Genomic DNA, 266,875 nt, shown 5'->3' with positions numbered 1-266,875 from the left:
CTGGGGGAGAGAATTCTAGCTGGGGTGGCGGAGTATTTAAACTAGGGCTGAGGAGGGAGGTCAATGTAGAAAAAAAAGGGGTAGCCAGGTTAGAGAGGGGTCAGACTATATTCGTGGGGGGAGAAACAGAATGTGGGGAGAGGACTAGACAACAAGATAAAGAGATCCTTTCGTTACAAAACATCAGTGTAAATAAAAAGGACCGATTAATGTCAAATCACATTTCTGATAATAAAAGTGAAAAACTGACAGGCAAGTTAAAGTGTATGTTCACAAATGCCAGAAGTCTAGCAAGCAAAATGGGGGAGCTGGAGGCCTTGATACTGGAAGAAAATATAGATATAGTTGGTGTTGCTGAAACATGGCTGGACTCTTCACATGACTGGGCTGTAAATCTACAGGGTTTTACACTTTTTCGTAAAGACAGGACAAATAGGAAAGGTGGTGGTGTATGTCTGTATGTGAGAAATGATATGAAGGTGCTGGTGTATGTCTGTATGTGAGAAGCGATATGAAGGTGGTGGTGTATGTCTGTATGTGAGAAGCGATATGAAGGTGGTGGTGTATGTCTGTATGTGAGAAGTGATATGAAGGCGAGTGTGAAAGAGACAATAGTGGGTGAATACTGTGAGGAGGTTGAAACCTTGTGGGTGGAACTAGAAAGGGAGGTAAACACTGAAAAAATTACTTTTGGTGTAATCTATAGACCCCCCAATATAACTGAGGAGATGGAAGTTCAGCTATATAAACAGATGGAGCGGGCTGCACAGGCGGGCACTGTAGTGATAATGGGAGATTTTAATTTCCCGGATATTAATTGGTGTCATGGTTCGGCTTCAACTGCAAAGGGGAGACATTTCCTCAACCTGTTGCATAAAAATTTTATGGGCCAGTTTGTGGAAGACCCGACTAGAGGTGAAGCTCTGTTGGATCTGGTCATTTCTAATAATGCAGATCTTGTTGGGAATGTCAATGTTCGTGAAAACCTCGGTAACAGTGATCACAATATAGTTACATTTTACCTATACTGTAAAAAACAAACGCAGGCTGGGAGGGCAAAAACACTTAATTTTAAGAAAGCCAATTTCCCCAGGATGAGGGCTGCAATTCAGGATATAGACTGGGAAGAACTAATGTCAAATAATGGAACAAATGATAAATGGGAGATTTTCAAATCTACTTTGAGTTATTATAGTGCAAAATTTATTCCTACAGGTAACAAGTATAAACGACTCAAATTAAACCCCACATGGCTTACACCTTCTGTGAAAGGGGCAATACATGACAAAAAAAGGGCATTTAAAAAATACAAATCTGAGGGTACAGCTGTAGCCTTTGTAAAATATAAAGAGCTTAATAAAATCTGTAAAAATGTAATAAAATTAGCAAAAATACAAAATGAAAGGCAGGTGGCCAAGGATAGTAAAACAAATCCCAAAAAATTCTTCAAGCATATAAATGCAAAAAAGCCAAGGTCTGAACATGTAGGACCCCTAGATAATGGTAATGGGGAGTTGATCACAGGGGATCAAGAGAAGGCAGAGTTACTAAATGGGTTCTTCCGCTCTGTATATACAACTGAAGAAGGAGCAGCTGATGTAGCCGGTGCCAGTGCTGAGGAGCTGATGTAGCCGGTGCCAGTGCTGAGGAGCTCATGTAGCCGGTGCCAGTGCTGAGGAGCTGATGTAGCCGCTGCCGGTGCTGTTAATATATCGGCTGATATACTGAATTGCAGGGGCGTAACTAGGAAAGACTGGGCCCCATAGCAAACTTTTGACTGGGGCCCCCCTTCCCCTGGGTGTCACACAACCCCCCCCCCCTTGTAGATAGTGCCTTTTTTACAGCCCCCCCCTGTAGAGAACGCCATACAGCCCCCCTGTAGAGAACGCCATACAGCCCCCCTGTAGAGAACGCCATACAGCCCCCCCCTGTAGGGAACGCCATACAGCCCCCCCCTGTAGAGAACGCCATACAGCCCCCCTGTAGGGAACGCCATACAGCGTCCCCCCTCCCAAAAAAATGCGACCTACAGTGTGTCCTACAAAATACATGTATCCCCTCTCCACAGGACAGGGGATACATGTGTGATCTCTGGCAGCGATAGGGAGAACGGGGGACTGAAAGTCCCCTGAACTTCTCCATGACAAACCTCTGACTATCCCCTATACATGTCCTGTGGAGAGGGGATACATGTCCTGTGGAGAGGGGATACATGTCCTGTGGAGAGGGGGGGGGATACATGTCCTGTGGAGAGGGGGGGGGGGATACATGTCTTTTGCTCTATTTTGCGCCTTCAGGACCAGACACCGTTTAGCCATTTTTAGCACGTGTTAGTTAAATGGCTCTAACTTTTTTATTTGTTGGGCTAACGACGTGATTTTTGCGACGTTTTTTCCATAGACAATGCAGGTTTAATTTTTTATCGTTTTTATACGCACCTTTTTTGCTATTTTAGAATTTTTATTCATAAAGTTTGAAAATAATAGTAAAAAAATAAGCTTTTTTACATTTCAGCTATTTTTTTTGGTAATAACATAGTCTTACCCTAAAATAGACCTTTTATTTGTGATCGTCATTGTCTACCGTAAATTTTTATATATTACATGTCTATATTAGGGTAATTGGGTCAGCGTTAGCGTTACAACAATGATTGGCGGGGGGAACGGTATTTTTTGGGGGGTGGGTATTTTATGTGTATTTATTATTTACATTTTTTTGCACTTTACTTTATTCTTTTCTTATTACTATGGTCTGTCCCCCAAAGGTCAAAGAAGACCTTTGGGGAACTTTATATATTTTTTTTCTTTATTTTACACCATGTTTTTCCACTGTAACTGGGGTTGCACAGCAGCCCCAGTTACAGGGGAAATCAGCCCTCTCATAGTGACGATTGTCACTAATAAGGCTGTGCTGGGTCTAGTAAGACCCAGCAGCAGCCTGCCACTAACGGCACCCGGCGATCATGTGACCAGTCACATGATCACCGGGAGCAATAGAGACAGCACCGCTGCTGCTGTCTCTATTCCTGTACACAGCGCGCATTCAGCGCTGTGTACAAGTGATCAGAGAAGACAGAAGCAGCGAAAGCTGCTTCTATCCTCTCCTCAGGGTCCCCGGCAGTCACTGACAGCCGGAGACCCGACATTCAGCTGCCCGATCGCGCGGGCAGCAAGTTAAAACCCGAGCCGTAGAAAGTCTATGGCTCGGGTTTTAAGGACCAGTCCCTGACCGCTGGCCGTAAAAATACAGCCAGCGGTCGGGAACCAGTTAATGGCAGAGCGGGGAGATACCTCCCTGCTCTGCCGTAGTGTTCAGTGGCGTCCCGCTGTAGCAGCCATAGCGGCTGCTAGCGGAGCCTCCGGCCATGGTGGGGGCCCGTGCCGGCGGGCGACACGGGCCCCCTCATGCCGCGGGCCCCGTAGCAGCCGCTACTGCTGCTACGGCGGTAGTTACGCCACTGCTGAATTGGATGAATGTAGATATGGTCCAAGCTAAATTAAATAAAATAAATGTGCACAAGGCCCCGGGACCAGATGGGTTACACCCTAGAGTTCTTAAAGAGCTTAGTTCAGTTATTTCTGTCCCCCTTTTCATAATATTCAGAGAATCTCTAGTGACTGGTATAGTGCCAAGGGACTGGCGCAGGGCAAATGTGGTGCCTATTTTCAAAAAGGGCTCTAGGTCTTCCCCGGGTAATTATAGACCAGTAAGCTTAACATCCATCGTGGGGAAAATGTTTGAGGGGCTATTGAGGGACTATATACAGGATTATGTGACAATAAATAGCATTATAAGTGACAGCCAGCACGGTTTTACTAAGGACAGAAGTTGTCAAACTAACCTAATCTGTTTTTATGAAGAGGTGAGCAGAAGTCTAGACAGAGGGGCCGCTGTGGATTTAGTGTTTTTGGACTTTGCAAAGGCATTTGACACTGTCCCCCATAGACGCCTAATGGGTAAATTAAGGACTATAGGTTTAGAAAATATAGTTTGTAATTGGATTGAGAATTGGCTCAAGGACCGTATCCAGAGGGTTGTGGTCAATGATTCCTTCTCTGAATGGTCCCCGGTTATAAGTGGTGTACCCCAGGGTTCAGTGCTGGGACCACTATTATTCAACTTATTTATTAATGATATAGAGGATGGGATTAATAGCACTATTTCTATTTTTGCAGATGACACCAAGCTATGTAATATAGTTCAGACTATGGAAGATGTTCATGAATTACAGGCAGATTTAAACAAACTAAGTGTTTGGGCGTCCACTTGGCAAATGAAGTTTAATGTAGATAAATGTAAAGTTATGCATCTGGGTACCAACAACCTGCAGCATCATATGTCCTAGGGGGAGCTACACTGGCGGATTCACTTGTTGAGAAGGATCTGGGTGTAATAATCTGCAGCATCATATGTCCTAGGGGGAGCTACACTGGGGGAGTCACTTGTTGAGAAGGATCTGGGTGTACTTGTAAATCATAAACTCAATAACAGCATGCAGTGTCAATCAGCTGCTTCAAAGGCCAGCAGGATATTGTCGTGTATTAAAAGAGGCCTGGACTCGCGGGACAGGGATGTAATAATGCCACTTTACAAAGCATTAGTGAGGCCTCATCTAGAATATGCAGTTCAGTTCTGGGCTCCAGTTCATAGAAAGGATGCCCTGGAGTTGGAAAAAATACAAAGAAGAGCAACGAAGCTAATTAGGGGCATGGAGAATTTAAGTTATGAGGAAAGATTGAAAGAATTAAACCTATTTAGCCTTGAAAAAAGACGACTAAGGGGGGACATGATTAACTTATATAAATATATGAATGGCGCATACAAAAAATATGGTGAAATCCTGTTCCTTGTAAAACCCCCTCAAAAAACAAGGGGGCACTCCCTCCGTCTGGAGAAAAAAAGGTTCAAGCTGCAGAGGCGACAAGGCTTCTTTACTGTGAGAGCTGTGAATCTATGGAATAGCCACCGCAGGAGCTGGTCACAGCAGGGACAGTAGACACCGCAGGAGCCGTCACAGCAGGGACAGGAGACACCGCAGGAGCCGTCACAGCAGGGACAGTAGACACCGCAGGAGCCGTCACAGCAGGGACAGTAGACACCGCAGGAGCCGTCACAGCAGGGACAGTAGACACCGCAGGAGCCGTCACAGCAGAAACAGGAGACACCGCAGGAGCCGTCACAGCAGGGACAGTAGATGGCTTTAAAAAAGGGTTAGATAATTTCCTAGAACAAAAAAATATTAGCTCCTATGTGTAGAAATTTTTCCTTCCCTTTTCCCTTCCCTTGGTTGAACTTGATGGACATGTGTCTTTTTTCAGCCGTACTAACTATGTAACTATGTAACTATGTAACTATGTAGGTTCAGCACTGGATGATGTTATATTATTACAGGATCAGCACTGGGTATTATATTATTACAGGTTCAGCACTGGATGATGTTATATTATTACAGGATCAGCACTGGATATTATATTATTACAGGATCAGCACTGGATATTATATTATTACAGGATCAGCACTGGATGATGTTATATTATTACAGGATAAGCACCGGATATTATATTATTACAGGATCAGCACCGGATGTTATATTATTACAGGATCAGCACTGGATGATGTTATATTATTACAGGATCAGCATTGGATATTATATTATTACAGGATCAGCACTGGATGATATTATATTATTACAGGATCAGCACTGGGTGATATTATATTATTACAGGATCAGCACCGGATATTATATTATTACAGGATCAGCACCGGATATTATATTATTACAGGTTCAGCACTGGATGATGTTATATTATTACAGGATCAGCACTGGATATTATATTATTACAGGATCAGCACCGGATATTATATTATTACAGGATCAGCACCGGATATTATATTATTACAGGTTCAGCACTGGATGATGTTATATTATTACAGGATCAGCATTGGATATTATATTATTGCAGGAGCAGCACTGGATATTATATTATTACAGGATCAGCACTGGATGATGTTATATTATTGCAGGATCAGCACCGGATATTATATTATTACAGGATCAGCGCTGGATGATGTTATATTATTACAGGATCAGCACTGGATGATATTATATTATTACAGGATCAGCACTGGATGATGTTATATTATTACAGGATCAGCACTGGATATTATATTATTACAGGATCAGCACTGGATGATATTATATTATTACAGGTTCAGCACTGGATGATGTTATATTATTACAGGATCAGCATTGGATATTATATTATTGCAGGAGCAGCACTGGATATTATATTATTACAGGATCAGCACTGGATGATGTTATATTATTGCAGGATCAGCACCGGATATTATATTATTACAGGATCAGCGCTGGATGATGTTATATTATTACAGGATCAGCACTGGATATTATATTATTACAGGATCAGCACTGGGTGATATTATATTATTACAGGTTCAGCACTGGGTGATGTTATATTATTACAGGATCAGCGCTGGATGATGTTATATTATTACAGGATCAGCACTGGATTTTATATTATTACAGGATCAGCACTGGATGATATTATATTATTACAGGTTCAGCACTGGATGATATTATATTATTACAGGATCAGCACTGGATGATATTATATTATTACAGGATCAGCACTGGATGATATTATATTATTACAGGTTCAGCACTGGATGATATTATATTATTACAGGATCAGCACTGGATGATATTATATTATTACAGGATCAGCACTGGATGATATTATATTATTACAGGTTCAGCACTGGATGATATTATATTATTACAGGATCAGCACTGGATGATATTATATTATTACAGGTTCAGCACTGGATGATGTTATATTATTACAGGATCAGCGCTGGATGATATTATATTATTACAGGATCAGCGCTGGATGATATTATATTATTACAGGATCAGCACTGGATGATATTATATTATTACAGGATCAGCACTGGGTGATGTTATATTATTACAGGATCAGCGCTGGATGATATTATATTATTACAGGTTCAGCACTGGATGATATTATATTATTACAGGTTCAGCACTGGATGATATTATATTATTACAGGATCAGCACTGGATGATATTATATTATTACAGGTTCAGCACTGGATGATGTTATATTATTACAGGATCAGCGCTGGATGATATTATATTATTACAGGATCAGCGCTGGATGATATTATATTATTACAGGATCAGCACTGGATATTATATTATTACAGGATCAGCACTGGATGATATTATATTATTACAGGATCAGCACTGGGTGATGTTATATTATTACAGGATCAGCGCTGGATGATATTATATTATTACAGGTTCAGCACTGGATCAGCATCTTCTGCAGAGAATGTTTGGTGGGCGTGGTAACTGCTCTGTGAGGGGCGTGGTTTTAGCAGGTTTAATGGAGAGCTGCAGCTGAAGGGGCCGGGTTAAGGAGCCCTGTTACCTGTACTAGGCGGGGTATGGGTGGGGCTGATGAGTTTGGAGCGCCCTCATTGGAGCAGCAGTCGGTGGGCGGATGCGATCAGGACGAGGTGTGGTGACGTCAGTTCCGGTTGGGCTGGCTCCTGGGCTGCGGGTTTCATATCTCGTCAGTCCGGAGCTGGAGATTGACACGAGAGGAGCTGAGATCATGGCCGCTTTCCCTGCGCTCTGCGCAGTCCTGGCCGCGATCATCGTCCCCAGTCTGGCCGGATACATCGAGGTACGAGCTACACTTCACCTTGACGAGACGTCCGCAGAGCACGGACTGCCCCCTCCCCGCGGTGCTGATGATACATTGTATCCGTGTATGTTCCCCCCTCCCTGGTCTGATACGTTGTAGTCGCGTCTCTTGTGCGGTTATGTAATGCGGTGTACTGCGCTGTGTATTGGGGCGCTGAGCCTGACTGCCGGGGACGGTACCACTGGAGGAGGGGGGATTCCTGCACTCTGTACGAGATACTCCTGGAGGAGGAGCAGATGATGGGAGTATTCGTTCTGGAGGGGGAGACTGATCGGCTGGTTAATATTTATAAGGGACAGGTAACCCCCGGCGCTGTATGTAGGATACCGGTGTATATAGAGGGGGTGCCCCCGGCGCTGTATGTAGGATACCGGTGTATATAGAGGGGGTGCCCCCGGCGTTGTATGTAGGGTACCGGTGTATATAGAGGGGGTGCTGTATGTAGGATACCGGTGTATATAGAGGGGGTGCCCCCCGGCGCTGTATGTAGGATACCGGTGTATATAGAGGGGGTGCCCCCCGGCGCTGTATGTAGGATACCGGTGTATATAGAGGGGGTGCCCCCCGGCGCTGTATGTAGGGTACCTGTGTATATAGAGGGGGTGCTGTATGTAGGATACCGGTGTATATAGAGGGGGTGCCCCCCGGCGTTGTATGTAGGGTACCGGTGTATATAGAGGGGGTGCCCCCCGGCGTTGTATGTAGGGTACCGGTGTATATAGAGGGGGTGCCCCCCGGCGTTGTATGTAGGATACCGGTGTATATAGAGGGGGTGCCCCCGGCGTTGTATGTAGGGTACCGGTGTATATAGAGGGGGTGCCCCCCGGCGTTGTATGTAGGATACCGGTGTATATAGAGGGGGTGCCCCCGGCGTTGTATGTAGTGTACCGGTGTATATAGAGGGGGTGCTGTATGTAGGATACCGGTGTATATAGAGGGGGTGCCCCCCGGCGCTGTATGTAGGATACCGGTGTATATAGAGGGGGTGCCCCCCGGCGCTGTATGTAGGATACCGGTGTATATAGAGGGGGTGCCCCCCGGCGCTGTATGTAGGGTACCTGTGTATATAGAGGGGGTGCTGTATGTAGGATACCGGTGTATATAGAGGGGGTGCCCCCCGGCGTTGTATGTAGGGTACCGGTGTATATAGAGGGGGTGCCCCCCGGCGTTGTATGTAGGGTACCGGTGTATATAGAGGGGGTGCCCCCCGGCGTTGTATGTAGGATACCGGTGTATATAGAGGGGGTGCCCCCGGCGTTGTATGTAGGGTACCGGTGTATATAGAGGGGGTGCCCCCCGGCGTTGTATGTAGGATACCGGTGTATATAGAGGGGGTGCCCCCCGGCGTTGTATGTAGGATACCGGTGTATATAGAGGGGGTGCCCCCGGCGTTGTATGTAGGGTACCGGTGTATATAGAGGGGGTGCCCCCCGGCGTTGTATGTAGGATACCGGTGTATATAGAGGGGGTGCCCCCGGCGCTGTATGTAGGATACCGGTGTATATAGAGGGGGTGCCCCCCGGCGCTGTATGTAGGGTACCTGTGTATATAGAGGGGGTGCTGTATGTAGGATACCGGTGTATATAGAGGGGGTGCTGTATGTAGGATACCGGTGTATATAGAGGGGGTGCCCCCCGGCGCTCTATGTAGGATACCGGTGTGTATATAGAGGGGGTGCCCCCCGGCGCTCTATGTAGGATACCGGTGTATATAGAGGGGGTGCCCCCCGGCGCTGTATGTAGGATACCGGTGTATATAGAGGGGGTGCCCCCCGGCGCTCTATGTAGGATACCGGTGTATATAGAGGGGGTGCCCCCGGCGTTGTATGTAGGATACCGGTGTATATAGAGGGGGTGCCCCCGGCGCTGTATGTAGGATACCGGTGTATATAGAGGGGGTGCCCCCCGGCGCTGTATGTAGGATACCGGTGTATATAGAGGGGGTGCCCCCCGGCGCTGTATGTAGGCTACCGGTGTATATAGAGGGGGTGCCCCCCGGCGCTGTATGTAGGATACCGGTGTATATAGAGGGGGTGCTCCCCGGCGTTGTATGTAGGATACCGGTGTATGTAGAGGGGGTGCCCCCCGGCGCTGTATGTAGGATACCGGTGTATATAGAGGGGGTGCCCCCCGGCGCTGTATGTAGGATACCGGTGTATATAGAGGGGGTGCCCCCGGCGCTGTATGTAGGGTATCTGTGTATATAGAGGGGGTGCCCCCGGCGTTGTATGTAGGATACCGGTGTATATAGAGGGGGTGCCCCCCGGCGCTGTATGTAGGATACCGGTGTATATAGAGGGGGTGCTCCCCGGCGTTGTATGTAGGATACCGGTGTATATAGAGGGGGTGCCCCCCGGCGCTGTATGTAGGATACCGGTGTATATAGAGGGGGTGCCCCCCGGCGCTGTATGTAGGCTACCGGTGTATATAGAGGGGGTGCGCCCCGGCGCTGTGTGTAGGATATCGGTGTATATAGAGGGGGTGCCCCCCGGCGTTAGATACGCTATTATAGGATGTGGCGCTCCAGCCTGCCCCCTTCTGGCCGCACACAGACACCGGTAGCTGCTCTACTCCTGTGGCCCTTTGTTGTGGCTGCTATAACTCTAGAACACTGAGCCCAGGAGGGGTTAATCTCCTGGCTCTCCAACCTCCTGTATCAGGATATCCTTCGGATACTGCCCCACCCTGCTGCAACGGGGAGGGAGATGTCCTGGGGTCTGTGTGGATATGGCCGGGTACTGTTACTCTCATCCTCCTCTGTGATGGATATGGCTGGGACTCTCATCCTCCTTGGGCCTGTGATGGATATGTCCGGGTACTGTGACTCTCATCCTCCTGTGTGATGGATATGGCCGGGACTCTCATCCTCCTGTGTGATGGATATGGCCGGGACTCTCATCCTCCTGTGTGATGGATATGGCCGGGACTCTCATCCTCCTGTGTGATGGATATGGCCGGGACTCTCATCCTCCTGTGTGGTGGATATGGCCGGGACTCTCATCCTGTATGGTGGATATGGCTGGGTACTGTGACTCTCATCCTCCTGTGTGATGGATGTGGCCGGGTACTGTGACTCTCATCCTCCTGTGTGATGGATATGGCCGGGACTCTCATCCTCCTGTGTGATGGATATGGCTGGGTACTGTGACTCTCATCCTCCTGTGTGATGGATATGGCCGGGACTCTCATCCTCCTTTGTGATGGATATGGCCGGGACTCTCATCCTCCTGTGTGGTGGATATGGCCGGGACTCTCATCCTCCTGTGTGGTGGATATGGCCGGGACTCTCATCCTCCTGTGTGGTGGATATGGCCGGGACTCTCATCCTGTGTGGTGGATATGGCCAGGACTCTCATCCTCCTGTGTGGTGGATATGGCCAGGACTCTCATCCTCCTGTGTGGTGGATATGGCTGCGTACTGTGACTCTCATCCTCCTGTGTGGTGGATATGGCTGCGTACTGTGACTCTCATCCTCCTGTGTGATGGATATGGATGCGTACTGTGACTCTCATCCTCCTGTGTGGTGGATATGGCTGGGTACTGTGACTCTCATCCTCCTGTGTGGTGGATATGGCTGGGTACTGTGACTCTCATCCTCCTGTGTGGTGGATATGGCTGGGTACTGTGACTCTCATCCACCTGTGTGATGGATATGGCTGCGTACTGTGACTCTCATCCTCCTGTGTGGTGGCACTGGTTTGTTTCAGACATTGGTGCCAGGTAGAGGAGTAAGTGATGGCCGCCGTGCGGGGGATTCGCGGGTTAACCCCTTGTGTGGCGTCTCTCGTCGTCTTTGTCGTTCTGCTTTACATTGTCGGACGTTGCAGGGAGGTCGCCCCCCCCCCCCCGATCCGATTGAAATCCATTTTAGTAATTAATATTCTCCCAAGGTCGTCCGTCTGCAGCGAGCGCCACATCAGAGGCCGCACAGCGAGGTGTCGTGTCCGCCAGGGCGTCCCTGTGTTTCCTCCACCTGCTCTTCCTGGCGGGTGTTTGCTCAGGGTGGGGGTCCTGGCGGCGCAGTTTGTTTTTCCTGTGCATACTTGGCGTGGCACCAGCCCCAACACTCGGCCTAGAGCAGCAGCGGGCACCTGGGTGCAGGCAGGAGGGTGCGCTCCACACCCGGGGCGGTCGGGGGATGTGCATTGCTGGAATTCCTGCTCGTGTTGCTGGATGTTGTAGGTGTGAGGTAATCCGTCCCCGGGGGACCGGCCGCACCTGGACGGGGAAACCACATGAGGAAGGACGGAGCGGATCCCCCGAAACTGGACGAAGACCCCGAGAAAATCTGTCAACTGGCTGGAAATCCATCTCTGCTGAGTGACGAGCAGTGCAGCTCCGGCAGCGGCATCACCCGGCCCCAGACCAGCAAGGGATGAAGCCACGCATAACCCGTGCCCTTCAGGACTCTGAGAAAGTTGGGTGATGACTGCTGCGTATGCCTGTGATTGCTGTGTGGTGCCCAGGGGTCGGACAGCTGGGTGACATCCATTGAGCTGATTCTAAGACGTCTCTTCAGCCCGCGGTATATACAGCACCTGTACCGGCCCGGTGACCGCAGATCGTCGCTGTGGATGAGGATTAGATTCCCCGCAGTGACACCGTATAATCCTCCACCTGCGTCCTGAGAGGATGAGCACTATTGATAGTCTCTTCTGCTGCGCTCAGGCCGTCGCTGTGATCCGGCGCCGTCCGGTGCGACGTTCTGCAGGGGAGTGACCGTGTGATTAGTAGGACTGGAAGGTTTGGATACGGGAGTGTATCTAACTCTTCTGTGACATCATACGGCAGATTCCTGGCACGCAATGATTTCTGCCGCAATTGTTTTCAGATTGGAGTCGCACGTGACCGCCACAGTCGGGAAAATCTCACATTCCGCTCACAAACACTTGGCGCCATTTTTAGCGGCTTCACAACAAAACGGATGCGTCCTGAATGATTTTCACCTGCGCCATTCTGTAGATGACCTATCACCTCTCTGCAGGACGCCGCCATCCCGGAACATCCGTCGCCATGAAATCTCCTGCGTTACGTATTTCCACCGCACGTACGGCGAACATGTGACCAGAGCCCAAAATGACTGAAGATGCGGCGTTTATAAATAGAATTCTCCCCGTCGTTTGGGAACATCCTGAAAAGGAAACGGGATCCATCGCACCGTGACTCCCGGCGGACAGGAAGCGCCGCAGTCTAAGCGGCCGGTGGTGGTGTTAACCCCTGCGGTTACTATATCTTGTTCTGACCGCCACAAGACGGTGGAACAGCCGCTGTTCCGTGTGGGTGCTTTGATCTCACATCAGCACAGAGTATTTTAGCTTTTCCCGGAGTGTGGTAACCATGGTGGCTTGGTGCCTGCTGGGATTGTACGGGGGAGGGGAGGACGGGTAACACTCAGATGACCGGATATTTACAGTCTGGAGCCGCTGATCTCTTTGCGGCGCCGCTGATCTCGCTGCGGGTGGTTGTGGCGTCACGTGCGCCGGTTCCTGTCCCCCGCCGTTAATGTCGCGGTCTGACCCCGGATGATCTGACTGGTGATAATGACGGTAGATGGGACATTGTTATAAGGGGGGTGATTGTTCAGGATGGTGGGAGTCGCCTTCCTTACGCCTAAAAGCAGTAAATATTTCTCTCCCTTCTGTCTGAGGGAAAGCTGGGTGAATGATTCCGCCATTATAGCTCCCCAGGAGATTTCACCCAACTTTCCCTGTAATGGAGCGGTCCGCCGGGTTTGTGCTGTGACGCCATATCGGAGATAACGGAGGTTTCTGTGGGGGAGGGGAGGATACCAGTAGTGACCCCCCCCCCAGTTTTGCTTTATTGAAGTGACGGCGACTCAGCTGAACGGTTACGTGATTCTGCGATGGCGACTTCTCTCCTACTGAAACTTTCCACGGATATTTTTATAAAACTGGAACTAGAATTACACGTGCCGCAGTCCGGCCGCCGCCGCTTCTCCACTTATAACTCTACTTCCTATTTTCTATAAATATCCGCGCTCATTTTTGCGGCAGCCGCGCTCGTGCTCCGGGTACTCGCTGAAAATCCACCCTGACCCAGTCCTGCTCACAGCTGAGGGCTTGTTACAATGTATCAGTGCAGGTGGGAGCTGTCAGCCTGGAGTGACGTGTTGCTGCTGTTTTAGTTGTGGATTGCCTGCGCTGGTACACTGTAACAAACCCTTAGTTGTGTGAAGCCTAAATCTGCACAAGCTTTCAGCTCTTGATTGACATCAAGCAGAGATCTTGAAAATGGTGAGGGAGTTATACACTAAGGAAATTAGAACATTTCAGGACACTTGATTGCACAGTTTCTACAGAGGTCTGAATAACAGTTGCAGTGTTCTGTAGTGCAGCGTTCTGCGGTCAGAGTCCCGTGTTGGCGTTATTACCTGCAGGAATGTGATCTTTGTCCTTCCTGTCGTCGCCGCGGGTTCTGGTGTTTACGCGGTTTCTCCGGTCGCCTTGGTCTCCGCTGCGGCTTCTCATGATCCACTTTGTGGGAGACTCCACCTGCGCGTGTTCAGAACGCTGCGTCTGTCGTCCGTGACCTCCTCCGGCTTCCTGAGAGCTGGCGGTGGGGCAGACGCGGATGTCTCGCCTTTCAGGAGTTGAGGAAAGCTGGGTGACCGTTACAATGAGCTCTAGATGTTGACCGTCCGGTTCTGTTTGCCGGATATAATAAATGCGCAGACGATCTGATCTTCCGTGGCCGCATTAGAGCGCTGTTTACGTCCTTGCTATTAGACGGAGGGGGATGGGGAATTATAGAGCCGGGGGCCCGCTTGTCCTGACGCTGTAATGGCGGACACTCGGCGTTGTTTCGCCTTTCTCTGTTGTGTGGGGGCAGGGAGGTGACGCTCACGTGCCCCCTCCCCCGCCTTTTACCTGGTGGCGCAGGTCACAATTCTCCTGTTACATTTTCTCGTCTCGTGGGCGAGCGCGGTTTTCCGGTTCAGCTGCTAATGAATCTGTTAATAAGGAGCGCGTTACGTGCCGCTATCTCGTGCTCGCCGTCGCGGTCGTCACGGAGCCGTGCTCCTGATAACATTGGATTGATGCAATTATTTCTGGCGTCTCCGGTTTTCGCAGCGAGTGAGGAGTCAGTCACCTTGGAGTAATCCGCGGCGCTCACCTGCGCGGCCTGAGATCATAAGCAGATTACACGTCCAGCGCCGAGCTCTGACCGCGGACGGTGCCCCCCCCCCCCGCAGTATAAACGGAGCGTTTTACTGTTGCGGTTTCCAGACGCTGCTCCGGTGAGAACGACGCCCCCTTCGTTGTCGGGTTGTGATCAGGACACATGACGGCGTGGCCGGGGAAGGAGCGGCGAGTGATACGCGGTTCTTTGTCGTTTCTGCACTGTCGCGGCGTGTGAACAGTCCCGCGAGGCTTCGCTGGCGCAGTCATGGCGGCTGCCGTACACGGGCCATCATTTCTACAATCTGCCCCTAAGTGATGGATTCCGGTTTGTAGCGCGGGGGGGGCCTGTGATCTTACTGCTGCGCCTCCTGCTGGTTGTGTCTGTACAGATGTTTGCTGCAGTGCATTGTGGGAGATGTAGTGTTTACAGGTGCGGTCAGTAGATGCGGTTCGTTCTGAGTTCTCGTGGATGTCGGCGCAGTAATGTGGGCACCTCTTGTAGAGCATCAGCCGATGAAGCCCCGTCACACATTCTCCTCCGCCTGCGTCTATGGGGGTGATAGGAGCCTCGCAGCGGTCGCCCTGATTAGTAATGCCCCCCCTCAGGTTTCTTTGTGGTATAATTGCAGTCGGACTCGCTCTGTATTAAGTATCGCACTTTTTCCGCCGCGCCGTACGTGTGGAGATCTAATAAGCGTGAAATGACAGCCGCCGACGCGTGAGGTGCCGCTAATGGGACTGTTAAAAGCGACACCTTTCATTTTCTAACCTCCGCTGGTGACGGCAGGAAATAACGCGCACGTTTCCGTGTCGCAGCGACAGGACGGAGGATTTTCTGGAAACCTCTTATAAATACTGGAATGGTGGCGTTCTCCGTACGATCCGGATAAGGAGGGTGGCAGTCGCCGGTACGGGCAGGTGAGTGCGCCAATTCTTCACCCGCGCTACACTATGCACCGCAGCGCGAGATTACAGCTCCAACTGAGAATAGAATGCCAGAATTACACTGAAGACTGACACACGTTCAGCGGGGAATGCATGGGGGAGGGGTAAGGCTACGTTTTTTGGTGCAGTGATGGCGGCCGCCAGTCGTTGTCACCCAGCAGCGTTGTGATTGGACGCGGTCATGGCTGCGGCGCCGGGGATTATTATGTGCGTGCAGGAAAACGAGGAAACGTCTGCGCCCAGAACTCGTAGAAAGAAATGCTCCGTCTCTTCCTGCCTCGCTCTGCCGCTTCCTGCGCTGTACTAAATTCTGCTGTCCTGCGTCCTATAATAAGGTGCCAGCTCCTGCCCTGGACTCCAGAGATCATCGGGGGTTAATGGTCTCACCGTACCCCTTGTTCTGCAGCTCATTGTTCTGAGGGTCTTTTTGAAGGGCGATCGTCTAAGTAATCCAACCCCCCCCCCCCCTGTGCTCCATTCACATTAGGTCAATAGGTCAAAGGTCACTGGATGATAAAACCCGTCGCATCCGTTATCTGACGAGCAGCGCAGGATGGCGCTGGTCGTTGGTTGCGGCCTTTTATAGGTTTTGTTTCAGAGAAAGCTGGGGGGGGGGCAACCAATATGGCCGCCATTACAGCCTCCACCGGCAGTGATTCCTCCCCCCCCCCCCCCCTTTCCTGGGCCCCTGACTGGCACCGCTACATCCGCTGCTCTGGTATCGCTGGGTCACACGGCCGTTCAGGAGTCTGGGAAAGCTGTAATAGAAGTCGTATCGCTGATCACCCGCCGCTCGGCTCCTTATTCATCGGCATCTTGAGTCTGACGTGTCCTGATGACTGATCCAGCGCAGTCTCGTCACGCCACTCTGTGTGGGCAGCGGTGGGTATATAGCGGGCTCCAGATGGGCGCAGTACGATGATACGTGGGATGATGGTTTCCATACAGATTCAGTGCAGCGCGCTCTGGGCATTGTGACGCTGCCCCTTTAAGACACGCGGCTCATACAGGAGGGGGAGCAGGTCCCGGTATGACTCCTGTGAGGATGATGGGAGTAACCTCCTGTATTATACTACGGCCACCGCTCTACGGGATCTGTTTTACTGTATTTTTTTTCTAGATTCTGTGTTTTCTAGTTGGTGTAGTCACTACATCTCCAGAAATGCAGCACAACAAGGGCGGCGATATAAGGGAACATCGTGTGATGGGAGTATTATGGCAGCTGATCTGCAGGGTTTGTCTTGTATCCTCATGAGAAGGGACCGTGTGCTCTGCTGTGTTGCATTGCGGGAGATGTGGTGTACATAGAAGCAGATCTCAGGACGTCGGCCTCCCGGAGCTGCGGTGGGGAGATTGTAGCTCCATAATCCCTCATGGAGTGACCTACATTCCAGCCTTGATGCTGCGCAGCGCTCCACTCTGCTACATCTCGCTCCTCGGTTTATTCACCTGAGATTGAGTCTGGATTTACAACCTGCGTGGTCCTGGATGTAGACGCGGCCGCCATGTTTGTAGCGGTTTATATAAATAATGACCGGAGGAGTGACGTGGCGTCCACATAATGTTACAACTCCAATAGAAATCGGCAGCAATCGGAGACTGTCCAGTGTGCGGCAGCAATCGGTGGTCCTATAAACATCAGAAGAGTATCGGCACCGCTGTGAATGGAAGGACCGGCGCAGTCCTATGTAAATAAACGTAATCAGTTTGAGAAGTTCTGCAACTTGCTAATGGACCATTTAATTTCCTCAGCTCTTCAAGATCTCTGCTTGCTGTCTTTGAACAGTAACATTCCAGTTACATCCACGGACTTAAAACCTGCACAGACCAAATACTTCAGAAAAGCCTCTGAAACACCTCAGCAGCACAAATCTCTATCAGGCTGGATTCCGGCTGTTAGCTTAGAGGATTGCTTAGACTGGATGCAATTGTAACAAAACCTCAGCTGTCTGGAGTATTAGGTTTATGGATGTTCCCATTCACTGATGACCAGCAGAGGTCTTGTATATGATGAGTTACTCAATGATTATTTACACAAGCCGTCCGTCCCCTCCCCCACACTCCTCTCTGGTCGGGGACATAATACATTTTGCCTCCGTTCCGCGTGTTCTGGGCTTCGCACTGATCCGCCATTATCCCGGCGTATTTGCATTTCTCACATAACTGGTTTCCATGGTGACAGAAATTCTAGGACGAGGGAATTTGGGCCAAAGACTTCAACCTGTTCTCGTGTTCGCGCAGTTTAGAATGAATTGTCTGCGCTCTAATGTCGCTGCCAGGACTCAATTACCCAGACGTGCGAGCATAAACCGCGCCATTTTCTCTAGATCAGCGGAGTCATCCCCAAATATAAGGAAGAATCCAGCTCTTCATTGGCGCACGAAACAAGGTCTTAAAATGCCGGTAACTCCCACAGTCTGGAGAGCGTTATAAGAGGAGCGGCTGACATGTAAAAATCTCTCCGGGGGTTCCCGGCACTGGAGATGACTGATAACAGAGAACAATAGATTGTATTCACCTGTCCTACAGTCATCCTCCCCCAGCCTGACATGTCTGATAACAGAGAACAATAGATTGTATTCACCTGTCCTACAGTCATCCTCCCCCAGCCTGCCATATCTGATAACCGAGAACAATAGATTGTATTCACCTGTCCTACAGTCATCCTCCCCCAGCCTGACATGTCTGATAACAGAGAACAATAGATTATATTCACCTGTCCTACAGCCATCCTCTCCCAGCCTGACATGTCTGATAACAGAGAACAATAGATTGTATTCACCTGTCCTACAGTCATCCTCTCCCAGCCTGACATGTCTGATAACAGAGAACAATAGATTGTATTCACCTGTCCTACAGTCATCCTCTCCCAGCCTGACATGTCTGATAACAGAGAACAATAGATTGTATTCACCTGTCCTACAGTCATCCTCTCCCAGCCTGACATGTCTGATAACAGAGAACAATAGATTGTATTCACCTGTCCTACAGTCATCCTCCCCCAGCCTGACATATCTGATAACCGAGAACAATAGATTGTATTCACCTGTCCTACAGTCATCCTCCCCCAGCCTGACATGTCTGATAACAGAGAACAATAGATTGTATTCACCTGTCCTACAGTCATCCTCCCCCAGCCTGACATGTCTGATAACAGAGAACAATAGATTGTATTCACCTGTCCTACAGTCATCCTCTCCCAGCCTGACATGTCTGATAACAGAGAACAATAGATTGTATTCACCTGTCCTACAGTCATCCTCTCCCAGCCTGACATGTCTGATAACAGAGAACAATAGATTGTATTCACCTGTCCTACAGTCATCCTCCCCCCCCCCCCAGCCTGACATGCCTGGTAACAGAGAACAATAGATTGTATTCACCTGTCCTACAGTCATCCTCCCCCAGCCTGCCATATCTGATAACCGAGAACAATAGATTGTATTCACCTGTCCTACAGTCATCCTCCCCCAGCCTGACATGTCTGATAACAGAGAACAATAGATTATATTCACCTGTCCTACAGCCATCCTCTCCCAGCCTGACATGTCTGATAACAGAGAACAATAGATTGTATTCACCTGTCCTACAGTCATCCTCTCCCAGCCTGACATGTCTGATAACAGAGAACAATAGATTGTATTCACCTGTCCTACAGTCATCCTCTCCCAGCCTGACATGTCTGATAACAGAGAACAATAGATTGTATTCACCTGTCCTACAGTCATCCTCTCCCAGCCTGACATGTCTGATAACAGAGAACAATAGATTGTATTCACCTGTCCTACAGTCATCCTCCCCCAGCCTGACATATCTGATAACCGAGAACAATAGATTGTATTCACCTGTCCTACAGTCATCCTCCCCCAGCCTGACATGTCTGATAACAGAGAACAATAGATTGTATTCACCTGTCCTACAGTCATCCTCCCCCAGCCTGACATGTCTGATAACAGAGAACAATAGATTGTATTCACCTGTCCTACAGTCATCCTCCCCCAGCCTGACATGTCTGATAACAGAGAACAATAGATTGTATTCACCTGTCCTACAGTCATCCTCTCCCAGCCTGACATGTCTGATAACAGAGAACAATAGATTGTATTCACCTGTCCTACAGTCATCCTTCCCCCCCCCCCCCCCCCAGCCTGACATGCCTGGTAACAGAGAACAATAGATTGTATTCACCTGTCCTACAGTCATCCTCTCCCCAGCCTGACATGGCTGATAACAGAGAACAATCAGTTTTCTCCGCATAGTGACGTCATGTCCTGTGGATTTGTTCTTTGTATCGCAGGTTGTTTCGGAGATTAACTCTTTCCAGCCTTTTCTGTTTCTGGGACAGTTGGGTGACGGTCTGTGGCTGCTGCGGGCGCTCCCACAAGGGTTAATCTCCCGCTTCCCGTGTCTCTGGAGATGTGATCGCTGAGAGATCCGCCGGAACTGCTGCCCGGTGTCACTCGGCTTTCTCAAGCTCCAGATCGGCAGATTAGTTCCCGGTTGCGGAGGCTGCGCCCGTCGTCCGGACGTTGCTGAGGTAGTTGGTGCCTCGTTATAGGCGGGTTCTCTTACTCGCGATATTCTTCTCCCACCCGTCTTTCTACTTGTTTCGCAGAATGGCCGGTGTACGGTCCTGTCGAGCGCGGGAACGAGTCACGTGTCCGACTCCCACTATTCGCCCGTTCGAGTCACTGGGTCCGTGAAATGAATCTGACAGCACGCAGACGCTTCCGGAGTGCGCTCTTTCACGCGGACATAACGCTGATTCAGCGACCTGCGCGTCATCAGGAAAAACGGACGCTTGTGTGAATAGAGCCGGAGGACGATGATTTCTCAGGGCTGAGGAATGCGGATTACAGGAGATTTCCCGCTCCGGCGCTAAGCGACTTTATTGAGGGCTAATTACTCAACTAATTTGTCACGGAGCGGCCGCACTTCAATCTGAAAATCCCCGGATACGGCTGTGAGGCGGGGGCTGGGCTGTTACAGGACTGCGGGGTGGCAGCGCAGGACCTGATGGACGAGGCGTCTCACCCACAATGGACGCAGATCCCACAGCATGCTGGGAAATGGATGATCAGATTGGTTGCCATGGGTGACGGGCCGCAGCTCACCCTGATATGCGGTGTGACTAACTTATAATGTGGGGTCTGACTTCTTGTTGCCGTGGAGACAGGAGGCGCCATCTCCAGGGAGAAAGTAGTTCCTGTAATCAGTGAAACGGTCAGCGGATGTTTTTCTGTGTGGGGGAGGGGGCGGCGCGCTCCTGCGGCTTCATTGTTCCTCTCACGTAATGCCGTCCTCCAGTCTGACCTCTCTTGCTCCCTGTTATCAGCTGTTTGCAGGGGACGAGACGCTGACTGGTCTGGGACGAGTGGCGGGAACCATAATGGCGGCCATATTGGTTGTCAGCGTCTCCTGACTAGTAAACCTGCTGCCGGGCGGGGGCCGCTGGATGATCGCCGCCTGTGGGAGCTGTAACGGAGGCCATATTCGCGTCACTCAGCTTTCCTAGGGGCAGATAGAACATCTGACTAGGGGGACCCGGGTATCCTGCAGATTATCGGGGGTCTGTTTCTTTATATATAATGTGCGGGGGGCTGTGTATCCCTCGTGTGGTACGGCGGCGGCTGTGTATCCCTCGTCACGAGGCTGCAGTGTTGGTTCAGGTGCGGCTCCTGCCGCCTCGGGGCCTCTCCTCACACCTGGCGCCCGTTGCTGCGCGGCGTCCATGTAAACACTCAGCTTGGTCTCCGCCCTCCCGCAGCTTGTGGTGACGACATCTTACCAGTGTCAGGATCTGTGATGTCATCATGAGGTGACGTGTGGCCAATCAGTCGCAGTGATGTTTACATGGAGCTGGTGGCAGGATCTCCGTGGTACTCGTGGCGGGGTCATCTGATCGTGGTTTACGTTGTGTCTCGTAGATACAATGGTTGTCGCTGTGTGTGGGCAATTCACAGACCTGTCACTGCAGACCGCGCTGACGGCGGCGACTGACTGTCTGGTTACTGTATAATTTATCAGCAACCAGCGGTGGAGGCGCGAGGTTGGGTCGTGCCTTATTCCTGTGCCGGGGCGTGCCTTATTCGTGTGCCGCTTGTCTCCGGTGGAGGGCAGCAGCGGCGTCGCTATCATGATTAACACTTTCCCGGCTTCCTCCCCCTATCAGTGACCTCTGATCCAGTGTGAAGGTCACGCCGTACAGAAGATGTTTTCCTGCAGTGTCGCCATGATGGCGGCCGCCGGAGCCTCCTGTCACTGAGCCGCGTCCATCGCCTTCTCCGTGCTTGCTCTAGGGTCCGATAATCCGGCATCGTGTCCTGTGGACGCCGGATTACAGGAGTTTTACAGCAATAACCTTGACAGACAATTAATAAGACTCGTCTCCAGATCCCTGGCCGGTTCTTCAGGGGTTAACTGTCGGCGCCTCGGATTGTCTGGATCGGGAGGGGCCCCCGGGGCTCCGGTCTTGTCAGAATGTGGAGCACGAGCAAATCTAGCGCCTGATCTCTCCTCTGAGGCTTCCAGCAGTTGAAAGTCATTGTGGCCGCCCTTGACCGAGACGTGCGAAGCGCGGGCTGAACGCTTATCCGCTCCGGCAGCCCCTCGTCTCTGGGTGATGAATGGGGCGACATTGTAAGCGGCGTTCTGCGTATTTATCTTTTTAGAGAACTTCCATTCTCTGCAGCGCTCGGGGGGGGGGGGCGGGTTCTGCTGATCCAGGTCCATAAATAGAATGTCAGAGCTGCAGTGAAGACTGACACACAAGCCGAGCAGTAGGAGACGGAGCGTTTCGAGGAATGTTTTCCTAATTCGGGGGGTGGTCGTCACCTGTGTAGAGCACCAGAAGGCTCCATGTACGAGGACGTGGTATTTGCGCAGCGTGTGGGTGGTTTCTCGTTAATGTGTCATCCATTATGGCAGGCGGTGGCGTCACGCGCTCGTGTTTGCGGCTGGACTCGTCTGACTGGTTCCTGCAGAACTTTCATTACTTTCTACATTGTGCTGCCGACTTAACCCTCGATGTTCCATTGCGCCGTAGTAGGAGACGAGCGGCACGCGACCTCAGTCAAGGACGGCATGGGCTTCATCTTTTATTAGTAGCGCTAATAAATATATTTAAAGGGCCAGTAACCGTCCTAGTCCCGGGATTATATCCGTGCTGGAGCGTAATAAGAGGAGCGGCTGATATCCGTCACATGTGATGTAAAGTCGTGATCATGGGGGAGGGGAGGCCTCTGCACTAACAATCACTCCACCTATTGAAGAACACTACACTCAGCCTCTCCCTGGCCTGGAGGGGCTGATAACAGAGAGCACTAGATTGTAGTGGGGAGACCTGTAGGTGTACTGTACCTTTTAAGATGTTTTGCAGCACTGACCTCACTTTTCTGACCTCTGATCTGTCCTGCGGCCGCAGCTTGAGTGGGATCTAGTGATTTGCTTACAGAGATCTCATGAGTGTCTTATAACGGCGTCTAATGTGACGTCTCCGCCGGCGCCACGTGATCCCCGGGACAATTCACGTAGCGTGCCAGGGATGGATGTACTGGTGAATTTATCTACTCCACTCACATCCAGAGCTGCAGTCTCTATTCTCTGGATGGCTCATCCTTAAGACTTTTTGTCACGTGGGTTTTTCAGGGTGCGGAGCCCTCATGGGACGTCCCTCCTGAAGGTCTAGGGTGGGTGTGAGGGTCTTCACCCTTCTGGGGGGCTGTTCATAGTCCTGATCTTGTCTGGCAGCCACCGGGGTGTAGACCGGTCACCCTAACCTTTGGTGTGTCCTTGCGGGGGCTTCTGGCTCAAGGGTTGGGGGCATTGCATTGTGGGAGATGTAGTGCGTTCACCCCTCAGTCATGGCGAGGGCGTCAGGCCGGGCGGCCACTTCCTTTCTGTTTTGCATCCTCCGTTAGGCCGCTGTTGCTCTTGGCCCCTCCCCATTCGTCCTCGGCATCGGTCCTGAATAATGCAGAATGTGGGGGAGGGGACGAGTAGAGGAACCGATCCAGAGATGAACGACCTCCGCTCGAGTGCGCAGGAATTCGTGTCGCGCTGTAACGTTGCTGAGCGGGGGATGGGGTAATATTCCTACAACAGATGGCACCGGTAATAACATGGAATCGCCAGTCATTACCCTGAATGAAGGAATGGCGACTCTAACGCCCGGCGCCGTCCTGTGCGGGTGACTCCATTAAAGGATCGGCCGCGGAGTCTCTCGTTGAATCTCTGGGTTTTCTGTCCGCAGCGCGGGATTCCTCACGGCGGTTCTAACATCCGGTTATTCTCCTCCCGTCCTGCGCCCATTGGGTTTTCTTTTTTTGTAGCTTTTTGCCATTGTTTAAATAATTGTATCAAAACCGCGCCATTTTGGTAAATGGGACAAAAAATTTGAAAAAAAACCTGTAAGGCCTCGCAGCGCAGCCAGGTGCACGGCCGTGAATAAGACATGTCCGTTCTTTTTGCGGTCCGGGCTCCGTGGAAACCATTGTCGTGTGCATGGGCCCATAGAAATGAATGGGGCCGCAATTCACCCGCAAAAAATAAGTTCGTGTTGCGCGGAGCCCAAGGCCTCATTCACACGGCTGTGCCCGTTATCACTTGGTATGGGAGCACGGCCCGTAAAACATGGAAAGTAGGACATGCTCCGTAATTCCTGGCACGGTTGTGCGGCGCGGACACCTATCTGTAGCGATACGGAAAGGTGTCCGTGCCCAATAGAACCGGGCGTGTCCATAATTACAGAGATTTTTTTTTTTGGTCGTGTGCACGGGACTAAATGTTCCCTCGTGTCCTCCCTCGCTCTGCGGAGCTCCTCGATGGTCTCATCATGGCTGTAGCGGTGCGCGCGCTCCGTGATTAGGGCAAGGACGGGCCGTGGAGAGTCATCTGTGGGCCGTCCGCAGTCAGAGTGCAGAGATGTGAATGAGCCCAGACCGCGTGCGGAGCCTGTAGTGACCCGTCCGGTGTCTTCCAGTCTGCGTGAGTCCTGTACTGGTGGACGGCCGCAGATCCATGCAACTGTGCACGAGGGTGAGCTGCCAGCAGCGTGGTTTATAGGTTGGACCCCGCGATATAAGGGTGAGCAGCCAGCACCGCGCTCCATAGGTGGGACCCCGCGATATAAGGGTGAGCTGCCAGCACTGTGGTTTATAGGTGGGACCCCGCGATATAAGGGTGACCTGCCAGCACCGCGCTCTATAGGTGGGACCCCGCGATATAAGGGTGAGCTGCCAGCACCGCGCTCCATAGGTGGGACCCCGCGATATAAGGATGCACTGCCAGCACCGCGCTTTATCTATAGGTGGGACCCCGCGATATAAGGGTGCGCTGCCAGCACCGTGGTTTATCTATAGGTGGGACCCCGCGATATAAGGGTGACCTGCCAGCACTGCGCTCCATAGGTGGTACCCCGCGATATAAGGGTGCGCTGCCAGCACCGCGCTCCATAGGTGGGACCCCGCGATATAAGGGTGAGCTGCCAGCACTGCGCTCCATAGGTGGGACCCCGCGATATAAGGGTGAGCTGCCAGCACCGCGCTCCATAGGTGGGACCCCGCGATATAAGGGTGAGCTGCCAGCACTGTGGTTTATAGGTGGGACCCCGCGATATAAGGGTGACCTGCCAGCACCGCGCTCTATAGGTGGGACCCCGCAATATAAGGGTGAGCTGCCAGCACCGCGCTCCATAGGTGGGACCCCGCGATATAAGGGTGAGCTGCCAGCACCGCGCTCCATAGGTGGGACCCCGCGATATAAGGGTGAGCTGCCAGCACCGCGCTCCATAGGTGGGACCCCGCGATAGAAGGGTGAGCTGCCAGCACCGCGCTTTATCTATAGGTGGGACCCCGCGATATAAGGGTGAGCTGCCAGCACCGCGCTCCATAGGTGGGACCCCGCGATAGAAGGGTGAGCTGCCAGCACCGCGCTCCTTAGGTGGGACCCCGCGATATAAGGGTGAGCTGCCAGCACCGCGCTGTATCTATAGGTGGGACCCCGCGATATAAGGGTGAGCTGCCAGCACCGCGCTCTATAGGTGGGACCCCTGATATAAGGGTGCGCTGCCAGCACCGCGCTCTATAGGTGGGACCCCGCGATATAAGGGTGAGCTGCCAGCACCGCGCTCTATAGGTGGGACCCCTGATATAAGGGTGCGCTGCCAGCACCGCGGTTCCTTGGGGTGATCTGGTCTCCTGGGAACCAGATAAAAAAAAAAACACCAACGTCTTGCACGCCGTCAGTGGGGGAGGGGGAGTCGCTGCAAAATGTTTGCTCAGGTATTCAACGTCCAGGTGACCAATCACAGTGCAGCACTGTACCGGGGGGGGGGGGGTTGGGTCTATAGTCTCACGCTGCCGGGTTCGGGGACAGGACTGACCTAAATTGTGCAGATTTTAACCCCTTGAGTCTCGCTCAAATAGGAGGAAGTAGTGAATGTGACGTTTTGATTTTGGTGTCACAACCTCTGCTACCTGTCATATGATTCTCTGTAGTGCAGGGCTGGTCTGCGGTGTTTTCAGCGAGTCCCTGTGAGCCGGGGATTAGGGTGTTAGGCCGTCCCTGCGGCCGCGCTGTCCCATGTGATCCGCTTACAAAGCATTTACCAACATGAAGGGGACGATTCCGATTTAGGTCATGAGCCAAAAAAGCTTTCCCTTCTGGGAGTGAATTAAAGCGACAAATCCCATCCCGACTTTAAAAGCAGAAAATTAAAATCTCGTAGATGTTCCCTGTCCTGCGCGATCCGCCGCCGCCATGGTTAATGCCCCCCCCCCCCGTCCACCTTCCCTGCAGCAGTGGTTGTGTGTGGAGTATTCGCCTTGTGCACCAGTCACCACTCTTCTTTGCGCTGTCCGCCGTTGTATTACGCCACGTTTTTCCTACGTTTCCTGTGCCGTACGTATCGGCATCCGTGTGCTTTGCCTGTGGCGTGCCGTTTTTATGTCCGTGCAGGCGCGTCTTAATTTCTCCTTTTCAATGTATTTGCGTGAAGCGCGTCGGCACACGGATGTGCGTCTGTCTGCTGTCCGTGGTTTTCACGCACCCATAGACTTCAATGGGCGACAACAAAAACGCAGCAATATCGGACGTGCGGTGAGCTTTATATAACGGACGCTCGCTGTCTGAACTTGTGTGAATCGCCCCAATGAAATGAACGCGCGCTCCGTTATTTCTACGCACTGCACACGGACGAGAATCGCGCTCGTCTGAATGAGCCCTAAAGAGATTAGTGAAATGGCGCAGCGCTTGTGAATATTGATCTGTGATCTGTCCAGAATGACTCGTTACTGAGAAGCGCCGGATAAAACTGTCTGAGTAACGCTGCAGCCTTTCCTGTACTTGTCTTTGTAAGTAAAGTTACACCAAGTCTTATACTCCAGTCACAGCCAAAGCTGCAGTCACAATTCTTCTGTGCATCGTGGAAGCCCAGAAGGTAGTTGCACAATCAAAGCTGAGTTGTTTGGAATATATGCAGTTGGTTTCCAGTGACAACCAGCAGGATTGTGACTGCAGATTTGGATGTGGTTAGAGTATAAAATTTGCCATTTTAGAGGTTCTGCATTGTAAATCTGTATAACGCAGGTTACTGTCGGAGAGGTAAAAAACAGCACTTGTCCTGAGTTACAGCCTGTATTATACTCCAGAGCTGCACTCACTATTCTGCTGGTGGAATCACTGTGTACATACATTACATTACTTATCCTGTACTAATCCTGAGTTATATCCTGTATTATACTCCAGAGCTGCACTCACTATTCTGCTGGTGGAGTCACTGTGTACATACATTACATTACATATCCTATACTGATCCTGAGTTACATCCTGTATTATACTCCAGAGCTGCACTCACTATTCTGCTGGTGGAGCCACTGTGTACATACATTACATTACTTATCCTGTACTGATCCTGAGTTACATCCTGTATTATACTCCAGAGCTGCACTCCCTATTCTGATGGTTGCTATTGGAAACAGTCAGCAAGTTTGTGTTAGTTTTTCTTACATTTAGAGGTCTACACCCCATTCTCTGTACAGAGTTGTCACTTCCAGAATGCAAATCACCAGAGAAAACTGAAAAAACTAGGAGATTTTAGCACTGCCGAATAGTGAGTGCAGCTCTGGAGTATAATACAGGATGTAACTCAGGATCAGTACAGGATAAGTAATGTAATGTATGTACACAGTGACTCCACCAGCAGAATAGTGATTGCAGCTCTGGAGTATAATACAGGATGTAACTCAGGATCAGTACAGGATAAGTAATGTAATGTATGTACACAGTGACTCCACCAGCACAATAGTGAGTGCAGCTCTGGAGTATAATACAGAATGTAACTCAGGATCAGTACAGGATAAGTAATGTAATGTATGTACACAGTGACTCCACCAGCAGAATAGTGAGTGCAGCTCTGGAGTATAATACAGGATGTAACTCCGGATCAGTACAGGATAAGTAATGTAATGTATGTACACAGTGACTCCACCAGCAGAATAGTGAGTGCAGCTCTGGAGTATAATACAGGATATAACTCAGGATCAGTACAGGATAAGTAATGTAATGTATGTACACAGTGACTGCACCAGCAGAATAGTGAGTGCAGCTCTGGAGTATAATACAGGATGTAGCTCAGGATCAGTACAGGATAAGTAATGTAATGTATGTACACAGTGACTCCACCAGCAGAATAGTGAGTGCAGCTCTGGAGTATAATACAGGATGTAACTCAGGATCAGTACAGGATAAGTAATGTATGTACACAGTGACTCCACCAGCAGAATAGTGAGTGCAGCTCTGGAGTATAATACAGGATGTAACTCAGGATCAGTACAGGATAAGTAATGTATGTACACAGTGACTCCACCAGCAGAATAGTGAGTGCAGCTCTGGAGTATAATACAGGATGTAACTCAGGATCAGTACAGGATAAGTAATGTAATGTATGTACACAGTGACTCCACCAGCAGAATAGTGAGTGCAGCTCTGGAGTATAATACAGGATATAACTCAGGATCAGTACAGGATAAGTAATGTATGTACACAGTGACTCCACCAGCAGAATAGTGAGCGCAGCTCTGGAGTATAATATAGGATGTAACTCAGGATCAGTATAGGATAAGTAATGTATGTACACAGTGACTCCACCAGCAGAATAGTGAGTGCAGCTCTGGAGTATAATACAAGCTGTATCTGCTTCGCCTCTATCATCCTCGTTATAATATGAAGCGTCTTCTGCCCCCCGTTTCTATACTGATGTCTCCTTTGATCTCCCGTCCTGTTTCCCTCCTACAGGCCCTTGCTGCTAATGCTGCCGCTGGGTTTGCGGTGTCCGAGCCACAGGTAGCGATGTTCTGCGGTAAATTAAATATGCTCGTGAACGTTCAGACTGGAAAATGGGAGCCGGATCCTTCTGGAAGTAAGAGCTGCTTTCAAACCAAGGAGGAGATCCTGCAGTACTGCCAGGAGGTGAGCAGGGCCCCGGGGCCCTTCTTTGTGGTGTTTGACGGGTTGGGGAGTCGCTCAGTGTGGAGTCCACCGCTCATGGGCATCTTTTCTGCTCCGATATCCAGGTGTACCCCGACTTCCAGATCACAAACGTGGTGGAAGCCAATCAGCCGGTGAGCATCGACAACTGGTGCAAGAAGGGCAAGAAGAACTGTAAGGGGCACAGCCACATCGTCCTGCCCTACAAGTGTCTGGGTACGTATCCTCCGTGCTGCCCGCCGAACGCTGAGACTTACGGTGATTCACTAAAAATCATTAACCGTCAATCCGCGGATCCCGGGGAATCACATGACCCTTCCCTGCGGCCGGACCCCTCGGGATTTGGAGACGTCTTTCTTCCGGAGTCTGTAGATTTGCGGTGTTGCTTCGGTTCCTGGTGTAGTAGCGATGTAGTGTGGGGTTTGCTGTGTCATCCCATGAAGTCTAAGGGGGTAGATGTTTAAGCAATGCTGATCAGAGCTGGGGAGGGGCGGTCACTGCTGCCTCCACTCCTGATGGGCCAGTAAGTGTTGTCATGGGTCCCTTATAATATACAGACGCACCTTATCTGTAATAACACCCAGCACAATAAATAACAATCACCCTAGAACTACTATTATACCCCCGTGTATGGGAATCTCAGATACCTGCCTGACCCTGCGCCCTGCACTGCCAAGAGCCGCGCCATAATTCATGTGGTCCGAGCCTTAACACTGCCTGTTGAAGTGTCGGGGGAGGGGGGTGCACGGATTTATTGGCAGCAGGTCCCGGGTGGTGGTGCGGGGTGCTACGTCTGTCCCGGGTAGTGAGGGGAGGGGGCGGGGTACGTCTGTCCCGGGTAGTGAGGGGAGGGGGCGGGGTACGTCTGTCCCGGGTGGTGGGGAGGGGGGGGGTACGTCTGTCCCGGGTGGTGAGGGGAGGGTGGGGGGGGGAGTACGTCTGTCTCGGGTGGTGAGGGGAGTGGGGGTGGTACGTCTGTCCCGGGTGGTGAGGGGAGGGGGGGTGGTACGTCTGTCCCGGGTGGTGAGGGGAGGGGGTGGGTAAGTCTGTCCCGGGTGGTGAGGGGAGGGGGGGGGTACGTCTGTCCCGGGTGGTGAGGGGAGGGGGGGTGGTGAGGGGAGGGGGTGGGTACGTCTGTCCCGGGAGGGGGGGGGGGTACGTCTGTCCCGGGTGGTGAGGGGAGGGGGTGGGTACGTCTGTCCCGGGAGGGGGGGGGATAGGGGGGGTACGTCTGTCCCGGGTGGTGAGGGTAGGGGGGGGGTACGTCTGTCCCGGGAGGGGAGGGGGGGGGGTACGTCTGTCCCGGGTGGTGAGGAGAGTGGGGGGTACGTCTGTCCCGGGTGGGGAGGGGGGGGTACGTCTGTCCCGGGTGGTGAGGGTGGGGAGGGGGGGGGTACGTCTGTCCCGGGTGGTGAGGGTAGGGTGGGGGGTACGTCTGTCCCGGGAGGGGAGGGGGGGTACGTCTGTCACGGGTGGTGAGGGTAGGGGGGGGGGTACGTCTGTCCCGGGTGGTGAGGGGAGTGGGGGGTACGTCTGTCCCGGGTGGTGAGGAGGGGAGGGGGGTACGTCTGTCCCTGGTGGTGAGGGGAGGGGGTTGGTACGTCTGTCCTGGGGGGGTGGTACGTCGTCTTCTCATGGTGCGGCTCTCTCTTCTCCTCAGTAGGTGACTTTGTCAGCGACGTTCTCCTGGTTCCTGAGAAGTGCAAGTTCTTCCACAAGGAGCGGATGGACGTGTGCGAGAGTCACCAGCACTGGCAGAATGTCGCCCGGGAGGTAAACGCTGCGCCGGCACCGGGAAACTAATCATTAATCCTTGTGTGATCACCCGGTCTGCAACTTTATAATGCTGTTGAATTTCCTCCTCGTTTTCAAGAACTCTGCTTCCTGTCAGTAAATGGGGCATACGTCTTGACATCCATTATCGGCAACTTGCCCTGATCCTGTTACATGGATGCACAGCTCGTCACAATGTATCAGAACTCTTGCAATGGCTCGTGTAGCTGTGTGGACAAGATCAGGGCAGGTTTTCAGCCCCTGGATGTAGACAAGACTGTTCCTGTTCACTGACAGCAAGCAGTGATCCGGAAACGGTAAGGAATTGAAGTTGAAAGTCTATGAGAAAGTTGCAGTCATTGGGGGGGGAGCCTGAGAGCTGTAACTTCTGTCAGCTCCGGCGGCGTCTGTCATGTGACCTTGTCCGGTGCGGTTCTCACGGTGACTTTGCTCCTCGCAGGCCTGTATGACGGAGGTCATGGTCCTCCACAGTTACGGGATGCTCCTTCCATGTGCGGTCGACCAGTTTCGTGGTACAGAATATGTCTGCTGCCCGCAGGCTAAGAAGATAGAGGAACCTCTGTCCAAGGAGGAGGCCGAGGAAGATGAGGAGGACGAGGAGGACGAGGACGACTATGACTCGTATAAGAGGTCGCGATCCGCCGCTCTCCGCACTGTCTTTTCTTCTGGTTCTGGACGTTCGTTACACTTTCCCTTTTCTCCTTTCCAGTGAGTTCCCGACTGAGGCCGATGTGGAGGATTTCACCGCTGTGGTGGTGGACGAGGAGGATGAAGATGACGCGGTAGAAGACCGCGATTATTATTACGACAACTACAAGGACGAGGACTACAACGAAGAGACGACCCCTCAGCCGAGCAGCAGCCGGACGCTCTCCGACAAGGAAATCCTCACCGATGTGAAAGGTGAGGCCCCAGACATGGCCGCCGGCGGTTACTCCATCCCTGACGTACGCGAGCCGCGTGGTCCCCGGGGTACCGGCTGCGCACCTTCCTCTGCTGGACCCGTATTTATATGTAGCGGCCGCTCCGTCCTTACCCCTCGTATAGTGAAGAGTTCTGCAGCTTTCTAATGTCTTGTCACTTTTATTGTTTCTCTAACGTCCCGTCCGTACCCGGTCCTGCTCACACAGCTGAGGGTTTGTTACAATTTATCTGAGCTCGTGTTGCTGCTACGTATCTCACAATCTCTCTCCTGTTCTCAATTAGAGACTGACGGCTCTTACCTACAAAATGCAGTGTAACAAATCCTCAGCCGTGTAAGCATGACCAGGTCAAAACAGGTGCTGTCTGTGAATGGAAACTTACTTTACATTTCATAAGACCTGACAGGATTGTGTCACTGACACAGCTGCAGCGCTTGTTACAGTGTATTAGAGCACTCAACACGAGCCCTTAAGCTGCGTGAACAAAACTCGTTATAAAAGGTTCATTTTCTTGGTGAGTAATAAAGAATGTTACAATTCACTGACAGCTAGCAGAGATCTTGGGAATGGTAATTAATAGTCTCTGAGTATCGGAAAGTTGCAGAACTTATCGTTACACGATGCTCGATCCTCTTTCTTTCCTGGGTGCAGGGGGGTGGGTTGCTGCGTCTTATCGAGGGTCATACAGGGGGGGGGCACTTACTTTGGGTGCCACTGTCCGACTACTTGCCCAATCCTTGTAATTACCGGTTTTTCCCTCCAGGTTCGGCATCCGGTGTGAATCACCCCTAAAATATCCCAAAGTAAAGTGATGAGATGGAATTTGGGGTTGGGGGGGGTCAGGGTTACGTCTATACTTGGTGAATGGCGCGGTGCGTTTATGGCCAAGTGTGAAACGATAAATCTTGTGTTTAGCGGTTCAGATTTATTTCCCCTCCCCCACACAGGTATGTGACAAGATGGAGGAAGCAATGATGTGCGGTCATATAACACGGGGGAGGGGAGATGATGGCGAATGTCTCCCCTCCCCCAGCTCATTGTCTCCCGTCTTCTCGCAGCTGTCTGCTCTCAAGAGGCCGTTACCGGTCCCTGCCGCGCCATGTTTCCTCGCTGGTACTTCGACATCAACCAGAGAAAGTGTGTCCGGTTTATATACGGCGGCTGTGGCGGCAACAGGAACAATTTTCTGTCTGAGGAGTATTGTACGGCCGTGTGTAAAGTGACCAGTAAGTCGGGCCGGCGCCCCCCTCCCCCGGCGCGCTCTGCCCCCCCCCCGGCTCACCAGGCTGATTGTGGTGCAGCCGCCTCCTGTCTGTCGCACCCTCTACATCCCAGAGATGATTCTCCATCACTAATCCGCTGCACTAAGCGCAATTCTATCTCGCATGGCAAATAACGTAACCAAGTGCTTCACCCCGGATTCAGAGGGTTAATGTCTGTAGTGTCACGGCTGCGGCTTCGTGGATGTTGCTGCTCCTCCCTGTCGTCTGCTTTCTGCGCCGTGTCTGTCCGTGGCGCAACCGCCACATAATCCAGTATTTACAAGTGTGTTTGGGGAGGGGAGGGGTCTATGTGCACAGTCCGGAGAACGGTCACCGAGGTCAAGTGACTTTATCCTGAAATCCGCCAGCGTTACCAGAGGAGCGAATGTACGTAATCCAGAAGTAATAAATTCCGTTGTTAACTCATAACACAGCAGAATAGTGAGTGCAGCTCTGGAGTATAATACAGGATATAACTCAGGATCAGTACAGGATAAGTAATGTAATGTATGTACACAGTGACTCTCCAGCAGAATAGTGAGTGCAGCTCTGGAGTATAATACAGGATGTAACTCAGGATCAGTACAGGATAAGTAATGTAATGTATGTACACAGTGACTCCACCAGCAGAATAGTGACTGCAGCTCTGGAGTATAATACAGGATGTAACTCAGGATCAGTACAGGATAAGTAATGTATGTACACAGTGACTCCACCAGCAGAATAGTGAGTACAGCTCTGGAGTATAATACAGGATATAACTCCGGATCAGTACAGGATAAGTAATGTATGTACACAGTGACTCCACCAGCAGAATAGTGAGTGCAGCTCTGGAGTATAATACAGGATGTAACTCAGGATCAGTACAGGATAAGTAATGTATGTACACAGTGACTCCACCAGCAGAATAGTGAGTTCAGCTCTGGAGTATAATACAGGATATAACTCAGGATCAGTACAGGATAAGTAATGTAATGTATGTACACAGTGACTCCACCAGCAGAATAGTGAGTGCAGCTCTGGAGTATAATACAGGATGTAACTCAGGATCCGTACAGGATAAGTAATGTAATGTATGTACACAGTGACTGCACCAGCAGAATAGTGAGTGCAGCTCTGGAGTAGAATAGAGGATGTAACTCAGGATCAGTATAGGATAAGTAATGTAATGTATGTACACAGTGACTCCACCAGCAGAATAGTGAGTGCAGCTCTGGAGTATAATACAGGATGTAACTCAGGATCAGTACAGGATAAGTAATGTATGTACACAGTGACTCCACCAGCAGAATAGTGAGTGCAGCTCTGGAGTATAATACAGGATGTAACTCAGGATCAGTACAGGATAAGTAATGTATGTACACAGTGACTCCACCAGCAGAATAGTGAGTTCAGCTCTGGAGTATAATACAGGATATAACTCAGGATCAGTACAGGATAAGTAATGTAATGTATGTACACAGTGACCCCACCAGCAGAATAGTGAGTACAGCTCTGGAGTATAATACAGGATGTAACTCAGAATCAGTACAGGATAAGTAATGTAATGTATGTACACAGTGACTCCACCAGCAGAATAGTGAGTGCAGCTCTGGAGTATAATACAGGATGTAACTCAGGATCAGTACAGGATAAGTAATGTATGTACACAGTGACTCCACCAGCAGAATAGTGAGTGCAGCTCTGGAGTATAATACAGGATGTAACTCAGGATCAGTACAGGATAAGTAATGTAATGTATGTACACAGTGACTCTACCAGCAGAATAGTGAGTGCAGCTCTGGAGTATAATACAGGATGTAACTCTGGATCAGTACAGGATAAGTAATGTAATGTATGTACACAGTGACTGCACCAGCAGAATAGTGAGTGCAGCTCTGGAGTAGAATAGAGGATGTAACTCAGGATCAGTACAGGATAAGTAATGTATGTACACAGTGACTACACCAGCAGAATAGTGAGTGCAGCTCTGGAGTATAATACAGGATGTAACTCAGGACCAGTACAGGATAAGTAATGTATGTGCACAGTGACTCCACCAGCAGTATAGTGAGTGCAGCTCTAGAGTATAATACAGGATGTAACTCAGGATCAGTACAGGATAAGTAATGTAATGTATATACACAGTGACTCCACCAGCAGAATAGTGAGTACAGCTCTGGAGTATAATACAGGATATAACTCAGGATCAGTACAGGATAAGTAATGTAATGTATGTACACAGTGACTCCACCAGCAGAATAGTGAGTGCAGCTCTGGAGTATAATACAGGATATAACTCAGGATCAGTACAGGATAAGTAATGTAATGTATGTACACAGTGACTCCACCAGCAGAATAGTGAGTGCAGCTCTGGAGTATAATACAGGATATAACTCAGGATCAGTACAGGATAAGTAATGTAATGTATGTACACAGTGACTCCACCAGCAGAATAGAGAGTGCAGCTCTGGAGTATGTAACCATTGCATTGTTCAGGTGGAGCTGCTCTTCAGTTTGTCTTGCTGGCTCTATGACCGGTTGTACTCGGGGATATATTTTACATTCACAAGATCGGGTTAGAAGGGATGTAATATTACAGGTCTGATCTGTTCCGTCTGTTATGAGGCGCAGGCTGCAGATTTCAATATATTTAGGGGGGTGATCTCTGGAGTCCGGACATTGGCGCTGGACGGTGCCCCCTTTGATCCACTCTGCTTGTTGTAGTTGGGGCTCTCTGCGCTCCCTGGTGTGTTCCCCCCTCCCCCGCTGCCGGTGCTCTTCTCTGGGTTAGGTAGGGAGTTGCGCTGGGACATTCCTGAAGACTGATTTCCCGCGAGAACAGAGGGGTCATTGTGCTTCATGGACTGTAGATGTATCTGATCCGTGTGTCGCGGTCTGACGCTTCTCCACGTTGACAATGTTTCACTGTTTCCTCATTTACTGCGCACGTCGTCTCTCGCCCCAGTTACACTACTACTACACCCAGTGTGTACAGACGTTCAGAGTCTTTCCCTGTAACCTCCATGACCTGATGAGTCTACAAGCGATTGGCCCGTGGCATCTCTGATAAGCGGTGCCCTCACCTGCCGGCCGCCATGTTGTGATGCAGCAGACTCCGTGCTGCCCCCTCGCCACAGACGTGCATTACGGGGCCGGTCACGTTGTAAAGAGGAAAAGTCCTGTCAAAGCTGAACTAGTGACCACCGCTACCAACCCGGAGCCCCCCCCCCTATCTTCATAGACGACGTGGAGCTGTCGTGGCCCCTTCTGGTTCTGCTGAGGACGCGGCTCTCCCTCCTGTTGGATCTGTTGCGGGGGTTGTTGCTGCTCCTGGTGATCCTGTGGGGAGTTCTGGACATTCAGGCGGATCACTCCAGTGTTTTTCTGGTTTTTTTCGTCACCCGCCTGCAGGGTTTAGATCCATCGCAGGTTTTCTAGCCGGAGAACAACATTTAGTAATTTCTCTTTATAACTCTGAGTCCGATCAGGTCTTATACTCCAGTCACATCCAGAGCTGCAGTCAGCATTCTGCCGGGTTACCTGGCTGGTCTGCGTGGCGTGTGTATTCCTCCTGTGCCCACGCTCGGTGGCATCGTAGACAGTTTGTGTAATTCAGGATTGTGACTCTTTGCAGTTCCCACCACCCCGGCCCCGGAGGATGATGTGGACATTTACCTGGAGACCCCGGCGGATGACAACGAGCACGCACGCTTCCAGAAAGCAAAAGAACAGCTGGAGGTCCGACACCGCAACCGCATGGACCGGGTGAGTGGGCGGCGGCATCGGTTCTCGTCCGCCGCGGCTCAAGAGCTTGCACTTCACGGCTCTGTCTTCTGTTGTTATTCAGGCTAAAAAAGAATGGGAGGACGCCGAGCGCCAGGCCAAGAACCTGCCGAAGGCCGAGAAGCAGACGCTGATGCAGGTACGAAAGCCGATCCCCTCGTCTCCGCTTATACAGGCGAGATCTGACGACCCGATCCCGTGTAGGAGCCACTGAGGTCTTGTTTATCTTCAGAATCGCTGCCGTTGTAACGGAGGGGATCCCGCAGACGATGCTGTTTTATGACCCCCTGTATCTGCTGCTCTTTAGACACAGTACAGACTGCCATAAACAGCAGCTTGTGTCCCGCTGACGGATCTTCCTGTCATTGGTCTCTTATAAAGCAGCGGTTCAGTAACTGGACATGTGGGAGGGGCTTCTGTGTCATTTTCCAGTGTAGTTGCCGGATCGCCGTGTCCTCTGATTGCTGGGGGGGGGGGGGGGGGTTTGGATTCGTGTTCTCTCCTCTTTCTGCGTGGAGTTTCTCGCCGTGTCCTCTGATTGCCGGGGGGGGGGGGGGTTTGGATTCCTGTTCTCCTTTCTGCGTGGAGTTTCTCGCCGTGGCCTCTGGATCGTGGCGCCAGCCTCCTATTATTTGTTTGCCCCTTGTCTTGCAGCATTATCAGGCCACCATCAAGGCTCTGGAGAAGGAGGCCGCCCACGAGAAGCAGCAGCTGGTGGAGACTCACCTGGAGCGGGTGGAGGCCATGCTGAATGACAAGCGCCGCATCGCCCTGGAGAACTATCTGTCTGCCCTGCAGGCCGACTCCCCTCGTGTGAGTGACCAGGATGTACCCAGCCCCCACTCATCATGCAGCCGCGTCCTGGAACTGTTCATTTAAGGGGACGTCTTCTACCTTTAAGTCGATAGCTGTATAATGACCTGCAGTGGGTGGAGTTTATTGACTCTTGGTTCCGCCTCTTGTCGTTGTATAATGACCTGCAGTGGGCGGAGTTTATTGACTCTTGGTTCCGCCTCTTGTCGTTGTATAATGACCTGCAGTGGGCGGAGTTTATTGACTCTTGGTCCCGCCTCTTGTCGTTGTATAATGACCTGCAGTGGGCTTGAGTTTATTGACCCTTGGTCCCGCCTCTTGTCGGCTGCGGACAGTCTCCTTCTGTATGTTTTGTGGCCGTGTAACTGATTTCTGATTCTCTTCCAGCCTCATCGCATTCTTCAAGCCCTGAAGCGATATGTGCGGGCGGAGAACAAGGATCGGCTGCACACGATCCGGCACTATCAGCACGTCCTGACCGTGGACCCTGAGAAAGCCGCTCAGATGAAATCCCAGGTGAGTGCAGCTGTAACTGGTCCTGGGGGCTCAATCACGTCTCAACCCGTTCTGCTGCGACCATGACCCTAAACGAGCGGAGGATTCACAGGGGATTCAGAAACGCCAACGACCGAACTAAACACAGGAAATATTATCAGCAGATCCCACTGATCGTCTCACGGTAAAGGGAACAACACGACCGTCCCCTAAAAATGCAGGAAAACACGGGGCCAAGGGGTTTTGTTTTACCTGGTGTCTAGCTCTATTGAAAAGCAATGTATGTACAGCCCAAATACAGGTCACATCCAGAACAAACCTCCATACTGATCCTGTATTCTACTCCAGAGCTGCACTCCCTATTCTGCTGGTGGAGTCACGGTGTACATACATTACATTACTTATCCTGTACTGATCCTGAGTTACATCCTGTATTATACTCCAGAGCTGCACTCACTATTCTGCTGGTGGAGTCACTGTGTACATACATTACATTACTTATCCTGTACTGATCCTGAGTTACATCCTGTATTATACTCCAGAGCTGCACTCACTATTCTGCTGGTGGAGTCACTGTGTACATACATTACATTACTTATCCTGTACTGATCCTGAGTTACATCCTGTATTATACTCCAGAGCTGCACTCACTATTCTGCTGGTGGAGTCACTGTGTACATACATTACATTACTTATCCTGTACTGATCCTGAGTTACATCCTGTATTATACTCCAGAGCTGCACTCACTATTCTGCTGGTGGAGTCACTGTGTACATACATTACATATCTTAGAATACAGACTGTAACTTCAGATCTGTACAGGATAAGTAATGTAATGTATGTACACAGTGACTCCACCAGCAGAATAGTGAGTGCAGCTCTGGAATATAATACAGGATATTACTCCGGATCAGTACAGGATAAGTAATGTAATGTATGTACACAGTGACTGCACCAGCAGAATAGTGAGTGCAGCTCTGGAGTATAGTACAGGATGTAACTCAGGATCAGTACAGGATAAGTAATGTAATGTATGTACACAGTGACTCCACCAGCAGAATAGTGAGTACAGCTCTGGAGTATAATACAGGATGTAACTCAGGATCAGTACAGGATAAGTAATGTATGTACACAGTGACTCCACCAGCAGAATAGTGAGTGCAGCTCTGGAGTATAATACAGGATATAACTCAGGATCAGTACAGGATAAGTAATGTAATGTATGTACACAGTGACTCCACCTGCAGAATAGTGAGTGCAGCTCTGGAGTATAATACAGGATATAACTCAGGATCAGTACAGGATAAGTAATGTATGTACACAGTGACTCCACCAGCAGAATAGTGAGTGCAGCTCTGGAGTATACTACAGGATGTAACTCAGGATCAGTACAGGATAAGTAATGTAATGTATATACACAGTGACTCTACCAGCAGAATAGTGAGTGCAGCTCTGCCGTATAATACAGGATATAACTCAGGATCAGTACAGGATAAGTAATGTATGTATGTATGTATGTACACAGTGACACCACCAGCAGAATAGTGAGTGCAGCTCTGGAGTATAATACAGGATATAACTCAGGATCAGTACAGGATAAGTAATGTAATGTATGTGCACAGTGACTCCACCAGCAGAATAGTGAGTGCAGCTCTGGAGTATAATACAGGATATAACTCAGGATCAGTACAGGATAAGTAATGTAATGTATGTACACAGTGACTCCACCAGCAGAATAGTGAGTGCAGCTCTGGAGTATAATACAGGATATAACTCAGGATCAGTACAGGATAATTAATGTAATGTATGTACACAGTGACTCCACCAGCAGAATAGTGAGTGCAGCTCTGGAGTATAATACAGGATATAACTCAGGATCAGTACAGGATAAGTAATGTAATGTATGTACACAGTGACTCCACCAGCAGAATAGTGAGTGCAGCTCTGGAGTATAATACAGGATATAACTCAGGATCAGTACAGGATAAGTAATGTAATGTATGTACACAGTGACTCCACCAGCAGAATAGTGAGTGCAGCTCTGGAGTATAATACAGGATATAACTCAGGATCAGTACAGGATAAGTAATGTAATGTATGTACACAGTGACTCCACCAGCAGAATAGTGAGTGCAGCTTTGGAGTATAATACAGGATGTAACTCAGGATCAGTACAGGATAAGTAATGTAATGTATGTACACAGTGACTCCACCAGCAGAATAGTGAGTACAGCTCTGGAGTATAATACAGGATATAACTCAGGATCAGTACAGGATAAGTAATGTAAGGTATGTACACAGTGACTCCACCAGCAGAATAGTGAGTGCAGCTCTGGAGTATAATACAGGATGTAACTCAGGATCAGTACAGGATAAGTAATGTATGTACACAGTGACTCCACCAGCAGAATAGTGAGTGCAGCTTTGGAGTATAGTACAGGATGGGTTATTTATGTACACAGTGGCTGCTTATAAAGCTTTGTTGTGTGCATGACGTGTAATATGGGGATGAGGTGGATATTGCGCTGGATGTGATCTTTGCGTTACTGTGCAGACTATTGCTACGTCTTCCTATGATGTTGGTGTAATGAATAATTTCGGCTCCTTGAGCTGTTGCTTTGTGTAATGAGTGGAGTTTCCTAAGTAATTGGAAGGTTTGGTGGAAACGTCTGATATCTGTTGCAGATAATAACTGGTTATCCTATAATGTGGGGGAGGGGACGACACCCTGCAGACTGTCGCACTGAATATCCTACATGCTCCATCTCGTCCCGGGTTCATTTGTCTTGTGGCCGCGGTTGTCCTGAAGTCTCGGCCTCCTCGTCCACAGCTCTGTCATCCAAGGTCACCTAACAGGAGGCCCGTAGTCTAACCAGGTCTTGGGTTTTTATTGTCGTCCCCCCCCCCCCCCCCACCACCATTGTAAACGGCTGTCACTATGCAGCGGCATCTTCGCGGGCGTCTGTACGTGCAGGTTAGCGTCAGGTTCTCTGGAAGTATTTTTGTTTTTGTGAATTGAAAATCCCAGAATATGGAGGGATGAGCCTCTGGGTGATCGTCCGTGTTACTTTTGTGCTGTGATTTCATAGATCAGCGGCGCCCCCTGGTGGGCAGTGTGGAATATCAGCTGAGAAGCGCCATTCATGGCGCCTCCTGAGGACATATATTTTTTTTTAACATCAGTGGACACTTGTACTGTACTTGGTGAGGGGCTTCACTACTAACCCCCCGGAGCACCAGGGTCGACCATTCATCAGGGCGCGGCGTAAAGCTCAATTATTACTACAGCCCAAACATTTCGTGGGCTGCGCCCCAGGGCCTAATCAGTGCAAACCTCCCTCCCCCACCCGGCAGGAGTAATGACCCCCGAGCGCGGCCGCTGTGATGGTGTAATAATCTATGCGGGGGTTTGGGGTGAGTCTTGTATGACGCAGCGTCTGCCCTGGCGGTGGAGGACCCGGGTGACGACTCCTGCGGCGGTTTCCAGCTTTGTCCGGGCAGCGCAGCGGCTCGCTGCTTGTACGGTTTTCTTGCAGCGCCGAGGTCTTAGGTTTGAATTCAACCGGGGACAACATTTGCGTGGGGCCTGACCTGAGACGAGAACTTGGTGCGCGAGACGAAACTGCCGTGAATGGTGACCGCTCCGCCGAGCTCTTAGTGATAGAGGCGGGAGAGGAAACAAATAACCAGGGGTTGTCGGATGATGAAGTAGTAGTCCTGGGTTCTCATGTACTGTTGGTTGCAGTAAATGCGGTTTTACAAATCCTCGCAGCAGAAATCGCGCATTGTTTGGGGTTTGGCCTCTTTAGGAGCGTTGACTGGAACAGAGTACAGCTGCCGGTGGTCACGCGCTCGTTGCCGTGGTTTTAGCGGGCTGAGATCACCTGCACGTGACCATGTCACGAACACTACAGGACTCGTGAAGTGCAGCGATCGTATTCCGTAGACTTGTCCGGCGGCCCCTCCGGTTTTGTAATCTCCACTTCTCACCCTCTGGTGCCGCATTAACCCTGTGTGCTCTGGACTCTTGTCCCTGCAGGTGATGACCCATCTCCATGTGATCGAGGAGCGGATGAACCAGAGCCTGTCCCTCCTCTACAAAGTCTCCTACGTGGCCGATCAGATTCAGGATGAAATAGGTAAGACGGCAGTGACTGGTGCGCCGGGGGTCCGGCAGGGTCGGGGTCTTCACACTTCTTCTTTCTGTACAGATGAGTTGTTCCAGGAGCAGCGGTGGGACATGGACCAGTTCACCTCTTCGTTCTCTGAGTCCCAGGGGGATGTGCGGGTCAGCTCGGAGGAGAGCGAGGAGACTCCAATAACAGAAGGGAAACCCTTCCGGCCCCTGCAGGTCAAGACCTTCCCAGCAATTTCAGAATCCGAAGGTAAGGGATTCCGGTCCTGTGCACTGCCCTGCAGAGCTAGCACTCGGCACACTCACCTGCAGCATGCAGCCATCATGTATATAGAAGTGGACACGGGGGGACGTGGCAGGACCGGCACTAAGTGTATGTGGACCCGGTGTACCCCACTCCTGGCTGGAAGAGCATAAAGCGTGTATATCCAGATTGCCATGCGCCCCTCAAGTCCAGTGTATCCAGAATCTCCGCAGTTCACTGCCGGTCCCCTATGTTGATATTCACAACGTTGTCCCTGTCGGCAGCTTCATTTCCGGTTATGTCCATCGCTGACCGGATCCCGGAGACTTCTGGCTACAATGGATCACCCATAGAAGTTCTGCGGAGGCTCCGGGTTATTATTGGGGCAGATTTCCTCAGGTTCTGATTAAACCTCCACCGTTGTCGGGGGGGGGGGGGGGGGGGGTCACGCAGGTGGATAATTTCATTGGTAGCGGATGGTCCTGTTCAGTGACTGCAGGTGGAGCAGAACGTCTCCTGGGTAATCCGTACATGACATAATTATTACCGATGTCCTGTCCTCTGTACAACCAGACACGGGGGGTCCCATCCAATCTGGGGTCCTGGTGTCAGTCACTTTATATTAGACAATGACCGGTCCTTGTATTGGTGAAGGCTGTAATAACGTTATATTGTGGGACGTTCAGAAGGTTTCCTAATGTAACTGACAAACTGCTGGAAACCTCAGATCACCGTGTTACAGGTTATATATAAAGTCACATTGTATTACTTACATCCTGCATTATACTCCAGAGCTGCACTCACTATTCTGTGATGTACATAGTGACTCTACCAGCAGAATAGTGAGTGCAGCTCTGGAGTATAATACAGGATATAACTCAGGATCAGTACAGGATAAGTAATGTAATGTATGTACACAGTGACTCCACCAGCAGAATAGTGAGTGCAGCTCTGGAGTATAATACAGGATATAACTCAGGATCAGTACAGGATAAGTAATGTAATGTATGTACACAGTGACTCCACCAGCAGAATAGTGAGTGCAGCTCTGGAGTATAATACAGGATGTAACTCAGGATCAGTACAGGATAAGTAATGTAATGTATGTACACAGTGACTCCACCAGCAGAATAGTGAGTGCAGCTCTGCAGTATAATACAGGATGTAACTCAGGATCAGTACAGGACAAGTAATGTAATGTATGTACACAGTGACTCCACCAGTAGAATAGTGAGTGCAGCTCTGGAGTATAATACAGGATGTAACTCAGGATCTGTACAGGATAAGTAATGTAATGCATGTACACAGTGACTCCACCAGCAGAATAGTGAGGGCTGCTCTGGAGTATAATACAGGATATAACTCAGGATCAGTACAGGATAAGTAATGTAATGTATGTACACAGTGACTCCAGCAGAATAGTGAGTGCAGCTCTGGAGTATAATACAGGATGTAACTCAGGATCAGTACAGGATAAGTAATGTAATGTATGTACACAGTGACTCCACCAGCAGAATAGTGAGTGCAGCTCTGGAGTATAATACAGGATATAACTCAGGATCAGTACAGGATAAGTAATGTATGTACACAGTGACTCCACCAGCAGAATAGTGAGCGCAGCTGTGGAGTATAATAGCATATAAGTAATGCATGTACACGTTGTAGGTGGAGCGGTTCTAGATGTGATACGGGGGACAGGCTGGGATGTTGCAGTTTAGAAGGGGTGGTGCTCGGCTTTGTCCTGTGCTTGGTGATTGGGGCAGTGTTATTGCTCCTCAGCATGGCGCACGTTCCCAGAATGCCGCACGTTAGACGCACCTCTGAGGTCACCGCTCGGGTGATTGGCTGTTTACACCCGCACGCCTCTAGACAGGTCACGTGACCAGAGCTTTATTTACCGCACAGGAACACGTGACGTCACTCGTCCGTCCTGAAGCTTCACGATCCTTTCCGTTATTTTTAATGTCTTCTGCTTTCTCTATCTTTTTGTTTTCCTCCTCCCCTCCCCCGCACCTCCCGTCCTGCATAGAATCGTCACGGGACTCCTACCTTCCAGTGAGAAAAGGTTGGTTCTGCTCGCGCACCGCTCCCCGTCCCGTCTCTCTGTTTCTGTCTCTTCACATTAACACGTCGCCGGCTGAAGACAGCAACTCAGATCCGGCGCTAGATCGGTAACTCCTCCTGTGTGGTCGGGGTCTGCTGACACGCCGTGTCCTGGGTGACTTGCTGCCTTCCTCTTGGTGATTGGTCATCACTACTACTCCTATTCTCTTGTTGGTCATCCACTGTGGTGTAATGGTGGAGGTGTAGGCGGCTGTCTGTCTGCTTGGTGCCGCCGCCGCGTGATGGTGAGAACGAGCGCTCCCTGTAACCGCCCAATGTCCTCCGACCGCTTTATATTCACTGCAGACCCCAAACATCTGAGCTCCAGGTCACTGAGCGACGGGGCCGGACGCTTCACCCCCAGACGGGGCCCGGCCCCTTTAAATAGTTTGGTCTCAAACGAAAAGTTCAGCAACTTTCTAAGACGGTTTAAATTCCCCGCTCCTTTCATGCCCTCTGCTTGCTGTCAGTAAATAGCAACGTTTATTTCTACATCCAGAGTCTGCAGACCCTTCCTGACCATAGTTCGTTCTGGCAAACCGTTGTGATCTACCCAGCTTGTACGCTTTACCTGCACTGATACATTGTGGCAAATCCACAGTACAGGAGAGACTTCTGCTGTGTTTAGATCGCCGAGAGTTGTCTAGACGACTAATAGTTGTCACAGATGAGGGTTTGTTACAATTGTATTAGGTCTGCATTGGTTTTCGGCCTCCGGCTATAAACGTATGGTTCTGGTCACTGACAGAAAGCAGAGATATTGTAAACTGTGAGGAATTCAAACACAAGTCTCTAAACAGTTGAGATATGAAGCTTTATATACAGATGTCCTGTCCCTATCACAGCTGCATTGCGTCACATTGTTGGGTGCTCCTGGGCGTGTCCCATAAATCGTGGGTGGGGTCAGTGGCGGTTTCTGGTGGTTGCGCTCTGTTCTGGACCCCCACGCTGCGGCAGCGTCATGTCTGACTCCCGGTCTGTCTGTCTAACGCCGCTTTTCTCCGTCCAGGCTCCGGCATGGCCGACAACAAGCCGCTCATCGGGGCCGAGGAGAAGATTCTGAACAGCAAATCCAATAAAGTGGTGAGCGCGTCCTCTGTCCTAATGTCTGTGGGGTCCCCCTCCCCAAATCTACTGACTGCAGAGCCTCCTATACTCAGACCCCGCCCCCACCCCTAAGCTCCTCCTATTTTGCGCCCGTTCCGTACTTTCTGTTTTTTTGTTTGGATTTGTATTTTGTGGTAACCTCCCGACTGTTTCCAGGTCATTGATGAGACCCTGGATGTGAAGGAAATGATTTTCAATGCAGAAAGAGTCAGTGGACTGGTGGATGAGCCGGTATGTACGTCTGCGAGGTGTCGCCGTGGCCGCCGGAGGCTTCGTGGCTGTCGTGTCGTCTGCCCTCCCCCACCCCTCACCAGAAGCAATGACCGCTGGCCACCCACGAATCCCATAGAGCAGCAGCGCCGTTCCCTCAGACGATAATGGCGCAGTACCCCTCCCCCACCCCCGGCTGTGTGATTACTGATTGTCTGCGGGTGATATGTGATTGGTCGCCTCCCATGCCGCCTGCTGTGTGTGGGATCATGGCTGATAGGGTGACCTGTAAAACCCCCAAATCGTCATCATCAGACCCCTTAGAAATCCTTTTCTTAACTTATCTTGTACTCATCCGTGACTGCAGCTCTAGATGTGAGTGGAGTATGAATATGTAGAGGACATGATGTAACGAGGATTGTGACTGCAGCTCTAGATGTGACTGGAGTATGAATATGTAGAGGACATGATGTAACCTACTCAATAAGTGATGGATTTTCATTGTTCTACATGAAGTCCCTGAGATGTAATTATGTCGGGGTCCTAGGGCAGTGCAGGCTCAGAGGTCCCAGTCCCTGCAGCCGGGGGGCGCTGTAGAGTCGGTGAACAAGTGTCAGAGCGGCTCCGCTCCCTCGCTGCAGCGGTCGTGTCTGTGTTCCCTTGTTGGTAGTTGGTGGGAGGCAGCGCCGGGGTCTTCATTTCCTGCTCTTGTTTCTCCTCCAGGACACGGACGCTTCTCTCCGCAGTGAGTTCAGTTTCAGCAGCGGAACGTTAATCGGCCTCCTGGTAATTGCTGTGGCGATCGCGACCATCATCGTCATCAGCCTCGTCCTGCTGAGGAAGCGACAGTACGGCACCATCAGCCACGGGATTGTGGAGGTGAGGCCGAAGCTGGACAAATCCCCCCACCCCTTGCCCAACATTGTGTAGACCCCCCCCCCCTCCGCTCACCATTGTGTAGACCGGTAAAGGCGTTTCATTCTCGCCGTGGTATTCATGATGTCAGTGGAGGGCGGTTTGGGCCGCTGGGCGGCGGAGAGACCCTGAGGCGCTCGATTCTCATAATTTTTTGCCCCTGGTCCTTGTATTGGTGTTATTGGGGCGGGTGCAAAAAATGCAGCGAAAACACAAATACAAGCAGCTCAAAATTCCTGCAGGAAATCAGTGTGAACAGCGCCGGAGACTTCCCTGAGCTCCTCCTCCCGCGCAGAGATGACGACCTCCACTTTGTGGTTTTTTTTTTTAGCTCGGTTGTCCAGAAATTGCCAGTGCTAGGAGTGACTGACCAATCACAGCTCTGCCTGTAGCCCCCCTCTGGTTTTCTCTGATTAGTCGTTCACTTTCCCTTTTTTTTTTCTCCATCCGCCCGAGACCACTGACCACTTACTCCGCACAACAGCCCCCCCCCTTGTAGATGGTTCTGCACACCCGCCCCCCCCTTGTAGATGGCTCCGCCCGCCCGCCCCCCCCTTGTAGATGGCTCCGCCCGCCCGCCCCCCCTTGTAGATGGCTCCGCCCGCCCCCCTCTTGTAGATGGCTCCGCCCGCCCGCCCCCCTCTTGTAGATGGCTCCGCCCGCCCCCCTCTTGTAGATGGCTCCGCCCGCCCCCCTCTTGTAGATGGCTCTGCCCGCCCCCCTCTTGTAGATGGCTCTGCCCGCCCCCCTCTTGTAGATGGCTCTGCCCGCCCCCCTCTTGTAGATGGCTCTGCCCGCCCCCCTCTTGTAGATGGCTCTGCCCGCCCCCCTCTTGTAGATGGCTCTGCCCGCCCCCCTCTTGTAGATGGCTCTGCCCGCCCCCCTCTTGTAGATGGCTCTGCCCGCCCCCCTCTTGTAGATGGCTCTGCCCGCCCCCCTCTTGTAGATGGCTCTGCCCGCCCCCCTCTTGTAGATGGCTCTGCCCGCCCGCCCCCCTCTTGTAGATGGCTCTGCCCGCCCCCCTCTTGTAGATGGCTCTGCCCGCCCGCCCCCCTCTTGTAGATGGCTCTGCCCGCCCGCCCCCCTCTTGTAGATGGCTCTGCCCGCCCCCCTCTTGTAGATGGCTCTGCCCGCCCGCCCCCCTCTTGTAGATGGCTCTGCCCGCCCGCCCCCCTCTTGTAGATGGCTCTGCCCGCCCGCCCCCCTCTTGTAGATGGCTCTGCCCGCCCGCCCCCCTCTTGTAGATGGCTCTGCCCGCCCGCCCCCCTCTTGTAGATGGCTCTGCCCGCCCGCCCCCCTCTTGTAGATGGCTCTGCCCGCCCGCCCCCCTCTTGTAGATGGCTCTGCCCGCCCGCCCCCCTCTTGTAGATGGCTCTGCCCGCCCGCCCCCCTCTTGTAGATGGCTCCGCACGCCCGCCCCCCTCTTGTAGATGGCTCCGCACGCCCGCCCCCCTCTTGTAGATGGCTCCGCACGCCCGCCCCCCTCTTGTAGATGGCTCCGCACGCCCGCCCCCCTCTTGTAGATGGCTCCGCACGCCCGCCCCCCTCTTGTAGATGGCTCCGCACGCCCGCCCCCCTCTTGTAGATGGCTCCGCACGCCCGCCCCCCTCTTGTAGATGGCTCCGCACGCCCGCCCCCCTCTTGTAGATGGCTCCGCACGCCCGCCCCCCTCTTGTAGATGGCTCCGCACGCCCGCCCCCCTCTTGTAGATGGCTCCGCACGCCCGCCCCCCTCTTGTAGATGGCTCCGCACGCCCGCCCCCCTCTTGTAGATGGCTCCGCACGCCCGCCCCCCTCTTGTAGATGGCTCCGCACGCCCGCCCCCCTCTTGTAGATGGCTCCGCACGCCCGCCCCCCTCTTGTAGATGGCTCCGCACGCCCGCCCCCCTCTTGTAGATGGCTCCGCACGCCCGCCCCCCTCTTGTAGATGGCTCCGCACGCCCGCCCCCCTCTTGTAGATGGCTCCGCACGCCCGCCCCCCTCTTGTAGATGGCTCCGCACGCCCGCCCCCCTCTTGCCTTTGCACTGTGTGTTTACATTTTGGCGCATGCGCAGTGCAAAGTTCTGGGGGAATAAAGAAATATCCCGGACGTTGCGGACGGCAGAAAAAAACACCCATTTTTTTTGCCGACAGTCCGTAAATTTACTGACCATTGTCTACCCTGCCCCCGCATCAGACCTGATGATGTCACTTGTCGTCTGTCCTGGCGCCGGCGCTCATCCCCCTCTCATCTGTTACAGGTGGATCCCATGTTAACCCCTGAAGAACGTCACCTGAACAAGATGCAGAATCACGGCTACGAGAACCCCACCTACAAATACCTGGAGCAGATGCAGATCTAAGAGCCGGGGGATGGGGGACGGGTGGGGGGAGGGCTCTACATAAGCCGGGGTCGGGTATGTAGTTGGAATTGGGGCCAAAGATATTGGGTGGGCATTGACTTGGGTTTCACTGCTGACCAATGGTGGTGAGAGCGAGTTGTCCGTTACCCGGGCGCTCGTGGACTCGTCACTTCTGAGGTGTTTTTGTTTTCGTTATTTTAAATGGGTGACAGGACGGGGTTAATCCGGAGTCTTCGCTGAATATTTTCTCTCTAAGATGTAGTATGTTTGTTTTTTATGAATCCGATGCCATCACCGTGTCTCCTGCGTACAATATAAATAGGTATAAATATATATATATATCCACGGACCGCGCGTTTCTTCGCTTCTCGCCTCTTTCTATTCGCTGGTTTATTTAAATGAGAAAAATCTTCAAAATGTAAAATAAAAAGAGTAAACGAATCAAATCACGAAAGACGCGAACGATCATTGTCCGGAGGGGTCCAGTGAATGTCGCTGTAGAGTTTTTTTATTTTTGGATGGCACTTTATGAAGTGATGGCGGGCGGGCGCTGATATGGCGGTGGTGGAACTACAACTCCCAGCTTGCGCTGGAAATCCACGCTGGGTCTTGTAATACGACCACTAATGTAACTCCAAAGGTTGCCAGCCCGTTCTATGGAGGTGAAAATAAAAGGGGGGGAGGGGTCAGTACTGCCGGAGTATGGTGCCCCCCCCCCCCCAATAACGTTCCTGACTGGAGGATGATGAGATCCTGCAGACTTTGTACTACTGATGTGTATTCTGGGCCGGAGCGTGGCCGCCTGGTGGTCGACTTGTCCACGTTACCAATAAAAGCGATCGTTTCATTCCAGATGTAATCTGGGGGGAGGGGGTGTGATCGCCGGCCATGTAGGATCTGCTGCACTTTACTGACTCCGCCCCCTCCTATATAAAAACTTTATTGGTAACGAGAACCAGATGAACATTTGCATGCGGAGGCGGCGCCGAGTCTCACGTGGTTTTGGGTCCAGAGTGTATAATTCGCTGTGAGTCATGACGGGGCGTCCGGCTGCTCCCCCGCACCTCTTGCCCCGTTGTGCGCCGCAGGTCCCCCTGTCTGTTCAGCTTGTAATCTTCCGTGTATCAGCGCGTCATCTCAGATTTTTAAGGTTCTGGTAACCTGTGGTTGTCTTTATACTTTACCCCTCGCTCTAGTTTTACTGTTTTTTTTCCCTCTCCCCGAGTTTTTAATTTTGATCGCACTATGCACAGATTCAACTTTACCCTGCAAGATCCCTCTGTGTTCTGTGGGGAATGTAAAAAACTGGAGCAAACACGTCAATAAACACCAACTTCCATAAAGCGCGCGGCTCCGAGTCGTGATCTTGTGTCGTCTCCTTGTGAATTGTGTCCGACCTGCAGCTCGGAGCGGATTTCAGCCACGACCACCGACACTGTGTAGCGGAGCAGAGAGAGAGAGTCCAGTAATGGGGGAGGGGTGCTATGGAAGTCATGTGACCACGCTGTTACCCCCCCCCCCCCGACCTTGGCTGTACCCAGAATCCCCTCTAAGGCCCCGTGCCCACTTCAGTGTTTTTCTGACGGCTCGCACCCTGGCTCATTCATTTCAATGGGGCCAGGCACACTTCAGTTTTGTTGACGGTCCCGTTGCTCCTTTCCGATCCAAATTAGAGCATGTCCTACTTTGGTCCGAGATTCCGTGACCGTGAGGCCCATGCAAGTCAATGGGGCTGTCAAAAAAACTGAAGGCATCCGTGTGCTGTCCGTGTGTGACGGAGCCGTTGCCTAGCAACAGTTGGGTGGGCAGAAAAACATTACAGAAATATTATACTAATCGGCAGCCCCTTCTCTCTATCCATCACTGATAGAGAAAAGAGGCTGCTGATAAAAATCAGTTCATACGTACCCGGTCGTTGTCTTGGTGACGAGTCCCTCTTCTTCCTCCAGTCCAGCCTTCCTGTATGACGCGGCAGCCTGTGATTGGCTGCAGAGGTGGTCACGTGGGATGAAGCGTCATCTCTGGAGGCCGGACAGAAGGAAAATAAGTATGAACTTTTTTTTAATTACATTAAGGCCTCATGCACACGACCCGTAATAACGGGCTCATAGACTTCTATTGGCGACGGGTGCCTTCCCGTTTTCTCACGGGAAGGTGCCCGTGCCGTTGAAAAAGATAGAACATGTCCTATTTCTGGCCGTAATAACGGCACGGACAGTCCATAGAAGTCTATGGAGCTCTCGTAATGACGGGTGGCTACATGTGTGCACCCGTCATTACGGCAGCGTTGCTAAGCGACGTCAGTAAATAGTCACTGTCCAGGGAGCTGAAAGAGTTAACTGATCGGCAGTAACTCAGCACCCTGGACAGTGACTACCGATCAGTATAAACCTGTAAAAAATAAAAATAAAAGACGTTCATACTTACCGACAACTTCCTGCTTCCTCCAGTCCGGTCTGCCGCCCGTTGCCTTGGTGACGCGTCCCTCTCGACATCCGGCCCGACGTCCTGGATGACGTTTCAGGCCATGTGATCGCTGCAGCCAATCACAGGTCAATCACAGGCTGCAGCGGTCACATGGACTGCCGCGTCATCCAGGGATGTCGAGCTGGATGTGAAGAGAGGGACGCGTCACCAAGACAACGGCCGGGTAAGTAGGAATTTCTTTAACTTTTATTACAGAAAAGGCTGTCCCTTCTCTCTATCCTGCACTGATAGAGAGAAGGGGCTGCCGATTAGTGCAGTGCTATTTTGCTGCCAAAAACGTGCTCGTAAATACGGGTGGAATACGTGTGACACCGGACCCATATTTACGCCAGTATTTACAGGTGGGAAAAAATACGGTCGTGTGCATGAGGCCTAAAATTGTATTTCCCAAGCGCCGAGCATGTACTGTCCAGGGTGAGGAAAGAGTTACCGCCGATCAGTGCAGCCCATTAACTCTTTCAGCACCCTGGACAGTGCCATGCTCGGCGCACGGAAACCGAAACACGGAGTGCACACGGCCGATAAAACAGGCACATGGATCCGTCAAAAACGGCCGTGTAAACGGTGTCGGAAGTGTGCACGAGGCCTTATAGTTTAGTCACAATGTTAATTACTTTTGTGTCAAATAAGACGGCCGTATAGAAGGTGTGATCCCTTTATTGGCTGACCATGAAAGTTCTATCTGCGGCTTCAGAGCACCGGATCCTTCTTCAGGCCGGTTACAAATGAATGACTTAGAAAAAAGCACAACATTTAGATGTTACACAAAGACAATTATTACATGAGGTGAATCATCAGTAAGATAAGCCGGGGCCACACAATGGAGGTTATAGGGGTGATGACTTAGGAGTTAGAGAGGCTGTCACCACATTATAAGTGGCCTCACGTGATCGGCGCTGTAATGTAGATAACAGTGGTCCTAGTAATAAAGAGGCTCTGTCACCAGATTAGAAGTGTCCTGTCTCCTACATAATGTGATCGGCGCTGTAATGTAGAGAACAGTGGTCCTAGTAATAAAGAGGCTGTCACCACATTATAAGTGGCCTATCTTGTACATGATGTGATCGGCGCTGTAATGTAGAGAACAGCAGTGGTTTTTATTTAGAAAAACGATCATTTTTGACGGAGTTATGACCTATTTTAGATTTATGCTAATGAGTTTCTTAATGAACAACTGGGCGTGTTTTACTATATGGCCAAGTGTGCATTGTGGAGAGAAGTGTATGACGCTGACCAATCAGCATCATACACTTCTCTCCATTCATTTACATAGCGATATAGTTCTAGCACTATGTGCAGCCACATAAGCACACTAACATTACAGCACTGTCTGGACAGTGAATATACATCACCTCCAGCCAGGACATAATGTGTATTCACAATCCTGACCACTTCTGTAGCGTCTCTGATACTTACAGCAAGGCAAGCGTAATATTGCGAGACTACGCCTGCTATGCTGTAAATCACAGAGACGCTACAGAAGTGTCAGGATTCTGAATACACATTATGTCCTGGCTGGAGGTGATGTATATTCACTGTCCAGACAGTGCTGTAATGTTTATGTGGCTGCACATAGTGATATAACTATATAGCTATGTAAATGAATGGAGAGAAGTGTATGATGCTGATTGGTCAGCGTCATACACTTCTCTCCACAACGCCTACTTGGTCATATAGTAAAACACGCCCAGTTGTCCATTGAGAAACTCGTGACCTATTTTAGCTTTACGCTAATAACTCCGTCAAATGATATTTTTTCTAACTAAAAAACACTGCTGTAATTTACATTACAGCGCCGATCACATCATGTACAAGATAGGCCACTTATAATGTGGTGACAGAGCCTCTTTATGGCATCTAGCGTCAGTCTGATGGGGGATGTGACGTGTCCATGTAGTGGCTCATAAATCCAGGAGTTAGATTGAGACCTCGTGTCAATGACTGGAATTTTATCATCATTTTTTGACACCGTATTTAACATTGCATATTGTTTACGACACTATATTTTACTGTACATAGTTATCACCAAATCCTAATCCCACCTGGAGAGGACGGAGATGAGGTAATGTGCGCTGTGATCCAGATCTGTCATCTACGCCACTAGACATGGCTGCCAACTACTACTGAACAGTCCCATCGTTTGCATTTATGGCAGACCCATCTCTGGGACCCTCACCCAAAACACATACATGAAATGTCTCTCTGAAGACTCAACCAGCGTAGTCACTGAGGATCAGCACAAGATAAGTAACGTATGTACGGAGTTACATCCTGTATTATACTCCAGAGCTGCACTCACTATTCTGCTGGTGGAGTCACTGTGTACATACATTACTTATCCTGTACTGATCCTGAGTTACATCCTGTATTATACTCCAGAGCTGTACTCACTATTCTGCTGGTGGAGTCACTGTGTATAATACATTACATTACTTATCCTGTACTGATCCTGAGTTACATCCTGTATTATACTCCAGAGCTGCACTCACTATTCTGCTGGTGGAGTCACTGTGTACATACATTACTTATCCTGTACTGATCCTGAGTTATATCCTGTATTATACTCCAGAGCTGCACTCACTATTCTGCTGGTGGAGTCACTGTGTACAGACATTACATTACTTATCCTGTATTATACTCCAGAGCTGCACTCACTATTCTGCTGGTGGAGTCACTATGTACATACGTTACTTATCCTGTACTGATCCTGAGTTACATCCTGTATTATACTCCAGAGCTGCACTCACTATTCTGCTGGTGGAGTCACTGTGTACATACATTACTTATCCTGTACTGATCCTGAGTTACATCCTGTATTATACTCCAGAGCTGCACTCACCAAGCTACTGCATGTGGACAGACACCCTAACAATTTAGCTGAATTCCTGTAATGCAGGATGGTAGACACCAGAACAAGCCGGGAAAGCTGAAGGCTTTTGCTGACCTGCAGTTACCATAGATTACTATATACTTTTCGGTGGAGTTGTTGTAGCGTCGCTTATTTTAGACACATTGTAGCCATACAATAAAATTAAAAATAGCAAATTTGGGAGTACATTACTGTGTAGTGATAAGCTGTGACCACCAGGGGGCGCTCCTGAACAATGTATTGTCTATGTGAACCACAAATGTCGCGTATATTCACCTGTACATTAGATCGCACTCGATCACCTTGTGATTGATCAGTGTTATTGGTGTTTCCCGCGCTCTGATCGGTCACTACAGCAGCGAGAGTTCTTAAGGTCAAGATCACACACGGTTTGGATGCAGATTTTGTGGCAGGTTTTTAAGTCAAACACAGAAAGAAAACCCTATGAAAACTGCGTGATTATGGATTTAGGATGGAATCGCACACGCGTTTTGTTTTTTTAGCCGAATGCAGAAGTGACTCAGGAGACGCAGCCGTCTTTTCTTTATTCCTTTCTTTTGGATTCACTTCTGGCTTTGGATGAAAAAAACTGCGTGGGATCGTGGTTTTATGACTTGTTCACACAGTGCAGTTTTTATTAAAGCAGTTTTTTAAGGTACAACCAAAAGTAAACTAAAGACAGTGGGACTATGCAGCAGAGATCCGGGCTCTTTTTTTTTTTTTTGGGATCTACTCTTGGTTGTGGCTTCAAAAACGCACTGAAAACTGCAGGACTATGAATAAGGCCGGGACTACGCACTGAAAACTGCAGGACTATGTGAATAAGGCTGGGACTACGCACTGAAAACTGCAGGACCATGTGAATAAGGCTGGGACTACACACTGAAAACTGCAGGACTATGAATAAGGCCGGGACTACGCACTGAAAACTGCAGGACTATGTGAATAAGGCCGGGACTACGCACTGAAAACTGCAGGACTATGAATAAGGCCGGGACTACGCACTGAAAACTGCAGGACTATGTGAATAAGGCCGGGACTACGCACTGAAAACTGCAGGACTATGTGAATAAGGCCGGGACTACGCGCCCTTTAAATATCTCCTAATTTTTGGGTTCATAGTCCAGCTATAATGGATGACAACCACAGTAAAATCATGGGGGTTGTTGTCCGCATTATTGCAGTGGTCCCCCCCACTTATGCTCCATATATGGGGGAGCTCATCCTACAACAGATTCACTGCGCCCGTCTGTTCACATGAGCGCCGCACGGCTGTGGCCATGAAGTGCTGGCCCGAGTACCAGATCCTCAGCGCTGAACAGTAATTCACCGGATATTCACAGGAAAAGCCTAGTAAAACTTTCACCCGCAAGAGGCTGGTGCGAGGGCGTCACGGGGAGGGAAACGGGTGGTTTATTCCAGTGTAAACATTTATTATAAACACGTTCACGATCGGCTGTCGGAGATCCTGCGTGCCCGTAATGGCGCAATCTCCTGGCTCGGCCGTCTGCCGGTTGCTACGGAGACCTCCGATCTGTTCTTGGCGAGGATTTCCGATGTTTCCCAGTTGTTGATACATTGTAACGCAGCGTCCTGGGCCTGCGCCGGACATGTGTGCAGCATTTGGAGTCCAACATTATGTCACGTGTTATACACTAGACCTGCCGACTCCAGATGTGGAAAAACTACAACTCCCAGCAGGCCCAGGACAAGGTTGGAGTCCTTGCAGGAGGTCAGTACAGATTATGGCATCTGGAGGAGCAGATCACCCCCATGACCGGCGCCGAGATCAAAGACCGAGGGGTCACCCAAAATATGTCCCATCAAAGCGGAGCCACAGGGCACAATTACACCTGGGAAATACTGGTGACCCCAAAACGTGGGGGATTATATCACTACAGGTCAGAGGGGGATTATATCACTACAGGTCAGAGGGGGGATTATATCACTACAGGTCAGGGGGATTATATCACTACAGGTCAGAGGGGGATTATATCACTACAGGTCAGGGGGGGGGGTTATATCACTACAGGTCAGAGGGGGATTAATCACTCCAGGTCAGAGGGGGATTAATCACTACAGGTCAGGGGGGATTATATCACTACAGGTCAGAGGGGGATTATATCACTACAGGTCAGAGGGGGATTATATCACTACAGGTCAGGGGGGATTATATCACTACAGGTCAGAGGGGGATTATATCACTGCAGGTCAGAGGGGGATTATATCACTACAGGTCGGGGGGATTATATCACTACAGGTCAGAGGGGGATTATATCACTACAGGTCAGAGGGGGATTATATCACTGCAGGTCAGAGGGGGATTATATCACTACAGGTCGGGGGGATTATATCACTACAGGTCAGAGGGGGATTATATCACTACAGGTCAGGGGGGATTATATCACTACAGGTCGAGGGGGATTATATCACTACAGGTCAGAGGGGGATTATATCAGGGCGGGTCAGGGGGATTATATCACTACAGGTAAGAGGGGGATTATATCACTACAGGTCAGAGGGGGATTATATCACTACAGGTCAGAGGGGGTTATATCACTACAGGTCAGAGGGGGATTATATCACTACAGGTCAGAGGGGAATTATATCACTACGGGTCAGAGGGGGGTTATATCACTACAGGTCAGAGGGGGATTATATCATTACAGGTCAGAGGGGGATTATATCGCTACAGGTAATAGGGGGATTATATCAGTGCAGGTCAGGGGGATTATATCACTACAGGTCAGAGGGGGATTATATCACTACAGGTCAGAGGGGGATTATATCACTACAGGTCAGGGGGGATTATATCAATACAGGTCAGGGGGATTATATCACTACAGGTCAGAGGGGGATTATATCACTACAGGTCAGAGGGGGATTATATCACTACGGGTCAGAGGGGGATTATATCACTACGGGTCAGAGGGGGGATTATATCACTACAGGTCAGGGGGGATTATATCACTACAGGTCAGAAGGGGATTATATCACTACAGGTCAGAGGGGGATTATATCACTACAGGTCAGAGGGGGATTATATCACTAAAGGTCAGAGGGGGATTATATCACTACAGGTCAGAGGGATTATATCACTACATGTCAGAGGGGGATTATATCACTACAGGTCAGAGGGGGATTATATCACTACAGGTTAGAGGGGGATTATATCACTACAGGTTAGAGGGATATTATATCACTACAGGTTAGAGGGGGATTATATCACTACAGGTCAGGGGGGATTATATCACTACAGGTCAGAGGGGGATTATATCACTACAGGTCAGAGGGGGATTATATCACTACAGGTCAGAGGGGGATTATATCACTACAGGTCAGGGGGGATTATATCACTACAGGTCAGGGGGGATTATATCACTACAGGTCGAGGGGGATTATATCACTACAGGTCAGAGGGGGATTATATCAGGGCGGGTCAGGGGGATTATATCACTACAGGTAAGAGGGGGATTATATCACTACAGGTCAGAGGGGGATTATATCACTACAGGTCAGGGGGGATTATATCACTACAGGTCAGGGGGGATTATATCACTACAGGTCGAGGGGGATTATATCACTACAGGTCAGAGGGGGATTATATCAGGGCGGGTCAGGGGGATTATATCACTACAGGTAAGAGGGGGATTATATCACTACAGGTCAGAGGGGGATTATATCACTACAGGTCAGAGGGGGATTATATCACTATAGGTCAGAGGGGGATTATATCACTACGGGTCAGAGGGGGGTTATATCACTACAGGTCAGAGGGAGATTATATCACTACAGGTCAACAGGGATTATATCACTACAGGTCAACGGGGATTATATCAGTACAAATCAGAGGGGGATTATATCACTACAGGTCAGAGGGGGATTATATCACTACAGGTCAGAGGGGGATTATATCACTACGGGTCAGAGGGGGATTATATCACTACGGGTCAGAGGGGGGATTATATCACTACAGGTCAGGGGGGATTATATCACTACAGGTCAGAGGGAGATTATATCACTACAGGTCAACAGGGATTATATCACTACAGGTCAACGGGGATTATATCAGTACAAATCAGAGGGGGATTATATCACTACAGGTCAGAGGGGGATTATATCACTACAGGTCAGAGGGGGATTATATCACTACGGGTCAGAGGGGGATTATATCACTACGGGTCAGAGGGGGGATTATATCACTACAGGTCAGGGGGGATTATATCACTACAGGTCAGAAGGGGATTATATCACTACAGGTCAGAGGGGGATTATATCACTACAGGTCAGAGGGGGATTATATCACTAAAGGTCAGAGGGGGATTATATCACTACAGGTCAGAGGGATTATATCACTACATGTCAGAGGGGGATTATATCACTACAGGTCAGAGGGGGATTATATCACTACAGGTTAGAGGGGGATTATATCACTACAGGTTAGAGGGATATTATATCACTACAGGTTAGAGGGGGATTATATCACTACAGGTCAGGGGGGATTATATCACTACAGGTCAGAGGGGGATTATATCACTACAGGTCAGAGGGGGATTATATCACTACAGGTCAGAGGGGGATTATATCACTACAGGTCAGGGGGGATTATATCACTACAGGTCAGGGGGGATTATATCACTACAGGTCGAGGGGGATTATATCACTACAGGTCAGAGGGGGATTATATCAGGGCGGGTCAGGGGGATTATATCACTACAGGTAAGAGGGGGATTATATCACTACAGGTCAGAGGGGGATTATATCACTACAGGTCAGGGGGGATTATATCACTACAGGTCAGGGGGGATTATATCACTACAGGTCGAGGGGGATTATATCACTACAGGTCAGAGGGGGATTATATCAGGGCGGGTCAGGGGGATTATATCACTACAGGTAAGAGGGGGATTATATCACTACAGGTCAGAGGGGGATTATATCACTACAGGTCAGAGGGGGATTATATCACTATAGGTCAGAGGGGGATTATATCACTACGGGTCAGAGGGGGGTTATATCACTACAGGTCAGAGGGAGATTATATCACTACAGGTCAACAGGGATTATATCACTACAGGTCAACGGGGATTATATCAGTACAAATCAGAGGGGGATTATATCACTACAGGTCAGAGGGGGATTATATCACTACAGGTCAGAGGGATTATATCACTACAGGTCAGAGGGATTATATCACTACAGGTCAGAGGGATTATATCACTACAGGTCAGAGAGGGATTAGATCGCTACAGGTCAGAGGGGGATGATATCGCTACAGGTCAGGGGGGATTATATCACTACAGGTCAGAGGGGGATTATATCACTACAGGTCAGAGGGAGATTATATCACTACAGGTCAGAGGGGGATTATATCAGTGCAGGTCAGAGGGGGATTATATCAGTGCAGGTCAAGGGGATTATATCACTACAGGTAAGAGGGGGATTATATCACTACAGGTCAGAGGGGGACTATATCACTGCAGGTCAGAGGGGGATTATATCACTACAGGTCAGAGGGGGATTATATCACTACAGGTCAGAGGGGGATTATATCACTACAGGTCAGAGGGGGATTATATCACTACAGGTCAGAGGGGATTATATCACTACAGGTCAGAGGGGGATTATATCACTACAGGTCAGAGGGGGATTATATCACTACAGGTCAACGGGGGATTATATCACTACAGGTCAGAGGGGGATTATATCACTACAGGTCAGAGGGGGATTATATCACTACAGGTCAGAGGGGGATTATATCACTACAGGTCAGAGGGGGAATATATCACTACAGGTCAGGGGGGATTATATCACTAGAGGTCAGGGGGGATTAGATCACTACAGGTCAGAGGGGGATTATATCACTACAGGTCAGAGGGGGATTAGATCACTACGGGTCAGAGGGGGATTATATCACTACGGGTCAGAGGGGGATTATATCACTACAGGTCAGAGGGATTATATCACTACATGTCAGAGGGATTATATCACTACATGTCAGAGGGGGATTATATCACTACAGGTCAGGGGGGATTATATCACTACAGGTCAGGGGGGATTATATCACTACAGGTCAGAGGGGGATTATATCACTACAGGTTAGAGGGGGATTATATCACTACAGGTCAGGGGGGATTATATCACTACAGGTCAGAGGGGGATTATATCACTACAGGTCAGAGGGGGATTACATCACTACAGGTCAGAGGGGGATTATATCACTACAGGTTAGAGGGGGATTATATCACTACAGGTCAGGGGGGATTATATCACTACAGGTCAGAGGGGGATTATATCACTACAGGTCAGGGGGGATTATATCACTACAGGTCGAGGGGGATTATATCACTACAGGTCAGAGGGGGATTATATCAGGGCGGGTCAGGGGGATTATATCACTACAGGTAAGAGGGGGATTATATCACTACAGGTCAGAGGGGGATTATATCACTACAGGTCAGGGGGGATTATATCACTACAGGTCAGAGGGGGATTATATCACTACGGGTCAGAGGGGGATTATATCACTACGGGTCAGAGGGGGATTATATCACTACAGGTCAGAGGGGGATTATATCATTACAGGTCAGAGGGGGATTATATCGCTACAGGTCAGAGGGGGATTATATCAGTGCAGGTCAGGGGGATTATATCACTACAGGTCAGAGGGGGATTATATCACTACAGGTCAGAGGGGGATTATATCACTACAGGTCAGGGGGATTATATCACTACAGGTCAGAGGGGGATTATATCACTACAGGTCAGAGGGGGATTATATCACTACGGGTCAGAGGGGGATTATATCACTACGGGTCAGAGGGGGGATTATATCACTACAGGTCAGGGGGGATTATATCACTACAGGTCAGAAGGGGATTATATCACTACAGGTCAGAGGGGGAGTATATCACTACAGGTCAGAGGGGGATTATATCACTAAAGGTCAGAGGGGGATTATATCACTACAGGTTAGAGGGGGATTATATCACTACAGGTTAGAGGGATATTATATCACTACAGGTCAGGGGGGATTATATCACTACAGGTCAGAGGGGGATTATATCACTACAGGTCAGAGGGGGATTATATCACTACAGGTCAGGGGGGATTATATCACTACAGGTCAGGGGGGATTATATCACTACAGGTCGAGGGGGATTATATCACTACAGGTCAGAGGGGGATTATATCAGGGCGTGTCAGGGGGATTATATCACTACAGGTAAGAGGGGGATTATATCACTACAGGTCAGAGGGGGATTATATCACTACAGGTCAGGGGGGATTATATCACTACAGGTCAGGGGGGATTATATCACTACAGGTCAGAGGGGGATTATATCACTACGGGTCAGAGGGAGATTATATCACTACAGGTCAGAGGGGGATTATATCATTACAGGTCAGAGGGGGATTATATCGCTACAGGTCAGAGGGGGATTATATCAGTGCAGGTCAGGGGGATTATATCACTACAGGTCAGAGGGGGATTATATCACTACAGGTCAGAGGGGGATTATATCACTACAGGTCAGAGGGGGATTATATCACTACAGGTCAGAGGGGGATTATATCACTACAGGTCAGGGGGGATTATATCACTACAGGTCGGGGGGGATTATATCACTACAGGCCAGAGGGGGATTATATCACTACAGGTCAGAGGGGGATTATATCACTACAGGTCAGAGGGGGATTATATCACTACGGGTCAGAGGGGGATTATATCACTACAGGTCAGGGGGGATTATATCACTACAGGTCAGAAGGGGATTATATCACTACAGGTCAGAAGGGGATTATATCACTACAGGTCAGAGGGGGATTATATCACTACAGGTCAGAGGGGGATTATATCACTACAGGTCAGAGGGATTATATCACTACATGTCAGAGGGGGATTATATCACTACAGGTCAGAGGGGGATTATATCACTACAGGTCAACGGGGGATTATATCACTACAGGTCAGGGGGGATTATATCACTACAGGTCAGGGGGGATTATATCACTACAGGTCAGAGGGGGATTATATCACTACAGGTCAGAGGGGGATTATATCACTACGGGTCAGATCGGGATTATATCACTACAGGTCAGAGGGGGATTATATGATTACAGGTCAGAGGGGGATTATATCGCTACAGGTCAGAGGGGGATTATATCAGTGCAGGTCAGGGGGATTGTATCACTACAGGTCAGAGGGGGATTATATTACTACAGGTCAGAAGGGAATTATATCACTACGGGTCAGAGGGGGGTTATATCACTACAGGTCAGAGGGAGATTATATCACTACAGGTCAACAGGGATTATATCACTACAGGTCAACGGGGATTATATCAGTACAAGTCAGAGGGGGATTATATCACTACAGGTCAGAGGGGGATTATATCATTACAGGTCAGAGGGGGATTATATCACTACAGGTCAGAGGGGGATTATATCACTACAGGTCAGAGGGGGATTATATCACTACAGGTCAGAGGGGGATTATATCACTACAGGTCAGAGGGATTATATCACTACAGGTCAGAGGGATTATATCACTACAGGTCAGAGGGATTATATCACTACAGGTCAGAGAGGGATTAGATCGCTACAGGTCAGAGGGGGATTATATCGCTACAGGTTAGAGGGGGATTATATCACTACAGGTCAGAGGGATTATATCACTACAGGTCAGAGGGATTATATCACTACAGGTCAGAGAGGGATTAGATCACTACAGGTCAGAGGGGGATTATATCACTACAGGTCAGGGGGGATTATATCACTACAGGTCAGGGGGGATTATATCACTACAGGTCAGTGGGGGATTATATCACTACAGATCAGAGGGGGATTATATCACTACAGGTCAGAGGGGGATTATATCACTACGGGTCAGAGGGGGATTATATCACTACGGGTCAGAGGGGGATTATATCACTACAGGTCAGGGGGGATTATATCACTACAGGTCAGAGGGGGATTATATCACTACAGGTCAGAAGGGGATTATATCACTACAGGTCAGAGGGGGATTATATCACTACAGGTCAGAGGGGGATTATATCAGAACGGGTCAGGGGGGATTATATCACTACAGGTCAGAGGGGGATTATATCACTACAGGTCAACAAGGGATTTTATCACTACAGGTCAGGGTGGATTAGATCACTACAGTTTAGATGGGGATTATATCACTACAGGTCAGAGGGGGATTATATCACTACAGGTCAGAGGGGGGTTATATCACTACAGGTCAGAGGGGGATTATATCACTACAGGTCAGAGGGGGATTATATCACTACAGGTCAGGGGGATTATATCACTACATGTCAATGGGGATTATATCACTACAGGTAAAAGGGGAATTATATCACTACAGGTCAGGGGGGATTATATCACTACATGTCAGGGGGGATTATATCACTACAGGTCAGAGGGAGATTATATCACTACAGTTTAGAGGGAGATTATGTAACTACAGGTCAGAGGGGGATTATATCACTACAGGTCAAAGGGGGATTATATCACTACAGGTCAGGGGGATTATATCACTACAGGTCAGGGGGGATTATATCGCTACAGGTCAGAGGGGGATTAGATCACTACAGATCAGAGGGGGATTAGATCACTACAGGTCAGTGGGGGATTATATCACTACAGGTCAGAGGGGGGTTATATCACTACAGGTCAGAGGGAGATTATATCACTACAGGTCAACAGGGATTATATCACTACAGGTCAACGGGGATTATATCAGTACAAGTCAGAGGGGGATTATATCACTACAGGTCAGAGGGGGATTATATCACTACAGGTCAGAGGGGAATTATATCACTACGGGTCAGAGGGGGGCTATATCACTACAGGTCAGAGGGAGATTATATCACTACAGGTCAACAGGGATTATATCACTACAGCTCAACGGGGATTATATCACTACAGGTCAGAGGGGGATTATATCACTACAGGTCAGAGGGAGATTATATCACTACAGGTCAGAGGGTGATTATATCAGTGCAGGTCAGAGGGGGATTATATCAGTGCAGGTCAGTTGGATTATATCACTACAGGTAAGAGGGGGATTATATCACTACAGGTCAGAGGGGGATTATATCACTACAGGTCAGGGAGGATTATATCACTACAGGTCAGGGAGGATTATATCACTACAGGTCAGAGGGGGATTATATCACTGCAGGTCAGAGGGGGATTATATCACTACAGGTTAGAGGGGGATTATATCACTACAGGTCAGAGGGGGATTATATCACTACAGGTCAGAGGGGGATTATATCACTACAGGTCAGAGGGGGATTATATCACTACAGGTCAGAGGGGGATTATATCACTACAGGTCAGAGGGGGATTATATCACTACAGGTCAGAGGGTATTATATCACTACAGGTCAGAGGGGGATTATATCACTACAGGTCAGGGGGGATTATATCACTACAGGTCAGAGGGGGATTATATCACTACAGGTCAGAGGGGGATTATATCACTACAGGTCAACGGGGGATTAAATCACTACAGGTCAGAGGGGGATTATATCACTACAGGTCAACGGGGGATTATATCACTACAGGTCAACGGGGGATTATATCACTACAGGTCAGAGGGGGATTATATCACTACAGGTCAGAGGGGATTATATCACTACAGGTCAGGGGGGATTATATCACTACAGGTCAGGGAGGATTATATCACTACAGGTCAGGGAGGATTATATCACTACAGGTCAGAGGGGGATTATATCACTGCAGGTCAGAGGGGGATTATATCACTACAGGTCAGAGGGGGATTATATCACTACAGGTCAGAGGGGGATTATATCACTACAGGTCAGAGGGGGATTATATCACTACAGGTCAGAGGGGGATTAATCACTACAGGTCAGGGGGGATTATATCAGTGCAGGTCAGAGGGGGATTATATCAGTGCAGGTAAGAGGGGGATTATATCACTACAGGTCAGAGGGGGATTATATCACTACAGGTCAGAGGGGGATTATATCACTACAGGTCAGGGGGGATTATATCACTACAGGTCAGAGGGGGATTATATCACTGCAGGTCAGAGGGGGATTATATCACTACAGGTCGGGGGGATTATATCACTACAGGTCAGAGGGGGATTATATCACTACAGGTCAGAGGGGGATTATATCACTACAGGTCAGAGGGGGATTATATCACTACAGGTCAGAGGGATTATATCACTACAGGTCAGAGGGATTATATCACTACAGGTCAGAGGGATTATATCACTACAGGTCAGAGAGGGATTAGATCGCTACAGGTCAGAGGGGGATTATATCGCTACAGGTCAGAGGGGGATGATATCACTACAGGTCAGAGGGAGATTATATCACTACGGGTCGGAGGGGGATTATATCACTACAGGTCAGGGGGGATTATATCACTACAGGTCAGAGGGGGATTATATCACTACAGGTCAGAGGGGGATTATATCACTACAGGTCAGAGGGAGATTATATCACTACAGGTCAGAGGGGGATTATATCAGTGCAGGTCAGAGGGGGATTATATCAGTGCAGGTCAAGGGGATTATATCACTACAGGTAAGAGGGGGATTATTTTACTACAGTTCAGAGGGGGATTATATCACTGCAGGTCAGAGGGGGATTATATCACTACAGGTCAGAGGGGGATTATATCACTGCAGGTCAGAGGGGGATTATATCACTACAGGTCAGAGGGGGATTATATCACTACAGGTCAGAGGATTATATCACTACAGGTCAGAGGGGGATTATATCACTACAGGTCAGGGGGGATTATATCACTACAGGTCAGAGGGGGATTATATCACTACAGGTCAGAGGGGGGTTATATCACTACAGGTCAACGGGGGATTATATCACTACAGGTCAGAGGGGGATTATATCACTACAGGTCAGAGGGGGATGATATCACTACAGGTCAGAGGGGGATTATATCACTACAGGTCAGGGGGGATTATATCACTACAGGTCAGGGGGGATTATATCACTACAGGTCAGAGGGGGATTATATCACTACAGGTCAGAGGGGGATTATATCACTACGGGTCAGAGGGGGATTATATCACTACGGGTAAGAGGGGGATTATATCACTACAGGTCAGAGGGGATTATATGATTACAGGTCAGAGGGGGATTATATCGCTACAGGTCAGAGGGGGATTATATCAGTGCAGGTCAGGGGGATTATATCACTACAGGTCAGAGGGGGATTATATCACTACAGGTCAGAGGGGAATTATATCACTACGGGTCAGAGGGAGATTATATCACTACAGGTCAGAGGGAGATTATATCACTACAGGTCAACTGGGATTATATCTGTACAAATCAGAGGGGGATTATATCACTACAGGTCAGAGGGGGATTATATCACTACAGGTCAGAGGGGGATTATATCACTACAGGTCAGAGGGGGATTATATCACTACAGGTCAGAGGGGGATTATATCACTACAGGTCAGAGGGATTATATCACTACAGGTCAGAGGGATTATATCACTACAGGTCAGAGAGGGATTATATCACTACAGGTCAGAGGGGGATTATATCAGGGCGGGTCAGGGGGATTATATCACTACAGGTAAGAGGGGGATTATATCACTACAGGTCAGAGGGGGATTATATCACTACAGGTCAGGGGGGATTATATCACTACAGGTCAGAGGGGGATTTTATTTTACTACGGGTCAGAGGGGGATTATATCACTACAGGTCAGAGGGGGATTATATCACTACAGGTCAGAGGGGGATTATATCGCTACAGGTCAGAGGGGGATTATATCAGTGCAGGTCAGGGGGATTATATCACTACAGGTCAGAGGGGGATTATATCACTACAGGTCAGAGGGGGATTATATCACTACAGGTCAGAGGGGGATTATATCACTACAGGTCAGGGGGGATTATATCACTACAGGTCAGAGGGGGATTATATCACTACAGGTCAGGGGGGATTATATCACTACAGGTGAGGGGGGATTATATCACTACAGGTCAGAGGGGGATTATATCACTACAGGTCAGAGGGGGATTATATTACTACGGGTCAGAGGGGGATTATATCACTACGGGTCAGAGGGGGATTATATCACTACAGGTCAGAGGGGGATTATATCATTACAGGTCAGAGGGGGATTATATCGCTACAGGTGAGAGGGAGATTATATCAGTGCAGGTCAGGGGGTTTATATCACTACAGGTCAGAGGGGGATTATATCACTACAGGTCAGGGGGGATTATATCACTAAAGGTCAGAGGGGGATTATATCACTACAGGTCAGAGGGGGATTATATCACTACAGGTCAGAGGGGGATTATATCACTACAGGTCAGAGAGGGATTATATCACTACAGGTCAGAGGGGGATTATATCAGGGCGGGTCAGGGGGATTATATCACTACAGGTAAGAGGGGGATTATATCACTACAGGTCAGAGGGGGATTATATCACTACAGGTCAGGGGGGATTATATCACTACAGGTCAGAGGGGGATTTTATTTTACTACGGGTCAGAGGGGGATTATATCACTACAGGTCAGAGGGGGATTATATCACTACAGGTCAGAGGGGGATTATATCGCTACAGGTCAGAGGGGGATTATATCAGTGCAGGTCAGGGGGATTATATCACTACAGGTCAGAGGGGGATTATATCACTACAGGTCAGAGGGGGATTATATCACTACAGGTCAGAGGGGGATTATATCACTACAGGTCAGGGGGGATTATATCACTACAGGTCAGAGGGGGATTATATCACTACAGGTCAGGGGGGATTATATCACTACAGGTGAGGGGGGATTATATCACTACAGGTCAGAGGGGGATTATATCACTACAGGTCAGAGGGGGATTATATTACTACGGGTCAGAGGGGGATTATATCACTACGGGTCAGAGGGGGATTATATCACTACAGGTCAGAGGGGGATTATATCATTACAGGTCAGAGGGGGATTATATCGCTACAGGTGAGAGGGAGATTATATCAGTGCAGGTCAGGGGGTTTATATCACTACAGGTCAGAGGGGGATTATATCACTACAGGTCAGGGGGGATTATATCACTAAAGGTCAGAGGGGGATTATATCACTACAGGTCAGAGGGGGATTATATCACTACAGGTCAGAGGGGGATTATATCACTACAGGTCAGAGGGGGATTATATCACTACAGGTCAGAGGGGGATTATATCACTACGGGTCAGAGGGGGATTATATCACTACAGGTCAGGGGGGATTATATCACTACAGGTCAGAGGGGGATTATATCACTACAGGTCAGAAGGGGATTATATCACTACAGGTCAGAGGGGGATTATATCACTACAGGTCAGAGGGGAATTATATCTCTACAGGTCAGAGGGATTATATCACTACATGTCAGAGGGATTATATCACTACATGTCAGAGGGGGATTATATCACTACAGGTCAGAAGGGGATTATATCACTACAGGTCAGAGGGGGATTATATTACTACAGGTCAGAGGGGGATTATATCACTACAGGTCAGAGGGATTATATCACTACATGTCAGAGGGATTATATCACTACATGTCAGAGGGGGATTATATCACTACAGGTCAGGGGGGATTATATCACTACAGGTCAGGGGGGATTATATCACTACAGGTCAGAGGGGGATTATATCACTACAGGTCGGGGGGATTATATCACTACAGGTCAGAGGGGGATTATATCACTACAGGTCAGGGGGGATTATATCACTACAGGTCAGGGGGGATTATATCACTACAGGTCGAAGGGGATTATATCACTACAGGTCAGAGGGGGATTATATCAGGGCGGGTCAGGGGGATTATATCACTACAGGTAAGAGGGGGATTATATCACTACAGGTCAGGGGGGATTATATCACTACAGGTCAGAGGGGGATTATATTACTACGGGTCAGAGGGGGATTATATCACTACGGGTCAGAGGGAGATTATATCACTACAGGTCAGAGGGGGATTATATCATTACAGGTCAGAGGGGGATTATATCGCTACAGGTCAGAGGGGGATTATATCATTACAGGTCAGAGGGGGATTATATCGCTACAGGTCAGAGGGGGATTATATCACTACAGGTCAGAGGGGGATTATATCACTACGGGTCAGAGGGGGATTATATCACTACAGGTCAGGGGGGATTATATCACTACAGGTCAGAGGGGGATTATATCACTACAGGTCAGAGGGGGAGTATATCACTACAGGTCAGAGGGGGATTATATCACTACAGGTCAGAGGGGGATTATATCACTACAGGTCAGAGGGATTATATCACTACAGGTCAGAGGGGGATTATATCACTACAGGTCAGAGGGGGATTATATCACTACAGGTCAGAGGGGGATTATATCACTACAGGTCAGAGGGGGATTATATCACTACAGGTAAGGGGGGATTATATCACTACAGGTCAGGGGGGATTATATCACTACAGGTCAGAGGGGGATTATATCACTACAGGTTAGAGGGGGATTATATCACTACAGGTCAGGGGGGATTATATCACTACAGGTCAGAGGGGGATTATATCACTACAGGTCAGAGGGGGATTATATCACTACAGGTCAGGGGGGATTATAACACTACAGGTCAGGGGGGATTATATCACTACGGGTCAGAGGGGGATTATATCACTACAGGTCAGAGGGGGATTATATCACTACAGGTCAGAGGGGGATTATATCAGGGCGGGTCAGGGGGATTATATCACTACAGGTAAGAGGGGGATTATATCACTACAGGTCAGAGGGGGATTATATCACTACAGGTCAGGGGGGATTATATCACTACAGGTCAGAGGGGGATTATATTACTACGGGTCAGAGGGGGATTATATCACTACGGGTCAGAGGGAGATTATATCACTACAGGTCAGAGGGGGATTATATCATTACAGGTCAGAGGGGGATTATATCGCTACAGGTCAGAGGGGGAATATATCAGTGCAGGTCAGGGGGATTATATCACTACAGGTCAGAGGGGGATTATATCACTACAGGTCAGAGGGGGATTATATCACTACAGGTCAGAGGGGGATTATATCACTACAGGTCAGCGGGGATTATATCACTACAGGTCAGGGGGGATTATATCACTACAGGTCAGAGGGGGATTATATCACTACAGGTCAGAGGGGGATTATATCACTACAGGTCAGAGGGGGATTATATCACTACGGGTCAGAGGGGGATTATATCACTACAGGTCAGAGGGGGATTATATCACTACAGGTCAGAGGGGATTATATCACTACAGGTCAGAGGGGGATTATATCACTACAGGTCAGAGGGATTATATCACTACATGTCAGAGGGGGATTATATCACTACAGGTCAGAGGGGGATTATATCACTACAGGTCAACGGGGGATTATATCACTACAGGTCAGAGGGGGATTATATCACTACAGGTCAGGGGGGATTATATCACTACAGGTCAGGGGGGATTATATCACTACAGGTCAGAGGGGGATTATATCACTACAGGTCAGAGGGGGATTATATCACTACGGGTCAGAGGGGGATTATATCACTACGGGTCAGATTGGGATTATATCACTACAGGTCAGAGGGGGATTATATGATTACAGGTCAGAGGGGGATTATATCGCTACAAGTCAGAGGGGGATTATATCAGTGCAGGTCAGGGGGATTGTATCACTACAGGTCAGAGGCGGATTATATTACTACAGGTCAGAAGGGAATTATATCACTACGGGTCAGAGGGGGGTTATATCACTACAGGTCAGAGGGAGATTATATCACTACAGGTCAACAGGGATTAGATCACTACAGGTCAACGGGGATTATATAGTACAAGTCAGAGGGGGATTATATCACTACAGGTCAGAGGGGGATTATATCATTACAGGTCAGAGGGGGATTATATCACTACAGGTCAGAGGGGGATTATATCACTACAGGTCAGAGGGGGATTATATCACTACAGGTCAGAGGGGGATTATATCACTACAGGTCAGAGGGATTATATCACTACAGGTCAGAGGGATTATATCACTACAGGTCAGAGAGGGATTAGATCACTACAGGTCAGAGGGGGATTATATCACTACAGGTCAGGGGGGATTATATCACTACAGGTCAGGGGGGATTATATCACTACAGGTCAGTGGGGGATTATATCACTACAGGTCAGAGGGGGATTATATCACTACATGTCAGAGTGGGATTATATCACTGCGGGTCAGAGGGGGATTATATCACTACAGGTCAGGGGGGATTATATCACTACAGGTCAGAGGGGGATTATATCACTACAGGTCAGAAGGGTATTATATCACTACAGGTCAGAGGGGGATTATATCACTACAGGTCAGAGGGGGATTATATCAGGGCGGGTCAGGGGGGATTATATCACTACAGGTCAGAGGGGGATTATATCACTACAGGTCAACGAGGGATTATATCACTACAGGTCAGGGTGGATTAGATCACTACAGTTTAGATGGGGATTATATCACTACAGGTCAAAGGGATTATATCACTATATGTCAATGGGGATTATATCACTACAGGTAAAAGGGGGATTATATCACTACAGGTCAGGGGGGATTATATCACTACATGTCAGGGGGGATTATATCACTACAGGTCAGAGGGAGATTATATCACTCAGTTTAGAGGGAGATTATGTCACTACAGGTCAGAGGGATTATATTGCTACAGGTCAGAGGGGGATTAGATCACTACAGATCAGAGGGGGATTAGATCACTACAGGTCAGTGGGGGATTATATCACTACAGGTCAGAGGGAGATTATATTACTACAGGTCAACAGGGATTATATCACTACAGGTCAACGGGGATTATATCAGTACAAGTCAGAGGGGGATTATATCACTACAGGTCAGAGGGGGATTATATCACTACAGGTCAGAGGGCGATTATATCACTACAGGTCAGAGGGGGATTATATCACTACAGGTCAGAGGGATTATATCACTACAGGTCAGAGGGATTATATCACTACAGGTCAGAGAGGGATTAGATCGCTACAGGTCAGAGGGGGATTATATCGCTATAGGTCAGAGGGGGATGATATCACTACGGGTCAGAGGGAGATTATATCACTACGGGTCGGAGGGGGATTATATCACTACAGGTCAGGGGGGATTATATCACTACAGGTCAGAGGGAGATTATATCACTACAGGTCAGAGGGAGATTATATCACTACAGGTCAGAGGGGGATTATATCAGTGCAGGTCAGAGGGGGATTATATCAGTGCAGGTCAAGGGGATTATATCACTACAGGTAAGAGGGGGATTATATCACTACAGGTCAGAGGGGGATTATATCGCTACAGGTCAGAGGGGGATTATATCGCTACAGGTCAGAGGGGGATTATATCAGTGCAGGTCAGGGGGATTATATCACTACAGGTCAGAGGGGGATTATATCACTACAGGTCAGAGGGGAATTATATCACTACGGGTCAGAGGGGGGTTATATCACTACAGGTCAGAGGGAGATTATATCACTACAGGTCAGAGGGGGATTATATCACTGCAGGTCAGAGGGGGATTATATCACTACAGGTCAGATGGGGATTATATCACTACAGGTCAGAGGGGGATTATATCACTACAGGTCAGAGGGGGATTATATCACTACAGGTCAGAGGGGGATTATATCACTACAGGTCAGAGGGGGATTATATCACTACAGGTCAGAGGGGGATTATATCACTACAGGTCAGAGGGGGATTATATCACTACAGGTCAGAGGGAGATTATATCACTACAGGTCAGAGGGTGATTATATCAGTGCAGGTCAGAGGGGGATTATATCACTACAGGTCAGGGAGGATTATATTACTACAGGTCAGAGGGGGATTATATCACTGCAGGTCAGAGGGGGATTATATCACTACAGGTCAGTTGGATTATATCACTACAGGTAAGAGGGGGATTATATCACTACAGGTCAGAGGGGGATTATATATAATCCCCCTCTGACCTGTAGTAATATAATCCTCCCTGACCTGTAGTGATATAATCCCCCTCTGACCTGATCACTACAGGTCAGGGAGGATTATATTACTACAGGTCAGAGGGGGATTATATCACTGCAGGTCAGAGGGGGATTATATCACTACAGGTCAGAGGGGGATTATATCACTACAGGTCAGAGGGGGATTATATCACTACAGGTCAGAGGGGGATTATATCACTACAGGTCAGAGGGGGATTATATCACTACAGGTCAGAGGGGGATTATATCACTACAGGTCAGAGGGAGATTATATCACTACAGGTCAGAGGGTGATTATATCAGTGCAGGTCAGAGGGGGATTATATCACTACAGGTCAGGGAGGATTATATTACTACAGGTCAGAGGGGGATTATATCACTACAGGTCAACGGGGGATTAAATCACTACAGGTCGGAGGGGGATTATATCACTACAGGTCAACGGGGGATTATATCACTACAGTTCAACGGGGGATTATATCACTACAGGTCAGAGGGGGATTATATCACTACAGGTCAGGGGGGATTATATCACTACAGGTCAGGGGGGATTATATCACTACAGGTCAGAGGGGGATTATATCACTACAGGTCAGAGGGGGATTATATCACTACGGGTCAGAGGGGGATTATATCACTACGGGTCAGAGGGGGATTATATCACTACAGGTCAGAGGGGGATTATATCATTACAGGTCAGAGGGGGATTATATCACTACAGGTCAGAGGGGGATTATATCACTACAGGTCAGGGGGGATTATATCACTACAGGTCAGAGGGGGATTATATCACTACAGGTCAGAGGGGGATTATATCACTACAGGTCAGAGGGGGATTATATCACTACGGGTCAGAGGGGGATTATATCACTACGGGTCAGAGGGGGATTATATCACTACAGGTCAGGGGGGATTATATCACTACAGGTCAGAGGGGGATTATATCACTACAGGTCAGAGGGGGATTATATCACTACAGGTCAGAGGGGGATTATATCACTACAGGTCAGAGGGGGATTATATCACTACATGTCAGAGGGGGATTATATCACTACAGGTCAGAGGGGGATTATATCACTACAGGTCAGTGGGGGATTATATCAGTGCAGGTCAGGGGGATTATATCACTACAGGTCAGAGGGGGATTATATCACTACAGGTCAGAGGGGGATTATATCACTACAGGTCAGAGGGGGATTATATCACTACAGGTCAGAGGGGGATTATATCACTACAGGTCAGAGGGGGATTATATCGCTACAGGTCAGAGGGGGATTATATCAGTGCAGGTCAGGGGGATTATATCACTACAGGTAAGAGGGGGATTATATCACTACAGGTTAGAGGGGGATTATATCACTACAGGTCAGGGGGGATTATATCACTACAGGTCAGAGGGGGATTATATCACTACAGGTCAGAGGGGGATTATATCACTACAGGTCAGGGGGGATTATATCACTACAGGTCGAGGGGGATTATATCACTACAGGTCAGAGGGTGCTAATATCAGGGCAGGTCAGGGGGATTATATTACTACAGGTAAGAGGGGGATTATATCACTACAGGTCAGAGGGGGATTATATCACTACAGGTCAGGGGGGATTATATCACTACAGGTCAGAGGGGGATTATATCACTACGGGTCAGAGGGGGATTATATCACTACAGGTCAGGGGGGATTATATCACTACAGGTCAGAGGGGGATTATATCATTACAGGTCAGAGGGGGATTATATCGCTACAGGTCAGAGGGGGATTATATCAGTGCAGGTCAGGGGGATTATATCACTACAGGTCAGAGGGGGATTATATCACTACAGGTCAGAGGGGGATTATATCATTACAGGTCAGAGGGGGATTATATCACTACAGGTCAGGGGGGATTATATCACTACAGGTCAGGGGGGATTATATCACTACAGGTCAGAGAAGGATTATATCACTACAGGTCAGAGGGGGATTATATCACTACAGGTCAGAGGGGGATTATATCACTACAGGTCAGAAGGGGATTATATCACTACAGGTCAGAGGGGGATTATATCACTACAGGTCAGAGGGGGATTATATCACTACAGGTCAGAGGGATTATATCACTACATGTCAGAGGGGGATTATATCACTACAGGTCAGAGGGGGATTATATCGCTACAGGTCAGAGGGGAATTATATCGCTACAGGTCAGAGGGGGATTATATCACTACGGGCCAGAGGGGGATTATATCAGTGCAGGTCAGGGGGATTATATCACTACAGGTCAGGGGGGGATTATATCACTACGGGCCAGAGGGGGATTATATCAGTGCAGGTCAGGGGGATTATATCACTACAGGTAAGAGGGGGATTATATCACTACAGGTTAGAGGGGGATTATATCACTACAGGTCAGGGGGGATTATATCACTACAGGTCAGGGGGGATTATATCACTACAGGTCAGAGGGGGATTATATCACTACAGGTCAACGGGGGATTATATCACTACAGGTCAGAGGGGATTATATCAGGGCGGGTCAGGGGGATTATATCAGGGCGGGTCAGGGGGGATTATATCACTACAGGTCGAGGGGGATTATATCACTACAGGTCAGAGGGGGATTATATCAGGGCGGGTCAAGGGGAATAATATCAGGGCGGGTCAGGGGAATTATATCACTAAAGGTCAGAGGGGGATTATATCACTACAGGTCAGGGGGGATTATATCACTACAGGTCAGAGGGGGATTATATCACTACAGGTCAGGGGGGATTATATCACTAAAGGTCAGAGGGGGATTATATCACTAAAGGTCAGAGGGGGATTATATCACTAAAGGTCAGAGGGGGATTATATCACTACAGGTCAGGGGGGATTATATCACTACAGGTCAGGGGGGATTATATCAGTGCGGGGCTCACATCACTGTGATTGGTTTCGGTCCAGACGTCTGGGATGCGCTGACTCTTCGTGTTTAGTTCTCTGTCGAGGAGAATTCGGAGTGTTTGGATTTTGTACTTTGATTCTTGGAAACATTTTCTCATGACTCCCCCCCCCCCCCCGACACTCATAACAGTTATCAAGTACCCGAGGTGCCCCCCCCCCCCCCATATACATATATAAACCCCAGTATATGTACATACAGACACCAGTGATGAGGGGTATATATACTGTACATACAGACGCCAGTGATGGGGGGTATATATACTGTACATACAGACACCAGTGATGAGGGTATATATACTGTACATACAGACACCAGTGATGGGGGGAATATATACTGTACATACTGACACCAGTGATGGGGGGGTATATATACTGTACATACAGACACCAGTGATGAGGGGTATATATACTGTACATACAGACACCAGTGATGGGGGTATATATACTGTACATACAGACCAGTGATGGGGGGTATATATACTGTACATACAGACACCAGTGATGAGGGGTATATATACTGTACATACAGACACCAGTGATGAGGGGTATATATACTGTACATACAGACACCAGTGATGAGGGTATATATACTGTACATACAGACACCAGTGATGGGGGGTATATATACTGTACATACAGACACCAGTGATGAGGGTATATATACTGTACATACAGACACCAGTGATGAGGGTATATATACTGTACATACAGACACCAGTGATGAGGGGTATATATACTGTACATACAGACACTAGTGATGGGGGGTATATATACTGTACATACAGACACTAGTGATGGGGGGTATATATACTGTACATACAGACACCAGTGATGGGGGGTATATATACTGTACATACAGACACCAGTGATGGGGGGTATATATACTGTACATACAGACACCAGTGATGGGGGGTATATATACTGTACATACAGACACCAGTGATGGGGGTATATATACTGTACATACAGACACCAGTGATGAGGGGTATATATACTGTACATACAGACACCAGTGATGGGGGGGTATATATACTGTACATACAGACACCAGTGATGAGGGTATATATACTGTACATACAGACACCAGTGATGAGGGTATATATACTGTACATACAGACACCAGTGATGGGGGGTATATATACTGTACATACAGACACCAGTGATGGGGGGTATATATACTGTACATACAGACACCAGTGATGGGGGGTATATATACTGTACATACAGACACCAGTGATGGGGGGGTATATATACTGTACATACAGACACCAGTGATGAGGGGTATATATATACTGTACATACAGACACCAGTGATGGGGGTATATATACTGTACATACAGACACCAGTGATGAGGGTATATATACTGTACATACAGACACCAGTGATGGGGGGTATATATACTGTACATACAGACACCAGTGATGGGGGGAATATATACTGTACATACTGACACCAGTGATGGGGGGGGGGGGTATATATACTGTACATACAGACACCAGTGATGAGGGGTATATATACTGTACATACAGACACCAGTGATGGGGGTATATATACTGTACATACAGACACCAGTGATGAGGGTATATATACTGTACATACAGACACCAGTGATGAGGGTATATATACTGTACATAGACACCAGTGATGAGGGTATATGTACTGTACATACAGACACCAGTGATGAGGGGTATATATACTGTACATACAGACACCAGTGATGGGGGGTATATATACTGTACATACAGACACCAGTGATGAGGGGTATATATACTGTACATACAGACACCAGTGATGAGGGGTATATATACTGTACATACAGACACCAGTGATGGGGGTATATATACTGTACATACAGACACCAGTGATGAGGGTATATATACTGTACATACAGACACCAGTGATGAGGGTATATATACTGTACATACAGACACCAGTGATGAGGGTATATATACTGTACATACAGACACCAGTGATGAGGGTATATATACTGTACATACAGACACCAGTGATGAGGGTATATATACTGTACATACAGACACCAGTGATGGGGGGTATATATACTGTACATACAGACACCAGTGATGGGGGGTATATATACTGTACATACAGACACCAGTGATGAGGGTATATATACTGTACATACAGACCAGTGATGAGGGGTATATATACTGTACATACAGACACCAGTGATGGGGGATATATATACTGTACATACAGACACCAGTGATGAGGGTATATATACTGTACATACAGACACCAGTGATGAGGGTATATATACTGTACATACAGACACCAGTGATGAGGGTATATATACTGTACATACAGACACCAGTGATGAGGGTATATATACTGTACATACAGACACCAGTGATGAGGGTATATATACTGTACATACAGACACCGGTGATGGGGGTATATATACTGTACATACAGACACCAGTGATGAGGGTATATATACTGTACATACAGACACCAGTGATGAGGGGTATATATACTGTACATACAGACACCAGTGATGAGGGTATATATACTGTACATACAGACACCAGTGATGAGGGTATATATACTGTACATACAGACACCAGTGATGAGGGTATATATACTGTACATACAGACACCAGTGATGAGGGTTTATATACTGTACATACAGACACCAGTGATGGGGGGTATATATACTGTACATACAGACACCAGTGATGGGGGGTATATATACTGTACATACAGACACCAGTGATGAGGGTATATATACTGTACATACAGACACCAGTGATGAGGGTATATATACTGTACATACAGACACCAGTGATGAGGGTATATATACTGTACATACAGACACCAGTGATGAGGGTATATATACTGTACATACAGACACCAGTGATGAGGGGTATATATACTGTACATACAGACACCAGTGATGAGGGTATATATACTGTACATACAGACACCAGTGATGAGGGTATATATACTGTACATACAGACACCAGTGATGAGGGTATATATACTGTACATACAGACACCAGTGATGAGGGGTATATATACTGTACATACAGACACCAGTGATGAGGGTATATATACTGTACATACAGACACCAGTGATGAGGGGTATATATACTGTACATACAGACACCAGTGATGGGGGGTATATATACTGTACATACAGACACCAGTGATGAGGGGTATATATACTGTACATACAGACACCAGTGATGGGGGGTATATATACTGTACATACAGACACCAGTGATGGGGGGTATATATACTGTACATACAGACACCAGTGATGAGGGGTATATATACTGTACATACAGACACCAGTGATGAGGGTATATATACTGTACATACAGACACCAGTGATGGGGGGAATATATACTGTACATACAGACACCAGTGATGAGGGTATATATACTGTACATACTGACACCAGTGATGAGGGGTATATATACTGTACATACAGACACCAGTGATGAGGGGTATATATACTGTACATACAGACACCAGTGATGAGGGGTATATATACTGTACATACAGACACCAGTGATGAGGGTATATATACTGTACATACAGACACCAGTGATGAGGGTATATATACTGTACATACTGACACCAGTGATGAGGGTATATATACTGTACATACAGACACCAGTGATGAGGGTATATATACTGTACATACAGACACCAGTGATGGGGGGTATATATACTGTACATACAGACACCAGTGATGGGGGGTATATATACTGTACATACAGACACCAGTGATGGGGGGGTATATATACTGTACATACAGACACCAGTGATGAGGGTATATATACTGTACATACAGACACCAGTGATGAGGGTATATATCATGGGAAGTGGTTGGGTTTCGTGGGGGGCGGGTGGTGTATACACCCCCCCCCCCGGAACTATCCCCAATATACACCCCCCCGGAACAACCCCTAATATACACACTCCTATATATAAGGGTTTGTGGGGGGTTTATTGGGGGAGAGTACCGGTGGGGGGGGGGGGGGGGTGTATATTGGGGCTTGTTCCTGGGGGGGGGGGATGGGGGTGGTTCCCGGGGGTATATATTGGGGGTGGTGTATATTGGGGGTGGTTCCCAGGGGGTGTATATTGGGGGTGGTTCCCGGGGGTATATATTGGGGGTGGTTCCCGGGGGGGGGGTGTATATTGGGGGTGGTTACCGGGGGTATATATTGGGGGTGGTTCCCGGGGGGGGGGTGTATATTGGGGGTGGTTCCCGGGGGTATATATTGGGGGTGGTTCCCGGGGGGTGTATATTGGGGGTGGTTCCCGGGGGGGGGTGTATATTGGGGGTGGTTACCGGGGGTATATATTGGGGGTGGTTCCCGGGGGGGGTGTATATTGGGGGTGGTTCCCGGGGGTATATATTGGGGGTGGTTCCCGGGGGGTGTATATTGGGGGTGGTTCCCGGGAGGTGTATTATTGGGGGTGGTTCCCGGGGGGTGTATATTGGGGGTGGTTCCCGGGGGTATATATTGGGGGTGGTTCCCGGGGGGTGTATATTGGGGGTGGTTCCCGGGGGTATATATTGGGGGTGGTTCCCGGGGGGTGTATATTGGGGGTGGTGTATATTGGGGGTGGTTCCCGGGGGGTGTATATTGGGGGTGGTATATATTGGGGGTGGTTCCCGGGGGGTGTATATTGGGGGTGGTTCCCGGGGGGTGTATTATTGGGGGTGGTTCCCGGGGGTATATATTGGGGGTGGTTCCCGGGGGGTGTATATTGGGGGTGTATATTGGGGGTGGTTCCCGGGGGGTGTATATTGGCGGTGGTGTATATTTATATTGGCGGTGGTGTATATTGGGGGTGGTGTATATTGGCGGTGGTGTATATTGGGGGTGGTGTATATTGGGGGTGGTTCCCGGGGGGGTGTATATTGGGGGGTGAGGACAGTTTCGCCCCTTCTTCTTCTCAGTTTCTGTCCTGCTCCTCCGGCCGCAGCGCTCACTTACCTGGAGCAGGGGGCGGGGCTGCGCTTCATCACATGACTGATCCCAGCCGGTGACACACCTGAGTAGAGGGCGGGGCTTCCGCTATCACGTGATTCCTCCCGGGGTCGAGGACACACCTGGAAACTCTCGTTCGTGAGCGGAGCCGCAGTCGTATCGACCCGAACACCAGAACCGAAGACCCCGGGGAGCAGCAGCAGCAGCAGCAGCAGCAGCAGAAGTAGTAGTAGCCGTGGTGTTAGTAGCAGCCGCCGCCATGAAGGAGCCGGACATCAAGTACAACAACCGCCCGCAGGTGAGAGCCGCGCCCGGCCGGGTGTATGCGGGTGTCCGCCCGGCTGTGTCCGGACTTTGTGGCTGTTTTTACCAGCGCTCTGTTACCTTCTAGATTGGTAGAAAGTTAACTACTCTTCCCAGCGTGCTGCGGCTGTCTGGGCGATGATGGGAGTGGTAGTTACTCCTGCTGGCTGGCTACAGGAAGTGTCTACATTTATACACCACAACTCCCATCAGCCAGTATCTGGTGAGAGCTCCCTTCTTGGTGTTATTGGTGGGAGTTGTGCTCGTCATGGGTTATTGTGTGGATGATGGGAGTGTCAGTTCTTCTGTCAGTAGTTCATGTAACGTGCAGCGGAAATCTGTGAAATCCGATCATCATCAGCGGCGGCGCTCGGAGGTAACGTGGGATTTGTGTCGTGTTCCCACTACGTTTTCCTGCGCGTTTATACGAGGACATAATCACTTAACGTGGACCGGCGGAACGACTGCGATAAAATGATACAAATGATCGTTCGTGCGAATATTCACTCAGTCGCTGCAGGTTCCGGCGTTGCGCTGTTTGATGGCCGACGTGCGATATTATTAAGGGACCAAATGATGATTAAGACGTTAACATTGCGGGTAAATACTCGTCTGTTATCGCCATTCGATCGTTTGCGGTAATCGGATTGCTGATGTTTCTGCCGGTGAGTGGACGTTTACCTGGGGGGGGGGCGATCGCAGCAGAAACTCGTCATCCCTTCATCTGCAGAGAAACAAACAGCGAAGTATAGAAAACGTATGTCGCCAAAGTGACCGGCGACCCAATAGAGCCGGAGAAGATCTGCAGCGCGGGTCGGGGTCCGCCATCTGTGATTATTTACATTCAGAGGCTGAAAACCGTCCACATATAATACTTCTCACAGCTGAGGGTTTGTTACACTAATATCCAGTCTAGACAATCCTCTGTCAGGTTTACAGACTGATACATTGTAACAAACTATCAGATGTGCTAGGTCTGTTCAGATTTTCAGCTTCCTGACGTAAACAATGTTCCCATTCGCTGACAGCAAGCAGAGATCTGTAAATAAAGTCTGTTAGAAAGTTTCAGATGGTTTTATTCTGTAGTGATTAAACTTGGTTTCCAGAAGTCAGGACTCCGGCCCTTTAATTCCGCGCGCACGTTGCAGCGTTGTCTCGTGTGAAGCTGGTCGATGGTTTATTTTGGTTCTGTATGCAGTGCATTGCTCCCTGTTATCAGCCGTTTCTGTCGGGTGCGGCTGGCTGTTCCTCAGGGGGATGAGTGACTTTCGTGCCCCCGTTATCGCTTTCCCGCGTGTACACGCTCATTGGTGCCTCCATTGATATGGCGAGGAGACGGGTGACGTCCATCCACGTTGTTGCGCTGCGTTGTCTCTGGCGCTGAGACGTGCGCACTCCTGTCCGTGATTGGTTGTTTGTAATTAGACGTAACTCGGGGAAGGGTTAAACAGACGGCATTCATCGGCTGATCGCATCTCTTTACGTGGCAATAAAACCGGTCGCTATTCGGCCGCGCGTCTCCCGGTGTAAATAAGCGATCGTAGAGACCCGTTCCCGTACTTTACCGGTCGTTGCTGCTCGTGAACGGAGGTAACGGGCGGCGGTCGACATCCTATATTACCGTCTGACGCTTGTTTCTCCGGCCAGTATCGGGCCTTATAAAAGCACTTTGACGCTTTTATGGCGAAGAACTACAAATCCCAGCGTGTGGCTCCGATGGCTGTTGTAGTAGTGGCCGTGCCGGGGACCGGTTTATAGGGATTATGTAACCGCGGCGCTCGTCCTGCTCGCGTCATGTTGTGGTTTTATTTTATGGCGGCCGTTACTTACAGGAATTTGTGTGCAGAGCGTCTCGCTGCCGGCGCGGTTTCGTCTCGCTGTGGTCGCGTCTATTAGGGGCGTTCTGCGTGAGTCGTCGTGATGGACTGCAGCAATGATTAGGCCACTTGTTATTCCCTGGCCGAGCGCCTTGTATTGGGAAATGGCGCAGCTTCTAACCGCCGACCGGGACGCCGGTTTCATGTCTTTAATCTGCGCTGGAATCTGATTGGTCGCTGTAAGTGGCGGCTGTTTTGTCCGCGCTGGTTTACGTACATGAGGTTCCCTGAGATGTCACTTCCGGTCTGCGCTCTTGTCATATTTCGTGGACGTCCAGAGCGCTGAACACGCAATGTGCCGCCCCATCATCCCTGACCCCAAGGTCTCGCCATGTAATGTAACTTTCCTAGACTCCTGAACGGCACCACCGACGCAGGAGACTCATCTCTGTATAACTAGTCAGACTTGCTGTTCAGGGTGCTAGGAAAGTTGGGTGACCGTCCCTGGGGATCGGTTGTCACTGAACAGAAGGTCTGAGGGTTTCGTGGTATTGGGGGAACCGTCCGCTCCATCCGGTGGTTTCAGAACTTGCGTAACAGAACCTTCTGCCGATGACTCATTTACGAGCAGACGTTGCGTTTCCTTTAGTGGCTGCCTGTGATTGGCCGGTCGCCCGGGGTCTCGGTCAGTGACGTCCAGATGTTCAGCGCCATAATGAGCGTCAGATGTTGTAGTGCTGGCGTGACCGCGGCATAGCTGAGCTGTGATGACTCTGCTGTGTCTAATGATTTCTCCACATTGACGGTTTCTGGTCCGTGAATGTTTCCGCCTCTGGGCAGCGCAGGACTCGGGACGCCGTTTCTTCGGCTGCTGGACTTCCTGGGCCCCTGGCTGTTTCTTCACTGACGCCTTCGGTCCATCGCACCAGAATCGCTGCGTCCGTGTGTAGTACAACGTGCCGTCCTGGTTGGTTACTCTGTCCCATGTGAACCCGGCTCCGGTCAGCCGCTGGCCGCCATCCCCCCCCCCCCCCTGATTATTGCGCTGGACACAGGCCAAGACCGCCCAGTCCATACACCCTGCTGGAGCGTGCTGACACGCTCAGGACCCCCTCTATAGGCACCGCGCTGGATGCGGGCGCTCGTACCGGACATGTATAGCCCCTGATCGCCGCGATGTGAGGAGCCGGAACCGCGGTGTCTTCAATCTGAAAAACAGTTCTGCCTCTTGATGTAAACTGATGTTTCCTGTCACTGACAACAAGCACAGATCTTGAAAATGGTGAGGAATTAAAACGTAAAGCCTATTACACAATTTGTGTCTTCTCCTGATCTCGCTGCTGCGGTCACGGGAAATATTGTGCTCGCTCTGGGGTTGCCATGGTAACTTCACCAGACGAACGGAATGGACTTCCTGTCATGTGACCTCCTTTCCGACGCACCTATTCATGAGTGGAGATCACATGACAGGAAGTCCATGCTGATGCTACCATGGCAACCCCAGAGCAATCATGACGCTTAGCCTCACCAGTGTGAAATGGCTGATAACAGGGAGCAGTAGATTGTGTTCATCTGTCCTACACTCGGCCTTGTGCCCGCTCGCTATTGTCTCTGAGCTGGTAAAGAAATGTAGTTCCTGGGGTCAGCGGTGCCCGAGGCCGCGGGTGTTGGGGGTGGGGCAGGACAAGCGGCGGGTGGCATCACCAGGGCGAGGAGATGACTTTGGGTTGTCAGTGCTGAGGGTGCAGAGCTGTGTGTTGGCGCGGCTGGCACAGTGACTTGTGTCGTCTGCCCCGTGATGGACGTTTAGGACCTGCGTACGGAGATCCATTAGGAGAGGCCAGGGCCGCAGCACAATCTATGGCAGGGCCCCTCGTGTCCCTATAACGCTGCGTCCCTTATCTACGACCCCGATCCTGCTGATCGCCCCACGATCATTATACCGGATGACCGATCCTTTATTTGGGATCTTGTGTTCTCCGGTTTTTGTAAATTGTATAATGAAAAGTTGTGTAACTTTCTAATAGACTTTGTCTTTCAATTCCTCACCCATTCAAAGATCTCTGCTTGCTGTCAGTGAATAGGACCATTCTTTCTTACATTCAGAGGCTGAAGCCTGGGGCTCCACCATCCGCTGTCAATTGTCGGATTACCCCGCTGCCACCTCAATGTGTCTTCATGAGGAAAATAGTCACGAGGCCGTTTCGGCGTGACCTGCGGTTGTCACCGAGGAGCCCCGGCCTTAGGCTGCAGTCACACGCAGCAGATTTGTGGCTGGAAATGACTTCCATTCATCAGGAATCCCGGCACCTGCTGCAGAAATGGCCGACAAAATCTGCCGCATGTGACCGCACGCTAAGGCCCAGTTCACACAGGTGTTTCTGACGCTGAAGCCGCAACGAAATCCGTGCCAAAAACCGTCAGAAACCGCCTCCCGTTGACTTTAATGGGAGGCAGAGGTTTTGTTTTTTTCGGCGGCAGTTTATCGCCGCTCGCTGGTTACGCCTCTGACCTCCCGTTGAAATCAATGCGACGCAGAGAAAGCGTTTTTCCCGGTGGATTTTCGCTGCGGGTGAAAATCGCAGAAAGAAATTGCAAGCCGGTCCAAAAAAAAAAATCTGCCTGCAAAAAAACTCAGTGTGAACAGGGCCTAAAAAGAGCTCTCGCAGCTGAGGGTTTGTTACAAGTGTGGGGAGAGATGAAGCGTCGCGGATGCCTGGCGTCGTGTGATCGGTACGTGTTGCGGCGCTTTCTGTACCGGTGATACTATATGTCATGCAGCTAATTGTTCCGTTACCCGTATTTACAGCGAGATTATGGCGGTATTCGTGGGAATGACATAATGACGGCGGATTAATCACCTCAGAGGAACGCGCGCACCATCAAAGGGACGAACTAATCCTACAAACAAACTCTGGATCCTGTGTGTGCGCCCTGCACAGCGAATGATGGGAGTGATACGAGGGATTAGGTTGTGGGATGATGGGAGTTATTGTAATTCTGCAGGTTTGTCACCGCAGCTCTGGATGTGAGTGGAGTAAAACACATGATGTATTTTGAGATCGATAGTGAAGTGAGAATAAGGGGTGCAGTACCACGGAGTGCACAATGGCGCAGTTATCACGCGGAGTGGTCGCAGCTCGTCCTACATGTGACAACCACAGCAGCCAATCAGATCCACCGTTTCATTTTATTGCACAGGTTACAAAATAAAAGCGGTGACCTGATTGGTTGCGATGAGCTGCAGCCCAACTTCTCCGTCCTGCGCTGAACAGAACGGCTCCCGAGCCCCCAGAACGTGCCGCAGCTCCAGGAACCTCAGATCCCCTCCCCCGAAAGCCCCTATAGATCAGCTGCGGCTTTATGACGTGTCCTGTTACCGGTATCTCTGCTCATCCTGAGCCTCCTGCTTCATGGACCGGCAGCGCAGTGAATGGACGGTCCGGGCTCTTCGCCGTCTCATGACGCCAGATCTGGACAGAAATGTTTCTGTCGTTTCTACGTAACTGATTTTCTGATACTTTGTTTCAATTCTTCACCATTTTCATGATCTCTGCTTGCGGTCAGTAAATAGAAACATTTATTTTGTACATCTCAAGCCTTAAAATCCATGCTGACCTAGTCCTGCTCACACAGGTGCAGGGCTTGTTACAGTGTATCAGTGCTATTTTGTAACGTACCCTGTACCTGAGGATCGAAGTAGGATTGTTTCCATCCACTTATAGCAAGCAGAGATATTTATTAAATTCTGGACGAGGATTGTGGTTATTGCTTTGGTGGTTTTCCACTGACGGACTGGTTAACCCTATGATGGCGGAGGAGCCGTGAGATCGCGGGGAGGCCTCCGCCGGTATTTACTGATTCTGTGGAACTTCTCATTGGACCGGGATGATGGGAGTAGTTGTGCGCCCCCGGTGATGTACGAGTAATGGAGGCTCCGTGCAGAATGTGCCCCGACTCTGTCCGGTTAGTGACCTGTCTGTGGACGCGGCGGCCTCCTCCGTACACGCAGCCGGCTCTGCTATGTGAAGCTGCTCTACCGGTTCCTCTGGAGGTGACTGCGACGTCCTTGTGTTTAATGTGGAGGAAGACAAAGAGCCGAAACTGAAACCTCCGGAGAGCTGGGGAGAAGCCCCGCGCTGCCCCCCCCCCCCCTCGCGCCGCCGCCCCCTGTCCACCGCAGCTACACTGGGTACATATTGTGTTGTCATGTCAGCGCAGGGATTCGTTACAATGTATCCGTATAGCAGAGCTGTCAGCATGGAGTCCAGGCAGGAGAGACCTTTGTATTACATTGTAACAAGCCCTCAGCTGTGAGAGCTGGACTAAGAGCAAAGGGGAACCCGTCCCTAGAATTGAAGCCGCCAGCGCGTCGTGTGTTAAATTATACAAAAAATAACATTCATTTTCTGAAACCGGAGAAGCCCCTCAAACGCCCCCCGACTCCGGGCTGATTACCTACACTGATGCATTGTAACAAGCCCTCAGCTGTGAGAAAGGTTTGGATGCAAACCGTGCTTCCATTCACTGGTCGTGCACAGAGATCTTGAAAATGGTGAATTAAAACACAAGACTCTGATTTCTGGATGTATTTGAGACTTTGTGCGTTTACTAAACGGAATGTCAGCCCCCCCCCCAAACTGCGGACCCCTATATACCGGGTGGGGGTGCGACGTAACTATATGCAAGTTATAGGGGCGTGAAATCCGTGTTTTAATGCCCCCGGAACTGCGATCTCAAGTACTCCAGGCTCTTCACTGAGCGCTGCCAGCCCCCCCCCCCCGAGTGTTCTGTACGTGCAGCCGCTATAGGATAGGACGCTGACGGACGCCGTTATTCTGTAGGTGCTGCCGCTATAGGATAGGACGCTGACGGACGCCGTTATTCTGTACGTGCTGCCGCTATAGGATAGGACGCTGACGGACGCCGTTATTCTGTACGTGCTGCCGCTATAGGATAGGAAGCTGTCGGACGCCGTTATTCTGTACGTGCTGCCGCTATAGGATAGGAAGCTGTCGGACGCCGTTATTCTGTACGTGCAGCCGCTATAGGATAGGACGCTGACGGACGCCGTTATTCTGTACGTGCTGCCGCTATAGGATAGGAAGCTGTCGGACGCCGTTATTCTGTACGTGCTGCCGCTATAGGATAGGAAGCTGTCGGACGCCGTTATTCTGTACGTGCTGCCGCTATAGGATAGGAAGCTGTCGGACGCCGTTATTCTGTACGTGCTGCCGCTATAGGATAGGAAGCTGTCGGACGCCGTTATTCTGTACGTGCTGCCGCTATAGGATAGGAAGCTGTCGGACGCCGTTATTCTGTACGTGCTGCCGCTATAGGATAGGAAGCTGTCGGACGCCGTTATTCTGTACGTGCTGCCGCTATAGGATAGGAAGCTGTCGGACGCCGTTATTCTGTAGGTGCTGCCGCTATAGGATAGGAAGCTGTCGGACGCCGTTATTCTGTACGTGCTGCCGCTATAGGATAGGAAGCTGTCGGACGCCGTTATTCTGTACGTGCTGCCGCTATAGGATAGGAAGCTGTCGGACGCCATTATTCTGTACGTGCGCACGCGTTGATCCTCTACATTTCACTTTCAGTGTTTTGTTTTCTTTGCGCAATTTGATCTGTGGGTAACGGACCGGCGCCTCCCTCCGTGCAGAACGTCTACAGTCCGTCTCTTCATAGCCTGAAATGGCTGATAACAGGGAGCAGTAGATTGTATTCACCGGTACAGCGGTTATTCGCAGCTATCAGCGTGAAGTGTATTCACCTGCGCAGAGAAGACGGACTGCGGAGCTGCACCTCCGATTGTAGCCGGCGATATGTGGCCGATCCACCGTGGGATCCTCTGTCCGGCCGCGTGTAAGACCAGCCTAGACGATGAGGGGCTCCTGTTACCTAAAATAATGGGGCTCCCACATAATGAACGTACGAATTCAGCGACCGGGACACGCACACCAGCTGTTTTGGCCGATCACAGACGCAATTTTCCAACCTGGTGGATCATATTTTCGGCAGACGGAGCATCAGTGCCCCCGTCACATGAGCGCTGGTTCCCCTGTAGTATCTGATACTTATTTCGCTTTTGTCCCGGAGTCTCAGTAGAAACAATAACTAAGACGTCGTCTCCTGGTGGTTGTGAGTCACTTGTGCCGGGACTTGTCCTGAGATGACTTCATCCTGTGCTGCTCCTGAGTGACGTCTCCCCAAGTGTCAGCAGCGTTTATAATCTGTATCATCTGCACCCGGCTCTGCTACACCGAGAATTCAGGCTCTGCTCAGTTATTAAAAGGGGTGTATCCACTGTTGTAGGTAAAACTGCCCCCCCTGCATTGTAGGAGCTCGGCTACGCTATTAGGGATTGTCTGACTGCAAGCTTACTGTTTCCAATAACCAGCAGAATAGTGAGTGCAGCTCTGGAGTATAATACAGGATATAACTCAGGATCAGTACAGGATAAGTAATGTAATGTATGTACGCAGTGACTCCACCAGCAGAATAGTGAGTGCAGCTCTGGAGTATATTACAGGATGTAACTCAGGATCAGTACAGGATAAGTAATGTATGTACACAGTGACTCCACCAGCAGAATAGTGAGTGCAGCTCTGGAGTATAATACAGGATATAACTCAGGATCAGTACAGGATAAGTAATGTAATGTATGTACACAGTGACTCCACCAGCAGAATAGTGAGTGCAGCTCTGGAGTATAATACAGGATGTAACTCAGGATCAGTACTGGATAAGTAATGTAATGTATGTACACAGCGACTCCACCAGCAGAATAGTGAGTGCAGCTCTGGAGTATAATACAGGATGTAACACAGGATCAGTACAGGATAAGTAATGTATGTACACAGTGACTCCACCAGCAGAATAGTGAGTGCAGCTCTGGAGTATAATACAGGATGTAACTCAGGATCAGTACAGGATAAGTAATGTAATGTATGTACACAGTGACCCCACCAGCAGAATAGTGAGTGCAGCTCTGGAGTATAATATAGGATGTAACTCAGGATCAGTACAGGATAAGTAATGTAATGTATGTACACAGTGACTCCACCAGCAGAATAGTGAGTGCAGCTCTGGAGTATAATACAGGATATAACTCAGGATCAGTACAGGATAAGTAATGTAATGTATATACACAGTGACTCCACCAGCAGAATAGTGAGTGCAGCTCTGGAGTATAATATAGGATATAACTCAGGATCAGTACAGGATAAGTAATGTATGTACACAGTGACTCCACCAGCAGAATAGTGAGTGCAGCTCTGGAGTATAATACAGGATATAACTCAGGATCAGTACAGGATAAGTAATGTACGTACACAGAGACTCCACCAGCAGAATAGTGAGTGCAGCTCTGCAGTACAATACAGGATATAACTCAGGATCAGTACAGGGGCCGCTGTGGATTTAGTGTTTTTGGACTTTGCAAAGGCATTTGACACTGTCCCCCATAGACGCCTAATGGGTAAATTAAGGACTATAGGTTTAGAAAATATAGTTTGTAATTGGATTGAGAATTGGCTCAAGGACCGTATCCAGAGGGTTGTGGTCAATGATTCCTTCTCTGAATGGTCCCCGGTTATAAGTGGTGTACCCCAGGGTTCAGTGCTGGGACCACTATTATTCAACTTATTTATTAATGATATAGAGGAAGGGATTAATAGCACTATTTCTATTTTTGCAGATGACACCAAGCTATGTAATATAGTTCAGACTATGGAAGATGTTCATGAATTACAGGCAGATTTAAACAAACTAAGTGTTTGGGCGTCCACTTGGCAAATGAAGTTTAATGTAGATAAATGTAAAGTTATGCATCTTGGTACCAACAACCTGCATGCATCATATGTCCTAGGGGGCGCTACACTGGCGGATTCACTTGTTGAGAAGGATCTGGGTGTAATAATCTGCAGTATCATATGTCCTAGGGGGAGCTACACTGGGGGAGTCACTTGTTGAGAAGGATCTGGGTGTAATAATCTGCAGGCATCATATGTCCTAGGGGGAGCTACACTGGGGGAGTCACTTGTTGAGAAGGATCTGGGAGTAATAATCTGCAGCATCATATGTCCTAGGGGGAGCTACACTGGCGGATTCACTTGTTGAGAAGGATCTGGGAGTAATAATCTGCAGCATCATATGTCCTAGGGGGCGCTACACTGGGGGAGTCACTTGTTGAGAAGGATCTGGGTGTAATAATCTGCAGCATCATATGTCCTAGGGGGAGCTACACTGGGGGAGTCACTTGTAGAGAAGGATCTGGGTGTAATAATCTGCAGCATCATATGTCCTAGGGGGCGCTACACTGGGGGAGTCACTTGTAGAGAAGGATCTGGGTGTAATAATCTGCAGCATCATATGTCCTAGGGGGAGCTACACTGGGGGAGTCACTTGTTGAGAAGGATCTGGGTGTAATAATCTGCATGCATCATATGTCCTAGGGGGAGCTACACTGGCGGATTCACTTGTTGAGAAGGATCTGGGTGTAATAATCTGCATGCATCATATGTCCTAGGGGGAGCTACACTGCGGGAGTCACTTGTTGAGAAGGATCTGGGTGTAATAATCTGCATGCATCATATGTCCTAGGGGGAGCTACACTGGCGGATTCACTTGTTGAGAAGGATCTGGGTGTAATAATCTGCAGGCATCATATGTCCTAGGGGGCGCTACACTGGCGGATTCACTTGTTGAGAAGGATCTGGGTGTAATAATCTGCAGCATCATATGTCCTAGGGGGCGCTACACTGCGGGAGTCACTTGTTGAGAAGGATCTGGGTGTACTTGTAAATCATAAACTCAATAACAGCATGCAGTGTCAATCAGCTGCTTCAAAGGCCAGCAGGATATTGTCGTGTATTAAAAGAGGCATGGACTCGCGGGACAGGGATGTAATAATGCCACTTTACAAAGCATTAGTGAGGCCTCATCTAGAATATGCAGTTCAGTTCTGGGCTCCAGTTCATAGAAAGGATGCCCTGGAGTTGGAAAAAATACAAAGAAGAGCAACGAAGCTAATAAGGGGCATGGAGAATCTAAGTTATGAGGAAAGATTGAAAGAATTAAACCTATTTAGCCTTGAAAAAAGACGACTAAGGGGGGACATGATTAACTTATATAAATATATTAATGGCACATACAAAAAATATGGTGAAATCCTGTTCCTTGTAAAACCCCCTCAAAAAACAAGGGGGCACTCCCTCCGTCTGGAGAAAAAAAGGTTCAAGCTGCAGAGGCGACAAGGCTTCTTTACAGTAAGAACGGTGAATTTATGGAATAGCCTACCGCAGGAGCTGGTCACAGCAGGGACAGTAGACACCGCAGGAGCCGTCACAGCAGGGACAGTAGACACCGCAGGAGCTGGTCGCAGCAGGGGCAGTAGACACCGCAGGAGCCGTCACAGCAGGGGCAGTAGACACCGCAGGAGCCGTCACAGCAGGGGCAGTAGACACCGCAGGAGCCGTCACAGCAGGGGCAGTAGACACCGCAGGAGCCGTCACAGCAGGGGCAGTAGACACCGCAGGAGCCGTCACAGCAGGGACAGTAGACACCGCAGGAGCCGTCACAGCAGGGACAGTAGACACCGCAGGAGCCGTCACAGCAGGGACAGGAGACACCGCAGGAGCTGGTCACAGCAGGGACAGTAGATGGCTTTAAAAAAGGGTTAGATAATTTCCTAGAACAAAAAAATATTAGCTCCTATGTGTAGAAATTTTTCCTTCCCTTTTCCCTTCCCTTGGTTGGACTTGATGGACATGTGTCTTTTTTCAGCCGTACTAACTATGTAACTATGTAACTATAATGTATGTACACAGTGACTCCACCAGCAGAATATTGAGTGCAGCTCTGGAGTATAATACAGGATATAACTCAGGATTAGTACAGGATAAGTAATGTATGTACACAGTGACTCCACCAGCAGAATAGTGAGTGCAGCTCTGGAGTATAATACAGGATGTAACTCCGGATCAGTACAGGATAAGTAATGTAATGTATGTACACAGTGACTCCACCAGCAGAATAGTGAGTGCAGCTCTGGAGTATAATACAGGATGTAACTCAGGATCAGTACTGGATAAGTAATGTAATGTACGTACACAGAGACTCCACCAGCAGAATAGTGAGTGCAGCTCTGCAGTACAATACAGGATATAACTCAGGATCAGTACAGGATAAGTAATGTAATGTATGTACACAGTGACTCCACCAGCAGAATAGTGAGTGCAGCTCTGGAGTATAATACAGGATATAACTCAGGATCAGTGCAGGATAAGTAATGTAATGTATGTACACAGTGACTCCACCAGCAGAATAGTGAGTGCAGCTCTGGAGTATAATACAGGATGTAACTCAGGATCAGTACAGGATAAGTAATGTAATGTATGTACACAGTGACTCCACCAGCAGAATAGTGAGTGCAGCTCTGGAGTATAATACAGGATGTAACTCAGGATCAGTACAGGATAAGTAATGTAATGTATGTACACAGTGACTCCACCAGCAGAATAGTGAGTGCAGCTCTGGAGTATAATACAGGATGTAACTCAGGATCAGTACAGGATAAGTAATGTAATGTATGTACACAGTGACTCCACCAGCAGAATAGTGAGTGCAGCTCTGGAGTATAATACAGGATGTAACTCTGGATCAGTACAGGATAAGTAATAGGGGCTGGAAGGGGTTAATTCTTCAGAGACGTCTTTCATTTTTTAGCGGTTTTAATAGATCTGCATAGATGCTCTGAATTTTCAGCCATCCCCTGTGATTGGTCGCGCTGATGATCACCCGGGTTCTGTGTGTGAATGACTTGTAGGATATTTGCTGCTCCTTCAGTAATGGACGTCTTTTATAACTTTATTTGCCGTTTACCTCTGTATGGGATCATCACCCGCTGCATGCGGCCCCCCCCCCACCTTCCACCCTATATACACACAGATATTTATATATACACACGTGCCGCCTCTGCCTCTCGCCCCAGGTAATTTTTTGTGTTCCGGGGCGTCGCGTGTCAGTCCTGCATCATTGGAGCTCACTAGACATTTGAATAACAGAGAAGGGTGTGATCGGGGAATGTCCGCCTGTCCTCGCACTGAAACTGCGAGCTCCTGTGTCACTTCCAGGTGAAGAGCTGAGTTTCTGCGAGAGTCTGACTCCTGCGGTGACGCTGCGCCTATAGAAACTACTGCTGGATTACACTAAACGGGAAGAAATTGGCAGGAGTAGTAGAGAAACATTACAGATATTTTACAAACCCTCTGCAACACCATGTACAATGCTGCAGCTTCAGAGCTTACATCTCCCAGTATCACATGCGTGTTCAGTGTCTGCAAGGAGCTTGTTCTGGGAAGTGTGATGGACAGGAACCGTTCCTGTAACAACCAGCAGAATATAAGTGCAGCTCTGGAGTATAATACAGGATATAACTCAGGATCAGTACAGGATAAGTAATGTATGTACACAGTGACTCCACCAGCAGAATAGTGAGTACAGCTCTGGAGTATAATGCAGGATGTAACTCAGGATCAGTACAGGATAAGTAATGTAATGTATGTACACAGTGACTCCACCAGCAGAATAGTGAGTGCAGCTCTGGAGTATAATACATGATATAACTCAGGATCAGTACAGGATAAGTAATGTATGTACACAGTGACTCCACCAGCAGAATAGTGAGTGCAGCTCTGGAGTATAATACAGGATGTAACTCCGGATCAGTACAGGATAAGTAAAGTAATGTATGTACACAGTGACTCCACCAGCAGAATAGTGAGTGCAGCTCTGGGGTATAATACAGGATATAACTCAGGATCAGTACAGGATAAGTAATGTATGTACACAGTGACTCCACCAGCAGAATAGTGAGTGCAGCTCTGGAGTATAATACAGGATGTAACTCAGGATCAGTACAGGATAAGTAATGTAATGTATGTACACAGTGACTCCACCAGCAGAATAGTGAGTGCAGCTCTGGAGTATAATACAGGATGTAACTCAGGATCAGTACAGGATAAGTAATGTAATGTATGTACACAGTGACTCCACCAGCAGAATAGTGAGTGCAGCTCTGGAGTATAATACAGGATGTAACTCAGGATCAGTACAGGACAAGTAATGTATGTACACAGTGACTCCACCAGCAGAATAGTGAGTGCAGCTCTGGAGTATAATACAGGATGTAACTCAGGATCAGTACAGGATAAGTAATGTAATGTATGTACACAGTGACTCCACCAGCAGAATAGTGAGTGCAGCTCTGGGGTATAATACAGGATGTAACTCAGGATCAGTACAGGATAAGTAATGTAATGTATGTACACAGTGACTCCACCAGCAGAATAGTGAGTGCAGCTCTGGAGTATAATACAGGATGTAACTCAGGATCAGTACAGGACAAGTAATGTATGTACACAGTGACTCCACCAGCAAAATAGTGAGTGCAGCTCTGGAGTATAATACAGGATGTAACTCAGGATCAGTACAGGATAAGTAATGTATGTACACAGTGACACCACCAGCAGAATAGTGAGTACAGCTCTGGAGTATAATACAGGATGTAACTGAGGATCAGTACAGGATAAGTAATGTAATGTATGTACACAGTGACTCCACCAGCAGAATATTGAGTGCAGCTCTGGAGTATAATACAGGATATAACTCAGGGTCAGTACAGGATAAGTAATGTAATGTATGTACACAGTGACTCCACCAGCAGAATAGTGAGTGCAGCTCTGGAGTATAGTACAGGATACGCACCATGGAGAATTATACTGTATAATGATGGGGGTCAGTGAAGTTTTTCCTATGGAAGCAGCAGTAGCGTTAGTGATTTTGCGCCTATACAATGGAGATATTGCTTCGCAGATCGTTTCGTAGATTCGCTTTCCTTTTTTCACCACTGTAACCGCAGCGATGAGTTTATTGTTCCTCAGGATACGTGCGCAGTAATGAAGCTCCGGCTCCCAGGCGATTATGAAGCTACGTTTCCCCCTCCCGGATTTCTGACATTTCTCAGTTTTATAATTTTTTTCCTATTCTAGAGCTTCAATGGGATTGAGGAAATGGTGGAGTTTCTTCCCGCCACGAACACGAAAAAGATGGAGAAAATGACACTAAAGAGAAAGCTCGTGATATTGGGCGTAGTGGTGGGCGCTGCTCTGGTCTCGCTCGCCGCCGGCCTCTTAGTCTGGCACTTTGCGTGTAAGTGGATCTGCATCTTCTGGTTTGTGGGGTTTCTGCGGGAAGGAGCGCTGGGTCTGCGCAGGCAGCGGTTCTTTAATTTATTTATATTTTTTCGTCAGATCGGAACGTTCCGGTGAATAAAGTATTTACAGGTTATTTGACGGTCAGCAATGTCGAGTTCGTTGATGCGTTTGAGAACCCGTCGTCTCCAGAGTTCGCAAATCTGTCTTCAAAGGTGAAGGAAGTGGTGAGTGGGGTCATCCCGGGGTTTTATCGTCAGCGAGAGATCAGTCCATGAACGTGCGCAGATAATTCACGAGATTCACCGTCTTCTGTCTCCTGTGCAGCTGCTGAACGCGTATCGGAATGATCCCGCCATAGGGCCGCACGTGGTCAGCTGCAACATCACCGCGTTCAGGTAAGTGCCGGCTAAAGTGTCATCATCCGGAGGACGGGCTTTACAAACCCGCTGAAAAACGTCTGAATAACGACCCCAAAATAAAAAAACAATCATCACAATAAACTTAGTGACCCCTCCCAGGCCCGCGTGTGGTCGGGGCAGAAACTCGTCCTCGCTGTTCCCCTGACCTTGCGCTCCGATACAGAGGGATTTCTGCTGAATGAAGCGGCTGCCGCTCTCAGACCCGGTTCATGTTCAGAGCTGCAGGAACGTTACAGTGGATGGAACGAAGAATAACGTCACCAGACGAGCTCCCGGTCCCTGTGGCGACGTGTCCGGATATTATAGGCCTCGCTGGGATTACTCGCGCTTCTCCGCAGCTTTGACACATAGAAAGTGGCTGCGGTGGGGAAAGGGTTAAAATCTCTTTCGATCATGCGTATTATTTCTTATGATCATAAAGTAAATATTGAGCCGCTCCCTGATTATTTTGCCGCTTGTCTCCCACACGAGGAAACAATGGATGGGATCTAAATTAACGCAGAGTACAAATAACCCGCCATCTGCGTCTTGTCGTCCCACAGCGAGGGCAGCGTCATCAGCTATTACCTGTCAGAGTTCAAAGTGCCGGCGTATCTGGAGACCGCCCTGGACAAAGCCATGTCCGAGCTGAAGGTGAAGACCGCGTCTGTGCGCCGATTCTCTCTGTCTGTGGATACCTTTGTGGCGTACCGTAAGCTGCTGCTCATATTCCTCTATTTTTCATCATAAATGTAGTTGGGCTAGTGTTACATACTGACGCTATTATCTACTCATAGTACATACACACACACTCACTCACTCACTCACTCACTCACTCACACATATACTCACTCACTCACACATATACTCACTCACTCACTTACATACTGACACTATTATCTACTCATAGTACATACACACACACACACACACTCACTCACTCACTCACTCACTCACTCACTCACTCACTCACTCACTCACTCACCTACCTATACACACATACACATACACACTCACTCACTCACTCACCTACCTATACATACATACACACACACTCACTCACTCACTCACTCACCTACCTATACATACATACACATACACACACTCACTCACTCACTCACCTACCTATACATACATACACATACACACACACTCACTCACTCACTCACTCACTCACTCACTCACTCACTCACTCACTCACCTACCTATACATACATACACATACACACTCACTCACTCACCTACACATACATACATACATACACACATACATACATACACACACACTCACTCACTCACCTACACATACATACACACATACATACATACATACACACATACATATACATACATACACAGATATACATACACACATACATACATACATATACATACATACACACATACATACGTACACACATACATATACATACATACACAGATATACATACACACATACATACATACATACATACATACACACATACATATACATACATACATACACACATATACATACACACATACATACACACACATACATATACATACACACACAGATATACATACACACATACATACACACATATACTCACTCACTCACCTACACATACATATACATACACACACATACATATATACACACACATACATATATCTACACACACACACACACACACACACACCCCTATACAGACACAGGGCAGATTATAGTGGGCTGTTACTTTCCTCCGGCCCTCGTTATGTCCCCCCCCCCCCCCTCAATCAATAGAAGAAATGACGTCATATAATTGTCTGTTCCATAAACCCGACTCGCCTTGTTTGTTTTTTCCCATTCCAGCGACCGACCCGCAGGTGGCGAGGACGTTCCGTGACAGTGAGTGATACGTTTTTGCTTCTATTTATGGTTGTGTTTTCTTGTTCTTTGCGGCTCCTCGTACGACCGGTCTCCTCTGCAGCGTGAATACCAACGTTCCGTTTTTTGCGTCCTCTCTCGCAGATCTCTGCAGCTTTTTCCTGCACTCCAGCCCCGGAGTTACAACTCCGTTCAGCACCGTCGGATTTCCCAACTATCCTTATCGAGCGAACTCCAGGTGCCAGTGGGCGCTGCGGGCGGACGCGGGTCACATGATACTTCTTCATTTCAAAGCCTTCAAGATGGAGCCCTGCAAGGCCAACAAAGGAGACTATGTGACCGTGTACGACTCTCTGACCGCCTTGGAGCCGCGCGTTATGGTGCGGTAAGTGTCCTGCGCCGGTCGTGTGTGCGGAGGAGGAGCCGCGTCCCTGAAAGGCGTGCGCATGATGAGAGTTGTAGGTTCGCTCTTGTGACCTCATTACTGTCCCCTTGATGTTTGCAGATTATGCGGCTCTTACCCCCCGTCCTACAACTTGACCTTCGTCTCCTCGCAGAACGTCATGCTGGTCACTCTGGTCACAGACAACGTGGGCAAACATCCCGGCTTCTTGGCTGAATTTACGCAAATCCAGAGGACGACGTGTAAGATATTTATGTTGGTCGGTTATTATATGTATAATCCACCCCGACCTCCGTAACGTACGAGCTGCGTCCTCTCCTTCTAGTGTGCGGCGGAGTCCTGAGAGAGGCCAGCGGCGTGCTGACTACCCCCTTCTACCCGGCTCATTATCCTCCCAACAGGGAATGCACGTGGGACATCCAGGTACGTGGCGGCCGCGCGGTCCATCATCTGCAGACGCCCCCGCATGGTCAGACGCGGTTATTTCTCGTACTTCGGCCTCATGGTTTGGGGGGGTTTTCTTTGTCTCTTTCGCAGGTTCCAGGGAACCAGTTTGTGAAGATTCGCTTCCTTATGTTCTACCTCCTGGAACCCTCCGTGCCCATCACGACTTGCCCCAATGACTACGTGGAGATCCGTAATCAAAGGTGAGGATAATGGTGTCTGGTTCTCCATGCTGAGACTTGTAGTTCACAGGATGTCTCCTGTAGGGGGCAGCAGCGGGAGGACGGAAACGTTAACTGAATGAGGTAATTGTGGATTAAAGACGACGTGTCCGCTCCGGTCCCGTATAATCCCCGAGACGTCTGGTAAAGGGGAGAGACCTTATAATAATTCTCCGGGGAAGTCTGTACATGTGGTGATGTCTGCGGAGACGGCGTGAGCGCGGCTTCTGTATAACCCGATGTCCGCCCGGCCGGCAGCGCTCCCCCTGGTCTTCACCGTCCTCCTTGTGCTCCATTTCTCACAGATTCTGTGGAGAACGAACTCCGTTTGTGGTTTCCAGCAACAGCAGCAAAATGATGGTGAAGTTTCGTTCCGACCAGTCGTACACGGACACCGGCTTCATGGCCGAATATTTATCCTACGAGCCGCAGAATCGTGAGTACACGTGCTCAACCTTACAGCGGCGTCTACATCTACCGGAGGCCACGAATGCGGAGTGCGGTCATGGTGTGCGGTGGACATATGCGCTGCGATGTTTGATTCAGGCCTGATCTGGGGGGGGGGGGGGGTCATCGTCATACTCTCGGGTGGCGTCTTCCTTTACATCCTCTTCAGTCATATTTCTATTTCTTCACCCGGGACATCTTTCCATGTTCCATATCAGGGGTCAGGGCCACGTCTAGGCGTCCGCACCATATCCGGCTCAAACATAGGGACCGCTCATCCCCAGGGACATATAACCCATATAGTGCTCTGTACATGATGCAGCCGGGGATGCTGCGTTTCTATCTTGTAAAGCTTCCAGGTGTTTCTCTCGTATGTCCTGACTGGTTTTCTGTCTCCGCAGCCTGTCCCGACCAGTTCACCTGTAAGAGCGGCCGCTGTATAGACCTGGTCCGGCGGTGCGATGGCTGGAATGACTGTGGAGATTCCAGTGATGAAGCGTTGTGCAGTAAGTGATGAGTATCTACTATATAATGGTGCTGCGTGCGGGGGTCACAATGGTGGAGGGGGCGCCTGTGCTGTTCTGGATGGGCGCGCTGTCAGTCGTCCTCCGGTGTGCAGGGTCCGGCCTGTAGGGTGTGCGTGCGTTCACATTAACATTCCTAGCTCTGCTATATTACAACCCTGTCCTCCTCGCTGCAGCCTGCTCAGCCCTGCAATTCAGCTGCAAGACCAGCCAGCTGTGCAAGCCCAAGTTCTTCCTGTGCGACGGCGTGAACGACTGCGGGGACGGCACGGACGAGCTGGACTGCAGTAAGTGCCCACCTTTCATTTGCAGCATTTTTCTTTCCAGCGTCACATGATCTTCTGGTTTTAATTGTTACTTTTGTATCTCTTTTTTTTCAGAATGTCCAGAGAAGTATCTGAAATGTAGAAACGGCAAATGTATCCCGCAGGAGCAGAAGTGCGACCGAACCGATAACTGCGGCGACGGCACCGACGAGTCAGAATGCGGTGATGGTGAGCGACAAATGTAGAAATGAAACTTGTATCAGCCGAGACCTGTCTGACAATCTGGTTACTATGGATACATTGTAACACTGTCTCTTATGAGGTTGTCAGGCAGCAGCTCCCTAGTAACCAGTCCGTGTCCGGTCCTCTGACCCCTGGGACCCCCGCTGCTCCGGAGAAGTGGTCCCTCTCCCTTATAATGTATGGGAGATCCGGTGACAGCCGAGCGCTTTCATTTGGACGTTTATAGACGTTGCCGCCATATTACCCCAGGTCTCCGTCAGCGCTCCAAGCAATACGACTTATTTACGTGAATGGGGCTGAGCTGCAATACCGGTCATAACCATGGAGGCGCTCTGGTTTTTGGGGAGAATTTTTTTTTTTTCTGACCTGAGACGACACCTTTAATGTGGCGATGAGCAGTTTGGCGTTTACGAAGGGCACGGACACGTGAATGTTTATAATGTTCTGGACTCTCAGAATTGGCGCTCCTTGTGTTGTCCTTGTAAATTGCTGGCGGGACGGACCCAGAACGGATCATATACATGGTGTAGGGGACGACGTCTCATGTTGGGTGGTTGTTGTTGCAGCTCTGACGACCGCCTGTACCGAGAACACGTTCAAATGTGACAGCGGAAACTGCATCACCAAGCTGAACCCGGAGTGCGATACCGTGAAGGACTGCGCTGACGGCTCCGACGAGAAGGAAACTTCTTGCAGTAAGACCCCGACCCCCTCCCTAGGAATTAGGAAATACAATTTGTATCTGTCTCTCTCTTTCGTATCTCGCGCTCCCTCGTCTCTCTTTCGTATCTCGCGCTCCCTCGTCTCTCTCTTTCGTATCTCGCGCTCCCTCGTCTCTCTCTTTCGTATCTCGCGCTCCCTCGTCTCTCTCTTTCGTATCTCGCGCTCCCTCGTCTCTCTCTTTCGTATCTCGCGCTCCCTCGTCTCTCTCTTTCGTATCTCGCGCTCCCTCGTCTCTCTCTTTCGTATCTCGCGCTCCCTCGTCTCTCTCTTTCGTATCTCGCGCTCCCTCGTCTCTCTCTTTCGTATCTCGCGCTCCCTCGTCTCTCTCTTTCGTATCTCGCGCTCCCTCGTCTCTCTCTTTCGTATCTCGCGCTCCCTCGTCTCTTGTTCACTCTTTCCCTTTCCTTCAGGTTGTGGGAAGCGTCCTTACAGCAGGAAGACCCGGATTGTGGGTGGTGTGAACGCGGACATTGGTGAGTGGCCCTGGCAGGTCAGTTTGCACACGAAGAGGGACGGCCACACGTGCGGAGCCTCGCTGGTCTCTTCTACCGTTCTGCTGTCGGCTGCGCACTGCTTCCAGGATGCCCCCGGAGTACGGTACGGACGCCGGCCTGTAATACAGTATAATAGCCCGGAGCGTTATAACGTGGCCTGATCTGTGGTCGCCTCTTCCAGGTATTCTGATGCCAGCGTGTGGACCGCATATCTGGGGCTTCATGACCAGGCTACACGGACCAGCAGTCCGGACGTTGTTGAGCGCAAAATAAAGAAGATTGTGGCGCACCGCGGGTTCAGCGACTACACGTACGACAACGACATCGCTTATCTGGAGCTGGACAGTCCCGTCACCTACACCGACTTCATCCAACCCATCTGTATCCCCGAGAGCAGCCGCGTCTTCCCAGTGGGCAAATCCATATGGGTGACGGGCTGGGGGGCGCTGAGTGAAGGAGGTGAGGAGGGATGGAAGGTCTTTATACTTATACGGGGGCCGGATATAAAGCCGAATCCTGAGGACAGATGAAGTTCTATAGGGGGGAGTACGACCCCCGCAAGTCATAACCCCCCCTCAGCAACTCAGTCCCTGACTCGTCCTCTCCTGCAGGGGGCGCCATAAGATTTCTGGGGACCTCACTGGAATCCATAATGGCAGTTGTACTTGCGCACGTCCCGTCCTCCTGTACTTTACTGTTGGCCCTTTTAGCAGGTTGAGAGTTGTAGTACTTATCTGCTGATTTATCCCCCCAGGATCTGGAGCCTCCGTCCTACAGAAGGCAGAAATCCGGATCATCAATCAGACTGAATGTAACAAACTGCTGGAGGGCCAGCTCACCGCCCGCATGATCTGCGCAGGATACGTCAGCGGCGGCATCGACGCCTGTCAGGTGAGTGCGTAGTCCGGGTCCCCGCGTCGTGGTCCATTTACACTTTCTGCTGCCACTTTTACAAAACCCCAGACTTTTAGTACGTTGACTGAACGCGTCGTAATGGTTCTCTGCCGGTCCGCTGTACCTCTTGACCTGATTGGCTGCATCACCGGGGGGGGGGGGGGGGGGAGACTACGTTTTTGTTCTCTAGAACATGACAACCCCCCCCCCCCCCCCCTCCGCTGACATTGAAGGGTCTGTGACAACGGAGCTTAATATCTGGTTTTACAGCTTAGTCGTGCTCGCACAGCTGAGGGATTGTTGCATTTCTGTCTAGACAATCCTATGAGTTTGGACTGACACATTGTAACAAACTATCAGAACAGGAGGGATTTATGCTGCGGTGTTCAAATTGCAGACAATTACTTAGGCTGATACACTGTTACAAACCCTCAGCTGTGTTTAAGAATGTTTTTGTCTACATTCTGAAAACCTATACAGACCTATCACTGACAGCAAGCAGAGATCTTGATAAAAGGTGAGGAATTTTATTGCAGAATGTTTGTGTAGATAAATTAAAGGGGTTGTCCAGGATTAGAAAATCATGACTGCCTTCTTCCAGAAACAGCGCCACGCCTGTCCATGGGTTGTGTCTGGTATTGCAGCGCTGTCCTGCGTGTTTTTAGTCTGTACAAGTCCTTAAAGCTTTAGTGACCGGAGACGGGACAATTGAACCTGTGCCGCCCATTATCCGGCCCTCACTGAGCGGACGCTGGAGCCAGAGAGGAGTCCGGCGTATTCAGGAGCTGCCGCCGGCTTATTACTGAGCACAGGGAGACCTGTCCGCTGGCGGCAGCTCATAACTCGCCGGACTCCCCGCGTCGCTGCCCGGTCTCGGGCTGTGAGTTCTAGTAACATCTGCGCTGAAATCCGTGCCGGCAGCATAAAGTGCGCGAGCGGTCCCTGTAAGTGACGGCGGGCGCTGTTTTCCGCTCGGATCCCGGCTGCCGGAGGTTCGGCTGCATTTACCATTTGTCTTTCGGAGTCAGACCCCCCCCCCCCCCTCCTATAGATTCCGGTGGATTTGCCGCGCCGCGTCCTGTGGTGTTCACTCGGGTCTTTGCTGCTTTTTTTCAGGGTGATTCCGGGGGCCCCCTGTCCAGTGTGGAGACTAATGGGAAGGTTTATCTGGCCGGTGTCGTCAGCTGGGGTGAAGGCTGCGCTCGCAGGAACAAGCCGGGAATCTACACCAAAGTGGCGGCCATGAGAGACTGGATCAAACAGAACACGGGCCTGTGACGGCCGCGCCTCGCTGGATTGGCGCCATGACAAACTGTTTTTAAAGATTCTATAAATATATTTTTGGATTATTTCTTAAATAATTTTAAAAGGGACCTGAACTTTGGACCAACCTGTGACCATAAATGACTCCGTGCGGGGGAGGGGCTGGAAACCGGAACCGTTTGATATCCAGCTGCAGGGGACGGAGGTCGGACGCTTGTGGCGGTTTTTTGGCCTCTGATCATTCTTTTGACCAGTGACAATAATGGAGGAATCTCGTGGCGCCGCCGGAAAATCAAAAAGAGAATAACGTGCCACAACGCTCCAACATGGCGGATTATTATACTGCCGTAAAACATGGCGGATATCTGATCTTCCAGCGCTGGAACCCATAGACCGCGAGGAGCGGCGCAATTTGTGATAAAAAAAATAAATGAAAAAAAATCTATTTCTTTTAATGGAAGCGGCAACACGAAACCTCACCGTGAAACCTGCGATGGCGACGACACGTCCAGGAAAACTTTAGACGCTTCTGTCCGCGCTGATCCTGGTTTTTTGAAGGAAAAAAAATATTGCGGCAAATGTGCGGCAGCCGCCGGCGTGTGAGCGCAGACTTTGTATGAATTAACCTCTTCACCTCTGGGTTTTTATCTATTTTATCCTGTGTTTTAACCCCTCGCTGTTTCGGTGCTCGTCTAGTTTTGTCTGTGTGATTTTTCTGCCTGTTCATTTTATCAGTAATCCAGAGCGGACGGGGTTAATCGTGTGCGTTGCGGTGCACGGCTACGTTTCTGTCGCTGCTCCAATCGTGAAGCTTCCGCAACGGTTTTTATGTTTTATAAATAAAAGTTGTTACTGAAGATGTCTCTGCGAGGTTTTTAAGTCAGTGACCCCCAATCCGGAGGCGGCTGGGAGTGGAATTTCGTTTCTAGATCGTAAAGACGCGAATATATTATTTGTACTACGTTTATCATTGAGGATGATGGGAGGCGTGTTCCAATATTTCTGAGATGCTCCTCCTGCAGCTACCACTAGGGGGAGCTGTATAACCACGTGAATCGCAGCAAAACCAGATTATTTTGCCACCTCGGGGTATATTGTCACGAAGCGTTAAAAAGCGAATCTGAAAAACAATGCGTTTACCCACAACTAGGTGTAAATATACCCGAGGAGGAGTCTTAACCTGCGGCAGATAATGGTCATCCGCGCCAAATTCATCAAAGCGCGCACCTCCGATAAACCTGGCGCAGTTTGTTCCTGTCCGGTCGAACTCTCGGACAGTTATAATAAATCCTGTGCCGCTGTGGGTGGAGTCACTTCCCAACCACATTTATTTGAAGCTTGTTAAAACAAAAGTCGCATCTTCACCTCGCCGGCCGGTGAACGGAAACTTTATGCCGAAAGCCGCGCCCCCGCTCCAGTATAAAATACAAGTGACATCTGCTGTACACGTATGCTGGAGGTGCGCTCTCAATATGGCGCGGGTTCGGGACCCAAGTACGCCAAATACCCGGTGGGTCTCAACTTTTTATACAGAGAACTCCAATCCCTGGCGTTTAACCCCTCAAATTCCATGGTCGATAGCATCTGCAATCTAAGCGGGTAGACAAGGAGGTGACCCCCCCCCCCCCCATCTCACCCCCCCCCCCCCCGGCCGCCAAATCGCGGGGTGCTGAATGGTTGCAATGGTAGCGGAGGCCTCCAGGAAAAGCCAGGCTTAATAGAAGAGCACAGATAACGGCAATCCAGTCCTGGGGGAAATAAAATAATGTAAAACTCTAAGGCTCTGCACGCGCAAAATCAAGAACGGCTGAAAATACGGCGCTCCGAGGGAAAACGGCTCGTGTTTTTTAAGCCACTTGCGCTTTTCACTGACGTTTTTGGGGCTATTTTTCTATAGTCAATGAAAAACGACTCCAGCAGGGACCTGCTCTTCTTCTTCTTCTTCTTCTGGGGCATTTTTTACACACCGTGTTATGAAATTCAAGCGTAAAAAAACACCGCCCCATTGGAACAGAGCGCCGTATTTTCCATTGAAATCACCATTTCAGAGCTGCTGTTTTTGCTTCCCTTCAAAAAGTGATACATTTGTATGTACCCAAAATGGTACCAATAAAAAGTACAATTCGCCGCACAAAAAACAAGCCCTCACTTCGCTCCATCAACGAAAAAGTTATGGGTCGTAGAATATGGCGAAATATAAGCAGTAAAACCTAAAACCGTCACGTTTTGTTATTTCTGTATTAGTTTTGACCCCCGTGAAACGCCATAAAAACGAAACCCCCAGAAATAGTTGTGGATTCACGGTTTTTTTTTTTTATATTCCATCCCATAACGTTTCATTTTAAAAAAAGTTTCTCCGTACATTATATGGTACCATTAAAATCTACCTTGTGCTGCAAAAAAAAGCCCTCGTATAGCGATGTCGAAGGAAAAAAACTAAAATAGTCCAGGGGTTAAGGGGTTAACCAACGGCGCAAGACAAATTGTCACAATAGAAAATACGGTGCCGAATAAGCAAATACTGATACGGGGGCCACAGTCTATTAGGAAGTAGCAGAAGTAATTACACAAGGATTAAGGGGGCACTCCGACCGCAGACCCTGCATATCCACAAGATACCCCTCCCCCGCCCTGCCTGCCCGCTTCCAAATAGAGCGAACCGCACTCGTGCTTGGCCACGCCCCCATGTATTCTACACCTGGATGTGGCTGCTGTCTCACGGGGGTGGGAAGCCGGGTCAGGTGATCCCAGTTCTGGAGATGTGGGGGTCCCCACTCCTATCTGACATCTATAGCCCATTATTAGTGTCGGCAGAGCCCCCCATTATTAGTGTCGGCAGAGCCCCCCATTATTAGTGTCGGCAGAGCCCCCCATTATCAGTAGCGTCGTCAGAGCCCCCCCCCCATTATCAGTAGCGTCGTCAGAGCCCCCCCCCATTATCAGTAGTCAGCAGAGCCCCCCCATTATCAGTAGTGTCAGCAGAGCCCCCCCATTATCAGTAGTGTCAGCAGAGCCCCCCCCCATTATCAGTAGTGTCAGCAGAGCCCCCCCATTATCAGTAGTGTCAGCAGAGCCCCCCCATTATCAGTAGTGTCAGCAGAGTCTCCCCCCCCCATTATCAGTAGTGTCAGCAGAGTCTCCCCCCCCCCCCCCATTATCAGTAGTGTCAGCAGTCTTCCCCCCCCCCCCCCATTATCAGTAGTGTCAGCAGAGCCCCCCCATTATCAGTAGTGTCAGAGTCTCCCCCCCCCCATTATCAGTAGTGTCAGCAGAGTCTCCCCCCCCCCCATTATCAGTAGTGTCAGCAGAGCCCCCCCATTATCAGTAGTGTCAGCAGAGTCTCCCCCCCCCATTATCAGTAGTGTCAGCAGAGTCTCCCCCCCCCCATTATCAGTAGTGTCAGCAGAGTCTTCCCCCCCCCATTATCAGTAGTGTCAGCAGAGCCCCCCCATTATCAGTAGTGTCAGCAGAGCCCCCCCATTATCAGTAGTGTCAGCAGAGTCTCCCCCCCCCCCCATTATCAGTAGTGTCAGCAGTCTTCCCCCCCCCCCCATCATCAGTAGTGTCAGCAGAGCCCCCCCATTATCAGTAGTGTCAGCAGAGTCTCCCCCCCCCCCCCCCATTATCAGTAGTGTCAGCAGAGTCTCCCCCCCCCATTATCAGTAGTGTCAGCAGAGTCTCCCCCCCCCCCCCCATCATCAGTAGTGTCAGCAGAGCCCCCCCATTATCAGTAGTGTCAGCAGAGCCCCCCCCCCCAGATCTGTTAACTATTTGTGTGTTAAACTTTCTCCGTTTTCTTGCGGCTCCTTTAAAGGGAAAGTGTCATGAATTATTTTTTTATTTTTTTTATTATTACATTGCTTTTAATAAAATATAAACAAAAATTGTATTTCTTAGTGTTGTGACTTTAAACGTTTTACATTGTTCTTACTTTTACTTCTCTATGGGGGCTGACGTTTTTCCCATCTCTGTATCGATTAACGGCACATACAGAGATGGAATACGGCACATCCAACCCCATAGAGAATGCGAACGGGAGCCGTTCCATTCTTAGAAGCGTACGCCGTCTGTGTGGGAAGCGAAGGCGCAAGGAAGAGCGTAGACCAGCGGAGGCGGCGGCAGGAGCAGGTAATTTATGTTTGTGTATGATGTGTGTATTATGTTCGTGTATGTTCATGTGTGATACTGTCTGCTGAGCCCTGTATCTAATCCTCCTACACGGTGCATTCGCTCAGAAAATAGCGGCACACAGTGTAGGAGGATTGAAGACATTCAAACCCCTCCTTCTCCTGGCACTAGCCAGAATAAGGGAGGGGGGATTGTGTGAGGTCACTAGAGAGAGTGTCTCCACCCCAAATTTGCAGCATAAATCAATGAGGTTGCTTTACCACAGTGACCATGCTGCCGTTTTGGGAGCTGCTCCCTCTAGTGGCCAGCACATGGAAATGTTATAAATTAGAATCTAATTTCTAATATTTTCTGACTTGTGAAAAAAATAAAACAACCTGTAATCACTTAGTATACTAACTGTTTAACTAAAAAAAAAAAAAATTTCTAGCGACACATTCCCAATTGTATTAACAAAGTTGTATTGTTAATGTTAGTATAAGACAACACATAAGGATCTAGCAGGATCACTATGCGCTGAGTAAATGAATGGAGAGAAGTGCAGGACGCTGGTTGGTCACTGATTGGTCAGCGTCAGACACTCCTCTCCACCACGCCCACTTGGTCTAAAGTAAAAACACGCCCACTTGGGCATTAAGCAACTCATTAGCATAAATCTAACATCACTAATAAAGTGGTGAAAATAGATCGTTTTTTTTTTTTTTAAATAAAAAGCACTGCTGTCACCTACGTTATAGCGCCGATCACATCATGTAGGAGACAGGACACTTATAATGTGGTGACCGCCTCTTTAAGAAGCTCAATCTGGCAATGCGGCACTCAGGCGCACTCCAACTGTAGAGCCTGCGGCAGGTTTCCAATATGGCTGCAGAAAGTGACGAGCGGCGCACCGGGCCAGCGCTGTAAATCATGAATACGGTGTCTGGGAAAGCTGGATGGCGGCCATTAGATTTTCCCATTGTCGTGACTGGTACATCGCAGTTTAATGTTCCCCGCTGCCGTATAACCAGGCACATGGCCATTCAGGAGTCTGGGAAAGTGGCACACGCAGGAATTATATTTGTATCCCGCTCAGTCCAAGCGCCTTTATTCTTTGTTTCCATTCTCCTTGAAACCATGAACGTGGCGGCAGATTCCCGGTGACTGCGGATCAGAGATATCGGAATGGTTCCTCATTATCTGTGACCTTCCCGGCAGTGATACAAAGTATCTAATCCCCAAGACAAAGTATCTAATCCCCAAGACAAAGTATCTAAGGCTTTGTTCACATCTGCGTCAGGGCTCCGTTCACGGGTTGTGTCGGACTTTTCCATCAGGGGAACCAATGAACGGAATCCAAACTGAAACCAGCGGAAACCGGAGGTCAATATTGCAGTCGACTGCGCTGTTCATTTAATTACACAACGGCGACAGCGAGACCCTCATGCACACGACAGTATTTCCATCTATCCCGAAATACGGTCCGTACAAAATAAGGGAAGTTACAAATGATGTCATCGACCTATTGCATACAAACGCTTCCGTCGGACGGTTTACGGATGCACATAGGCTTCTATGGGAGCGTCCGTGCCGTAATCACGGACAAGAATAGGACGGGTTCTATCATATTTTCAGCACGGACGCTCATCCGTAAAAATACGTAAAGGTGTAGGTACAATAGAAATGAATGTGTCCGTAATTACTGATGAAATATACGGCCGTGTGCACGGGTTCCGTCGTTTTGACTAAATGAACAGCGCAATTGTTTCCGTTCATTGGTTCCCCTGACAACCCGTCAACGAAGTCCAGACACAGATGTGAACGAAGACTAATCGCCAAAATCAATGGTTTCCCTGGTGACAGACGAGCCACAAATAATGGAACCAAAGCGTCTGGTCCCGCTGTCGTCACTGATTACAGAATAGGGATTTAGGGGCCGGACTTGCGCTATTTTCTAAATGACGTTCCCCTTCTCCCAAATATCCAATAAATGTCTGTAACTAAACATATGGATCCAAAGAACCTGCCGCCCCCACAGAAGAGGAACACTGGACCACATTCTGCTTCCATTATCTTACATCATGTCCTGTACTCCGGTCACACCCAAAGCTGCATTTACAATTTTACTAGTGGCTTCTCAGGTGTGACCTCACATTTTCCTGTACGTCTCTGCCAGTTCAGTGTCTATTCTGCTGTGGTGCATTGTGGACCACGTCATTTTTAATAAATCTGCCCCAGTCTCTTTTGTAATCAAAAAGGCACCAGAATTATAGAACATGCGCCACGAGACCCACACAACGAGGCGGCGTGGCTGAAAAAATGTATTATCAAGCGTGAGCCACTACGATAAATTTTGAGCATCAAGTCTAATACGAAGATGTCTGAAAAAAATATCTTATTAGTAAATCTGCCCCAAAGTCTAATAGTCCAAAGTAAAATATATCCCACAATGCAGCACGGTATATTATAAGACCGACCTGTCAGCACTGTAAATACAGCTCCCATAGAGTTACATGATACATTCTGCTGCCTGCAGCCACCACTAGGGGGAGCTCACTACATACAGATATATACAGCTCCCATAGAGTTACATGATAACATTCTGCTGCCTGCAGCCACCACTAGGGGGAGCTCACTACATACAGATATATATATATAGTCACCACTAGAGGGAGTTCACTACATATAGATATATACAGCTCCCATAGAGTTACATGATAACATTCTGCTGCCTGCAGCCACCACTAGGGGGAGCTCACTACATACAGATATATATATATAGTCACCACTAGAGGGAGTTCACTACATATAGATATATACAGCTCCCATAGAGTTACATGATAACATTCTGCTGCCTGCAGCCACCACTAGGGGGAGCTCACTACATACAGATATATATATATAGTCACCACTAGAGGGAGTTCACTACATATAGATATATACAGCTCCCATAGAGTTACATGATAACATTCCTCAGCCACCACTAGATGGAGCTCACTACATACAGGTATATACAGCTCCCATAGAGTTACATGATAACATTCTACTGCCTGCAGCCACCACTAGGGGGCGCTCACTATATACAGATATATACAGCTCCAATAGAGTTACATGATAACATTCTGCTGCCTGCAGTCACCACTAGAGGGAGCTCACTACGTACAGATATATACAGCTCCCATAGAGTTATATAACATTCTACTGCCTGCAGTCACCACAAGAGGGAGCTCACTACATACAGATACATACAGCTCCCAAAGAGATACATGATAATATTCTGCTGTCTACAGTCACTATTAGGGGGAGCTCACTACATACAGATATATACAGCCCCCATAGAGTTACATGATAACATTCTGCTGCCTGCAGTCACCACTAGAGGGAGCTCACTATGTACAGGTATATACAGCTCCCATAGAGTTACATGATCACATTCTATTGCCTGCAGTCACCACTAGTGGAAGCTCACTACATACAGATATATACAGCTCCCATAGAGTTACATGATAACATTCTGCTGCCTGCAGTCACCACTAGAGGGAACTCACTACATACAGATATATACAGCTCCCATAGAGTTACATGATAACATTCTGCTGCCTGCAGTCACCACTAGGGGGAGCTCACTACATACAGATATATACCGCTCCCATAGAGATATATGACAACATTCTGCTGTCTGCAGCCACCACTAGGGGGAGCTCACTAAGTACAGATATATACAGCTCCCATAGAGATATATGATAACATTCTGCTGCCTGCAGCCACCACTAGGGGGAGCTCACTACATACAGATACATACAGCTCCCACAGAGTTACATGATAACATTCTGCTGCCTGCAGCCACCAATAGGGGGGAGCTCACTACATACAGATATATACAGCTCCCATAGATTTACATGATAAAATTCTGCTGCCTGTAGCCACCACTAGGGGGAGCTCACTACATACAGATATATACAGCTCCAATAGAGTTACATGATAACATTCTGCAGCCACCACTAGAGGGAGCTCCCTACATATAGATATATACAGCTCCCATAGAGTTACATGATAACATTCTGCTGCCTGCAGCCACCACTAGTGGGAGCTCACTACGTACAGATATATACAGCTGCCATAGAGTTACATGATAACATTCTGCTGCCTGCAGCCACCACTAGGGGGAGCTCACTACGTACAGATATATACAGCTCCCATAGACTTACATGATAACATTCTGCTGCCTGCAGCCACCACTAGGAGGAGCTCACTACATACAGATATATACAGCTCTCATAGAGTTACATGATAACATTCTGCTGCCTGCAGCCACCACTAGGGGGAGCTCACTACGTACAGATATATACAGCTCCAATAGAGTTACATGATAACATTCTGCTGCCTGCAGCCACCACTAGAGGGAGCTCACTACATACAGATATATACAGTTTCTGTGATCTCAGTACTCGCTGTATAAAGTTGTCACTAGTGGTGACTGCAGCAGACAGAGTCTATAATAACTCCATGGCTGTTCTGATAGCGGAGTGACCCTTTAACCTGTGGGCTATAAATTATTAAGAGGGCGGAGCCGCTGCTCCTATGATTTCATTGTTTCCTTTTTTTAGATATAGATGAGAGGAGCCGGGATCATCTTCATTGCCATCTCTTGCTCCTATTTCAGCGCCTGGTGTCATGGTGGATATTCCGGGCTCTTTCCTCCTCCATACAATCTATGTAAATGCTCAGACAGTAAGGTCACAGCCTATATCCGGGGGTCCTGACCCTTGGTGAGGCTGCTGACAGGTTACACTGAGCTCCTCTATAATTAGTGCTGCTGTGGTGGAGTCTCAGCATTTTACATGAAGCCTCCAGGGGGCGCCATTAGCCAGGCCAATGCGGAGACCTAGATCCGGGGGTCCTGACTCTCTATTAAACTGGGGGAGTCTATTTCTCACCATTTTGAGATGTATTTTTGCTGTCAGTGAATGGGAATATTCTTATTTACAGCCAGAGGCTGAGAACCTGTCCTGCTCACACAGCTTATAGGCTCGTTACTGCAGGAGGAGCCATCAGCCTGGAGAGTTTTGTGCTGCTGCGTTTAGCTTAAAAATCTTTGTCTACATGGATACTATTGTAAAAAACCCTCAGCCGTGAGATGCAGAAGGTCAGGACGGGTTTTCAGCTTCTGAATCTAAGCAAGAACGTCCTCATTTACTGTCAGCAAGCAGAGATCTTAAAAATAGTGAGAAAGAAATGCAAAGTCTATTAGAAAGTTGCAGAACTTGACGTTACACAATGATTATTACATAGGACGGCAGCGGCTCTTCACAGCTCAGGTGGTTTACAACATCAGTTTTCAGATGTAATCGACAAAGAACATTAAGTAACGAATGAAGTGCAGCTCTGGATGTGACTAGAGTATTATACATGCTGTAACTCTGAGTCAGTACCAGATTAGTAAAGCAGAGGATGTTATATAGAGATGATATCTGGTGTAATAAGTCACATAGTATCGGAGGTGGAGCGGCCCTTCATAGCTCCTCCTGTCACCTCCGGCCTCCTTCCAGGATTTTGTCTGTTTCCCATATTCGGTTCTCTTGTACAGAACATTTTTCAGATGTTTGTCTGGGTTTGGAGTAGTTGGGGGTCCCCCATGATGACGTCCAGTACGAGTTTCACATTCGATCTTCTCTAGATGGGGCCGGGGTGTCTGGACAGTTTTTGGATATTTCAGGAATGTGAAGTTCTAAATAGAAAACACAGAAGATTCCGTCTTATTGGCTCCGAGGTTCCCGCGTTCTCTGACGCCGTGTGACACAACATTAATGGCGGTCGGGGTAATGGACGGAGGGCGCAGCCGGGACGTGTCTGGACCAGGGCCGGACTCTGAGCCCCGAGATTACGACACATTTCACTTCTATTTCCATCACAATAGATTCCTGACATGGTGACGAGTGTGGAGCCCCCCAGATCCACAGCCCGGACCCCCGAGGATCTGCAGATGTAATGCACGAGCTGCTGCCTCCTCCATGTGGGAAGATTTGTCATTCAGGGTGACGACAACGCTGAGAGGATCTGTTCACACGCAGCGGAATTGTTGCAGATTTTCCGTCGGCTGATCCGGGAAGATCCGCAGCGTAATAACGTAGCAGTAAAGTGAAGATGATAAAAATCCCAACCACACGCTACAGAAAACCTCCGCGCACAAATAGAACGGTGCTGCGCATTGTGTCATGTCAGTTTAGGCTGCGGCACGGCGGAATATTTGTTACAGAGATATACAGCTCCAATAGAGTTACATGATAACATTCTGCTGCCTGCAGTCACCACTAGGGGGAGCTCACTACATACAGATATATACAGCTCCAATAGAGTTACATGATAACATTCTGCTGCCTGCAGTCACCACTAGGGGGAGCTCACTACATACAGATATATACAGCATGCATAGAGTTACACAATACCATTCTGATGCCTGCAGCCACCACTAGAGGGAGCTCCCCACATACAGATATATACAGCTCCCATAGAGTTACATGATAACATTCTGCTGCCTGCAGTCACCACTAGGGGGAGCTCACTACATACAGATATATACAGCTCCAAAAGAGTTACATGATAATATTCTGCTTCCTCCAGCCACCACTAGTGGGAGCTCACTACATACAGATATATACAGCTCCCATAGAGTTACACAATACCATTCTGATGCCTGAAGCCACCACTAGAGGGAGCTCCCCACATACAGATATATACAGCTCCCATAGAGTTACATGATAACATTCTGCTGCCTGCAGCCACCACTAGGGGGAGCTCACTACATACAGATATATACAGCTCCCATAGATTTACATGATAACATTCTGCTGCCTGCAGCCACCACTAGAGGGAGCTCCCCACATACAGATATATACAGCTCCCATAGAGTTACATGATAACATTCTGCTGCCTGCAGTCACCACTAGGGGGAGCTCACTACATACAGATACATACAGCTCCCATAGTTACATGATAACATTCTGCTGCCTGCAGTCACCACTAGGGGGAGCTCACTACATACAGATACATACAGCTCCCATAGTTACATGATAACATTCTGCTGCCTGCAGTCACCACTAGGGGGAGCTCACTACATACAGATACATACAGCTCCCATAGAGTTACATGATAACATTCTGCTGCCTGCAGTCACCACTAGGGGGAGCTCACTACATACAGATACATACAGCTCCCATAGAGTTACATGATAACATTCTGCTGCCTGCAGTCACCACTAGAGGGAGCTCACTACATACAGATATATACAGCTCCCACAGAGTTACATGATAACATTCTGCTGCCTGCAGTCACCACTAGGGAGAGCTCCCTACATACAGATATATACAGCTCCCACAGAGTTACATGATAACATTCTGCTGCCTGCAGTCACCACTAGAGGGAGCTCACTACATATAGATATATACAGCTCCCATAGAGATACATGATAACATTCTACTGCCTGCAGCCACCACTAGGGGGAGCTCACTACATACAGATATATACAGCTCCCATAGAGTTACATAATAACATTCTGCTACCTGCAGCCACCACTAGGGGGAGCTCACTACATACAACTATATACAGCTCCCATAGTTACATGATAACATTCTGCTTCCTGCAGTCACCACTAGGGGGAGCTCCCTATATACAGATATATACAGCTCCCATAGAGTTACATGATAACATTCTGCTGCCTGCAGTCACCACTAGGGGGAGCTCCCTACATAGAGATATATACAGCTCCCATAGAGATACATGATAACATTCTGCTGCCTGCAGCCACCACTAGAGGGAGCTCCCCACATACAGATATATACAGCTCCCACTGACCTCAGTAATAAATCTGCCTTCAGTAAGATCCTTTAATTTTTATAATTACCACTTTATTAAATAAAATACATACAGTTCCGATATTCTGGCTTTCTCTGGACCACTGAATGTTCGTTACTATTGAAAGTTTTGATATCCCCTCGTACAATACTATGTGTGAAGGCCCAAGAGCCATAGTGTAAATATTAGAGCCGTCTCCGAGTCTTACATAGTCACCAGGAGGAACCAGTGCCGGACTATCAGGTCCCTGTAATCTGTATTAGATTTTATTCGTTACATGTCCGATATGTTGGAATTCTGGACCATTGGCTTCTGAATTAACAGACGATAACGATCATCTGATCAGCAGTAACTGCCCAGCGCCTCCACTTACCGGACTAACTGTGATTAAGACCCCTGAATGGAGAGGACGACAGGAGACCCCTCAGGAAGTTTGGTAAATCAGAACCTGGAAGAGGAGAAACTGAGAAAACAAACATGAAAAGATCTTGGTCCAAGGATAAATATATATATATATATATATATATATATATAGGTTAGCGAGCAAAATGGTGACTGCAGCTCTGGATGTAACTAGTGCATAAGACATAATGTATCAAAACTGTGCCTGCAGCTCTGAATGTGACATAATATAACAGTATTGTGACTGCAGCTCTGGATGTGACTGGTGCATGAGACATAATATAACAGAATTGTGACTGCAGCTCTGGATGTGACTGGTGCATAAGACATAACATGGGATAAGTATAAGAGGAGTAAACGTTAAAAGATCACAGTTACCCATCATTGTAGGTGTCGACCCTCCGTCTTCCTCGCTGCAGGAGTAAATGCTGCTGGACTGTACGGGGGTCTCAGGTACGTGTTTTCCGCCACCTCTATGAACGTATCAATAAGGAGAAGTGCGCTGGTTAAAATTCAGGTCGTCAAGTCTGGTCTTGGTGGATGCCGCACATTGTCCATGCACCAAGTTGCATATAAGTTTTATATGTAATTATCTCCAGTCACATCCAAAGCTGCATTCACAATGCTGCAGTTACATCACATCTTATACTCCAGTAACATCCTGAGCTGCATTTAGCTGGCTGATCAGAGCCATAATAGCCATAAACCCTCCAGCTGGTAAAGGAGACAGGACTCATTTCCAACATGAATTAGATGTATTCTGTACCGACACCTCCTGGACTGGTGAAGTGACATCACAGGTGTAATAAGGGGGGGGGGGCAGGGAAGGTGACCACAGGTGCTGCTGGGTGCACACAAGCCACTTGGCCAAGGTATTTAGATGCAGGGGGGCAGTGATCTGAATCTTCTTGTCTTGTTGAGATTTTCCCAAGATTCTGAATTCTTCTTACGGAGATGTTGACGTCAAAGGAAATGATTGTCGCGCCCGGAGAGCGGTTTCCTCGTCCGGTGTCTTTGCGCTCTTGGCAGCGGCCGGGGGCTCTGGGGTTTCTCAGCTCCGGGGTCTGGGACTCTTCTGCAGAGACATGTCTGGTTCTCGACATTATTTCACTAGAAGCTCCGGACCTATACTTGTTTTTTTAGTTTGTAATAAACAGTACGGTTCAATTCGGCCCCTGAACCTGGATCTTGGGGGCCACAGTTAATGGGGAGGGGCTTATAGGATGTTTACTCAGCCACCTGCATGTAACCACCATATCTGTCTGTGGATGTACAGGGGTCCTCACAATACTGGGTCCCCTCCGCTGCAAACACTTATGGGGTATCCATGCAGAACACAAGGGGGGGGGGAGACTCGCCTGCTGTCAGGGTCATGGATTCTGCTGTATTAAATATAGTAACCGAAATCCCAGATTCTTCCCATATGAAGTTTCATGTCCTACGGCATCACATAGAGGTTGTAACAGCCCCGCCCCTGTTACTGAGAGGTTGTCACAGCCCCACCCCGTCACTGTGAGGTTGTCACAGCCCCACCCCCTGTTACTGAGAGGTTGTCACAGCCCCGCCCCCTGTTACTGACATCACTGATATATAATATAATTACATTGTGATCAGACATGAGATCCACACATCTTATATACAGTAACAGCTATTCATCTATTACTACTGACAACCAGCCTGTATATCATGTGTGAGAGGTTGTCACAGCTCCGCCTCCTGTTACTGACATCACTGATATATAATATAATTACATTGTGATCAGACATGAGATCCACACATCTTATATACAGTCACAGCTATTCATCTATTACTACTGACAACCAGCCAGTATATCATGTGTGAGAGGTTGTCACAGCCCCGCCCCCTGTTACTGACATCACTGATATATAATATAATTACATTGTGATCAGACATGAGATCCACACATCTTATATACAGTAACAGCTATTCATCTATTACTACGGACAACCAGCCTGTATATCATGTGTGAGAGGTTGTCACAGCTCCGCCCCCTGTTACTGACAACCAGCCTGTATATCATGTGTGAGAGGTTGTCACAGCTCCGCCCCCTGGTACTGACATCACTGATATATAATATAATTACATGTGATCAGACATGAGATCCACACATCTTATATACAGTAACAGCTATTCATCTATTACTACTGACAACCAGCCTGTATATCATGTGTGAGAGGTTGTCACAGCCCCGCCCCCTGTTACTGACATCACTGATATATAATATAATTACATTGTGATCAGACATGAGATCCACACATCTTATATACAGTAACAGCTATTCATCTATTACTACTGACAACCAGCCTGTATATCATGTGTGAGAGGTTGTCACAGCCCCGCCCCCTGTTACTGACATCACTGATATATAATATAATTACACTGTGATCAGACATGAGATCCACACATCTTATATACAGTAACAGCTATTCATCTATTACTACGGACAACCAGCCTGTATATCATGTGTGAGAGGTTGTCACAGCTCCGCCCCCTGTTACTGACAACCAGCCTGTATATCATGTGTGAGAGGTTGTCACAGCTCCGCCCCCTGTTACTGACAACCAGCCTGTATATCATGTGTGAGAGGTTGTCACAGCCCCGCCCCCTGTTACTGACATCTCTGATATATAATATAATTACACTGTGATCAGACATGAGATCCACACATCTTATATACAGTAACAGCTATTTATCTATTACTACTGACAACCAGCCTGTATATCATGTGTGAGAGGTTGTCACAGCCCCGCCCCCTGTTACTGACATCACTGATATATAATATAATTACATTGTGATCAGACATGAGATCCACACATCTTATATACAGTCACAGCTATTCATCTATTACTACTGCCAACCAGCCTGTATATCATGTGTGAGAGGTTGTCACAGCCCCGCCCCCTGTTACTGACATCACTGATATATAATATAATTACACTGTGATCAGACATGAGATCCACACATCTTATATACAGTCACAGCTATTCATCTATTACTACTGACAACCAGCCTGTATATCATGTGTGAGAGGTTGTCACAGCCCCGCCCCCTGTTACTGACATCACTGATATATAATATAATTACATTGTGATCAGACATGAGATCCACACATCTTATATACAGTCACAGCTATTCATCTATTACTACTGCCAACCAGCCTGTATATCATGTGTGAGAGGTTGTCACAGCCCCGCCCCCTGTTACTGACATCACTCATATATAATATAATTACATTGTGATCAGACATGAGATCCACACATCTTATATACAGTAACAGCTATTCATCTATTACTACTGACAACTAGCCTGTATATCATGTGTGAGAGGTTGTCACAGCCCCGCCCCCTGTTACTGACATCACTGATATATAATATAATTACATGTGATCAGACATGAGATCCGCACATCTTATATACAGTAACAGCTATTCATCTATTACTACTGACAACCAGCCTGTATATCATGTGTGAGAGGTTGTCACAGCCCCGCCCCCTGTTACTGACATCACTGATATATAATATAATTACATTGTGATCAGACATGGGATCCACACATCTTATATACAGTAACAGCTATTCATCTATTACTACTGACAACAAGCCTGCATATCATGTGTGAGGTTGTCACAGCTCCGCCCCCTGTTACTGACATGTCTGAACAGTAATATGTTGTTACAGATTAATATAATGAATAATTAAAGGAGAACATTTCTCGATGTCACTTGTGTGGGACGTCCTCATCTGATAAGTTCTGAAATATTCTATTTTCCATTCGTTTTGTGATATAGCTACCAGTGCAGCTGGTTTCGGGGTTGTCATCTGGGTTTTGTACATCCCTCTATATATATATATATATAGCTCTTCTTAAAGGGTCACTGCAGAATTAACGGGGTATACGGTTCTATATAAATGAAGCTTAATCACTTTATAATGAAAACTTCTACATCTTTCTAAGAGACTTTTATGTTTCAATTCTTCACCATTTTGAATGTCTTTGTTTACTGTCAGTGAATGAGAACTTTACATCCACAGGCTGCAAACCCCTATACACCTAGTCCTGCTCTGAGCTGAGGGTTTGTTACAATTGCACCCAGTCTAGGCAATAACACAAAGAGATTAGCTGCACTAATCTCTTTGATATTTTGCTACAATGTATCAGTCTGGAGGTCCAGGTTGCTTATCTCACAGAGGATTCTATAGACTTAGTGGCGTAACTACCGCTGAAACAGCCGTAGCGGCAGCTACGGGCTCGTGGCTTGAGGGGGCCCGTGCCGCCCGCCCCCCCTTATGCCCGGTGGCGCCGCTAGCAGATGTTATGGCTGCTACAGCGGTAGCGACACTACTACTGGTCCAGCGTCGCCGAGCCTCTAACATTTATGGGTCGGGTGGCACGGGCCCTCTCAGGCACGGTGCCGTCGCTAGCACCAGAGGGGGCCCTGGTGCTAGCGACAGCCACCCCCTCTTGCAGTAATTGTACCTGCGTCTATAGTACACAGGTACAAATACATGCATTAGTGCTGAATGGACGGGCATATTCTGTGCCCGACCATTCAGCGCCTTACAATGACACTGATTGGTGGGGCAAAATGACTTGCCCCGCCAATCAGCGCCTTTCAACAATGCGCCACTTGCGTCGTTCAGCTCCGGCAGACCAGCTCAGAAGAAGTTATATAAGCTTTGTTCTGGTGCTGTATATATGTACTGAGCTTTGTTCTGGTGCTGTATTTATGTATTGAGCTTGGTTCTGGTGCTGTATATATGTATTGAGTTTGGTTCTGTATATATGTACTGAGCTTTGTTCTGGTGCTGTATATATGTATTGAGCTTGGTTCTGGTGCTGTATATATGTATTGAGTTTGGTTCTGTATATATGTACTGAGCTTTGTTCTGGGGCTGTATATATGTATTGAGTTTGGTTCTGTATATATGTACTGAGCTTGGTTCTGGGGCTGTATATATGTATAAGCTTGGTTCTGGGGATGTATATATGTACTGAGCTTGGTTCTGGTGCTGTATATATATGTACTGAGCTTTGTTCTGGTGCTGTATATATGTATTGAGCTTGGTTCTGGGGATGTATATATGTACTGAGCTTGGTTCTGGTGCTGTATATATATGTACTGAGCTTTGTTCTGGTGCTGTATATATGTATTGAGCTTGGTTCTGGGGATGTATATATGTACTGAGCTTGGTTCTGGTGCTGTATATATATGTACTGAGCTTTGTTCTGGTGCTGTATATATGTATTGAGCTTGGTTCTGGGGATGTATATATGTACTGAGCTTGGTTCTGGTGCTGTATATATATGTATTGAGCTTGGTTCTGGTGCTGTATATATGTATTGAGTTTGGTTCTGTATATATGTACTGAGCTTTGTTCTGGTGCTGTATATATGTATTGAGCTTTGTTCTGGTGCTGTATATATGTATGAGCTTGGTTCTGGGGCTGTATATATGTATGAGCTTGGTTCTGGGGATGTATATATGTACTGAGCTTGGTTCTGGTGCTGTATATTTATGTAGAGCTTCATTCTGGTGCTGTATATATGTATTGAGTTTGGTTCTGTATATATGTACTGAGCTTTGTTCTGGTGCTGTAGATATGTACTGAGCTTTGTTCTGGTGCTGTATTTATGTACTGAGCTTTGTTCTGGTGCTGTATTTATGTACTGAGCTTTGTTCTGGTGCTGTATTTATGTATTGAGCTTCGTTCTGGTGCTGTATATATGTATTGAGTTTGGTTCTGTATATATGTACTGAGCTTTGTTCTGGTGCTGTATATATGTATTGAGCTTTGTTCTGGTGCTGTATATATGTATTGAGTTTGGTTCTGTATATATGTACTGAGCTTTGTTCTGGTACTGTATATATGTACTGAGCTTGGTTCTGGGGCTGTATATATGTATAAGCTTGGTTCTGGGGATGTATATATGTACTGAGCTTGGTTCTGGTGCTGTATATATATGTACTGAGCTTTGTTCTGGTGCTGTATATATGTATTGAGCTTGGTTCTGGGGATGTATATATGTACTGAGCTTGGTTCTGGTGCTGTATATATATGTACTGAGCTTTGTTCTGGTGCTGTATATATGTATTGAGCTTGGTTCTGGTGCTGTATATATGTATTGAGTTTGGTTCTGTATATATGTACTGAGCTTTGTTCTGGTGCTGTATTTATGTACTGAGCTTTGTTCTGGTGCTGTATATATGTATTGAGCTTTGATCAGGTTCTGTATATATGTATGAGCTTGGTTCTGGGGCTGTATATATGTATGAGCTTGGTTCTGGGGATGTATATATGTACTGAGCTTGGTTCTGGTGCTGTATATTTATGTATTGAGCTTCATTCTGGTGCTGTATATATGTATTGAGTTTGGTTCTGTATATATGTACTGAGCTTTGTTCTGGTGCTGTATATATGTATGAGCTTGGTTCTGGGGCTGTATATATGTACTGAGCTTGGTTCTGGTGCTGTATATTTATGTAGAGCTTCATTCTGGTGCTGTATATATGTATTGAGTTTGGTTCTGTATATATGTACTGAGCTTTGTTCTGGTGCTGTATTTATGTACTGAGCTTTGTTCTGGTGCTGTATTTATGTATTGAGTTTGGTTCTGTATATATGTACTGAGCTTTGTTCTGGTGCTGTATATATGTATTGAGCTTGGTTCTGGTGCTGTATATATGTATTGAGTTTGGTTCTGTATATATGTACTGATCTTTGTTCTGGTACTGTATATATGTACTGAGCTTGGTTCTGGGGCTGTATATATGTATGAGCTTGGTTCTGGGGATGTATATATGTACTGAGCTTGGTTCTGGTGCTGTATATATATGTACTGAGCTTTGTTCTGGTGCTTTATATATGTATTGAGCTTGGTTCTGGGGATGTATATATGTACTGAGCTTGGTTCTGGTGCTGTATATATATGTACTGAGCTTTGTTCTGGTGCTGTATATATGTATTGAGCTTGGTTCTGGTGCTGTATATATGTATTGAGTTTGGTTCTGTATATATGTACTGAGCTTTGTTCTGGTGCTGTATATATGTATGAGCTTGGTTCTGGGGCTGTATATATGTATGAGCTTGGTTCTGGGGATGTATATATGTACTGAGCTTGGTTCTGGTGCTGTATATTTATGTAGAGCTTCATTCTGGTGCTGTATATATGTATTGAGTTTGGTTCTGTATATATGTACTGAGCTTTGTTCTGGTGCTGTATATATGTACTGAGCTTTGTTCTGGTGCTGTATTTATGTACTGAGCTTTGTTCTGGTGCTGTATTTATGTATTGAGCTTCGTTCTGGTGCTGTATATATGTATTGAGTTTGGTTCTGTATATATGTACTGAGCTTTGTTCTGGTGCTGTATATATGTATTGAGCTTGGTTCTGGTGCTGTATATATGTATTGAGTTTGGTTCTGTATATATGTACTGAGCTTTGTTCTGGTACTGTATATATGTACTGAGCTTGGTTCTGGGGCTGTATATATGTATGAGCTTGGTTCTGGGGATGTATATATGTACTGAGCTTGGTTCTGGTGCTGTATATATATGTACTGAGCTTTGTTCTGGTGCTGTATATATGTATTGAGCTTGGTTCTGGGGATGTATATATGTACTGAGCTTGGTTCTGGTGCTGTATATATATGTACTGAGCTTTGTTCTGGTGCTGTATATATGTATTGAGCTTGGTTCTGGTGCTGTATATATGTATTGAGTTTGGTTCTGTATATATGTACTGAGCTTTGTTCTGGTGCTGTATTTATGTACCGAGCTTTGTTCTGGTGCTGTATATATGTATTGAGCTTTGTTCTGGTGCTGTATATATGTATGAGCTTGGTTCTGGGGCTGTATATATGTATGAGCTTGGTTCTGGGGATGTATATATGTACTGAGCTTGGTTCTGGTGCTGTATATTTATGTATTGAGCTTCATTCTGGTGCTGTATATATGTATTGAGTTTGGTTCTGTATATATGTACTGAGCTTTGTTCTGGTGCTGGCTATATGTACTGAGCTTGGTTCTGGGGCTGTATATATGTATGAGCTTGGTTCTGGTGCTGTATATATGTATTGAGTTTGGTTCTGTATATATGTACTGAGCTTTGTTCTGGTGCTGTATATATGTACTGAGCTTGGTTCTGGGGCTGTATATATGTATGAGCTTGGTTCTGGGGCTGTATATATGTATGAGCTTGGTTCTGGGGCTGTATATATGTATGAGCTTGGTTCTGGGGATTTATATATGTACTGAGCTTTGTTCTTGTGTTGTATATATGTACTGAGCTTGATTCTGGTATTGCATATATGTACTGAGCTTGATTCTGGTATTGCATATATGTACTGAGCTTGGTTTTGGGGATGTATATACGTACTGAGCTTGGTTCTGGGGATGTATATATGTACTGAGTGTAATGTCCGTGGCTGCGGGCTGTCAGCTCCAACCTCCTCCTGACAGCCGCAGCCACGAGTCGGCAAGCGCTGGCCCCAGCCTCCTCCTCAGGAGACGCCAGCGCTCGCGTCCACTCACCTCTGCCGGATCCCGTAGGGGCAGCGCGCGCACCGGACCTCATGGACGAACTTTGACCCGTGAGTACACTGGACTAAGAGGGGTCCAGCCCCCTAGTTCTATGCCTGAGCGTTGTTGTGTTTCCTTAGTCTGTCTATGCAAATGGTCCCCTAGTGTTTCCTGCTCCTGTACCTGTATCCCGATCTAGTGCCCTGCTTGCTATAGTCGTGTCTGCTTCTCCACGCCTGATGTCCACCTGCTGCCTAGTTCCTGCCAAGCTACTGTCCGTGCTGCCACAGGTAACCTATATCCTATAGACTCAGACCTGCGCCCTGTTGGCCAGCTGCCTTACCGCCAAGGCGGTACGGCCCAATGGGTCCACAGACCCTTCGTGACACTGAGCTTGGTTCTGGAGCTGTAATTATATAGAATATATTTAGAATAACAAAATTGCGGGGCAGATAGACATGTTCTCAATTCATTGTATATTTCATGGGATCCCGCCAGGTAGTTTTAGCCCCTTGAACCGCCGCCATGCGGTAATACATGACCTGACAATATTCCCCTGTATGTTTTTTTTCAGATGAAGCAAAATCTATAAAATCCACTTTTAAGCCGGCGCACACTATATGCCAATTACTCATTAGAGGGTCATGGGGCGGTGCCGCTATCCTGACGAATCACATAGTCCGGCCTCCAAACCCACCTTTTCTGTGTTTGAGTGACATCCCCCCGGCTGTTACAACTTTCTCGGATGCGCCATTACCTTGTTTTACTTTGGGGGCTGTGTGGCAATATATACATGGGGGGGGGGGGGGTGTGGCTCCATCTACAGGGGTCTGTAGTAGACAGGAGGCACTATCTATAAGGGGGGCTGCTTGTGGCACCTGGGGGAAGCCCCAGTCAAGAGTTTGCTATGGGGCCCAGTCTTTCCTAGTTACGCCCCTGAGACTGAGCGATGCTCTGCAGGCGCCGACACACAGGAAGGTCCGGCAGCAATCATCAGAGGATATATCTGCCGCCGTCACTCCATGGCCTTAGCGTATATCCAGACAGTGCGGTTACGATTTCACCACGATGGATCTTTACATTTTTTTGCTTTTGACGATCTTTGCCAGCAGCAGAACCGCAGCAATTCCTGGTGAACCCGCACACCGCAATGTCTGACTTCACCCAGTGGCGGCGGTTACATGAGACGTTTTTGGCCGCACGTTTTTGTGATACGGTTTTCGCCAGTGCGGTTATTACAGGTGAAATAAATTTTACAGTTTCGCCTGCAAACACGTGCAGCAAAGGCATAGCGAAAGGCTCATGGGCCCCGATGCAAAGGTTCTTCTTGGGCCCCTTCCAAACTTCTCATGGCTGAGGGCCCGCAGCTATTCACCTGGATCGCTGGATCTCCTAAGCGACCCAACGATGCAGCACCAGCAGCCGGGGCGTCACTAAGTACTTGAAACGCCAGGAGAAATAGCCACAATACATATCCCCCAAAAAATGTGTGTGTGTATAGGAGACAGCATATCTATAGCACTACAACCCTATAGCTATGGATAGGATTAGATACAGTGGCTGAGCACACAGTATCACACATGATAGGATTATATATACGGCTCAGCAGACAGTATCACACATGATAGGATTAGATACACAGCTCAGCAGACAGTATCACACATGATAGGATTAGATACACGGCTCAGCAGACAGTATCACACATGATAGGATTAGATACACGGCTCAGCAGACAGTATCACACATGATAGGATTAGATACACAGCTCAGCAGACAGTATCACACATGATAGGATTAGATACACAGCTCAGCAGACAGTATCACACATGTCAGGATTAGATACACAGCTCAGCAGACAGTATCACACATGATAGGATTATATATACGGCTCAGCAGACAGTATCACACATGATAGGATTAGATACAGGGCCCGGCTCGCTGACATTGCGGCTCCAGCACTGGACCCAGGAAAGGTAAGTATAAGAATTGTTTTGCTTTTTTATGTTACTAATTTTTTTCGTGTATTTGTGTTTTTCACAGATTTGGTTGTTGGACTAGTGCGGATTCGAGGACTACTGCGATAACGGCGTTTTTTTCTTCTCAATAAAATGGATAACGAGGATTGTGTGTGGGGTTATTATTTCAATAAAATATTTTTTTCTATGTCCTTGTAGTTTGCTAACTTTATTATTACCACCTTAGTAACGGCCGCCGGCTGATTGACAACCTCCATTACTAAGGTGGTGGATTAATGTTAGACATGAAGAGGCCAACACTAACCCCCATTATTAGCCCGATACCAACCGCCACCAGCAAGAGCCGGGTACGATCCATTACCTGACCATCTGTAGTGATCTGTACGGCTGGCCGGGTACTTGGGCGGCCACAGGCTGGTATTAGTAGGCTGGGAAAGCCCAAAAACAGCGGCCCTCCCCGCCCTGGGAATGCTGCCGGCTGCTGCTGTGTTGTATCTGCAACAAGGAAGGTAAGCGCGGTCAGTTACTATAGTAACGGGGGCCCGTGTAGTTTACTACATAGGCCCCAGTTACTATAGTAACATTTCATTGATGTTGTGCGGGGGCCGTGGGCCCCCCTGGCTTCGGCAATTGTGACCGCTGCGCCCCCTATAGTTACGCCACTGGACGCTGCTTCACATTTTGTTTGTTCACCTGTAAGTTTATAACACGGGACCGATCCTATTATAGAAACCTGCTCCCTCCAGAGATGAGGACCGTCTACTCCGCTGTAAATAATATCTGGGACAACTGGGTGACAACCAACATCACTGGTATTACGGTTGTCACCCAGCTTTCCCAGGCTCCTGTGAGAGCTGTAACGACGGGCATATTGTAAAGCATCTCCCGCTGACATCACTCACCCACGCCGCGTGGATTTCAGGCAGGATTGCTGGATCTCTCTCACCGCTCTGTCGGATGCCAGGAGGCAGCAAGCGTCTTCATGCAGCACCGCGGGCGGTGGACATGTTTGTGGAGCGCAGCCAAGTTGTATGTGTGGTTTGTTCTCGGAAGTGAAGCTGCAGGTGCCGGAGGGAAGTGCGAGGAGGAGGCATGAAACAAGCTGGCACCAGGTGCGGTGGGTACATGAGCGGGGTCACCAGGTGCGGTGGGTACATGAGCGGGGTCACCAGGTGCGGTGGGTACATGAGCGGGGTCACCCGGTGCGGTGGGTACATGAGCGGGGTCACCAGGTGCGGTGGGTACATGAGCGGGGTCACCCGGTGCGGTGGGTACATGAGCGGGGTCACCAGGTGCGGTGGGTACATGAGCGGGGTCACCAGGTGCGGTGGGTACATGAGCGGGGTCACCAGGTGCGGTGGGTACATGAGCGGGGTCACCCAGTGCGGTGGGTACATGAGCGGGGTCACCCGGTGCGGTGGGTACATGAGCGGGGTCACCCGGTGCGGTGGGTACATGAGCGGGGTCACCCGGTGCGGTGGGTACATGAGCGGGGTCACCCGGTGCGGTGGGTACATGAGCGGGGTCACCAGGTGCGGTGGGTACATGAGCGGGGTCACCAGGTGCGGTGGGTACATGAGCGGGGTCACCCGGTGCGGTGGGTACATGAGCGGGGTCACCAGGTGCGGTGGGTACATGAGCGGGGTCACCCGGTGCGGTGGGTACATGAGCGGGGTCACCAGGTGCGGTGGGTACATGAGCGGGGTCACCAGGTGCGGTGGGTACATGAGCGGGGTCACCAGGTGCGGTGGGTACATGAGCGGGGTCACCCGGTGCGGTGGGTACATGAGCGGGGTCACCCGGTGCGGTGGGTACATGAGCGGGGTCACCCGGTGCGGTGGGTACATGAGCGGGGTCACCAGGTGCGGTGGGTACATGAGCGGGGTCACCAGGTGCGGTGGGTACATGAGCGGGGTCACCAGGTGCGGTGGGTACATGAGCGGGGTCACCAGGTGCGGTGGGTACATGAGCGGGGTCACCAGGTGCGGTGGGTACATGAGCGGGGTCACCAGGTGCGGAGCTGAAAGCTGCTACAGGTGACATTCTGAGTACTGGGGTGCGTGCACACTGAGTGGCGGCGGCAGCGTCCGTTACAACAAATCTCATCTACTGCAGAATTTTTGCGCACATAAATTGACCTGCGGTGCGGATTTTAGATTTAAAGGAAAGTCAATTTATCTTACAATTCGCGAGCGGAAACGCATCTGACAAGTGGGAAAAAAAATGCACCAAGATCCGCCGCATAAAACGGCACCGCTCTCCACATGAAGATGTAAAAACCGCATCAACAAACGCAGCTAGGTGCAAATTTTACCTGCGGTTTTGATGCCGATTTTCTGCACCAAATTATGCAACGTGTGCACGGAGCCGGAGTCCATTCAGACGTGGTGGCTGAGGAGCGGTATAAACCGCACGCAAAGAAACGCACCCGAAAACCGCACGTGGCTTTCTCCGCGTCTGAATGGCCCCTCAGTCTTTGATTCTTTTCTATTATTCCGCGTTTCTTTTATATAAATTTGTTTCTGGAACAGGAAACGCAAACATGCCGAGATGTGAGGGACGAAGGAGCAAAGGATGGAGCGGAGGATGGAGCGGAGGAAGGAGCGGAGGATGAGCGGAGGATGGAGCGGAGGAAGGAGCGGAGGATGGAGCGGAGGATGGAGCGGAGGAAGGAGCGGAGGATGAGCGGAGGGTAAGGCAGATCCATCAGGGGTCTGGGTGATGAACGCTGTGGGAGTTGGTATGGCAATCATGGTCACCACCTAACTTTCCTAGAGTCCTGAATGGCAAAGATGCTGACTGTGTGTGTGTGGGGGGAGGAGGAGTTATCATGGCATAACCAGGTAGCTCTGCCACTCAGGAGTCTGGAAAAGCTGGGTAACGACCAATGCCACGGCTGTAGTGGAGGATGTACAACTGGAGCGGATTGTGTGGATCCTGATCGGATCACAAAGAAGAAGCAGCCACGAGCAGAAAACATTAATAATAATATATTTTAATGAAAAATCTTCGCATCATCAGGTTTCTATTCAAAGACACTGAAAACTAAACTTTTTTTTGTCCTTAATTTGACCTATGACGGCGCCGGGTGAGAACTGAGAACTTTCTGCGTTTTCATACAAGATTTTTTTTTTTCTTCTTTTATTTTTATGATTAAACAACCAGGCAAAATGTAGCCGACACGTACTCCTCGTATATCCCACAAGCCAGGACTCCATGTAGCTATACAGAGTATATACATTACACAAGAGGGGCGTAGCCAAGCGCACAACCGCCACTTTACCCTACAGCGGTAAACTCCCAGAATCCTCGGTGACGGGGGGGTCTTTAAAAACACGATGAGAGTGATTGGGAACCCTTGTCTGCCACCAGGGAGCGCTTCAACCCGATCATGACCCAGCAACGTTCTCTGCGAGGACATGAAGGACCTGTGGACAATATGAGTGTACCCCTCTCTGCGCCATTTATAGGACGTGTCACTAGGAGAGACCCCCTACAATACATACAAGATGATCACATAGAGCTGCCGTCTGCACCCTCTAACCAGTGCTCAGCAACTCTCAGCATGCCCTTACATCCAGACTTTCAGCGCATGCTGGGAGTTGTAGTTCTGCAGGAGGTTGCAGACCACTGCTGTAAACTGTCAATGACCGGAGCTCTGAGAGGACTCGTGACACCCCTAGAACTAACAATGCGATGACGTCACCACTATGGTAGAGGGTCTCATGTGACGGGGAGCCCACCCTAGTGAGATGACCTTCAACACCAGACAGACCCAATGAGAACAGGTAAATGGTTTCCTCCTCTCCCGGTTGGGCGGTGGGATCCCGTCGCTTGGCTCCACCCCCTCTCAGACATTGGGAAACATCAAAAGCGTACAGCTACGGGCTCAAAAAACAGATCAGAAAATAAAAAGACAAGAAAATTCAACAACCGTGACCTTCACATTGAATACGAGAACTGTAGAAATAATTGTAACATTTCCAAAACGCCACTTGTTTTCCAAAAATGGGCACAAAAATAGATATTGTCGCCACCAAGAACAATGGGGTACTATAAAAATGTTAAAAGCCAGATACAAGTATATAAAATGTGTCAATTCTCTTTAAACATTGTATATATTTAAAACAAAAAGAAAGCGTCCTCGCCGCCCGGTTACTATACATGCGCTGTAAGATATGTGCGGGGGAGGGGACCCTACAACTGAATGGTGCACGTGAGATTAGGACAGATCACTAGTTTATAAAGCAGGGGATCAGGGGGCACCCCAGTGCCACGTCCCAGCACCCGACCACCTGACCCCGGGGGGCTGCGTGTGAACAGCTTCATGGCAGGACGCCACTTCTTAGTTGGGCTCTGGGCAGCAGACCTGTAGGCGGACATTGTGCTGGGTGCGAACCATGAAGAGCTGGAACATACAACGTATCAGCGGGGACTGGTGTGCGTCAATGGTCAGAAGGGACGCCTGCGAGTCCCCAGGGACCTGGAAATACGGACAGTCACCGCAGATCCTGCACAGTGAAAGTGACATTAACCGCGCAACTCGCACACGTCCCCTGAACGCGGCCGACGGGGACTAGATCTCCGACCTCATCTGTCAGAAAGTCACAACCACAAGGTGGAAACTTCTCCCCTGCCACTGATCTATACTGTACCGGAGGTCGGGGTCCCACATCTGATCCCCTCGTGTCCGGGTCACCTGTGATAATGGATATAAAGTAACTGGGACCTAATAAAAAGCGGGATCCATTACAACTGATCACATGACAGAACACCGAGCGGGAAACCGTTATAACAAGAAGATCAACCGAGGATCTGCACCCTGGAGAGAGCGCCTGCCGGGGATGGAGAGGACGTGAAGATGGAGCGATTCAGCCGCACGCATAAGTCACGGAGGCCTCCAGAAAACCCGGAGACAGGCAGGAGACGGAGCTTCAAGGGCTTGTCCAGCGTCAGAAACAATCATCTGCTTTTTCTCAGAATCATCGGGTCTGTCCATGGACTGTCTCTGCTATTCACCTGAACAGGAATGAGCTGCAATACCAGACACCGTCCATGGACAGACGTGGCGCCATTTCTGCAAAAGAGCAAATCATTTTTCCTGATATTTATTGGACCACCCCTCTAAGTCTGTCACACAGGGGCACTCTGTAAGTACATGACATCATTCACACAAGCTGGAACTCAGAATCAGATGTGATGATGTCATCAGACTGGGTGAGGTCATTGCTGGTGTGCAGCCGCCTCCTTCAGGCACGGACGTCAGGATCGGACATGGGGAGAGCAGTATAAAAACATGAAGACTTCTGTGTCTGCTGCAGCCGCGCCGCGCTCACAGGGAGGGGTTTGTGCGATCGTTCATATTGTGCTGTTTTATTTGGCGTTTCTTCGTGAGAAGGAATGAACGTAGCCCGCACCTCATGAGACGCCGCGCTGGCGACTAACCGGAACATCATATCAAGATCGGGCGTGAACCCTTTACCTAAAACGGTCAGTAAGGAACATCGGTCCACGTTTATGGTGCCCCATATGACTGATAAAGTCTTCATGCTCATATTTACTAATGCTAGGAGTTGTAGTTTTCCACCGTATGATGGGTGAAGTAGTTGCTGCCGTTGCACACGATGCGGACGTCATTTCCTGTTCTACATAACGGGGAAGGTTGTAGGGAGTGAATGGTGAGCAGTTCTATGTGCTCTACATCATAGTACCTTTCATGTCACACATATATAGTACCTGTGGCTGAGCAGAGCCGGGACCGCGCAAACACCGTTCAGAGGTTTACTTGACTGAAAGTGGCGAAACGTTAAAACTATCGGATGCCGGACGCTCAAAAACATTTCTTGTGTGGCCCTAGAGTCAGGACTGCAGCGCGGCTCCGGGGCGAGGGCTCCACCATTAACCCTAGCCGTGCCGAGCCTATACAATGGACACCGTGCGGCCTCCTCCATAGACTGTATTCACATGCAGCAGCGTCTCCGCGTTGGTTTTGGGATCTTCGCTATCAGTTGTCGTACGTTTCCTCATCGACTTGTATAGGAAAGTCCACAACTTTAAAGTCACAAGTAAAAACCGCGACTGTAGTTATTTACATATGAACTTGTGACACGATTTTCCGTAGAACCCGTCGTAGAATGTTACTAAAGTCTTTTTTTGACCGTGCGGACGCACGTGGTTTTATCGGTTTTCGGCTGGTACAAGTGAAACCATGGGCTTCACCAGTTAGATGCCGTTCTGATCGCGGTAAAAAACGACCCATGTAAACGAGCCCTAATAAAACTGCGCGGGGTAGTACTAGCTTTAGGTGAAAATAGATTTACGGAACATTCCTAGGATCACTTCTACCGGAATACAATCACCGTTTAAAGCCGCGGTTTTGCCCATTAAAGTCGATGTGATTGAAGCACAACAATATATCCGGCGCGCAGCCGTAAAGCAAGTCAGCGACCGCATCGCACACACGTGACATTAGGAGACCGGCGACTCTCCTCCTCGTAGTGAATTTAACGCATGGTAATCGCGGCTTCTCTTTACAGAAATGACTGCAGCTAAAAACGGAAGAAAACAGAACCCGCAGCTATAAAGGGCCGCACCCAGCCACGTGGACGGGGCCAATCTGCACAGACCCCACACGTCGTTTATTAGCATTATAACCAGGTGTGCAGGATCCCAGGGGTGCACCTGTCTGCCAAATCCTCCCACCCACTGACATGTTACTGTAAATAGCAGAAAACCGTCCAAACACCTCAGGAACTGCCAGGAAAAGAGAGAAGCTCCGGGAGAGAAGCCGGCGCCTGGTCTCATGTGTCATGACAGCCGACCAGAGACCGTGTGACCCCAAGAAGGGGCTGACCCTGGGGAACATCTAGGACTTGTTCACACGGTGCAGACAAATCATATTTATCGCAGCAGTTTTTCCACGGTTTAGTGAAAAGGCGACAAAAACCCACAATTTGACTGCGCCGTGTGAATAAACACCTAGGGTGCGTTATTCATGAGATACTCAAACTGATGCCAAGACTGTGCCATATAGACTGGCGCTGGGGACTGCCCAACCAGGTCTCTGATCCATCCACGTATATAGACAACCTATATATATATGTCACGGTCTATACCCTAAAATATTGACCAAGTTCAGCTGAAGACCAGGCACTAATCCAATATGAAACCAAACACTGAAGCCGTAGTCCCGAAAATACAAAGATACCCATAGGATGAAAGTACAAAACGGACTTTATTAATCCATATGGGACTAAAATGTTGACTACAACTGTATACATACAACATATACACAACAGACATATAGAATAGTACAAGCAAAGTGTGGAGGACACCGCAGGTTACAAGATCTGCAGAAAAAAGCTGCAAATGGGATCATCATTTAAAAAAATATTCATATCGCTATTGGTATGGTATAGAAGAACTCATTATCAATGGACGATCATATACTAGTATTTACTATGCCATCTTTAAATGACTGACGAGTGTCAGTATTCACTGCTTATTTGTATTACACTCCTCTATACTACATGGTCTGTGTGCATATTCAGGCTGGATTCGCACGAGCGTGTTCAGTCCGTAATTGACGGACGTATTTCGGCCACAAGTCCCGGACCGAACACACTGCAGGGAGCCGGGCTCCTAGCATCATCGTTATATACGACGCTAGGAGTCCCTGCCTCTCCGTGGAACTACTGTCCCGTACTGAAAACATGATTACAGAGACAGTTGTCCTGCAGCGAGGCAGGGACTCCTAGCGTCGTACATCACTATGATGCCCGGCTCCCTGCAGTGTGTTCGGTCCGGGATTAGTGGCCGAAATACGTTCCGTCCTTTACAGACGTAACGTGCTCGTGTGAACCCGGCCTTCTGCTTCCCATTTGCAGCTCTTTTGTACTTTCTGCAGATCTTGTAACCTGCGGTGTCCTCCACACTTTGCTTCTACTATTCTATATGTCTTTTGTGTATATGTTGTATGTTTACAGTTGTAGTTAAAGGGAACCTGTCACCAGCATTTCACCTATTAAACTGACTATACCTGGTGGTAGAGAGTGAAAAATCATTTCTATATAACCTAGAATTGTCTTCTTAGTCGCTTGTGTAGCTTTAGTATTCAGCTTTTTAGTGTTCCCGCACCGTATGCTAATGAGCAGAAAAGAGTCACATCTTCATTCCTCAAGTCTTTCCGAGTTTACCCCGCCTCCTTACTTTTGATTGACAGCTCCTCGCCTTCCCCAGCACACAACATCCCGCGCTTGTGCATTGATGTCCTCTTTTGGTGAGTGCGCACAAAGGGACACCGCATAATTGCGATAAAAGGCGCAAAACGTTTGCAGACCGATATTTACAGTCGGAAGAGGAGTTTAGGAGCGGGGATAACGGCAATGAACTTTTTATAGCAGCGGCCAGTGAGGGAGAAGTAAAGCTCAATAGGTGAAATGCTGGTGAGTCAGTTTTGTACTTTCATCTTTTGGGTGTCCTTATTTTTGGGACTATGGCTTCAGTATTTGGTTTCACCATCCACGTATATATCTTCGGTGCTTCGCTTCTGCCTTGAGCGCAAACTAAAATGTCACCCTGGTCCCTGCGCTGATTGACATTGCGTTTCGCTTCAGTCCTGATCTTCCACACTATTAGACAGTAGCGTGTATCTGCCGGTGACTTTCCCTGAGCAGAAATTCCTAACTTTCCTCACTCACTGTCTCGCGTACAACGTGCCAACAGCTGCCGCCCGCCAACGACAACACAGGAGACGCCGGCCAACACCGCGGGTCTCAGGATCTCAATCTGGACCAGAAAAACCATAAAACTGGGATGTCCGTTCCCATAAGGCTTAAAATAAGACAAATAATAATAGAATAAAGGCCTATAAAATAGTAAAGTTACAAGTTCCAGGAATAATAAAAAGGTTAGTAAATAAAGGGGAAACCCGGTCATATCGTTACCTATAGCAACTATCAGTAAAATATCAACCAATCACAACTTAGCTTAGTGCGGGTCGTCTCTCCCTTGTGCTTTAGCTGAACCGTAGGATTAGGCCGGTCAGGCTAAACGTCTTTACAGCTCCCGCGGAGGTGACGGAACGGGAGGAGCTGATTGGTTCGTCGGGAGATGATCTGTACAATTCACGTTGCTGGTGAACACATTTGGTCAAAGAATTTCTAAAATGAACACACAGGTTAAGCTTGGACAATGGAGATAAAAATGTCTGTACCAGTGCAGCGACAGTCGCACCGAGACAATACAGGCCACTCCTCACGTCAGAAAAAGAGAATGAAACACTCCAATCATATAACACAATTACGTTAAAAATGTCGCGCTTCCTATGAAGAGAAAGTTCTGAGGAATAGACCATTCCCGCTGCAATGCCCCTCGTCCCCATGCCGCGTACCTACACCTCTCAGACCATCTCGTGACGCCGGCGGTGGGGGAGGAGTCAGCGGCGGTCGCATCATCCTGCAGCGCCGGTGAATGGTGGCGCGTGTTATAGGGAAGTACAAGAGCGCCAAGCAGCAATGTGCAGGGGAGTCGTCCTGGTAACGAGCGCACGGATATAAACAAAAGCAAAGGCTCCTCCCATTAAAGGACAAGCAGCGGATTCCAGCTTCGCTCGCGGCTGCCCTTCCTGCATTGTCCTCTAGGGGCCTCAATTACTTTCATCAGAAAGAGAAATGTAAAGAGAACTAGAACTGACCAAACACAGGCATTTCCCAAAGAAAAAAAAAAAGATTAAAAATGAAGAAATATGCGTTGGCTGAAGTGCGGGCGCAGGGCGGCCGTGTCCAGGTATCAGCTATTCCATAGCAATGGAAGCCACCTCTGTTTTGGGGGTGTCATCTCGGCTGGTTTCTTCCAGGGGGATGGTCTTTCCAGGCTCGGTTACTTCCTCCTCATCTTCTTCTTCTTTTTCGGCCAGGCCGCTCAGGGAGCCCAGCGGGAATGTGCTCTCGCAGTTCTGAGTGGAGGAGACCTGGGAGATGACAGGCATTTGGACAGAGGAGTTGCTTTCAAAGCTGTGTTCTGTCAGCTCATACTGCCCAAGAGCCTCTTCCTGCTCCTGACTCAGGTAATCCGGAACTAGGAAATCACTGGGGAGAAAGAGAGACAATCTTACCACGATGACCCTCAAACAGAAGCACGGACCCCTCCCCTACATCACACCGAGGCGGGGTCACACATTGCGCAAGGAAGGCGGCGGTGAGACACTAAACCGTGAGGTGTGAATCCAGCCTGACCCGCGTATTCCTCAGCCCCCTCCCCGGATGACCAGTGGGAAGATTTACATATCTATAAGGTATTTGCAGCTCTTCACCCACTTTCCTCGTTCCCCAGTCACCGACTTCTGACAACCTCCAGTGAGGGGGGGGATAATGGGGGAGGGGCTGTCCAGGAAATCACAAGATCAATTCTCACATCCGATCACTTCTCACCGTCTCTGCCGAGCTCCAAAGAGCAGGAGAATGGGAAGAGACCGGGATGTCTGGCTGACACGAGAGATCCTGATGACTACATGTCCCACCTGATGTCACTGGAGACCATATCTACATCCTACCCGGCAGTGGTGCGTGGACATTGATGTGGATGGTGATTTGGATCCACACCCGGTGTCCATGACCGAACTGAACTCATAGGACATGCAGTCATCAGGATCTCTCAGTGGTGCAGCCTCAGGCTTTGGGCCATCAGATCTTGTAACAGAGGGAAGGGAGTGACGTTCACTGAAGGGGCTTCTATACATTTCCTCTGGTCGTAAATCCCCGCTTACCCTGACAAAGCGACAACAGCGATTTATGGAAATGGTGCAGTGATACATGTGACTGAATCATTGTACATCTACTGCCCGCACTCCTCTGATACCAACACTGCACAATTCATGGCGGTCGTAGCGTTGTCAGAGCTCCTGCTAGAAGGGACGGCTCCGACAACTGCTGGACCTAGTTCACTATGGCCATTTCTGACTACATCATCAAAGATAAACCCCTTGGTCCTCCTCTTAGGACAAAACCTGCGCGTGTCTACCAGTCACCCGCACATGTCTACCGGTCATCCGCACGCATCTACCAGTCACGCGTCTACCGGTCATCCGCACGTATCTACCGGTCATCCGCACGCATCTACCAGTCACGCGTCTACCGGTCATCCGCATGCATCTACCAGTCACGCGTCTACCGGTCATCCGCACGCATCTACTGGTCATCCGCACGCATCTACCAGTCACGCGTCTACCGGTCATCCGCACGCATCTACCGGTCATCCGCACGCATCTACCAGTCACGCATCTACCGGTCATCCGCACGCAGCTACCAGTCACCCACACCAGGAGGACTGCATAGATCTTATACTAGAACGCCAAAGCTGCAGAACCCCTTTAAGATCTCAGGGACCGTTCACTATTTACTGCGCTGGAATCTCAGTTCAGGGTGGAGTTATCAATATAGGGCAAATTAATGAGAAATGGGGTAACGTCAGTAAAATATCTCCAGCCAGACCTACATGAGCCGAGCTTCTGCCATTACCTGATGGGGTCCATGAGCTCAGAAACCTAGCGAGGAGCCGCAGCGCTCTGTAAGGACGGTCATAGTTGGTTTTGGATTACAGACTCCCCCAATATTGTTCACATTTAGGGGGATGCCGCTGAGTATATAAAAGCAATGACTGAACGCTGACGTAGACCTGACTCTATGGACAGACCGGGCAGATAACTGGACAGGATGGCGCTGGAGGAGGAGGGGTGCCCTCTCTTCACTTTACCACCCCCTTTTGGCAATGCTGTGGCAGTCCGCTAGTTAAATCTCTCCCTGAACGGAGCCAGTTCTAACAAGTTTATTTACACAATCTTACAATCCAGAGAGGGAAAAACAAGGTTCCACATCACATTGGTTTTGCCAGCAAATAACTTGGCCTCGAGAGCTTCAGAGAACTTGGATGTGACACCCAGCAGAAGAAAACAAGATTTCTGGTAGTAAAACGATGGTGGAGGACGGGAAGCCTCCCGGCAGGAGGGAGAGCCGGGGCGTCACTATCCGTAATCGCTATGGGGAGAGATTCACCGATACCCCACACTGCGGTCCACGTAGATCTATATGGTGGAGGCTCAAAATAAAGTATACACTATATATACACACAAGGGGGACGCCACCTCCCCGCCAGTCCTGTTGGCCAATCAGATGTGACAAGAGGGTCAAACCTGCTGGCACAGAGACTAAGGGATGGGGCGATGCCAACATGTCGCCCTCATACAGCTGCCAGCTCAGCTTCATTAGGGCATCTTATAGACAAGACAGAATCCCTTAAAGGGGCTTCAGGTGTTCTATTATAGGAAGCGATCTCAGAAGACGGCTGCGTTCTGGTGGGTGAGACGTATAATCTAAAACATAAGATCAGGTCTTTTCAGAGGAAAGCAGGAAAACCATTCCACCCCCTCCCTCCCCTATGGGAAAGGTTTTCTTACTGTCCCCTGATGGGATCTGATCCTGTTCTTGCTATCAATATCTGGCTCTGACACGGAGCTGTAATACAACAGCGTAAAGCCTGAAGAGCCACAATAGACTATGAGTAGACCGCCGCCGCTTCCTATGTATGTAATGGGCGGAAGATTAGGCCAGGAACCTATTATACGGGATATGAATACCTGTGACTATCGGCCCCCATGGACATTATTAGACATTATACTGGCGCAGTAGTGGCAGCGTGTGGCTCGGTGGCCGCTCGTGGACAGATCTGCTTTCTCTGAAGCTCAGGCGGCTGCTGTGTGGAAGAATATTGGGTTATTTAGGTTGTCAGCTGGCTTCTTGCTGTGCACCTCACCTGCTCTGGAAGTAGTTTGCTAGCTCTGACGCTTCGTGATTCAGGCTCCTCAGGTGCACGATTAAATTTCCAGAGTTGGTAAACATGGCGCCGCATGTTTTGCACTCGTATATCCGAGGCTTGCGGATAATGTGCCGGGAAACCCGCATGTGGTGTTTGTATTCCCCGAAGGAAGTGAATGTGGCACTACAAATCTGGCACCGGAAACAGCGTTTACCTTCGTGTTTCAGGCGATGCATCTTTAAGGAGTAAGCCCGAGTGAATTTTTTCCCACAGCGATCACACTGAAATGGTTTAATTCCTAGGAAAGAGAGGAAGAAGCGATCAACACGGCTCACTAATAAATGAAAAGATGACATGTGATAAAGCTACTGCTCCCTGTTAGCTGCCATTAATCTGAGGGGACACCTGCAATGTCCTTCCAGGAGAGCTCCTGTGCAGAATAAAGGACTTCTCCTCCTCCTCCTTATCACATAGTGCTGGTGTGACAATACTGACCGCTACACCACGTGTGAGACGGGGATCATCATGTCTTACTTATTGGTGACTGCGGATGGAGCAGCTATAGATAAGACTGAGGAGTAAAACCCGAGACACAGTCCATGTCCCAGCTCCTACCGGCCAGAGTCACGCCGTGCACGGAGAGGAAGATCATTCATACACGTGGTGGGACAAAGCCACTAGATTGTCAGCAGATCCCACCCCAATAGTCTGGATCTGCCAGCAAATATCTCATGTCTATGTCCAGCCGTACAGGTGGAGCCCGGAGACCTGTGCAGAGATGAGATGATGCACTGACAGGCAGATGAGGACGGTGACAGGCAGATGAGGACGGTGACAGGCACACAGCGCTATCTCCGGCGGCAGACTAACCAGAATGTATGAGCATGTGCTGCTTCAGGTTCTGGATCCTGGTGAAGCGCACTCCGCAGGTCGGGCACTGGAAAGGTCTGTCGGGGCCATTGGGACTGGGCCGCTCTGTGCTGCTGGTGGAAGGCGTCAGGTACAGCTGGTAGGGATACTGGACATTCTCCAATCTAATGAAGACAACAAAAGCATCAGACTCACATACATGGATCTCAATGGCAGGAGTAATATGGTTGATGGAGACCGGACCCTGAACGATGGCGGCGGCTTTACTGGTCTCTAATGGACTCCGGGAGCTCCAGCCACCATCTGTGTGAACTCCCCAGCCTAGTCTATAAACCCCCGGGACTTTCCACTGTCAGCAGCCGAATATTACAGCCCCCGCTTATCTCAGCGCCATTTGTTCTGATTATAAGGGTCTAGGCCAATGGTCTCTGACTCCATAGATAAAGGGCCAGGTGATGAGATTGTTCTTCTATAGAGAGACCTGGTTATAGGGGACGTCAGTGTTGGGCATCATACAGATGCGGTCGCTGAGGATACTATACATAGGAAGGCTTTTAGTAATGAAAATAAGGGCATTACACGGGCTGGGAGGTCACGAGGTCAAAGAAGAAATCCACCCAAAAGTGACCTTCACGGAAGTCAAATAAATGGAAGGAGATCACTGGACCAGTGGAGTTCATAAGCTCGGAGCTTCACCTGTTTCCAGACCTTTGCAGCGCCAACAACCAAAGCCCAATTAACATATTGCTTAGGACAGTGTATCCCAACATATGACCATGGAGGAACCCCGACTACCGTCCCTTCCTCTAACCCCGACTGCCGTCCCTTCCTCTAACCCCGACTGCCGTCCCTTCCTCTAACCCCGACTGCCGTCCCTTCCTCCAACCCCCGACTGCCGTCCCTTCCTCCAACCCCCGACTGCCGTCCCTTCCTCCAACCCCCGACTGCCGTCCCTTCCTCCAACCCCCGACTGCCGTCCCTTCCTCCAACCCCCGACTGCCGTCCCTTCCTCCAACCCCGACTGCCGTCCCTTCCTCCAACCCCGACTGCCGTCCCTTCCTCCAACCCCGACTGCCGTCCCTTCCTCCAACCCCCGACTGCCGTCCCTTCCTCCAATCCCCGACTGCCGTCCCTTCCTCCAACCCCGACTGCCGTCCCTTCCTCCAACCCCCGACTGCCGTCCCTTCCTCCAACCCCCGACTGCCGTCCCTTCCTCCAATCCCCGACTACCGTCCCCTCCTCTAACCCCGACTACCGTCCCCTCCTCTAACCCCGACTACCGTCCCCTCCTCTAATCCCGACTACCGTCCCTTCCTCTAACCCCGACTACCGTCCCCTCCTCTAACCCCGACTACCGTCCCTTCCTCTAACCCCGACTACCGTCCCTTCCTCTAACCCCGACTACCGTCCCTTCCTCTAACCCCGACTACCGTCCCTTCCTCTAACCCCGACTACCGTCCCTTCCTCTAACCCCGACTACCGTCGCCTCCTCTAACCCCGACTACCGTCCCCTCCTCTAACCCCGACTACCGTCCCCTCTTCTAACCCCGACTACCGTCCCTTCCTCTAACCCCGACTACCGTCCCCTCCTCTAACCCCGACTACCGTCCCCTCCTCTAACCCCGACTACCGTCCCTTCCTCTAACCCCGACTGCCGTCCCTTCCTCTAACCCCGACCGCCGTCCCTTCCTCTAACCCCGACCGCCGTCCCTTCCTCTAACCCCGACTGCCGTCCCTTCCTCTAACCCCGACCGCCGTCCCTTCCTCTAACCCCGACCGCCGTCCCTTCCTCTAACCCCGACTGCCGTCCCTTCCTCTAACCCCGACCGCCGTCCCTTCCTCTAACCCCGACTGCCGTCCCTTCCTCTAACCCCGACTGCCGTTCCTTCCTCTACGTCTGGTGTAGAGGGAGGTGAAGCGTTCTGTAATCTATATTCTGGCTGACACATGTTTCATATCTTTAGCTGAAATCAGTTTGCGGTCTCTAATATACAAGTGAGCGGTCTGTGTTCTGGGGAGCCCCTGACCAGGCCCCAAGGTAAAACTGGGAACTCTGGTTTAGAAGGTTGTGTAAGAAAGCGCGTTCATAGGCAGTCAGGTTTTTTGCAGCACATTATGATATCGTGCCATCACCATGTTATGTAGGAGCCAAATACCTGTCATCATCATCTGCATGAACGTTGCTGCTGGCCGTCCCCTGGAGTGTGGGTAGACCCTCCCCGACACCCTCATCTATGGAGCCTGGATGATCGGGAACAGAGAAGACTGGTTATCATCAGCAGGACATAAGGCAGGCGGCGCATCACCCCTCAGCCCATTACCACAGTTATTTACAATGATTTGGGTCCCTGACATCTTCACTTTCTACACGGGGGCTTGTGGAGGGGAAACAAAGGCAGAAAATCATCCATAAAACCAGAACTAAAAGGGGTAATCCCATCACTAGGATATGATCGACCCACGCTGATCCTGAGAACCAAGCGGCAGAAGCCCTTTTGGAAGTTTTGGTGTAGAATAACGGACGGAGCCGCTGTGCTTAAATACTGCTGTGGCCCCATCATTCTGAGGCCGTTGGACCCCATAGATCAGGCCATGATGGCAGATCACTAGTTCACTACTTGCAGGCAGAACCCCCTGTATATCACTATGTGTGAGTGAGGCTGGAGCTACGTATAGACCTGTGTCATGTGATCGGTGTCATGTGATCGGTCATCGTCTGTGCGTGAATATCGCGCAACCTTCATAAGATTCTCATGTGACCGTCACACAACAATAATATCGATAAGAAAGTCATGGGGGGGCACAGTTCACAGCGCTGTCCCAGCTCAGCGTTATTCCCGGTCATATGACAAGTCTGCGTGCGGCCCCCGTCTGCAGTACAGCCACGGACCGGCCGCAGCGCTCCGTGCAATCCATAGACGACAATAGAGCCGCATTAATCTCATGTACAACATTTGGGGATGTGTTTTTCAGCCGTAGGGGACACCGGTCTACCGTTGCTGCATTTTGTTATAGAAGACGCACTGGATATTAAAAGAAAAGGGAGATAAAAATGGAGGGGAAACCTGACCGGAGGCGACACAGGCTGAGAAGAAACGTCCCCTGTTGTGTGTAATGTCGTGCGTGATTTTGCGACGTCATGTGACTTAACAGTCGCCATTATGCCGGAGTCCTGACAGTGATTTATGACAGCAGCGTCCTCAGCGACCAAGAGCCCACGTTATACTGATGAGGAACGTGGAAAATATTCTGTTACTTCACTAAAATGTACAAAGGTCGACAGGAAATAAATCAGTTCCTCGCTTGGCAAAACATCTTCTTATTTGTGGAACATTCCTTAACAATGGGACGCTATGATGGCGGCGGCGCCCCTCCCCCGGCTGACGTGCTGCGAGGGCCTCCCAACATACAATTAGCAGAAAGCTGAACTTTACAGGAGGGATCAGCAGTTTAATAATGAGCGGCGACAATCACGTGGAACACCCCGGCTCTACAGGCGGAGCACAGCTCTGAAGTACATGAGACCCCACAACTAACTGAACCTCTCATTCAGAAGCAGCAGCTCCGGAGCTCCAAGTGCCACAAGAAACACACCTTTAATCCGGCACTGAGATCCTCCACATGGGCAGATATTCTTTTCACATCACCTGTGTACAGGGGGAGATGTGCTGCCGACATGCCATCATACTTCTATCCACATTAAAGATCCCATCATCCAAAGAACGGGGGTCTGCCTGTGTAAAAGGTTCTTTAATGGGACTGGATTATATTCTGGATTATCAGACAGTCATAGAAAAGTATGTAAAATGTAGGAAGGAAAACCTCAGGGAGCGCCGAGCACGAAATACTGACTCATGGAAGATCCTGATGAGGAGCCGGATATTCTGGACTATCAAATGCTGAATTAAAAGGACTGTTACTGAACACTGAAACAAACACTGCTCATATATAGAAGCAACGCTAACAGCAGAATGCACCACCTCTGATCGCCATCTCCAACCACCAGTCATCAAACCTGAAACACTCTGTGCTGCTGAGACCACTCTGAAAATATGTCTGACTTTAGATTGTTGAGACAGGGATTTAGAGGATAGTGACTCGATGCGTATAAGGTGAGATGCAGATCGTGGGGGGCAGCGCATGCGTTTTGAATGGAGGTTGTGTGATAGAAATCCTCGGGGGAATGACAGCCGGAGTATCAGTCCGGACCGCAGGAAGAGGCCACTATATATTCCCAATAGTCATATACGTCTATACAACCTAATCGTGTTAACGTCTGTGCAGAGAATGGGCCCCAGAAATGCGCTGCTTCATAACCGCCGGCAAAATCCCCTCTCCCTTATATTCTACGCTGCCGAAAATGTCCTCCGCCAGCCCCAGAAACGGGAGCGACAACATAGGGGGGAAATCGGGCACAAAACCGCCGCCATTTCTTCTTCATCCTCCTCTAACAAATGAACTTCTAGGGGCCCTGAACAAATCCTTGTGTTTTTATAGGTCTTGGATGATGGGAGTGATGTGTGTGAGATAGATTGTGATCTCCTGAGGTCAGGAATAATGAGAGTGATACATTGTGTGTGAGATATGAAGATTACATGGTGATCTCCAGACAGCAGGGATGATGGGAGTGATACATTGTGTGTGAGATATGAAGATTACATGGTGATCTCCAGGCAGCAGGGATGATGGGAGTGATACATTGTGTGTGAGACACAGAGATTACATGGTGATCTCCAGACAGCAGGGATGATGGGAGTGATACATTGTGTGTGAGATATGAAGATTACATGGTGATCTCCAGGCAGCAGGGATGATGGGAGTGATACATTGTGTGTGAGACACAGAGATTACATGGTGATCTCCAGGCAGCAGGGATGATGGGAGTGATACATTGTGTGGGAGACACAGAGATTACATGGTGATCTCCAGGCAGCAGGGATGATGGGAGTGATACATTGTGTGTGAGACACAGAGATTACATGGTGATCACCAGGCAGCAGGGATGATGGGAGTGATACATTGTGTGTGAGATAGGGAGATTACATGGTGATCTCCAGGCAGCACGGATGATGGGAGTGATACATTGTGTGTGAGATAGGGAGATTACATGGTGATCTCCAGGCAGCAGGGATGATGGGAGCGATACATTGTGTGGGAGACACAGAGATTACATGGTGATCTCCAGGCAGCAGGGATGATGGGAGTGATACATTGTGTGTGAGACACAGAGATTACATGGTGATCTCCAGGCAGCAGGGATGATGGGAGTGATACATTGTGTGTGAGATAGGGAGATTACATGGTGATCTCCAGGCAGCAGGGATGATGGGAGTGATACATTGTGTGTGAGACACAGAGATTACATGGTGATCTCCAGGCAGCAGGGATGATGGGAGTGATACATTGTGTGTGAGATAGGGAGATTACATGGTGATCTCCAGGCAGCAGGGATGATGGGAGTGATACATTGTGTGTGAGACACAGAGATTACATGGTGATCTCCAGGCAGCAGGGATGATGGGAGTGATACATTGTGTGTGAGATAGGGAGATTACATGGTGATCTCCAGGCAGCAGGGATGATGAGAGTGATACATTGTGTGTGAGATAGGGAGATTAGATGGTGATCTCCAGGCAGCAGGGATGATGAGAGTGATACATTGTGTGGGAGATTGTGAGCTGTTTGGGTGAGGGGTGAGCACAGCGCTGTAGAATATCTTGTTGCTATAGAAGAATAGAAAGTAAATAAAACTTTGGTATCATTTTCTCTGCATTTTGTTTCTGTTCATGAACAACTTCTACAGATGCAGAGAAACACTAAACGTATCAGGAATAGATGAGACACGACCTGAACGCTGCCGGCACCTGGGGGGTGTCCAACTTACAGCAGGGAAGGCACACAGGCGGGGCGGGGGGGGGGGGCTCACCTATGGAAGACGACTGTGGGCTGATCAGCAGATCCTCCTGCACCTGCTCGCTCCCGGGTACGGTCTGCTGGTCACTCATCGAGCTCTGGGACGCACTGACCGGCTGCGACACCTCCTCATGCACCTCCTCATCACTAAGCCTTTCCACCTTGACTCGGACATCGTCTTCCATCACCAGAGGAGAGCTGACCTTAGTGCTTTCACAGGGCACGTAATCCGTTACCCTCCTGGCAACTTCTGAAGGACCGGGCAGTTCTAATGTCCTGGACTCCATCTGCTTCACCTTGTCCGGCTGCATCCTCCGGTCAATGCCAAAGGGGAAAGTCCAGGGGAAGGCGTGAGAGGAGTCCACAGGCTGACCCCTGGCCTCGGTGTAAGACGGTGTGGGGTTCAGCACTTGTGGGGAGCTGGTCTGTGTGCTGCATTTCAATGGGCTCTCAGGTGACATAACGATGTAGCTTTTACGTTTGCGTCTGGACTCGCGACAAATGGGAATGTTCCTCTCCACCACACTGCACTCCGAAGACACCGGGGAGAGGCTGCCGTCTCGGAAGTTGCTGCCTGCGTTCTCCTGCCCGGTGTCCAGCACCTTCTCTTGTTGTGTGTTCCATAAAATACTGGATTTCATGAACTCAGAGCAGGTGCTGGCCACGCTGAACATCTGCATGTAGCTGGCAGCGGCCAGCACATCTATAATGTTTTCTGTGTTGATGGATAAGGTGGCAGTGTAGGCGTATTCCAGGAGAGGGATGAATCCGGTCACCGTGACGTGATGTAAGTCCAGGACGCACTGTGCGCTCTCTTCTGCTTGACCCACCAGTTTGGTTCGGAAGAACTCGCTGCATGCCGCCAGGACAACCTTGTGTGCCCGGAAGATCTTATCCTGGACCCGAATGGTGATGTCACAGAAGTGTCCGTCATTGCGTAACATGTTCAGCTTCCCCAACATCTCCTGGCTGTGTGCCGGCGAGCTGTGAGTGAACGTCTTCACCCCCATCCTGAGGTTTCTGGAGAGATGTTGTTTTCTCCTCTTTAGAAACAAGTGCAGTAGCTCGGAATCTAAAAGAAAGAGACAAGATGTGAGATCTCTCCAACACCAGATCTCTAGAGATCTGAAACATGTACATGAATCTCATCATAACTAATACCCCGGTCACCTCTGATTATTATCTTACAATTCACAGAAGTGGAGTCACTGTGTACATACATTACTGATCCTGTATTATACTCCAGAGCTGCACTCACTATTCTGCTGGTGGAGTCACTGTGTACATACATTACTTATCCTGTACTGATCCTGAGTTATATCCTGTATTATACTCCAGAGCTGCACTCACTATTCTGCTGGTGGAGTCACTGTGTACATACATTACATTACTTATCCTGTACTGATCCTGAGTTATATCCTGTATTATACTCCAGAGCTGTACTCACTATGCTGCTGGTGGAGTCACTGTGTACATACATTACTGATCCTGTATTATACTCCAGAGCTGCACTCACTATTCTGCTGGTGGAGTCACTGTGTACATACATTACTTATCCTGTACTGATCCTGAGTTATATCCTGTATTATACTCTAGAGCTGCACTCACTATTCTGCTGGTGGAGTCACTGTGTACATACATTACATTACTTATCCTGTACTGATCCTGAGTTATATCCTGTATTATACTCCAGAGCTGTACTCACTATGCTGCTGGTGGAGTCACTGTGTACATACATTACTGATCCTGTATTATACTCCAGAGCTGCACTCACTATTCTGCTGGTGGAGTCACTGTGTACATACATTACTTATCCTGTACTGATCCTGAGTTATATCCTGTATTATACTCTAGAGCTGCACTCACTATACTGCTGGTGGAGTCACTGTGCACATACATTACTTATCCTGTACTGATCCTGAGTTACATCCTGTATTATACTCCAGAGCTGCACTCACTATTCTGCTGGTGGAGTCACTGTGTACATACATTACTTATCCTGTACTGATCCTGAGTTACATCCTGTATTATACTCCAGAGCTGCACTCACTATTCTGCTGCTGGAGTCACTGTGTACATAGATTACATTACTGATCCTGTACTGATCCTGAGTTATATCCTGTATTATACACCAGAGCTGCACTCACTATTCTGCTGCTGGAGTCACTGTGTACATACATTACATTACTGATCCTGTACTGATCCTGAGTTATATCCTGTATTATACTCCAGAGCTGCACTCACTATTCTGCTGGTGGAGTCACTGTGCACATACATTACATTACTTATCCTGTACTGAGCCTGAGTTACATCCTGTATTATACTCCAGAGCTGCACTCACTATTCTGCTGGTGGAGTCACTGTGTACATACATTACATTACTTATCCTGTACTGATCCTGAGTTACATCCTGTATTATACTCCAGAGCTGTACTCACTATTCTGCTGGTGGAGTCACTGTGTACATACATTACATTACTTATCCTGTACTGATCCTGAGTTATATCCTGTATTATACTCCAGAGCTGCACTCACTATTCTGCTGGTGGAGTCACTGTGTACATACATTACATTACTTATCCTGTACTGATCCTGAGTTACATCCTGTATTATACTGCAGAGCTGCACTCACTATTCTGCTGGTGGAGTCACTGTGTACATACATTACATTACTTATCCTGTACTGATCCTGAGTTATATCCTGTATTATACTCCAGAGCTGCACTCACTATACTGCTGGTGGAGTCACTGTGTACATACATTACTTATCCTGTACTGATCCTGAGTTACATCCTGTATTATACTCCAGAGCTGCACTCACTATTCTGCTGGTGGAGTCACTGTGTACATACATTACATTACTTATCCTGTACTGATCCTGAGTTATATCCTGTTGTATACTCCAGAGCTGCACTCACTATTCTGCAGGTGGAGTCACTGTGTACATACATTACATTACTTATCCTGTACTGATCCTGAGTTACATCCTGTATTATACTCCAGAGCTGCACTCACTATTCTGCAGGTGGAGTCACTGTGTACATACATTACATTACTTATCCTGTACTGATCCTGAGTTACATCCTGTATTATACTCCAGAGCTGCACTCACTATTCTGCTGGTGGAGTCACTGTGTACATACATTACATTACTTATCCTGTACTGATCCGGAGTTACATCCTGTATTATACTCCAGAGCTGTACTCACTATTCTGCTGGTGGAGTCACTGTGTACATACATTACATTACTTATCCTGTACTGATCCTGAGTTATATCCTGTTGTATACTCCAGAGCTGCACTCACTATTCTGCAGGTGGAGTCACTGTGTACATACATTACATTACTTATCCTGTACTGATCCTGAGTTACATCCTGTATTATACTCCAGAGCTGCACTCACTATTCTGCAGGTGGAGTCACTGTGTACATACATTACATTACTTATCCTGTACTGATCCTGAGTTACATCCTGTATTATACTCCAGAGCTGCACTCACTATTCTGCTGGTGGAGTCACTGTGTACATACATTACATTACTTATCCTGTACTGATCCGGAGTTACATCCTGTATTATACTCCAGAGCTGTACTCACTATTCTGCTGGTGGAGTCACTGTGTACATACATTACATTACTTATCCTGTACTGATCCTGAGTTATATCCTGTTGTATACTCCAGAGCTGCACTCACTATTCTGCAGGTGGAGTCACTGTGTACATACATTACATTACTTATCCTGTACTGATCCTGAGTTACATCCTGTATTATACTCCAGAGCTGCACTCACTATTCTGCAGGTGGAGTCACTGTGTACATACATTACATTACTTATCCTGTACTGATCCTGAGTTACATCCTGTATTATACTCCAGAGCTGTACTCACTATTCTGCTGGTGGAGTCACTGTGTACATACATTACATTACTTATCCTGTACTGATCCTGAGTTATATCCTGTATTATACTCCAGAGCTGCACTCACTATTCTGCTGCTGGAGTCACGTGAGTGCTCCCGTTGCGTCTGGACCGAGCAGCGGCCCGTTGCATCCCCTCACTATGATGTTGGACAATCTCTGAGCGCTTCTGACCTCTAAGCTGGACGAGTTCAAGGTGAAGAATAAATATCTCAATGACTGAATCACAGCTATGCCCCCCGCATCCTCCTGCCAGGGCTGCCCACCCATGCAGTCAAATATTTGGCATTTTGCTAGGTGAGAATTATTTGTGTTCCCTAATGAAATGAAAGAATTAGATCTTACGTGGGATTGTGGGGCCCCTGCAGACGTGCGGTGTAAGCAGGACATATTATATAGAGGTGCTGCTGCCGAGTGGCGGGTAACAGGAGCGGCCCGGGATTTGTACGCGTGCCTGTGTGAGCTGTCCAGATTAAAATAGAACAGCGCTGTGATTATGTGCCTGGCTGCGGGGCGCGGGGTTAGTGACGGCTTTCTGGGCATATTATGTTATGTTTAAATGAAAACCATGAAAGGAGCTCAATTGGCAAAAGAGAAAATGAAGTCCTTGACCCGAGAGCCAAGAAATGTGTCCAACGCCAAAGATGACAAACGCCGCTCCTCGCTTCTGGGAGATCTCAAGGGTCCTGGCAGATATTTTCCATGCCATCTACCTTGTGCTGTAAGTGAATGTCATGCTCCTGGAACGCCAGCCAGGCCGGCCCAGTAACCCGGCCTTTTACAGTAGTGCCAACGTATTACAGCAGGTAGGAGAAGCTCATAAAGTCCTATATCCACAGGGGGAGTAGCAGTATATACTGCAGTGTAACCTCGCACCCCCTACATATCAGCAGCAATAACGGGCTCGTCCAGATATCACCTTCATCATCATCGCTGATTGCAGAAGTCTATACAACCCTCCGTGAGCTAAACGCAGCAGCACAAATCCCTGTCCTGATAGTTTGTTACAATGTATCAGTGGGGTTTACATGTAGGAGTCTGGAGTCTCGGCTGTTTAGTTCACAGAATTAAGAATTAAGATTGAACACGCTTCCATTCACTGACATTAGGAAGAGATCTTAAAAATTGTAAAGAGTTGAAATCCATAGCAGCCAATCAGATTCCAGCTCTCATTTATCAGCAGTCTGTTGGAAAATTAAAGCAGTGATCCTATTGGTTGCTTTGCACCAGTGTTGATACATCTGCCCTAGTCTAAGGCCCCATGCACACGACCGTAAAATCACCCGTAATTACGGACCCATTCATTTCTATGGCAAACGGACACCTTCTCGTATACTTACGGGAGGGTGTCCGTGGCGTAAACACTTTCCGAAAAAAATAGGACATGTCCTATTTTTTTATTTTACGGACCATGCTCTCATACTTTATAATGGCAGCAAGGCCTGTAAAACGGACGGCTGTCCGCGCCCGTAATTAAGGCACTGTCGTGTGCATGGGGCCTAAGGCCTCATGCACACGACCACCGTATTTTCATCTATCCGTAAACTCTCTCCGTAAATACGGTCCGTATTGCATCTGTATATACGGATCCGTAAAAAAAGGATGGAGGCTGCAAATGATGTCACCAACACGTTGTATAGCAACGCTTCCGTAGATACGGACGGTTTACGGACAATAGGACCGGTTCTATCATTTTTTCAACACGGACACCAATGCTTAAAAATACAGAAAGGTGTCCGTGGCCAATAGAAATGAATGAGTCCGTAATTAAGGATGAAATACACGGTCGTGTGCATGGGGCCTTATAGAGCGGCAGCACTGTTCATTATACTACGGTCAAGCGTCCGATAGAAGACGGGACAATTCCTGTATCTGAGACAGAGACACACGTCGTATTGCTGGACCTTCCAGTCCATATGAATATTATGCAGTGTGTGTGTATGTATATATATATACATACATACACACACACACATATATACACACACTGCATAAGGGAAGAGAGAAGGAGTCCCGGGCAGAGCGCTGGCGGCTCTGCTATGGGACTCCGTCTCTGGGGAAGCCCCTGACATCACTGTCCATATATGGACAGTGAAGTCAGGAGGAGAGCAGTGTCCCAGGCAGAGTGCTAGTAGTGCTCTGCCCGGGACTATGGCTCTGGGGTTACCCCTAACATCACTAGCTGTATATGGACAGTGACGTCAGGGGTTTCTCCTGAAGCAGAATCCCCAGCCAGAGCTTCGGCAATGCTAGAGGGAGCCCCAAATCGCTGCATACAGGGGGGGGGGGCTGTGTGGCACTACCAGGGAGGGTGGCTGTGTGGCACAAACAGGGAGGGTGGCTGTGTGGCACTACCAGGGAGGGGGGCTGTGGAGCACTACCAGGGGAGGGGGCTGTGGGGCACTACCAGGGAGGGGGGCTGTGTGGCACTACCTGGGAGGAGGGGGCTGTGTGGCGCTACCTGGGAGGAGGGGGCTGTGTGGCGCTACCTGGGAGGAGGGGGCTGTGTGGCGCTACCTGGGAGGAGGGGGCTTTGTGGCACTACCTGGGAGGAGGGGGCTGTGTGGCGCTTCCTGGGAGGAGGGGGCTGTGTGGCGCTACCTGGGAGGAGGGGGCTGTATGGCGCTACCTGGGAGGAGGGGGCTTTGTGGCACTACCTGGGAGGAGGGGCTTTGTGGCACTACCTGGGAGGTGGGGGCTGTGTGGCACTACCAGGGAGGGGGGCTGTGTGGCACTACCAGGGAGGGGCGCTGTGTGGCACTACCAGGGAGGGGCGCTGTGTGGCACTACCAGGGAGGGGCGCTGTGTGGCACTATCGACAGAGGGCACTAAATTTATGGGGGTACAAACAGGGGGCCTAATTTCTATATGGGGCATAAACAGGGCCGCCTGACGTCTATGTGGGGGCACAAAGTGAAGTTTTCTGACATTTTACTGCCGTCGTGAGTTCCCCCGAAAAGGGTCCTACTAAGTCTGTGTCGCCCAAGGGCCCACACAAACCTGGAGCCGGCCCTGTATATATCAAGGAGGAAGACAAAGGGTGAATAAAGTCACATCACCCCCAGCCTAACACCCCCATCATACACTCTGCCCACTCAACACGCAGAGCCCGGTACAGATGATGGTGGTTGTTGGTTTATTGAGTTGAACATGAGGAGTTTGTTACTTGCGGAGTTCCTGCTGGAGAGGCACATGGAGGGTGAAGGCACAAAGCCAGGAGCCAGACACCCTGCAAAAACAAGTCATCCATATGTAACCCAGGTGCGGGACATTCCTCCAGCTTCATCATCGGCAGGAAGCTGCGTGCTAACGGAGGACGGCCGCACATTCCACCCCCACCGCAGGCTGCCCTGAAGCAAAATGGCGGCTACTGCCTGCGAGTGACCTTGAGAGGAACGGTACAAGAAATGTCACCACAGTAACGGGAGGACCGGGCGGACAATGCACCTCGGTATCTATGGGTAACACAGAGATTTTTGGGCTGAGATTGTCGCAGACTCCCCAAACAGCACGTGGCAGACACCCCAAACATTACGTGGCAGACACCCCCAAAACAGCACGTGGCAGACCCCCCAAACAGCATGTGGCAGACCCCCCAAACATTACGTGGCAGACACCCCCAAAACAGCACGTGGCAGACCCCCCCAAACAGCATGTGGCAGACCCCCCAAACATTACGTGGCAGACACCCCCCAAACAACACGTGGCAGTCACCCCCCCAAACAGCACGTGGCAGACTCCCCCCCAAACAGCACGTGGCAGACTCCCCCAAACAGCACGTGGCAGACTCCCCCAAACAGCACGTGGCAGACTCCCCCAAACAGCACGTGGCAGACTCCCCCCAAACAGCATGTGGCAGACTCCTCCAAACAGCACGTGGCAGACTCCCCCCAAACAGCACGTGGCAGACTCCCCCCAAACAGCACGTGGCAGACTCCCCCCCAAACAGCACGTGGCAGACTCCCCCCCAAACAGCCCTTTGCAGACACCCCCAAACAGCACGTGGCAGACTCCCCCAAACAGCACGTGGCAGACTCCCCCAAACAACACGTGGCAGACTCCCCCAAACAGCACGTGGCAGACTCCCCCAAACAGCACGTGGCAGACTCCCCCAAACAGCACGTGGCAGACTCCCCCAAACAGCACGTGGCAGACACCCCCAAACAGCACGTGGCAGACTCCCCCAAGAGACTGCAGCTGTAATAGAGACGTCCCCCAAGAGACTGCAGCTGTAATAGAGACATCCCCCAAGAGACTGCAGCTGTAATAGAGACGTCCCCCAAGAGACTGCAGCTGTAATAGAGACGTCCCCCAAGAGACTGCAGCTGTAATAGAGACGTCCCCCAAGAGACTGCAGCTGTAATAGAGACGTCCCCCAAGAGACTGCAGCTGTAATAGAGACGTCCCCCAAGAGACTGCAGCTGTAATAGAGACGTCCCCCAAGAGACTGCAGCTGTAATAGAGACGTCCCCCAAGAGACAGGTGCTGCACAAAGTATTGACTATCAGGGGTGAATTCTTCTGCACATTAAAGTTCTCAGTTTTTGTCTTGATTATTGTGTGTCACAGCGGCAGTGAACATGATGTGGAAATCAAGTGATACAAACCCCCCAAAAATCCATTTAAATTCCAAGTTGTAATGCAACAAAACAGGAAAAACTGCAGGAAGGGTGAAGACTCTCACAAGGCACCATGTACCTGTAGACCTAGATAATAAGGTGACGGGGCTCTTATATCATACCCGGCACGCTAGTTACGCCCGGCACGCTAGTTACGCCCTGCACGCTAGTTACGCCCTGCACGCTAGTTACGCCCTGCACGCTAGTTACGCCCGGCACGCTAGTTACGCCCGGCACGCTAGTTACATCCTGCACGCTTGCTATACTCTGCATGCTAGTTACACCCTGCACGCTAGTTACACCCTGCACGCTAGTTACGCCCTGCACGCTAGTTACGCTCAGCACGCTAGTTACGCCCGGCACGCTAGTTACGCCCGGCACGCTTGCTATACTCTGCATGCTAGTTACACCCTGCACGCTTGTAAGGCCTTATTCACACGAACGTGTTAAACGTCACACAGACCTATATAATTCAATGTGGCCGTTAACACGGCCGTGGTTTCAACGGACCGTGTGAAGGGTCCGTGAGAGAGTAGGACATGTCCTATTTTTTCACGCATACCTCTATGGACTCTAGTCTACGGGGGATGCGTGATATTGCATCCCGCAGCGCAGAGCAAGGATGCACCTTGGAAGTGAAAAACTGCCGTTTTGCACGTCCAAGATGCGCACCGCCCGTGTGAATCCGGCCTTATACCCTGCACGCTTTTTTCCCTTAATATCTCAGCCAGACGTTCATACTCCGGGATAGCAGGGCTGGATGGTTCTCCTAGATCTCGGATACTCCTTATAACCTCCCAGGCACACAGGCTTCATCACGCCTGCCTGAGGGGGGGGGCACGTTCTTATATTAGGAACAGGCAGAAAAGGACGGGTGTGAGGATGAAGGAGCGCTGCGCCGGAGCCCACCTTGTCTGTCCTAGTTTAGTTTCTATGGTGACTAAATCCTACAGAGAGATTGTGCCATCCGCTCTATAATAAGCAGCAGGTAAACCGTAGACCCGTCTGCCGCCAGCACCAGACTATGAGGAGGTCATATGTGTGCAGGTCCACAGGGGCCACATGCTGCACCTTAGATCCCTCCAATCACCAGGTAATATACACTCTTAGGGCGGACTTACACGAGCGTGTGCGTTTTGCACGTGCAACAAAAGCGACGTTTTGCGTGCGCAAAAGGTCCATAACAGCTCCGTGTGTCATCACCGTATGATGCGTGTTTGTGTGATTTTCGCGCAGCCGCCATCATTATGACACTCTGTTTGTATGTTTGCAGCACGTGGTGCTTTTCTGTTTTCATTCATACTTTTTACTGCTGTTGCGCGAATCACGCGCGTCCCACGGAAGTGCTCCCGTGTGCTGCGCGTGATTTTCACGCATCCATTGACTTCAATGGGTGCGTGATGCGCGAACAACGCACAAATATCGGACATGTCGTGAGTTTTACGCAGCGGACACACGGACAGACACTGCGGGAGACTCACGGACAGTCTGCACAGCGCCGTAGACTAACATAGGTCCATGCGAGGCGCGTGAAAATCACGCGCGTTGCACGGACGTATTACACGTTTGTGTAAATCCGCCCTTATGGAGCAGATCAGCGGTTTCAGTCGCCATTAATATACGGCATGGGTGCGCCTCATCTCCTCCATGGAACACGACCCAGACTGCATTGTAATAACAGTATCTGGATATAAACCCGACTATTGTCCGCAGATCCACCAAACAGCATCTAACATTTGTTACCCTGAGATAAGCGGCATCAGAGGAGTCTGCCACTTATTGTCCTCCTCCACACACGTGAGGTATGACTTTTCAGTATACAATGAATATCCTTTAATGACTGGATCCTATGGAATAAGGACGTCACTGATCTGACCTCGGCCAGCTCTCGCAAAGCTGAAGCCCCGGGCCGGATACAGGACAATGTGTAAGGACTGATCCCTGACAGCCAATAGCGAGGAGCCCGGCATCTCATGACCAACGGCAAAACATAAAAAGACCCAAACCATTTCTAGGAGGTCCCAGGAATAATAATGCCGGAAACCATAATCAAATACCCGGTCACGTATGTACAGATTATCTGTGGACTGGACACGGATCTTCTCTGGAGCAGAGTGACCGCAGCAACCAATCAGGGAAGCTCGCTCATTTGTTGCTTTTGGCGATAGCACTGCGGTTCTTTGTTATACAACATCTGAATGGAACCTAAGGCCCAGTTCACACTTTTGGACACGGAAACCGAGTTGCAATCATTGCCCAAAATAACGGCCAAAATCGCCCCCCATTGATTTTAATGGGAGGCAGAGACGTTTTTTCCCAGACGGCTTTTAGCTGCTCGCGGGAAAAGAAGCGGCATGTTTTTTCTTGCCGTGGTTCCGTCTCTGACCTCCCATTGAAATTAATTAGGAGGCAGAAAAAACCTGCAGTGCTCATTTCCAAGCGTTTCTCGCTACGTTTTTTTGCCCCCGATCCTTGCAATTGCTTCAATAGCCGCAGGCGAAAAATGCTGCAAAAAATGCGGCAAAAAAGCGCGGGCAAGTCAAAACCTGTCTCAAGACCGACTAGTTCTGCCTGCAAAAATCTCAGTGTGAACAGGGCTAAAGGTGGGTTTACAAGCCCATAACCAGTGGTGATTGACGACATAACAAGTTTATCGCGCTGGTTAACAGACCCAACGACACGGGGAGACGCCGACAACGAGGATTCTATAACCTGCATAAAAGATCCACCACCAAGTCAGCGTCTGCTCGTTTATCGGAGGATCGCTGCTCTGCGGCCAATAACGAGAATTCTGCAGGACCTTCCCGATTATTGGCCGTGCCATCAGATCTTAGCCCACAGCTGCTCTGCATCCCTCCAGAGTAAGGCATCATTTACACGAGCGTAATATACACGCGTGCGGCGCGCGTGCTTTTCACTCGTGTCGTACGCACCTATATTAGTCTATGGGGCCGTGCAGACAGTCCGTGAGTTTTGCGCAGCGTGAGTCCGCTGCGTAAAACTCACGACATGTTCTATGTTTCTGCGTATTTCGCGCATCACACACTCATTGAAGTCAATGGGTGCGTGAAAACCACGCGCGCCCCACGGAAGCACTTCCGTGCGAACTGCGTGAATCGCGCAACAGCTGTCAAACTCTGAATGTAAACAGAAAAGCACCACGTGCTACAAACATCCAAATCACACAGTCGCGTATTATATGGTGATGACACACGGAGCTGTTAAGTGGCTTTTGCGCATGCAAAACGCAGCGTTTTTTGCGTGCGCAAAACGCACACGCTCGCGTAAATGAGGCCTAACTGTCAGACTGGTGGGAGTCTCAGTGCCCGGACCCCCAACCTGTACGGACGGCTCACACATTTCTATAAGGGGAGGTGCAGTTGGACCCCCAACAGGAACCAGTGCAACATTCTCAATGGCCCAGAAAAAACTTTCATAGACAAAAAACAACCCAACAAGTCGGGTGCCAGAAGCCGAATCCTGGACCACAGCAAGACTGAGTGTAATTACATGAAGGACATACAGGTATAGCGGTATATACAGGCGTATGAGGTGTTATATACAGGTATATGCTGTGTGTTATATACAGGTATAGTGTTGTATACAGATGTATGAGGTGTTATATACAGGTATAGCGGTATATACAGGCGTATGAGGTGTTATATACAGGTATAGCGGTATATACAGGCGTATGAGGTGTTATATACAGGTATAGCGGTATATACAGGCGTATGAGGTGTTATATACAGGTATATGCTGTGTGTTATATACAGGTATAGTGTTGTATACAGATGTATGAGGTGTTATATACAGGTATAGCGGTATATACAGGCGTATGAGGTGTTATATACAGGTATAGCGGTATATACAGGCGTATGAGGTGTTATATACAGGTATAGCGGTATATACAGGCATATGAGGTGTTATATACAGGTATATGCTGTGTGTTATATACAGGTATAGTGTTGTATACAGATGTATGAGGTGTTATATACAGGTATAGCGGTATATACAGGCGTATGAGGTGTTATATACAGGTATAGCGGTATATACAGGCATATGAGGTGTTATATACAGGTATATGCTGTGTGTTATATACAGGTATAGTGTTGTATACAGATGTATGAGGTGTTATATACAGGTATAGCGGTATATACAGGCGTATGAGGTGTTATATACAGGTATAGCGGTATATACAGGTGTATGAGGTGTTGTATACAGGTATATGTGTTAGGGCTGATTCAGACGACCGTGGCGTTTTTGCGCAGGCAAAACACGCTGCGTTTTGCCTGCGCAAAAGCCACTTACCTGCTTTTCGCGCAGCCGCCATCATTATGACACTGTTTGTAGCACGTGGTGCTTTTCTGTTTACATTCATCCTTTTGACAGCTGTTGCGCGAAACAGGCAGTTCGCGCGGAAGTGGTTCTGTGCGAACGGCGTGGTTTTCACGCACCCATTGACTTCAATGGGTGCGTGATGCGCAAAATACGCGGAGATATTGAACGTGTCGCGCTTTTTACGCAGCGGACAAACGCTGCGCAAAAAGCACGGACTGTCAGTACTGCCCATAGACTTGTATTGGTCCATGCGAGCCTCGTGAAAACCACGCGACCTGCACGGACGCAATTCACGTTCATGTGAATCTGCCCTTAGCCTTATTCACATGAACGTGTGCGTTTTGCGGTCGTTGCAGTTCCGTGTGTCATCAGTGTTTGGTGCTATATACAGGTATAGTGTTATGTACAGGTATAATGTTGTATACAGGTGTAATATACAGGTATAGTGGTATGTACAGGTATAATGTTATATACAGGTATAGTGGTGTATACAGGTGTATGAGGTGTTATATACAGGTATAGTGGTGTATACAGGTGTTATATACAGGTATAGTGGTATGTACAGGTATAATGTTATATACAGGTATAGTGTTGTATACAGGTGTATGAGGTGTTATATACAGGTATAGTGGTGTATACAGGTGTATGAGGTGTTATATACAGGTATAGTGGTGTATACAGGTGTATGAGGTGTTATATACAGGTATAGTGGTGTATACAGGTGTATGAGGTGTTATATACAGGTATAGTGGTGTATACAGGTGTATGAGGTGTTATATACAGGTGTATGAGGTGTTATATACAGGTATAGTGTTGTATACAGGTGTATGAGGTGTTATATACAGGTATAGTGGTGTATACAGGTGTATGAGGTGTTATATACAGGTATAGTGGTGTATACAGGTGTATGAGGTGTTATATACAGGTATAGTGGTGTATACAGGTGTATGAGGTGTTATATACAGGTATAGTGGTGTATACAGGTGTATGAGGTGTTATATACAGGTGTATGAGGTGTTATATACAGGTATAGTGTTGTATACAGGTGTATGAGGTGTTATATACAGGTATAGTGGTGTATACAGGTGTATGAGGTGTTATATACAGGTATAGTGGTGTATACAGGTGTATGAGGTGTTATATACAGGTATAGTGGTGTATACAGGGTGTATGAGGTGTTATATACAGGTATAGTGGTGTATACAGGTGTATGAGGTGTTATATACAGGTATAGTGTTGTATACAGGTGTATGAGGTGTTATATACAGGTATAGTGTTGTATACAGGTGTATGAGGTGTTATATACAGGTATAATGTTGTATACAGGTGTATGAGGTGTTCTATACAGTTATAATGTTGTATACAGGTGTATGAGGTGTTATATACAGGTATAGTGGTGTATACAGGTGTATGAGGTGTTATATACAGTTATAATGTTGTATACAGGTGTATGAGGTGTTATATACAGGTATAGTGTTGTATACAGGTGTATGAGGTGTTATATACAGGTATAGTGTTGTATACAGGTGTATGAGGTGTTCTATACAGTTATAATGTTGTATACAGGTGTATGAGGTGTTATATACAGGTATAGTGGTGTATACAGGTGTATGAGGTGTTATATACAGGTGTATGAGGTGTTATATACAGGTGTATGAGGTGTTATATACAGGTATAGTGGTGTATACAGGTGTATGAGGTGTTATATACAGGTATAGTGTTGTATACAGGTGTATGAGGTGTTATATACAGGTATAGTGTTGTATACAGGTGTATGAGGTGTTCTATACAGTTATAATGTTGTATACAGGTGTATGAGGTGTTATATACAGGTATAGTGGTGTATACAGGTGTATGAGGTGTTATATACAGGTGTATGAGGTGTTATATACAGGTATAGTGTTGTATACAGGTGTATGAGGTGTTATATACAGGTATAGTGTTGTATACAGGTGTATGAGGTGTTATATACAGGTATAGTGTTGTATACAGGTGTATGAGGTGTTATATACAGGTATGGTGTTGTATACAGGTATAATGTGTGTATACAGGTGTATGAGGTGTTATATACAGTTATAATGTTGTATACAGGTGTATGAGGTGTTATATACAGGTATAGTGGTGTATACAGGTGTATGAGGTGTTATATACAGGTGTATGAGGTGTTATATACAGGTGTATGAGGTGTTATATACAGGTGTATGAGGTGTTATATACAGGTATATGAGGTGTTATATACAGGTATAGTGTTGTATACAGGTGTATGAGGTGTTCTATACAGTTATAATGTTGTATACAGGTGTATGAGGTGTTATATACAGGTATAGTGGTGTATACAGGTGTTATATACAGGTGTATGAGGTGTTATATACAGGTATAGTGTTGTATACAGGTGTATGAGGTGTTATATACAGGTATAGTGTTGTATACAGGTGTATGAGGTGTTATATACAGGTATAGTGTTGTATACAGGTGTATGAGGTGTTATATACAGTTATAATGTTGTATACAGGTGTATGAGGTGTTATATACAGGTATAGTGGTGTATACAGGTGTATGAGGTGTTATATACAGGTGTATGAGGTGTTATATACAGGTGTATGAGGTGTTATATACAGGTATATGAGGTGTTATATACAGGTATAGTGTTGTATACAGGTGTATGAGGTGTTCTATACAGTTATAATGTTGTATACAGGTGTATGAGGTGTTCTATACAGTTATAATGTTGTATACAGGTGTATGAGGTGTTATATACAGGTGTATGAGGTGTTATATACAGGTATAGTGTTGTATACAGGTGTATGAGGTGTTATATACAGGTATAGTGTTGTATACAGGTGTATGAGGTGTTATATACAGGTATGGTGTTGTATACAGGTATAATGTGTGTATACAGGTGTATGAGGTGTTATATACAGGTATAGTGGTGTATACAGGTGTATGAGGTGTTATATACAGGTGTATGAGGTGTTATATACAGGTGTATGAGGTGTTATATACAGGTATATGAGGTGTTATATACAGGTATAGTGTTGTATACAGGTGTATGAGGTGTTATATACAGGTATAGTGTTCTATACAGTTATAATGTTGTATACAGGTGTATGAGGTGTTATATACAGGTATAGTGGTGTATACAGGTGTATGAGGTGTTATATACAGGTGTATGAGGTGTTATATACAGGTATAGTGTTGTATACAGGTGTATGAGGTGTTATATACAGGTATAGTGTTGTATACAGGTGTATGAGGTGTTATATACAGGTATAGTGTTGTATACAGGTGTATGAGGTGTTATATACAGGTATAATGTGTGTATACAGGTGTATGAGGTGTTATATACAGGTATAGTGTTGTATACAGGTGTATGAGGTGTTATATACAGGTATAGTGTTGTATACAGGTGTATGAGGTGTTATATACAGGTATAATGTTGTATACAGGTGTATGAGGTGTTATATACAGGTATAGTGTTGTATACAGGTGTATGAGGTGTTATATACAGGTATAATGTGTGTATACAGGTGTATGAGGTGTTATATACAGGCGTATGAGGTTTTGTATACGGGTGTAGTGTTGTATACAGTCAGTTCTATAAGTTGAGCCTCATGGTCGCCGCCGGTTATAGAGGGAGGGAGCGACATTCTCCCCCCCCCCCCCACCATGATGAGGCTCTGCACCTGGGCAGCAGGACATATAAGGGGGGAGGGGCAGACACGTAAATCCCTCCTCCCCCGGCACACAGCAGGCGGGAAACACATCCCCGGTGCGCCAGACGGTTCACTGCTCACCTGCCAGCTTAATCTCTGTGAGGCCTAAAAGGCATCCAGCGCACTCTTCTTCTCATAGGCCTCAGCCCCCCGCTCGGCAGCGGCTCAGGCCTAGGCAGGCAGCGGCCTGTCCAAGCGTACACACTCCCCTCTGTCGGCCGCCGCCTGCACTCCTCGTCCCGTTTCCCCCTCTGCGCCAGGCAGTTGGTGCGCGCCGTCACCGGCAGACTCTGCCTGCGTGTCTGCGCTCACAGGCCCAGGCGCTCGGAATCTTCCACTTCTCAGTGGCGGGGGGCGAAGGGGAGGACAGCGCATCAGTTTGTTTGTGTCCCACAATGCATCGCGGCCGAAGGGGGAGCACAGTGACGCGGGTAGGAGGCGGGGACTGTCTGGCTCGCACGGTTGCCTGGATACAGCATCGAAACTGGTGCAGCCGAATACAGAGATGTGCGGTACCTCCCAGCGCCCCCTATAGTGTCCTTATATACAGGTCTCCTCCCAGCGCCCCCTATAGTGTCCTTATATACAGGTCTCCTCCCAGCGCCCCCTATAGTGTCCTTATATACAGGTCTCCTCCCAGCGCCCCCTATAGTGTCCTTATATACAGGTCTCCCAGCGCCCCTATAGTGTCCTTATACACAGGTCTCCCAGCGCCCCCTATAGTGTCCTTATATACAGGTCTCCCAGCGCCCCCTATAGTGTCCTTATATACAGGTCTCCTCCCAGCGCCCCCTATAGTGTCCTTATATACAGGTCTCCTCCCAGCGCCCCTATAGTGTCCTTATACACAGGTCTCCCAGCGCCCCCTATAGTGTCCTTATATACAGGTCTCCTCCCAGCGCCCCCTATAGTGTCCTTATATACAGGTCTCCTCCCAGCGCCCCCTATAGTGTCCTTATATACAGGTCTCCTCCCAGCGCCCCCTATAGTGTCCTTATATACAGGTCTCCTCCCAACGCCCCCTATAGTGTCCTTATATACAGGTCTCCTCCCAACGCCCCCTATAGTGTCCTTATATACAGGTCTCCCATCGCCCCCTATAGTGTCCTTATATACAGGTCTCCCAGCGCCCCCTATAGTGTCCTTATATACAGGTCTCCTCCCAGCGCCCCCTATAGTGTCCTTATATACAGGTCTCCTCCCAGCGCCCCCTATAGTGTCCTTCTATACAGGTCACCTCCTAGTGCCCCTATAGTGTCCTTCTATACAGGTCACCTCCCAGTGCCCCTATAGTGTCCTTATACACAGGTCTCCCAGCGCCCCCTATAGTGTCCTTATATACAGGTCTCCTCCCAGCGCCCCCTATAGTGTCCTTATATACAGGTCTCCTCCCAGCGCCCCCTATAGTGTCCTTATATACAGGTCTCCTCCCAGCGCCCCCTATAGTGTCCTTATATACAGGTCTCCTCCCAGCGCCCCTATAGTGTCCTTATACACAGGTCTCCCAGCACCCCCTATAGTGTCCTTATATACAGGTCTCCTCCCAGCGCCCCCTATAGTGTCCTTATATACAGGTCACCTCCCAGCGCCCCCTATAGTGTCCTTATATACATGTCACCTCCCAGCGCCCCCTATAGTGTCCTTATATACAGGTCTCCTCCCAGCTCCCCCTATAGTGTCCTTCTATACAGGTCACCTCCCAGTGCCCCTATAGTGTCCTTCTATACAGGTCACCTCCCAGTGCCCCTATAGTGTCCTTATACACAGGTCTCCTCCCAGCGCCCCCTATAGTGTCCTTATATACAGGTCTCCTCCCAGCGCCCCCTATAGTGTCCTTATATACAGGTCACCTCCCAGCGCCCCCTATAGTGTCCTTATATACATGTCACCTCCCAGCGCCCCCTATAGTGTCCTTATATACAGGTCTCCTCCCAGCTCCCCCTATAGTGTCCTTCTATACAGGTCACCTCCCAGTGCCCCTATAGTGTCCTTATATACAGGTCTCCCAGCGTCCCCTATAGTGTCCTTATATACAGGTCTCCCAGCGCCCCCTATAGTGTCCTTATATACAGGTCACCTCCCAGCGCCCCCTATAGTGTCCTTCTATACAGGTCTCCTCCCAGCGCCCCTATAGTTTCCTTATATACAGGTCACCTCCCAGTGCCCCTATAGTGTCCCTATATACAGGTCACCTCCCAGCGCCCCCTATAGTGTCCTTATATACGGGTCACCTCCCAGCGCCCCCTATAGTGTCCTTATATACGGGTCACCTCCCAGCGCCCCTATAGTGCCCTTATATACAGTTCACCTCCCAGCGCCCCCTATAGTGTCCTTATATACTGGTCACCTCCCAGCGCTCCTTATAGTGTCCTTATATACAGGTCACATCACCATGCACCCTATTGTGTCCTTATATACAGGTCACCTCCCAGCACCCCTATAGTGTCCTTATATACAGGTCACCTCCCAGCGCCCCTATAGTGTCCTTATATACAGGTCACCTCCCAGCGCCCCCTATAGTTTCCGTATATACAGTCACCTCCCAGCGCTCCCTATAGTGTCCTTATATACAGGTCACCTCCCAGCTCTCCCTATAGTGTCCTTATATACAGGTCACCTCCCAGCGCCCCCTATAGTGTCCTTATATACAGGTCACCTCACCGTGCTCCCTATAGTGTCCTTATATACAGGTCACCTCACCGTGCTCCCTATAGTGTCCTTATATACAGGTCACCTCCCAGCGCTCCCTATAGTGTCCTTATATACAGGTCACCTCCCAGCTCTCCCTATAGTGTCCTTATATACAGGTCACCTCCCAGTGCCCCCTATAGTGTCCTTATATACAGGTCACCTCCCAGCGCCCCCTATAGTGTCCTTATATACAGGTCACCTCACCGTGCTCCCTATAGTGTCCTTATATACAGGTCAGCTCCCAGCGCTCTCTATAATGTCCTTATATACAGGTCCCCTCCCAATGCTCCCCATAGTGTCCTTATATACAGGTCAGCTCCCCATAGTGTCCTTATATACAGGTCAGCTCCCTATAGTGTCCTTATATGCAGGTCATCTCCCAGCGCCCCTATAGTGCCCTTATATGCAGGCCAGCTACCTATAGTGTCCTTATATACAGGTAATTTCCCAGCACCCCCTATAGTGTCCTTATATACAGGTCCACTCCCTATAGTGTCCTTATATACAGGTCCGCTCACAGCGCCCCTATAGTGCCCACATATACAGGTCAGCTCCCAGCGTCCCCTATAGTGTCCTTCAATACAGGTCAGCTCCCAGCGTCCCCTATAGTGTCCTTCTATACAGGTCAACTCTCAGCGCCCCCTATAGTGTCCTTCTATACAGGTCAGCTCCTTATAGTGTCCTTATATACAGGTCCGCTCCCTATCGTGTCCTTTTATACCGATCACCTCACAGCACCCCCTATAGTGTCCTTATATACAGGTCAGCTCCCAGCACCCCCTATAGTGTCCTTATATACAGGTCCGCTCACAGCTACCCCTATAGTGTCCTTATACACAGGTCAGCTCCCAGCGCTCCCCATAGTGTCCTTATATACAGGTCACCTCCCAGCGCTCCCTATAGTGTTCTTATATACAGGTCAGCTCCCTATAGTGTCCTTATATACAGGTCAGCTCACAGCGCTCCCCATAGTGTCCTTATATACAGGTCCACTCCCTATAGTGTCCTTATATACAGGTCACCTCCCCATAGTGTCCTTATATACAGGTCAGCGCCCCTATAGTGTCTTTATATACAGGTCAGCTCCCTATAGTGTCCTTATATACAGGTCAGCGCCCCTATAGTGTCTTTATATACAGGTCAGCTCCCTATAGTGTCCTTATATACAGGTCAGCTCCCAGCACCCCTATATTGCCCTTATATACAGGTCCGCCCCTATAGTGTCCTTATATGCCGATCACCTTACAGCACCCCCTAGAGTGTCCTTATATACAGGTCAGCTCCCAGCACCCCCTATAGTGTCCTTATATACAGGTCCGCTCACAGCTACCCCTATAGTGTCCTTATATACAGGTCACCTCCCAGCGCTCCCCATAGTGTCCTTATTTACAGGTCACCTCCCAGCGCTCCCTATAGTGTTCTTATATACAGGTCAGCTCCCTATAGTGTCCTTATATACAGGTCAGATCACAGCGCTCCCCATAGTGTCCTTATATACAGGTCCACTCCCTATAGTGTCCTTATATATGGGTCACCTCACAGCGCCCCTATAGTGTCCTTATATACAGGTCACCTCCAAGCGCCCCCTATAGTGTCCTTATATACGGGTCACCTCCCAGCGCCCCCTATAGTGCCCTTATATACAGTTCACCTCCCAGCGCTCCTTATAGTTTCCTTATATACAGATCACCTCCCAGCGCCCCTACAGTGTCCTTATATACAGGCCACCTCCCAGCTCTCCCTATAGTGTCCTTATATACAGGTCACCTCACCGTGCCCCCTATTGTGTCCTTATATACAGGTCACCTCCCAGCGCCCCTATAGTGTCCTTATATACAGGTCACCTCCCAGCGCTCCCTATAGTGTCCTTATATACGGGTCACCTCCCAGCGCCCCCTATAGTGTCCTTATATACAGGTCAGCTCCCTACACTGTCCTTATATACAGGTCAGCTCCAAGCACCCCTATAGTGCCCTTATATACAGGTCAGCTCCCTATAGTGTCCTTATATAGGTCACCTCACAGCGACCCCTATAGTGTCCTTTTATACAGGTCAGGTCCCTATAGTGTCAATATATACAGGTCACCTCCCAACGCACTCTATAGTGCCCTTATATACAGGTCACCTCCCAGCTTTCCCTACAGTGTCCTAATATACAGGTCACCTAGCGCTCCTTATAGTGTCCTTATATACAGGTCAGCTCACAGTGCCCCCTATAGTGTCATTATGTAGAGGTCAGCTCACAGCGCCCCCTATAGTGTCCTTACATACAGGTCAGCTCACAGTGCTCCCTATAGTGTCATTATATACAGGTCAGCTCCCAACGCACCCTATAGTGTCCTTATATACAGATCACCTCCCAGCTCTCCCTATAGTGTCCTAATATACAGGTCACCTCCTAGCGCTCCTTATAGTGTCCTTATATACAGGTGAGCTCACAGCGCCCCCTATAGTGTAATTATATACAGGTCACCTCCCAACGCACCCTATAGTGTCCTTATATACAGGTCACCTCCCAGCTCTCCCTATAGTGTCCTAATATACAGGTCACCTCCTAGCGCTCCTTGTAGTGTCCTTATATACAGGTGAGCTCCCTATAGTGTCCTTATATACAGGTCAGCTCACAGCCCCTATAGTGTCCTTATATACAGGTCAGCTCACTGTGCCCCCTATAGTGTCATTATGTACAGATCAGCTCACAGCGCCCCCTATAGTGTCCTTATATTCAGGTCCGCTCCCTATAGTGTCCTTATATACAGGTCAGCTCACAGCGCCCCCTATAGTGTCCTTATATACAGGTCAGCTCCCTACAGTGTCCTTACATACAGGTCAGCTCACAGCCCCCTATAGGGTAATTATATACAGGTCAGCTCCCTATAGTGTCTTCATATACAGGTCCCCTCACAGTGCCCCTATAGTGTCCTTATATACAGGTCCCCTCACAGCGCCCCTATAGTGTCCTTATATACAGGACACCTCAGCGCCCCCTATAGTGTCCTTATGTACCGGTCACCTCACAGCGCCCCCTATAGTGTCTTTATGTACCGGTCACCTCACAGCGCCCCCTATAGTGTCTTTATGTACCGGTCACCTCACAGCGCCCCCTATAGTGTCTTTATGTACCGGTCCCCTCACAGCGCCCCCTATAGTGTCCTTACATACTGGTCACCTCACAGCGCCCCCTATAGTGTCTTTATGTACCGGTCCCCTCACAGCGCCCCCTATAGTGTCATTACATACTGGTCACCTCACAGCGCCCACTGTAGTGTACTTATTTACCGGTCACCTCACAGCGCCCCCTACAGTGTCCTAGTCAGGGTTAGGCTTTATTTACACGAATGCTGCGCATCTCGGACATGAAAAACTGCAGTTTTTCACGTCTGAGGTGCATCCGTGCTCAGCGCTGCGGGACGCGATGTCACACATCCCCCATAGTTGAGAGTCTATGGAGGGATGTGTGATGCGCGAATAGAACGGACATGTCCTATTTTCGCACGGACCCTTCACGCGGTCCGTTGAAACAACGGCTGTATGAATGGCCACATTGAATAACATAGGTCCGTGGGACGGCTGCTGTTTCAATGGCCGTCCCACGGACGTTTAACACGTTCGTGTGAATAAGGCCTTCGGCTTCCACTTCTGTGTCCTCTCGTTTAGCGATCAGGCGGATGTAATCACATGATTGTTTCACATTCCGGCAGAGAAGCAATGTTGGCATCTTTTTCGGTTGCAGAGTGACTCCGGATCACACAGTCGCTCGGATGATGTCACCTGACGCAGATCTGAAGATCGCCACTGATCATCTTCACTCCTTCGTGTCGGGTGACCCGTGCAGGTGAGGAATGTTCACGCTTTTCAGGGAAGTCTCACCATTATTGGATTATTACGTTACATTGGGTTGGTGCCACTTGTTGGGTTGATCCTGTAGATCAGAGATCTTCAGCTGGTGTGAAACTACAACTCCCAGCATGTAGACCGCGGCTATAGAATGTAACACAACCTGCCGTATCTTGGGGTGGAGCTGCCGACGTTGCCCCTTGTTTCGACCCCAGGGCTGTGGGAGTCCATTCACAATGTTCTTTACTGGTTGGGTCATGGGGGTATTTGTAATCAGGAGATGAACAGCAGGGGGCGCTCCTCGTGCCTCTGTATTCTTCTTGTTCCTAATCCCTCTTTTGTTTCTGTAAATATTTATAGTGGAGTAAAGAAGCCAGAACGGGGTCCGCACTTGCCGAAATGTTCCTGGAAATTCTCACAGAACTCGTGATCTTACCGATGACGGCTGAATATTCTGTTATCCAATCATCTGGTTGTGCTGACACCGGGGACAAGGTGAGTGGTCACGGCTCCTCACCGCCCTCTCCTATGTATGCCTGAACACAGTGCATGCTGGGACTTGTAGTTCTTTGTCACACATTTGAATCTTTTATTGCAGTGGAACAGGTAACTGCGTAGAGTTTAGATGTGAATCTCTGATAAGACGTCCGTGCGGGTCTGATCGCCGATGATCAGTAAGGCTGGGTGGCGGCTGCTTCATCTCCTCTCAGCTCTGCTTATTCTAGGGCTGATCCATTGAAGTCTGAGGCCGGCCCCGCAGCCTCCGGAAAATGTCACCGTAGTTGAACCCCTCTGATACGACATTGAACGAAATCATCACAGGACATATCGCTAGGACTCGCCGTCATAGTTTACACTTTGCAGTGGGGAGCCGGACCGGACTGAGCTTTGTCAGTCGCCCCTTCTGTTTTTTTTTTTTTTTATCTATTTCCACTTTTAGCTTCAAAATATGACCTAAAAATGCAAAATGTGCCATGCGCCTGATAATGATCCGATCAGAACATTTACTCAGTCTGGGGATGATGCGCCTTGGGCTGGGGGTGCGCTCCCCTGTTCTTACCCTGATGGGCCCTGGTTATACTGGTAGTGATCCCTGTATCGTGCCCCCTATGACGGCAGCAGCTGAGCCCCGGATGGAGTGTTCAATGCTGATCCTCCGTTACATGTAATTCCTTCATTTCTTAGATTCTATGATAACTTTTCATGCATCGTAACCGTTACAAGACATCGATTGTTGACACAAGAGCCACGAAGCCGTGGTCCCTGATGGACGCAGCCAGGGACGCAGCCAGGGACACAGCATGGCTTCACTTAGAGCGGCCAATGTCTATCCTCCGCAGGACTGCACTGACCTCTTCTGTTCATGGCCCGACCCTGAAACAAACCCGTCCTTGTGCTCACGGTTTACACCTCGTGTCTGGTGCACAGCTCTGCAGGACTTACACATGATGGAAAACATTTCATGGCCGTCTGACTCCAAGGACCGTGTCATAGTCCACTGATGTTTTCTGAGTCACAGTTTTTGGGACAAGTGCGTGTCAACTTGTTGTGGAACGATGCGGTCGGAGCCTGACTTGTGTCATGATGACTAACGGCTCAGGATCCTGCATTCCCCGCACGTCACACCAGCTCTATCTGAGCACGTCCAGCACTGCGGTGCCCGTGTTCTTGACAATCACCTGCTCATATATTATTGCCTCTGATTTACAAATAAAACATTTTTAGGAAGGGGCGCCAAGGAGTTCAGACACAGCTGCAAATCCCAATCACATTGCATCAAGTGGAGTTTACACCTGCTCACTCTTACAGCCAGATAACCTCTCCGTGGGATCCCATCTGTCCGAAGCAGAGTTCAGGCCAGAGCTTGTAGGAGACTTCTCACAATGAATGTGTAAGGGTATGTTCACACACACTAATTACGGACATAATTAGGGCGTTTTTGCCCCGAATTACGTCCGAAAAATGCGGCTTGAAAGCGTTGCCAAACATCTGCCTATTGAAAGCAATGGGCAGACGTTTGTCTGTTCACACGAGGCGTATATTTACGCGCCGCTGTCAAATGACGGCGCGTAAATAGACGCCCGCGTCAAAGAAGCGACCTGTCACTTCTTGGGGCGTAATTGGAGCCGTTATTCATTGACTCCAATGAAAAGCAGTGCCAATTACGTCCGTAATGGACGCGGCGTTCAAGCGCCTGCACATGCCGTTACGGCTGAAATTACAGGGATGTTTTCTCCTGAAAACATCCTCGTAATTTCAGCCGTTACGGACGCTGTCGTGTGAACATACTCTAACGCTGCAGCAACGTACAATGCGGGCAAGACCAGCTGCAGAAATGTCAAATCACAATTGTGAATGCTCTACGTACAGAATACAGGCCGCCGAGCGTGCTCTACGTACAGAATGAAGGCCGCCGAGAGTGCTCTACGTACAGAATGCAGGCTGCCGAGAGTGCTCTACGTACAGAATGCAGGCTGCCGAGAGTGCTCTACGTACAGAATGCAGGCCGCCGAGAGTGCTCTACGTACAGAATGCAGGCCGCCGAGAGTGCTCTACGTACAGAATACAGGCCGCCGAGCGTGCTCTACGTACAGAATGAAGGCCGCCGAGAGTGCTCTACGTACAGAATGCAGGCTGCCGAGAGTGCTCTACGTACAGAATGCAGGCCGCCGAGAGTGCTCTACGTACAGAATGCAGGCCGCCGAGAGTGCTCTACGTACAGAATGCAGGCTGCCGAGAGTGCTCTACGTACAGAATGCAGGCTGCCGAGAGTGCTCTACGTACAGAATGCAGGCCGCCGAGAGTGCTCTACGTACAGAATGCAGGCTGCCGAGAGTGCTCTACGTACAGAATGCAGGCTGCCGAGAGTGCTCTACGTACAGAATACAGGCTGCCGAGAGTGCTCTACGTACAGAATACAGGCTGCCGAGCGTGCTCTACGTACAGATTGAAGGCCGCCGAGAGTGCTCTACGTACAGAATGAAGGCCGCCGAGAGTGCTCTACGTACAGAATGCAGGCTGCCGAGAGTGCTCTACGTACAGAATGCAGGCCGCCGAGCGTGCTCTACGTACAGAATACAGGCCGCCGAGCGTGCTCTACGTACAGAATACAGGCCACCGAGCGTGCTCTACGTACAGAATACAGGCCGCCGAGCGTGTTCTACGTACAGAATGCAGGCCGCCGAGAGTGCTCTACGTACAGAATGCAGGCTCCCGAGAGTGCTCTACGTACAGAATACAGGCTCCCGAGAGTGCTCTACGTACAAAATACAGGCTGCCGAGCGTGCTCTACGTACAGATTGAAGGCCGCCGAGAGTGCTCTACGTACAGAATGAAGGCCGCCGAGAGTGCTCTACGTACAGAATGCAGGCTGCCGAGAGTGCTCTACGTACAGAATGCAGGCCGCCGAGCGTGCTCTACGTACAGAATACAGGCCGCCGAGCGTGCTCTACGTACAGAATACAGGCCACCGAGCGTGCTCTACGTACAGAATACAGGCCGCCGAGCGTGCTCTACGTACAGAATGCAGGCCGCCGAGAGTGCTCTACGTACAGAATGCAGGCTCCCGAGAGTGCTCTACGTACAGAATACAGGCTCCCGAGAGTGCTCTACGTACAGAATACAGGCTCCCGAGAGTGCTCTACGTACAGAATACAGGCTCCCGAGAGTGCTCTACGTACAGAATACAGGCTGCCGAGATATCTGCAGAAAATGGTGGGGAATGTATTTCTACCCTATGCCCTTTGTCTTTTATATGGAATGAATCTGATAACATAATAATTACTCAAACCAGAGAGAAACTTGTTACTTCCCCCTATTGGCAATGCTGTGGCCGGTATATATTATGTGTGCTTCAATTTTTAGAAACAAAGAGCAGCAGGTGACGGGCTCTGCATTGTGTAGGAGCGTTGCTGCCACATGGTCATCTGTGCAAGGAGGACGGGTCTGAGCCCCAACGCTGGGTCACACGTTTCATTTATTTTTTTTGTTCAGAATTGTGAACTACCAGGGATCGTGCCCACACCCCCCACCCCCCACGTCCGATCACTAGGTGCTAGAACACCAGGCAGAGTACGTTGTGTGCAGAACATTCTCCGTTCTCACTTGTCAGAGTTATGCACAATGAGAACACTTAATACTTTTTCCATATTATTTTGAACTTTTTGGAATCTGTTTAAAGTTGACAAAAGAAAAACACTGAGATGTAATCTCAAGTGGTTAATGTGTAAATTCCCCTCCACTGCGGAGTCACTGGATCAATGCAGGATAAGTAATGTTATGTACACCGTTACATCCTGTATTATACTCCAGAGCTGCAGTCACTATTCTGCTGGTGACGTCACTGTGTACATACATTACATTACTTATCCTGTACTGATCCTGAGTTACATCCTGTATTATACTCCAGAGCTGCACTCACTATTCTGCTGGTGACGTCACTGTGTACATACATTACATTACTTATCCTGTACTGATCCTGAGTTACATCCTGTATTATACTCCAGAGCTGCACTCCCTATTCTGCTGGTGGAGTCACTGTGTACATACGTTACTTATCCTGTACTGATCCTGAGTTCCATCCTGTGTTATACTCCAGAGCTGCACTCACTATTCTGCTGGTGGAGTCACTGTGTACATACATTACATTACTTATCCTGTACTGATCCTGAGTTACATCCTGTATTATACTCCAGAGCTGCACTCACTATTCTGCTGGTGACGTCACTGTGTACATACATTACATTACTTATCCTGTACTGATCCTGAGTTACATCCTGTATTATACTCCAGAGCTGCACTCCCTATTCTGCTGGTGGAGTCACTGTGTACATACGTTACTTATCCTGTACTGATCCTGAGTTCCATCCTGTGTTATACTCCAGAGCTGCACTCACTATTCTGCTGGTGGAGTCACTGTGTACATACATTACATTACTTATCCTGTACTGATCCTGAGTTACATCCTGTATTATACTCCAGAGCTGCACTCACTATTCTGCTGGTGAAGTCACTGTGTACATACATTATTTATCCTGTACTGATCCTGAGTTACATCCTGTATTATACTCCAGAGCTCAACTCACTATTCTGCTGGTGGAGTCACTGTGTACATACATTACATTACTTATCCTGTACTGATCCGGAGTTATAGCCTGTATTATACTCCAGAGCTGCACTCCCTATTCTGCTTGTGGAGTCACTGTGTACATACGTTACTTATCCTGTACTGATCCTGAGTTCCATCCTGTATTATACTCCAGAGCTGCACTCACTATTCTGCTGGTGGAGTCACTGTGTACATACATTACATTACTTATCCTGTACTGATCCTGAGTTACATCCTCTATTATACTCCAATGTATGTACACAGTGACTCCACCAGCAGAATAGCGAGTGCAGCTCTGGAGTATAATACAGGATGGAACTCAGGATCAGTACAGGATAAGTAATGTATGTACACAGTGACTCCACCAGCAGAATAGTGAGTGCAGCTCTGGAGTATAATACAGGATGTAACTCAGGATCAGTACAGGATAAGTAATGTAATGTATGTACACAGTGACTCCACCAGCAGAATAGTGAGTGCAGCTCTGGAGTATAATACAGGATATAACTCAGGATCAGTACAGGATAAGTAATGTATGTATGTACACAGTGACTCCCCCAGCAGAATAGTGAGTGCAGCTCTGGAGTATAATACAGGATATAACTCAGGATCAGTACAGGATAAGTAATGTATGTACACAGTGACTCCACCAGCAGAATAGTGAGTGCAGCTCTGGAGTATAATATAGGATGTAACTCAGGATCAGTACAGGATAAGTAATGTAATGTATGTACACAGTGACTCCACCAGCACAATAGTGAGTGCAGCTCTGGAGTATAATACAGGATATAACTCAGGATAAGTAATGTAATGTGTATATACACAGTGACTCCACCAGCAGAATAGTGAGTGCAGCTCTGGAGTATAATACAGGATGTAACTCAGGATAAGTACAGAATAAGTAATGTAATGTATGTACACAGTGACTCCACCAGCAGAATAGTGAGTGCAGCTCTGGAGTATAATACAGGATATAACTCAGGATCAGTACAGGATAAGTAATGTATGTATGTACACAGTGACTCCCCCAGCAGAATAGTGAGTGCAGCTCTGGAGTATAATACAGGATATAACTCCGGATCAGTACAGGATAAGTAATGTTGTGTGTATTTTCTACTTGCGTGATTGTGTTGGGCTTGTTTAATATTTTTCTTTAGTGATTTTATTATAGTCTGTCAGACAAGTGATCGTTTTAAAATTTCCAACTGTGGGGAAGTGTCAGTGCTCACCCTATAAAGTGCCGTAGACTATAAGAAAGTTCCAAGAACAACTTCTCAGTGAATTGGTATTTTTACTTATTCTACGGAAAGTTTAAAGAGGCTCTGTCACCACATTATAAGTGTCCTATATAAGGAGATCGGCGCTATAATGTAGGTGACAGTAATGCTTTTTATTTAGAAAAACAATCTATTTTCACCACATTAGGAGCGATTTTCGCTTTATGCTAATGAGTTTCTTAATGCCCAAGTGGGCGTGTTTTTACTTTAGACCAAGTGGGTGTTGTACAGAGAAGTGTATGACGCTGACCAATCAGTGACCAATCGGTGACCAGTCAGCGTCATGCACTTCTCTCCATTCATTTAGTCAGTGCATAGTGACCCTGCGTTGTTCTCTATGTGCTGTCTTATACTGACATATCAACGTTACTGAAGTGTCTAGACAGTGAATAGACATTCCTTCCCGCCAGGACGCGATGTCTATTCACAATCTCGACACTTCGCTAACGTTTCTATGGTACTTACAGCAGAGCAAGCGTAATCTCGCTGTAACCTGTCATTTACAGCGAGATCTCGCGAGATTACGCTTGCTCTGCTGTAAGTACCAAACAAACGTTAGCGAAGTGTCGGGATTGTGAATAGACATCGCGTCCTGGCTGGAAGGAATGTCTATTCACGGTCTAAACACTTCAGTAACGTTAATATATCAGTATAAGACAGCACATAGCGAACAAAGCAGGGTCACTATGCACTGACTAAATGAATGGAGAGAAGTGTATGACGCTGATTGGTCACTGATTGGTCAGCGTCATACACTTCTCTCCACAACGCCCACTTGGTCTAAAGTAAAAACACGCCCACTTGGGCATTAAGAAACTCATTAGCATAAAGCTAAAATCGCTCCTAATGTGGTGAAAATAGATCGTTTTTCTAAATAAAAAGCATTACGGTCACCTACATTATAGCGCCGATCTCCTTATATAGGAGACAGGACACTTATAATGTGGTGACCGCCTTTTTAACTCCTTAAGTATACTGCACTTCTTGCACTGACGCAATAGCTTGCAAAGGGGTTAACTACTTCTGGCCAATAACGTAACCGTGGAATGAAGTCATCTCCTTAACATTTGCTTTGGTGCCAAGTTGTGCCGGGTCAGTTGCGAGAAGCAGGCTGCTGGTATTTATCAGACAGTCTCCCCAGGACAGAACTATAATCCAGACCGTTATAGCCAAGTGTCATTCCGGCCCCTTCCTCCCTCAGACGCTTCATGCCTGACACCCGGCCGGGTGGGCACACAGCACCCACTTTGTATTGCAGTATTTTAGGTCATCTGGGAGAGTTGGCGCAGCAGCGAGATTCTTCATCTAATCTGGACTTCACCCCCTTATGATCTCATTGCTTGTTCTCGGCTCCTCTCCATTTCATCGTTTACATGATCAGAAGGTCAAAGCGCTGTAAATGTCAGAAGAGCGCGAACACGAATCACAATATCATAGGAAGCCCCCCGAAAATCATTCCGTATCTGCTCAATCTGCAACATCTACTGCAAAAAGATCTGAAGTTTAATGTCTGTACAAATATAACAAAGAGAAGTAGAAACTCCAGCCAGGAAGACTCATATTCTTGTATATAGGGGGCAGTATTATAGTAGTTATATTCTTGTATATAGGGGGTAGTATTATAGTAGTTATATTCTTATACATAGGGGGCAGTATTATAGTAGTTATATTCTTGTATATAGGAGGCAGTATTATAGTAGTTATATTCTTGTATATAGGAGCAGTATTATAGTAGTTATATTCTTGTATATAGGAGCAGTATTATAGTAGTTATATTCTTGTATATAGGAGCAGTATTATAGTAGTTATATTCTTGTATATAGGAGCAGTATTATAGTAGTTATATTCTTGTATATAGGGAGCAGTATTATAGTAGATATATTCTTGTATATAGGAGCAGTATTATAGTAGTTATATTCTTGTATATAGGGAGCAGTATTATAGTAGATATATTCTTGTATATAGGAGCAGTATTATAGTAGTTATATTCTTGTATATAGGGAGCAGTATTATAGTAGATATATTCTTGTATATAGGGAGCAGTATTATAGTAGTTATATTCTTGTATATAGGAGCAGTATTATAGTAGTTATATTCTTGTATATAGGAGCAGTATTATAGTAGTTATATTCTTGTATATAGGAGCAGTATTATAGTAGTTATATTCTTGTATATAGGAGCAGTATTATAGTAGTTATATTCTTGTATATAGGAGCAGTATTATAGTAGTTATATTCTTGTATATAGGGAGCAGTATTATAGTAGATATATTCTTGTATATAGGAGCAGTATTATAGTAGTTATATTCTTGTATATAGGAGGCAGTATTATAGTAGTTATATTCTTGTATATAGGGGCAGTATTATAGTAGTTATATTCTTGTATATAGGAGCAGTATTATAGTAGTTATATTCTTGTATATAGGGGGCAGTATTATAGTAGTTATATTCTTGTATATAGGACGCAGTATTATAGTAGTTATATTCTTGTATATAGGGGCAGTATTATAGTAGTTATATTCTTGTATATAGGAGCAGTATTATAGTAGTTATATTCTTGTATATAGGAGCAGTATTATAGTAGTTATATTCTTGTATATAGGAGCAGTATTATAGTAGTTATATTCTTGTATATAGGAGCAGTATTATAGTAGTTATATTCTTGTATATAGGAGCAGTATTATAGTAGTTATATTCTTGTATATAGGGAGCAGTATTATAGTAGATATATTCTTGTATATAGGAGCAGTATTATAGTAGTTATATTCTTGTATATAGGGAGCAGTATTATAGTAGATATATTCTTGTATATAGGAGCAGTATTATAGTAGTTATATTCTTGTATATAGGGAGCAGTATTATAGTAGATATATTCTTGTATATAGGGAGCAGTATTATAGTAGTTATATTCTTGTATATAGGAGCAGTATTATAGTAGTTATATTCTTGTATATAGGAGCAGTATTATAGTAGTTATATTCTTGTATATAGGAGCAGTATTATAGTAGTTATATTCTTGTATATAGGAGCAGTATTATAGTAGTTATATTCTTGTATATAGGAGCAGTATTATAGTAGTTATATTCTTGTATATAGGAGCAGTATTATAGTAGTTATATTCTTGTATATAGGAGCAGTATTATAGTAGTTATATTCTTGTATATAGGGAGCAGTATTATAGTAGATATATTCTTGTATATAGGAGCAGTATTATAGTAGTTATATTCTTGTATATAGGAGGCAGTATTATAGTAGTTATATTCTTGTATATAGGGGCAGTATTATAGTAGTTATATTCTTGTATATAGGAGCAGTATTATAGTAGTTATATTCTTGTATATAGGGGGCAGTATTATAGTAGTTATATTCTTGTATATAGGACGCAGTATTATAGTAGTTATATTCTTGTATATAGGACGCAGTATTATAGTAGTTATATTCTTGTATATAGGGGAGGTATTATAGTAGTTATATTCTTGTATATAGGGGCAGTATTATAGTAGTTATATTCTTGTATATAGGGGCAGTATTATAGTAGTTATATTCTTGTATATAGGGTGCAGTATTATAGTAGTTATATTCTTGTATATAGGGGCAGTATTATAGTAGTTATATTCTTGTATATAGGGGAGGTATTATAGTAGTTATATTCTTGTATATAGGGGCAGTATTATAGTAGTTATATTCTTGTATATAGGGGCAGTATTATAGTAGTTATATTCTTGTATATAGGGGCAGTATTATAGTAGATATATTCTTGTATATAGGAGGCAGTATTATAGTAGTTATATTCTTGTATATAGGAGGCAGTATTATAGTAGTTATATTCTTGTATATAGGGGGCAGTATTATAGTAGTTATATTCTTGTATAGAGGGAGCAGTATTATAGTAGTTATATTCTTGTATATAGGGGGCAGTATTATAGTAGTCATATTCTTGTATATAGAGGACAGTATTATAGTAGTTATATTCTTGTATATATTAGGCAGTATTATAGTAGTTATATTCTTGTTTATAGGGGGCAGTATTATAGTAGTTATAGTCTTGTATATAGGAGCAGTATTATAGTAGTTATATTCCTGAATATAGGGGCAGTATTATAGTAGTTATATTCTTGTATATAGGGGCAGTATTATAGTAGTGATATTCTTGTATATAGGGGGCAGTATTATAGTAGTTATATTCTTGTTTATAGGGGGCAGTATTATAGTAGTTATAGTCTTGTATATAGGAGCAGTATTATAGTAGTTATATTCCTGAATATAGGAGCAGTATTGTAGTAGTTATATTCTTGTATATAGGGGCAGTATTATAGTAGTGATATTCTTGTATATAGGGGGCAGTATTATAGTAGTTATATTCTTGTATATAGGAGCAGTATTATAGTAGTTATAGTCTTGTATATAGGAGCAGTATTATAGTAGTTATATTCTTGTATATAGGGGCAGTATTATAGTAGTTATATTCTTGTATATAGTAGCAGTATTATAGTAGTTGTATTCTTGTATATAGGGGCATTATTATAGTAGTTATATTCTTGTATATAGGGGCATTATTATAGTAGTTATATTCTTGTATATAGGGGCAGTATTATAGTAGTTATATTCTTGTATATAGGGGCATTATTATAGTAGTTATATTCTTGTATATAGGGGCAGTATTACAGTAGTTATATTCTTGTATATAGGGGCAGTATTATAGTAGTTATATTCTTGTATATAGGGGCAGTATTATAGTAGTTATATTCTTGTATATAGGAGCAGTATTATAGTAGTTATATTCTTGTATATAGGAGCAGTATTATAGTAGTTATATTCTTGTATATAGGAGCAGTATTATAGTAGTTATATTCTTGTATATAGGAGCAGTATTACAGTAGTCATATTCTTGTATATAGGAGCAGTATTATAGTAGTTGTATTCTTGTATATAGGGGCATTATTATAGTAGTTATATTCTTGTATATAGGGGCAGTATTATAGTAGTTATATGCTTGTATATAGGGGCAGTATTATAGTAGTTATATTCTTGTATATAGGAGCAGTATTATAGTAGTTATATTCTTGTATATAGGAGCAGTATTATAGTAGTTATATTCTTGTATATAGGGGCATTATTATAGTAGTTATATTCTTGTATATAGGGGCAGTATTATAGTAGTTGTATTCTTGTATATAGGAGCAGTATTATAGTAGTTATATTCTTGTATATAGGAGCAGTATTATAGTAGTTATATTCTTGTATATAGGGGCAGCATTACAGTAGTCATATTCTTGTATATAGGAGCAGTATTATAGTAGTTGTATTCTTGTATATAGGGGCATTATTATAGTAGTTATATTCTTGTATATAGGGGCAGTATTATAGTAGTTATATGCTTGTATATAGGGGCAGTATTATAGTAGTTATATTCTTGTATATAAGGGGCAGTATTATAGTAGTTATATTCTTGTATATAGGGGGCAGTATTATAGTAGTTATATTCTTGTATATAGGGGCAGTATTATAGTAGTTATATTCTTGTATATAGGGGCAGTATTATAGTAGTTATATGCTTGTATATAGGAGCAGTATTATAGTAGTTGTATTACTGTATATAGGAGCCAGTATTATAGTAGTTATATTCTTGTATGTAGCAGCAGTATTATAGTAGTTATATTCTTGTATATAGGGGGCAGTATTATAGTAGTTATATTCTTGTATATAGGGGGCAGAATTATAGTAGTTATATTCTTGTATATAGGGGGCAGTATTATAGTAGTTATATTGTATATAGGGGGCAGTATTATAGTAGTTATATTCTTGTATATAGGGGCAGTATTATAATAGTTATATTCTTGTATATAGGGGCAGTATAATAGTAGTTATATTCTTGTATACAGGGAGCAGTATTATAGTAGTTATATTCTTGTATATAGAGGCAGTATTATAGTAGTTATATTCTTGTATATAGGGGGCAGTATTATAGTAGTTATATTCTTGTATATAGGAGCAGTATTATAGTAGTTATATTCTTGTATATAGGGGGCAGTATTATAGTAGTTATGTTCTTGTACATAGGGGGCAGTATTATAGTAGTTATATTCTTGTATATAGGTGCAGTATTATAGTAGTTATATTCTTGTATATAGGAGCAGTATTATAGTAGTTATATTCTTGTATATAGGGGGCAGTATTATAATAGTTATATTCTTGTATATAGGAGGCAGTATTATAGTAGTTATATTCTTGTATATAGGGGCAGTATTATAGTAGTTATATTCTTGTATATAGGGGCAGTATTATAGTAGTTATATTCTTGTATATAGGTGGCAGTATTATAGTAGTTATATTCTTGTATATAGGGGCCAGTATTATAGTAGTTATATTCTTGTATATGGGGGCAGTATTATAGTAGTTATATTCTTGTATACAGGGACAGTATTATAGTAGTTATATTCTTGTATATAGGGGCCAGTATTATAGTAGTTATATTCTTGTATATAGGGGCAGTATTATAGTAGTTATATTCTTGTATATAGGGGGCAGTATTATAGTAGATATATTCTTGTATATAGGAGCAGTATTATAGTAGTTATATTCTTGTATATAGGGAGCAGTATTATAGTAGTTATATTCTTGTATATAGGGGGCAGTATTATAGTAGTTATATTCTTGTATATAGGGGCAGTATTATAATAGTTATATTCTTGTATATAGGGGCAGTATTATAGTAGTTATATTCTTGTATACAGGGAGCAGTATTATAGTAGTTATATTCTTGTATATAGGGGCAGTATTATAGTAGTTATATTCTTGTATATAGGGGGCAGTATTATAGTAGTTATATTCTTGTATATAGGGGCAGTATTATAATAGTTATATTCTTGTATATAGGAGGCAGTATTATAGTAGTTATATTCTTGTATATAGCGGCAGTATTATAATAGTTATATTCTTGTATATAGGGGCAGTATTATAGTAGTTATATTCTTGTATATAGGGAGCAGTATTATAGTAGTTATATTCTTGTATATAGGGGCAGTATTATAGTAGTTATATTCTTGTATATAGGGACAGTATTATAGTAGTTATATTCTTGTATATAGGGACAGTATTATAGTAGTTATATTCTTGTATATAGGGAGCAGTATTATAGTAGTTATATTCTTGTATATAGGGGGCAGTATTATAGTAGTTATATTCTTGTATATAGGGGCAGTATTATAGTAGTTATATGCTTGTATATAGGAGCAGTATTATAGTAGTAGTATTCTTGTATATAGGAGCCAGTATTATAGTAGTTATATTCTTGTATATAGCAGCAGCATTATAGTAGTTATATTCTTGTATATAGGGGGCAGTATTATAGTAGTTATATTCTTGTATATAGGGGGCAGAATTATAGTAGTTATATTCTTGTATATAGGGGGCAGTATTATAGTAGTTATATTCTTGTATATAGGAGCAGTATTATAGTAGTTATATTCTTGTATATAGGGAGCAGTATTATAGTAGTTATATTCTTGTATATAGGAGGCAGTATTATAGTAGTTATATTCTTGTATATAGGGGCAGTATTATAATAGTTATATTCTTGTATATAGGGAGCAGTATTATAGTAGTTATATTCTTGTATATAGGGGCAGTATTATAGTAGTTATATTCTTGTATATAGGGACAGTATTATAGTAGTTATATTCTTGTATATAGGGACAGTATTATAGTAGTTATATTCTTGTATATAGGGAGCAGTATTATAGTAGTTATATTCTTGTATATAGGGGGCAGTATTATAGTAGTTATATTCTTGTATATTGGGGCAGTATTATAGTAGTTATATTCTTGTATATAGGGGCAGTATTATAGTAGTTATATGCTTGTATATAGGAGCAGTATTATAGTAGTAGTATTCTTGTATATAGGAGCCAGTATTATAGTAGTTATATTCTTGTATATAGCAGCAGCATTATAGTAGTTATATTCTTGTATATAGGGGGCAGTATTATAGTAGTTATATTCTTGTATATAGGGGGCAGAATTATAGTAGTTATATTCTTGTATATAGGGGGCAGTATTATAGTAGTTATATTCTTGTATATAGGAGCAGTATTATAGTAGTTATATTCTTGTATATAGGGAGCAGTATTATAGTAGTTATATTCTTGTATATAGGAGGCAGTATTATAGTAGTTATATTCTTGTATATAGGGGCAGTATTATAATAGTTATATTCTTGTATATAGGGGCAGTATTATAGTAGTTATATTCTTGTATACAGGGAGCAGTATTATAGTGGTTATATTCTTGTATATAGGGGCAGTATTATAGTAGTTATATTCTTGTATATAGGGGGCAGTATTATAGTAGTTATATTCTTGTATATAGGGGCAGTATTATAATAGTTATATTCTTGTATATAGGAGGCAGTATTATAGTAGTTATATTCTTGTATATAGCGGCAGTATTATAATAGTTATATTCTTGTATATAGGGGCAGTATTATAGTAGTTATATTCTTGTATATAGGGAGCAGTATTATAGTAGTTATATTCTTGTATATAGGGAGCAGTATTATAGTAGTTATATTCTTGTATATAGGGGCAGTATTATAGTAGTTATATTCTTGTATATAGGGACAGTATTATAGTAGTTATGTTCTTGTATATAGGGACAGTATTATAGTAGTTATATTCTTGTATATAGGGAGCAGTATTATAGTAGTTATATTCTTGTATATAGGGGGCAGTATTATAGTAGTTATATTCTTGTATATAGGGGCAGTATTATAATAGTTATATTCTTGTATATAGGGGCAGTATTATAATAGTTATATTCTTGTATATAGGGGGAAGTATTATAGTAGTTATATTCTTGTATATAGGGGCAGTATTATAGTAGTTATATTCTTGTATATAGGGGGCATTATTATAGTAGTTATATTCTTGTATATAGGGGGCAGTATTATAGTAGTTATATTCTTGTATATAGGGGCAGTATTACAGTAGTTATATTCTTGTATATAGGAGCAGTATTATAGTAGTTCTATTCCTGTATATAGGGAGCAGTATTATAGTAGTTATATTCTTGTATATAGGGCAGTATTATAGTAGTTATATTCTTGTATATAGGGCAGTATTATAGTAGTTCTATTCTTGTATATAGGAGCAGTATTATAGTAGTTATATTCTTGTATATATGGGGCAGTATTATAGTAGTTATATTCTTGTATATAGGGCAGTATTATAGTAGTTATATTCTTGTATATAGAGGGCAGTATTATAGTAGTTATATTCTTGTATATAGGAGCCAGTATTATAGTAGTTATATTCTTGTATATAGGAGCAGTATTATGGTAGTTATATTCTTGTATATAGGGGCAGTATTATTGTAGTTATATTCTTGTATATAGGGAGCAGTATTATGGTAGTTATATTCTTGTATATAGGAGTAGTATTATGGTAGTTATATTCTTGTATATAGAGGGCAGTATTATAGTAGTTATATTCTTGTATATAGGAGCAGTATTATAGTAGTTATATTCTTGTATATAGAGGGCAGTATTATAGTAGTTATATTCTTGTATATAGGGAGCAGTATTATGGTAGTTATATTCTTGTATATATGGGGCAGTATTATAGTAGTTATATTCTTGTATATAGGGCAGTATTATAGTAGTTATATTCTTGTATATAGAGGGCAGTATTATAGTAGTTATATTCTTGTATATAGGAGCCAGTATTATAGTAGTTATATTCTTGTATATAGGAGCAGTATTATGGTAGTTATATTCTTGTATATAGGGGCAGTATTATAGTAGTTATATTCTTGTATATAGGGAGCAGTATTATGGTAGTTATATTCTTGTATATAGGGCAGTATTATAGTAGTTATATTCTTGTATATAGGGGGCAGTATTATAGTAGTTATATTCTTGTATATAGGAGCAGTATTATAGGAGTTATATTCTTGTATATAGGTGGCAGTATTATAGTAGTTATATTGTATATAGGGAGCAGTATTATGGTAGTTATATTCTTGTATATAGGGGCAGTATTATAGTAGTTATATTCTTGTATATAGGAGCAGTATTATAGTAGTTATATTTTTGTATATAGAGGTCAGTATTATAGTAGTTATTTTCTTGTATATAGGGGGCAGTATTATAGTAGTTATATTCTTGTATATAGGGGCAGTATTATAGTAGTTATATTCTTGTATATAGGGGGCAGTATTATAGTAGTTATATTCTTGTATATAGGGGCAGTATTATAGTAGTTATATTCTTGTATATAGGGAGCAGTATTATAGTAGTTATATTCTTGTATATAGGGAGCAGTATTATAGTAGTTATATTCTTGTAGGTAGGGGGCAGTACTATAGTAGTTATATTCTTGTATATAGGGGGCAGTATTATAGTAGTTATATTCTTGTATATAGGAGCAGTATTATAGTAGTTATATTCTTGTATATAGGAGCAGTATTATAGTAGTTATATTCTTGTATACAGGAGCAGTATTATAGTAGTTATATTCTTGTATATAGGAGCAGTATTATAGTAGTTATATTCTTGTATATAGGAGCAGTATTATAGTAGTTATATTCTTGTATATAGGAGCAGTATTATAGTAGTTATATTCTTGTGTATAGGAGCAGTATTATAGTAGTTATATTCTTGTATATAGGGGGCAGTATTATAGTAGTTATATTCTTGTATATAGGAGCAGTATTATAGTAGTTATATTCTTGTATATAGGAGCAGTATTATAGTAGTTATATTCTTGTATATAGGAGCAGTATTATGGTAGTTATATTCTTGTATATAGGGGCAGTATTATAGTAGTTATATTCTTGTACATAGGGAGCAGTATTATGGTAGTTATATTCTTGTATATAGGGCAGTATTATAGTAGTTATATTCTTGTATATAGGAGGCAGTATTATAGTAGTTATATTGTATATAGGGGGCAGTATTATAGTAGTTATATTCTTGTATATAGGAGCAGTATTATAGTAGTTATATTCTTGTATATAGAGGGCAGTATTATAGTAGTTATATTCTTGTATATAGGGGGCAGTATTATAGTAGTTATATTCTTGTATATAGGGGGCAGTATTATAGTAGTTATATTCTTGTATATAGGGGTAGTATTATAGTAGTTATATTCTTGTATATAGGGAGCAGTATTATAGTAGTTATATTCTTGTATATAGGGAGCAGTATTACAGTAGTTATATTCTTGTAGATAGGGGGCAGTATTATAGTAGTTATATTCTTGTATATAGGGGGCAGTATTATAGTAGTTATATTCTTGTATATAGGAGCAGTATTATAGTAGTTATATTCTTGTATATAGGAGCAGTATTCTAGTAGTTATATTCTTGTATATAGGAGCAGTATTATAGTAGTTATATTCTTGTATATAGGAGCAGTATTATAGTAGTTCTATTCTTGTATATAGGAGCAGTATTATAGTAGTTATATTCTTGTATATAGGAGCAGTATTATAGTAGTTATATTCTTGTGTATAGGAGCAGTATTATAGTAGTTATATTCTTGTATATAGGGGGCAGTATTATAGTAGTTTATATTCTTGTATATAGGAGCAGTATTATAGTAGTTATATTCTTGTATATAGGAGCAGTATTATAGTAGTTATATTCTTGTATATAGGAGCAGTATTATAGTAGTTATATTCTTGTATATAAGGGGCAGTATTATAGTAGTTATATTCTTGTACATAGGGTCAGTATTATAGTAGTTATATTCTTGTATATAGGAGCAGTATTATAGTAGTTATATTCTTGTATATAGAGGGCAGTATTATAGTAGTTATATTCTTGTATATAGGGGGCAGTATTATAGTAGTTATATTCTTGTATATAGGGGGCAGTATTATAGTAGTTATATTCTTGTATATAGGGGTAGTATTATAGTAGTTATATTCTTGTATATAGGGAGCAGTATTATAGTAGTTATATTCTTGTATATAGGGAGCAGTATTACAGTAGTTATATTCTTGTAGATAGGGGGCAGTATTATAGTAGTTATATTCTTGTATATAGGGGGCAGTATTATAGTAGTTATATTCTTGTATATAGGAGCAGTATTATAGTAGTTATATTCTTGTATATAGGAGCAGTATTCTAGTAGTTATATTCTTGTATATAGGAGCAGTATTATAGTAGTTATATTCTTGTATATAGGAGCAGTATTATAGTAGTTATATTCTTGTATATAGGAGCAGTATTATAGTAGTTATATTCTTGTATATAGGAGCAGTATTATAGTAGTTATATTCTTGTATATAAGGGGCAGTATTATAGTAGTTATATTCTTGTACATAGGGTCAGTATTATAGTAGTTATATTCTTGTATATAGGAGCAGTATTATAGCAGTTATATTCTTGTATATAGGGGGCAGTATTATAGTAGTTATATTCTTGTATATAGGGGCAGTATTATAGTAGTTATATTCTTGTATATAGGAGCAGTATTATAGTAGTTATATTCTTGTGTATAGGAGCAGTATTATAGTAGTTATATTCTTGTATATAGGGGGCAGTATTATAGTAGTTATATTCTTGTATATAGGGGCAGTATTATAGTAGTTATATTCTTGTATATAGGAGCAGTATTATAGTAGTTATATTCTTGTATATAGGGGCAGTATTAGAGTTTAGGGATTGTTTTTTCTAGTGACTGAAGTATGGACAGGGAAGGCTATTTATTGTATAGATGGGGAAGATAGAATAGATAATGACTTGGGGCTATGTAATGGATCTAGGGGTGAAATAAACTGAGGGGCTGAAACAGCGACTTAGGGATAAGAGTAAAATAGATACGGAAAAATACATAAACTTCATGTATAATAATGCCAGAACCTCATTAACAAAATTAAGGAAATAAAATTGATAATGTTGGAAGAGACGTAAGACATAGTGGGGATAAGTGAGACTGTGCTGGATGATGACTATGATTGGGGTGTTAATTATCAGGGTTACAGTCTGTTTAGAAATAATCATACTAATAAGAAAGGGGGAGGGGTTTGCTTATATGTAAATTCTTGCCTAATGCCGATCCAGCGTGATGAACCCTATGAGGGAAATGATCATGCGGAGTCCCTGTGGGTGGAAATAAGGGGAAGAAGAATAAAATTGTTATAGGGGTTTGTTATAAGACTCCAAGTAAATTGGAAGAAGCAGAAAATCAACCAATAAATGAAATAGATTTTATGAAGTGATGTATTATGGGGGATATAAACTGGGGGTAGAAACCTGCAGGTCCAATAAAGGAAACCGATTTATAACAATAATTAAAGACCATTACACTTCAGAACTGGTGCAGGACCCAACAAGGGGAAGGGGGGGGGGGCTTCTAGAACTATTTTTAATCAATAGACCAGATAGGCTCTCAAAGGTACAGCTTGGGGGGTCACCTAGGTCTTTTAGTGACCTCAACATAAGTTTTCAAGTATCCTTTAACCCCTTCCCGACATAGCAGAGATCGGGATGGAGAGGGCTCATGGGATCGGACCCTACTCCATAACTAGGCTTGAGGAGGGCTTAAAGTGGTCTTCCAGTCCCTAAAAATTGATGGCCTATCTTCAGGATCGGCAATCAAAAGGTGATCGCTCAGGGTCCAACTCCCGCCAATCAATTGTTTTGAAGGGGGTGCAGCGCTTGTAAGAGTGCGGCTTCCTCTTCATTTCTACTTGCTCACTGTGTATATTTAACACACATGTAGCGGCGATTTACAGTATTACAGCGACTGCTATTCACTTTAATGGAGGTTACGGAAACGCCATATTATGGATATGCCTTTAAAACTGAAAGGGAAGCCCCTTAGAAATAATCTGGGTGTAATGGTGGAGGAGGATAGGAGAAGTCTGGTCTATTAAACGTCGTCTCCTCTCCTGTATTTAGACAGGAAAATCCAACGTCCGATGAGAAGATTAGAAATAAAGTAAATTCTCCATTAGCTGTCACCTGCTTAACCCGGCAAGAAGTGCAGCGCCGCCTTAAAAACCCAAATCACCGGACCCCGAGGTCTGCAGGAATTAAAGGGGTATTCCAGTTGTAACAAGTTATCACCTATCCACTGGATCGGCAGAACACGGGTCCCTTGTCTGCAGACCCCCTCCCCCTCCAGCAGCAAGATTGGTTGTCAGGAGGAGTTGAATGGCGCGGCGGTCGAGCATGCACCCTGTCGCTCTATTCAAGTCTATGGCAGTGACGGAAACTGCTGTGTACAGCGCACGAACATCCAGTGGACAGGTGATAATGTGTTACAACCGGAATACCCGGTCCAGGAATGGACCGACCGTTATTTCTGATATTCGAGGATTGTATAGTGACTGGATCTGGTGCACCGCAAATGTGGGGACAATATTCAAAAAGTGAGCCTGGAAACGATAGGCCTGTAAGTTTAAAGTGTACCTGTCCCCTGTAATGGGGTACCTGTTTATTTTGATAAACCATTAGCCCCTTAAGAAATTAATACAAAAATAATGTAAAGTTACCTCCTATACTTATTGTGCTTTAATTATGCAAATAACCCAATTCCCTGCAGGATTTGAGCCCCGAACTGTCCCGACATCCCCTGCGTCTTCCCACAACTCTCCCCGGCAGCAACCAGTCTAAGAATGCAAGATCTCGTGATCGATCTAAAAGAGCTCTATCCACTGTATGAATACTGAAGTCATTGATCATTCACTGCTGTAATGAGGATCATCGATCGATGACTGTTGTATCGAGGATCATCGGTTGATCACTGCTGTATCGAGGATCAATGGTCGATCACTGCTGTATCGAGGATCATCGGTCGATCACTTCTGTATCGATGATCATCGGTCGATCACTGCTGTATCGAGGATCATCGGTCGATCACTGCTGTATCGAGGATCATCGGTCGATCACTGCTGTGTTGAGGTGACTAAAAAACCGCATATTTGGCTTTTTTCCTCCAGTTTATAGTTCCCACAGTTCTAGATAATGTTATATTTAAAAAAAACAAAGCACCGTTCGGATCATTACGGATCATGTATGTTTTGTTTACATTATTTTATGTATATTGTTGAGAACTTTAGTAAACAACTATTTTCGTTTTTTCAGTCCCATTAGGGACACTATGTAATTATAAGGAAGACTCGGCCCCCCAGCTGACATGACAACCCATCGGCACCCCGTGATCCCGTCGTGGAGGGGGTGACCCTTCCATATATGTAAATGAGCACGGCCGGCTGCTGGCGGCCACGGACAGCCACCCGCATTTTCTGACCGTGCTCTCATATAAAGTACGGGATCATGGTCCGTAAAAAGCAAACGATAGGACATGTTCTATCTTTTGCGGAGTCTTTCTACGGCCCAGACTCCTTCCTGCAAATATACGGGAAGGTGTCCGTGGTCAATAGAAGTGAATTGGTCGGCAATTACGGACAAATTCTACGGTCGTGTGTATGGGGCCTCACTATAGAACTGCAGATCTGTGAATTAGGAGTATGGGGGAGCTGGGTGATATCAGGCCCAGTGCTGTCCCAGAAACCGCTGATCCCTCGTGATCGAGGAGACTCCGGGCTATCTGAGGCTTTCTGACTTTATGGGGAATGTTCTGTACAGTTCAGGCTGTCGGGTGATTGATATGAGTGCGCCGGTCCTGTGACGTGGGCGCTCGGTGACATTACAGTGCTTGTCATCAGGGACAGAAACGGGCCGATCACTTGAGAGTAATACAAGGGTGTCGTTACAACGTGTCAGCGGCTTATCACTCTGGACTACGTGTTTTATTAACAAGGAGTTTAATTTCCACATATAGTCCGTCTGAGTGCGGGGGAGTATTTATAGCCTGGCACACGATGTGTGGGTGTGGGGAGGGGGAATGGCACAGGGCACTTGGACCTTCTGACTGTATAAATATTAAACATGACTCTGCGCCAAGAGGTGAATATGCGTGTGATGACTTCAGAGCCTCTGAGCGGTGCACAAAGTCCACACGTCCCAGCGTCGTGGTGTGCCGGGCGCTCATTCTATGTCACCGGGCACCGCAGCCGCCACTCCACACAGCGTCTCCTACTGAAGCAGCGCGCTGAGATCTCCGCATAGATTTCCTGTAAGCGGGATCAAGTGTGCGACGTGACAAGTTCAGATACAATTGGGGATACATTTCTGATTCTTTTCTTCCATCCGCCGCCTTTTCCTTGCCAGACCCTGCGCTGTCGCTGACCGGTCCACTTGTCTGCAATGTATGTGTTGTATTTGCATAACGGTCGGTGGTGATGCTGATCTTGGCGTCGTCTTTTATCGGCTCCACGTCATATAACGGCGCTAGTACGCCTGTGATCCTGTATATATGGAGCTCTACCGAGGCGGACTACCCCCCCCCCCCCCGCTTCTCCACATTTCCTTTCTCATTATTAAGAATGACATATATTCCCCATCATTAACCCTTTCCACCGGACGCCCCTGACTGCGCACAGAGCCCCCGATGGACAGATTGAGAAACACGGCTGTAATTGCCTCCAGTCACCGTCTGCTGTGCACGAGAATCTGCTGATAAAATCCAGGCGATGATCGGACTGGTCCTGATTGTCCTCTGACCCCGTGTGTTCTAGCAACAACTGTCTCAGAATATTCAGCTTTTTATATGTTAGTTAAAACTTGCAGAGCTGAGCTCGCCCACACGCAAAACCGAGCTCGCCCACACGCAAAACCGAGCTCGCCCACACGCAAAACCGAGCTCGCCCACACGTAAAACCGAGCTCGCCCACACGCAAAACCGAGCTCGCCCACACGCAAAACCGAGCTCGCCCACACGCAAAACCGAGCTCGCCCACACAATGCGGAGCTCACAAGGTTGCCTTACACTCTGCCTGGACTCTGCCAGCATCAATCCTATGGACTCGGAGAGGGTCCGCAGTCACCGCATGTTTTCTTCTTCTGATCGGGAAGGTTTTGCCTGCAGGAAGATTGGCGTTGATCATCCCAGGGCACGAGGCCGTGGACAAAACCAGACAAACCCTTTTATCAGTCACGCTTTGTTTATGGCTTTAGATTCATGATATTTGTGGATTGACCTCCAAATCCCTGGAGAATTTGATAAAATGGCTCCGTTCCTCCTTGAGCTTCAGGTTCTTCTCACACCGATGTTATAATGGCCCTGACGCACTTCAGTGTCCCGAAAAACGCTGTCAGCCGGCGGTGAAAACTGCTGTCCTGCAGCTCTCGCAACCATCACTCGGCCTGTGTGATTTGTATCAAGAAGCAAAGGGCGGGAACGCAGGTTGTCAGGGGCTCGTTATGTACAGACACAATATTGGCAAAAGGAAAAAATAAAATGCATTGCGGCGCCTACCCCCGAGGACGCGGCGCCTACCCCCGAGGACGCGGCGCCTACCCCCGAGGACGCGGCGTCTACGGTGAAACATGTCAAGGGGGGGATTTATTCTGCGCTTATAATAACCCACTAGTGGTTCTGTTTTGTTACAGGGTCTATGGGCTGCGGACGCTCTGATCCGGAATGTTCTAAAGGGTTCAGACTAATTTACTGTGCAGCATCCTCAGACTCCGGAAAACTGTAGACCCCACAGCGCCAAATCTCAAATGACAGAACCCCTTACAGGTTTCTTAGTGTGTGTTCGGTCACTATGTCCAATTGAGTTCAGTTAAGTATTAAAATTATTCTTTAGGCCCAGTTAACACTTTTTTTGCCGCTGATTTTAACGCGGAAACAGCATTGGAATCCGCACCAAAAAACGGCCGAAAACGCCTCCCATTGATTTGTTTGTTTCATGTTCCCTCTAAATTGTAAAGTGCTGCGTAATATGTTGGCGCTTTTTAAATAAAGATTATTATTATTAATAGGAGGCGGAGGCTTTTTTTTCCCGGGAGAATTTTTAGCCGTTCACAGGGGAAAAAAAGTGGCGTCTTTCCTTGCCGCGGTTCTACGTCTGACCTATTGAAATCAATGGGAGGCAGAGAAAACGCACGGCGCTCCTACCAAGAGTTTTTCGTAGCATTTTTTGCCCGTGGTTCTCTGGCCACGGGCGAAAAACGCCTGCGAAAACCATGGCAAAAAAAGCTCTGCCAGGTTAGAATCTGCCTCAAAATTCCTGCACAAAACTCAGTGTGAACTAGGCCCTAGACTCTTATACTGACGATCATTAGTAGAGCGGAGGAGGGGTATTTTTTTTGCCTTTTGGCAATATTGTGTGTTTGGATATATATATAATTAGTGAGCCTACCGGTAGCTGTATCTGATATATACGGCAGCGCAGCATCACGCTCACACTATGGCGCACGGCTGTGTTATGTTCTAGTCCTGAATCTTGGACCCCACCCCACCATCATCATCATCATCATCATCCGGCTTTGCTAACCCTGGTGAAAGCTCCGGTATATTCTGTAATAAAGTTAATGAGCGGCTTCAGAATAATCCGCCGTCCACACGTCACGTCTATAAAATTAGAAGCATTTATTGATTTTTTACGTTTATTTACAGAACTTCAGAATTGGCGTTAATTGTCGGATACATTCAGTCCTGACGGGATTCTGGACTCCGGCGTCCGGGACAATAGTGGATAATGTACAGATATCCGTGACGGCGGTCAGAGCGGCTTCACTGCAATAATCTCTCTGCAAATGTATATCGGGACCCGCGGCCGCCCTCCTGGCCAGGCAAAACTAATCGATTACACGATTTGATCTGCGGGAACAACTTCAGTCTATTCATAGGAAAACGAAACCTCTTCATTCATCGTCGACGACATTGTGAGAGAGAGAAATGTCACACTGATCCCCCCCCAAACTATAAACCAGCTGATCGGGCGCCCCACACCCCGGCACTCTCCGACATATTCAGATATAGGATTGTGTAGCCGCCCCAACAAAAGACAAAAACTTCCCTGCTGATGATCTCCAATGTACAGAGCGTCTGGACCACCTCTCAATGCAGGACGCTCAGCTGGCCAATCAGACGGCAGGAGAGCGGAGACTGAACCCCTCTGATAACTGCAGGACGCCCATGGCTTGGGCCCACCTCAAATTCTGACCAACTTGGGGCCCCCGGATTTGAGATAAACTGGCTCCGTACTGTCTAAAATCGACACTGATTTCTGTCTGCACTGCCGGAAAAAAAATCTGCGAGATGAAGTAGAACGCTGCTTATTCCTGCGGATTCCCGTCCCCATTGAATAATGCTGATCTATGTGCGGATCTGCGGCAGAAATCGACGTGGTCTGTGGAACGGGGGAGATCGCTGCACGATGCTCTTTCTGGAACGTCCATTTAATTCTATGGGAGTTTTGCAGACGTAGCCGAACGCGCTCCGCTGTTTACGGAAAACCCAGCCGCCTTGTAACTCAGCGGCCGTAGGATGGGGATCAGCGGGGCCTGTTCCAGAGAGGTGGGATCCCGTGGATATATAGGAGGTGGGATCAGCGGGGCCTGTTCTAGAGAGAGGTGGGATCCCGTGGATATGTCGGAGGTGGGATCAGCGGGGCCTGTTCTAGAAGGAGGTGGGATCCCGTGGATATATCGGAGGTGGGATCAGCGGGGCCTGTTCTAGAAGGAGGTGGGATCCCGTGGATATATCGGAGGTGGGATCAGCGGGGCCTGTTCTAGAAGGAGGTGGGATCCCGTGGATATATCGGAGGTGGGATCCCGTGGATATGTCGGAGGTGGGATCAGCGGGGCCTGTTCTAGAAGGAGGTGGGATTCCGTGGATATATCGGAGGTGGGATCAGCGGGGCCTGTTCTAGAAGGAGGTGGGATCCCGTGGATATATCGGAGGTGGGATCAGCGGGGCCTGTTCTAGAAGGAGGTGGGATCCTGTGGATATATCGGAGGTGGGATCCCGTGGATATGTCGGAGGTGGGATCAGCGGGGCCTGTTCTAGAAGGAGGTGGGATCCCGTGGATATATCGGAGGTGGGATCAGCGGGGCCTGTTCTAGAAGGAGGTGGGATCCCGTGGATATATCGGAGGTGGGATCAGCGGGGCCTGTTCTAGAAGGAGGTGGGATCCCGTGGATATGTCGGAGGTTGGAATGCCCCTTTAATGACCTCCTGGGTGAGCGTGGACGGGTCTCACAATGATTCCCACGCTTGGCAGCCGGTTTCATAACTTTGCACACAGATCCCCACATGTTTTCCAGCTGTTCAAAATCAGAACCTCCCAATTTCCCTCCAATCAGAGAAGAAGTTATTTCAGATTAACCTTTTATGAACCGGGCGCTCTTGGTGTGACATTTTAGTTGCGTTTTTTAGGTGACTAAATGCAGTGTCCGGATGTCGTGTCCGTTCTCACAAGGCGTTTCTGCTCGATTCAGTTTTTAAATTCGGTTTCTTCAGCAAAAATCAGGAATAGATCCAGAGGGGGGGAGGGGTAGTAATACTTTCGTTTATACTTCTCCTCTATTTTAGGATCCATTGGTTTTGTCTGAAGAAACCGCATTCAAGATCTGCCCCAGAACTGGCCTGTGTGTACGAAGCCCGGACTCGGCGCAGCTCCGTGTTATATGGTGGCTGGTGGGAGCCAGCGCTGCAAGGGTCACACTGTAACTGTAACGCATACTTGGCAACCAGAGATCGAGATTCTTGCACAACAATCTATTTTTGTGTTCTCAGTAAATTTGCAACAGCAGTGCCTGGATGTGAGTGCCGGGAGGGAGAGGAGGGCGAGGAGGGCCAGCGCAGCAAATCACGCCGTCTCCTCTCCCGCACACGGTAAACACATTATCAGACTTGTAGGAGTTTCCAATGAGCGCAAAACTTAAAAAGACCGTAAACCTCCAGTCTGTCTCCTCTCAGGTCACTGTGCGAGGGAATACCATCTATTGCTCTTTGTTATCAGCCGTTTCTGGCTGAGGAGAGGCTGACAGGTGAATATGTTCTATTGCTCCCCGTAATCGGCCACTTTAGGCGGGGGAGTCGCCTGCAGAGTTCTTCACTGGAACGAGTGTGCAGAAACCTCCCACCTCCATGATCACTATTTTATGTCCCACATTTCCACACTTACATCCATATGTGACTGGTGTCAGCCGTGATAATATAATGAGGTATACGTCTTGTACTGTAGGGGTTACTGGCCCTTTATAGCAAAATTAAAGGGGTTCTCCGGGAATGTAACATTGATGGCCTATTCTTAGTGCCCTCCTGCACCGGCCAATTATCAGGCAGATGAACGTTCACAAAACGCTTGTTCCCGATGATTACCCTGTGTGAACAGGGCAACAATCAGCCGATGAACGAACAAACCATCGTATTGTTTAGGCAGCGCATCCCCCGGTGTAGATAACGATGCGCTGCCGATATGATGGAAATATGTGGGGACGAGCGATCGGAGTGCTCGTCCCCATACATTACTGATAATGGCTCCTCGTGAAAGGAGCAAACTAGCGCCGATCTACGATCTGTCCTGTTTGTATGGTACTCGTCAGGCCGTGTAATAGGACCCTTAGGATAGACCATCAATCATTGATCAAAAAACGCATACCGACCCGGCGGAGGCCACAAGGACGCTCTTGTTACTACATCAGGTGGATGGAGCCCTATGGATACGTTTGGCGTATACCTCGGGTTTCCCCAGCGTATGTGCCACGCACGGGTCGTAAACGCAGTGTGAACAGAACATTAACCATTGTGTAAAAAAAAACAAACAACAAATGAAGTGATCGAGATGCAAGGAAACGTCTGAGGGAAATCACAACTTTTTATCTGCTCTATTTTCTTACCCCCCCTGGTTACCGGACACCTGGATCTTCTCCACCCTTATTTTCCCCAGGGATGATCACATTTAGGCGATTTCTCTACAGAGATTCCCAGGATATAAACCGTACCAGAGAATAAAGAAACAAAACCGCATGGATCACTACACAAATGGCCGCAGGGTCTCTCCCCTCGTACCAGGAGGGCCACGTATCGCTGAGGAGTTAAATATCACAAGGCACGTGGTGGGCGTAATAATGGGCAGAATAGAAATGTCCACCCCCATCTTGTCCAGTATTTTCCATGCAGCAGCGAGGGGGGGAGTGACGCGGGGTCAGATCTGGCCTCCTAACATTGAGAGATGGAGATCTATGGTGTTATATAGGCCGGGTAATATTCCCATCTAAAGACTTCCGAGAAGCATCGACCGGTCAGTCCCGTCACAGGAGTATGTGCACCTCCGCCCCGGACTGGTAAAACTCCAGATCTCAGATGTGTCATATCGAGTCAGAGATAAACAAACGATTATGTAAAAGTTCAGAGAGTGATGAAACGCAGTTCACAAACCGGTTCTTGTCAGACTGCGCCGGCTCGAAGAAGAGAACATTGGAATCATTATGCAACGCGCGTTCAACATCCAGTAACACCAGCCTGACCCTGCCTCGTAGCTTCCAAAGTAGGTGAAGAGCGAGCGGAGGAGCCGTCCAAGTGGAAGGGCAATGAGCACCACGTATGATCTGGAAGGCTGCGCGCCGGCGTCTGAGGTAGATTTCTAGTCTGTATGTGGGACACGTGGCGTGTCTCCGTCCTGCAGGTAATGGTCTATGGAGCAGGGTAATATCCCGCTCCGGTCACGTAGTGCACACCTGCCGCTGACCGCACCGGCTCTACGACAACTTGACGAGTTGAGTCCGGTCCTCGGTCTGCGGTCGTCCTCGGGTCATCCTGAGCAGAATTGTAGAGCGTTCAGAAGTCTTCTAGATCTAAGAGGCCGGGCTCCTGAATGGGCCCACGCTTGTAGCTGCCTGTATGCCGTAATCTCCCACTGTTCAGCATTCATCCAGCTTACACGGCACCACGGACCCTGAAGGACGTTTTTGTGAGTCACACGCTCCCTCCTCTGTCTCTTTCCCCATGTAGTCCACACAATACACCCTCTGTGTCCTTATTCCTTCCCCACAGGTCTGAGAACAATGCGACCAGCTCCCTACTCTCCACATAGGGCATGGCAGGTCCCCACAAGCCCGGATGTCCTCCGGCTTCAGTTCTTGAGGACACTGGTCCGAGGACCCTCCGTCCACATCTCGACACTCCACTGTCCTTCTTTTCCACCCAGAGCCGCAGCTCTTGGAGCACTGAGACCAGTCTCCTAGGACCCACTGAGATGTTAAGAGCGGTCGGAGGAAATGATGGGATACTTTGTCCTTGGCTTTCTTCTGGCTATAAGGGACACTCTTGGGGATATAGAAGGTATACTTGATCTTAGGTGGGACGGACTCTCCTGCTACTCGCAGCAGTTGTATAGTCAGGGGCTCGGGGAGGGGGTGGAAGCTCTGTATTCTTTCCAGTGTAGTGTTAGAGCCGCTGTACAACAATACGGTTCCTCTTAAATGCACGTCCTGTTCAATGGAAGACACCGCGTAGTCCCCATTGAGGAGATAAGTCCCATCTGCTGTCCGAATTGCCAGGTAGATGCCGTCATAGATGACACTGCGGTGACTGCGCTGCTTCACATCTATACTGGTGGCTCCAGCCGGGATGGTGACGATATCTGTGTATCCGAACCTGTGTACAAACAAACCAATAGATAAGTGGCTATAATCTAATTCTAATACATAAGATCTGGAAATTACCATCGTTACGTGTTCAGGCCCTTTTACACTGGCCAATTAGAGGGGCAACAAACCGCAAACGCTCCTTCATCGACTGATCGCATCGTTTAAATGTGTAAAATAAGATCATTGTCGGCAGCGCATCTTGGAGTGTAAACAGGCGGACGCGCTGCCGACATGATGATAATGTATGGGGACGAGCGATCAGAGCAACGAGTGATCATCCCCATACAACCGCCTTGGGAAAAGAGCAAACCAGCGCCGATCAACGAGCTGTCTCATTGATCGACACTCGTTGCACCGACGAAACTTGGCCGGTGTAAAAGGCCCCTTACTCCAGGGCTACGCGGAGACTTTTTGTAACACGACTGATTGATTTTTAACTATTGAGCTACAGCTAATCGTAGTATCGGTGGCATTACAAAAAGGGTCTATTCACACATTGCGGTTAGAAATCCATCAAAATAACCCATGCATTTTTACATGACGAGGCATTTTTTTGATGTGGTTCTGACCGCACCTCTGCTGCCGCATCTGAATGGACACTAAGGCTAGAGCCGGGGCGTCTTCATCGCGTTTTTCTTGCAGTTTTGAAGCGATTTTCTTGTGCTTCTTAATTGCTGTAAAAACTGCACGCGTTTTACTGAGAACGGCCGCGGTTTTATGATGTGGTTTTCAGGGCGATTATTACAGCTAGAGACATTGAAACCGTCTAACATCTAAATCCACATTGCAAAACCGCAGCGATTCGTAGTAAAATGCAGTGCGCTTCTTACAATGTGAGCGATTAGGCCAGGATCACACACACCGTTTTGGTGCCATTTTTTAGAGCCAAACACAGAAGTGGAAACAATAGAAAGAAGATGAATCTTTCCTTTGTATCTTTCCTTTTGCATCCACTACTGGCTAAACAAAACTGCCACAAAAACTGCATCAAAACTGCATGTGTGTGATCCTGGCCTTATACCTTTCCTTCCCTGTGGATCCACTTCTTGATTTGGCATTTGTGTGATTGTGGCCTTTAGAAGCGCTAGAAAATCTCTACAGAACTGCAATAACAACGTGATCAAAAGGATTGAGTAATACAAAATAAAGATTGGAGTCAGAAGAACAGCGGCTTCTCATGCCGCTTATCTCCAGAGGACAAGAATCAATAAGGCTAACCTCCAATATGTCAGATCCTTGTTGCCCTGATGGTAGGCATTGGGGGGCAGTGTGCCAGGCCTCACAGACAGTAGGTTGGCAAGCAGCAGGGCACCGACGGAAACCTATTCTCCGGATACAATTGCTCTGATTTTTTTGTAACCAGAATTCTCATTGGGAAAGGGACATAAAGCGACATGAGCGAATGATGAGAGTTGTGCCTGCGGATGATGCTGGATCTCATCTTTATTCTCCTATGAGCCGGGATTACGGGGCTCCTCATAGTACAGGTAATAAATCGTGAGCGTTGTACCTGAACTTGCTGAGGGATCCGGTTATTTTCCTGCAGTCGGATCCGTCTCCTGCGCAGACTCCACATTTGTCCAGTTTCTTGGTGGAGTTTATTACATGATCACATCCGGCTTTGAAGCACTGACCCTGCACACACACGGAGAGGCTGTCCGGCCCGCACAGGGTGCCGTCCACCACCTGCAAGCGAGAAGACCGTGCTCGTCATACAAGGGCTGCGCTCATCATACGAGGGCCGCGCTCGTCATACAAGGGCCGCGCTCATCATACGAGGGCCGCGCTCGTCATACGAGGGCCGCGCTCATCATACAAGGGCCGCACTCATTGCCAACTTTTGGAACAAACTTTAGAACGAACAAAACATTTTGGTAATTTTTCTCCCCAGGGTACAGCACTTAAAGGGGCAGTGATATGGCCATGATGTCATAGAGGAGACGCCCCTGACACGGCAGAAGTGTGTGCTGCACGCAACGTCCCACGTCATGGGCTCCACGTTCTGGGGATGTTATTGCGGATTCTATGTTGGGAGGGCAGCGTGACCCTTCTCTTTACCCCTCCACCTTGTACAGAATATTCTTCTCCTCGACCCCCTACACCCGCTACAGATCACTCCCCACATTGCTGTAACATGTTTTGAGTTTTGTAAGAAACGCCTCTTCCAAAAAAAGGCAACAAACCGTCACGTGTGAATAGATCCGGATCAATGAAGAGTCCGGTCATTTACAATTCTCGTGATCCTAAAATCTAAAGACATTCACCAAAGGAAACTGAGAACTGACCTTGGACTGGAAGACTTTAAATTCGCTGCCCCCACGCGCTTGGCACATGAGCTTACACCGATCCCGCGGAGACACACCAGAGTACTTGGGAATCCACTCTATGGGGGTGCCGTGCCGGTCCCTGGAGTTGTATATTCCACACTGAAGATCCCGGAAACTCTTCTCTACAGATCAGAAATGGAAGATTTTATAGGTAAAACCGTACAGGACGCCGGTCACCGGGGGGCGCAATAATGCGCTTAAAGGGACACGAATCCTGCGCCGTCTTTACAGTTGTTATGCAGGTGAATACCGTCTATTGTTCTCTGTTGTCAGCGGAAAGGCTGATTGCTGTGTTCTTCAATGTGATGAATATGTGGAGATCCCGGTCCCCATGAGGACTGTTAGAGTTCGTGTTTTCAGTTCTGTTCTATACGTGGGATTATATCCGGAGCTTGTCGTATAACGCACCTTATAAGCTTTATATTCGTGTAAGGAGGGAAATTCAGCCGTTCTCATTTACTCCTCTATTTCAGGGTCAGTTCCAGCAGTGGAGGGAGGAATATACACGAGGGCGGAAAAGCTGGAAGCAGCGGGGTTCTAGTTGGCTGATGTTATGTGCTGTGTATATACAGTATGTCATGTGTGTTGCATATATAAGTGGTGTGTGTGTGTGTGTGTGTGTGTGTGTGTGTGTGTATGTATATATATATACAGTATGTCCTGTGTGTGTGTGTGTGTATGTATGTATATATATATACAGTATGTCCTGTGTGTGTGTGTGTGTGTATATATTTATACAGTATGTCCTGTGTGTGTCTGTGTATACAGTATGTCCTGTGTGTGTGTGTGTGTATGTGTATATATATATATATGTGTGTGTGTGTGTGTGTGTGTGTGTGTGTATATATTTATACAGTATGTCCTGTGTGCATACATAGTGGTGTCGGCGGGTCTTACCTTCCATCGGACACTCCTGTGTGTGTGTGTGTGTGTGTGTGTGTATATATATGTGTGTGTGTGTGTGTGTGTGTGTATATTTATACAGTATGTCCTGTGTGTGTGTGTTGCATGTATAGGTGTTGTGTGTATATTTATACAGTATGTCCTGTGTGTGTCTGTGTATACAGTATGTCCTGTGTGTGTGTGTGTGTGTCTGTGTATACAGTATGTCCTGTGTGCATACATAGTGGTGTCGGCGGGTCTTACCTTCCATCGGACACTCCTGTGTGTGTGTGTGTGTGTGTATATATATGTGTGTGTGTGTGTGTGTGTGTGTGTATATTTATACAGTATGTCCTGTGTGTGTGTGTTGCATGTATAGGTGTTGTGTGTATATTTATACAGTATGTCCTGTGTGTGTCTGTGTATACAGTATGTCCTGTGTGTGTCTGTGTATACAGTATGTCCTGTGTGTGTGTGTGTGTGTGTGTGTGTGTATGTGTGTATATATATATATATATATATATATATATGTGTGTGTGTGTGTGTGTGTATGTGTATATATATATATATACACAGTATGTCCTGTGTGCATACATAGTGGTCTCGGCGGGTCTTACCTTCCATCGGACACTCCTGTGTGTTGCACGACTCGTACTTGGCTCTCAGACCTTGACAGTATTTCCCTCCATTGTGGGGCTGGGGATCATCACACTCTCTGTAGGAGAAACGGACGCCTCCCCCGCAGCTCCGGGAACATGCCCCCCATGGGCTCCATTTGCCCCAGTTTCCATCCACCGGCACCTGATCCACACATGACAGTGATATGTTACCTGCTTGTCATTCTTCATCACATAGTAATGTCTATAGGATCCAGGCATCGCGCTGCACAAAGCTGGACTGTCACTAGGCAGGCACAAACATTGGGGCAGGTGACTGAGCTGTGCGGGTTTTAGACGAGACCGTCAGAAAATGTGCCAAATGGTGGTGCGCACTGTATGATCCATTTGGCGCATCTGGCGAGACACTTTTCTCTACCTTATACCGTCTATTAGTTGGATGGGTGTATCCCAGTTTTTTATGCCCAAATTTTGTTAAATTTTTGGCGCATTTGGTGACATTTTAAAGTGTAGCTAAACCTTCAACAAACTTCTGACATCTCATAGTGACATGTCAGAAGTTTTGATCGGTGGTGGTCCCTGCACCGCGACCCCCACCGATCACCAGAACGAAGCGGCAGAAGCGCTCGGGTGAGTCAATAAATGAGGCGCACGACATGCACCCCAGAATTCTGGCTCAGTTTAAATAGTGATTCTGACCCATGATTTTCATGATGTGCGATCACCCAGCTTTCCTGGAGTTCTGAAGAGCAAATCTGTCAGTTGTGCAGTGATCGTCCCGCACTCATTCTGCTGCAGGAGTTGCTGTTCAGGGTCCTGTGTGAGCCGGGTGATCGCTCCTGTGGGAACCCTCATGGAAGCCACATAGTTTGGTAACCGTCTCCTTCTTGGACGGTCCAGTGTTTCCAGGGGACGAATGACATTGTGACACAGAATTGATCTGCTGTACGTTCAGCTGCACTTAGTTAGGACGTTACCTGAGGCTTAAGAACCTCTTCTTCTGCCTGGCAGACCCCGTCCCTGCACACGTGCTGCTCCCCACATGACGTCCCGTCGGCCCAGGGCAGGCTCCCGTTCTTGGTGTGGCAAAGCAGCTCGGTCTGCACTTTGCACCAGAGCTGAGAGCAGACATCTTCCTCCCGGGTGTTCGGACAGTGAGAAAACTCTTTCCCAAACACCTGACAACACTGATTGTCCAAGTCGTAGCGAGATGATGTACCGGGGAGCTCCAGGGGGAGGTCGAGAGCCGTCCCGGGGGCGTCCAGCAGGCAGTCTCCTAATGCGAGAAAAGAAAGGGATTTGGATCTGGAGCCGCCTCTATCTGGTGCCGCCTAAATATGGTGCCACCTCTATCTGGAGCCGCCTCTATCTGGTGCCGCCTAGATATGGCGCCACCTCTATCTGGTGCCACCTAGATCTGGTGCCGCCTCTATCTGGTGCCGCCTCTATCTGGTGCCGCCTAGATATGGTGCCACCTCTATCTGGAGCCGCCTCTATCTGGTGCCGCCTAGATATGGTGCCACCTCTATCTGGAGCCGCCTAGATCTGGTGCGCCTCTATCTGGAGCCGCCTAGATCTGGTGCGACTCTATCTGGTGCCACCTAGATCTGGTGCCGCCTCTATCTGGTGCCGCTTCTATCTGGAGCCGCCTCTATCTGGAGCCACCTCTATCTGGAGCCGCCTCTATCTGGTGCCGCCTAGATATGGTGCCACCTCTATCTGGAGCCGCCTAGATCTGGTGCGCCTCTATCTGGAGCCGCCTAGATCTGGTGCGACTCTATCTGGTGCCACCTAGATCTGGTGCCGCCTCTATCTGGTGCCGCCTCTATCTGGAGCCACCTCTATCTGGAGCCGCCTCTATCTGGTGCCGCCTAGATATGGTGCCACCTCTATCTGGAGCCGCCTAGATCTGGTGCGCCTCTATCTGGTGGCACCTAGATCTGGTGCCGCCTCTATCTGGTGCCGCCTCTATCTGGAGCCGCCTCTATCTGGTGCCGCCTAGATCTGGTGCCGCCTAGATCTGGTCCCGCCTCTATTTGGTGCCGTCTCTATTTGGTGCCGCCTAGATCTGGTGCCGCCTCTATCTTGTGCCGCTTAGATCTGGTGCCGCCTCTATCTGGTGCTGTCTATAGGCGTCCGCTTTCTATAGTCACTGCTTGTCGGAAATCAATGTTTATGTTGTTTTTAAAGCACTTGTCTGGTTAGAAAACTGCAGGTCCCATAGTAGATTATCAGAATCCTACGCCGCAGGACCCCCCCAAGTTATTTTCTGGGGACCCTCAGCATTTGCACCATTTCAGCCCATAAATGTTCATACTGTGTAATGTGACTGTGGTCGGCATCAGATAATATACAAGAAAAGAACGACAACAGTATAATGGGGGGCAGAGGCTTCTGTTAAGCTGGGCCATACACACATACATACAGATATACATACATACATACATACATACATACATACATACATACATACATACACAGATACACATACATACATACATACATACATACATACATACACAGATATACATACATACACAGATATACATACATACATACATACATACATACATACATACATACACAGATATACATACATACACAGATACACATACATACATACATACATACATACACAGATATACATACATACACAGATATACATACATACACAGATATACATACATAGATACACACACACATACTGTACATACATAGATACACACACACACACACACACACACACACACACAGATACTAACAAGAGCACACATACACACTCACACACACTCACACACACTCACACACACACACACACACAGATACATACACACATACATACACACACACATACATATACACATACATACATACATACATATACACACACACATATACACATACACACACACACACACACACACACACACACACACATATACACATACATACATACATACATACACAGTGCAACCTTGATGAGGAGACCTGTAGACCAGATTTCCCGGGTCAGGCCCCGTGCACACGACTGTAGTTTTCATCCATAATTACAGATAAGGATGAGGTACGGATGATATTGCGGACTCATTTATTTCTATTGGTCAGGGACACCTTTCAGTATATTTACGGAAGTGTGTCCGGACCGTAGAAATGATCCGCAGAATATAGAACTTTTCCTATTGTTGTCCGCAATCGCAGACGGCTACGGATGTGCATCTGTATTTGCGGACAGTAAAATCCCTTACGGTCATGTGCATGAGGCCACAGAGTTCATTTCCATCTTAGGCCCAATGCGCACGACCGTAAAAGTTGTTTGTAATTACGGACCCGTTCTGTTCTATTGCCCGCGGACACCTTTCTGTATGGCTACGGATGGGTTTCCGGGCTGTAGAAGTTTTCTATAAATTATGAACATGTCCGTTCTTTTGCATTTTACGGGCCGCACTCCCATACTTTGTAACAGCACGGCCCAAAAATGCAGGCGGCCGTCGGCGGACGGCCGTGTCCACAATCGCGGGACGTGATTACGGGCATGGCCGTGTGCATGGGGCCTTATACCACGTATCCTGGACATCTTCTTTGAGAGGTTCACCCCCAAGAAGACCATTTTCCCTGCAATTTTGGAAGGTCGTCTCTAAAAGATTTCAATGTAAATATATTAGAGTTTGTCTATCAATTCCTCGCTGTTTTCAAAATCTCTGTCTGCGGTCAGTGAATGGGAACATCCTTATTTATAGCCAGAGGCTGAAAGCCTGTCCTGATTTTACAGCTGTGGGTTTGCTACAGTTGTGTCTGGACAATCCTCTGAACTCCAGACTGATCCATTTTGCCTGCACCGATACATTGTAGCAAAACTATCGGGACAGGATAGAGATTTGTGCTGAAGCTGGGTTTAGCTCACAGAGAATTGTCTAAATGTTTCTTCAGTCTTTCCTGCGTTTGTAATAAGCAAACAACACCCGCAAACAAAAACTATTTTGAGGAGGCCAAAACATGGCGTGAGCCCGGCTGCTTCCGACTGTACAGAGCTGCAGAATATGTTGGCGCTATGTATATAAGGGTTATTATTGTTGATTAATAAGAAAAGCTGATAACAGAGAGAGAGAGAGTAGAGCGCTACCTATTCCACCAGAGCAGACAGTAACCTGTGATCAGTGCTGCATTCCTGCAGTGCGGCCTCCACCTGCGGCGGTGCGTGGCTGTGGACGGTAAAGCAGGATGATCTAATAAAACCTCCGCTGCCCCCGGCCGGGCTTCATGTAGATCATTTTCACAGGGGGCGATCGTCTGCTCTGTAGGTTGGATCAGGCTCAGATGTAACGCCATTCTCCCTGGGGGACTGGAAGGAGCAGACGCAGGAACACAAAGTCCACGTCCTGAAGCTTTTACTATGTCACTCAGGAGGAGCACACATCTCACATAAATCACACATCTCATCCAGAGAGAAGCGTCTCATAAATCACACATCTCACCCGGAAGAGAAGCGCCTCATAAATCACACATCTCATCCAGAAGAGAAGCGTCTCATAAATCACACATCTCATCCAGAAGAGAAGCGTCTCATAAATCACACATCATCTAGAAGAGAAGCGCCTCATAAATCACACATCTCATCCAGAAGAGAAGCGCTTCATAAATCACACATCTCATCCAGAAGAGAAGCGTCTCATAAATCACACATCATCTAGAAGAGAAGCATCTCATAAATCACACATCTCATCCAGAAGAGAAGCGTCTCATAAATCACACATCTGATCCAGAGAGAAGCGTCTCATAAATCACACATCTCATCCAGAAGAGAAGCGTCTCATAAATCACACATCTCATCCAGAAGAGAAGCATCTTATAAATCACACATCTCATCCGGAGAAAAGCGCCTCATAAATCACACATCTCATCCACAGAGAAGCGTCTCATAAATCACACATCTCATCCAGAAGAGAAGCGTCTCATAAATCACATATCTCATCCAGAAGAGAAGCGCCTCATAAATCACACCTCATCCAGAAGAGAAGCGTCTCATAAATCACACATCTCATCAAGAAGAGAAGCGCCTCATAAATCACACATCTCATCCAGAAGAGAAGCGCTTCATAAATCACACATCTCATCCAGAAGAGAAGCGTCTCATAAATCACACATCTCATCCAGAAGAGAAGCGCCTCATAAATCACACATCATCCAGAAGAGAAGTGTCTCATAAATCACACATCTCATCCAGAAGAGAAGCGTCTCATAAATCACACATCTCATCCAGAAGACAAGCATCTCATAAATCACACATCTCATCCAGAAGAGAAGCGCCTCATAAATCACACATCTCATCCAGAAGAGAAGCGCCTCATAAATCACACATCTCATCCAGAAGAGAAGCGTCTCATAAATCACACATCTCATCCAGAAGAGAATCATCTCATAAATCACATCTCATCCAGAAGAGAAGCGCCTCATAAATCACACATCTCATCCAGAAGAGAAGCGTCTAATAAATCACACATCATCTAGAAGAGAAGCTCCTCATAGATCACACATCTCATCCAGAAGAGAAGCGCCTCATAAATCACACATCTTATCCAGAAGAGAAGCATCTCATAAATCACACATCTCATCCAGAAGAGAAGCGTCTCATAAATCACACATCTGATCCAGAGAGAAGCGTCTCATAAATCACACATCTCATCCAGAAGAGAAGCGTCTCATAAATCACACATCTCATCCAGAAGAGAAGCATCTTATAAATCACACATCTCATCCGGAGAAAAGCGCCTCATAAATCACACATCTCATCCACAGAGAAGCGTCTCATAAATCACACATCTCATCCAGAAGAGAAGCGTCTCATAAATCACATATCTCATCCAGAAGAGAAGCGCCTCATAAATCACACCTCATCCAGAAGAGAAGCGTCTCATAAATCACACATCTCATCAAGAAGAGAAGCGCCTCATAAATCACACATCTCATCCAGAAGAGAAGCGCTTCATAAATCACACATCTCATCCAGAAGAGAAGCGTCTCATAAATCACACATCTCATCCAGAAGAGAAGCGCCTCATAAATCACACATCATCCAGAAGAGAAGTGTCTCATAAATCACACATCTCATCCAGAAGAGAAGCGTCTCATAAATCACACATCTCATCCAGAAGACAAGCATCTCATAAATCACACATCTCATCCAGAAGAGAAGCGCCTCATAAATCACACATCTCATCCAGAAGAGAAGCGCCTCATAAATCACACATCTCATCCAGAAGAGAAGCGTCTCATAAATCACACATCTCATCCAGAAGAGAATCATCTCATAAATCACATCTCATCCAGAAGAGAAGCGCCTCATAAATCACACATCTCATCCAGAAGAGAAGCGTCTAATAAATCACACATCATCTAGAAGAGAAGCTCCTCATAGATCACACATCTCATCCAGAAGAGAAGCGCCTCATAAATCACACATCTCATCCAGAAGAGAAGCGTCTCATAAATCACACATCTCATCCAGAAGAGAAGTGTCTCATAAATCACACATCTCATCCAGAAGAGAAGCGCCTCATAAATCATACATCTCATCCAGAAGAGAAGCGTCTCATAAATCACACATCTCATCCAGAAGAGAAGCTTCTCAGAAATCACACATCATCCAGAAGAGAAGCGCCTCATAAATCACACATCTCATCCAGAAGAGAAGCGCCTCATAAATCACACATCTCATCCAGAGAGAAGCGCCTCATTAATCACACATCTCATCCAGAAGAGAAGTGTCTCATAAATCACACATCTCATCCAGAAGAGAAGCGCCTCATAAATCACACATCTCATCCAGAAGAGAAGCATCTCATAAATCACACATCTCATCTAGAAGAGAAGCGTCTCATAAATCACACATCTCATCCAGAAGAGAAGCTTCTCAGAAATCACACATCATCCAGAAGAGAAGCGCCTCATAAATCACAGATCTCATCCAGAAGAGAAGCGCCTCATAAATCACACATCTCATCCACAGAGAAGCGTCTCATAAATCACACATCTCATCCAGAAGAGAAGCGCCTCATAAATCACACATCTCATCCAGAAAAGAAGCGCCCCCTAAATCACACATCTGATCCAGAAGAGAAGCGCCTCCTAAATCACACATCTCATCCAGAAGAGAAGCGCCTCATAAATCACACATCTCATCCAGAAGAGAAGCGTCCCATAAATCACACATCATCCAGAGAGAAGCGTCTCATAAATCACACATCTCATCCAGAAAAGAAGCGCCCCCTAAATCACACATCTCATCCAGAAGAGAAGCGTCTCATAAATCACACATCTGATCCAGAAGAGAAGCACCTCATAAATCACACATCTGATCCAGAAGAGAAGCACCTCATAAATCACACATCTCATCCACAGAGAAGCGTCTCATAAATCACACATCTCATCCACAGAGAAGCGTCTCATAAATCACACATCTCATCCAGAAGAGAAGCGTTTCATAAATCACACACCTGATCCAGAAGAGAAGCGCCTCATAAATCACACATCTCATCCACAGAGAAGCGTCTCATAAATCACACATCTCATCCAGAAGAGAAGCGTCTCATAAATCACACATCTCATCCAGAAGAGAAGCGCCTCATAAATCACACCTCATCCAGAAGAGAAGCGTCTCATAAATCACACATCTCATCCAGAAGAGAAGCGCCTCATAAATCACACATCTCATCCAGAAGAGAAGCGCCTCATAAATCACACATCTCATCCAGAAGAGAAGCGTCTCATAAATCACACATCTCATCCAGAAGAAAAGCGCCTCATAAATCACACATCATCCAGAAGAGAAGCGTCTCATAAATCACAGATCTCATCCAGAAGAGAAGCGTCTCATAAATCACACATCTCATCCAGAAGAGAAGCATCTCATAAATCACACATCTCATCCAGAAGAGAAGCGCCTCATAAATCACACATCTCATCCAGAAGAGAAGCGCCTCATAAATCACACATCTCATCCAGAAGAGAAGCGTTTAATAAATCACACATCATCTAGAAGAGAAGCGCCTCATAGATCACACATCTCATCCAGAGAGAAGTGGCTCATAAATCACACATCTCATCCAGAAGAGAATCATCTCATAAATCACATCTCATCCAGAAGAGAAGCGCCTCATAAATCACACATCTCATCCAGAAGAGAAGCGTCTAATAAATCACACATCATCTAGAAGAGAAGCTCCTCATAGATCACACATCTCATCCAGAAGAGAAGCGCCTCATAAATCACACATCTCATCCAGAAGAGAAGCGTCTCATAAATCACACATCTCATCCAGAAGAGAAGTGTCTCATAAATCACACATCTCATCCAGAAGAGAAGCGCCTCATAAATCATACATCTCATTCAGAAGAGAAGCATCTCATAAATCACACATCTCATCCAGAAGAGAAGCGTCTCATAAATCACACATCTCATCCAAAAGAGAAGCTTCTCAGAAATCACACATCATCCAGAAGAGAAGCGCCTCATAAATCACACATCTCATCCAGAAGTGAAGCGCCTCATAAATCACACATCTCATCCAGAGAGAAGCGCCTCATAAATCACACATCTCATCCAGAAGAGAAGTGTCTCATAAATCACACATCTCATCCAGAAGAGAAGCGCCTCATAAATCACACATCTCATCCAGAAGAGAAGCATCTCATAAATCACACATCTCATCTAGAAGAGAAGCGTCTCATAAATCACACATCTCATCCAGAAGAGAAGCTTCTCAGAAATCACACATCATCCAGAAGAGAAGCGCCTCATAAATCACACATCTCATCCACAGAGAAGCGTCTCATAAATCACACATCTCATCCAGAAGAGAAGCGCCTCATAAATCACACATCTCATCCAGAAGAGAAGCGCCTCATAAATCACACATCTCATCCACAGAGAAGTGTCTCATAAATCACACATCTTATCCAGAAGAGAAGCGCCTCATAAATCACACATCTTATCCAGAAGAGAAGCGTCTCATAAATCACACATCTCATCCAGAAGAGAAGCGTCTCATAAATCACACATCTCATCCAGAGAGAAGCGCCTCATAAATCACACATCCCATCCAGAGAGAAGTGGCTCATAAATCACACATCTCATCCAGAGAGAAGCGCCTCATAAATCACACATCCCATCCAGAGAGAAGTGGCTCATAAATCACACATCTGATCCAGAAGAGAAGCGCCTCATAAATCACACATCTCATCCAGAAGAAAAGCGCCTCATAAATCACACATCTCATCCAGAAGAGAAGCGTCTCATAAATCACACATGTTATCCAGAAGAGAAGCGCCTCATAAATCACACATCTCATCCAGAAGAGAAGCGTCTCATAAATCACACATCTCATCCAGAAGAGAAGCATCTCATAAATCACACATCTCATCCAGAGAGAAGCGCCTCATAAATCACACATCTCATCCAGAGAGAAGTGGCTCATAAATCACACATCTCATCCAGAAGAGAAGCGTCTCATAAATCACATCTCATCCAGAAGAGAAGCGCCTCATAAATCACACATCTCATCCAGAAGAGAAGCGTCTAATAAATCACACATCATCTAGAAGAGAAGCTCCTCATAGATCACACATCTCATCCAGAAGAGAAGCGCCTCATAAATCACACATCTCATCCAGAAGAGAAGCGTCTCATAAATCACACATCTCATCCAGAAGAGAAGTGTCTCATAAATCACACATCTCATCCAGAAGAGAAGCGTCTCATAAATCACACATCTCATCCAGAAGAGAAGCTTCTCAGAAATCACACATCATCCAGAAGAGAAGCGCCTCATAAATCACACATCTCATCCACAGAGAAGCGTCTCATAAATCACACATCTCATCCAGAAGAGAAGCGCCTCATAAATCACACATCTCATCCAGAAGAGAAGCGCCTCATAAATCACACATCTCATCCACAGAGAAGCGTCTCATAAATCACACATCTTATCCAGAAGAGAAGCGCCTCATAAATCACACATCTTATCCAGAAGAGAAGCGTCTCATAAATCACACATCTCATCCAGAAGAGAAGCGTCTCATAAATCACACATCTCATCCAGAGAGAAGCGCCTCATAAATCACACATCCCATCCAGAGAGAAGTGGCTCATAAATCACACATCTCATCCAGAGAGAAGCGCCTCATAAATCACACATCCCATCCAGAGAGAAGTGGCTCATAAATCACACATCTGATCCAGAAGAGAAGCGCCTCATAAATCACACATCTCATCCAGAAGAAAAGCGCCTCATAAATCACACATCTCATCCAGAAGAGAAGCGTCTCATAAATCACACATGTTATCCAGAAGAGAAGCGCCTCATAAATCACACATCTCATCCAGAAGAGAAGCGTCTCATAAATCACACATCTCATCCAGAAGAGAAGCATCTCATAAATCACACATCTCATCCAGAGAGAAGCGCCTCATAAATCACACATCTCATCCAGAGAGAAGTGGCTCATAAATCACACATCTCATCCAGAAGAGAAGCGTCTCATAAATCACATCTCATCCAGAAGAGAAGCGCCTCATAAATCACACATCTCATCCAGAAGAGAAGCGTCTAATAAATCACACATCATCTAGAAGAGAAGCTCCTCATAGATCACACATCTCATCCAGAAGAGAAGCGCCTCATAAATCACACATCTCATCCAGAAGAGAAGCGTCTCATAAATCACACATCTCATCCAGAAGAGAAGTGTCTCATAAATCACACATCTCATCCAGAAGAGAAGCGTCTCATAAATCACACATCTCATCCAGAAGAGAAGTGTCTCATAAATCACACATCTCATCCAGAAGAGAAGCGTCTCATAAATCACACATCTCATCCAGAAGAGAAGCTTCTCAGAAATCACACATCATCCAGAAGAGAAGCGCCTCATAAATCACACATCTCATCCAGAAGAGAAGCGCCTCATAAATCACACATCTCATCCAGAAGAGAAGTTTCTCATAAATCACACATCTCATCCAGAAGTGAAGCGCCTCATAAATCACATCTCATCCAGAAGAGAAGCATCTCATAAATCACACATCTCATCTAGAAGAGAAGAGTCTCATAAATCACACATCTCATCTAGAAGAGAAGCTTCTCAGAAATCATACATCATCCAGAAGAGAAGCGCCTCATAAATCACACAGCTCATCCAGAAGAAAAGCGCCTCATAAATCACACATCTCATCCACAGAGAAGCGTCTCATAAATCACACATCTCAACCAGAAGAGAAGCGCCTCATAAATCACACATCTCATCCAGAAAAGAAGCGCCCCCTAAATCACATATCTGATCCAGAAGAGAAGCGCCTCCTAAATCACACATCTCATCCAGAAGAGAAGCGCCTCATAAATCACACATCTCATCCACAGAGAAGCGTCTCATAAATCACACATCTCATCCAGAAGACAAGCGTCTCATAAATCACACATCTCATCCAGAGAGAAGCGCCTCATAAATCACACATCCCATCCAGAAGAGAAGCGCCTCATAAATCACACATCTCATCCACAGAGAAGTGGCTCATAAATCACACATCTGATCCAGAAGAAAAGCGCCTCATAAATCACACATCTCATCCAGAAGAGAAGCGTCTCATAAATCACACATCTTATCCAGAAGAGAAGCGCCTCATAAATCACACATCTTATCCAGAAGAGAAGCGCCTCATAAATCACACATCTTATCCAGAAGAGAAGCGTCTCATAAATCACATCTCATCCAGAAGAGAAGCGCCTCATAAATCACACATCTCATCCAGAAGAGAAGCGTCTAATAAATCACACATCATCTAGAAGAGAAGCTCCTCATAGATCACACATCTCATCCAGAAGAGAAGCGCCTCATAAATCACACATCTCATCCAGAAGAGAAGCGTCTCATAAATCACACATCTCATCCAGAAGAGAAGCATCTCATAAATCACACATCTCATCCAGAGAGAAGCGCCTCATAAATCACACATCTCATCCAGAGAGAAGTGGCTCATAAATCACACATCTCATCCAGAAGAGAAGCGTCTCATAAATCACATCTCATCCAGAAGAGAAGCGCCTCATAAATCACACATCTCATCCAGAAGAGAAGCGTCTAATAAATCACACATCATCTAGAAGAGAAGCTCCTCATAGATCACACATCTCATCCAGAAGAGAAGCGCCTCATAAATCACACATCTCATCCAGAAGAGAAGCGTCTCATAAATCACACATCTCATCCAGAAGAGAAGTGTCTCATAAATCACACATCTCATCCAGAAGAGAAGCGTCTCATAAATCACACATCTCATCCAGAAGAGAAGCTTCTCAGAAATCACACATCATCCAGAAGAGAAGCGCCTCATAAATCACACATCTCATCCACAGAGAAGCGTCTCATAAATCACACATCTCATCCAGAAGAGAAGCGCCTCATAAATCACACATCTCATCCAGAAGAGAAGCGCCTCATAAATCACACATCTCATCCACAGAGAAGCGTCTCATAAATCACACATCTTATCCAGAAGAGAAGCGCCTCATAAATCACACATCTTATCCAGAAGAGAAGCGTCTCATAAATCACACATCTCATCCAGAAGAGAAGCGTCTCATAAATCACACATCTCATCCAGAGAGAAGCGCCTCATAAATCACACATCCCATCCAGAGAGAAGTGGCTCATAAATCACACATCTCATCCAGAGAGAAGCGCCTCATAAATCACACATCCCATCCAGAGAGAAGTGGCTCATAAATCACACATCTGATCCAGAAGAGAAGCGCCTCATAAATCACACATCTCATCCAGAAGAAAAGCGCCTCATAAATCACACATCTCATCCAGAAGAGAAGCGTCTCATAAATCACACATGTTATCCAGAAGAGAAGCGCCTCATAAATCACACATCTCATCCAGAAGAGAAGCGTCTCATAAATCACACATCTCATCCAGAAGAGAAGCATCTCATAAATCACACATCTCATCCAGAGAGAAGCGCCTCATAAATCACACATCTCATCCAGAGAGAAGTGGCTCATAAATCACACATCTCATCCAGAAGAGAAGCGTCTCATAAATCACATCTCATCCAGAAGAGAAGCGCCTCATAAATCACACATCTCATCCAGAAGAGAAGCGTCTAATAAATCACACATCATCTAGAAGAGAAGCTCCTCATAGATCACACATCTCATCCAGAAGAGAAGCGCCTCATAAATCACACATCTCATCCAGAAGAGAAGCGTCTCATAAATCACACATCTCATCCAGAAGAGAAGTGTCTCATAAATCACACATCTCATCCAGAAGAGAAGCGTCTCATAAATCACACATCTCATCCAGAAGAGAAGCTTCTCAGAAATCACACATCATCCAGAAGAGAAGCGTCTCATAAATCACACATCTCATCCAAAAGAGAAGCTTTTCAGAAATCACACATCATCCAGAAGAGAAGCGCCTCATAAATCACACATCTCATCCAGAAGAGAAGCGCCTCATAAATCACACATCTCATCCAGAAGAGAAGTTTCTCATAAATCACACATCTCATCCAGAAGTGAAGCGCCTCATAAATCACATCTCATCCAGAAGAGAAGCATCTCATAAATCACACATCTCATCTAGAAGAGAAGAGTCTCATAAATCACACATCTCATCTAGAAGAGAAGCTTCTCAGAAATCATACATCATCCAGAAGAGAAGCGCCTCATAAATCACACAGCTCATCCAGAAGAAAAGCGCCTCATAAATCACACATCTCATCCACAGAGAAGCGTCTCAGAAATCACACATCTCAACCAGAAGAGAAGCGCCTCATAAATCACACATCTCATCCAGAAAAGAAGCGCCCCCTAAATCACATATCTGATCCAGAAGAGAAGCGCCTCCTAAATCACACATCTCATCCAGAAGAGAAGCGCCTCATAAATCACACATCTCATCCACAGAGAAGCGTCTCATAAATCACACATCTCATCCAGAAGACAAGCGTCTCATAAATCACACATCTCATCCAGAGAGAAGCGCCTCATAAATCACACATCCCATCCAGAAGAGAAGCGCCTCATAAATCACACATCTCATCCACAGAGAAGTGGCTCATAAATCACACATCTGATCCAGAAGAAAAGCGCCTCATAAATCACACATCTCATCCAGAAGAGAAGCGTCTCATAAATCACACATCTTATCCAGAAGAGAAGCGCCTCATAAATCACACATCTTATCCAGAAGAGAAGCGTCTCATAAATCACACCTCATCCAGAAGAGAAGTGTCTCATAAATCACACATCTCATCCAGAAAAGAAGCGCCCCCTAAATCACACATCTGATCCAGAAGAGAAGCGCCTCCTAAATCACACATCTCATCAAGAAGAAAAGCGCCTCATAAATCACACATCTCATCCACAGAGAAGCGTCTCATAAATCACACATCTTATCCAGAAGAGAAGCGCCTCATAAATCACACATTTATCCAGAAGAGAAGCGTCTCATAAATCACACATCTCATCCAGAAGAGAAGCGTCTCATAAATCACACATCTCATCCAGAGAGAAGCGCCTCATAAATCACACATCCCATCCAGAGAGAAGTGGCTCATAAATCACACATCTCATCCAGAGAGAAGCGCCTCATAAATCACACATCCCATCCAGAGAGAAGTGGCTCATAAATCACACATCTGATCCAGAAGAGAAGCGCCTCATAAATCACACATCTCATCCAGAAGAAAAGCGCCTCATAAATCACACATCTCATCCAGAAGAGAAGCGTCTCATAAATCACACATGTTATCCAGAAGAGAAGCGCCTCATAAATCACACATCTCATCCAGAAGAGAAGCGTCTCATAAATCACACATCTCATCCAGAAGAGAAGCATCTCATAAATCACACATCTCATCCAGAGAGAAGCGCCTCATAAATCACACATCTCATCCAGAAGAGAAGCATCTCATAAATCACACATCTCATCCAGAGAGAAGTGGCTCATAAATCACACATCTCATCCAGAAGAGAAGCGTCTCATAAATCACATCTCATCCAGAAGAGAAGCGCCTCATAAATCACACATCTCATCCAGAAGAGAAGCATCTAATAAATCACACATCATCTAGAAGAGAAGCTCCTCATAGATCACACATCTCATCCAGAAGAGAAGCGCCTCATAAATCACACATCTCATCCAGAAGAGAAGCGTCTCATAAATCACACATCTCATCCAGAAGAGAAGTGTCTCATAAATCACACATCTCATCCAGAAGAGAAGCGTCTCATAAATCACACATCTCATCCAGAAGAGAAGCTTCTCAGAAATCACACATCATCCAGAAGAGAAGCGCCTCATAAATCACACATATCATCCAGAAGAGAAGCGCCTCATAAATCACACATCTCATCCAGAAGAGGTGTCTCATAAATCACACATCTCATCCAGAAGAGAAGCGCCTCATAAATCACACATCTCATCCAGAAGAGAAGCTTCTCAGAAATCACACATCATCCAGAAGAGAAGCGCCTCATAAATCACACATCTCATCCAGAAGAGAAGCGCCTCATAAATCACACATCTCATCCAGAAGAGAAGTGTCTCATAAATCACACATCTCATCCAGAAGTGAAGCGCCTCATAAATCACACATCTCATCCAGAAGAGAAGCATCTCATAAATCACACATCTCATCTAGAAGAGAAGAGTCTCATAAATCACACATCTCATCTAGAAGAGAAGTGTCTCAGAAATCACACTTCCAGAAGAGAAGCGCCTCATAAATCACACAGCTCATCCAGAAGAAAAGCGCCTCATAAATCACACATCTCATCCACAGAGAAGCGTCTCATAAATCACACATCTCATCCAGATGAGAAGTGCCTCATAAATCACACATCTCATCCAGAAAAGAAGCGCCCCCTAAATCACACATCTGATCCAGAAGAGAAGCGCCTCCTAAATCACACATCTCATCCAGAAGAGAAGCGCCTCATAAATCACACATCTCATCCACAGAGAAGCGTCTCATAAATCACACATCTCATCCAGAAGAGAAGCGTCTCATAAATCACACATCTCATCCAGAGAGAAGCGCCTCATAAATCACACATCCCATCCAGAAGAGAAGCGCCTCATAAATCACACATCTCATCCACAGAGAAGTGGCTCATAAATCACACATCTCATCCAGAAGAGAAGCGTCTCATAAATCACACTTCTCATCCAGAAGAGAAGCGTCTCATAAATCACACATCTCATCCAGAGAGGAGCGCCCCATAAATCACACATCTCATCCAGAGAGAAGTGGCTCATAAATCACACATCTCATCCAGAAGAGAAGCATCTCATAAATCACATCTCATCCAGAAGAGAAGCGCCTCATAAATCACACATCTCATCCAGAAGAGAAGCGTTTAATAAATCACACATCATCTAGAAGAGAAGCGCCTCATAGATCCCACATCTCATCCAGAGAGAAGTGGCTCATAAATCACACATCTCATCCAGAAGAGAAGCATCTCATAAATCACATCTCATCCAGAAGAGAAGCGCCTCATAAATCACACATCTCATCCAGAAGAGAAGCGTCTAATAAATCACACATCATCTAGAAGAGAAGCACCTCATAGATCCCACATCTCATCCAGAGAGAAGTGGCTCATAAATCACACATCTCATCCAGAAGAGAAGCATCTCATAAATCACATCTCATCCAGAAGAGAAGCTCCTCATAGATCACACATCTCATCCAGAAGAGAAGCGTCTCATAAATCACACATCTCATCCAGAAGAGAAGCGTCTCATAAATCACACATCTCATCCAGAAGAGAAGTGTCTCATAAATCACACATCTCATCCAGAAGAGAAGCACCTCATAAATCACACATCTCATCTAGAAGAGAAGCGTCTCAGAAATCACACATCTCATCCAGAAGAGAAGCTTCTCAGAAATCACACATCATCCAGAAGAGAAGCGCCTCATAAATCACACATCTCATCCAGAAGAGAAGCGCCTCATAAATCACACATCTCATCCAGAAAAGAAGCGCCCCCTAAATTACACATCTGATCCAGAAGAGAAGCGCCTCATAAATCACACGTCTCATCCAGAAGAGAAGCGCCTCATAAATCACACATCTCATCCAGAAGAGAAGCGCCTCATAAATCACACATCTTATCCAGAAAAGAAGCGCCCCCTAAATTACACATCTGATCCAGAAGAGAAGCACCTCATAAATCACACATCTCATCCAGAAGAGCAGCGCCTCATAAATCACACGTCTCATCCAGAAGAGCAGCGCCTCATAAGTCACACATCTCATTCAGAAGAGCAGCGCCTCATAAATCACACATCTCATCCAGAAGGCAAGCGCCTCCTAAATCACACATCTCATCCAGAAGGCAAGCGCCTCCTAAATCACACATCTCATCCAGAAGAGAAGTGCCTCATAAATCACACATCTCATCCAGAAAAGAAGCGCCCCCTAAATCACACATCTGATCCAGAAGAGAAGCGTCTCATAAATCACACATCTCATCCAGAAGAGAAGCGCCACATAAATCACACATCTCATCCAGAAGAGAAGCGCCTCATAAATCACACATCATCCAGAAGAGAAACGCCTCATAAATCACACATCTCATCCAGAAGAGAAGCGTCTCATAAATCACACATCTCATCCAGAAGAGAAGCGTCTCATAAATCACACATATCATCCAGAAGAGAAGCTTCTCATAAATCACACATCTCATCCAGAAGAGAAGCTCCTCCTAAATCAGACATCTCATCCAGAGAGAAGCGCCTCATAAATCACACATCTCATCCAGAGAGAAGCGCCTCATAAATCACACATCTCATCCAGAGAGAAGCGTCTCATAAATCACACATCTCATCCAGAGAGAAGCATCTCATAAATCACACATCTCATCCAGAAGAGAAGCGTCTCATAAATCACATCTGATCCAGAAGAGAAGCGCCTCATAAATCACACATCTCATCCAGAAGAGAAGCGCCTCATAAATCACACATCTCATCCAGAGAGAAGCTTCTCATAAATCACACATCTCATCCAGAGAGAAGCGCCTCATAAATCACACATCTCATCCAGAGAGAAGCACCTCATAAATCACACATCTCATCCAGAAGAGAAGCGTCTCATAAATGACACATCTCATCCAGAAGAGAAGCGCCTCATAAATCACACATCTCATCCAGAAGAGAAGCGCCTCATAAATCACACATCTCATCCAGAGAGAAGCGTCTCATAAATCACACATCTCATCCAGAAGAGAAGCGTCTCATAAATCACATCTCATCCAGAAGAGAAGCGTCTCAGAAATCACACATCTCATCCAGAGAGAAGCGTCTCATAAATCACACATCTCATCCAGAAGAGAAGCGTCTCATAAATCACACATCTCATCCAGAAGAGAAGCGTCTCATAAATCACACATCTCATCCAGAAGAGAAGCGTCTCATAAATCACACATCTGATCCAGAAGAGAAGCGTCTCATAAATCACACATCTGATCCAGAAGAGAAGCGTCTCATAAATCACACATCTCATCCAGAAGAGAAGCGCCTCATAAATCACACCTCATCCAGAAACTCTCACCATACATTATATAGGCCGAGCCGCCAACTGCTGCCAATCTGATGTCTATGACGACTGCTTACCTGACAGCCCGTCTGATCCCCTAGAGATAAGCAGCACCCAACTGAGAAATCACCACATGGCCCATAGGGGAAAACCTCCTATGGGGCGGCCTTTAAATCTTCTATAGATGCTGAGTGACAACTAGTAATGGCCGCCATGACACTGCCAATAAGGGTTGTCACCCAGCTTTTCACACACCCTGAGTGGCATTCGTGTCTGTGGGAGCGACGAGCGAGCGTCCATACTTATTATCACTGAGGCCCTTACCATGACCGCTGTCAAAGAACTCTGTCAGGTGCCTGGCGCTGCACGGGGACCACGGCATGGACTGGTTCAGCTGCAGGAACAGAGGAGCCATCAAGTGGTGAAGATCCAGATCCCCAAACACTTTCCTGCAGTTATTGGAGTTGTCATGCGGAATACTGAGGACATGAGCTGAGGAAAAGCAGGAGACGCCTCATTACCGGAGCAAGAAACTATCTATCTATCTATCTATCTATCTATCTATCTATCTATCTAATCTAATATATCTATCTATCTATCTATCTATCTATCTATCTATCTATCTATCTATCTATCTATCTATCTATCTATCTATCTATCTAATCTAATCTATCTATCTATCTATCTATCTCATATCTATCTATCTATCTATCTATCTATCTCATATCTATCTATCTATCTATCTATCTATCTGTAATTTCGGGGTAGGGAGACAGACAAGTGAGCCCTAATCTACCCGCCACTCAGTCCCTGCCTACTTGCAAAGACCCGCCCTAGGCGATGGGGTACAACTGGGCGACGGTCCCTACAATCAATAGGTGCACGACAGACAAACAGACAAGGGTACAAGACGCCAGGGAAATGGGGAAGTTGCCCACGGGGACACCGTGAGCAACAAGCGAGGTGAACGAGCCGAGTCAAACCAGGAGATGAGCGAGGTACAAAAACGCAGAGCAGAAGAGTGGTCAGTAAAGCCAAGGTCAATCACAAGCAGAGGATCAGTAGTTCAAGAAGCTGCAGCAGGGCCAGGAAACCAACAGAGAAGAATCACAAGCAAGGAGGAACAGGAAAGGCAGGTATAAATAGACAGCTCCGTCTGGCCAGGCTGTGATAGGCTCTCCCACTCCTAAGCCTGCCATCCTGAGTGGTGGAAGATGGAGTCAGTCTCACAGACATAGAAGCAGGTGCAGACTGATTACCTATGGGCGTCGACACAGAAGTTGTGTCTGGCAGATCCTTTACAGTACCCCCCCCTTTTATGAGGGGCCACTGGACCCTTTCTAGGTGGACCTGGTTTATTGGGGAAACGAAGGTGGAACCTCCTGAGCAATACCCCAGCGTGAACATCCCGGGCGGGTACCCAAGTCCTCTCCTCAGGCCCGTATCCTCTCCAATGGACCAGGTACTGGAGGGAGCATTGGACCATCCTGCTGTCCACAATCTTGGCCACCTCGAATTCTACCCCCTCAGGGGTGAGAACAGGGACCGGAGGTTTCCTTGAGGGAGCCAAGGACGGGGAGCAGCGTTTAAGGAGGGAGGCATGAAACACGTCATGTACTCGAAAAGACGGGGGCAACTCCAGTCGGAAGGAGACAGAGTTAAGGACTTCAATGACCTTGTATGGCCCTATAAACCGGGGAGCAAACTTCTTGGATGGGACTTTAAGGCGCAAATTTTTTGACGATAGCCACACCAGATCCCCGGCCACAAACAAGGGGTTAGCAGAACGTCTTCTATCTGCCTGAGTTTTTTGTACGCTCTGGGACGCCTCTAGGTTCTTCTGAACCTGGGCCCAGACTTTGCACAGTTCCCGATGAACGACATCTACCTCGGGATTGTTGGAACTACCAGGTGAAACGGAGGAGAACCGTGGATTAAACCCAAAATTACAGAAAAAGGGGGAGACCCCTGACGAGTTACTGACCCGGTTATTAAGGGAAAATTCAGCGAGGGGAATGAATGAGACCCAATCATATTGACAGTCAGAGATAAAACACCTTAAATATTGTTCTAGAGACTGATTAGTCCTCTCAGTTTGGCCATTAGTTTCAGGATGGAAGGCCGAGGAGAAGGACAGATCAATCTCCAACTTTTTACAGAAGGCTCTCCAAAACAATGAAACAAATTGTACCCCTCTGTCAGAAACAATATTGACAGGGACCCCATGGAGACGCAGGATGTGTTTGACAAACAAGGTAGCTAACGTCTTAGCATTGGGTAGTTTCTTGAGGGGCACAAAGTGGCACATCTTACTGAAGCGGTCTACTACAACCCACACCACCGACTTGCCTTGAGATGGAGGCAAATCGGTGATGAAATCCATGGAGATATGGGTCCAAGGTCTCTGGGGAACGGGCAAAGAACATAGTAAGCCCGCTGGTCGGGACCTGGGAGTCTTGGACCTAGCACAAACTTCACAAGCGGCGACGTAGGCTTTAACGTCTTTGAGCAACCCAGGCCACCAATAGTTTCTGGCAATGAGGTGTTTGGTACCCAGGATGACTGGATGACCAGATAGTGCAGAGTCATGATTTTCCCTAAGTACCCTTAGCCGGAATTGCAGGGGAACAAACAGATTGTTCTCAGGAAGGTTCCCGGGAGCTGAACCTTAATCAGCCGCAATTTCAGAGACTAAATCAGAATCAATAGAGGAAATGATTATACCTGGAGGCAAAACACAAGCAGGATCTTCCTCCGAAGGAGGGCTGGCCATGAAGCTACGCGACAGTGCATCAGCCTTAATATTTTTAGACCCAGCCCTATACGTGACCAAAAAGTTGAATCTGGTAAAAAATAACGCCCATCGAGCTTGTCTCGGGTTTAGCCTCCGGGCAGATTCTAGGAAAACCAGATTCTTGTGGTCGGTAAGGACCGTTACCTGGTGCCTAGCCCCCTCCAGGAAGTGGCGCCACTCTTCAAATGTCCATTTAATGGCTAAGAGTTCGTGGTTGCCAATATCATAGTTACTCTCAGTGGGCGAAAACTTCCTGGAGAAGTAGGCACAGGGACGGAGATGGGTGAGGGACCTGGTACCCTGGGACAAGACAGCCCCCAGTCCCACCTCGGACGCGTCAACCTCCACGATAAATGGCTCCATTTGGTTGGGCTGAACCAGCACTGGGACCGAGATAAAGCACTTCTTAAGGACCTCAAAAGCCTGGACAGCCTCAGGAGGCCAGTGGAGGAGATCAGCACCTTTGCGAGTGAGATACGTAAGAGGCTTAGCGATGACCGAGAAGTTAGCAATTAATCTCCTGTAATAATTAGCGAACCCCAGGAAGCACTGTAACGCCTTCAGGGAGGCAGGTTGGACCCATTCCGCCACAGCCTGGACCTTGGCGGGGTCAATGCGGAATTCATGAGGAGTGAAGATTTTACCTAAAAACGGTATCTCCTGCACCCCAAACACCCATTTTTCGGTCTTAGCAAACAGTTTGTTTTCCCGAAGGGCCTGGAGCACTTTCCTGACATGCTCAATGTGGGAGGACCAGTCCTTGGAAAACACAAGTATGTCATCAAGGTACACTAGAAGAAATACCCCCAGGTAGTCTCTTAAAACCTCATTTATGAAATTCTGGAAGACCGCGGGAGCATTATACAACCCAAAGGGCATGACGAGGTATTCGAAATGACCTTCGGGCGTGTTAAACGCAGTCTTCCACTCATCCCCCTCTTTTTGATGCGGATAAGGTTATACGCCCCCCGTAGATCAAACTTAGAGAACCATTGGGCCCCCTGAACCTGATTAAAGAGATCAGGAATCAAAGGAAGGGGATACTGGTTCCTTACAGTGACCTTATTCAAGTTACGGTAGTCAATGCATGGCCTAAGACCACCATCCTTCTTCCCTACGAAGAAGAAGCCAGCACCTATCGGAGAAGTAGAGGGGCGAATGTAACCCTTGGCCACGCATTCCTGGATATACTCTCTCATGGCTTCACGTTCGGGACAAGAGAGATAAAATATCCTACCCTTAGGTAGCTCCTGGTACCAATTCGATAGCGCAATCGTATTCTCTATGAGGAGGTAACACTTCGGAGGCCTTCTTAGAGAAAACATCGGCAAAGTCCTGAACAAACTCAGGTAGCGTGTTCACCTCCTCAGGGGGAGAAATAGAATTAACAGAAAAACATGACGTCAAGCATTCATTACCCCATTTGGTAAGCTCCCCAGAATTCCAGTCAAACGTGGGATTATGCAACTGCAACCAGGGAAGGCCTAAAACCAAATCGGACGATAATCCCTGCATCACCAGTACAGAGCATTGCTCCAAATGCATGGAGCCAACAAGGAGTTCAAAAACAGGGGTATGCTGTGTAAAATAACCATTAGCAAGAGGAGTGGAGTCGATACCCACTACCGGGACAGGTTTAGGCAAATCAATCAAAGGCATAGCAAGGGACATAGCAAATTCCACAGACATGATATTAGCAGAAGACCCTGAATCCACGAAGGCACTGCCGGTAGCAGACCTACCACCAAAAGAGACCTGAAAGGGAAGCAAGATTTTATTAGGTTTCATCTTTATGGGAAATACCTGTGCGCCCAAGTGATCTCCCCGATGATCACTTAGGCGCGGAAGTTCTTCCGGCTGCTTATTCTTACGCCTAGGACAGTTGTTCACTTGATGCTTGTCATCCCCACAGTAGAAGCAGAGACCATTCTTCCTGCGGAACTCTCTACGTTGTTGGGGGGACACGGAGGCCCCGAGTTGCATAGATACCTCCGAGTCTTCCGTGGAAAAATGAAGCAACGAAACCTCGGGAGGCATCATGGGGGAGTCAGAGGGGAAAACACAAACACGTTCAAGTTGTCGTTCCCTGAGACGTCGGTCAAGTCGTACCGCTAAAGCTATAACCTGATCTAGGGAGTCAGAAGAGGGATAGCTAACTAGCAGGTCTTTCAGGGCGTTCGACAGACCCAACCTAAACTGGCACCTTAAGGCAGGGTCATTCCACCGAGAAGCTACGCACCACTTCCTAAAGTCAGAGCAATACTCCTCAACAGGTCTCTTACCCTGACGTAAGGTCACCAGCTGACTCTCGGCAAAGGCAGTCCTGTCAGTCTCGTCATAAATGAGTCCGAGAGCAGAAAAGAAAAGATCAACGGAGGAAAGTTCAGGGGCGTCAGGAGCCAAGGAGAAGGCCCATTCTTGGGGCCCGTCCTGGAGCCGGGACATAATTATACCCACCCGCTGGCTCTCAGAACCTGAGGAGTGGGGCTTTAAGCGAAAATAGAGCCTACAACTCTCCCGAAAGGAGAAAAAAGTCTTCCGGTCCCCTGAGAACCGGTCAGGCAACTTGAGGTGGGGTTCAAGAGGTGAGGTGAGGGGCACTACCAGGGTAGCATCAGGCTGGTTGTCCCTCTGAGCCAGGGCCTGGACCTGTAGGGAGAGGCCCTGCATTTGCTGAGCCAGGGTCTCAAGGGGGTCCATAGTGGTGTGAGGGACCAGGGTAGACTAGGTATATAGGCTTGTGATTATGTAATGACAGGGATAGGGAAACAGACAAGTGAGCCCTAATCTACCCGCCACTCAGTCCCTGCCTACTTGCAACGACCCGCCCTAGGCGACGGGGTACAACTGGGCAGCGGTCCCTACACTCAATAGGTGCACGACAGACAAACAGACAAGGGTACAAGAAGTCAGGGAAATGGGAAAGTTGCCCACGGGGACACCGTGAGCAACAAGCAAGGTGAACGAGCCGAGTCAAACCAGGAGATCAGCGAGGTACAAAAACGCAGAGCAGAAGAGTGGTCAGTAAAGCCAAGGTCAATCACAAGCAGAGGATCAGTAGTACAAGAAGCTGCAGCAGGGCCAGGAAACCAACAGAGAAGAATCACAAGCAAAGGAGGAACAGGAAAGGCAGGTATAAATAGACAGAGGGCGGGAGCTAACTCCGTCTGGCCAGGCTGTGATAGGCTCTCCCACTCCTAAGCCTGCCATCCTGAGTGGTGGAAGATGGAGTCAGTCTCACAGACATAGAAGCAGGTGCAGACTGATTACCTATGGGCGTGGATACAGAAGCTGTGCCTGGCAGATCCTTTACACTATCTATCTCATATCTATCTATCTATCTATCTATCTATCTATCTATCTATCTATCTATCTATCTATCTATCTATCTATCTATCTATCTATCTCATATCTATCTATCTATCTATCTCATATATATCTATCTATCTATCTATCTATCTCATATCTATCTATCTATCTATCTATCTATCTATCTATCTATCTATCTATCTATCTATCTATCTATCTATCTATCTATCTCTCTCTCTCTCTCTCTCTCTCTCTCTATCTCTCTCTCTCTCTCTCTATCTATCTATCTATCTAGTTTCGGATATACCTAGTTCATGTGCGAGTGTGTAACCGGCCTGCAGTCCATCGTCTTCAATCACTGAGCAGCTCTTTCTTGGCTCGCACACGGTTCCGATATCAGCCACCCCCAGTGTATCGCAGCTGTCGTGTCCACAAAAATCCTGCCACATAAAAACACAACAGTCAGCGCCAACGAGCCGGAGAGCTGATCACAGGAACATGACCCGGGGGTGTGGGGTGATCACAGAGACATGACCCGGGGGTGTGGGGTGATCACAGAGACATGACCCGGGGGTGTGGGGTGATCACAGGGACATGACCCGGGGGTGTGGGGTGATCACAGAGACATGACCCGGGGGTGTGGGGTGATCACAGAGACATGACCCGGGGGTGTGGGGTGATCACAGGGACATGACCCGGGGGTGTGGGGTGATCACAGAGACATGACCCGGGGGTGTGGGGTGATCACAGGGACATGACCCGGGGGTGTGGGGTGATCACAGAGACATGACCCGGGGGTGTGGGGTGATCACAGGGACATGACCCAGGGGTGTGGGGTGATCACAGAGACATGACCCGGGGGTGTGGGGTGATCACAGGGACATGACCCGGGGGTGTGGGGTGATCACAGGGACATGACCCGGGGGTGTGGGGTGATCACAGAGACATGACCCGGGGGTGTGGGGTGATCACAGGGACATGACCCGGGGGTGTGGGGTGATCACAGAGACATGACCCGGGGGTGTGGGGTGATCACAGGGACATGACCCAGGGGTGTGGGGTGATCACAGAGACATGACCCGGGGGTGTGGGGTGATCACAGGGACATGACCCGGGGGTGTGGGGTGATCACAGGGACATGACCCAGGGGTGTGGGGTGATCACAGAGACATGACCCGGGGGTGTGGGGTGATCACAGGGACATGACCCGGGGGTGTGGGGTGATCACAGAGACATGACCCGGGGGTGTGGGGTGATGGTCACAAGTTCATGGGTCCGTCTATTTCTGCTCTTCTCCTTCCAGACTGCAAATATGACAGAATAATCCTCCGATATGAGATCCATCGTCTCCGGATAACGGATCGTTGCAGCAGGATGCGGGTGACCTAAAGCCGGAGCCTGCCGCTCCTTATATTAACCCCTGGCCGTGCGGTATACGGTTTTTACTGGATGCCTTTGGAATATCGTATTCTGCTGCGCTATTCCATAAAGCAGAAAAAAGTTTTAGCGACATATTCCAGCCCGACGGAGGCCAAAAAAGACTCTTCTGACCTCAGCCGGGTGAATGGCGGCTATAGATACGTCTAACGCACGCACCGGAGGGTGGGGAAGCCCTAATACTGAGAAATGTGCCCATATTCTGCTTTATTTATCTTCCACAAATCTTAAGTTACATCCTTTCTTATACTCCAGACACATCTAGAGCTGCATTCATAATGCTGCTGATATTCACATCCAAATCGGCATTCACAATGCTGCTGGCTGCTCCGCCATCGCTGTACAGACACAAACACCTCGACACGTTAAGTGAGAATCTATGATCATTGTACTCCGCGGCGCCGTGCGTCCTCTTCACCTGCCGCAGCGCACCATAGACGTGTATGTTCTGTACAGAGAACGGCCCTACAGGAAGCAGCGCTGAGAGGTTCCGCAACCTGAGAGCGAACATCAAAATTGTGAATGCAGCTCTGGAGGTAACAGGAGCATAACACATCATGTGACTCGGGATCAGTAAAACACGGATTTACAGGATTACTGAGCATTCTATGGAGCTGACAATCTATGCAGATGTGGCCTGCACTATGCGGTGTGAAGGGTAACCTACAGTCTGCGGTGGAATCAGCGGCTCCACACTCTTGATGGAGGGATCTCTGGCTTTATGGTTTCTATGGGAATGATTTAGGGGACATCTCGGACGCTCATGACAATCATCAATGTATAAGATATGTCGGAGGCTGAATCCATGAGTCCTGCCCCGTCTATGTGGCAGGTGAGCTGACGCTCTACAGTGAATACATCTCTGGCGGCGCAGCGTTTCTCATCTGGGGGTTCCTGAGAGGACGGGCCCAGATTTAGCAGAAAGCTGCGCACACGTTGCACGGTGGAAAGATTCTATTTGAGAGGCCGTTTCTCCTTTAAGGCCACGATCACACACAGTTTTGATGCAGTTTTTTGAGCAGGATTGAACACAACAGAAAGGAGACGCATCAGTCTTTTCTTTATACCTTTTGGATTCACTTCTGGCTTTGGATAAAAAAAATCTGCATCAAACTTTGTGTGTGATCGCGGCCTTAAGGAGCAGCAGTTGGGGCTCTGCGGAGATGTGACCAGACTGTAGCAGCCGCGCCAGGAATAGCAGTAGCAGATATTTATGGGTAGCCCAGACATTAGAAGGGGTCAGACCTGCCGGGTGAGGAGGATCGCCGTGTCGTAGTGCTCCGGGTGACGGTCGCTGGTCGGGTTGTAACTTTGCTGCCAATTGCAGAAGTTGCGTAGAATGAGGCCTCCATTGTCTGACACCTCCGGGCCCGAGTCTTCATCTTCAACTATCAGCACCTTCACCACCACCAGGTTGACGGAGTTCTTCAGGCTGGGGTGCCGGTAGATCCGAGCAGCCACAGACATCAGTGTCAGGAGGTGAAGCTGGAATGGGACATGAAGTTATTTAATATCAGTAGTAAACAAGACGTCATAATACAGAGGACGGCCGCCACCACATGCACGGCTCTGCTATATAATGAGGAGGGGGCTCTGCTATATAATGAGGAGGGGGGCTCTGCTATATAATGAGAAGGGGGCTCTGCTATATAATGAGGAGGGGGGGCTCTGCTATATAATGAGGAGGGGGGGCTCTGCTATATAATGAGGGGGGGGGCGTGCTCTGCTATATAATGAGGAGGGGGGCTCTGCTATATAATGAGATGGGGGGGGGCACTTCTACCACATTGTAGAGTTTATATCTAGATATTATCTCCAGAAATGCTCAGGAACTTTGTAAATCATTTGCTCCATTTATCTTGCAGTGATCGTGAGTTATGTCTAATACTCCACTTACATCCAGAGCTGCATCCACAAGTCTGCTGGCAGCTCTGAACTCCTCGCTATCCCTTCTGGTTTAATGTTTGTCAGTAAATCCCCCAGAACACAGGGCGGCAGATATTGCAGGACTTCACTGGACAAAGGACATCGACCACAACTTTATTCTGAACCAATAATAAATGTAATCTCCAAATAGTAAGAGGTGTGATGAGAAGGGGCGACACATGAGGAAGGCAGAAGTGGGGGCGTCTTATATCAGACACATCTATACCTGGACCCCGTGAGGCTCGGACTCTGCAGGGGGTGACATATAATAGCCGCCAGGCCTCGTATACCACCAGTCCGGTATATAAGATCTGCGAGGAGGAAGACGCAGGAAGAAATCAATCTACTCCCGGATATTGGTTGAAAAATCCACTTTTTAATGGACGTCCCACAAAACCCGTGGAATATAGAAACGTGGCATTAATGATATGACTAATCTACTGGAGGAGGGGGATTGTGTGCAGCAGGGACAGTCTCTGGAGCCCTATATGACATGGAGCTCCGCAATATACAGAGCCTGTCCCGTGTCCTCCGCTGATCGCTGCCGCTCTGATCCTTTATCCCGGTTATTGTTCAACAGGACGTCTCCATTTTTTGGGACTTTTGCACATTCGTCCAGCAGTGATGGAGTTAAGCCCCATCTTTGACCACCTCGCCACCCACCGGCCTTTCTATACATTTCCCACAGAGCTGCAATAGGAAGAGGGAGGGGGGACCTGGAAATAAAGGAGCCTTCTGGGGCGGCCGGACCTCTGTGTCTGGGAACCGCCTGACTCTGAAACTATAGCCGCACAGGTAGGGGGTGGGACGCCATAAAGGACGGCCGAGCTCCTCACTGGGGGCTTTGTTATGGGATTAAAGGAAACTTTTGGAAGCCAATTTTGTGGAGTGATCTGCGATGACAAATCTTTTTTACACGGGGCTTTAATGGTGATAACGCTCGGCCAGGGGCCCCCGGGCAACGCTCAGGGGCAATAAACACGTCCACCAAGTACTTGTCCCCCCAGTAACGGCTGTAAATGAGATATAACAGGCCGAAAAGCCCGGGATCCCAAAATCATGTACAACCCACAACACATGGAGCTTCTGTACACAGACATTTCATGTATTAATGGTGACAACCGCTGTATAGGATGAAATGGTGCGGCAGGTTGTCACAGCTCCGCCCCCGAGCATTGCTGATTATAACTATAATCTATATGTATAATCACACCCAGCGGACTCACCGCCGTGTAACCGCAGGGACCAGGAGCAAAATGTTCCATGTATTTCAGCGTATCATTTACTTAATTGTATAAGAGTAGCGTGGTACTGCTGGAGTGAATATGGACTACTACCCCGCCCAGCTGCTCTAGACTACTACCCCACCCAGCTGCTCTAGACTACTACCCCACCCAGCTGCTCTAGACTACTACCCCGCCCAGCTGCTCTAGACTACTACCCCGCTCAGCTGCTCTAGACTACTACCCCACTCTGCTGCTCTAGACTACTACCCCACTCAGCTGCTCTAGACTACTACCCCGCCCAGCTGCTCTAGACTACTACCCCGCTCAGCTGCTCTAGACTACTACCCCGCTCTGCTGCTCTAGACTATTACCCCGCCCAGCTGCTCTAGACTACTACCCCGCTCAGCTGCTCTAGACTACTACCCCACTCAGCTGCTCTAGACTACTACCCTGCCCAGCTGCTCTAGACTACTACCCCACTCAGCTGCTCTAGACTACTACCCCACTCAGCTGCTCTAGACTACTACCCCACTCAGCTGCTCTAGACTACTACCCCGCTCGGCTGCTCTCGACTACTACCCCACCCAGCTGCTCTAGACTACTACCCAGCTCAGCTGCTCTGGACTACTACCCCGCTCTGCTGCTCTAGACTACTACCCCGCCCAGCTGCTCTAGACTACTACCCCGCTCAGCTGCTCTAGACTACTACCCCACTGAGCTGCTCTAGACTACTACCCCACTCAGTTGCTCTAGACTACTACCCTGCCCAGCTGCTCTAGACTACTACCCCGCTCGGCTGCTCTAGACTACTACCCCACCCGGCTGCTCTAGACTACTACCCCACTCAGATGCTCTAGACTACTACCCCACTCAGCTGCTCTAGACTACTACCCCACCCGGCTGCTCTAGACTACTACCCCACTCAGCTGCTCTAGACTACTACCCCACTCAGCTGCTCTAGACTACTACCCCACCCAGCTGCTCCAGACTACTACCCCGCTGAGCTGCTCTAGACTACTACCCCGCTCTGCTACTCTAGACTACTACCCCGCCCAGCTGCTCTAGACTACTACCCCACTCAGCTGCTCTAGACTACTACCCCGCCCAGCTGCTCTAGACTACTACCCCGCTCAGTTGCTCTAGACTACTACCCCGCTTGGCTGCTCTAGACTACTACCCCGCCCAGCTGCTCTAGACTACTACCCCACTCAGCTGCTCTAGACTACTACCCCGCCCAGCTGCTCTAGACTACTACCCCGCTCAGTTGCTCTAGACTACTACCCCGCTCGGCTGCTCTAGACTACTACCCCGCCCAGCTGCTCTAGACTACTACCCTGCTCAGCTGCTCTAGACTACTACCAAGCTCTGCAACTCTAGACTACTACCCCGCCCAGCTGCTCTAGACTACTACCCCGCTCAGCTGCTCTAGACTACTACCCCGCCCAGCTGCTCTAGACTACTACCCCGCTCAGCTGCTCTAGACTACTACTACCCCACTCAGCCTGCGCTGTCATGGATGGAGCAGCTCCCTGTGTGAGAGGGACGTCTTCTCTCCTTACTAACTGCCGTGTGAGGTGCATCATTGACCCCAACCACATGAAGTGAAGCAGCACAAGCTCCGCCAGTCCAGAGGGGATTACAGGTGCAGGCAGCGATGTCAGGACCGAGAGACGCTGCAATGTGTTACAGGGGTCCGGAAGAGAGCAGAGGACGCCCCTCACCTCATCCCCCCGTCAGTTCACTCGGTGCAGTCACACTCTGTTCTATTCATCTGAACGCGGTTGTTTCTTTTGTGAATGGATTTCGGAAACAAAATCTGCAGCGTGTGCAGGAGGACTAAGGCCCCATTCACAGGAACGTATATTTGCGGCCGCAATTCCCCCTGCAAATTTGCGGGTGAATTAATTGTGGTCCCATTCATTTCTATGGGCCCATGCACACGACCGTGGTTTCCTGTGCATTGCCCGAGAGCCCGAACCTCAAAAAGAACGGACACGTCTTATTACGGCCGCATTTTGCGTTCCAGTCTCGTTGAAATGAATGTACACAGCAATGTGCACGGCCTGTGATTTGCGTGTGGCCGCCGGTGACACACAAAGACCATCCGAGCCGCCAATCACGGGCTGTTCACACCACTACGGTCGTGTGCATGAGGCCTAGCGCGTCTCGTCTACTCCTAGAGGTTTTTAGTTCTTTGTTAAAGGAATTTTCTGCTTTCATGTAAATAAAGTTTAATCCTAATATAATGAAAAGTTCTGCAACTTTCTAGTAGACTTTAGTTTCAATTAGTCGCCATTTTCCAGATCTCTGCTTGCTCTCAGTGAATTGGAACCTTCAGGCAACATGCTGTAAGCTTTTTCCATTGTGGATTTCACAAAAAAATCTGCGACAAAATCTGCATGTGTTTCATAGATTACGAGTCAAGATTTTACCCGAAACATTTCAAAGGGTGAAATCCGCAATGAAAATTTGCGACAGAATTGACGTGCTGCGGATCAGAACATCTGGCGATTGCCCTCGGTTACGTGCTGAGTTTTCCGTTACATGTGGAGGGGGTTTTGAATCTGTAAATTGCTGCAGATTATTAGCACGGACTCCACACTGAAAATCTGCAGCAAATCCGCAATTTGTGAACCCCCCCTCAAGTACCGGTAGAGGAACGTGGTCGGCGCGCCGTGCTTCATACGTGTTTTGCTTGTCCGTATATTCTGAAAGAAGGTATTTAACTCGTGGCGCTCACCTGTTTACCCGTTTTTGTTCATGAAGAGATTGGAACCGAGATGGCAGCCCCCCAGAAGACCCCGAGGAAACGTCAAGAAACGCAGTACGTCCATCGGTTGGAGATCTGGGTTCCCATCTGATGAACATCACGTTCCCGACAATAAAACTACTAAGCGGGTGAGTGACGCAAGTTTCATTTTCATCTTTTGTGAATTATTGTTTATATTTAGGGGCTGAAAACCTATACAGACCCAATACCTCTCGCAGCTGAGGGTTTGTTCCAATTGTATCCAGTCTAGACAATCCCGCAAAAATGAAGGGGATCCGCTGACTCTTCCTTCTCTCTGTATGACTAATATACTCTGCCCCCGGCCCCGTGGTTCTGGGGTCTCTGTACATTTACACCTGCACGTCCATACGAGAGGTCAGCAGCGAGATGACACATTGTGCCACCAGAAAGTCAGAAGGAGAACATATGAGATAAATGTGCGGGTTATAAGGGTTCATTCAGAAGTTGTGATGCGGTTATAAGTGCATTGAAAAACCGCTTCGAACAATTGCATGCGTTTTTACTGCGATTTGGTACGTTTTTACATGTGGTTGCAGTAAAAAAGGCAAACGCATTAAATCGCGGTAAAAACGCATGCGGTTTTTGGATGACGTTTGGACCGCACCTCCACCGCAACGTCTGAATGGATCCTTAAATGCAGGTCCTACAGCACTTTCTGCACACTCAGGAGTACATTTTAAAGGGCCAGGACACAATTCTATACACACAGGGAGCAGCCTAGTAAAATATGACATGACGTCGCGTGCCGACACACACGGCTGCATACAATGATTGTAGGATCGATGTGATCATTTATTAATGAGATTTGTCGCTGGAGCCTGATTTTATGTCACTGCTTATCTGCTTTGAGGGCCCTTTGGTCTTCCCTAGTCACTGGGGCCCATACACTGATCCCTTCCCCCACAGGATCATCGCTAATAATGGCGTAAAGCGCGGGGCACCTGCTGCTGCTCTGGTTACGGCCGGCGTTCCTCGTGTCTCCACTACAACAACATTTTACAGAGCGACTCTACCTGTCGTTAACCCTTTGCTTTACCCTGCATTGATCTTGTGTTATATCTTATATTGCAGCTCTAGATGTGAGTGGAGCAGTGTTACCAACCTCATATTCTATTTTTCTGCATAACTTATTCAAAAATCACAGACAGCCAACATATTTTATGGAGAAATTATGGATAAAACCATCATAAATGATAAAGACGACAAGTGATACCGGTCTATAGGTGAGAACAGTGATATCGGTCTATAGGTGAGAACAGTGATATCGGTCTATAGGTGAGAACAGTGATATCGGTCTATAGATCAGAACAGTGATATCAGTCTATAGGTGAGAGTAGTGATATCGGTCTATAGGTGAGAACAGTGATATCAGTCTATAGGTGAGAACAGTGACATCAGTCTACAAGTGAGAACAATGATATCGGTCTATAGGTGAGAACAGTGATATCGGTCTATAGGTGAGAACAGTGATATTGGTCTATGGGTGAGAACAGTGATATCGGTCTATAGGTGAGAACAGTGATATCTGTCTATAGGTGAGAACAGTGATATCTGTCTATAGGTGAGAACAGTGATATTGGTCTATGGGTGAGAACAGTGATATCGGTCTATAGGTGAGAACAGTGATATCTGTCTATAGGTGAGAACAGTGATATCGGTCTATAGGTGAGAACAGTGATATCAGTCTATAGGTGAGAACAGTGACATCGGTCTACAAGTGAGAACAATGATATCGGTCTATAGGTGAGAACAGTGATATCGGTCTATAGGTGAGAACAGTGATATTGGTCTATGGGTGAGAACAGTGATATCGGTCTATAGGTGAGAACAGTGATATCTGTCTATAGGTGAGAACAGTGATATCTGTCTATAGGTGAGAACAGTGATATTGGTCTATGGGTGAGAACAGTGATATCGGTCTATAGGTGAGAACAGTGATATCGGTCTATAGGTGAGAGTAGTGATATCGGTCTATGGGTGAGAATAGTAATATCGGTCTATAAGTGAGAACAGTGATATCGGTCTATAGGTGAGAACAGTGATATCGGTCTATAGGTGAGAACAGTGATATCGGTCTATAGGTGAGAGTAGTGATATCGGTCTATGGGTGAGAATAGTGATATCGGTCTATAAGTGAGAACAGTGATATCGATCTACAGGTGAGAACAGTGATATCGGTCTATAGGTGAGAACAGTGATATCGGTCTATAGGTGAGAATAGTGATATCGGTCTATAGGTGAGAACAGTGATATCAGTCTATAGGTGAGAACAGTGATATCGGTCTACAGGTGAGAACAGTGATATCGGTCTATAGGTGAGAACAGTGATATCGGTCTATAGGTGAGAACAGTGATATTGGTCTATGGGTGAGAACAGTGATATCGGTCTATAGGTGAGAACAGTGATATCGGTCTATAGATCAGAACAGTGATATCAGTCTATAGGTGAGAGTAGTGATATCGGTCTATAGGTGAGAACAGTGATATCAGTCTATAGGTGAGAACAGTGACATCGGTCTACAAGTGAGAACAATTATATCGGTCTATAGGTGAGAACAGTGATATCGGTCTATAGGTGAGAACAGTGATATTGGTCTATGGGTGAGAACAGTGATATCGGTCTATAGGTGAGAACAGTGATATCTGTCTATAGGTGAGAACAGTGATATTGGTCTATGGGTGAGAACAGTGATATCGGTCTATAGGTGAGAACAGTGATATCGGTCTATAGGTGAGAGTAGTGATATCGGTCTATGGGTGAGAATAGTGATATCGGTCTATAAGTGAGAACAGTGATATCGGTCTATAGGTGAGAACAGTGATATCGGTCTATAGGTGAGAACAGTGATATCGGTCTATAGGTGAGAGTAGTGATATCGGTCTATGGGTGAGAATAGTGATATCGGTCTATAAGTGAGAACGGTGATATCGATCTACAGGTGAGAACAGTGATATCGGTCTATAGGTGAGAACAGTGATATCGGTCTATAGGTGAGAATAGTGATATCGGTCTATAGGTGAGAACAGTGATATCAGTCTATAGGTGAGAACAGTGATATCGGTCTACAGGTGAGAACAGTGATATCGGTCTATAGGTGAGAACAGTGATATCGGTCTATAGGTGAGAACAGTGATATTGGTCTATGGGTGAGAACAGTGATATCGGTCTATAGGTGAGAACAGTGACATCTGTCTATAGGTGAGAACAGTGATATCTGTCTATAGGTGAGAACAGTGATATTGGTCTATGGGTGAGAACAGTGGTATCGGTCTATAGGTGAGAACAGTGATATCGGTCTATAGGTGAGAACAGTGATATCGGTCTATAGGTGAGAATAGTGATATCGGTCTATAGGTGAGAACAGTGATATCAGTCTATAGGTGAGAACAGTGATATCGGTCTACAGGTGAGAACAGTGATATCGGTCTATAGGTGAGAACAGTGATATCGGTCTATAGGTGAGAACAGTGATATTGGTCTATGGGTGAGAACAGTGATATCGGTCTATAGGTGAGAACAGTGATATCTGTCTATAGGTGAGAACAGTGATATCTGTCTATAGGTGAGAACAGTGATATCTGTCTATAGGTGAGAACAGTGATATTGGTCTATAGGCGAGAACAGTGATATCGGTCTATAGGTGAGAACAGTGATATCGGTCTATGATATCGGTCTATAGGTGAGAACAGTGATATCGGTCTATGGGTGAGAACAGTGATATCTGGCTATAGGTGAGAACAGTGATATCGGTCTATAGGTGAGAACAGTGATATTGGTCTACAGGTGAGAACAGTGATATCGGTCTATAGGTGAGAATAGTGATATCGGTCTATGGGTGAGAACAGGGATATCGGTCTATAGGTGAGAATAGTGATATTGGTCTATAGGTGAGAATAGTGATATCGGTCTATAGGTGAGAATAGTGATATTGGTCTATAGGTGAGAATAGTGATATCGGTCTATAGGTGAGAACAGTGATATCAGTCTACAGGTGAGAACAGTGATATCAGTGTACAGGTGAGAACAGTGATATCGGTCTATGGGTGAGAATAGTGATATCGGTCTACAGGTGAGAACAGTGATATCAGTCTATAGGTGAGAACAGTGATATCGTTCTATGGGTGAGAATAGTGATATCGGTCTATGGGTGAGAACAGTGATATCAGTGTACAGGTGAGAACAGTGATATCGGTCTATGGGTGAGAACAGTGATATCGGTCTATAGGTGAGAACAGTGATATCGGTTCTTAAGGTGAGAACAGTGATATCGGTTCTTAAGGTGAGAACAGTGATATCGGTCTATAGGTGAGAACAGTGATATCGGTCTATAGGTGAGAATAGTGATATCGGTCTATAGGTGAGAACAGTGATATCGGTTCTTAAGGTGAGAACAGTGATATCGGTCTACAGGTGAGAGTAGTGATATCGGTCTATAGGCGAGAACAGTGATATCGGTCTACAGGTGAGAATAGTGATATCAGTCTATAGGTGAGAACAGTGATATCGGTCTATAGGTGAGAACATTGATATCGGTCTATAGGTGAGAACAGTGATATCGGTCTACAGGTGAGAATAGTGATATCAGTCTATAGGTGAGAACAGTGATATCGGTCTACAGGTGAGAACAGTGATATCGGTCTATAGATGAGAACAGTGATATTGGTCTATAGGTGAGAACAGTGATATCGGTCTATAGGTGAGAACAGTGATATTGGTCTATATGTGAGAATAGTGATATCTGTCTATAGGTGAGAACAGTGATATCTGTCTATAGGTGAGAACAGTGATATCTGTCTATAGGTGAGAACAGTGACATCGGTCTATAGGTGAGAATAGTGATATCTGTCTATAGGTGAGAACAGTGATATCTGTCTATAGGTGAGAACAGTGATATCTGTCTATAGGTGAGAACAGTGACATCGGTCTATAGGTGAGAATAGTGATATCGGTCTATAGGTGAGAACAGTGATATCGGTCTATAGGTGAGAACAGTGATATCGGTCTATAGGTGAGAATAGTGATATCGGTCTATATGTGAGAATAGTGATATCTGTCTATAGGTGAGAACAGTGATATCTGTCTATAGGTGAGAACAGTGATATCTGTCTATAGGTGATATAAACACAATAGCTGCATATACTGTCAACTGTAAAATGATAATAATTACAATCCCAATAATCTGTTCATGCTCCTCCAGCTTTAAAAACCAAAACACAGACGGATTCATCTGTTTTTACAGAAACTAGAAAAAAGTCCCCTATGGACTGTCCAGTAATATATGGACGGTGCGCACCCTGGACCTGAGTCTGAAAAGTCCTCAACTTTCTATGTACATTTTAGCTGAAATGCTGCTCAAAATTGGAGAATATGTGTTCATACCTTTAAATCCTCACCATAGAACTGGACCATGGAGACGTCGGCCACCAACAAAATTTCCACGAAGCGTTCTTCAGACACAAACCTTCTGTGCCGGCCGGGCTGATCGTTAACATCTGGTAAGGAAAGTTCTCTTCTCCAGGCGTTGGCAGATAACTGCGGGGTGTTCTGCAGCCTCCCGGCCTCTGCCCTGTCCTGTCCCTCTGCCGGACCCTCCGCTCCTCTTCTTCTGTCCTCCCCCTCTGCCGGACCCTCCGCTCCTCTTCTTCTGTCCTGTCCCTCTGCCGGACCCTCCTCTCCTCTACTTCTGTCCTGTTGCCTCTGTTTAGAGGTGACAGATTTGTTGTGGTCGTCAGTTTTCTTGCCCCATCTTTGAGCTTTTATTACAAGGTGCTGACCAAGTGTCCCATCAGCCGTCCATTCCTTCATGGGCTGAATAACGAAGCTCTCCCATCCTTTCAGGAAAGCCCCCTGAATCCCCTGACACACACTGAAGGCAGCTAATGGCTCTTGGCTGGAGTAGAAGCAGTTCCTCAGGCCGGTTGTCCCTTCCTCCTCAATACTGTCCTCTCCTAAGTGTCTGATGTGAAGACCTGGGACAAGGAACTCATCATCCGGAGATAGATGGAATGACATCTGCTCACCTAGAGCAGCGAACCTCAAGGTCACCTTCCCATCAGGAGCAGGAAGAAGTTCTGGGGTTGTCACTTCTCCATGGGGCAATGAGTGGCTGCTAAGAAACCAAACGGCCAAAATCACCCCGGATCCCTGGAGACACAAGACGGCCATGGCCAGAACGTCCTGTGTATCAGCCTGACAGGTGAGTGGCTGCAAACGGGGAGGACGGCAAGATGGTCAACGGAGAAAAGAGCATGAAACTATGCGGATTGTGCAATAAATGAGCATGGAAGCTGCTGCGTCCCGAGGAGAGAGGATGTGCCAGCGAAAACGTCTGCACATGTGAATCATTTACAAATGAAACCTGGAGCCGCATGCAGAATATATGACTGCAGCGTCCCCATCACAAGCTGGACTGGAGAGATGTGAGGGGGTCTCGCTTGGACTGGAGAGATGTGAGGGGGTCTCGCCTGGACTGGAGAGATGTGAGGGGGTCTCGCCTGGACTGGAGAGATGTGAGGGGGTCTCGTCTGGACTGGAGAGATGTGAGGGGGTCTCGTCTGGACTGGAGAGATGTGAGGGGGTCTCGTCTGGAGAGATGTAAGGGGGTCTCGTCTGGACTGGAGAGATGTGAGGGGGTCTCGTCTGGACTGGAGAGATGTGAGGGGGTCTCGTCTGGACTGGAGAGATGTGAGGGGGTCTCGTCTGGACTGGAGAGATGTGAGGGGGTCTCGTCTGGACTGGAGAGATGTGAGGGGGTCTCGTCTGGTCTGGATAGATGTGAGGGGGTCTCGTCTGGACTGGAGAGATGTGAGGGGGTCTCGTCAGGACTGGAGAGATGTGAGGGGGTCTCGTCAGGACTGGAGAGACGTGAGGGGGTCTCGTCCAGACTGGAGAGATGTGAGGGGGTCTCTTCTGGACTGGAGAGATGTGAGGGGGTCTCTTCTGGACTGGAGAGATGTGAGGAGGTCTCGTGTGGACTGGAGAGATGTGAGGGGGTCTCGTCTGGAGAGATGTGAGGGGGTCTCGTCTGGACTGGTGAGATGTGAGGGGGTCTCTTCTGGACTGGAGAGATGTGAGGGGGTCTCGTCTGGACCGGAGAGATGTGAGGGGGGTCTCGTCCGGACTGGAGAGATTTGAGGGGGTCTTGTCTGGAGAGATGTGAGGGGGTCTCTTCTGGACTGGAGAGATGTGAGGGTGTATCGCCTGGACTGGAGAGATTTGAGGGGGTCTCGCCTGGACTGGAGAGATGTGAGGGGGTCTCGTCCGGACTGGAGAGATTTGAGGGGGTCTTGTCTGGAGAGATGTGAGGGGGTCTCTTCTGGACTGGAGAGATGTGAGGGTGTATCGCCTGGACTGGAGAGATTTGAGGGGGTCTCGCCTGGACTGGAGAGATGTGAGGGGGTCTCGTCCGGACTGGAGAGATGTGAGGGGGTCTCGTCCGGACTGGAGAGATGTGAGGGGTTCTCGTCCGGACTGGAGAGATGTGAGGGGGTCTCGTCTGGACTGGAGAGATGTGAGGGGGTCTCGTCCGGACTGGAGAGATGTGAGGGGGTCTCGCCTGGACTGGAGAGATGTGAGGGGGTCTCGCCTGGACTGGAGAGATGTGAGGGGGTCTCGCCTGGACTGGAGAGATGTGAGGGGGTCTCGCCTGGACTGCGCCCCCAGACAGCGGTGGTCTGATAGGAGTGGGGGGCAGAGGTGTGTGATCTCCTGTCTTCCTTTCCTTGTATTCCTAGTAGTAGAAGCAGCAGAGCTGGGGAGAGGTCCCGGTATATATACACCCTGAGCTCCCTCCACCCCCCAGAGGTTTATTTTTGATCTTTAGCTCCTCCGTCCCTCCCTCGTCTCCTCCTTGTCATACAGGAGAAGGAGGGGAGACATGGAAGCAAAAAAGAGAGGCTCCCTGTGCCACTTAACTCTTTCTCTGCCCTGTCAGGTCCCGATAAGCTGTGAGCGTGCCCTATGGGTGAGGTGTGGGTGCTGGGGTGAGGTCCTACCTGCCAGGTAACCGCCCGTCTCAGCAGCAGAGGGTTAATGACAAATAGTGAACTGGAGCCGTGCAAGGTGTGCGCCCCGTGTGTCTCCTCCGTGATCAGGCACGTCTGTTCCCTACAGGTAGAGAAGCATTTAGTGACACATGAAGGGTTAATGTCGCTAATCAAGAACATTAAAGAGAAGCATCGGCCGGAGTAGTCTCAATGACAATGAACAATTAACTGGGGGGTCGGGGGTGCCGGTCCCTTGCCTCCGGGTGACATCAGCACTGGCAGCTCCGTTACACTGGGTTAGGTAATAATTGCTCTTCTATTAGACCGCTGTTCACACTGGAGATTCTGGTCTGGAGTAAATCTATAGTAAAGGCGCCCGCTGATTCAGTGCTACAAACCTGAGGGTCCAGTTGTAGGTTCTCGGCCACGGGGTCGGGACCGGGGGCAGCGCGGGGACTTCTACATTCAGAGGCTGATAAGTTGGGACATCATTTCCAGCTCCAAAGACAATAAGCGCTCGTCCACACGTAACGGATTTTCTGCGTATTTTCTGTCCGAAATTGCAGCAAAGTGCGTGAGATTAACAAATGTCATGCACGCGCTGCGGAAAATAATCAGTCCAGAAAATCAGCTGCGGTGCGTCATTTTAGTTTCGCGGCTTTTCAATTATTCCTGCGGAAAGTGGACGCGTTTCCTGCGTTTTTCAGAGGAAATGTCTCCATCACACAAAACGCCGCAAAATCTGCACCTCAGCGGATTGTCTGCTGCAAACCCCTCATGTGTGGACAAGCCCTGAAGCCCCTGCGCACGGGGCCGATTTGTTGTAGGTTTTACATCCGGATCTGTGGGCAGGAGACACGCAGCAGAAGACGGGGGCAGGAGACGCGCAGCAGAAGACGGGGGCAGGAGACGCGCCGCAGGAGACGCACAGCAGAAGACGGGGGCAGGAGACGCGCCGCAGGAGACGGGGGCAGGAGACGCACAGCAGAAGACGGGGGCAGGAGACGCGCCGCAGGAGACGGGGGCAGGAGACGCGCCGCAGGAGACGGGGGCAGGAGACGCGCCGCAGGAGACGTGCAGCAGAAGACGGGGGCAGGAGACGCGCCGCAGGAGACGCACAGCAGAAGACGGGGGCAGGAGACGCGCCGCAGGAAACGGGGGCAGGAGACGCGCCGCAGGAGACGGGGGCAGGAGACGCGCCGCAGGAGACGGGGGCAGGAGACGCGCCGCAGGAGACGGGGGCAGGAGACGCGCCGCAGGAGACGGGGGCAGGAGACGCGCCGCAGGAGACGGGCAGCAGAAGACGGGGGCAGGAGACGCGCAGCAGAAGACGGGGGCAGGAGACGCGCCGCAGGAGACGCACAGCAGAAGACGGGAGCAGGAGACGCGCCGCAGGAGACGCACAGCAGAAGACGGGGGCAGGAGACGCGCCGCAGGAGACGGGGGCAGGAGACGCACAGCAGAAGACGGGGGCAGGAGACGCGCCGCAGGAGACGGGGGCAGGAGACGCGCCGCAGGAGACGGGGGCAGGAGACGCGCCGCAGGAGACGCGCAGCAGAAGACGGGGGCAGGAGACGCGCAGCAGAAGACGGGGGCAGGAGACGCACCGCAGGAGACGCACACCAGAAGACGGGGCAGGAGACGCGCCGCAGGAGACGGGGGCAGGAGACGCGCCGCAGGAGACGGGGGCAGGAGACGCGCCGCAGGAGACGGGGGCAGGAGACGCGCCGCAGGAGACGGGGGCAGGAGACGCGCCGCAGGAGACGCGCAGCAGAAGACGGGGGCAGGAGACGCGCAGCAGAAGACGGGGGCAGGAGACGCGCCGCAGGAGGCGCACAGCAGAAGACGGGGGCAGGAGACGGGCCGCAGGAGACGGGGGCAGGAGACGTGCCGCAGGAGACGGGGGCAGGAGACGCACCGCAGGAGACGGGAGCAGGAGACGCGCCGCAGGAGACGGGGGCAGGAGACACGCCGCAGGAGACGGGGGCAGGAGACGCGCCGCAGGAGACGGGGGCAGGAGACGCGCCGCAGGAGACGGGGGCAGGAGACGCGCCGCAGGAGACGCGCAGCAGAAGACGGGGGCAGGAGACGCGCAGCAGAAGACGGGGGCAGGAGACGCGCCGCAGGAGACGCACAGCAGAAGACGGGGGCAGGAGACGGGCCGCAGGAGACGGGGGCAGGAGACGCGCCGCAGGAGACGGGGGCAGGAGACGCGCCGCAGGAGACGCGCCGCAGGAGACAGGGGCAGGAGACGCGCTGCAGGAGACGGGCAGCAGAAGACGGGGGCAGGAGACGCGCCGCAGGAGACGGGGGCAGGAGACGCGCCGCAGGAGACGCGCAGCAGACGGGGGCAGGAGACGCGCCGCAGGAGACGGGGGCAGGAGACGCGCCGCAGGAGACGGGCGCAGGGAAGTGCGTGACATTTTAACCTTTTCATCCACATGCTGATGAACGTTCTCCACACGGACCTCAGATCCCGCTGCAGATTTGACATCATGTTCATTCTGATCTGGATATCACGGCGCATTTCACCCTTTTCAACATAGAAATGCTGCAAAAAATCCGCTACGTGTGAAGGTGTCCTTAACCCATCACCTGCCAGGACTGTTTCCACCAATAACCTGGAAACAATCACATCTTAGGGCTCGTCCACACGGAACGGAATTACCGCAGAAGATTTCTGGAGCAATTCCGCAGAAACGAGCAGGAAAAACCGCACCATTTCCAGCCTTTTTACAGCAGAAAACGGTGCGTATTTTGCGGCGTTTTTCTCAGTGTTGGGGGACGGTGACGTCTCCTCTGAAAAACGCAGCAATTCAGTCACTTTCTGCCGCAGGAATGGACATGACGGTAAAACACGTGTCGCAGGTGACTTTCTGCTCGGAATGTTCCGCGGCGCGTGGAGGGGATTTGTTACATCTCACCCACTTTGCTTTATTCCGCGGCGTATTTTCCGTCCACAATTTCGCTACGTGTGGACGAGCCCCTGCGGTTTCCCCCCTGATCTTCCATCTCAAGTCTCACAATTGGGCCAGAACAGAGTCCAGAAACCCGGGCCACGGTCTCGTATTGTTGCTGCAGAAAGACGTGGAAAGTGATCGCTCTTAGTATAGCGCCGCCGCCGCCATCAGGGGTCGGGAACTAACCAGGCGGCTTATACAGAGGTATTTCTTTACTGCAGGACCATCGTCTTGTACCTGTGACAGGTGAGGAAACTCATACAACCTGCGCTCATGGCTTCACATTGCTCTTTGACGTGACGATATTATTAACCGCCGGTCACATGACGTGTATTTGCTGCAGGTTTCCGAGGCAGTTTTTACCTGTGGTTTGTGAAGTTTCTGCCGCCGGTGAGATAGGAAAGAAAGTCCAATGTAAAAACCTGCAGCGAACTGTAAAGTGTGACCCCGGCTGTACTTCACATCAATGTATCCCAGTCACTTCTACAGTAACCCCTACATGACCGTGAGCCTGAGCCGCACATCCCATATATATCAGAGCTGACGCTGTGTGCAGCGCTCGGAGCTGTGTGTTACGTCATGGTGCGTGCCTGGATTCTTCACAGGTGGTAGCGCAGTACACACGTTACTCTTTACACTCAATTACACCCCAAGTAGCGGAAACCAAGCACAAGAAACAAGGAATCCCTGGATCTTCCTCCTATAATTTGGGGCACAATAATAAGAGCGCCCTCGGGGGGTTCTGGGGCTGATAACCAGCAGGTGCGGCAGATTTATCGCGTCCGGCCACCATTTTTTTTCACATCCGACAGATTTGACTTTTGTGATGTATCGTTTATAATCGGCATCGTACGCCGGGTCAGACCGGGCAGCAATGCAGGAAGATGTGGACATTTTATTGATTTGGCGCCACATTTTAGAATTGTACGAGGTTCTCAGACGTCCATCGGCCAGACTCGTGAATTTGGGTCACGTCCAGTAAATTGTATCCACAAATCACCCTCTTCATCCTTGATGTGTCTAAATTCCTCGCCATTTCAAGATCTCTACTTGCTGTTAGTGAATGGGGAAAACAAAGTCTTATTTATTTATTTGAATGGGTCTGATTTTGTTTGGGGGTCTTTGGAGTGTGATGAAGGGTGTCATGTGTACCACTCGTGCCGTAGGTTGGGGGCGTGTCTGAATAAATAGGTGGGCATAACATAAGAACATGTGCGTGTTTTGCTGCGTGCGCCGCCTCATGCCACGCTTTACAGGATTGCCCTGACGTCACTTCTCAACAGTTGGCATGATTGTTAATGAGCTTCAAGTGTCCGACAGTCAGCGAGCCCAGTACCCTGGTGATTTTTACAAACACAATGAGATCCATGATGGGATCCAACAACAGCAGGAATCCTACTTGTTGATGGTTTCCAGGTAGCACGGAGTAAAAGCTAAACATAAAACAAGTGAAGGCTGCAAATAAACGTTAGTTATAATGTACGTCCGCTTGTTATCTCCCGCCTGACCTGACATCGGGCATGGGGAGACGCTCCTGCACACTGGGTGCTACAGGTGCCATGGGAACCGTACAACGCCTGAAGAATATCGGAATCGGGTCCTATTAATAAGAATTATTACGATATTTCCAGGGCGTCGTACGGTTGTCGCTGAATCTGCACCGCCCAGTGGGCAGGAGTGTAACTCCACGCCCAATATTAGGTCGGGCCGGAGATCGTAAGTAGATTTACACTTTAACCTTTAAGCCTGTTAATTGGTTATATTATATCGTTGTTCACACATGAGGTCTGATTAATGTCCTGATAAGACCGCACTACGGGGAACACACGGATAATGACTCCATCACCGGCAGAGAGCAGCTCTATATAAACATCAGCACAAGCAGGGCCGGCCTTTGGGGTGTGCGACCTGTGCCATCGCACAGGGCGCATCACTCCAGAAGGTGGCGCTGCGCTGGCTCCCTTTCCCTGCTTGTGTTTCTGAAGCGCCCGGCGACTCTGCAGCTGCCTTTCCGCCCAGGCGCTTCTTCTCTGCTCTCCTCTCGCGCCAGCGATGCATTGAGACTAACACATGACGTATCACGTGACAATGCAACGTGTGTGACACAATGCAGCTCCGGGGCAAGAACAGAGGAGGTCTCACGAGCGCCCGGACGAGTGCTGAGTAAAATCAACCACTGCTCGGTTCCCGGGTCTCCAGCCCGCAGGGCAGCCATTATTTATACATAATTCTCAAATGACACAGCGGCACAGTGTGGGTATAATTGGCCGTATACTGTGTGGGGTGGGCATAATTATACAGTGTGACAGTGGGGGCATATATGGTTGCCATTATATTGTGTGTGGGATGGCATAAGGGGGCATTATTTATACTGTGTGGGGGTCACTAAAAGGCATCATGCTGTGTTGGAGCACCAAAGGGGGCATTATACTGTGGGGGGAGGGTACTCGGGGGGCATTATACTGTGGGGGGAGGGTACTCGGGGGGAATTATACTGTGGGGGGGAGGGTACTTGGGGGGGCATTATACTGTGGGTGGGAGGGTACTTGGGGGGGCATTATACTGTGGGGGTGCACTTGGGGGACATTATACTGTGGGCGGGCACTAAAAAGGGCTTTATATTGTGGGGGGAGGTTATACCTTTTTATGGGGTATTTTTTTATGATGGGGGTGGTGCGCCGAAAGAAACGTTCCCATGGGGCGCGATCTATCTTATCTTAACATGAGCACAAGAGAAACCTGTCCCAACTCCACCGGTACTGAGCTCAGCGCTCAACAGCACTGCTACATCACACGTCCAATATTTACTGAATTCCTGCAGTGTCACACACAAAACATCCGGCATGTGAAGTGTTAATCCCCGTCCTGTGTGTAACATCATCAGTGCAGATCCGGATGGTGTGATAACGCGGACGCACGCATCTTGTACGGCTGAGAACTTGTTTACTTATCGGTTATTACGTAATATAAAGACAAACGTTACATGGAGAACATTTAAATCAATCGATGACTGTAATGTGTGGACTCTGCGGGCCCTCAACAAAGAGACAGAGGGGGACCTTCTCCTCATGATCTAATAGATATGTGACAGGTGTGAGGAGCTGCGGACAGGTGTGAGGAGCTGCGGACAGGTGTGAGGAGCTGCAGACAGGTGTGAGAAGCTGCGGACAAGTGTGAGGAGCTGCGGACAGGTGTGAGGAGCTGCGGACAGGCGTGAGAAGCTGCAGACAGGCTTAAGGAGCTGCAGACAGGCGTGAGGAGCTGCGGACAGGTGTGAGGAGCTGCGGACATGTGTGAGGAGCTGCGGACAGGTGTGAGGAGCTGCGGACAGGTGTGAGAAGCTGCGGACAAGTGTGAGGAGCTGCGGACAGGTGTGAGGAGCTGCGGACAGGCGTGAGAAGCTGCAGACAGGCTTAAGGAGCTGCAGACAGGTGTGAGGAGCTGCGGACATGTGTGAGGAGCTGCGGACAGGTGTGAGGAGCTGCGGACAGGTGTGAGGAGCTGCAGACAGGTGTGCGGAGCTGCAGACAGATGTGAGGAGCTGCAGACAGGTGTGAGGAGCTGCTGACAGGTGTGAGGAGCTGTAAGAAGGTGTGAGGAGCTGCGGACAGGTGTGTGAGGAGCTGCAGACAGGTGTGAGAAGCTGCAGACTGGTGTGAGGAGCTGCAGACAGGTGTGAGGAGCTGCAGACAGGTGTGAGAAGCTGCAGACAGGCGTGAGAAGCTGCGGACTGGTGTGAGGAGCTGCGGACAGGTGTGAGGAGCTGCGGACAGGTGTGAGGAGCTGCGGACAGGTGTGAGGAGCTGCAGACAGGTGTGAGGAGCTGCGGACAGGTGTGAGGAGCTGCAGACAGGTGTGCGGAGCTGTGGACAGGTGTGAGGAGCTGCAGACAGGTGTGAGGAGCTGCTGACAGGTGTGAGGAGCTGTAAGAAGGTGTGAGGAGCTGCGGACAGGTGTGTGAGGAGCTGCAGACAGGTGTGAGAAGATGCAGACTGGTGTGAGGAGCTGCAGACAGGTGTGAGGAGCTGCAGACAAGCGTGAGGAGCTGCGGACAGGTGTGAGGAGCTGCGGACAGGTGTGAGGAGCTGCGGACATGTGTGAGGAGCTGCAGACAGGTGTGAGGAGCTGCGGACAGGTGTGAGGAGCTGCAGACAGGTGTGAGGAGCTGCTGACAGGTGTGAGAAGCTGTAAGAAGGTGTGAAGAGCTGCGGACAGGTGTGTGAGGAGCTGCAGACAGGTGTGAGAAGCTGCAGACTGGTGTGAGGAGCTGCAGAGAGGTGTGAGAAGCTGCAGACTGGTGTGAGGAGCTGCAGACTGGTGTGAGGAGCTGCAGACAGGTGTAAGGAGCTGTGGACAGGTGTGAGATGCTGCAGACAGGCGTGAGAAGCTGCGGACTGGTGTGAGGAGCTGCGGACAGGTGTGAGGAGCTGCAGACAGGTGTGAGGAGCTGCGGACAGGTGTGAGGAGCTGCGGACAGGTGTGAGGAGCTGCGGACAGGTGTGAGGAGCTGCTGACAGGTGTGAGGAGCTGCGGACAGGTGTGAGGAGCTGCGGACAGGTGTGCGAAGCTGCTGACAGGTGTGAGGAGCTGCGGATAGGTGTACGGAGATGTGGACAGGTGTGAGGAGCTGCGGAAAGGTTTAAGGAGATGTGAAAAGGGCTATGGAGCTGCGGACAGGTGTGAGGAGCTGTGGACAGGTGTGAGGAGCTGTGGTCATATATACGGAAATGTGGACAGGTGTGAAGAGCTGTAAAAGGGTGAGGAGCTGTGGACAGGTGTGAGGAGCTGCGAACAGGTGTGAGGAGCTGTGGACAGGTGTACGGAACTGTGGACATTTGTACGGAACTGTGGACAGGTGTGCGGCGTGTGAACAGGTGTGAGGAGCTGTGGACAGGTATATGGAACTGTGGACAGGTGTACGGAGCTGTGGACAGGTGTGCGGCGCTGTGAACAGGTGTGAGGAGCTGTGGACAGGTGTACGGCACTGTGGACAGGTGTGCGGCACTGTGGACAGGTGTGCGGAGCATTGGTCAGGTATGCGGCGCTGTGGGCACGTGTGTGGCGCTGTGGACAGATGTGCGGAGCTGTGGACAGGTGTGAGGAGCTGTGGACAGGTGTGAGGAGCTGTGGACAGGTGTGAGGAGCTGTAGACAGGTGTGAGGCGCTGCTGACAGGTGTGAGGAGCTGCTGACAGGTGTGAGGAGCTGCGGAACTGTGGACAGGTGTGCGGTGCTGTGGACAGGTGTGAGGAGCTGCGGACAGGTGTGAGGAGTAGGACAGGTGTGCGGCGCTGTGGACAGTTGTGAGTAGCTGTGGACAGGTGTGCGGTGCTGTGGACAGATGTGAGGAGCTTCGGACAGGTGTGCGGCGCTGTGGACAGGTGCTGAGTGAACGCTGTGTATCACCTGTTATTTAACCTTGGAGTTCCACAAATATTATGCCTTTCTCTAATAGGACATACATAATATTTCTTGTCTGACGAGCGGCGCCCTCTCATTCACCCTGAGCATGTCATGTAGGTAATGTCGTATTTCTCAACCTTATACTGTAATCACAGGGACAATGCCAGACAGCCCAACACAAAGACCAATGGAAGAAATAACAACAGTGCCCCCAACTGGCTGAATGATGAAAAGACAAAATCACACAGTGTCCTACTGTGCACACATAGTACCATGGAGGATCCAGCACCCATATAAAATGAGGATCCAGCACCCATATAAAATGAGGATCCAGCACCCATATAAAATGAGGATCCAGCACCCATATAAAATGAGGATCCAGCACCCATATAAATCAAGGATCCAGCACACATATAAATAGAGGTTCCAGCAGCCATACTAGTAGTCATATAAATCGAGGATCCAGTACCTGTATAAATTAAGGATCCAGCACACATATAAGTCCAGAGTCCAGACCATTGTTTCTCACAGCTGGAGTCAGTGTTACATGCAGGGTGTGCGCGAACGCAGAGGGCAGATCAGTCAACCCTGGTGAAGGGGCGCCACAGATGGCAGCCGAGGCCTGCGGTCACTACCAATCTTAATATTAATTGCATATTATTTTATTGGAAAACTTTATGTATGGAACTGCTGCTTGGTAATTGTATGGTGGTATTATTTAGCCATTGTATGGTGGCATTATTTAGGCAGTGTATGATGTATTATTTAGGCAGTGTATGATGTATTATTTAGGCAGTGTATGATGTATTATTTAGGCAGTGTTTGGTGGTATTATTTAGGCAGTGTTTGGTGGTATTATTTAGGCAGTGTATGGTGGTATTATTTAGGCAGTGTATGGAGGTATTATTTAGGCAGTGTATGGTGGTATTATTTAGGCAGTGTATGGTGGTATTATTTAGGCAGTGTTTGGTGGTATTATTTAGGCAGTGTTTGGAGGTATTATTTAGGCAGTGTATGGTGGTATTATTTAGGCAGTGTATGGTGGTATTATTTAGGCAGTGTTTGGTGGTATTATTTAGGCAGTGTATGGTGGTATTATTTAGGCATTGTACGGTGGTATTATTTAGGCAGTGTATGGTGGTATTATTTAGGCAGTGTATGGTGTATTATTTAGGCATTGTATGGTAGTATTATTTAGGCAGTGTATGGTGGTATTATTTAGGCATTGTACGGTGGTATTATTTAGGCAGTGTATGGTGGTATTATTTAGGCAGTGTATGGCGGTATTATTTAGGCAGTGTATGGTGGTATTAGTTAGGCAGTGTATGGAGGTATTATTTAGGCAGTGTATGGAGGTATTATTTAGGCATTGTTTGGTGGTATTATTTAGGCATTGTATGGTGGTATTATTTAGGCAGTGTATGGTGGTATTTAGGCAGTGTATGGTGGTATAATTTAGGCAGTGTATGGTGTATTATTTAGGCAGTGTATGGTGGTATTATTTAGGCAGTGTATGGTGGTATTATTTAGGCAGTGTATGGAGGTATTATTTAGGCAGTGTATGGTGGTATTATTTAGGCAGTGTATGGAGGTATTATTTAGGCAGTGTATGGTGGTATTATTTAGGCAGTGTATGGTGTATTATTTAGGCATTGTATGGTGGTATTATTTAGGCAGTGTATGGTGTATTATTTAGGCATTGTACGGTGGTATTATTTAGGCAGTGTATGGAGGTATTATATAGGCAGTGTATGGTGGTATTATTTAGGCAGTGTATGGTGTATTATTTAGGCAGTGTATGGTGGTATTATTTAGGCAGTGTATGGTGGTATTATTTAGGCAGTGTATGGTGGTATTATTTAGGCAGTGTATGGTGGTATTATTTAGGCAGTGTATGGAGGTATTATTTAGGCAGTGTATGGTGGTATTATTTAGGCAGTGTATGGTGGTATTATTTAGGCAGTGTATGGTGTATTATTTAGGCATTGTTTGGTGGTATTATTTAGGCAGTGTATGGTGTATTATTTAGGCATTTTATGGTGGTATTATTTAGGCAGTGTATGGTGGTATTATTTAGGCATTGTATGATGTATTATTTAGGCAGTGTATGGTGGTATTATTTAGGCATTGTACGGTGGTATTATTTAGGCAGTGTATGGTGTATTATTTAGGCATTTTATGGTGGTATTATTTAGGCAGTGTATGGTGGTATTATTTAGGCAGTGTATGGTGGTATTATTTAGGCAGTGTATGGTGGTATTATTTAGGCAGTGTATGGTGGTATTATTTAGGCAGTGTATGGTGGTATTATTTAGGCAGTGTATGGAGGTATTATTTAGGCAGTGTATGGTGGTATTATTTAGGCAGTGTATGGTGTATTATTTAGGCAGTGTATGGTGGTATTATTTAGGCAGTGTATGGTGGTATTATTTAGGCATTGTTTGGTGGTATTATTTAGGCAGTGTATGGTGGTATTATTTAGGCATTGTTTGGTGGTATTATTTAGGCAGTGTTTGGTGGTATTATTTAGGCAGTGTATGGTGGTATTATTTAGGCAGTGTATGGTGTATTATTTAGGCAGTGTATGGTGTATTATTTAGGCAGTGTATGGTGGTATTATTTAGGCATTGTTTGGTGGTATTATTTAGGCAGTGTATGGTGGTATTATTTAGGCATTGTTTGGTGGTATTATTTAGGCAGTGTTTGGTGGTATTATTTAGGCAGTGTATGGTGGTATTATTTAGGCAGTGTATGGTAGTATTATTTAGGCAGTGTTTGGTGGTATTATTTAGGCAGTGTATGGTGGTATTATTTAGGCAGTGTATGGTGGTATTATTTAGGCAGTGTATGGTGGTATTATTTAGGCATTGTTTGGTGGTATTATTTAGGCAGTGTATGGTAGTATTATTTAGGCAGTGTATGGTGGTATTATTTAGGAAGTGTTTGGTGGTATTATTTAGGCATTGTTTGGTGGTATTATTTAGGCAGTGTATGGTGGTATTATTTAGGCAGTGTATGGTGTATTATTTAGGCAGTGTATGGTGGTATTATTTAGGCATTGTTTGGTGGTATTATTTAGGCAGTGTATGGTGGTATTATTTAGGCAGTGTATGGTGGTATTATTTAGGCAGTGTATGGTGGTATTATTTAGGAAGTGTTTGGTGGTATTATTTAGGCATTGTATGGTGGTATTATTTAGGCAGTGTATGGTGGTATTATTTAGGCAGTGTATGGTAGTATTATTTAGGCAGTGTATGGTGGTATTATTTAGGAAGTGTTTGGTGGTATTATTTAGGCATTGTATGGTGGTATTATTTAGGCATTGTTTGGTGGTATTATTTAGGCATTGTTTGGTGGTATTATTTAGGCATTGTTTGGTGGTATTATTTAGGCATTGTTTGGTGGTATTATTTAGGCATTGTGTGGCTCTGCTACTTAGGTAGTTATTTAGCCAATGTATTTAATTGGGCACTTTACTGTATGGTGGTTATAATTAGGTTCTGTATGATATGACCGTATTGTGGGGGGGGGGGGGGGGGGGGGGGGAGTTACCGCACAGGGAATCATCCAATGTAAAGTCGGCAATGAACACATGTATTATATTTAACACTCCAGTGACTCCAGAATTGACAAGGACTCACTAAAGTTCCAATTATAAGTATGTATAATGACCTGTAGGATATTTTCTTATTATGTGTAATCTCAGGCACCCGGCGGTGGAGGCTTTATATTATTTCTTGTAATACGTGAGCAGGGATACTAGGAGGTGTAGTGCGTGATTGGGGCCAGCTTCTCGGATCGGCCCCGTCAGTGGTGGTGCCAGGCGTAGCCTCAGGCATCTTAAGCTTCAAATCTCAGAGCCGTGTCCCGTACATTTATAATCATGTGAACGTCTAGGAATACGATGTGTGTGCACAGGGACGAGTTCTGAGACGTGGAGGGGGGGGGGGGCAGGGGGCGGCGCTTGTATTTCAGCATTTTGGGACATCAATGTAAAATAAGGGTAATACGGACCTGGCACCTGGATGTCACACATAGGACCTGAGTACCTGGATGTCACATATAGGACCTGAGCACCTGGATGTCACACATAGGACCTGAGCACATGGATGTCACACATAGGACCTGAGCACATGGATGTCACACATAGGACCTGAGTACCCGGATGTCACACATAGGACCTGAGCACCTGGATGTCACATATAGGACCTGAGCACCTGGATGTCACACATAGGACCTGAGCACCTGGATGTCACATATAGGACCTGAGCACCTGGATGTCACACATAGGACCTGAGCACATGGATGTCACACATAGGACCTGAGCACCTGGATGTCACATATAGGACCTGAGCACCTGGATGTCACACATAGGACCTGGGCACCTGGATGTCACACATAGGACCCCAGAGCGAGCATGATTCCGCATCACAAGGAGATGGAAACAAACCAGTAGAATATTAGAAAGTAGCGTTATATTATATAATGTCGCAAGCGTATCGTAAATTTGCTGGTAACCTATAACCGCCAATCAGCCACAAGTACAAGTGATCCGTATGTTGTAGATCCTGCGGTCCGGATGTGGGATCAGGGCTCTGTCGCATCTCTTTGTCCTGTTTCTGGCAGCGTTCCCCACATTGTGATGAATAGGAGCAGCGGAAGGCCGGATTTACACCAGCGTGTGTGTTTTGCGTGCGCAAAAGGTCCATAACAGCTCCGTGTGTCATCACCATATGATGCGCGGCTGCGTGATTTTCGCGCAGCCGCCATCATTATGACACTCTGTTTGTATGTTTGCAGCACGTGGTGCTTTTCTGTTTTCATTCATACTTTTTACTGCTGTTGCGCGAATCACGCACGTCACACAGAAGTGCTTCCATGTCCTGCGCGTGATTTTCACGCACCGATTGACTTCAATGGGTGCGTGATGCGTGAACAACGCACAAATATCGGACATGTCGTGAGTTTTACGCAGCGGACACACGGACACACACTGCGGGAGACTCACGGACAGTCTGCACGGCCCCATAGACTAACATAGGTCCGTGCGACACGCGTGAAAAGCACGCGCGTTGCACGGACGTATATCATGTAACGTTCATCGAAATAATCCCCAATTATGTAGATACATGTTCACGTCCGTATGTGGAGATGATACAATACGCATCAAGGAACGGACACTAGACCCGGATGTCACTACACCGATGTAACTGCACCGATGTAACTGCGCTGTGACGTGTAACAAAACATAATGAACGGGAAATAAAACAAGAAACATCGTGAAAAAGACACAAATTATCCCAGGTTTATCAGTCACGGGACGGATCCCACAAGTAACGTCCACATATGGGGCCTGATTTATCTATTAACCTGTTTTTGCCGTTTTATAATTTATAATTGTGTCTGAAATATAAAATATATGGAATGTAGAAGTCAAGGAGCTGCCGGAACAGTACGAGCTGATACCCTTTGTGGCGATGACGTGGGTTGGCCAGCAGGTGGCGCTCTCTGCTCACTGTTCTGGGAGTTGGTAAGAAATGGATCTATATTCCTATATTCTTTTTTGGGGTATCTGTCCCTGGACCCCGCTCTCCGAATGACACCGCCATATCGCTCTAGACGCAGGTTCTCACTGATGTGAATGTTGCACCACGAGGACTATCATGTCACGTGTCTGTATGAATGGGACGTCACGAGGACGACACGTTGACTGTTTTATATTTATGCACTTTGATCAATTTTTGTATTTCTCTTGTTTTACATAATTTCTTAATAACAAAAAAAATCCTGAGCGTCCACAGAGCCCCCCTTTAACCCCTTAAGGACACGGCCAATTTTAGCCTTGAGGACAGAGCAATTTTTTTTACATTTCCCTCTTTGCATCCCGACGCTCATAACGCTTTTATTTTTTGTACGACGTAGTTGTATGAGACTTTGTTTTTTGCGGGACGAGTTGTACTTTATGTACGTACCATTTTTTGGTACAAATACATTATCGTTTAATTTCTATAAATTTTTAATTAGATTAAAATGCAGAAAAAAAGCAGTTGCGCAGCAGTTTTAATATTTATTTTTTTACACCATACACCGATCATCATAAATAATGGTATACATTTGTTGTACACGTTGTTACGGTCGTGGCGATACCAAATATGTCTGTATTATTTCATGTTTTTGGACTTATATTTTAAAAAGTTTATTTATTATAAAAAATGTGTGTTTCTGTGTATTTTTTTTACTTTTTATTTATTTATTTACCATTATTTTTTTTTTACAATCATTTAACTTTTTTTGTTAATCCCATAAAGGGATTTATTATTTTGATTTTTATTTTGTAACTGCAATGTACTGGCATAGATCTATATGCCAGTATATTAGCCTGTTACTGATCGTACACAGGCAGTTGTTAGGACATACCTCAGTATGCCCTAACAACAGGAAATATGTTCAGACAGCCCTGGGGTCCTTCACTGGACCCTGGGCTGTCTGGCCATACGAGTTGTGGGCTTTGATCGCGTCACAGTTATATTCTGTGACGCGATCAATGTGCAGTCCCCCCTCTTTGAACGCCGCGATCAGCTGTCATCGCGGCGTTCAAAGGGTTAACAGCGGAGAGAAGATGTTTCTCTCCTCTCCGCTGTCAGAGCGGGGCCGTGGCTGTGTATTACAGCCGTTGCCCCGCTCTCGATCGCACACACAGAGACGGCAGAGACGGCTGTCACACAGGACGAGTATGCTCGTCCTAATGCGCGAAGTGCTCGCCGCTCAGGACGAGCATACTCGTCCTGTGTCGGCAACCAGTTAAGTAATGTGGCCTGCGGTTTGCACAGTCCCCGTCCTTACATAATGAACCTGCTGCACTAATTATTATTCTTGGTCGTGATTCCCGTGCGCTCAGCAGTTTCATCTCTACAGATAATGATAAATGCCGGACATCACAGACGTGGGGGGCAAATAACTAACGACCCCTCAATGTTTTCTTACAAACGCTCAGTTGTGACATTTCACTGCGTTGTGTTTGGCGCGGATCCCCTGCACTTTTATCATCACATTTACGAGGCTCAGGACATGTTTCATGTATTTGGTCTTCTACATTACAGATATCTTCAGTCTCCAGCCAATCAGATAAGAATGTTTTCTGCAGCACAGAGTATTTCAGGAGAGGAGTGCGCTGATCTTGTGGGAGGTCACAGACTAAGGGCACGGTCACACGTGGCGGAATTACAGTGGAATTCTCCAGCGGCCGTTTTTTACATTTTTTTCTATACATTTTTAGGCAAGTTAGTTCAGAAATTGCGGAAAACTCCGCTGCGGACCAGAGGCTGCGGTGCAGAATTTCCCCTCCCAGCATGCACTGACTTGCGGAGAAGAAGCGGAATTTCACTGCGAATTTCATCCTCTGCAATGCAAAAACTGAAACCTGTGGCGTCCGCTGTGATATCCGCAACGTCTGAATTAGCTGTCAAATATGCAAATGTTGCTGCAGATTCATTGCGTAATTGCCCCAAATCTGCACCAACATTTGCAGCGGAAAAACTCCGCCACGTGTGAACGTGCCCTAAGGGTTACATAAGGGAAGTAGCAGGGACCCAGCAGCACAGAGTATTTGAGAAGAGGGTATTAATGTCCCCTGAGCTTTGTGTCCTCTCTTCTGCTTTCTCGTCCCATACGGGATCAATACGAATTTTGGTTGCACGCAACTCACAGTAATTCTGTGTTTTTACCGCGACCTGTGGGCAGCCAAAAATCCCATTGGAGCCCTAAGCGTGACTTTATTATCAAGCACAAATATATTCAACACCAGTGAAATCTGTTCTTTTTGGCTGTATTCACACACGGCAGATTTGATGCAGAAATATCTGTGACTGGTAATTCCTTCCATACGTGTGAATGGCGCTGTGATTGCAGGGGGTGCAGGATTTCTGTAGACCCCGTTCAGGTGAATGTGACAGTCCCAGAAATGTCTGCAACAAATGTGCCGCGTGTGACTATAAGGGAATGTTCACACGGCAGCCTCCGTTACGGCTGAAATTACGGAGCTGTTTTCAGGAGAAAACGGCTCCGTAATTTCAGACGTAATGGCAAGTTGCCGGCGTTTTTCGCTGCGTCCATTACGGACGTAATTGGAGCTGTTTTTCTATGGAGTCACTGGAAAACGGCTCCAATTACGTCCCAAGAAGTGACAGGCACTTCTTTGACGCGGGCGTCTTTTTTACGCGCAGTCTTTTGACAGCGGCGCGTAAAAAAAATGACCGTCGGCACAGAACATCGTAAGACCCATTCAAATGAACAAATGAATGGGCAGATGTGTGCCGACGCTTTGGTGCCGTATTTTCGGACGTAATTTGAGGTTAAAACGCCCAAATTACGTCCGTAAATAGGGTGTGTGAACCCAGCCTAAAGGCAGCAGGTTTGGCACAATATCCACCACCTTCAGTTACGGGGGAGGCTGGGTAAAGGGGGATGGGGGGGGGGGTATTGGCCTCTTTAATGTTCTTCCAATCTACACATAAACTTTCCTAATTTCCTCCACATGGTGTTTGAATTCTTCAGAACATAAGCAAACACGGCCTAATGAATGCACGGCCGGGGGCCACGAGCCTAATGAATGCACGGCCGGGGGCCAAGAGCCTAATGAATGCACGGCCGGGGGCCACGAGCCTAATGAATGCACGGCCGGGGGCCAAGAACCTAATGAACGCACGGCCGGGGGCCAAGAGCCTAATGAACGCACGGCCGGGGGCCAAGAGCCTAATGAACGCACGGCCGGGGGCCAAGAGCCTAATGAATGCACGGCCGGGGGCCACAAGCCTAATGAATGCACGGCCGGGGGCCACGAGCCTAATGAATGCACGGCCGGGGGCCACGAGCCTAATGAATGCACGGCCGGGGGCCACGAGCCTAATGAATGCACGGCCGGGGGCCAAGAGCCTAATGAATGCACGGCCGGGGGCCACGAGCCTAATGAATGCACGGCCGGGGGCCAAGAACCTAATGAACGCACGGCCGGGGGCCAAGAGCCTAATGAACGCACGGCCGGGGGCCAAGAGCCTAATGAACGCACGGCCGGGGGCCAAGAGCCTAATGAATGCACGGCCGGGGGCCACAAGCCTAATGAATGCACGGCCGGGGGCCACGAGCCTAATGAATGCACGGCCGGGGGCCAAGAGCCTAATGAATGCACGGCCGGGGGCCAAGAGCCTAATGAATGCACGGCCGGGGGCCAAGAGCCTAATGAATGCACGGCCGGGGGCCAAGAACCTAATGAATGCACGGCCGGGGGCCAAGAGCCTAATGAATGCACGGCCGGGGGCCAAGAGCCTAATGAATGCACGGCCGGGGGCCAAGAACCTAATGAACGCACGGCCGGGGGCCAAGAGCCTAATGAATGCACGACCGGGGGCCAAGAACCTAATGAACGCACGGCCGGGGGCCAAGAGCCTAATGAACGCACGGCCGGGGGCCAAGAGCCTAATGAACGCACGGCCGGGGGCCAAGAGCCTAATGAACGCACGGCCGGGGGCCACAAGCCTAATGAATGCACGGCCGGGGGCCACGAGCCTAATGAATGCACGGCCGGGGGCCAAGAGCCTAATGAAAGCACGGCCGGGGGCCAAGAGCCTAATGAATGCACGGCCGGGGGCCAAGAGCCTAATGAATGCACGGCCGGGGGCCAAGAACCTAATGAACGCACGGCCGGGGGCCAAGAGCCTAATGAACGCACGGCCGGGGGCCAAGAGCCTAATGAACGCACGGCCGGGGGCCAAGAGCCTAATGAACGCACGGCCGGGGGCCACAAGCCTAATGAATGCACGGCCGGGGGCCACGAGCCTAATGAATGCACGGCCGGGGGCCAAGAGCCTAATGAATGCACGGCCGGGGGCCAAGAGCCTAATGAACGCACGGCCGGGGGCCAAGAGCCTAATGAATGCACGGCCGGGGGCCAAGAACCTAATGAACGCACGGCCGGGGGCCAAGAGCCTAATGAACGCACGGCCGGGGGCCAAGAGCCTAATGAACGCACGGCCGGGGGCCAAGAGCCTAATGAACGCACGGCCGGGGGCCAAGAGCCTAATGAACGCACGGCCGGGGGCCACAAGCCTAATGAATGCACGGCCGGGGGCCACGAGCCTAATGAATGCACGGCCGGGGGCCAAGAGCCTAATGAATGCACGGCCGGGGGCCAAGAGCCTAATGAATGCACGGCCGGGGGCCAAGAACCTAATGAACGCACGGCCGGGGGCCAAGAGCCTAATGAACGCACGGCCGGGGGCCAAGAGCCTAATGAACGCACGGCCGGGGGCCAAGAGCCTAATGAACGCACGGCCGGGGGCCAAGAGCCTAATGAACGCACGGCCGGGGGCCACAAGCCTAATGAATGCACGGCCGGGGGCCACGAGCCTAATGAATGCACGGCCGGGGGCCAAGAGCCTAATGAATGCACGGCCGGGGGCCAAGAGCCTAATGAATGCACGGCCGGGGGCCAAGAACCTAATGAACGCACGGCCGGGGGCCAAGAGCCTAATGAACGCACGGCCGGGGGCCAAGAGCCTAATGAACGCACGGCCGGGGGCCAAGAGCCTAATGAACGCACAGTCGTCTTTATCTTGTGTCATTTTTCTGTAATTGAGCAATTAGATCAAATGATCTGTTTGCGTTTTTTCTATTTATTTTGCGGCCTCATTAATTTACCCTTCACTAATGTAAAACTAATGTTGGCCCAGTCACTGACTTACACAGCGTTCCCAGACTTGTGATTCTTTCCCTGAGGGTTCTATCTACAAGAGGTTCTGCAGCAGCCCCCACCAGGGTCTCACCTTCCACACATCCGTCAGGAGCAGGTCGTTCTCTGATATTCGCTGCGCAATGCGCACAATGGTGACTGGTGCCGGGGAAGCTTATAGGTAAATGGATGTAAAGGAAAATCACAGCGATCAAAGGGCCCACACAGGGGGAGGAGCCTGAACTGAAAGGCACAACTATTATTGCTCTTAAAACCCGGGCTACAGCGAGAAGAGCTGCACAACTTTGTTTCACTGTTTTCCCTGTGTAGGTTCCACTCCTGGTTTTGGCTTCTAAATACTGACCGAGATGGGCTCCATTCACATTGGGTTTGTGCCATCTGCTGTGCTATACGTTTTTAAACACTAAAAAAGTATCGTACAGCCCGGCGTTCACACAGACTATAATGGGTCAAACGTGGACCAAAATAGCATCCGTTTGGCCGATGTTTGTCATGGTTTACGTTGGATACTGTTTGTTGAAAGTTCTGAAAAGCTGAGTCTGCTGCGTTATTCTGTACTTCAAAAAAACGTATACGCGATACACTTTACCACACACCTGTCCTCACCATCACTATACCAGACACCTGTCCTCACCATCACTATACCAGACACCTGTCCTCACCATCACTATACCACACACCTGTCCTCACCATCACTATACCACACACCTGTCCTCACCATCACTATACCAGACACCTGTCCTCACCATCACTATACCAGATACCTGTCCTCACCATCACTATACCAGACACCTGTCCTCACCATCACTATACCAGACACCTGTCCTCACCATCACTATACCAGACACCTGTCCTCACCATCACTATACCAGACACCTGTCCTCACCATCACTATACCACACACCTGTCCTCACCATCACTATACCAGATACCTGTCCTCATCATCACTATACCAGACACCTGTCCTCACCATCACTATACCAGATACCTGTCCTCACCATCACTATACCAGACACCTGTCCTCACCATCACTATACCAGACACCTGTCCTCACCATCACTATACCAGACACCTGTCCTCACCATCACTATACCAGATACCTGTCCTCACCATCACTATACCAGACACCTGTCCTCACCATCACTATACCACACACCTGTCCTCACCATCACTATACCAGACACCTGTCCTCACCATCACTATACCAGATACCTGTCCTCACCATCACTATACCAGACACCTGTCCTCACCATCACTATACCAGACACCTGTCCTCACCATCACTATACCAGACACCTGTCCTCACCATCACTATACCAGACACCTGTCCTCACCATCACTATACCACACACCTGTCCTCACCATCACTATACCAGATACCTGTCCTCATCATCACTATACCAGACACCTGTCCTCACCATCACTATACCAGATACCTGTCCTCACCATCACTATACCAGACACCTGTCCTCACCATCACTATACCAGACACCTGTCCTCACCATCACTATACCAGACACCTGTCCTCACCATCACTATACCAGACACCTGTCCTCACCATCACTATACCAGATACCTGTCCTCACCATCACTATACCAGACACCTGTCCTCACCATCACTATACCAGACACCTGTCCTCACCATCACTATACCAGATATCTGTCCTCACCATCACTATACCAGACACCTGTCCTCACCATCACTATACCAGACACCTGTCCTCACCATCACTATACCAGATATCTGTCCTCACCATCACTATACCAGACACCTGTCCTCACCATCACTATACCACACACCTGTCCTCACCATCACTATACCAGACACCTGTCCTCACCATCACTATACCAGACACCTGTCCTCACCATCACTATACCAGACACCTGTCCTCACCATCACTGTACCAGATACCTGTCCTCACCATCACTATACCAGATATCTGTCCTCACCATCACTATACCAGACACCTGTCCTCACCATCACTATACCAGACACCTGTCCTCACCATCACTATACCAGACACCTGTCCTCATCATCACTATACCAGATATCTGTCCTCACCATCACTATACCAGACACCTGTCCTCACCATCACTATACCAGACACCTGTCCTCACCATCACTATACCAGACACCTGTCCTCACCATCACTATACCAGACACCTGTCCTCACCATCACTTTACCAGATACCTGTCCTCACCATCACTATACCAGACACCTGTCCTCACCTTCACTATACCATATATCTGTCCTCACCATCACTGTACCAGACACCTGTCCTCATCATCACTATACCAGATATCTGTCCTCACCATCACTATACCAGACACCTGTCCTCACCATCACTATACCAGATACCTGTCCTCACCATCACTATACCAGATACATGTCCTCACCATCACTATACCAGACACCTGTCCTCACTATCACTATACCAGATATCTGTCCTCACCATCACTATACCAGACACCTGTCCTCACCATCACTGTACCAGACACCTGTCCTCACCATCACTGTACCAGATACCTGTCCTCACCATCACTGTACCAGACACCCGTCCTCACCATCACTATACCAGATACCTGTCCTCATCATCACTATACCAGACACCTGTCCTCACCATCACTGTACCAGACACCTGTCCTCACCTTCACTATACCATATATCTGTCCTCACCATCACTGTACCAGACACCTGTCCTCATCATCACTATACCAGATATCTGTCCTCACCATCACTATACCAGACACCTGTCCTCACCATCACTGTACCAGACACCTGTCCTCACCATCACTATACCAGATACCTGTCCTCACCATCACTATACCAGACACCTGTCCTCACCATCACTGTACCAGACACCTGTCCTCACCATCACTTTACCAGATACCTGTCCTCACCATCACTATACCAGATATCTGTCCTCACCATCACTATACCAGACACCTGTCCTCACCATCACTATACCAGACACCTGTCCTCACCATCACTATACCAGACACCTGTCCTCACCATCACTATACCAGACACCTGTCCTCACCATCACTATACCAGACACCTGTCCTCACCATCACTGTACCAGACACCTGTCCTCACCATCACTATACCAGACACCTGTCCTCACCATCACTATACCAGATACCTGTCCTCATCATCACTATACCAGACACCTGTCCTCACCATCACTATACCATATACCTGT

At 47.7% G+C, this 266,875-nt stretch overlaps 4 protein-coding genes and 1 long non-coding RNA gene across 17 annotated transcripts; 3 read left to right on the top strand and 2 right to left on the bottom strand.

Moving 5' to 3' along the window:
- The first annotated feature begins 7,593 nt into the window (after window positions 1-7,593).
- On the top strand, window positions 7,594-50,778 carry APLP2 (amyloid beta precursor like protein 2). 8 transcript variants are annotated; one of them, XM_075839108.1, is made up of 18 exons: window positions 7,594-7,733; window positions 29,135-29,308; window positions 29,413-29,542; window positions 30,990-31,099; window positions 31,560-31,750; window positions 31,830-32,023; window positions 33,102-33,269; window positions 36,922-37,052; window positions 37,135-37,209; window positions 37,725-37,883; window positions 38,271-38,399; window positions 42,419-42,518; window positions 42,591-42,764; window positions 44,788-44,823; window positions 45,871-45,944; window positions 46,125-46,199; window positions 46,902-47,057; window positions 49,334-50,778. In XM_075839108.1, the coding sequence occupies exons 1-18, from the start codon at window positions 7,662-7,664 to the stop codon at window positions 49,433-49,435; spliced, it is 2,250 nt and encodes a 749-aa protein (XP_075695223.1). In that variant the 5' UTR covers window positions 7,594-7,661; the 3' UTR covers window positions 49,436-50,778. The 8 variants fall into 8 exon arrangements, with proteins under 8 accessions (XP_075695223.1, XP_075695222.1, XP_075695227.1 ...); XM_075839107.1 differs by having other exon boundaries at window positions 30,987-31,099; XM_075839112.1 differs by lacking the exon at window positions 33,102-33,269 and having other exon boundaries at window positions 30,987-31,099.
- Window positions 50,779-81,830: 31,052 nt separating this feature from the next.
- Window positions 81,831-106,092, top strand: ST14 (ST14 transmembrane serine protease matriptase). 2 transcript variants are annotated; one of them, XM_075840613.1, is made up of 19 exons: window positions 81,831-82,021; window positions 96,896-97,055; window positions 97,157-97,284; window positions 97,385-97,455; window positions 98,022-98,170; window positions 99,299-99,334; window positions 99,458-99,698; window positions 99,819-99,958; window positions 100,042-100,139; window positions 100,254-100,363; window positions 100,687-100,817; window positions 101,230-101,334; window positions 101,529-101,639; window positions 101,733-101,846; window positions 102,428-102,556; window positions 102,995-103,181; window positions 103,260-103,537; window positions 103,833-103,969; window positions 105,089-106,092. In XM_075840613.1, exons 1-19 carry the CDS (start codon window positions 81,983-81,985, stop codon window positions 105,248-105,250), a joined length of 2,526 nt encoding a protein of 841 aa, XP_075696728.1. In that variant the 5' UTR covers window positions 81,831-81,982; the 3' UTR covers window positions 105,251-106,092. The 2 variants fall into 2 exon arrangements, with proteins under 2 accessions (XP_075696728.1, XP_075696729.1); XM_075840614.1 differs by lacking the exon at window positions 81,831-82,021 and adding an exon at window positions 82,157-82,249.
- Window positions 106,093-117,487: 11,395 nt separating this feature from the next.
- Window positions 117,488-164,695, bottom strand: ZBTB44 (zinc finger and BTB domain containing 44). 4 transcript variants are annotated; one of them, XM_075839105.1, is made up of 6 exons: window positions 164,372-164,695; window positions 147,718-148,776; window positions 143,948-144,032; window positions 141,792-141,955; window positions 141,136-141,219; window positions 117,488-117,656 (listed from the first exon to the last, which is right to left on the bottom strand). In XM_075839105.1, exons 2-6 carry the CDS (start codon window positions 148,712-148,714, stop codon window positions 117,571-117,573), a joined length of 1,416 nt encoding a protein of 471 aa, XP_075695220.1. In that variant the 5' UTR covers window positions 148,715-148,776; window positions 164,372-164,695; the 3' UTR covers window positions 117,488-117,570. The 4 variants fall into 4 exon arrangements, with proteins under 4 accessions (XP_075695220.1, XP_075695219.1, XP_075695217.1 ...); XM_075839104.1 differs by having other exon boundaries at window positions 117,577-117,656; window positions 140,919-141,219; XM_075839102.1 differs by lacking the exon at window positions 117,488-117,656 and adding an exon at window positions 137,302-138,199 and having other exon boundaries at window positions 140,919-141,219.
- On the top strand, window positions 164,638-192,205 carry LOC142661680 (uncharacterized). 2 transcript variants are annotated; one of them, XR_012850788.1, is made up of 4 exons: window positions 164,638-164,797; window positions 170,716-170,817; window positions 171,180-171,314; window positions 191,754-192,205. It is a non-coding gene; the product is annotated as an uncharacterized LOC142661680 (long non-coding RNA). The 2 variants fall into 2 exon arrangements; XR_012850789.1 differs by having other exon boundaries at window positions 164,638-164,802.
- A 3,426-nt stretch (window positions 192,206-195,631) lies between these two features.
- Window positions 195,632-243,525, bottom strand: ADAMTS8 (ADAM metallopeptidase with thrombospondin type 1 motif 8). Its single transcript, XM_075839101.1, has 9 exons — window positions 241,960-243,525; window positions 231,882-232,121; window positions 229,507-229,639; window positions 223,421-223,588; window positions 205,463-205,761; window positions 204,486-204,669; window positions 202,945-203,108; window positions 202,170-202,345; window positions 195,632-200,666 (listed from the first exon to the last, which is right to left on the bottom strand). The coding sequence occupies exons 1-9, from the start codon at window positions 242,743-242,745 to the stop codon at window positions 199,931-199,933; spliced, it is 2,886 nt and encodes a 961-aa protein (XP_075695216.1). The 5' UTR covers window positions 242,746-243,525; the 3' UTR covers window positions 195,632-199,930.
- Between the last annotated feature and the right edge of the window lie 23,350 nt (window positions 243,526-266,875).

The sequence above is a fragment of the Rhinoderma darwinii genome, chromosome 10, assembly GCF_050947455.1.
Source record: "Rhinoderma darwinii isolate aRhiDar2 chromosome 10, aRhiDar2.hap1, whole genome shotgun sequence".
NCBI classification, from domain to species: Eukaryota; Metazoa; Chordata; class Amphibia; order Anura; family Rhinodermatidae; genus Rhinoderma; species Rhinoderma darwinii.
Note: the sequence above shows the minus strand (reverse complement) of the source record. Positions and strands in the feature narration are given on the sequence as shown.

Coding starts and splice junctions, on each gene's coding strand:
- APLP2 (XM_075839107.1), top strand. CDS start 7,662: ATGGCCGCTTTCCCTGCGCTCTGCGCAGTCCTGGCCGCGATCATCGTC. Junction 29,543..30,986: donor CCTGCCCTACAAGTGTCTGG/GTACGTATCCTC, acceptor TCTTCTCCTCAG/TAGGTGACTTTGTCAGCGAC. Junction 44,824..45,870: donor CTACCTTCCAGTGAGAAAAG/GTTGGTTCTGCT, acceptor TTCTCCGTCCAG/GCTCCGGCATGGCCGACAAC.
- ST14 (XM_075840613.1), top strand. CDS start 81,983: ATGAAGGAGCCGGACATCAAGTACAACAACCGCCCGCAG. Junction 101,847..102,427: donor CGAGTCAGAATGCGGTGATG/GTGAGCGACAAA, acceptor TTGTTGTTGCAG/CTCTGACGACCGCCTGTACC. Junction 103,970..105,088: donor GCGGCATCGACGCCTGTCAG/GTGAGTGCGTAG, acceptor GCTTTTTTTCAG/GGTGATTCCGGGGGCCCCCT.
- ZBTB44 (XM_075839102.1), bottom strand. CDS start 148,714: ATGGGGGTGAAGACGTTCACTCACAGCTCGCCGGCACACAGCCAGGAG. Junction 144,033..147,717: donor CCCACAGTCGTCTTCCATAG/GTGAGCCCCCCC, acceptor CCGATCATCCAG/GCTCCATAGATGAGGGTGTC. Junction 141,956..143,947: donor CATGCAGATGATGATGACAG/GTATTTGGCTCC, acceptor TGTCTTCATTAG/ATTGGAGAATGTCCAGTATC.
- ADAMTS8 (XM_075839101.1), bottom strand. CDS start 242,745: ATGGCCGTCTTGTGTCTCCAGGGATCCGGGGTGATTTTGGCCGTTTGG. Junction 232,122..241,959: donor TCTATGGTGAGGATTTAAAG/GTATGAACACAT, acceptor GTCCCATTCCAG/CTTCACCTCCTGACACTGAT. Junction 229,640..231,881: donor CGATCCTCCTCACCCGGCAG/GTCTGACCCCTT, acceptor TTTATGTGGCAG/GATTTTTGTGGACACGACAG.